Genomic DNA, 288358 nt, shown 5'->3' with positions numbered 1-288358 from the left:
GAGAAATCTGTTTTCACTTAGCACTTAGGCCAGAAATGTTATTGCCACTTCTGTTGTAATTGTCTGCTAACTTTATTAGTTTGTATTGATCTGAGAATCCACATTTTTGGATGTTTTCTAAATCCTTCTGTTTGAATTCAGTCTAATGTGAAGCAAATGAAATAGATTTTACCCCATTTATTTTTCCTCCAGTACACTTCTGAACCATATAAAAATAGCTTCAGCTCATTTACAGTCCAGATTTCTCACTTTGACAGACTTAATATCAGTGCACTGCCACACACCTCCAGAGCCAAGCCCCTGCAGCACAGCTCAAAAGAATAATAAATACTGGGGGAATGAAAAATAATCATAGTACAGTTACAACTGCTCATTACAAATTTATCTCTGGTGCTGTTTATCTACTGGTTCCAGCTTTCTATCCCATCCCAGCCAAACCTTCTGCATGCATAGCAACAGAAATCACTCCAAACCCTTGGCTGCTGGGATGAGCTCTGAACCACACACTCCTACATCACGCCTCAGAAGTCAGTGGCTGCCTTGCTTTACAGACTGCTTGCTTTCCTCCCCAGTAGGAGGGGTCCCCTTGAAGACCAAGGGGATAAACAGGCAACTGGCAAACTACAGGGCAGATTGAGGCTGTGCTCAGTTATCAAACTCCCTTAGGCTTTTGATTACTGCTGCTCTGCTATCCCTTTCAGAGGTGTCAGTGGCATACATCTGCTGGCACAGCACAAGGCTGGAAATCAGGAAACATCAGCTTTTCTGGCAGTCTGCTGCACAACCTTGGGGAGCCACTTCAGCTTTTTTGACTTTTATTTCTACTTCTGCCCTTTGTTGGTTCTGGTTTTGATAAAAATATAAATCTGGGACAGACACAGTCTCCTACTATACTGATAAATGGCATCAAGTACAACATGACCAGCTCTTTCTTGTGTTTCTAGGTTAATGTAATATAAAAAAGAAGCAACTAAATTTGCTGATTGGTTCTCTCAAGAAGCATTACTAGACAAGAAGAAAATGACTTATGGCCTACTAGAGAGAGGTATAGTTGAGCTTTCTGGAGCCATGTGATAGCACAGTATCTCAGAGCCATTTGGGCTTTGACAGTGATGGATCAAACATGACTGTGCTGCCTTGCACAGCATTTCCTTTCTCAGTTCCTTGCAGGGACCATGGATTGCCAAGCCCATCACTGAGGCAAGCTGGCTTCTTTGGCTGACCCAGAAAACAAAGGCGGAGCATAAATGCTTGTCTACATAGGTTTTTATGGAAAACATCTCATAATTTGTCTGTCTTAACCCTCTAAGCCTCAGATGCTGAGGCCATCCACTCTGTAGGACTCAGTGGGTAACCCTGGGCAAATTGAGGGCTGTTAAATCATTTCCAGCTGAAAGACTTTTCCAGCCAGACAGGAAAGAAGCAGTACCTGCTAATTTCTACCAGCAGGCTCCTGGTATAGTTAATTCAGCCGCCTGTGTGTTTGCCCAGGGCTCACACATGCTGTGCTGAATATATGATTTCATATGAGCTTGGTTTTGTGCACATATGAGGTTGACAATTATTTTACGTCTTGTTTTTTGGGTTTTTTTTTTCCTGAAAACCTACTTGTTTTATTTCGTATTTGCTTCTGTTCTATCTATATCACCTTTGCTAATTGCAAGTGCACAATATGCATTATATTTGGGCTCATTTAGTTATAGGCTTAACTTCGATTCTTCCATTCAACAGCTTGTCCCTGATTCTATCTATTTATGAAGGAGGCCAAAGACCACTGGCACACCACTGTCAATGCCCAAATTGCCTAAAAAATACATTTTTCTTTTAGAAGGAAAAATCTTTCTAAGTGCTAACATTTAAGGATGTCTATTATTAAGTGTAAAAGCTCATTCTTTCTATAGAAAGGCCACTCAGTCCACAAGCACATCAATGACAAAAATGCTTTATGAAGCTGTTCCCCAGAAAAGCTGGCTCATAAAGCCTTCATGCCAGTCTCCTGCCATCAGCAGGTTCCCCAGCCTGTGTAGGGCTGATTTGCTCATTTATGTGAGTTCTCCCCCTGGCCTCTCACATCCTGTTTCAATGCTGGTACATGAAGGCAAAGCAGAAGGTAGCACTCCATGCCTGTTTCTCCCAGCCTAATAGCAGTGAGCTGCCGGACACAGCTGTGGGAGTGGAGCTGGGAGTTCACTCTGTACCTGGGAGCTGGCAGATGCTCCAGCCAAGCTTTAATCCAAAAGCAGCTGGGTACATATTTCACTGAAAGAAAGATATTCTAAGAAAAGCATCAGAGGTAATACTGAAGTGAGGTTCCTCACTCAGATTTAAATTTTGCATTTGCCTGGGGGCCTTTTGTGTCAGAGAAGCACAATTCTTCCAAAAAGCAACAACATATACAGAAGGTGTTTTCAGCTATTATGGCTTTACCATTGCAAAGATGTCTTAGCAACATGCAACAAGTTCTGAGCAAAAATGTTGCGCTGATCTCTCTCTGCCTTCTTTTTCTGCTGTATTTGCAGCTTAGTGGCTGAACTGCAATGTCCAGGCTCAGAAACAAGGCTGCTTTAGTTTTTCTGCCTGTTGAATGAGGGTAAAGACCTGAGCTTTTTCTGTGCACATTTTCTTCACATAGTGTTATGTAAAAATATTGGCATCATTTGTGTCATGTATGTAGTACACTAGAAAGGTTGATAGGACACAGTGAGAGAGCACATAGTCACTTGGTGTATTTTAACTTGACAGTGTCAGGAACTGACTCCAGGGGCCATTAGCCCTCATTGATCTAACACAAAAAAATTACTAATGCACACTTCCACCCATGAACTATGCTGGGCTCAGTAGCAGAAACATGAGCACTTCATGTTCAAGTCAACCAAAGCTGAGACAGAGGTTTTGCCAAATGAACTTACAGGGCACAGTAGAAAATGCACACTGGCTGTGAGCTAGGAGCAGACACAGTCACCAAAAATGAGAGGAGAAAATTAAGAATGGATTCCTGACAACAGAGCTGGATGTAGTGCTCTGAGAGCTTTACAAGCGTAATTGCCTGTGTGCCACCTGGACCACCCCAGCCCTGTTTAAAGAGGTCTTGTGTACACTGTGCACACACTATCCTAGATATGTGCTGGGTCATCTCCCAGGCCAATGGCAAAAAGAGCCATCTGCCAAATGTCTTTCTGCTTAACAAAGGAGAGGTTTGTTTCTGCTACAGGTGGTAATGCATTACCCACAGTATTATTACACAGTAATTAGGAATCCAGAAACAGCAGCTGAGATGGAGCCCTATTGTGATAGCTGTTTTTCAAAGCACAAACCAAGAGAAAGTCACCCTTTTGATGACTTTACATTAGTAAGGGCATCCTTGTGTTTGCAAAAAAACCACCACAAAACAAACAAAACAAACAAAAAACCCCAAGAAACAACTACAAAACAAAACAAAAAAAACCCCAAGCAAACAATAAAAAATCAAAATAAAAAACAACCCGCACCAAACCTCAAAGTAAGAGAGGTTCAAGCTGCATTTGAAAAAAATCCACCTCAGATAGAAAAGCATCTAATCAACTTGCTCAGAGGTACCCAGGCAAAGCAGTTAGAAACTGGAGACAATCGTATTGCAATTCTTAACCCAAGGTTGTATTTCTACACTTTTTTGAAAAACATTTGGTTTCATTTGTACAAAGGAAATCTTTTTCTGCCTCAGCGCTATGGACAAGGCCATTTTCAATCACATGCTATCTGCTGCTGTGCCTTCTGTTTGCTGTCAGGAGAAGAGCTGGCACCTTGCTCTGAATTTTTACCCTCTGTGGGTATCACAGCAATTAAATGCTGCCTGTAGAACAAGTACACTGACTGCAAACTCTGTTTCAAGCTACTTTCCTTTAATTTAACTTGAATCATATATCTGGAACTACAGAACAGGTTTCCAGTAAGGCAGCTAGCAAAATCCACTCTCCAGGAGTCAGCTGTTTCTTCTATATTTTTTAGCTTACACAAATGCTGAACTGTGTACAGTTTACTTCTAAACCCATATTTTCATGAGTCATTTGTTAGGAGTAACAGTCTCACATAATCATTTCTACTTATATTCTTAATGTAGATGTCAAAATTATTGATCATTTTATGATTATTTGATTAAAAGTTTTTGCCTTTCAAAACGTCTGAATTTTTATACAGTAAGAGTGATCTACATTTAAAAGCTGAAGTAGAATAACATAGGGTGCAAGTGTAAAATACAACAGCTATTCCTAAAGTAATCTTTGGAAACTTTACTGCAGGATATCTTATTCTGGTATAATTAGGAAGCAAGTTGGACTAAGTCAAACTGGCATGAAGAGCAAAAATTATGAAGTAGAAGTGTGTGAGTTATTCAGGAACTTCTGAAGAGCAATTCCAAACTACTTCCAATGCCCCTAGCTCATGTCTAAATGAGGGGCCAAAGACTGACTGGGGCCAAAGAACACAGCTAATTAACCCATCGGAGCAGCAGAGCACTGCATCAACACAGCAGTGTTGCTTTTAGACCCAAAGCAAGCTCGGGTATTTCTGTTTCCAGACATTACTCCATGAAGGGAAACACTTCACAGACTATGAACAAAGATAAACCCGAGCATCAAAGCAGTGAAAAGCCTAGGAGTGCCCCAGCTGGGAGGTCACTGTTTCCCTGAGTCAGGCAAGGGAAGTGGCTTCACCTGCACCTCTCATCTGTACAGGGCTAAGGCAGACAGGTGAGTATAGCTACCATCACTACAAAGAAAAGTTGTTTTGCTGCTGTTTGTGTGGTCCACCCTACATAAAGCTCCAGATGTCGAGGATCCTGCAACCTGACACCAGACTTTCCTGATATGGCTTTTGCAAATCATCTTCTGTCACAACCAGTGGTCAGTGGTGTGAATCCATTCTATTTTGCATTGCAACAGATTAAGGTTGTACACACAGAGTGAGCTAAATTCCACAGAGGGATCAACAGCAGGATAATGAATTGCTAATTTACCACAAAGAACTCCCTAGTGCTTAATAACTGTGGCATACCTATGCTGGGGTTCCAAATACTTGGCAGAGGTTTTATATCAGAAATGAGCAACTTAAGTGGCTTCTAAAGAAAGGCATTTCTATGTAATATTTCAAGGGGAATTTTAAACACCTGCCAGTTTCTGGTGTTAATTGTCCTGCTCAAATCTTCCTAATTAGCAGTTAGTTGCAAAATATCAGACTGGGTGATAGAATTATTTACTGCTTAGATTCTGAGCACTGACTAAGCAGTACTAGAATAAAATCTACTGATTTTTTTTTAATTATAAATCCATAAAAAAGACTTGCTTGTTATACAAACGAACAAGAGGAGGAGTTTGGGAATGGGCAGGGGGTGTGGTGTATTAACCAGAACCCAGAAGAACTGAACATTTTGTGAATGGTTACTGGACAACATCCGTCTCAGATTTGACTCTGTGAACTTGGCCCGGTGAAGCCCAGAAGTTGTGACCCACAAACAACCATGGAAGAAAGATAGGAAACTAAATATATCCCATCTAAATTTCAGTAACAGCCCACTGGATAAAAGGATGAGCTGTCAGAGTCACAACACATCATCTTCAATCAGTGCTAACTGCTGGTTTCTGCAACATCAGCTGTTAACAGACCAATCTAATTTTGCCCCAGAGCTGACCAAAATTTGGAACATCAACTAGTGTTTTGAAGTATGAAAAACACTTTAGTACTCAATAGTTAGTGCTAGAAGTAATTTGTTCCTGTACAAAAGCTTAAAATTATTTGAGCCCAGTTTCTCTCCAGTTACTGGAAGATTCAAGCACAGCTTAAATTCCTGCTTAAAAAAATTATTAACAGCTGCTCTCTAATTATATTCATTTCCTTTTGGAACTAACAAACTGTGGGCATTGATGAATTTGTATTAGTTAATTACACCTCCTGAAAATCCCATGCAACACAGAATTTCCTCCTGATGTTTGGTTGGTAATAAATTAGACGAAGATTGCCATCAATAAATTAATTTTGTGTCATCGTCCAAATTTCAAAACAACAAATAAGTACTCCATGAGTTACAATTCAGTAACTTTAGAGAAAAACTTGTAAGTAGAAGTGCTAATTTAGAAATTAGCTTTTTATAAATTAACCTTCTTTATTAGCACAGAAATGTGTTTTTCTGGTGGAAAAAGTGCCTAGGCTATAACGATATATATGAAAAGTAAAGGACCTTACAGACACAAATAATTTTTTTTCAGATTCACAATTAATTCAATAGATTCTTGGTGAACAGACTGCTGGTTACTCATACATTCAAAAGGCTTTAATGGGACCCAGAAATAAAGATTAAGTTTATTAAACAAAGCAAACCAAAATTTTGGGTTAAGATGCTTGCCTTTCTAGTAGTATAAAGTAGCTCATACAACTTTGAAAACTCTTTTCCTGATATCATGAAAAAAACCAGAAAATATCCAATGGTATTAGACAGACAAACTAGCAATTTAGCAGCCCAAAACACACAAACACTGGGTTGGGCTCACAAAGCCCACTGATGACCTGTTGTCACATACAACATACCCTGCTCTGCCTCCTCTGCTGTCACAGCACTTTGCAAAGGCTCAGGAAAAACAGCCCAGGCAAGGCAGAAAAATGCTGCTCACTGTAGTGAAAAACTGTAGTTGCAGACTATCCATTTGTTCAAAGGATGAACAACAGGTAGGTGTATTTCCATACTTCCATGTGCTGGCTAAAGAATGAAAGGTTTTCATTCTCACAAAACAAAACCGTTCAGATGATTAGAAAGTAATGTTACAATGGGAGCTTTTAGTGTATGCACATCTTTCCTCAGTAACTTTCCTAAGCCCTCGCATCATGGTGTTTTCCTCTTTGAGTCCCATTTGGTGTTGCAGAAGAGGAGGCCAATTCTATAAACCTTGTAATTGAGATGACAAAAAAAAGCACTTGGGTATTTTCTCCCTGTAGATGACTGATGCGCACTACCAAGAGCTGCTTGTCCTCTGTCTCCTGAAGCTATAAATCAGCTGAAGAGATAACCCAGAAAACCTACCTGAAAGGTTTAAGTAGGACAATAAATTTTCTCAGCTGCATTATTGCAGAACATTCACCAAACCCAAGTGTCTGCTTCAGGACAGTGTTCTGCCTTTAAGAGCAGAATTACACTAGACACACACATAATTGCATTGACAATTGATGATTACAGTGTAATTACTCTTTTGGCTTTTCAAATTACATTCAATTCTCATCAAGTAAGAAAATATTAACAACCTAGTCCAATCTGATCTGGTTTCTACTGACATAAAATTCACCTCAGCATTGTGTCTGTTGTGGTTTAACCCCAGCCATCAACTAAGCACCACACAGCCACTTTCTCACTCCTTATTGCCAGTGGCTGGGCGGAAGAAGCAGATAAAAGGTGAAACCCACTGGTTGGGATAAGAACAATTTAATAATTGAAATAAAGTAATAAATAAGTAATATTAGTAAGGGGATCAAAAGAGAAACAAAACCCAAGAAACACTGGTGATGCCCAATACAATTGCTCACCACACACGGACCAATGGCCAGCTTGTTCCTGGGCCACAATCAGCACCTCCTGGCCAAGTCCCTCCAGCTTATACATCAACCAGGATGTTCCATGGCATGGAATATCCCTCTGGCCAGTTCAGGCCAGCTGTCCTGATCATACTTCCCTCCCAGCTTCTTGGGCAGCTGCTCACTGCCAGAGCACTGGAATCTCCTAAGTCCTTGACTTCCAGTAAGCACTACTGAGTAACAGCCAAAACACCAGTGTGGTATCTACATTACTCTCATACTAAACTCAAAACACAGCTCTGTGCCAGCTATAGGAAGGAAATTAATTCTATCCCAGGTGAAACCAGGAGAGTGACTGACCAAAAGAAAGGCCCATCTCATCACAAAATACAGCATCATTCAGACCTGATTTTCCATTTAGTAAAGTCTCTTCCACCTATTGACATAGAATATAAAACACACAAACAAACAGTGCTCTGACATATTGAAAATAACTGGGTACATAACATAATGCAAAAGAAATCAATTTGTTAAGTGTTTCACAAAAAAAAACCCAAATCTGGTCTTGCACAGGATATCTTCAGTAGAGTTTATACACCTGTAACTTCCTAGGCATTTCTACCTCCATGATTGCATGTGCTTCAGAATTTGGCAAATTTAGGACTGGCAGATCTTATAGGCTCTAAACTATGTTAGCAAGGAAAACAGTTTTCCATGTGATGAATTTAGGACATAGGCAATTTCATTTATACCTGAAGATGCCCCGCTGTTGCCTCTCCTGCTCGCCTGTCTCACCCAGCTCATGCTCCTTTACCCTGTACATTTGAAATTGGTTCTTTGGGGTCTCTGACACATTTGTTGTTCCTCAAGGCAGATAAGCCCTTTCCTCACTGCTCCTTGAGCTCATAGTTTCAGGTGGACAGTCAGCTTTTGGCCCTACTGGGGTTGCATGAACTGTCAGGCAGCCACTGGCAGCAAGCAGAAGTACTTTGGATATTGTGGCCTGTGACAGCATAGGAAAAACAAAAAATGCAAGGCCAAGCAAAAATACCTTTGAAGATACCATGCACGTAAATAGTCAAAGGGAAGCTGACAAAAGGCAGCCAACTCTTTGCTACTGCAGTCAATCACACCAGGAAACCCAGTTCTGCCTCTGTTCTAAACCTACTGCAAATTGTTGCTGTATTCACCTTGGGCATCAAATCAAATGCTTTAATGAGAGAAGACAGCTTCTGACTGAGTGTAGCCAATTTACGCACATTTGTTGTGGTGACAGTATTATCTTTAATGCAGAGTGTTGCTCTTGCACTCCAGCAGTCACACAGGTCTCCTTTCAGCCACAGGGACAGACTTATACATCATTTCCAACAGATGGCACTTTTTAGCCTCTTCATGTGCGCAGGTGAGTGTGTGTGTATAAACATGTTTCCATAGTAACTGGAAACTACTTTTAGAGAGCACTGCCTACCATAAAGCAGAGAAATTATAGTTGGGCTGAAATTACATCATCTTGTATTTTAAAGACACTTTTTTTTTTAAAGCCAGAGTGAAAATAACATGATCGTTTCCTTTTCTTTATTACCTTGTGGTAAGAAACCCATCCTCGTGCAGAAAGAAAAACACTTATGGGTAAATATAAAATCCACCAGGTATAAGGAGTTTGGGGGAGAAAAAAAATCAATACAACCCTTCTGATAGAATTCTATAGGAAGCCTATATCATAGATGAATATAGCCTTCCTACAAGAACAAATTGAAGTTATCAAAAGTTAATTCCTGGTTTCTTGGAAGGTACTGTAAAGGGCATATAGCCACAATTCTCAGGGGACAGGCAGGGCAGTGCAGCAAGGCTGTGCAGTCCTTCCTCATAGCCTCCAAGATGAAAAGACTGAGACCTTTGCTTCTCTAATAAAGCTTCTGGAATGGAAAGGCTGTAAATTCAAGGCACTGGGTAATCAAGGTCTAAAATTCTCCTCCTGCACCTGGGTTCCAAAACATTTACTTCAGTTTCTTTTTCTGTCATGAAATTGCTGTCTCATCTTTGTGGATAATTTTGAGGTGTTTTTTTCCAGTCCTCTTGCATCCACATTAAGCTTGTTTTTCTTCTAAGGAAACAATCTGCCACATAATTAGGGGATTTGGGTTGCTGTTTGTTATTCAGTAGTCCCCTTTGGTTCATTGGGCCACTATGGAGTTCTCCAGGTCTTCTCCATGCTCTGGGCATCAATTTTATGGCAGTTCCAATTATGTAGGCATAAAAAGGGACAGAACATAATTTCTCTGTTATTTTTGTCCACATTTTCTGCTGATAATACTCCTCAGCTGCCCTTACCTCAACTTTGTCATTATCCTTGGTTTCTGCCTCTCACTTAACTCCAAGCCAATGTATCTTGTCTTCTAGTCTTTCCTGCTCTTGCTTTATTCCCTCTCTCACCCTGCCATTGCCAAGATCTTAGGGGAAATCAGAGAGTGCTAAGAACATATAGAAAATATGAATTTGTATTAATTTCTAACGTCATGGCAACAGCAATGGCTATTCCTCAGGTAGTCTTTTCTCCCTGATTTCAAGGAGGAAATACTGAAAGTGGAGAGGTTGCCCTTTACTTCTGTGAGCAATATGCAATGTGTGCTGTGCTTTGGGAATTAATACTCAGTCATCAGAACCCCAGTACTTTATATTTCCAAAGTCAGCAATTTTAGAGTTGCTTCACTTGAAGCGATGCATTGTACTTGGGGTTGATAGAATGAAATGCACCTGCTGCCTACTATAAAACATCTCTACTCCTAATGAAGAAAACAAACATTGGAGAGAGGCAGTCACTGTTCACTCAGCAGAGCTCAGTCTGACCCGGTGCAGGGGGACCAGCCTGGCCCTGTGCAAGAATGGGGAAACTACTTAGGTGCAGGGAAGGGGAGGAGCGCACAGTGTTCTGCTACAGACTGCCCACAGCTCAATCCTGAAAAGCTGGAATGCAGCAACATGAAAATATGATCTATGAAAATCAACATGTCATCGCTGCTTCTTTTTTCTCTGCTGAAAATTTTGGTTGGTAGGTTTTGTCAGAGGACAACCTCCACGCCTCTTATCTCTGTTACTTCAGCACACATGCCAAGATAACGCAGACCTTGGTGTCTTCTGGCAAAAATACATCACTAAATAATGCTTGCCAATGTGCTTTAAATTGTATGCTGTACAATGAGCAAAGAAAGGAGCAGTCACATTTGTTAAATTACTGTTAATCAAGTACTTATTTAGGGTCTTCATGACTCAACTCTCCACCATATGGGCAACTTCTAGAATATTTTACAATCAGTGTTTTCCTAAATGTGAGATTAAAGGATCAAAAAGGAAATGGTCAAGTAATCAAACTGAAGAACAGGGTGCAAGCTTCAAGTTCTGAACCAGAAATGAAACAGTCTTGAAGATGAGAAATAAGATAGACTCACAAAATGGTTTGTGTTGGAAGGGACCTTAAAGGTCATCTGCTTTCAACCCTCCACCATGGTCAGGGACACCTTCCACTAGACCAGGTTGCTCAAAGCCCTATCCAACCTGACCTTGGACACTTCCAGAGATGGGGCAGCCAGAGCTTCTCTGGGCAACCTGTTCCAGTGCCTCACCACCCTCATAGCAAAGAATTTCTTCCTAATATCTGATCTAAACCTGCCCTCTTTCCGTTTGAGGCCATTTTTCCTGGTCCTGTCACTACATGCCCTAGTGAAGAAATCCCTCTCCAGCTTTCTTGCTGGCCCCCTTTAGGTACTGGAAGGCTGCCAGTATGACCCTAATAGGACTCTATTTAAGTGGGAAGGACAGCTGTTAACAGGAGGAGGTCAAAAGAGGGGATGCCACACTAAGTGCTGTACTTCCTATTGTCAAAAGAGTTAGCCTCATCTTTTCAGTGGTTCTTGCAGTTGTTAAGGAGGTATGTAAGTGTTTTTCCTTCTTAAATGTCCTGAATTTCACATCCTTAGGACTCCTCTAATAATTTGGAAGCATTTGTCCAACCATTGTACTAGGTCTCATCCTTACACTTTCCAACTCTTTTCAAACAAACCCTGAGATATTCCACCTCTTCAAATTTATTATTTTCTTCTTCAAACAAATCTCACAAATACAGCAGTTTGGCTCAGGGTGGTAGTAGCAAGAGTCTTATAGAAGTTATTGCCAAGGAATCAGGGTGCACCACCACACCTCTCCAAAATAACTTTTCATGGAAAATTAATTCATAAATACAGACATTTATGTAAATATATATAAAAATTCCATATAAACATCACATGCTGTTCAGAACTTATTTTCATACATTTATAACTTCTGTTTAGACTGATACATTAAAAAATCCCCAGTGGTCAGGCAGTATTTTCCTACTGTGCTGTAGAACAGGTCAGGATGAAAATTTATGGATGAATATAAACACAATCATCCTGTGATGTTATGAACAATGGTCCTAAGTGAGGCCCTTTGAGTTCTCCTGGACTGCAGAAGGCTGTGCAAGCACCTCCCTCTGAGCAGGATGTCTCTCACCATTTGTGCTCTATATCCGAAACTTCACAAATTCTCACGTTTACAAAGTTAAAAGGACCATTGCCAAAATCTGACAATGGAGCTTGGCCTGTGATCTTTAGTCATTACACTCTAGATGTTTCAAATTTTTAAAAGAGTGAGTTTTGGGAGAATTACCCTTCAGTCACTCATCTCAAATTACATGTGCTGCTTTGACCTTTGATATAGGGTCTCATAAGGAATTAAGAGTTACAGCATCCTCTGAGAGCCCTGGTAATACAACTGGCAAGGAGCACTGACTACCGGTGAATGTCTTCTGTTGATATTACAGAAATATTAATGTTTGTCTAGTTCTTCCTACATGGACACTTCATCTTTTTTGGAAGCCTTCCTTTGGCTCAAGTCATCCCAGTGAGTATATTCCCTGTGGAAATGCTGCAAATTTTTGCTCAAATACAGACTGCTCATCACTACTTCTCTTTCAATGCTTTATCTCTGAGTTGGACTAGAGAAGTAATTTTACGTCAAGAAAGATCTGCAGGAAAAGCAGATAGTGGAAGGAAAATACCATTTAGCCCTTTTAAGAAGGAATCCAAGTACATACAGTACAATGGAAAATTATCATTTTTTACATCACTCTGCTTGAGAAGCAACTGGAGAGATCATTAAAATCACCTCTGTAGTTCTTTGAACACCGGTGTTATTTGCATTTCAAAGGAGCAAGTTTGACAGAGTTTATGGAAATTCTCTACTCCAACCTTGTAGCAGGCTGGTTCCCTGTTATCACACTGCCTCCTTCCTGATCCTTCCCAAAGCCACGCATTTCTCCTTTTGGACAATAAAAATTAACCTCCAAAAGTGAACCACATCTATGATCCAGGATTGCTTAAGAGCAAGTTGGCATGAGTTGGCTCAGTAAAAAGACACCTCAGTATCGGGCCTCTGTTGTTGCCCATGCTCTGTTTCAGTACTGCCATTGTGCTCTCCTAGATCGAGCTGACCACCACTGAATACAGAGTTCAAGACAAGATCACAATGTGTAACTTGATATTCCATGTACATCCTCCCCTCTCCCATACACACCAGAATTTATTCCTAGCGCAGGAAGCAAGAGTTTAAATTGATCTGCTCACACTTGTACCTCTCTGGGCCTCCTGTTCTATTATTAAAAAAAAAAAAATCCCAACAATCCAGTTGTTGGGATTTTCTTCAAGTTCAAACAATTCTTGAACTTATTCCGCTGAATTTCATCAACAGGTGGGGGCAGCTAGTTAACAGCATTATGTTTCCTTCTCATTCCTCTTGTTTCTCCTCTAGTGTCTTAACGAAGCACTGCTGCAAGCGCATTGTGAAAGAGTCTTAGCACAGAAATGGGACAGAAGGAAGGTGCTCACACAAAGATTCATGTCTGCTGTGGTTCTCAGTCTCTGCTTCAGGATGCAAAAATTCCTAGTAAAGGAAAGGGTCAAGAGGGCTGACCTAGGCTGGAGAGACAGACTGACAAACACTGTTAGCTGGACTCTTACAAGGAGATAAGCTAATGGGACCAAAGAGAACAGTATTTTTGACCTTTGAATAACAGCTCCACCATCAGCAATACTCAAAGGAGGTGGTGACTTATGGGGAACAAGAGTGGGAGGGGAAGGAGTTTTGAACTATGAGTTAAACTGGGACCCAGAGCAGACAGATCTGGAATATCTGAGAGCTGCTACCAACATGGTCCTTTCCCAAAACTAGGCAGAACTTGGTTCTGCTGGTAGAGACCATGAAGGCTGCACCTTTAGTCAGTCTGCTACAGGAGTAGCTGACATGCCCTGCTTTGTTTTCTTTCCTTACTATGGACACTGACTCCTGCCAAGGACACCCTCCCCACTCTATCCAGAGGTACATGGCATGTCCTAGAGGTACCAAGACATTTAACTCCAGAAAAACCCATGCTTTGCTCTAAGGTAGATGAACTCCAGACAGCAACAACCACCGGGTTATAATCCTGGCTAAGCTTTATCTCCCAAAAATGTTTAATCTGATTGATTGCTTTCTGAAGAGAACAGCAAGGAGTGTAAGTGACAGCATTAGGGAGGACTTTCATACCAATACAACAGATAGCAACTAATGTTGTTAAGAACAATTTTTTGAATTTACCAGGACTTTATTAATCAGATAATACATTGACAGATATATGAGAGAACTCAGAGAGTCACAGGTGTTACATGAAATGTTCATCTCCAATAGCTTTCCTAGTTACAAGAGCAGCTGAATCATTCATCTTATTACATATAAGACCCTTGGTTTTTTAGGGCTGCTCTAGCTAAGTGGAAGAGGAAGAAAAAAAAAGCTGTAGTGCAAGGTGGTTAAGATTAAATCCAAGTAAAGTGGTGGCTTTAAAATTAATGTGCACTGTGTAGCTAAATTCCTTTATTAATAAAAATGCATATTTTCTTTAAATCTGCCACTCAATGCCCTTAACTTTCAGCACTGTGTTTCTGTGGGGGCTCCTCCTGTATAGCTTGACATTTAAAAGGACCTCAGTAGTAAGTGGGTTTTGTTGCTAATTTCTAACTGGGTATTTACATCAAACTGTCAGTGCTCTAAGTAAACCTTACCCCAGGGGGTCCTGTAGATTCATTCCTAGTGATTCTGCAGAGCACTGAGGTGCCCAGATCAAGTTCTCCAATCCAACCATAGCCGAATTTTCAAGACACACAGCTACTTCAGCCTACTTCACAGCAGCATTTTAAGACATGTAATACATTTTACTAGAAGGATGTGAACAAAGTGTCCGAAGGTTGAGAAATTTGCCCAGGGTCAGAGGACAACCTGGGCACAGAGCTGATGTGCAGACTGCCCACACAAGTTAATCCCTGGCAAGGCTGTATTCGTATGGAAAGGAGTGCTGCCCCAAGTGGCACTGCTCACATATATGAGGCCTCTCCTGCACCTCCACTGGAGAGGCAGGAATGCTGGTGGCAGGATGTTAAATTGTTTGGGTCCTGGCCTGCCACAATGCTAAGCTGTGATTACCCCCAGCAGCATAAGCAGAGCCAGGTCTCTTTCCTGAGCAAAACCCACAGAGAAAAAAAGGAGCAGCCACCCTAGTGCCAGCCTGGCCAAGAAGACAAATGGCCCTGCGCCTGGGGGAAGGAGCTTGCCAGGCTGTTGCAAAGGACTCCTCTTCAGAAAAAACCCTGGCAGCCTGAGAAGATGTTTCCTCTTCCTCTCATAGAACAGACAGACCAGCTTTTTAAACAATGCCAACTCCCCCTCTATAATAAATTCCCATCCAGAAGCCAAGTTCCTTTTCCTGAGTGCCTCATTCATAGTGAGCAACAGAACAGCAGCAGACAGAGGCCATTAGAGAGCTATTATATTTTACTGCTAGGCAATCACTGATTGCACACAGGAAAAACTAATATCAAAAACGTTCCTACCAGCAGCTGTTGGAAGGAAACATCACGGTCATGGTGTCTAGACATTGTCAGGATGCCCTAAATCAGATTGCAAATGCTGGTCAGCACTTCACTAACAAAAGTCTTACCAAAATGGCTAGAATGTTGGCTTGCTATTAAAGGGGCTTCAGCAACAGCCAGTCTGCCAACACTCTAAGCACAGCTCAGGTCACATGGCTTTGGGGATTGCCACCAAAAAGGCAGATTGAAAACTCAAGAGCAGAACAGGAGCTCCACAGCTTCAGTGGTAGGTGCCTTACTCTGGCCTTGGCATGGGCACAAAGAGGGTCATCTGAAAGGCTGAGAGTTTGCCTCCTTCTTGTCCCTGTGAAACAAGGGCCTCCTCTGCAGGGGATCCTTGTGGAGGGGAACTACTGCCATCATTGCACCTCCAAGCAGGTTTCCACCCTTCCTCCCCATGGGCCCCAAAGCCAACCCAGGTACACTGTTAAAAGGAGGGGACAGCCCTGGCCACAGGTGCTACTGAGAGTGGGTAAGAGCCACCAAGCTGCCTCCATGCCTGCTTGCTGCAGGAGTCATCCTGACTCACTGCTCCCCTTCACTAAATCTGACAAAAGGGATTGGAAAGAGGCAAGGTGGCACTAGGACAACACAAGTGAGAACAAGCTGCTGTAACAGGCATGGGTAAAGACAGAGGTTTCAAAGGTTTCCTAAGCTGATTAACAGTGCACACAGCTCTCTTTCTCTCTTGCTGTGCCACCTGTGGGGCTGCCAGCTACACAGCGGTTCCCCAGGGGCTGGGAGCAAAGCTCAGTGTGGTGTGAGGGTGGCTGCTGGCACCACATGGCTCAGCAGAGACCAGCCATCTGCACACAGCGAGGCAGCAACTGGAAGTCTGTAATAGCTACTTGCAGGGAGGGATTTTCCCCCAGGGAATTTGTCTTGCAGTCTGCTTTACAAGCCTTACCTGCAGTAGGGAGCAAACATACTGAAAGATTTCAGACAGCTGTAGGGAATTAATAGGTGTCAGAGTTTGCCAAGTCTTTGCTTATTACAGGGTCAGCAGTGAGCTCCTCCCTCTGCCAGCTGAAAGCACAGTGATGCTGAGTGCTACTGATGCTCAGAAACAACACCTACACATCAGCTCAGAGCCACACAAAGCCCTTTCACAGGCTTTGGAGGTTCAACAGGACCTACAGACTCACTTGCTGCTTAATTCATTTTTCAACCACCACAACCATGTAAAACTGCACCTCAGTGCACAGCAAAAGTCATCCTGTGCACATTATGTCTCTTTCTAAAATACAGCACTTGAGCACCATCCTGTTGTGCTCGGTGGGCTACACAAACACAGACTAGAAGAAGCCAAAAGAGGACAGTAGCCTTTGACAGAGAAGCTTTATGAATTATAAGCTCCTTTTCACACATTACATGAATTTTATAAAGAAAAGGATAGGACTTCTAATATTAGTGATCTTTAATCTAAGCCAAGAACCTACTTGCAGGCCTCTAATACCTGGTCTCATAGTGCTATGTACAAGAACTGCAGATGAATGAAATCACTGTATGATGCTTCATATTAACAAATCTAAAGGAACTTCTGGTGTGCAACTATATAATTGTTCCTATTCCATAACCCCAATCTTAACACATTTTCAGTTTTCCTTCTATTATTTAAATAAATAAATAACCCTCCTAAATTGCACTGGGTCAATTCAAAACAAGTTAAGTTAGTTAAGTTAGTTATCCAAACTTAACTAACAAGTTACATTGGTAACCTGAAGTTCAACTGCAACAGCAATACATAAAAAATTCTTCCTGCCAGCTAAAACTTCTACAGTAGCTATGAAAACCATCAGCTGCTGCAGCTGCATTTCCAGAGCAATCAAGTTCACAACTTCCTCATAAATGAAATGTCACAAAATAATGAATATCATTATAATCAACTCTGCTGGACCTGTTGCTTATTCACTGTGCATTAGTTTATTTAGTACACAATACATAATAAGCTGGTTTTCTCTGCTGTGCATCCACATAATTTCTGCCTATGAGTCAAAGTTCCAGAATCAGCATGGACTCCTGTTTTCTACACCTACGGAATCAGCCACTAAGAATTTAATTTATTTAGGCTCCTGACACATCAACATGTCTTCCTTCAGTAATTTCTCCATGGAAGTACCACCCACAGCAATTGTTAAAACCTACTGAACACAGAACTTTTGGAAAAACCTGGGTTGCAGGAAGAAGATACCAAGGACTGTTGTGTTTTATTACCATTCAGAGAGGGGAAGGAAGAAAATTTTTAACAGAAATAAAGAGAACTGCAAGAGGATGTTACAGGCCATGACAATTGAAAAACAGTTTGCCTCCCATGCCCATCAAGTCACCTGAATATCTGGCTTCTTTTTGCAATAAAACTTCTGTTAGTGGAATGTTGCTGTTCTGGTAAGTCAACCTCACACTCAGCTATGCCAGAAAGGCTGACAATTTGTCACAGAGTTGATGATCACTTGAACAGAAAGTAGCGTTTGGGGTTTTTTCCTGTTTCTGAAAGGTAGCAAAAGAGTACAGTTCAAGGACCTTTCTGAAGTTTTTTTATCTTCTGCTGGTGAGGAAATTATCTAATATCCTGGAATAACATTTTAATAAGAAGAAATGCAGTCAAGTGTCAGAGGGAGTAGTGAACTGTGCTCTCTCTAAAGACATGCTGGCATCTGAAACTATCTCTAAATACCTTGAAAATAGAGGTACTTTAGTTTTACCTTTAGATTGCCAGAAGAGTTGAGGAAATTTAAACCCTTATTAATAAAATATAATAAAAAAGGGGTTTAATGCTGTTTGATTAAATAAAATTCAATTTTCTAGAGACTATCTGGTTACTTTTGAATAATCAGTCATATGTAATTGTAATTAATGACTACACACAAGTGGGGTTGATTAAGGTCAAGGATCATTATGATTTCATAACTTCTGAGAATGTGATTTTGTACACTTAGTCATCTTTTATTTTGGGACATTTATATATATATATATATGCACACATATATATCATTATTTCCTCACAGCTTTCTTGTAGTTTACCTATGTGAACAAGAATAACAAAAAACCCCTTAGAAAGCCAGAGTCAGTAGTAGGTAAATAATAGTTTCCCTTATTTTCTAAGCATTTTGTTCTATCCTCTATGCTCTCCCATACTCTTTCCATATACTTATGGTTATTTTTTCTGTTCACATTTTTATCCTCTTCTCCCCTCTTGCTTTCTAATAATAGTTTCTTATTTCTCTTTCTATATATCCTATTTTCCTTTCCTCGTTCAGTCAAGATTTCACACCCCCATTCTGAAACATGGAGACTTCTTCACCTTTTCCACCAGGCCAGATACCCACATTTATGCAACAATTTAGGATTGTTCAAAACATGGTTTCTGTCTGATGGTATCATTGGACATCAGATTGTATTGTGTACCTATTGTATGCACAGTAAACTCTATAAATTCAGACTCCATTTAATTTGTGGCATATATTGCTAAGGTCACTTGTACAGCCATGACATTGGCAGTATCAAGTTATTAGGACTGAGATGTTTACACAAAGATTCCCAGTAAAGAAAAAAAAATAGAACTGTTTCTACAGTAATTCATGATTATAACTGATACAAAACACCTACCCCATTAATTAGAGCATTAGTTACGCTGCACAATGAAAGACCAATTATTTCTTTGCTAGCTATACCTCCTCCCAACACAACTCCAAAATCCTCTACAAAGGTCATTTCAGCAGAACTGGGAATTACACTTGAACATGAAGGCTCCAAAGCAACAACCTTTGATCACTCACGTACATAGACTGTTAAATTAACCACGGAATTTTGAAAAATTTCTACGCCATGAATATAATTATTCATTACATTAATGCCAAAGGAGCTAGGCTGTGCAAGAGGTGATTACACGGTGGAAGACACGATGTTCAACAATACTGAAAATATTATTACAAAATTATTACAATACCAATAGGTTGAATCAACGGTACAGAAAGAAATACATGACATCTTGACACAGTTTAACCGTAAAGTCACTTTGTATGCCAGAGGAAAATGACAAGCAATGATGATTACAAAAGCAGTTAGAGACAGGCATTATGCCACTTGAAATTTAAAAAAACCAAACCAAATAAACAAAAAAAACCCCACCCCAAACAACCACGTTCACTCCCAAAACCTAGTCCATTATAAGATTCAGAAAGAGTTTATGAAATAGAGAGGCAACATGATACTTGCATTTAGTAAAATCATAAATCATTTGACACATGTTTGAGTTCAGACTTTAAAAATAGCTAGTGAGCAAAAAGACTCGGGGGAGATCAACAGCAAAGGACTAGTCTCAATTTGCCTCTTTTTTTTCCCCCACTATTTGCAGGGACTTGAAATGAGAATAAAATTGGGGAGTTAAGCAAGCATTCTCACTTAGGAAAGTTGCTTCTGGAAATAGATAGTGCTTTTTATTTACTTATTTTTAAAAGAATTGCTCAGTGTCTTGGTATTCATAGCTGCATTTTCACTGGATCATCCCTGTATAACAACACAGCTGAGCACAGCCCTGGGAACAAAGTCCTGATCAATAATCTCAGTTCTCTGCTGATTTCCCCTGTAGGAAGACATTTCTTCTCCAATGATTTTCTCATCCACAACAAGCACACACATAGATCCATGGGTAGGCAAATCCTTTTCCAGTGGTTCTTTAATTAGTATTTGTGAAGTGCTCCAAAGGCAAGTTCTCAGAGAAAAATCCATTAGCAGCAGCATCTTTCATGTGGCATGCTCATTTAGCTTGCTAGAAACTACACAACAGCACTGCTGCAGCTGACCCCAAAGGCAGGGCTGAAGGTGGATGCTCCTCAGCTCACCTATGTTTCTCTCAGTTTAATTAATTGCCATCTGGTCTGATCTCAGTCAAGAGCCAGCAAGGAGGTACTTGCACTAATCACAGTTAATGTAATCATAGCTGCATGATTAGAAAGTTAAAACCAATACAAAGAAAAACAAGATTTATGTCGTAAAGAGGCTTTATCGTGCATTTTAAGTGTCAAGCAGCCTGATCAGAAACAATGCAATGCCCACAGTGAGTCAACAGTGTACATACCAGCCAGGCACAGGACTGGCCAGTGATCATTGCTTAGTAGCTCTTTGTCGTCTGTATTTATGTTTGTTTACAGTACAGAGAGGAAGCAGCAGTTAACAGCTTGGCAGGAGCAATGCGTCACACTTTTCACGTTTGTATTTTGGGCTGCTGAGAAGGCACTAAGAGCTGAATACCACAAGGAACCGTGATACCCCAACACCCTGTGGAACACTGTGAATAAAACCTGGAAGTGCAGCATGAGGTAATGACTGGTATCTTGTGCCAAGAATCCCAGAAACTTGCATCAGTTGGTACTAATGAGCAACACAAATTCAGATATGTACGACTCTCCTCCCCCATCTCTCTTTGCTTTTGCATTGGAACAGAGACCTTATGCAGTTTGTACCTTCCCAACTTTTCTTGTTCCATGCTCAGACAACAGATACTTTGTAAAAACACTCCCTGCAGTTTGTTCTCAGTAAGTTACCAGCAGAAGCACTGACCAAAATGTACCACTACAAGGTAACACCTCTAAGAACACTCCACGGGTTATGAAAGAAGAAAAACAAGTATGCAGTGAAGTTTAAAAAACACTTTAACACTTTTTTCCCCACACTTTTTGTGGCATCCTTTGCATGATCAAATATACTTTGAGCCTGAAGAAGGCTATCACACAGCTCTGAGACCTCCCATATATGATTTCCTGTGAGCAGAATTTCATCTAGGTATACAAAGGCAACTTGTCATTGATAAATTATGTGTAAGAATTTCTGTTAATTACTACACAACCCCTGGATAAATAAAAAGAACAAAACCAAAAACAAAACAAATGAAGCTTGTGAACTTAATCATCACATAAGCCTATAGCTACAGTAATAATTAGTACAACTGAAGAGTAAACCAATTGATAGCTATTGTTACCATCTTTAGAATTGGAGTTAGCCAGAAAAAGGAAAAAAGAAAAGTCTTAAACCCTGCTATTTTCTAGTCATACAGTGACTGCTTCAGAGCCAAATCACCCTCAGTACTGGAAAACAATTTCTGTTGGCTGGCGAGAAGCTATGGCAGGTGGATAGATGGTGTTTGCATGGGACACAAAACTCCATAGCAACAGTAGGAAAACTTAAAAGTTTTAACATGTAGAAGACAGCATAGTTGGGCACCAAACCTCTGCAATCAAGATTCCACAGCATCATTTGTAAGTCATCAGTCCACTGGGACACCACTGCAGCACTGGCATTATTCAGCGGAGCAGCAGAATTCAGCTGCAGGTGGTTTAACTTGTGCATTTCTAGATGTGACCACAACCACATTCTGAGCTACAAAGACCTTTCAGCAAAGAACTTTCTTAAACTCTCTAATTACCACCAACAGTTGATTAGTATCAAACCAAAGTGGTTTAGCCAGGAAAAGGCAAGCTTTAAAAAAAAAGCTGCTTTAGTAGAGCATAATACTGGAACAGGTAAATTTCCTGGACTTAAACAGTTTTCCCCGTTTTTTTCTCTTTCGATTACATACTTGTAATGTAAATAGAAAAGCCTAGAAGTGCTCTCCTTTTCATGCTCTTTCTCTCTCAGCCTTCTCTCTTCTCCAGCACGTTCCTATCCAGATGTGTCTAAATTTTCTGCGCTTCTGTTTCACATGATATAAGAGGGCCTTGGTTAAAGAGAAACTTCCAGCAAAAGAGCAGCTTGTATTTTGAATTGTGCCCCTCTGCCCTTCTCCACACTGCCACTGAATCAAAGTCACCAAGTTTTGGGTCACTTTCAAAAGCAAGGCAGATCTTTCTCCTTTACTGATATCCTTTTCAAGTACTGTTTGCTTGCTCCCCAGGTTTAACTGTGACTTCCATATCATATCCTCCATCCTCTCACACCCCCAGTGTGCCATTATTATAGAGGGTCACCATGGAAATAGCTCGCAGGGAGTTCCTGTGCTAATTGATGAAGATATCCTGACTTTTATTAATCTCATACAACCATTTGGCACTTCAAAATTTATCAACGCATTACCCTACAGCAAGAACTCCAGTGCTCTGTCCCACTTCAGTTTGTACTCCCACAGCTCCAGCATCCTCAGGAAATATTCTGATTTGGTTTTGAAGGACTAGGGACACTTTGGCAGTTGAAGAGTCACCATTACTGGGAGAAATGCTGAGATAAATGAGCTGACAAGAGCTCTGTATGGCTGCCTGTCTCTCGGACAGCAAATTAACTCTGGGTTGGGACAAACCAGGTCTCAGCACTGAGGAAGAGGCGCTTTGTGTTTGAGCTACTTCCTCAGCAGAGCAGCCTAACCTTCCTCTAGATACAGCAATTTGATATGCTCAATTTTTAGTCATGTATTTCCCTTAGCAAAGAAAAAGAAAGACATTTACATGATGTTAGATATAGAGAACAAAATGAGAGCAAAATTCCCTATTTCTCTACCTCTAATGCCAGTTTACCCTTCCACATTCACACATTTCATCCCGGTAGCTGACAGATACACAACAATGACACAGTGTCTGCTTTATATTTATTGCAGATTTCCACAGTGATGGACAGCCACACCAGGTACACACAGGGGAGAAAAATAACAGCCTAGGGGTGCTCTAGTACTGCACTGAAAACAGTGTGTAAAAGTTACCTCCCACCTACTATTACTCTGCATTTGCTTCCAAATATTCCCATGAATTTTTAATGGTTTCCAAGGATTTTAAATTTCACATAAAATATTAATTTATTAGTTAACATCATCATTTTTCAATGACAGCTCTGTGCTTCCAGATGCTCTGGCCACATGACAAGAAAAGCTCTAGATGTCAGAAGGCCGTGTTCAGACTGCAGACCAACATAAAACACCTGAGTGTATTCCAATCATTCAAATCTTTGGCAACTTTTTTTTCCTCACACATAATGGAAATCCTAACTGATCACTTATCATTGCAAAATTATTCTATATATTATGCAAAATACATATTCTATGTATTATTGCAAAACTATTCTATGTATTATGTATGATTCAGGTTTGAATAAATGTGAATTAAATGCCATAAGATCAATTATCACTCCTCATATAGAAACCAGTAAAAATTCATTTTGCTCTTTTCTGAAATTAAAAATAACTTCCCTTCAACTAATCACCATTCTGCAGTTTTCAAAGTCTGTTACTCTTCTTATTGTTTTTGACTTGTTATTATGTACTGATGGTGGCACTAAGAGATGTTGCAGGCAGAAAGTCCATTGTCATTTATCTTGTGCACTGCTTGGAGACAGCTACATTTCTTACTGAACTAGTGAATATAAACGGCACTATAAATAGACAGCAAAACCTTTAAATATTTTACTGCTTTGGGACAGTCTAATAGAAAGCCAAATGCTTTTGTTCTTTTTTGTCACTTTAGTGTTGACTTAGGGAGCTTTTCCATCAGATCATGCAGTAACTGTCACACAGGGGAAATATTGCCTTCAAAGATTTTAATCTCAACTATATTAAAAGAATGGTGATAATGACCTGCAATGCCTGCATAAATCTTTATCCAAAGAAATGGAAATATTACATATTTATTTTCTGTAAAGAGGAAGTCAAATCTACGCATACTTTGTCCCATTTTTCTCACAAATATCAGTACAGCAATAGGTCTAACTACGTGGTGAAGCAGTTTGCACCTGATTTATGGTCACAGGAAGGTAAAGAAGGATTTATTCAACTTCTGTAACTGCTTGTTCTCAGGAATAGCTTTCCATCTGGGAGGACAGACCTGCTCAGCATCTATAGCCTTCTTCTAGATCCACTCTCAGTGGCAGGAGAAGGGGCAGTTAGTTTGAACATGTTTTGGCTGTGGAGGAAATGAGTGTCTAGGCTCATGCATTAATCTGTCCCAGCATCCACCCTAGGAAGCAGGAAATTCTGTTCCTGCCATCAGATCTGTTCCACAGCAGCTGCTCCCACCTCTGTGCACAGTCCATATGAAACAGGGCTCGGGGTGAGCTGTAGCCTGCAGGATCAGTCCCCTTTGCCTCCTGCAGCATCTCACTCCACTCTGCTCCTGTCCCTCTGGCCACCTCCTCCTCCTTCCACTGCCCAGAAGCTGGGGAGCACCTCGTAACTTCACTGGACAGGAGGGAGAAACTTTTCCTGAGAAAGACAGGCAGAGGTTGTCTCCAGGAAATAAAAAGGTGCAACACCTCATTAGTCAATGGAATTGCAAATAGAAGGGATGGCAGAGAAGGCCATTCAGGTGACAGGCCTTGCCTAGCTGATAAGTACTTAATTTATTTGCATATACACTGACTTTATTATTATTGTACTATTACTGATATCTTCTTAATTAACAAATACTAGAATTTTACTAGAATTGGGAATTCAGCAATTGAGAAATTTCAAGAGTTTGTTTTGGGAGCTCTTCTATTAATATTGTAATAACCCTAACAATGTTACAAATTCCATAGGTTCTATCAATACTGATTATTATGATCATTTGATAAAATATATGAACTGAAATAATAAAATCAAAGCATGAGGTTTAGCTTCTTTTTGAAGTAAAGGCTCAGGGTGACTGCAAATGAAGCAAGAAACAGAAGTGTTCCACTATAGGTTACAGCAAAACAAGGAAAAAACTCCAGACCCTTGGATAAGCTGCCTCCCCTCTTGTGCTCTTTATTTAGACCGGTAAATTTTCAATCAAGTTCTTTGGTTTTTAATTTACCAAGTCTAGTGGGAGTAGAATCCATTTCAGCTTCCCTGAACAGGTGACCCTTTTTTACAGTGTCTTGTGCTTGGAACCTGCAGCTACTATTGGAAAACACACTGAAAAAATGGGTGAATACATTGTTATCCATAATGGGGGGCCAAGACATAAAAGAAACTTAAGCAACTACCAAAGAACACAATACATTTTTAACTGGGACATCAGTCAGCAACAAGGACAGCTTTTCAAAACTCCTGTGAGTCAGTGGTCCATTTTCCTTCATAGTTACATAAACCATAGTGATTTAATCCCATGCAATCAAGTAAAAACCTTTTTATATTTTAATTTTTCTCCCTATGGAAGAGGTTAAAATTAAGGTGTTTTGGTGCATGTCAAAGAGTAACTAAAAAGTACACAATCTTATTTTTTCATCATCAAAATGTGACAATGGCTATTATTACTAATTGGCAATATTTGAGATAGAAAACTGTTTTATCACCACTATATTCCCATTTACATTCAGCAACTTTATAGAAAAACATTACCATTCCCCAGCACTTTAAGCTCTCATTCTTGTACTTGGGGGAGCAACTGGTTCACTGGTGTTGTCAGTATTTCTGAGGTCAAAGATGTTAAGCAACATTCTATTTTTACACTTCTATGTCTTTATGCAATTTTACTTTATGTAAAAAACCAAGTTGCCTCTCAAGGAGGAGCTGTAAAGCTACTTCTATACCTTGCAAGTATGGTAAAAGTCTTTTTTTCTTTAGGAATGGTACATCTTGCTTTCACTAACATACTTGTTGAATAAGTAATTTTCAGCTCAAGGAGAAAAAGTGAAAGCAATTTAAACTAACGCAGCCACACTGTGGTAAAATGCACTTATGTGGCTAGACTGTGACAAGGACTGAAAAGATTACAGCTGATTCTGACTAGTTAGGAAACTTGGATATCAGTTTGGACTTGTCTGTCTGAGACAGGGTATATTTGGGATTTTTTTAATTGAACGGGGGGTAGTGCAGAGAAAAGCTGCAGAGGAGCCTCTTCTCTTGCTACTTGCAAATTAAATTCCTCCAGAAAATACTGCAGGACAGGATTGGACCTCAGAGAACTTGTACCAAAAAATAAACAGGAAAATCCTGAGCTGAATGTAACCTTACTTTTTTTCAGAACAGGTCAAACAGTTGTGTAGTTGGGGGTCTGCTTTCATACACACACACAGAAAAACCCACAAGAATTTCTGTTTGCCCCCCTCTTGTGTTTGCAATGGACAATTTAATATAAGCCCTAAATAAAAGCATGTGAGAGTGGGAAAAACTACCTTACAACACCTTAATCATTATATATCAGAAATCTAATAGAGCATATATTTTAAAAGGACACTTTAACCATTAAAGGAAGAAAATATAGTGGGGAATGTATAACATATTGATTGAAAAAGCTGACTGGTAATGTTAACTCAATTTCAATTAAATAGGCATTTAAAATACAGCACTCCACATATAAATAAAAATACTGGAGTCATTAGGTATTATCTTACCCACTGTTTTGTAAGCACTACTTCTCAAAGTGATTTACCACATGTGGTGAGAAATGAAGCAAGATTTGACAACTGTATTTATGTTCTGAGACACCATTATTGATAATAGATAAGATTGGCACATTACATATCTTCACAAGAAAAGGACAAGGAAAAATATCCAAAAGTTTAAGCAAGGGAAATCCAGGCTCTGGACTAGAGCCCAGAGAAACTGCATTCAAAACTCAACCAAAGCCTTGGGCACTTCCCTTGTAATTTAAAGTTTGCCCTGGATTGCACAGGGGGTTAGACTAGATGCTTAAAAAGTTCTAATCTACCAAAGTATGTCCTAGTGCTAAATATTAATTTTTACATTCTGAAAAATAACTGAGTGTTTCTTACATGTACACCCACACACACAATTTCTCAGTCCTATCCCAGAGACTGACAAGTTAAATTAAATTATAAATGCAAAGAAAAACTTTTATATTTGGAAACAAATCCATACCATTTTAAAAGCAGAGCAAAGATAAGTGTGGCAAAAACTACACAGGATTAATTAGTTTCGTCTTTACATAACTATTTGGATTAAATCCAGTGTTTTTCTTTGCAGATTAACAAAAATACAGACCTGAGGAAACATGAAACAGCACATTTCAGTATTTTTCTCTCTGTCTTTTCTAATTCACAATTATTATTATTACAAAAGTCACAAAGAAGATGTAAGAACTACAGGCAAGAAAAATAATTTCTACCAGTTCTGAATATTTTAAAGTAAAACAAAACAAACCAGTAGAGAACACAAATAAGGCATTTGCAAATAAGTCAGTTACAGTGTTTTTTGGATCTTTCCATAGAACATTTTTAGAATGGGCTCTCTCTGAGATAATGTCAGCTGAAAAGCCCTCCTTTCTAGGCAGCCCTACACTGAAATTTATTATTTCCTATAACCATTTAACAGTGAAACTGAACTTCTCCCTTCATTGGACATTGATAAATCCTGCTGCCTAGGTGTAAGCAAGCTTTCATGGGAGTAACAGATACTCTTGACTAAGGACGTGGCCATGCTTTAGTCCCTCATGTAAACCACAGTAAAGATTTATTACTTTTGTAGCTACAGGTGTTAAAAAAAAATCAGCATAAGCAACAAAATCTAGTTTAGAAATTGTATGACATGTAAAAAAACCCATTCCTCTCAGGGTAAAGAAGAGTAGATGGATTACATTATATGAGGCAGAATGGATCAATGCAGGGGAAGGAGGAAAGAAAGAAGTAGCCACAAATTAAAGCTATGTCACACATAAAATTAATCTTCCTTTTACTTATAAGCAGCTTTCATATTTACAGCTACAGATGCAAAATGAAAGAAGATAATACTAAAGCAAACCCTTTCTAGCAAATTAAATAGCCAACATGAAAACAGCCCACACATATTTATGAATGTTTACATAAATAATACATGAAAATGGCAAAGCAAGAAATAAGAATGACTAAGAGCACAATCAACTTTTTTTAAAAATCACCTGGAGTTTTGGTCCTCTCAGTTACTTTCATCATTAAAACAATTTAAATTATATTGCTTTCAAGAAATAATGCAAGAATATAGTCTGAATGAGAATATAGTCTAAATTATCTCTGAATGAGGTATGGTTTTTATTATTTTCAAAATTAAATCATGTACATGGTATACAAATCACTTGAGTTATTAGTAAAAAAAATGGGAAGGTATTATACTTTTCCAATAAAGAATTGTTCTCACATTTTAGACTTTCCCATATTGCCCAGAATGCATAATCTTGCTAATAGGTCTTGCTACCATACATCTCTCAATTCATTTAAAGTTCCACAGTAAAAAACCCCACCCCTTAGTATTATCTAAATAAGTATTGTACACATGGCTGAGTTATTGCAAGACTAGGACTATACCACAAACTTGAGCAATGAAGTAGAAGATTCCCTTCTGTCAGAGGAATACCAACAGCACCATGTATTTGAGTTCAGTTCATTAAGTCCCCACCTGACTGTAGCTATTTCCAAAGATGCTCATTGAAACTCTCTCGAATCAGACTGGAGCAACAGGATCCTCTTGAGGATGATTCAGCTTCACTGAAGAACCACAGCCTGAAAGCGCTAACTCTGATTTGGCTGCACAGCAAGCTTAGACAACCACCTTGGATATAGAAATCCACCTTTCAGGAATTCAAAATCAAATGAGATTGTGTTTGCTGACTGCAGGTACATAAATGAGCAGGGTATCTGTTTACACCTGTCCTAGATTGCAAGGCAATATGTATTCTATTTGCCATCTGTTAGAGGTGGGCAGTTATCTTCTGCTAATCGGGCAGTTTTCTTTATCTCTTGCACAACTAATCCTCCCTCTGGGAAGACATCTGCTGTTAACAGGCTATTGAATGTCACTGCATGACTGATAAAAATTACAGCACCCCATTGTGGGATGCTCCGCCCAGAGGGAGGAGCCAAGCATTCCTAACTGCATATAATCTGAGTTTTTGGGACACCAGAACAGCCTTTCCACTAGATTCCCAGAGGAACAGCTGCCTTTTCCACTGGATCTTCAGAAGACTACAGCCTTCTACAGGATCACTGCTCCAACAGAACCACATCTGTCATTCCAGGAGGACTGCAGCCACAATTGCAATTGGACTGCTACCAACACCCTGACCAACAGTGTCAGGTTGTATTCTGACTTTGTCAGTGGTTCTTTTCTTTTGTATTATTGCATGTATTTTGGTTTTTTTCCCCTTTTCCTAATAAATTGTATTTCTGACTTGTATTTCTCCTGTGCTACAAGATCTGCATTAAGCAAGCATTCCTGAGAGACATTTCTGCCACCAGCTAGCTCTGTGATGGTTTTATTTTTGATTGAAAATTGGCTATTGGTATTGACACCTGGCACCACATGACTTATGCCTAATAAATCACAGAGAAAACATAAGGAAAGCACTAAAGTTTAGCACCTGAATCACTGACAGCACTCAAGATATCACTCTGTTGAAGTGTTAAGAACCAGCTAAGTGCAGCTTAAGGCCCTGATCATATAAATTCTTTTACTCCCACCACGCAGAAACTTATCAGTCATTCTGTACTGTGCCTCCATTTTCCAGCCAGACATAAAGGAAAAGCATGAAGAAACCACCAGGAAAAAAAAACCAAGCCAGTATCACATGTCTCCAATTTTGCTTTCCTGCTAAACTCCCTTAATGCCCCTCCCTAGGTTATCTATTTGCTGTTGCGTGGGTGAATTGCACTGCAGAGCTGATGAGAACAAAAAGTCTTAATATGGCATTCTGTACAGTTTGTCCCTACAGTTTTCAAGGAGTTAGAAAGGATTGACCAGAGTGTTTATGCAAGACTGGTAAAGTACTTTCATCTCAGTGTGTGTAACAATGTTTGCATAAACATTTTACCTCTCAAAAGTAGAAGAAGGTGAGCCCCTCTCCAGCCCAAGCACAGTTGTGTTTCCATGCTTATTTTCAATTGTGTATTTTACAAGATCATTAGCAGGCAATGCACAGAAATAATTAATGACCTTATTATGAAATTCAGTTTTAGTAACTAAGTTCATGACAAAAATTTTACTTTTGTTTAGGAGCTAGACATATATTATTTCTGTTTGAATTGGATAAAGGCAAGGTTGGAACTGGACAATCTTTGACGTCCCTTCCAACCCAAACCATTCTGTGACTATGAAGTGTTTCAGCAGCAGAAATACTTCACAGTATTTTCATTTTTTCCTTTTAGGAAATTAAAATGTTATAAACATTTGAAATTAATTCCCCTCACTGGATGCAGAATACAGGACATCATCCTGTAAGTTTTAAAATAAAAGTCACTTTTGAGTATATTGTAGCACAACTGTGCTCATTTCATGCTGTATTGAACAATGGCTCATATAATAGTATAGCAAGTAAAAGATTACTTCTTTTTAGTATCCAGTTGATCTAGAGATATTGCAAATGGATTAAGCTGGTTTAGATTTATACCAAAATAATAAAGTACCTTACATGAATTCAGTGTTATAGAAGCTCCAGCCAAATCTTCTGGTGTTAATTAGACACAATCAGTTAAATACATCTTTGTAATTACATCTAAAATTAGCTCAGACCCTGCAGGGAGTCTTGTAAACTTGTCACTGTGTCAAGTCGAAAACATTTATAGCATTCAGAATTTCACTCAAATCTTCTCTGATTATTTTAGGAATGTGAGATTTGAACACAAGAGCAGAATGGACTCAATCTGAACACCTGCCAAATTCCAGTTCTCAAGATCTTCATCAATATAAAAATTATTTTAGAAAAACAGTTCAGAATATCAAGCAGACAGGATGTTTGCTCCTTCCAATAACTCTGCAGTGGACCCAATTTTAAGCTGAGATACCTACTGGAGACCAGTATACTGAAATAATATTACAATTCCATTTATCTGTAATGTTTGGAAGGTACACAGGCATTGTTAGAAATCACTGCAAACTACTCTTCTAAGCTGGCAAGAAAAGAGAGCACAATTTTGATTAGACCATGTGAAACTTTTTCCAATTCACACTTAAACTTTGTTTTCTGACATGCAGATGCTAGAGACTGCCAGCACAGTAGGGAAAAGCAATTAAAAGGAGTTCTCTTACTTTTAGCAATAACTGCACAGTTATTCATACATGAATTTACATGAGCAGGTAAATAGAGTATATTTGCAACAGCAGCTTCAACCTTCAGAAACAAATAAAAGGTGTGTGCAGAAAAGAGAACGGCTAAGTGATTTTATTACTACTTATTCATATTACAGTATGTTCTTCTTCATGCCTAATACCAAGGTTAATTGTATTATTGAAATGTGTGCAGCATTTTAGTAACTGTTTACATCTGTAGGTCCAAGATAGCCAGAATATTCTCCTGGGACAAAATATAAATGTGACTTTAGTTAGACAACTTTCTCTCCCTGAGCACTTTCATTTTCTAATTGAGATGAATAGCGGTGGATCACTGAAATCTGCTTAACAACACTGTAGTATATTAAAGGAGGAAAAAAAAGGAAATAATTTAATCTTGATTTTAACATTGATTTCTTGAGGAAATTACAAAATTTGTATCTACAATATAAATGAAAAAAGAGGGGTTTTTCACTGTACCATCTACTTTTGTTGCAAGCCAGCCCTGCAGATGGGTTTCATACTGCAGGCATGATTGCACATAACTGTCAGAAATGGATTGTGAAGTACATTTTACAGCAGGTAACAGAAAAGAAGAGGGGTAAGATAAGCTATTTAGAGATCATAGGCATGACAAAATTTGTGTGACAAGTGTTCATCTGAGTTATCTAATTCACTCCACCATGTTGGTTCAAGAAATGCATCTTTACTCAATATAAACATATGCAAGGGAGTTTGAAATTAAACAATTTCATGTACCTTTGCATAGAAATGAAAACAGGAGGAAAAACTTCCTAATTCAAAGCTAGCAAGTGCTCTCAGCATTGCAACATAGCCAAGTTTAGAAGAAATGTAACACCGACAGTATCAACAGAACTGCTAAGGCACAGGTGGTGAGCAATTTTTCTAATAGGAAGAAAAGTAGCAATCAGTACAGCAGAAATCAAAATCAGATTTCTGCAATAATTAGCTGGAAAGCTGGTAGGTGTCTGTATGTGGTTTATAACTTTGTCACCTGGGACACTGTATGTCTAATAAATATACTGAATTAAAAGTTCATCAAAATATTTGTCTATCTTAAAACAGAAGATGCCAGCCTTGGAGGCTTTAGACAGAAATTTTACTGGCAGCTTTCTAGAATCTTGACACAAGTGAATGAAGTCAAACCAGAGGAAAAAAGCAACAGCTGAACTTTCTGTTTAAGCAGCAGCAAGCTTACTGACCTTGCAAAATGTCAGTAAGTGCAGAGATTACTTCATGCACTAGTAGTCCCATAATTTTGTCTTCACTCCCTTCTTGCCAAAGTTCACACTCCTCTTAATGCCCTCCCAAGATCACACGTGCATGACCTAAGGGGCTGCAGTCACAGACATGCCAGGACAGACCTACAGCTGTCATGGAAGCTACAGTGAATACTCTCATTGCATTTGTTACTGTTAAGAGATCTGAGTTCACCATAAGAAATCTGTATCAGAGAAGGGCTTAGCTTGCACAGTGACAGCCTCACCCAACATCCAACCGTTCTGACAGCAGGCAACAGCAAATGCCTGAGAAAGATTGTAGGAAAACAAAGGTATTTATCCTTCCCCATATAGTCATTTGGTCACACAAATCACTTGCAAGAAATTCATACAGTCACAGAAAGACTTGGGTTGGAAAGGACCTGAAAGGTCATCTAGCGATCTTCATTCATAAATTCTGGGGTTTGAGGTAATATCTTTATCATTTATCAGCTCTTTTACAACAGGTCAACAGCTCTTTTTCATCTACAAAGCTTTCTAGTTGCTTTTCTGCATCCAGGTAAACACTGGTCTTTACAACACATTGCAGCAGAGCTCCCCAGTTTCAATACATAAGGCACAAAGAAATTTCTCTGCTTTTTTTAATCTATCTCTTTGTAGCTCTGTTTTATAACCCTGATTTCTTGGAAGAAAAACTAATACTTGAATGACAAATCCTAAAGGAATTTTTCCTCTTCATCTTTTCCATGCATTCTTATCACCCTTCCCTTCTGTCCTCCCTTTTCCAGACAGAAAATTCCTGGCCTTTTGCTCTTCCTTTCATTCCCATGGTACTTAAATGGTCTTTTGTGTCCCTGACACATGGAGTAAGGAGGTCCTATCTGTATTGTAGCACAGGATTCTTAGTTAAGATGGTAAGCTCAGAGGAAATTAGGCACAATTTCACTAGCACCCCATATCCTTTTGTTGGAAGTATCCCTAGGGTGTAACCATTGAGGGTTTGCTCAAATAAAAGTTTTCTAATTAAGCAAACGCTGGGCCTGCAGTACCTTCAGGGCTGGACAGTGTCTTTACCTGCTATGCAGGGTAAATTTTAACTTTTCAGCACAGACAGAACAAACATGAGTGGCAGGTGACCATCCAGTAACAGTGTTGCTTGTTAACTTTCCATGATTTTTCATTTCATGGAGTTATCATCCTGAGACCAGTGGTGAAGAAAATGCTTGGGATGATGTTTATTCCTAAGCACACAGGAACTAGGCAGTCTTCATTTTCCCTCTTACATATTCAGCTCTTCCCTGTGCTCCATCCTTTGGCAAATCAGAGCACAGTCCACTCCACACGGAGGAATGCACTCCTCTGTGCTCAGCAGGACCTACCTCCAGGGTCACTCACAGCAGGCATTCATAAGCAGTTACCTTGGCAAGGGACAGAGGAAACATTCTGACAAAAAATGGAAAGAATCATTTCCTCTAACAGCTCAGCTTCGGACAGCCTAAGTGTGTTTTCTTATCACTGGCAATTTTCTACTAAATATAAATCTCACGGTGCATATTCTGTACTGACTAGATTGAAAAGCTACAGACAGAATGCACCCACCCACCACATTCAGGTGGATCTCTTGGTTGTCACACTGGAGTGGACTGTCCTTGAAAATCAGTTGGGTCTTTAGGGATTTTATTCCAATCTCCCCATGGATCTTTAATGGACACTTGAGATACCTTTAGGGATTCAGACTCCATTAGAGAAACATTTCTCCCCCCTTTTCCCTACACCCAATCTTTGTTTGAAACACCTGAGTGTAAAGACTTATTTTTGCAGTGTTTCAAAGCATTGGATTGTCACAAACCCTGCTCCAGTACCCAGCAATAAGGAGGTGGGAGTGTGGAATGCCAGATCAGAATATTGATCTCTCTAAACCTCTGCCCTTTCTCTGATTAACATCAGATTTTTGTTTGTCTGTGTGAAAACTTCCCTACCTGGATTTCTATGGGTTTTTTTATCCACTAACTGGTAAGTGAGGTATACGCTAATCAATTGCTGCCTACAGCAAACAAAAAATATTTTCACCCTCAACTCTTTCAACCCTCTCACTACTGGACTGATTTTTAAATATATATTCTTTTATATTTGATGCTAGTATTCATTAATTTTCCGTACACATACTTCATTCTAGATTTCACTTAAATTTAATTGCAGAATATCATATAAAAGGAAAATACTTTTTTTCCCTGATGATTCTGGAAGTAATCCTACCACTAAGCTAGTAAAAATTAGTGAATCTCCTATTCAGATAAAAGTTAACCTCATAATAGAAAATGGTAAAAAATTTCTATCTTAAACCAAAAGTATACGGAGGCAATCACTGTTTCAGCAACATATTTCTTTTCAGGAAATTCAATCTGATTATCAATGGAAATATAACAGATCACAGCCCTTTTTATCCACCCCAATAAAGCCTTTTCATTCTTTCCATTTTAGAAAGAAACAGAAGCTCTGGAAATACACAACAGTTTAGGCTAAGAAATTTGAGAAAAAAAACACACACAAAAGGACATGAAATTTTAACATAGAATTTACAGTCTATCATTTGCACCACTGAGTGTGCCATTTCTATCAGATGAGTCACCACAAAGTGACTCAGAAATGGACTGTGTTCAGTTCAGCTCACTTTAGTACAGTTAATTTTTGTAAACGAAGATCACATTATATTAAGAAACCAGGAAGGCAGGTCACTGGTAAAGATCATATACAATAATATTTGGCATCATTTCAGGAAGGACTACCAGAGTCAACCTGAAGTTTACAAGCTTTATTTTTTGTTTTGAAAATCCTGGGGACATAATGCCACAATGTAGCAATACAGATGGAATTAGCAAAAACTAAGCTTATGAACTGCAACAAAGTACAGTCTATGCAATATTTCTGCCAGAGATCAAAGGATATTTGTGGTGTACCACAGGACTAAAAAGAAATTAGTGTTCCTGGGATATTGTCTACATCAGATGCTTAAATTTGTCCAGAAAAGCAGAACGTTCTTTGCATGACAAGAATTCATAGGCATTCATCACAGCTATGCTGTTTTATTCCAAATAAAGCATAATATTCCTCAAGGAATATTAAGGGCCTATAAACCTAGAGCATTTTCTCTAAGTTTAATAATTCATAGAATCACAGAATCACACAGAATCACAGAATCTCTAGGTTGGAAGATAGCTTCAAGATCATGGAGTCCAACCCATGCCCCAACACCTCAACTAAACCATGGCACTGAATGCCACATCCAGTCTCTTGTTAAACACATCCAGGGATGGTGACTCCACCACTTCCTCGGGCAGACCACTCCAGTACTTTATCACTCTTTCTGTAAAAACTTTTTCCTAATATCCAACCTATATTTCCATTGGCACAGCTTAAGGCTGTGTCCTTGTTCTGTCAGTGCTGCCGGGAGAAAGAGACCAACCCCACCTGACTACAGCCACCTTTCAGGGAGTTGCAGAGAGTGATAAGGTCACCCCTGAGTCTCCTTTTCTCCAGGCTAAACACCCCCAGCTCCCTCAGTCATTCCTCACAGGGTTTGTGCTCCAAGCCCCTCTCCAGCCTCGTTGCCTCCTCTGGACACACTCCAGCATCTCAATGTCCTTCCCAAACTGAGGGCCCAGAACTGGACACAGCACTCAAGGTGTGGCCTCACCAGTGCCCAGTACAGGGGAAGAGTGACCTCCCTGCTCCTGCTGGCCACACCATCCCTGACACAGCCCAGGATGCCCTTGGCCTCCTTGGCCACCAGGGCACTCTGCTGGCTCATGTCCAGCTGGCTGCCAACCAGCACACCCAGGTCCCTTTCTGCCTGGGCACTGTCCAGCCACACCACCCCCAGCCTATAATGCTGCAGGGGGTTGTTGTGGCCAAAATGCAGGACTCAGCACTTGGACTTCATCCCATTGGATTCCACCCATCCATCCAACCATTCCAGGTCTCTCTGCAGAGCCTTCCTACCGTCCAACAGATTGACACACACTCCCAGCTTAGTGTCAGCCCCAAATTTACTAATGAAAGACTCAATCCCCTCATCCATATCATCAGTAAAGATCTTGAACAGAGCTGGCCCCAGCACAGACCCCTGAGGGACACCACTGGTGATTGGTCCCAGCTGGATGCAGCGTTGTTCACCACCACTCTCTGGCCCAACCATCCAGCCAGTTCTGAACCCAGCAAAGAGTGCTCCTGTCCAAGCCAGGGGCTGCAGCTTTTCCAGGAGTGTGCTCTGGGAGACAGTGCCAAAGGCCCTGCTGAAGTCCAGGTACACAACATCCACAGCCTTTCCTGCATCCACCAGGAGGGTCACCTGGTCATACGAGGAGATCAGGCTGGTCAAACACAACCTACACCTCCTAAATCCCTGCTGGCTGGGTCTGACACCCTGGGCAGCCTGTAAGTGCTGTGTGATGACACTGAACATAAACTGCTCCATAACCTTGCCAGGTACTGAGGTCAGGCTAACTGGCCTATGATTACCAGGATCCTCCTTCCCACCCTTTTTGTGAATGGGCATCACATTGTCCAGCTTCCAGTCCTCTGGAACCTCCCCTGTGAGCCAGGACTGCAGGTAAATGATGGGGAGCAGCTTCCTCATCTGCCAGCTCCCTCATCACCCCGGGATGGTTCCCATCTGATCCCATGGATTTATGAACATCCAAGTGACTCCGCAGTTCTGACTGCCTCCTCCTGGATAACAGGGGCACCATTCTGCTCCCTGACACCATCTGCCAGCCCAGGAGGACAGCTGTCCTGAGGACAAGCCATCTTCCCACTAAAGACTGAGGCAAAGAAGGTGTTAAGCACTTGCACCTTCACCTCATCTGCAGTTCCCAGAGCTAGGTCCAGTACATCACTTATGTCAATGTTTAAGAGATCAGGAACATAGGAAAACAGAAACTTGCAAGAAAGGGATCTGTGACACATTAGAATAATAAATTTTTTCCCAATTGTTGCAAAAAAATGCATATTAAATTAAGGCTATTTTTGATTATTTATAATCTCATTCTTTCCAGAAAATGTCCTCCTTTTAAATGAGACCATTTAGGGAAAAACTGGTGTCTCATTGTTTTATGGACCACATGGATTCAGTAACCACTTCTGTGAGCCCTAAGAGGTAAAAAGGAAGATTTGCAATGGTGAGGATCACTTGCTGAGTTTAGATAAAGTACAGCTTTAGATTTAAGAAGATTTAGTAAGAAAATGGAACCAACCACAAAATGTCAGATGAACGGTCTGTCTGGGTCAGTATACTGTATTCAGTAACACCAGTAGAGGATTCCTAAGAAAAAGTAGAAAGAAAATGAGAAATATATTTCCCGAATTGACACCTAGCTTTTAGGTTTTTTATTCTAAAATTTCCTGACCACAGTTGAAATCTTTCTTTTAATATCCGAGATAATTTTTTCTTCTATTAATGTAGCCAATCAGTTCTGAACACCAGAAATCTTTTAATATCTGCAATAGCCTGTGGCAAGGAATTACATAGCTTAGCTCTGTGTATGTTTTTGGTTTTTTTCTCTGTTTATTTTCAACCTGCCATAAGCAATTTCAACACATGTACATCAGTTTTAGAGTAGCTATGGGGAACAGTCATGACAGCTTATTTTTTTTTCTTTTTTTTTTGCCAAAATTTACTTCTATTTTATGCATTCTTGAATTTACCAGCACAGAATGCAGCAGCACAGGATGGTTTCCAGAGTCTTTGAAATGCCCATGTTTTGTTATTTCTCTGATAATATATTGTTCTGAGTTGTCACATCAGTACCATACAAAGAGTCCCCTACCTTAGATGCTGTTGAATGGCAAGTCAGCTTTGAATGGATTGTCTTTGCAGCATCACCTTAAGCCATCACATTTTCTACCACACTTCTGTCACCCAAGATCTCCTTTGTTGAACTGCTTTTCACGTAGTCTCTTCTGACTCATGTATGTGAGTTTTTGTAAGGCATTGATGAGATCCACCTCAGCTATATAAATTACCTTCTCTTTTGTTTTTTGCCAACATTCACCTCTTTTATTTTCTTATATTATAAATGTGCATTTTCCTAAAATTAACATTTTATTATCTGCTTCAGCTACTGTGAGCACCTCTTTCATCATTTCAGTACTACCTTCAGATTTCATTAAACTATTATCAATACCCTCTCTGAGTGCTTACATAGAGAGACATTTAATAAAACTGTTTCTAATACTAATTTCCAGACAGACTGATGTTACTTGTTGCCTGTTACATTAACTGTTCTGGCTAGGTTATTACTGTAGCCCTATTCAAGCTAGTTCATACTCAGATTCAGCTAGAATTTTATAGGAATTTCAATAAAATACGAAGCAGTGATTTTTTTTATCCCTACCTTCTCTCCATCTTTTATATTTTTTATCAGTAAGTAATAGAATTTCTATTGGCAAGGTACAATTATATTTATGAAAATATGCAAAACAATGGTTATTTCTAGTTTACAGAAGAACTATTAGACATATCTTCTGATATTTTTTCACATGCTGAAATACACTGAAAATCAGTACCACAGAAAATTTATTGGAAGGTAAGGTATCATTCCTGTCTAGATCTTGGAATATCTTGCCTGAGCCTAAATGTTAGATCAACTAAACATAAATCAGGCTTAAAGCTAACTTAGTTGAAGGAATATATACTATTGACAAACAGCCTTAGGCATCAATTGCAAATTAATTGCAATTTCACATTTATCTCCCAACAAATAAACTGATACAGAACAGAATTGAACCATAGTAGGTGACCTGTGTGGCTTTGAACCCATTTCATGGCAGTAGTTTAAAATTGTGTTGTAATTGTAAAAATGTTACCAGTTACTCTTTCTCCTTTCTCATCTCTGGTACATAGATACCTGGTCCTTCCCTTCCTCTCCTAGGATCAACCATCTGATTCGTGCACTCTTGGATCAGACACACACCAGCTGCCTGATGTCCTTTTATCTGAATTCTCTTCTTTCCCAGCAGACTGGTTCAGTCAACCTGTTTAGTGGAAGGGAACCCACTACCACTCATAAATCATCTAATTTTCTTTTCAGTTTTGATCCCATATACCAGATTCCACTGTCTTCCAATACCTGGTTTCCTCATTTGTACATAGTCATATAATACCTCTTTCTACCTTCAGAGTGGATGTTCACACAAACCAGAATTATCTACAGGGAATTTTGCGTAAAAAGTTTCCACTCACTGTTGATAGCTCAGAAGTTCTCAGGACCCTTCAGAGCATCAAACTGATGACTAAGTATATGAAAAAAAATCATGGGGATTTGAGTCATCAGGGCAGTAGAATGAGATGGTGATTGCAGACCAGTTAGGTATCAACCCTCATCTCTAACCCTACACTCCACACTAGTCCCTCAATCCAATTCTTTCACTAATCCCTGAAGCAAGGCTCCTACATCTTGGAACTCCTAAACCATATTCCCATGCACTAACCTCCTAGTTCTGACCCAATTCTGACCCAGTAACACTAACTCCAGCCTGTTTGGCCATTGGGAGGCAGAAGATGTGCAGGGATTTTCAGGTCATGGGGAAATCCCTGCTGCCTAATTAATCTTTACACAAAATGGCCTTATTCTCTTCGGATGTGTGATGTAGGGTTCAGGCCACTTTTCCTACATTGCAGAAAAAGTGGGATCCCAGCGCGTAATTTCTCAAACTGAAGTGAATGTTTCCAGATCCCTTAGCTTTCAGTCTGTCACATGGGACTATACTATCTTTGCTTATTCACTGTTGATGGAAAAGAAGGCTGAGCTCAGTGTTACAGAAAAAGCAATATGTTTGGGAAATAGCTGCTAATCCCTCTATAATACACTCAGCTTGCAGTCAGTGATTAACACAGACATGGATGAAGTGATCTCTAATGTTATATATTAAATTCATATAGCTTTTTAAATTTTTTACACCTATATATGGTCTGACTTGTGATGTGAAATTATTAGAAAGAAATAGTTGTTTTTTCCACACCTCTGCATCTACTTCAATGTCAAAAAATATTCTTTTCCCCTTCTAAGGGATTTGAACTTCAAAGCATAATTTCAAAATATAACTAAGTTAATTGACAATGGTCTTAACACAGTAAGCTACCTAAGTCAAGAAATAGCCCAGTCATGGGAGATCTGTCAAGAGAGTAGGTCAAGAGTCCTCATAGAAATTTGACATTCTTGTTATTAAAAGTAATAAGCAAATTTTTTCTTCTTTTTTTTTTTATTTTTTTTTAATCCACTGGATCATTAATCCAAGCAGAATTTATAATACTGGTCCTGCAACTCTAAGTGTATGTTCTTTCAGTGGCTACAGCTTTAAAAGACAAGAAAAATCTGAAGGGGCTGTAGGAGATATGGTACTTAGGGACATGGTTTAGTGGTGAAACTGGAAGGTCTGGTTAAAGGGTTACATTCAATGATCTTACAGGTATTTTCCAACTTAAACAATTCTATGTTCTCACTAGCAAAGTTAGATTATTTTCATAGTAGCTTTCATATTGATTTTAAGAGTTGCAGGGCTCACAGGGGAAATTTTCAGATATTCTGCAGAAGATGGATTTGGAAAATATGGCATTTTGTCTAAGCTGTTTACTAAAAATCTCTAGCATGTCATGACACAGAACAATGCTGTGAAATTCAGCAGCATTTGTGGCTTGCTATAGCTCCTCAGGGTCACAGGTCCCACATGCTCCTTAAACACTTGACTGAATTTGACAACAGATATATCCAAATATTGTCCCAGAACTTCTCAGGTGTTACTCCTGGCTGCATCAAATACTTGAGATTAATGATACAATAAATGAGAGGAAAGCTCTCATCTCTCATACAGGAAACAACATAATGCAAATGCAAATGAGCCATACAATTAGAAGAGGCAAGCGGACAGATGGAAATCAGGCTACAAGTCAGAGAAGAATCAAAGACTTCAGTCTGAAAGGACTAAAGTCACTAAAATATTTGAAAAATTGTGCATAGGCTTTGAGAATGGTAATAAAAGAGGGAACAGTTTGATCAGGCAGGGAACATACCAAGGACAAAATGAGGGACATTAAGAGGGATGTTGTGTATTTAATGTCACAGATGACTGTTGGTAGAGGATACTACGAATTGCAATCCTGACTGGAAGATAGGAACAGACTTTTTTGAGAAGGTATACCTAGGTAATGAGACCACCAATAGGAGTAGTCAAGGATACAAATATTTGTAGTAGGTTACCTGAGAATGCAGATGGACTTGGAGTTATTGGAGTGAAACTGAATATTTTTCAAAAACATGTGGTCCTGTCTTGGAGGGAGCTCATCTCCTTTCTTGAGTGAATTCATGGGTAGAACCCAGTCATTTGAGATATTCTGAAAAAGAACAGATCAGTTAATCACAACTCTTCCATCTGGCCTACTGGTTATTAGGAAGAAAAAAACTGAATGAACAGTGCCAGCAAGAATTTAGGCTTTTTTTTCCAAAGCATTACAAGAATAGCAAAAGGCTGAAGCATACTTAGAAAGAAAAAAAGTCTTCTAAATGGCTCATTGGGAACATCAGTTAACACCACCCACTAAACATGCTTTTGGCTTTATTCATAAAAGCACCACCAATTAGATTTTAACAGCAATATGGAGTATTACCGAAATATTACCATCTAATAAATACTGATCACAGCAGGAATTTTCTATTGCCATAATTACTCAAGTAAAGACTATTAGCACTACTTCCTCCCAGCTAAAACATCAAACATCTTTTACTTAATTTCATTTGCTTCAGACAGCAGTAAGTGTCAGCATCTTAATTAATTTATCCTTTTCTTTGTCCAATTTCAAATTGTTCTTTCTTCCCACAAATTAACACCATATCATCCTAACTACACTTGTCGTTAAATCTCAGAACAGCAATGCACGCAGCCATGGAGTGCTAAAGACAGAAAGTGTGGGAGAAGACTCAAAAAACTACCACAACACCAAAACACCAAAATTTCATTCTTTCACAGTCTCTCTAGGCCACCTGTCAACCACTGTCAATTTTCTCCCTTATATCAGGTCAGTTTTAGATCCAAAGATTGTTTTGGTTCTTGAAGTCTTAAAGGCACAAATATGTAGTTAGCATTAGTGTCATGGACTGATGATAGAATTGAAATTGTAGTTTATTTGAACTCTAGATGAGGCCAAAAATTATTTTGTTAAAAACCTTTTTTTCACTTTGTTGAAGGTGACGTTTACTCCAAGAACCACCATGTAAATATGTTTTGAGTTTTTCAGCAAGTGACATCTTTAGAGGAACTATTCTGTGTATGAAATGTTTCAGTCTTGACACTTGCAAGGGTTCAGTTGTATGCTTACTTAAAAGAAAGAAAAATCCCTAGTGCTGCTACAGACTAGGCCTGAAGCAGGGGAAAAAAACGGATTACTGAGTAACAGCACTCATTTTTTCCTTCCTATTCTAACATAAACTCATTTCTTTAAAAAAAAAATGTTTGTTTGTTTAAAATCTGTTATCAAACCTAAATACCTGTAAATGCATGAAACGTTACAAATTGCTGTTAGTCTTTGAGGGATTGTCAAGGGTGGTAAAGACTTACTCCTCTCAATGGATAGGTACAAAATTACTGTCTGCAGTTGGGATTACACAGAATAAAACAAGACAGCTAACTAAGCTAACTTTCTTGATTTGAAAGAAAGTCAGTTCTAACAATAAACAAGTTCTCACATGTAGGCAGCATGGCAAATACAAGGTGAGCAGTGTCACTTATGAATGGGAATATACAAATTCTTCAAAACCCTTTTTGTCTTCAAGATAGTGATCATGCACAGTAATTTGTTGAGAACACAGATTAGGCACAAGAACAAGAAGGTGTCAGAAGAAACAAGGTGCATCTTTCATGAACTTTGCATAGCTTTCTGTGCATCCACATCACTTTCTAGAACACCAGTCCTCAGTTTTGCATAGAATTATGTATGTAACTAGGTGTTTTACCAAATCTTATCACATGTTTTCCTTCCTTCTCAGTCACGTTCTAGTCTAGGGAGCAAACACCTCAAAAGATGTATTCTCCAACTACCAAAATATCTACTCAATACATCCAGGGCTGACCATTCTCTTCCATGACCTCAACATATACTAAGCCCCTAACCTGTTCCATTGCAACCTCTTCCATCCCAAGCAACACTTGCTTCTGTGATACATATTAAATTGAGCATTTAATGAAATACAGAGATGAACACTGAGGTGTCTGACACAGATCATTCAAACAAGTGCTCTTATCTCTGGGCCACAAGCCCATCCTGTTCCAGCTTTGCTTTTTCTTCAGTCCTTTAGTGGACACTGGCCCAGTTTCAACAGAAGAGTGGAAGTCCAGAGCAGCATCATGATCCAGGCCCTTAGGAAACTGGAGATAGGCTCAACTCACTACAGCTCCCAGCATGATACCGTATTGCACACTGTGTAGATTAGGACTCATAGCCAGCTGGCTAGTACATGATCAGGATTAACGGCAATGAGACCGACTGAAAGGCATAAATTCTGTTACAGAATTAGAAATCAGAAACATTGTTTATCATGCACTAGCTCTTAGGATAATATTCTGGGTTGTAGATCAAGTAGAAAAGGTTATTCTTCTGATGTTATAAAGCAGAAATTCCTATAGAGACATAATTCCACACACTCCCTACTGACAGCTCTTAGAATTAATTTTATGCCTTCCCTGCTCTTATCAACAACTTTCTAGACCTATTTGTATTTTTAACCACAAATCACATTTGCATTTGATGCGAATGATATGTGCATCATGTAGCTGCTTTTGTTGACCCTTATAATAATGTCATGGAAATGCACAAGAAATCTTTAAAATCACACCGGCAGTAATTTTGGATTAGTGACAGCAGGAGTCTCCTAGTCTTCTCACCTGGAGAAGCAGAAGAAATAACCACCTTATCTATACTAGTGTAAAGAGCATTACAAATGCAGTACCTTTTGTTACTGAAACTACTTCTAAATCTAGTCAATCCAATATTGAAGCATTGTAGAAATTACCAGATACACTCACTTTAAAAAGCTCATCGTCTATTGCCTCTGACCCTTCAAAAATGAGTAAATAAAACTGAGACACAGATGCAGATATAAATTAAGAGACCAATTAAATTTTTACAGCACCTAAAAGGTGAGAAGAGATAAATTGAATTCAGATACCCTTTGAATGGAAAATAAAAATGTTCCCATTCAGGGAATATCTACATTCAATATTTTTTTAAGAATAAAACCCATAACTAATCATCATAAATAGAATAACAAGATGTTATAAAGTAAACTGAACAGAAAGGTCTCAGCACCAGAAAGGAGACACTTCTGGTGCAATTTTTGCAGAAAAATCTGTAGAATAAGAAAGGATTCAGTTAATAAATTATATTTAAATTTCACTTAGTTTTTCCCTTTAAGAGACAAAAATGCGAGCACTGTGTACCCATCAGACAAAACCAGCTAGTGCATGTGAGCATTCAGTTCATGCAGAGAATGACTTTTGTCTGCAGCAGGCTTGGCAATACAGTGCACATCACACTCTATTCTAGGAACTGCTACAATAGATACTCCATGCTCTCCCTTGGAAGGAAACCAAGACGCATAAAGAGATGGTGCTGATGTAGCTGTTTTAACAGAACACATCAGGAATCGTGTTTTTTTGGTTTAGGTTTTTTTTTTTTAGTAGCTTGGCTTTGATACTGAGCATAGACAAAGAAAAGAGAAGTAAGTGGTGAAGTTTTCATTACTACACTGGGCTCCCAGCTCTGCCTAGTCAACAAATTTGGGGCCACTCTATTCTTACATACTTGCTTAATGTGGATTGTTTATACTCTTGCCCCTCTTCTTGAACACCAGTTGCTCAGCTGATACTCATTTACCTCCCTGACAGCTCTTACATTGCTCACCCTTTTCCACTGGAGATATTACCATTTCTTACCTCCAGAGCAGAGCTAAGGACGTATCAAGGCTTCCGCTGCCAAAGCAGTAAAACTCATCCTGATGTTTGCCAGAATAAGAGCTGGATGCAAATTACAGACAGTTATTCTGCTGTAGTTTATTCCAAAGGAACTACATGAAAAATGGTATTGAACAGAAAAGAAAACTAGGAAAAGAAACTAGGTCTTATAATAATGGTGTACTCTCAAGAGCTTAGGGCACTCAGGAATCAGAAGACCACTGATTGCAGCTATTTTTCTTTTCACTTATTCCTCACAACTATCTTCTATCCATCCTTATAGCTGTTCAGAAAGCTGTGGTGTAGAGTGTGGATTGGTGCCAAGGGTTAAGCAGAACACATAAGGTAGTACCTCTGAATTATCTCCAGCTGTGATTCTTTAACTCCTTAGCAGCACTGACAGCTGTCTTGTGCTGTGGTTCAAGTTCCCATCTCTTTTTCAAGTTCGTATTTACTGGGAACTTCTCAGCCAATCAACTCAAGGAATGAAAGCTGTGAAAAGCCTCTCACTTTAGCCCACTGTGTTGTTTCCATTGGCCAACAATGACAGGGATGGAAATCAATTTAAATTCTGTTTATTTCTTAAATTATAAAGAGGTATCTTATTGTCAGTTCCACTTTCATTCCAAGTTTCCAAATCCTGCCTCGATATTTGTTGTTAGCTGTGTTTCGAGTCTTACAAGAATTTCTGCAAGTAGTTGAGTAAGCTGTTTGCAGAGATCCCCACCCAACAAACTAAACAGAAGTGATCATCTTTGGTGCTGAATTAAGGGTCAATTCTAACAATGTATTTGATAACTTATAACCATAGCATGGCAGAAACAAGGTGAACAGCTACCATCAGTTCATCCCCTTGAAGAAAAAGAGCTTCATAAATTATTCTTTAACTCCTATCGTCAAACCAGTAAACTTTATTAATAATTTATACAGCTATGTATGGTTGCCATAGTTGGTAGTTCAGCATGACTTCATTTGCACTGGTTACCAAATATTAAATATTTTTTTTTCTGTCCAGTAGTTTAAATCATTGCTTTTCTGCACTGCCCTCTATTCCTCCCTAATTATGTATCTGTGGAGACAGAAATGCAGCTCCCATTTGATCCTGTGATATCCTGTGTTTGGTCTGTAATGTGTGACTTCAAATGCAAGACACAAGCTCTTTTCTTTTTTAATCTTCTGAAATTTTTTATCTTGAACATGAAAGGGAGCAAACCACTGCCCAAGCAATCAATGACTGCTAAAAGACTAAGGTCCTGTTATCTTGAAGGGGCACATACATGGAGAAGTGCTATTCCTGAAAAGATACTTCTTCCCAAAAATGTTGAAAGATTCTGTATTCTAAAAAATTGTAAAAATTCTTTAAATGCAATTTTTTTTTAGTCTATAAGAAATTATTATAACTTTAAAAAATTCACATTTAAAAGAGGTTTTACTTTAATTTCCTGACATTTTCATTTAAGAAAATGCAAAGCCCTACATATTCAGTGTCAGGCTTTTTATGGTCCAGAAGTTAAGGGGGTTTAGTGTTCTTCTATGATCTTTGTTCAGAGCAAACTGAAGTAAAAACTAGGCCTCACAAACAATAGAAATAGAAGTGGATTCAGATACCGTATGGATCTCATAATTGGAATTTTATGCCTTTCATGTCATGCACAGAGATGGGGAGAGAGGCCTAAGGAGAGAGAAGTGAATTGTACAACAAAAATTAAAATAAAATTTCTATCACCATTGCCACCAGCCTGGGTCTCAGTTTTCCAAGCAGATGTTTCTGTATAGTGTCCCCATTGTTTTCTAACATGGGGCTGTTCTAGGCAACAATGGTACAAGAACTGTGAGGAAGGGACAGACTTCAACACTCTACATGACAAACATGTCAGGTAAGTAACTTCAGACAAGCAAGGCAAATGTTCCCACGTGCACACAAAGATTCTTTGCTCAGCTCACAACTCTCTGTGCCATACACCTGAATCTCCTGCTCAGTCCCACAAGTTTCACAAAAAGGCTCTGGGTGCTCACTGATATTGTTGTACTTGAGTAAAACAGGCAGCTGAGTATTCTTCATACTTTTGTAAGGTAACACCATGAGGGCAAAAGACACTTCATGCTATTGAAGCACATGTCTAGCGCACAACCCTTTGGCGTGGTTTTGACAAAGGGCTGAATTAACGCTTTTTTAAAAATAAACTTTTCTGTATATGAATGATAAAAATGTTGGGACTAAGAGACAGCTGACTGATAGCATATCTACACAGAAAAAATAATGTCTGCTAAGAAAATTACAGAGGAAGAAGGAATTTACACAGCACAGTGATATCTAGCCTCCATAAAAAGTTACTACACATAACAGACTGGTAAAGTCAGAGAGGCACTCTGCTAGCTTTGGTAGAACAAACACAAGGGATGTCAGTGCAGCCAGAATGCAACATCTTGAAAAGCTTGTTTAAAGCAGTGGTTTTTTAAGTAAACATTAAATGTGGGGTGATAAAAATTCTGAAATAAAGTGACTAAAATGAAATGGATTGAGATGAAATGAGGAGCAGCGAAATGGACTGAACCTTGCCAAATTGATCCTCATTGAAATTGTAAGATGCATCCTATCAAACCCAGTGTGAGAGGGATTGGCTCCATGCCTGAGACAAGTCATTACTTTTGTTAATGCAATGATTCATGTGTAATAATAACAACAGTGAGCACTTGCACACTGTTTACATTCATATTTTCCAAAAAGCTTTATAAACATTAGTAATTTACATCACAAAACAAGCATTCAAAGGAAGTGATTATTAGATAAATGCCTGAAGAACACAACCTAGAGGTATTTTCTTAAACCTTTTTTCATGCTTTGACTTTCACATATTTCTAACATAAATCTCTGCTGGAAAACCATTCAGATAATTACTGTGAATCACTGTTTACAAGTTTATTTTTCTACTTCAGCTGGCAAAGTAAACCATTTAAAAGACAGACTGTCTTACCCCTTTTCAAAAAATCTTCCTATGAACCAGAGGTGTTGCATTTAAGCAGCATCAAAGGACAAGCAATGGGTGACTTTGTGAAAGGTGGCTTCATTCAGAATGCTGTTGCTGTCCTAAATGGCCTATACATGTCCAAGCACAGCCATTTAGACACCACGGTAAACTTCATTAACAACAAAACAGGATGTTTCTGCTCTATGTTTCCCAGTGCTCTCAGGCAGCTATTTTCAAAATACTCATATTTAGAGAAAAAAAATACTGCCAGTTTTACAAAAGAGAATAAGTAGCTTGACTAACATTTAATAAAAGTTTGACCATTATTAATAAGAGCTTGGTGGTGGAAGGTCCTTCTTTGAAGTTAATTCTGCTACTTTTCCAGAGGCTTGCTTTAGTGGACAGCAGCTACACAGTGAGCTCTGTCCTTTGTGCTTCTATACATCCATCAGCTGCTTCTTCCTCAAGCCTAGCATCATTGCATTTCCTCAGCTCTCCTTCTCTCTCATTAGCACCAATCTTAGAGGTGTCTGGAAGGAGCTGGAAGTGCTGCCTTCAGCAAGGAAGTGCCACACATAAGTCACTGTAAGAGCAATGGGGAACCCTCCCAGGCTGCACAATTTATCCACAGATGTCCACATCAGAGATTTTGAAAGGAATTATTAGGGTGTGTTTTCCCAAGGTGTAAAAACAGACTAACAAAACGAGAACATTTCATGAACTGCCAAAAATGCAGTACTCTCTTCCAAGAAGATCCTGTACCTCAAATTTAGATGCTTTTGAGATTATCTGAATAACTGCTAATGACTTTGTTAATTCCAGGATCATACACAAACAAGAACTCCTGAGCAGCTTCTTACGGAGTTTTGATAGCTTCCACTGGACTAGCTGGGCTGATAAAGGGCTCACTTCAGCTGCTCTAAATCAAAATTCAGATCCAAAGGCCTGAAATGAATGCCATTACTGAACTGCAAATACTGTCACTCTCCTGAAAATATCACTAACTCTTATTAATGTTTGAAAATACATAATTTCCCCTCTTCAGTGTTTTCCATTGACTCCCCCAACATCTCTTGCAAAATGTCAGCATTCTTCTTCAATGACAGCTTATATTTTTTACAGTGTTTGATGTCTTATTGCTGTATTACTTAATTGATTGTTTTCTGAAAAAGAAACTGTATTGACCTTTAAGAATTAGGTATGACAGACATAAATGTAAACAGCCTCCTGCCCTTCTGAAGCAAATGCTATTTTTTCCCCTTGTCATTTAGTCTCTCTTCAGTTTTCTCTTGTCAGTGTAATTCTTAGATTCTTATCCCAAGAGAATAACAGTTACACAGTCAATGTGTTTCTGGCACAGACTTTGTTTTTCAGATTAAAAGGCAGATTAAAAGATGAAATTAATCAATCAGCCTGATTATCATAGAATCATAAAGTTGGAAAATACCTCTAATATTAAGTCCAACTGTTTACCAAGTACCACTAAGCCACCACTAAGCCATGTCACCAAATGCCATATCTACCCGTCTTGCAAATACCTCCAGAGTTAGCAGTTGGCGATTCCACCACTTCCCTGGGCAACCTGTTCTAATGCTTGAAAAAATTTTTCTTAATATCAAACCTAAACCTCCCATTGTTCAAGTTGAGGCCTGTCCTCTTGTCAAACTGTTTGTTACTTGGGGGAAGATAATGACCCCCACCTATCTACAAACTCTTTCAGGCAGTTGCAGAGTGGTAAGAATGTTCCCTCTGCCTAAGCCTCCTTTTCTGCAGGCTAAACACACCTCCAGCTCCCTCAGCTGCTCCTCATAGAACTTGTGCTCCAGACCCTCCCCAGCTCTGTTGCCCTGCAGCATGCCTGCTGGACACACTCCAGCATCTCAATGTCCTTCTCGTAGTGAGGTGCTCAGAACTGAACACAGAATTTGAAATGTGGCCTCCTCATCCTTCTGGCCACAGACACAGGCCAGGATGCCCTTGGCCTTCCGGCCTCCTGGGCACACCCTGGCTCATGTTCAGCCGCTGTCACGAGCAGCCCCGGGTCCTTTTCCACTGGGCAGCTTCCCAGCCACTCTGTCCCTGCCTGTGGCACTGCCTGGGGGTGCTGTGACCCAAGGGCAGGACTCAGCACTTGGCTTTGTTGAACCTCATACAACTGGCCTTGGCCCACTGATCCAGCCTGTCCAGATTCCTTCACAGACCTTGCTACCCTCCAGCAGATCAACATTCCTACCCAACCTAGAACTGTCTACAAACTCGGTTGGGGTATGCTCAACCCCCTCATCCAGTTTTGCAACAAAGATATTAAACAAGACTGGCCCAAATACTGAGCCCTGATGGGAAACACCGCTTCTGACTTCCTGTGTCATAATTAATGAGGGACTAACTGTGCATTCTGCCTCTTTTTTTTCCTGTGTTAATTTTGCCAAATAAACGGTACATTCATCCATTTTAATCCATAGTTCTACCAGTTTGGAGACTTATCACTTAAAGTTGTTGCTTGCTTTTCATCTACCATAATGCATATTCCTTATAGAGGAATTATGCATTTTACTCACGATGATCATCCTCCAGAAACCTTAAACTACCAATAAAAGGCTGAGAGTTGGGGCTGTTCAGCCTGGAGAAGGCTCCAGGGATACCTTATAGCAGCCTTCAAGTACTTAAAAGGGGTTTACAGGAAAGCTTGAGAGAGACTTCTAACAAGAGCATGTAGTGATAGCATAAGAGGGAATGCCTTCAAACTAAGAGGGTAGGTTTAGATTGGATATTAGGAAGAAATCTTTTAATGTGAGGGTGATGAACTGGAACAAAAAAAAAAGGTTGCCCAAAAAAGCTACATATACCCCACCCATGCCTGTATTCAAGGCCAGGCTGGATGGGGCTTTGAGCAACCTGGTCAAGCAAAAGATGTCCCTGCCTATGGTGAGAGGTTAGTACTAGATGACCTTTAAGATCCCTTCCAACCCAAGCCATTCTATGATTATTCAGCAGTTTTCTTCTATATTTTGTGCTTTCTATAATTCTGAAAGGTTCTGCTAAAATCACCAGCTAAAGCCTACTGAGAATCTAATTTAAAAATTCATCCCAACTAGAAAAGTCTTACAGGATATAGAAGAAATCATCTTATTTTTATAAAAAATTATTGTAAAAACACAGTGGCCTGTACTAGGGAGTGATATATTTACAGGTTTTGACAATCTATTGATCTTCCTTTTTTTTCAGTCTTACACGAATGCCTATATTTTCTCTTCATAATCCAAGAAAATACAAACAGGTGAAGTCATGTTACTGCCTCAGTTATAAATGACCAACTCCTCATACAAAAAACCTGCCCTTTCCTATCTCATTAGCCGATACATAGATAATTCTAAAAGAAACTAATTGACAGGCACCCCAGCCTTCTTCTACCAGGGCAATTCCTGTGTCTCATTTATCCTAATCTATGAATTCTCCCAAGGGATGGCTGCCTCAAAGATTTCTACAGCCAGACTCCTATGCTCTCTCTGTTTCTCTGGCCACCCATCCTTTGCAATTCCCTAACACAAGAGCAATCATACCAAGAATCCAGAAGTTAGGATTCTGATCTTGGAAGGCAAAGGTGATCCAGTGAAAATCCTTCTGATTTGGCTTCTGGCTTCTCAAGGTATATTTGCAGTTCTTCAAATTCCCTTTTGCAAGACTTTTTAAAATATTATTTTAATGGAAGAAATTTTAAATCCTGTAAATAACAACACAGCATGTACAGAGCGAACCTTCACTACCAAAAGAGTCAATAAACACTTTCACGGAATAAAGAGTTTTTCCCTGTGGCTATGGGCCCACCATGTAGGCTTTAAATGGCTGCTTGACTCTTAGAAAGTATTGGCTTGTAGCAACCAAAATTCACATATTAACTATTAATTTTAATTCACATATTATCTCTTCATATTAACTACCAGAAAGGGTATAAAGAACAAAAACAAAGCACTATTACACTGCTCTATTAATATATAGATGCAGCTATATACAACTATAAACATTCAAAAAAAAGATACAGGTAAGGACAAGATTTGCAGAGAAAGGCAACAATATTTAACAGGAATGAGATTTATGGTGTAGTTTACAACTGGGAAGGTTTAAAAACATTATAAATCCTCTGCAAGAGAAACACATCTAATACATCTTAACAGGGTTTGGAGAATATACAGAATGCTTATTTCTTGAGTTTTATAAACGACAGCATTAGAGAGATTCCAAAGAAATTATCAGGCCACAAATTTAAGAGACAAGATGCAATACCTTTTTGGGGCTGGATATTATTTACTTTTGGATCTACCAAAAGTACAAATAAAACCACTTTTGCTAGGTCTCATCATGACTATTAAGAATGGTACCCCAAATCTGATCTCCTCAGTAAGTTCCCAGGACACCACAGAACAAAATTAGAATGGCAAACTGGGGAAAGGCCGTAATACACTTCTTCAGTTCTTAATATCTCTGACACAGAAAGCTACAGCTGACCACTGTCATGTAGAGGGTTCAGCTTTATCCATCTTTGTACTGGAAAAGACCTGGTGGCCAGCTCTTCACCCAAAAGCCCACCTTTCAAGAGTCTTATCTCTACTTATATGGAACTATTGAGGCCTCTTTTATTGGATAAAAAGAAAACAGCAGCATCATCACTCTATGTGAAACCCTCTATGGCTACTATTGAATAACATTTTCATTGCAGCAGAAATCCAGGAGAGTAATTTACTTCACTGAGCTTCCTTTCTTTTAAAAATTGAAGGTTTTTATCTCTAAATCTAGTATCATACATTCTGTGCCAACCAGGAAATACTATGTATAGATTTTAGAATTACCTAAACACGTGCTTTTCAAGACTTTACATCATAGGATTGAAGGAGAGATTTCCACTGGACCAATTGCTTAGTGAAGCCAATGGTAAAGATAGAAAAGCATATATATATATGTTTATATATATATATTTATATATTGGGATTTGGAGCTGGGGCTGGTAACAATTTATAATGATAAAATACGTTATGGATATATCTAAGATTCCACCATAGACAAAAGATGCAGAGTATATACAGCAGAAAAGATTATGTCAGTTTTCCATGCCATGAGACGATTTCCTGGATTAGATGATTAATTGCATTAGCAAAGCATCTTGCAAGAAAACAAAGCCTGTGGGACAAAGAGCCATTGTGACAGGAAAGAGCTTGGCACAAAGGTGACAACATACATTGATTAGCATATCAATGTGAATTTGTCAGTCATATAAACCTGCAATGCCAGGTTGCACTTTGCTTTACAAAAAGAACAGTTTGTTCTTTTCAAACAAGAGGTGACAGCAGTGAAAAACACAGTTGATTGCTGCAGATTAATGGCAGTTGTGATGAGGGAGTTGCAACTGGATAAAGAAAATCCTTTTTTAATGCCCATATTATCAAAATACAATGTCCTGACATTATGAGTTTGGGCTGCTGGTAAAGAGATGCCACAAGCTGGATACTATGCAAAAAAAACCAGCCTCCAATGCACAAGCATGAGAAATTCCAATATGTATTTTGGCCTGAATAAAAATAAAAATATCAATACAGAACTGGAGATTTTTTTTCCCAAGTGGAAAGTCTCAAAAGTTTAGGTTTAAATAAAAAATAAAAACCAAACAATAAAAAAACCCACCCCCATGCAGAATGTTTTGCAGTATTTCACAAAAGAAACAATTTCTACTGTCTGCAAGTCAAATGCTTTCATTTGAAGTCCGGAGACATGAGAAGCATCTGGACTCTGTGGTAATGGAGGATGGATAAAATTCTGCTGCTGAAAGACAGGGGCCTGCTGAACAAGGCTGCTCTGTGTTGACAGACAAAACTGCATCCATCATTATGGAAGCCTGTTGAAATTCATCATTATACAAGCTTTAATATAACAAACAAAAGCAGTGTTTCAGTCTTTCCTCCTCTCCCTCATCCCCCAAACAATTTGGTTCAGTTTCCAATTATCTTCAATGCTTTCTTTCCAATCACCTATTCCAATCTGCTATTCAGTGATTTTTCTTTTACCATTTAGTCGTTTCTTTGGATTCTCTCTCTCCAGTTTTCTCTTTTTGTAGTGAATGTAAATTGGTTTTAGTAGCTGTCATTGTCTGCTTCCACAGGTTCAGACTTCAATTGCCCCTTGCTTTTCCTTCTTGGGTACCCCACACACTCACTCAGTAAGGAAGAAGAACACTAAGGAAAAACACTGCTTTGCAGCAGGGAACATTAGTTCATCTTTCTAAGACAGCAGTATTTCATTAGGGCAATGCTGGAATTTGTATGCCAGCCTGAGATTTCCCTATCTTTATCATCCATAAAAGAAAATGTGTGCTCTACAGCAGGATAGATGGAGGGGCCTTTCTCCACCAGATAAATCTGGAAATAAATCCATTAGATAAAACCCTGAATACATGAAGTCAGACACAAGAAATTAGTTTCTCCAGCCTACAAATGCTACCTCTACACATAATTCCTACCACTACAAATTCTACTCAATAAAATTAGATTATATGAACGATTTAGGGAGACAACAAACATTTTATCAACACCCACCATCTGGTTTTAAAAGAGCAAAAGATTTATAAAATAGCTTCAATCCCCAGTGCTTGCTACATGAGAACAAATTATTTTTCAGACAATAGCCTGAAGGGAATGTAAGGGATTTAATCAAAAGAATTTTTTTTTCTGTCTGCCTCAGGAAAGGTAAGGAACACTTACATTTTAATTTTTACACTTCCAGTTCCCTGACCTCCTTTTATAGTCTTTTAATCACCTACTCTCTTGTAAGAGCCATTGCATCAAGCAAGGGTAGTTGCCTGTGTTTTTCTACAGTGAGGCTTAGTTTGTAAGTTTATAATTCCACGGAACTCATTTTCATTTGTCACTTGTTGGAGTCAAACATCTTATTCAACCATAAGACACAGAAATTATCTTCAAAACATCCTTGTCTGTATTTGTTTATGTGAACAGGGGTGTGCAAATGTGTGAAAAATTCAGGCTGTGAATTCAGGCTCCTCCTCTGCTGTTCACTTAGACAGGAAAAGATGTTCATCTTTATTTTAAAAGAAATCCAGTAAAGCTAGAAAGCATTTTTAGCAAGATACTGCTACCTGTTGCCAACCCTCAAGGAATGGTATTCTTTAAGGAGAACATTGTTGTTGCCAGATTAATATGGTTAATTAAAATGCCAGAGGATCAAATACTATCACTGTTAACACAATGACACACTGTCAACCCACCTGCCTTGAATCTGGCATCAGGAAAGCAGCAGCAAGGCTATCTACTGGCTTTTTTATCATTTCCACATGAAAGTTGTGGGTTTGTTCTAAAACCAGCAATGAGGATCAGAAGGGGCCTGTTACTTGAAGATTAATAAAAATAATCTTAAAAGAACATGATGACAAATATTTAAGTATCTTCTATGATGTTCAAAAGTTATTAGTCACCAAATCTGAATGCTAATTCTTAGAGCCAAATTAATAAGATGCATTCTTTACCAATTATATTTAGTTACTACATTTTGCTTTCATGTCTGTCCCTCCCTCTTTGCTACTGCCTCTTCAAAACTCATCTAGTGATATACGTCATCCACAAAAAATAAATTAGCCTAAGTCATTTCACCTCAGAAAATTAATTGCCTTCCTTTCTGTTGCCTTACAATACATCTGGAACTTGCTGAATTATTGAGAAAGGTTAGGTCACTTGAACTCTTGTTCTCACTTAAATAATCTCTTTCAACATGAATATAGAAAATCAAATTAATAGGAACTCCTTTGTAAAAATATGTCATAGCAGAAATAGGATAGCACAGTGGTTTGCAGAAAAGGTGCAAGAGACTGACTTCTTGAAGCCACAAATTGAATTTCACTGATATGGAAGTAGTTGCTTTTCCTTTCATTCCAATTCCAAAGGAAGAAGAAAGGTCACATAACAGAGAAACAACCTTAATGTCAGGGAGAAGAAAAAAAATACATTTGGCAACAAATAAACTTCCAGTAAAAAATACTAGTTCTTAAGACACAACAATTTCAGTAATAGGCTCCATAAAAGTTTACATAGGTGATTCATATGGGATCTTGAACAAATAAATGAATTATATCACTGAACATCAACTAACTAGCAGAACTTTTGGCTTAAGAAACTCTAAGTTTAGATAGAAGGTGTGTGATAAAATGTCATAAGAATAACATAATCCTCGTGCATCAGTTTTGACAGTAATTTCTTTTCCACTGACAGTCAGTCACACAGGCAAATGCACAAGATATGACAAGACATTGTCACCATTTAGGCCACAACAATGGTTTAAAATGTTGAAAAGCCAAGTTCAGATCTCCTTTCCACTTTTATTTCAGATGAAAAACCTGGATTCTAAAAAAGGCAGGGCACAAATCCAATTACAAAACGTAGAACAGAACATAAGTGGTACTGCACATTTGAGAGAATAGCTGAGAATATTTTCATTTTATCCCTTACAAAAGTTTCTTATGTTGCCAAAGATTCTCTCCTGCATTTATTACACATTGGCAGACACAGCTTTTCTAAATTATCATGCGCCCACTACACAAGCAATTATGAAATTCCCTTTACTCTGATCCTGCTCTTGCACTTAGAATGTAAAATAATTTTTGGTCAAAAGTCATAAAAACATAGTAACATCATGTGTAAATTTGTACTGTTTTTCCTTTTTTTTTCTTCTATGACAAAGAGCAACCAAATATTTCTATGCTGACAGAACACAGTTTCATACAAACATTCCAATTCATTTTCTAAAGTAGATGAGTAGATATTTTGTTTTTTAGAAATACTGTTCACATAGAATTTTAAATTTGTGGATTTCCTGTAATGCTTTATATAAAGATCAATCCATAAAAAATTTATTTTAGTTAAGGAAAAAAAATACAGAATATTCTCTTGATACCACAATGGTAAGATGATATCTCCTGTTATTAAAAAAACAAGTCAAAAAGCCTATCTGCTTCACTTTTCAGGTAACAGTGAAACACAGATGTGTCACTGATGCTTTATAAATAACATGGGTAAAGCTATCAGAAAATCTTATTTTCTATTTTACTCAGCACTGCATTACTGCAGTTCCATTTATGCCTTTTCAATTTGCTCCAGACCTTAAAATATGCATTTTATTGTGTAAGAGTTTGTGTGTAAATTATACATAATATGTGTGTTTATTACATGCAATATATTTATGTAACTGAGTAAGTAGCTTCAAGAGTCAGAAAAGTCACAAATAAAGTCCCCCTTAATTTGGATGTTTGTAAGGAAACAAATTGCTGGAAAGAGCCCTGTAGGAGACAGAGGAAATGGGTTTTTTTGCCAGTAGGTGTCTTTTCAATTCACGTCAGTGGCCTTGCAATTTCAGGTGGCTACAGCAGCTACCCATTAATTTCAAGGCTGTAGGTTCTGAACCTACAAGATACAATATATAATTCTGTCATTAAATGTAACTTTTAAAAAAGTTATTAAAGCAATTTAAAAGAAGACAAGAATATGGGCAAATATGTATTCAGTGCCCACACAGAAGTCAGTTCATCTCACCTATGACATTAGATAGGCACTTGAGAGGTTGGAGAAAGAAGAAGAGGTGCATGGATTTACAATTGCAAATAAATTGTCTCCCACTAGAGAAAATAGAGAATGTACAGCAGCTAGGGGGAAAAAAAAGGGTGAAGGTTGCCCATTAATTTGTGTCAAGAACTGTCACAAAGAATGTAAAGAGGAAAATAATAGCAGGAAGGAAGACTAATCACAATAACCTAAGAAAATGTTAATTACACCATGGTCCATTTCACTTTGCCTTTACCTCCTCTCCAGATATACTGCTGTCAGGTAGAAGAACCACTTGAATCAATCCACTTTGTTTCTTCCAAAAAATTGCTTAGTATTACACTTCGTACAATGTATTTTCATCTCAAAGTCCTACCTGACCAGGAAAGCAAATGAATAAGAATTACTTTTCCCAGAAACACTGTGCCCTATAAATTACATTTTGGCATGGGCACCTCACCATGCCAGCAATTTAGCACCTTCAGTCATGTCCTATGTGTAGCAGCTAAAGAACAGAAAGATAAGCTTTGCTGAAGACAATGGAAAACACATATATTTAGCCTTTCAGGAGGATCAGAAGATCAAACTCTCAATGGCTGAAGAAATCTTTCAATGAGGAAGAAAAAACTTCTCTCATACAAAATAATTTGTGAGTATTATCTGAAATTCATAATAGTCTTCATTTCCATTTACTTTTTGTTTCTCATAACTCATCTCTAGACATATTGAGTTTTACTTTATTCTAAAAATAGTTCAGCAAAGTTGCATCTCAGCATCATATTCCAGAATAAAACTTGTCTCTAATCATTTCTTTGGCTCTGATTTTCCTCACCCTTTGCCCCCCTCTAGCCATGATGAAGAGCCACACACTATATTTCTGGTTTTGGTCTTTCCCCTTTGCTGCAACATCCTTACTTGCATGCTTGTGAAGCTGCTAAATATCCTGGTGAGTCACTTGCAGTTGGTGACAGGAGTAAGACTTTTGCACTCATAAACAATTATCAGAAGTTTTCAAGTTTTATCAAAGAATTATTAAGTTTTCCACTTGTGTTTTAAGCTACAGAAATAAAAGCAAATTGTTCAAGATCTAGGTGGTTTGGCACTGTCATGAGAGCGGCACAATGCAAACACACAGCCATGATAAATAGGGCAGTGCTGAGCATCCTTAAATTGCATAAATTCTGCTGCCCCAGCTAAACCTTTTCATGACTGACTGATGAACAGGAGCTATCAAATCTGAACAATAAAAACTGCTCCTGCTGAAGGATCATTTCTTCCAGCCAGGCACTGGAGGAAGGAGGCAGGGAAAGAGGTTATTAGGCTAAGCCTAATCAAGCAAGAAAATCCAAAACCAAAAGCAAACTTCACAATGCCTTCTCTACTATATTCAAAAGAAAGGACACAGGACAGGCCTTGTAAAACATCTTAATGATGCCATTATCACTTCTGCTAAACAGAGATACAGTGCAGGCTGCTGTTTTACCACAAATCCCTACTTGCGCAATGATGATGATATTCTCTGTCTCTCATTCTCATAGCACACAGAAAAACTTAGCGGAAGAAAAATTTCAAACAAAACTTCAAGCACATCAGAAGACCTGTAGAAAATTAAATCATAATCTAATAAACAACTAAGAATAACTTCTAAATCTACCTTCCAGTCAAGATGTAAGTCAAGAGCTAAGCTTCTGCTCTGGCTAAGTAGGAGCCAGCTAAGCTGGAACAGCTAAGCTGAAAAAACAGCTTCAAACTATATAACACAAAGGAAGAGGTAGAGACAATCACAGCTACTTTTCTGTTCACACACTGGATATTTCTTACAGATTTCCCAGTGTTTCTGTGAAGCTGGGAATGGGGAGCTGCTAATAGTGACAAGTTTAACCACAGTTTAAAAGTACAACATGCTTTGACACAGGCACAAAGTAGCAATCAGTGGAAAAGCAAAGGAGCAAATGACCATCAGGAAATAGCAGATAGCAGATGGCCAGAAGAAAGTCACTCTAAAATTGAGCTGCCTTACAGAGTGGAAAATTAAACATTCCAACTGCAAATAGGCATAAACTGGAATAGCCAAAAGTTAACATAAGATATCAAATACCTGTAACTGTTCTGGAAGAAAACACCAGCACAGTTACCCTCTATTGTCTATGAGAGACTGAGAAAAAACACAGATCCTTGTCTTTTGTACTACTCCTTTGCATAAGGTGCATCCCAGTCAGGTAGATTACGCTACTCAGAAGTTATTAACACAAATGTTTTCGCCAAAGTTGCTGTGGAACTTTTTTGAGAAACTCAATGCTGATGGCCTCCAGCTGACTAAACTTCAATCAGTACATGTGTAACCAATACAAATTTTGATGGAGAAGCACAGCTGACATCACTATATATGTGAATTTCCTCTATAGATAAGATCCAATTAATGACTGGCTGCCCAACATCTTTTCTTATTTAGTTTAGTAAAATGTTAGCAAGGCAGATCACCCTATTTTTTGCTGTAGCCTTTTGGATGTAGGAAAATCTGGTTTTGCTCCAATTACTTCTCTGTGGTTTCAGTAAGAATGAAAACCAGAACACAGGAATTTATTCTAGCAAATATTTAGTCATCTCCAAAAGGAGTCATAAATACTCCCCATGGGAGACTGATCCAGCTGCCCAACATTTGTCCTGTGCTGTTCAGTTTTCCACTTCTCAAAACAAAACAAATCCAGATATTCAGCCACCTCTTCTGCCAGTTTCAGATACATGCTGCAGGCTGATCACATCCATCTTACTGAGCAAATGACTAATTAAAAAATCTAGGTTGTCCTTTTATGCTAATGGTACCCCATAGTTTTTCTTCTCATTTATGGGGGACAGGGGATGGGGAGGAGCATAATGTATAAAAATTTCCCTACAGGGAAGACTATTTTCTCAGCATACCTCTGAAGAGGAAGACAGAATCAATGAGACTTTGATTTCTACACTGCAAGGCTGACACTCCTGTGTTGGGGGCCTGACTGACATTCACAAACACAGACTACAAAAAGCTTCCTGATTTGTGTTTAAAGTAAGTCTCAAAGACTTGGTTTACCTATAGTTCTGCTAGAATAAGGAGATGTTACCTTGTACTGTCTTCTCACATTGTGACTGGGAATGCATTGACAACAAATTCCCTTGGGGGCACCATAGATGATTAGGGAAAGCACACGGGAATGGTCTCTCCTGAACACTTGGGAGTGCAATGACCAGCATTTTTTTTTCACAGCAAAGCTAGAACAAGCTTCATTCCAGGACAAGAAATTAGACTTCTGCTTTCAAAGTCAAAATCCAGTCCCTAGTTTGCAGCTCTACTGGATATTGCACATTTTTCATGGAAACCTGAGACAGAATTTACAAACATGACCAGAATGGGATTCCATGAACTACAGCAAGTGGTGCTAACACAGATCCTTTATCTCCCATACAGAGGAACGTACCACAGTGCCCCACAGGATTTTGCTCCTGTAAGTTTACACTCTACTGCACACTTGTCAGTACTGTGTGCTAGAAATAAGATGCCTGTCTCTGCTAAAATGAAGGGAAAGGAGTAATAGAGCTGAGGTTGGGAGAGATGGATGGAATCAACAGAAGAATGTGGGGCACTTGTGCAACTGGTGTACAAATGTGAAAAACACATCAGCTTAGTAAAAGGATAAAGTATGGAGTTCCTAGTTTGGGCATAAAGGTGGAATGGTACTGGGCACAGGGCTGGGTTTGTACTCTCTGGCTTACAGCCATGTGAAAATCTTGAGTGAAACTGCTGGAATTAAGAGCTGAGTGTCCAACTCTGCTGTAACTAGTCAATCCATTGTTCCTCACTCTTTGGAACCAGCAATTGAATATTTTCATCTCTCAAACTCACAGAGGAACTCACTCTTCAGGCTCGCCTCCAGGGAGATGAAGAAAGAAGAGGCAGCTGGAAGATTTAGAATTCAAAATAGAACTGTGGGATTAACTGAAGTGACTTTCCTGTTACAAGCATCTGCAGTGCATGGGTGGGTTCTAGACAAGCTGTAGCACCAGGTGATTTACAGCAGAGCTTCTGTGGTTTTCTGCAAAGCTTCTAAGCCTGATGTGGGCAGCTGCTCGGGCTGGGATAAGTTGGTAAAAACTCATACAGAAACAGCCACAATTACATTCATTCAAATTAAAACTGCAGTGAAAACCTGACAATTAAAATGCAGGCACTGCTTCCACTGGGTAAATACATCTGGGAGGAAGTGGTACACAGGAGTATTTGATTTTTGTTTGAAGCTTTTGTTTAAAAAAGTACTGAATGTGTCATTGCTGATAGGGACATTGAATAGCTCCCACTGCTGTGATACAATTGAAACCTCTGCTGATGACAAGTAGTAGCTCTAAATTGTTGAAACATGAAAGATTGGCACTAAAACACATTTTCTCCCTTAAGGCTGCAGCCTATTGAATAACAAAGGTTTGTTAGTTGAAGTCCCTTGCAATCAATCCTTGCATAAAAGATGCATTCCTAATGCCAGCTGTTGTTAACATATTAACAAGAAAACTGATTTTGGATTTGAAAACATTGGATGTTAAATTTCCTCATTTACCCTTTTATACTGTTACAGAAACCACTGCATATCAAAATATTGGTTGCTTAAAATAATAATAGTACTAAGCATGAAATACATGCAAATCAGGGAAAAGAACTTTTTTTTCCAAAGACACAAAGAAAACAAATCACTAATATTTTGCCCATAACTAGGGAGATCTATATTTAGGGTTGCATACTGTTTCAATAAAAATCAGTAAATGCTGAACATGCAGATAGCTTATAAATATTTCTTTACATCAATTACATATTACAGAATGAAAAGTGAAATTAGAGAGCAGCAGAATGTATTTGTTTGTCTGAAAGAGTCACTATTCTAAATGTGTAAGTTACAGAAGGGTTTCAAGGAAAGTGTGTACTAAATAAAAAGACAGCAGAAAAAAAGGAGGTCTGAATTGATCTGGAATAAATTCATCTGGAAAGAGCTTTAATAAAACAGGCAGCCTCAGTCCTGGAAATTTCAACTAAGCCAGCTGATTAGCCCTGCAAACACAGGGCAAATAGACTATTTTAAAAGGCATGCACAATAATGAAATTTAAAGAAAGACAATATAAAACAAATCTCTCAACATAAACGAGATGAGAATTCATTTTCCCTATGATGCTTTCCACAGCTCCTGAAAGTGCCTGCTGCTGGCAATGAATGACATACAAGGGGAGGGAGAGCAGAGGGAAGAAGCTGTTAGCTTACCAGCCGATGGAGCTTATCGCTCCACTCCCTTCATGACGCTGGGAACTCACAAGCCTATAAAATGTGCCTTGGCTCCCAGTCCCCTTCTCCTTAAGCAAAATCAAAAGCAAGAGGCTGTACAGAGGAGAAACAGGATGCTGTTCTACTCCGAGGCAGCTCTCCTGACCTGTCTGTTAGAGCATTTCTAACAGTTTGAACAGCATGGCCAAAGATTTTTTCTGACAGAGCTCTCCTTTCCAGTACCTGCTGTGCTGCCTTACTTCTCCTTCTCTTCCTTCCCTCTTCTTATCTGTTGGTGGGGATTTTGGGGGGTTGGGAGAGGGAGGCAGGAGAGCAACATCATTCCTGGAAGAGAGGAGAGAAACACCCAAGATGACTTCAGTCCCCACAGCCAAGTGGAACACGAGCACGAGCAGCAGGTGGAATGTGAGCCTTGCTGAAGCAGGTGATCCCTGGGGACAGGCTCTGGAAGCACCAGCTGCAAATGCTTCTGCCCCTGTAGCCTCCTCAGCAGGCAACTTCTCCAATCAGTTCGTGCAACCTTCCTGGCGCATTGCCCTGTGGTCTCTGGCTTACGGTGGCGTGGTAGCAGTGGCCGTTTTTGGGAATCTTATTGTCATCTGGATTATCCTGGCTCACAAGCGCATGAGGACGGTGACAAATTACTTCCTGGTGAATCTGGCTTTCTCTGATGCCTCCATGGCTGCTTTCAATACTCTCATCAACTTCATCTACGCGCTGCACAGCGAGTGGTACTTTGGAGAGGCTTACTGCCGCTTCCACAACTTCTTCCCAATCACAGCTGTCTTCGCCAGCATCTACTCCATGACAGCCATCGCTGTGGACAGGTGAGACAAGAGAAAAGTTTAGGGGTGAGAGACTGAGATCAGATTCTCTGCCAAAATAAAAATGCAGAGATAACAATCACGGTGATGGGAGGCAAAGACTTCAATAGTTCATTCATTGTGCTCCTCTCTGCTTCTTTAGGATCTCTCCCTAACACACTTTTTCTCCTGGTGTTTTTCCTTCAGTCTTCCATTGTTTTTATTTTTCTGCTTTCTTTTATACCAAAATTTCCTCTCTCTGTTTGACTTCAGCTGTGCTCCATCTTTCAATACTTATTCTGTAACAGCAACTCAGGGTTTTGCTTCCCACTGTGAAAACAGTCTGTCTCTCAGCCAGGCATCTAATATATACTGATAAGGAGTTGCAGAGTGTCTGTGTGTAAAGGGAGAGGATTTCAAATTTCCCTCTTTTCTGTATTTCTGCAGATGGCAGAGGCATTTGCCTCCTCTTCAGAAATCACTTCAGATCCCGTTTTTAATAGCTTTTCTCACAGTCAGCTCTGAGATGCTTTGTTCCTGCTGATTTTAACTAATGAGACTATTTACATTGCCATCTGTGCGTATCTAGAGGTCTGGTAAGAACAGAGTTTCAAAGTGCTCTGGTTTTTTCTGATTTCTTGAAGCAGAAGAAAGCTTTGTGACTCTCAAAGAAAAAATGTCAGGGAAAAACTTTACCTTTGTAGTCCTGACAATAATGGAATAAGACAGTTGTAATGTCCATACAGCAAAAGGAAAATGTAGTTGCCAGTTTCCTACACAGATGCATTGATGGACTCTGTTTCTCAGAGAGTGCTCTGAGTTTCCCCTGGGAAATGTTTCTTTCTTTATTATTGTTTTCACATTTCCTGTGGTGGAGAGATAACTTACTGGGTTTTTTGTTTTTTGGGTTTCTTTTGGAAAAACAGATTGATTTGTATTTCACGTCTTTTACTCCTCTTAGCAATCCACTGAGATTATCCACTAAACTCCTACATATTCCAATCACATTATATATATTTTCTGAATTAACTTATCAGAACCGCAGTATTTCCAAGTGATGGTAGTTAAGGTTTTATAAGGTTCAACCCACTTTCTGAAATGTTATTTCTCATTTCCAGGCACAAAGATTGGGAAACATTGTTGTGCCTTTTGTGCTTGTGGACAAGTTCATAATAATACTTTTTTGTTTGCCATACTAATAGAAAATTTTCAGGGGCATTCTCAGCTAAATGCATTTCGGTTCTGTAAAGCTAGAAAGGAAAGAGCAAATTAGATTCTTGACAACTCTTGTACTTTTCTGCTCTGAGGATGGGAGAAGACATGAGGAAATCAGTACACTTTCCTCCTGCTAGTGATGTATCTTCTCAAATGTTAATACCTATTAAAAATTGAGAAGATTGTGTAACACCAGTGCTACTGCCTTTGACCAGGCAAAGATTTCTTTCATCGCCTTTTTGAGTTTTGCTTAAGATTCTCATCTAGTGTGAGGTTTTCAGAATCATAAAAGGGCTTTAGTTGAAGTATTTACCAGTTAGAGCTGCATATTGAATAGTTACTGCTGCAGCTCATCAAGTCATTAGTTGAGCAGTTACAGGAATGCTCTGAGTAATGTTTTATTTAATTATTCCTAACAAAATTATCCACAGAGATGTAGTACTTACTACTTTGGCAGTTCCTAAATTTATGCTAGGAAATTTGGAACAAAAATTAATACAGTTCCTTAGGAATCCAAATGCATTTCCAGAGTGAGAGAAAATAGCTCTGCTCCACGCTGACTGAAGTGCAATGGACAGATAGATCTATTGGAAATGTTTTCCTTGGGATAGCAGTGCAAAATGTTGGTGCTCAGAGGTGAGTAAATAGCTACTGTTATTCACTCTGATCTAGTTCTTATCAAAAAATCCCCTGAAGAAATCACTATTTGCATCCCATCACATCCTCCAAGTTCACCTGCCTCCAAAGGCAAATGAAAATCTTGCCAATGAACAATGGCATGGCTGTGTTTAGGTGAACCCTCTGTAGTACCAAGCAGCATCATATAAAACAAACAGAAGAGCAGTCTATCCCTCCTTCTCTATTCTCACTGCTATTCCTTTTCCTTTTATACCAAATCACACCTGATGCATTCAGTGCCTTTAAACATTCCCTGGCTACCTCTGCAAAGCAATTCTGCCAAGCTGAGGAAACCTAAGGGTCAAAACAGATTCCAAGGAAAGTCCTTGGATGTACAGACTGCCCTATTCCAGGGCAAAGATCTGCTGGGTGGATGCCTTTTAAAACTTTGGTTCCCATTTGCCTTTCATAAAAGTTCAGCCATTTTAACCCAGTAAACTCAACCTTACACATTCTTTTAATTTAAAAAAATTAAAACAACAAAAGTGGCAAATCAGGATAAAGCTGCTAAGGGAACTGAAATTATGGGATCAGATGATTTTCCTTTAGAAATTGTTACCATCCCAAAATACTAAAGGTCATGGGTTGTAACTCACTAAAATGTATGGTGTGATGTGCTCCACTGGTTGCTTTAGAGCATCCAAATGTTCACAGAGTGTAAATGTGTGACTGTGAACCTGGACATCACTGAGCAGAGATCATGGGCAGTACATGTTTCCTTTCACATCTGCTTCTGTAGGACATTCTAAGATCTGTGAATTGTGAGATTACTGGGCTGACACAGAGTTTTGTGAACTATGCACTTCCTGCAGTGGGGGTGAGCTGCATTTGGAGCTGAGGATTCAAGTATCCAAGACTCAAGACTGAATATCCTGGTCCTTGAACACAAACTCAAATTCATGTGGCTTTATTCATGCTTCTGACCATCCCTTCCTAGAGGGTTTTTTCCCCTGCTTTCTCCTTCTTTTCCAGCAGGCTGTTTGCAGTCTACTGCAGAGATGGCACAGGTAGCTCAAACCAAGTTGTTTCAGGCACCAGAAGCAGCAGGGATTTTACGCTGTGCTGCTTCATGGGCATTCATTCCTGCATTCTTCTGTAGCTCACACTGCACAGTTCCATTGCTTCCAGTGCAACAGTTCCTTTAGCTATGTTATGGGGATAAACCGGTAAATAGTCCAAGATAAACTGAATAGGAGATAATTCTGGAGGCAATATGCCCTTGTCACTCACCAGTGCAGGATCCTAAAGGGTCCGTCCATGATCCTAAACTCCATCTGTGATCATGGCAATACAGTGTGTGACTGCAGTACAGTTTTTGGACATACTAATGACAGTAAATTATGCAGAATTTAGGCCACCTAGTTCTGAAGATCTGCTGTCCTTTCCTACGAGATCTTAGCATGCAAAGAAGGTGGCTCAGGTATGCCAGCAATTACTTTTGAGTCCCGAGATTGCTTTGTTATACAACCTGCTTTGTGTGTAGGCCTAAAAATTCTCTGCAGATGCTTGATGATTACAGTGGAAGTTTGGGGATGCAGCAATATAGCACAAAATAACATGTCTTCAGCAGAGCACTTAGTACTATGCATTTCCCCCTGGTTTTAGCACGTTTACTGTATTACTTTCTCAGTTACTTTTCTCTCTGCAATTCCATAATGATTTTCAGATGTCAATTAATTTAACTCTTTGTAAAAGCAACTCCTCATGACTTAAAAGTATTCTAATAGCAATGGTGAGTAGTTGCTGATCCTATTCATATCTTACCATTTATTTTCTTTCTAGTATGCCTGAAGTTTTTGGTCTTTGAAGGCAAAAAACATTTGTTTCATTTTATTTAACTTTATATTTAATATTCAATTTTATTTCTCCTCGTGCACAGTCTTCTCTCTTTTTTATGAACCTTAGTATTACCCAGTTTCTAGCAAGCATATGTATGTCCTTATTCAATACCTGTCATTCTACTTTCCCATTTTATTTTCTCACTTTTAATATATCTACAGAAGCACACATATACTGTGTCAGTTTTCTTTTTTTTCCTGTGACATTTTTCAGTTACTGATGGCTGTTAATAATCCCTCTATATACTCAGACTTCAGCAAAAGTAATGATACAAGCTTGTAACAGAAGATGGACATGAGACAAACACAGGATTCACCTCATAAAATAAAACCCAAACTCATCATATATACACACTCACATCCTCAAAATATCACTTAGGCTTTTCAATCTCTCCAGATATATTCTGTAAGAGCAGTTATTATTGTCACAAAATAGTACCACATGCCCCATAATAATGTTACTGAAATTCTGAAGTAGGCAGTTGGCACAAAAATGTCTTATCTTTCCAGTAGAATACATTTTGGTATCACACTCTGCCTGATTTCCCATTCCTGGGACAAATTGCTCAAGGCCTTCATGCACCATAAGCATTTTAAACTGATATTCCTTCCAAACCATCTGTTATCTGACTGTTATTAAATATGTTACCTGCCTTGTGTGCTCAGAAATAATAAAGTACGGGAAATGTGTATGTATAAAAATGATCTCAAACATTTCTGGCAGTTTAAGACACAGAGTGCACAGGGCATGACCCTGTGTTGTGATTATATGGCAGCAGTGTCAGCAGGAGATGCACATCAAGAAGATCTGTTGGTATTTGCATCCTTCAACATGAGCTTGGCACCAAATGTTTTGTGCTTGGCTCACTGATGAATGGAGGAGGCTGAAGCAGTGACAGAAGGAAACCTGGCACAGAGCTCTGCTCAAACAGAACTGCAACCTTTGGCCCCTCTCTCATTCCTGATCCCTCAGATTTAGATGTCTCAAAATAAATGGTTGTAATTTAAAAAGAAGTGAGAATTTGCACTGAAGACTTGTGAGAGAGAGAGATGAGCATCAGAACAACAAAAAATGAGATGGAGGTTTTTTCAGGTGTCTTGTGCTTCACAGGCTAGAGACCTCCCACTCATACCTGAGAATATTTTCACCATAAGAAATTGATAGTGCTTCTATCGTTTTCCATAAGATGCCACTTTACGGTTAGCTGGCTTTTCCTAAAGCCTCTGGTGCCACATAACTACAGAAAAAACTATCTGCCATATCCCTACTATCATACTAAAGTGCAACACAATGTTTTTTCAAACTGATGGATGACTTCAAAATCACAACTTCAGGAATTAGCCTTGGTCACCGCACATTACAAAGGGCAAAAAATACAAGATATGCTTTAGAAATTATCACTATTATTTTTATTCTTACTTTGCCAGTCAAACTATAGAAGTCAAAGAGGAAATCCCTTCCCCATTTCTCTGTCTTCCTCAAAGAGTATTTGAAAATGAAGCACATCTTATTTGTGGGTTCCAGTATCTAGGCTGCCCTCTGAAAACTACAAATTCTCAGAACTGGAGAGAAAGTTCAATAGGAGGGCATTAAGGGTTCAAATATCAAGAGATTAAACACAAAGGACTCTCTATCACCCGGGGGTCTAAAAATATTTTTTTGGACTTGACAATTCTCTTTATCTCTTAGTAAAGAGGTGAGATAGTTTCTGCAGAACACTTTGAAGCAATGGCAACAGGATTCAGCATGCAGAGGTCTAGGAAAAACAAACCTTTTCTTGCAATGGTACAATTTCATAGTGATTGGGCAAAAAGACAGGACTTTTTTGCAGTTTTGGTCAAAATTCATGTCAGAGTTACATTATTAAAAACATACTGGGGCAGTCTGGAAAAAAATACAGGCATAACACTTTTTGTTTTGTACTGAGTAAATATGCTATTTAACAAGCTGCTTTCAAAAGGTGCTGTAAAAAAAGAGGTTGATACACCAATATCTTGAGAAATAAAAGCAACATTTACAACAGGAACAAGCCCTCAGAATTCTTGTTCCAGAGAGGAAATATCCAGTTAAGTTTTAACCTTATGCTCAAACGAGAAGTTCATTTTAGACAGAGTCTTAGCCTTAAATACATACTCTTATTTATAATTTAATGAAAACTATTAAAATATGCTCTGTGGTTTACCATGCAATGTAGTCTGTGGTACTTTTAAAAGTTAGTCAAGGGTTGGGGTGATGAATTTTTGGGGGAGAGTAGTTTGTTTTATTTGTTGATTTTCTTAAATATTATTGCCTAAATGCATGTTTTTCTGACTAATTTACCAACCAGGAAATAAAGCTGTATCATTCACACGCCTGTGTTTCCCTAAAATAAAATTATTTCAAGATAACTGCAGAAACAAGAAGGAAGCCATCTAGATGACAGTGGCAGAAATGTAGACACTAACAGTGGTTATGCAGTTGGAGCTGTTTCTACAGACCTTGCACTGATACTGGTCCTCAATAGCCTACATAGATGATATTAAAAGAAAAAGAGAAACAGAAACATTTCTGTCAGGGGAAGTTAGTCTATCATTTTATGAGACAGGCTTTTCTACCAATATTCATAGGTATAGAATACATTGCATAAAATCAATTACATACTCATAAAAATCTAGCCCATTGTCAGTTACCAGATCCTCCTCAAGTAGAATGTACTGTTTATGAGAGCTCAACCATCCTGAAAACTTTCACAATAATACTGGTTTTAGGTTTTAGTTAAGAGGTGCTTGTAAGCAAGGCATTGGAAGCTACTCCTGATTTCAGAAAAACTTCAGTGCTTCCTCCTGCTCAAAGCACAAATAGTCATTCACCCAGAGCAACACCCATTCCTCTGGGTAAATCAAGGCCAAATTATACTCCTGGGATATTGCCCACTGATATCTCAAATGTACCATGTGTTTATCTGTCATGTTGTCAACCCACCTCCTTTATGGCATTAGCTTTAAAGTGAACACTGCACAACAGACCCTTCAGGGCACCAAAACCAGTCTTTCTCAACAGTCAGTTATAGTCCTACAGAAATGCCCACAGCCACTCTTCCTGCAGAGAAAGTCAGACTAAATAAATGAATACAAACCAGTCACACACAAAAAAGAAGGAGCCTTGCTCTAGTAGGTAGCATATAGAGATTAAAAAATACAAAAGTAAAAGATTTGGTTTTCATCATACAAAAATGCCTATAAAATCTCAGTTCATTCCATCACCTTTAGTCTACTCTATATAGCTTATATTTTGGAAGATTTTCCACAGCAATGATCTAAACAAGGGCAGGGAATCACAGCAATTTCCTTAAATTTTTTTAAATACCAATTGATTCTAAATAGAAAGTCCCAAGATCAGCTTCTGTCTTGAGGGAGTAACAGGCTCTGTGTATTCATGAAAGAAGCATGCTTGCTGTCTCCTGTTGACAAGTCACTTACATGCAAGCATTATGATTTTTCTCTCAGTCTCTTCCTTTGTCAAGTTCCTATTTCCTGTTACAATCTGGGATGATTACACTTTGCTCTATGTGAATTTATAAACACATTGTAAACAGGTGAAACAAATCAGTTAAGATGATTAAAGACTTCCAGCTGGGTCTCCAAATGGGCATTTGTAGGATCCAATTTTGAACATCATTTTGTTTTAATAACATCTTGTGTATTTTTGCCACAATTGTCTAAATGATGTGTTAAAGACGAAAGGTCTTCCTGGCTGTATTGGCCAGTCTGTGCTATTTTACAAAAAGACAAATTAGGTTTATTTTTTTATCCTTTCTATTGTTGGGACCATAATACACAAACTTCTCAAGCTTTTATAGTATTTAGCAGCTATTTGGCACATGTTACTTGAAAACTGTAAGAGAGATACATGATTATGCTGCCATTAAAACTACTGGCTTAAAGAGTTTATCAACATTATTCAAAAGAAGTCTGTCTCTATTTTTGTTTCAGAGAAAACAGATTTTCTTGATTTGGTGAACCCAAGACACAAGAAAAGAAGAGTCTAAATTGTAGACTGTAGACAAACAGGGCAGTTCAGAAGGGAACTGGATCTGTTCTGACCCCAGCAGCTACGAAAAGAGTGCAGCAGCAAGTACACCATGATGCACCAGCCATTTTATCATACAGCCTGAATAATTTCTCATTAAGCTCAGTGGAAAGACTCTTGCTGACTTCAGTAGTAATCAATTAGGGACAAAGATTAAGACAAGATAAAGCTGTAAGAAAAGTGATAGTGGGATGTCATATCGCCACAAAAAAAAAATCATGTGCTAATGATGTTGATATGAAACTAAAGTGCTACCTAAAATGCTTTGGAATCATACGCAGAAGAACATGGTGCAGTTGCTGAGCAATCCACATTCTTGGAAGTGCTGGCTTGAACTCTACCTGCACATATTTCCATCCCTGCATTTCTAAATTTGCATATTCCATCTTATAATTATTTTCCAAGCATGAATGTTTTGTTGGGTGGGGTAACAATAATTTTTGCTTGTTGTGATAAATGAGTACAATGAGTTCATTCCTTTCAGCGATGTATATTTTACATCCCTGCTTTGTTGGGTAGAATAAGCTATCTGTGGCACTATCAGCAGCTCCCACTGGAGTGAGAAATCATTACAAGGCCCATCTTTAAAACAAACCACCTCAGTGGGAGTTCAGAGTCCTTTATTCAGCAGGGAATCACTTTTCAAGCCTGGTGACAGACTGAATAGTAACTGTCCAAAGACTGCAAAGCAAATTGTCACAGCACCCCACTGAAAAAATGTCTGTGTGGCTCCAGAATGCTTTTCAGTGGTGTAACAAGGCTTCAGCTGCTTGTAGCCATTAGAAATCCTTCTTCAGCTCAAATGCCTACCATCTTTTACTGTCCCTGGAGAGGAGGTGTAGAGAGGTACAAGGTCTGTGTATGAATGTCACAGAACATGGTGAACCTATGAGGGCAAGCCCATTTGTCACTGGCTTCAGAACAACTGCATAATTTTGGGCACTATAACATAAAGGCATTAATCTATCTAGAGAGCATCTAGAGGAGGACCACAAGGCTGGTGAAGAGTCTGGAGGGGAAGCCTTATGAGGAGTGGCTGAGGTCACTTGGATTGCTCAGCCTAGAGAGGAGGAAACTGAGGAAAGACCTCACTGCAGTCTTTAGCATCCTCACAAGGGAAAGCAGAAGGACAGGCAGTGATTTCTTCACACTCCTGACCAGTGACAGGACCTGGAGGAACAACATGAAGCTGAGTCAGGGGAGGTTTAGGTCAGGTATCAGGAAAAGGTTCTTCACTGTGAGGGCGCTTGGGCACTGGAACAGGCTCCCCAGGGAAGTGGGCACAGCACAGGCCGTCTCAGCTGGATAATGCTCTCAGGCACAGGTCCTGTGCAGGGTCAGGAGTTGGACTCAATGACTCTCATGAGTCGCTTCCAACTCAGCTTATTCTGTAACTCAATGAAGAAGCTCAGACCACTGGAAGGAACTGTGGAGTAGCAGAACATCTGTAAGACAGATGACATTGGAGCACCCAAGAAGTTCTGCTGTTCCCCTCACATGTTGTTTATGGTTGGCTGATTACAGAGAGAAAAACTCTCTGGGAGCTCTCTCCCATACACCTGCAGAGGCAGAAGGGCTTGCCACCAAGCCACACTGCCAAAATGTTCTGGGTTTATACCACATGTACTTACCTTGGAATCTCTGCTATGCTACGGCTGATTTCTGTCATGTCTTTTGCTCTTACATGACCCCCAGTTTCCTTTCTTATTCTCTCCTCTCTCAACACAATTTCTATATGCTGTTATTCTACAATTCTCCTTTCTTGGCTTCTCCTACTAGTTTCTCATTTTTCTCTTTTCATTTCTATTTTTTTCATGCCACAAACTGCTCCGTAGTCTCAGTTCTTTTGCTAGATCCTATATATCTCATCATTCTCCCTTTCACTTTTGGCCTATTCAAACATTTATTTCTACACCATGTTCAGCACCATTCACTGCACAATTCAGACAGTATGTCTACTCTTCCCCCTTGTAACTGGCATTTTTCCATCCTTAATATATGTAAGGATATCATACAGAGCAAAAAAATTAGCCATAATGACAGAGCTACACCATGAAATATGACAGTAGTCAGCCATGGGGAATTGTAATGTTCAGGGGCAATATGCTCATCATACATACCCGTTATCTTAGCCTACTTACCTCACTGATTTTCTGAGCAACACCTAAGCATGGAACCTCTAGCCTGTGCTAGCAGGAGCTTTCATTCCTGCGGGAAACACCCTTGATGAATGGAGAGAGATCAAAAGCGAGAGCAAACCGAAAATTTAGTGACCGCTACTTCAGATTGAGTCTTAAGGGACAGACAAACTACCCTTAGATACCTGTAATGGCAAGATATGATTTTGTTTGCTGTAAATGTTAAGCAGGAGCATGTGTGCCTCCTTTGCAAATTACAGCTAACAGTGCAGGAAGAACTCTGTTCTTTTCAAGGCTTCTTTTGGCTACAGAGATAACATCCAGATTCTGTTCAAATGTGGAGGTAGTTCTTGACTTTCAATGAAGGTTCATTTCACATTTTCTACTTTAATTACTTGTGGCAATGATGGTTTCCCTAAGAAAATGCTACCAAACACATATGACAAATCTGAGTGAATGTAATAATTGCAGTTATAAAGCAATATCTCACTATGTTAATGAAGCAATTTTGTTTCTAAGAAAAGCCATTTAGAGAACTTACACTTAGAGAACACACTGTAATTGTTAGTGTACCGGCAAAGTAGAATAACTTAGATTTGTTATCAAAGGCTCTGTAACATAGTTGTCAATACTCTCCACTAAATTTATCCACCACAAAGCTACTATTGAGGGAATAGTCAAAGTTCCCCTATTTCCTTTCCGTTTTGCTTGTTAGAATGACTACCTGCTACATATTTGTAATCAATCTTGTGCAATAGCTAGGCTGTTGTCTTATCATTCAAATTTGAACTCTAAAGATAAACAGCATGCTTTTCATTTGATCCTTGGCCTTTGACTTCTTTTACTCAGACAGCCAGTTGTTAAAAGTTCTATCAGTACAGCTGTATGAGTCACTTCACCCAAACAATCCATGTCTTTAAAGGGCAGACAGGGAGATAAAACAACCCAATTTTATCTTAGGCAACAAGAACTGCTGTTGGTATCTATTGGGAGTAAGATTAATATAACTGGGAATAAGAATAATGGGAATGTAATAGAAATAGCACATTAAATAATAGCAATGTGCAATCTGAAGAAAAGTAGCAATTTGAAGGAATGATTCCAGGCTAGAAGGAGATGCCTTAAGAGTCTCAGAAGCATGTGAAAATTATTATTTGCTTACAGCTTATCACTTACTACAAGTAAAGACCTGGAAATATTTGGACAGTGCTTGGCAGTCCACACAAAAGCCAGCTCAATTTGAAAGACAGGGCTCATGACTACAAACCTGACTTTACCAAGTGGTACTTACTCTTCACAGGAGAAAGGAACTAGGTAGAAGAGGGCAACAATACAACTGCTGTTCTCAAGAAACTGAAGACACCCAGGACTCAAAACTATTTCATACTATGTAATACCAAATGCACCAGTTTAGCTGAAATAGAAAGCCAAAAGGCATGTGAAAGAGAGGGGAACTAACTGTTACCCTACAGAGAAAAAATATCAAAGTGCAGTAAAAACAAAAAATTAACAAGCTTGAAATTCCAGATATGGAAATAGATGATTCAGAACTGAAGCTGTTTTAGATCACTCCCTGTTTCTGACAGCACTTAGATGTTTTAAGATACTAGGGCAGTTATGTCTACTAGAAAAGGCATAGCACTATTATGACCAATGTTGGATTTATCACATATTTTATAATTAACTATAAACAGAGTTAGCTTTGCTAAAACAAATATCTGTTCTGTAATTACTCATCTGTCAAAGATAAAATTTCCAAAAAAATAAGACTATCTTGAGTGAAATTTGTGTACCACAGCGCATAAATATGGATGCAAAAGATTCTTGCACAAATTCTTATCAGGAACATTATCTTATAAATATTATTGTTATTGTCTCATGGCTAATGTCTATACGTAAAAACCTTGGACAAGTCTGCCAAGAACCTAGATCTGTACAGTAACAATTAAAATATGACTCCATTTACTTGAAATGAGTATGTCTTTCAATTGCAGCAAACACAAGATATTCATCAAAAAATGATTGATACAAATTTTATGTCTCACTTATTCCTTGCATCTGTAACAGAGAACTAAAAACAGAAAACAAGACTTGTTTTTCTATTACTGTCGGTCTAGATGCTTTTTCTCATTACTTTTTTTTCTAAACTTTGACATTGTAATTAATTAAACATTTTGATTCTTTTTTTGCAAGTTCTTCTAAGGTTACCAGCATACCTGAATTGCCAATACAATTATGGGCCAGGACAAAGAATGCTATCCTTCCTGGGAGCATGGGAACTCTGAAGGCAAATGAGATGTTTTCTTGCTTTATCCATCTATTTCCCTTAGTGCTTTTACCAGTTTCTAAACTGGCTCTTCTCTCAGTTCTCGGTATGAATCAGTTGCTCTGGTGATCTTTGGCAGACAATCTGACAGTCTCTCTACTGAAATAAATGCATGTGGCCTTATCAGGTTCCTGTAGCTTTGGGACAGATGACTAACAATCCTGACAGCTTGGCTGTAAAATTTTGTATAAGAAATAAATGTTATATGACCTAGCAGAGTAACAGAGGATCCAGCTGCATTCTGCTTTTCCATCAGGCTGTACAGTAACAGAATGGTCTAACTTTTTTCAAAATAGTTTCTCTACTGATAATACATATGATTAACTGGGTGTCCCATGGCTGCAAAATAATATGCAACAAACCTGCTTCTCCTTTCAGCACTGCCTTCATTGGAGCGGAACCACACAAAGAGCACAGTGACATCAAAACTGCAGGAAGACAAATATCTCCATTTTTTTACCCTAAGCTTTGGCTGATTCTAGATACATGTGAATCTCTGAAGAGTTCTTACACAGAGGTTTTTGCTTTCTTTTACAGATATATGGCCATTATTGATCCCTTGAAACCTAGGCTCTCTGCAACTGCTACCAAGGTGGTCATTGGGAGCATATGGATTTTGGCATTCCTGTTGGCCTTTCCCCAGTGCCTATACTCCATAACCAAGGTGATGCCTGGGAGAACTCTCTGCTATGTAGCATGGCCAGGTGGTCCAAAACAGCATTTTACGTAAGCTTTTGTTCTTTTAAACTTGTGCATGGTGATGTTGAGACTTGCAATGGACTTGGCAAAATCTCTGGCATTGTGCAGATACTCTACATGCAGAATAACTAACAGCTTTGATCACTGAGACATGCAGAGCCAGTTTCCTAAGGATGATAAAGCATTATGTGTGATAAACAGAACAAATTTATTCTCTTCCACATCTGAGTGTGCTTCCTCCTGGGCTGCGCTTTTACTGTCATTGCTGCACATAAGATTGCTACTTCTATACAGACAGAGATGGTCAGAACTGGGAACATAACGTGCAATTCAAAGCAAGCTTCCTCTTTATCCTAACCAGGAAAAAAAGGCTTTCTAGTCTTTCCTTAGAATCATTTAGGTTGGAAAAGACTTCTAAGGTCATCAAGTCCAACCACTGACCCTATACTACCAAGTCCACTAGACCATGTTCCTGAGTGCCACATTTACAGGTTTTCAATAAACCCAGGGATGGTGAATCAATTGATTCTCTGGGCAGCCTGTACCAATGCTTGAGAACCCTTCTCATGAATAAAATTTTCCTAATATTCAGTCTAAACCTTCCCTGGTACAGCCTGAAGCTATTTCTTCTCCTGTAACTAGGGAGAAGAGACAAACATCCACTTCACTACAATCTCCTTTCAGGTAATTGTAGAGAATGAGAAGGTCCTAACCAGTTTTTTTTCTCTAGATTTCTTCATGGGAGGGCTGGATTTTGCCACTTCATTCTGTTACTTATGTCATATATTAGTCCAGAAGAGAAAACTGGATAACCTGTAACTGGTTCCACTTTCTGAAAGTGATAATATCAGTCAATTAAATTAAATATATCCTATTTGTCCCTCTGGTAGAATTAGGAATAAGTGGCTACTTAGGCATCTGTTCTTTCATGTCAACACTGACATTTAAGAAAAACATTGTGTTCAAGGCTGAAAGTCTGTGTAACTATCTGGAATCAATTTTGACCTTTTGCTCTTTTTGAGGCAGGTGAAAGACGTCCTAGTCACATATAATTTTTACCACTTTAGAAGCCATTCACAGACATTTCTCTTTAGGGCAGGAAGGTCACTCTCAGTGACAGTTGGGGATCCTTCATTTACCATTCACTAGGATTTCATCTGAAGTTGACATTTAACCAGGAACTAGCAGGAGGCAAAAGAAATGATCCTTGTTTTCCCAGTGCTGACATCAGCAGTGGTGACTACATTGCACACAGGCTGCAGATTTGTGTTGTCTGTGTGCAACAGATCTGCCATATGAAGAACGGTGTGTGATCTTATCAGGGACTCTTATCAGGGTTTTTGCATCAATATATCACTAAAATACTTATTTTCCTCTTTAATTTATGGTCCAGACTAGAGCTCCAAATGCCTAGCTTTCCCTCATGATACTTGGCTGTGCAATTAAATCAACTCAGCCAGTTATGGACAAACCCACCTTATTCTGCAGTCACTAATCACAATAACTATAGAGTCACTTATAATATACTAGTGCAGGCTCAGCATTAGACACCCCACAAAGCACATGCATTAAAATGTACATAAATTTGCAGTGCAATTCAACTTTCAAAAAGACAGTGAAAACACCAAGGACTAGCCAGTTAATATAAAACATGCTTTGTGCTAAAATAGAAGTCTTGACTTGTAGCAGCCCATTCCATTGGTATAGCTCCTCTGAAGGCACTTACTACCTTAATATCTTTTCATTGCAGGTATCATGTTATTGTGATTGTGCTGGTCTACTGCTTCCCACTGCTTGTCATGGGCATCACTTATTCCATGGTGGGAATTACCCTCTGGGGAGGAGAAATACCAGGCGACACATCCAACAAATATCATGAGCAGCTCAAAGCTAAGAGAAAGGTACTGTTCCAGTAAACCCCACTAAGCGAATACTTCTAAAATCATCTGCAATTGTGTTGCAACATATCACAGTAAATTCTTTCAGAAACACCAAATCACTTGAAATAGCAGTAATAAGAGATCAGCTTCAATACAAAACTTGATTAAGTTTGACAAGTTGTCTTCTCTGTTCACTGGCTGTTCTTTTCATAACATTAATGTTTGTCATTAAATAAAGGAAACATTTGGGTTTAAACTTCTTACTCCACATGTAGCAGCACACACTGTGTCTACTATGTGGAAGCTAAGGCAAAAAAGTTTAGCCTTCAGAGAGTTAAGATACTGACTTTTGAACACTGGGCTAGCAAACCATTAGCTCTTGTTAGGCAAGATTCTCATCCTACTGAAACAAAAGTGAATCTTGCTGTAGCTCTCAGGGGATTAAGGTCTATGCATATTTGAGATAAGCACCGATCAGCTTGCAATAAATAAATTAGATTTTTAAACAAATTTTTTGTGAGAAATGCAGACAAGTTTTCCCAGATATTTTCTTTCAATCCCTTTCACTGTAGGTATTGCTTAAACTAACTAGACTTGAGATTGCTTATGAACTGAGTATTTTACTATCTCCAGTTCAGTTTTCCTAATGTTGCTGTACAATGAAGGTTTCTTTCCTACAACATTCTTTTTCTTAACCTAACTTTTCTTATGTAGTAAGGCAGCCTTCTACATTTTTATTTCTGACACAATTTTTTATGCTAAAATGTATTTAACCTTTCAGACTTGAAAAAATGGTACCCTAATACAAACTTCTAATTCACAATGATGAACACATTTTCAGTTGCTCAGTTTGCTTCCTGATGCTGTGAGTATGTTTGAACAGTGGCATACGCTACTGAGCTGCAGCAACAGCAGAGTGGGACATATTGAGTCCTCAGAGAACACGAGATCTCCTGCAAATTCTGGAGAACACTTTCATTTCTTTCAGGACACTGCAGAAATCACTTTCTGTAACAGACACATCTTGCAAAAGCAAATGTGGAAGGGAAGTTATTAAATTATTGCAGAACCAGGACATGCCAGAACTTCAGGACCTGTTATCATAATGACTAAGTAAAATAATCATCTTGTGACATAGAAACTAGAGGTCTCTGAAGACCAAATCTGGCTTTTACTATATGAAACAGAGAGCCCAATTAAATCCCTTGAATACTTTAAAAACAGCACCTGTTTAGAATTCTAAATATATACAAGAGACAAGGAAAAGCATCCCTAATTAAAGGATTTTAAATGTGAGAGTACAGAGATGCATACCTTCAGGACATGCAACAAGGGAATTAAATTATGTGCAGATATATTATAACTGCATCAGTGACTTTATGGCTAGAGCTCCATGACAGCACTTTAGCTACACTGCTGTGCTCTCCAACAGGATTTATGAAATAACTGGTATTTGGAAAGATGAATCATAATTGGTTATTCATGGAGAGGAACTAACAGACTGGAATCCAAATAAAGCCATAACTCAGCCTGCCTCTCATAAATGGCCTGCCTCTCATAACAGAGCTAGTGCTTTGCCTTTTCCAGGCAAAGAAATAATCTGTTTCTCTTGCTATTTAGTATATAGATATCAAGACATATGGAAAATCTATGCACTTATAATGAAGGAGAAATATAAAATAGCTGACTATGTTTCATATCAGGCAATGTTACAGCACAAAGGTGTCTGATTAGGGTTGTTTGAAATGGTATTTAATATTAAGAAGGTAGTGAACAGTTCATGCAAGACCTTTAAAAGAAACAATGTTTGCCAGCAAAACATTTGAAGCTTGACAAAGTTGTTAGTAGTTCAACAGATAGTCTCATCCCTCCATATATATGATTGGGCAATACACTCCTGAATCCTCCTGAAAGCATCATTAAGGGATGAAGGATTCAAAGAATTTCACACTGCACACTGTAGGCTGGACAACACAAAGTCGTGCTTACTATTGGTAATATCAAAGACCAAATATTTAGAAATTCCAGACTGGATGAAACTACAAAACCCTTTTTTTTTCTTGACACACAGCTCAAATATCTCAGGGACTGTCCCACTTAAATCTGCCTGGTATCAGTCTTTTGAACTTCTGAACATTTGCTCCAGGCGGGGACTTTGCAGCCATTATCCCTTCTTCTTAAAGCTCCTGGCATGAGACTGACTAATGTCCAGCTGAACATCATCTATTCTCCTGAAATTCCGATTTTCATAATATGGAATTATAGTCTCAATGGTGTCACACATAACAAGTTTGTACAAGTGTCTCATAATATTACTATAAGATTTGCCAGGCCAAAATGTTCTTTATATGCACTGCAAATCCTTGCTCTCAGATGTTGTCTCCACATCCTGCTTTTGCTATCTAAAAAGTTCCAATCATTCTTTCAGCTTTACTTAAACCATAAGAGGGAATAATTATGTACTGCAAGTAAAATCAGTTAGTATTGTTTTTATCAAGAGGTACAATTCTGATACAACAGTTTGCTGAACAAAGAACGTTTATCTCATCAGAAGATGCTATTGCCTGGCCACAATGGGAAGAATACAGAGCAGCAGAAAATGCTCTCCTTAACTTTTGTATTTCCTTTACTGTTCCTTTTACTTATGACTGTTACTTTGTGATAGTATGTCACCAGGCATATTTTTCAGTAATTTTCATTCCCACACTTATACTTCTGTATTTTCTGCTTCTCCTAACACAGCTTGAGGTGTCATCTCAATTTATTTTAGCAATGAACATTGATTAAAAGACTCATTGTTTCAATATATTTCTTTTTCTCAACTTTGAATATAAAATGAGAAAAAAAGTCCCATATGTTTGCTTCTCACAGCCTCTGTGAGGACTCCTGTATGAACACTTCACACATATTTCTCTGATTTGTTCTTTTTTTCTTTCCCCTCCTTTTCATAGATTTACAGAAAGTCCAAGGAAGGGCAGCTAAAAATGATCAAAGGACTTATGAAGTGATTAAAATGGCCTGCACTTTTTAGTTTGGAGATGAGGAGGCCAAGGGACAAGATGTCAGCATTTAGAGAAACATAAAGGTAGTGGATAAAGTGACTGAAGAACTGTTGGTCACCAAATCCTGAAATGCAAGAACTAATAGGAGAGGAGCACAAGGCTGGTAGAAGAGAGAGCACTTTAAGAAAGAGTAACTTAAAAGTCAGTAAAGGGCATCTGAGAGGTTCTCCTGCCAGATGCTTATGATCTCACAGATTTCATAAAGGTTTTAGAAAAATTAACCAGCAATAAATTCATAAATCATAGAGTTGGAAAAGGTTGGAAAAGACATCCAAGATCAATGAGTCCAACCTCTGACCGGTCTCCACTGTCAACCAGACCACAACACTAAGTGCCATGTCCATTCATTTCTTGAACACTTTCAGATGTAGTGACTCCACCATATCCCTGGGCAGCCTTTTCCAATGACTGACAACCCTTTCAATGAAGAAATCCTTTCTGATGTCCAAAATTTCAGCCTAATGTCCAAATAGATACTGAAAGGATGAATCAGAGATGCACTCCTCTTTAATACAATCCTGGGTGCTGGGACAGTATCAGGAAAATAGAAGATGGAAAATTGCCAGGTTCATGGGGTAAACAGCACCTTCTACTGCCTCTGAGACAGAACCATAGGATAGATGGGCAGCTGTCTGATTCAGAAGGAACTGTGCTATGTCTTTATGCTCCTGTTTTTACATAGCAGTGTAGCCATAAAAATACTCGTGACTTCTCACTCGCTTTCAGTGCCCCTAAAAATGCAGGTTTTCCTTTTCTTTTTCCTTCATCACGTATGAATAAATTACATGAAAACACATTAATATGTATTTTATACCACACTTTACAAAGAAAAGCACTAGTTAGAAATAATGATACTTTTGCTGGCATTAAAAGGTAGCCAAACAGGTCAGACCAGAAAAAAAGAAGATTAATTGTTTCTCTATGGAGTAATTTATTGTGGAGAAAAGGCAGGAAAAAAGAGAAAAGGAAGAAAAACCAAGAAGTCAAAGCCTAAAACATCGCAGTACGGCATCAAAACTCTTGAAATACTGAATTAATTATGGACTGACAGATTTGAAAAAACAAGACTCTACTCATAATATAAAGCTTATTCAAAATAAATAGGTGATGAAATATTACACTATGAACTCACAGATCAGATGATAGCCATTAATTAACTCTAAAATCAGAGATCCTTTTAGTTAACAAGCAACCACTAAGCCTAGACAGACAGACTAGGGTTAGATATTGTTCCATTCTTAAAACCTTTCATGAAAGTTTGCATCTAGCCCTGTGAAACAAAATGTTTTCATACTCTGGGTCTAAGGGTTTGTCTTGCATGTGACTTCCTACACCATCTTGAAACCTCACTTTTATCCTACATATTTGTTCAGACTTCTTCAAGGTTGGAAAGTAATTGCTTCCTCATGGGACTGCATAAAGACATGTTTAAAATCTTCAGTCAGTCATTTAAAACTAGTTATTTAAGCAACCCATCTTCTGGCTTATCCCAGCACTGCAATCTCCACTACCTTATACTTATACGCCATTTTCAAAATGACATAGGGAATAGAAGTTTAATGCAGCAGAAAGTAAATATAACTTGATTATCCTAAATTCAATTAAATCTCCCTCTGCAGTCAACTACTCTACACAAATTTGTACTACAGATTTCAAGGGAAAGCCCAGTCTTGACAGCTGATACCCTTATATACACTGAAACATCACCTGTGACTAGTTTTTAAAAATCAGATAGTAAGAAACACAATTTTATGGTCTTTTTTCAGGTAATGGTTTACCAAGGCTGCACATATGTCAAAATATTCACTAGACATGTTTAGGTGTGCAAAGAGAAGCAAATCCTAGAACACCCTGCATGTACAGTGAAGGCATCTTCACCCTACATACAGTCTAGGACTACAGATCACCCAAACTTGCCATGCAACAGCAGTCTGCTGAAGAGAACTTGGTGCCTTCCTCATCATTTATTTATTCATGGGACATGAGTGTTTCCACCTAGAAGATTCGTTTGTGCTTGTGCACCCAGGCAGGAATGACTGCCATGGTGGTGTCAGACACACGTCTTCCCTTTAGCTGATCTTACATTACTGGAAGTGATACATCAAACAACCTACCCATCCTGTTGTGGGGTAATGAGGTGCAGATGCTCAGTTTGCTAGGAATACTGTGCATCTCCTGCCAAAAATAGGGGTCTGTATAATTTTTTGGTACATCGATACACATCTTCTGTAAATGCATCTTCTCTTTGACTTTGCAGAGAGTGGCAATGAAAACAAAGTACAAAACAGACTAAATAAATACTAGAAGAGAGCTAACATAGAAGATTAAGCTGGAGAAATAAACACTATTTTAAGAAGAGGTGATCTCACTGATCTAACAGTCATAGCACTATGGCTTATATTGTAACGTGTGGGTGGCTGTATGGCTTGACTAGCTGAAATTTCATACAGCTACAGTTAAATTATCATTTATCCAAAAAGCTGATGCACTGTGAGCACCTTGCTGGCCAAAGCTCTATCATGACTGAAAGTCACAGGTGTACTTGAGTGCAGCCACATTGACAAATTTAGCAATCATTGTTCAGCACATGCAAAAAGAAAAAAGGCTTAGTAATATGAGGTTGAAGAAAGACTTGCCCCAGCTAGCACCACTTCTGGGCACTCCACTGCTCTGTTATCAGCCAACAATCAATAGAAACAGAGATGCTTTTTAAAGACTGCAGTCCTTACATAGAAATGTCCCTGATTAATTCCTCAGGCAACTGAAGGTGTAACAAAAATACCAAAGCGGCAGCTTATGCTCATACACTGTGTTTCCCCTAAGCAAAATACAAAGTGACCAAAAAGTTTCTGAAGTGATTAGTCTGAGTTTATGATTTCCTACTTTTAAGTTAGTTTCCTCTGAGGTTATAATCACGCAGTCATATATCTCAGATTTTGTGAAGCTACTCTCAAAATTAAATATTTTTGAAGATTTTCATATCAATGAGTCATAGAAAGTTTTGTGTTTGACAATGGCACATTTCTTACTTAACATAAGGAAAAAGAAAACAGGAAGAAGGAATCCTCAGATGGTTTTAAAGGCTCTTCAGAAAACAAACTCATCCCTTGTTTGCCAGACACTGGAAGATGTCGAACTGTGCTGTCCAGTGCTTTCTCCACTTATTCACTGAGTGTCAGTTTGTGTCTTTCAACAGTAAAAAATTTAATGAAAACAGAACAGGAACCAGCCCTCAGACCTGTCACCACAAACAACTCTTTGAGAATTCCTTTGATATCATCTTAAACCTCCATCTTGTAAAAATCTCATGAACCATAGAGTTAAGTTTTCCAGGCTAAATTTCTTTATAGACAGGTCTATGCCATTATTTTCAGTTAGCTTAATTAATTACTTAACATCCCTCACTGGTGTCATGTTTACAGATGTTTTTATGTCAATTTCTTCTCTCAGTCTTTGTTTACATTCGTTACATAAATGAAACTAGTGCTTCTTTTATATAACATCTTTATGCAACAAGTGACCACAACCAGACAAGGAATGCCAGCAATGTAGTGTCACCATGGTCGTGCACAGGGGTAACTCCCTGTTCTCTATTGAGAATGCCTCATCTGGAACATCCCAATATTTCATTTTTTTCCTTTCATGAAATGGATGACCTGGTCTTGCTATAATGAGTCAATAACATCTGTCTCCTCCTCTTTTGTTCACAACAGGCAAACAAATTCACAGCAGATAATTTTATTAGTCCTTAATTGAGCAAATCCCAGAATTTTGCTGAGTATGATCATACCTGTGGAAGTACAATGTAAAACAACCCATCAAAACTAGCACAGTACCAGTCCAGCAGTTCCTAGCTGCTCTGTGATATCTGTCACTGCCACCACCCCACCTAGGGACACAATCACTATTGGTACAATACAAAGTATATGACCAGCACCGTGACTTCTGCTCCCACAGCTCTTCCACATCCCAGTTCCTTCTCACTTCTGCAGCAGCACAGTTGCTCAGAAGTGTCTTGTCATCAAACTTACCTGGCATGCCTTTATTTTGCTGCACAAAACTCCTAATATATTAAATTAGGTAGATCTCAAGATTGATACTTAGAGAATATATCCTGGATTAGAGAGAGAGTAGTATGAAATACTTTCAATAATTATTTTTTTTCTCTCAACTACCTTTACAGCGGAAAATATTTCCCAAATCATGCTCAGTAGTGAAATGTAACAGGTAGAATTACTTACAAACATTAATAACTAAAGATAGGTTTCCTCTCATTCTGCTTCAGGGCACCTCTCACTATGATATATCCTTAACTCTTGACTATTCACAGGAAGTATGAAATAGCCTTCTTAATATGGTAATTAAGATAATGAAGCTAAGTCTGACTTCACAAAGTGCTACATATGCCTAAAATTGGGTTTGTAACCATGTAGATGGACTAAGTTATGCAAGGAGATATGACATGCTTCCTACAGACCACAGATGCTTACCCTGCCTGCTGCCCTTCTCCATGGTTCTGCAGGTGTGAGCCAGGACTGGCCATTAAGAAGGTTATTGGACCCGACTGCAGATGTTAGTGTTCCATTAACATTTTGAGCAGTTGTTCCATAATCGTAAAGATAAATACCCTGGCGGACTCACCAGATTGCTATTAACACTAAAGTCAAAGTCTCTATTTGCAAGTAATTGCTATTGCAGTCAAAAGTTTGCAGAATAGGACTTTTTTTTTAAGCTTATTTTCTCTAAGTTTAAGAAAAACTTGAAAAGGGTAATGAAAGTCAGAATATCACATGAGTATCCTTCTGGTGAAAATACTAGCAGAATAAGATAGCTGTTACTATTTTGATCAGTAATATATTCCCATAGCTATCAAAAATCTCCACAAGAATACAGAATACTAACATGAAAGTCTGATTTAGGCTTTTCATTTACAATTAAGTTCTTGCACAGTCATCACATTAATTACAATGTATGACCCCCTCCCTAAACATATACACACAAAGAGGCACCTTTTTTTTTCCATTAGGATGAGGCAGAACAACCAATAATCTTTGGTTTTAAGTTTTAAAAAGTTCTGTAAACTCTTTCTATTACCAAGTATGTGGACTGAAAACCCACTGAAAATGTAGGGAATGAGCAAAGTAATTATTAATGTTGTGAATCACAATTTCTATTTCACAGTCTCACTCTTCAAATGCTTAGAAATTGCCTAGGGAAAAATTGGGGCATGAGGTACAGGGGAATTACTGTCATTGCATGTTAAACACAAAATATTTTTTACAGTGCTATTTGATGGTCTTAGAACTTCAGAAGAAAGGATTCACCTGTTCTCCTTTTCAAGATTTTTTTTCCTAGCAATTTGTTCTCTTTTTAATGATCTGCCCATAACTTTGAACAAGATTTCCTACTGAGGTAGAAATAAAGTCAGACGCCCTCCTGATTATTCTCTGAACGTGACTGACACAGTGAAATATAACAAATTATTGGAATTATTGCTCTTCTCTGCTCTCTATCTCCAAATAGCTACAGAACACTCAGCAGCAGTACCAGCTTCCATTCATTGACTCAAGGTCCTAAAACTCAGCTATCACCTGTGAACAAACACATCTTTCCACACCCATCGTCCATGCTTCAAGCAGCAATCACAGAGAAGTAAAAGCAGCGTAAATACTAAAAATGGCTTTATACTGTGCATAAGCCTTGCCAGTTTACATATTTACTGACAAAGTTTTCTGGTCAATACTTTTTTATAGAACAGCTGGCAACATCTCCAGGTCAGGGGCAGATTTAAGAGACTAGTTCTGCATGGTCAATGATTAGGCTCAGAACTGTGCACTTACAGTTGCTGTGATGTTTCTCCTTATTTTTTTTTATATTTTCCATCACTATTGGCAGAAAATTTACGTAAACTGTAAAGTCTAGGCACAGTCCTAGGGCAAAAATTTCTGCTTACTAGTGCCTCATATATTTAAGAATGGAAGTAACACTAGGTTAACAGACAAAAAAATTTCAACAATGCTTCACTCCAATGTCAGTGAGCTCAGTGTGTTTCAAATGCATTGCTGAATTCAACTATACATGTTTGTTAATAATAAAACCAAGATACCTATGAGAAAGAGAAATGAAAGCCAAGTATCTCTTTTTCAACATTCAGATTTTCAACATGGAGATTATGATCTTCATGTTTGAAATAATGGAATTGGGTTTTTTAAGATAGACTTAACTTCTTCTGTGCAGTTCTCCCCAAGTTCAAGTTTGGGACCTGATCCTCCAGACCAATAACCTTAAAATCCCACATTCAGGACAAAGTGTGTTCTTCAAGTTATATGTAAATTTTTCACCAGCATATAAACAAACCTTGGAAACTTCAAAAGGTCTTTTGTTGTATCAGCTAATCTGCAAAGTTATCCATTACATATGCTAAATTATGATCACATGAATATTCCTGTGTGTCCATGGGTGCATAAAAACACATTTGTCTATATATATATATATACACACACACACACACACAGAGAGTGCATAAGAAGCCACTTCCTCATCAAATCCCTATAGGGAAGTCATGAACAAATTAATTTTAGCATGAGTTTTCAGTCAGCTGAGCTTTCCAGAACACTGCCAAGCATCTGTGTGGTGGAAAGCCCAGGAAATCTGATGCAGATCATTCATTTTGGAGGACTACAGAGGCAAGACCTGTATATTCAGCAGAACAGAACTGCAGTTCCAGTATTACACCCACACACTTTGGCATTCATTACGGGATGCTCTTCATGTCAAAACAAAACGTAACTTCAGCACAGGTTTTTCTGAGTTAAAGCAGAAATCTACACACCTCCACACAGAGGGGTGTCTATGTTACGTCTATTAATGCCTTCTCCTAACAAATCTAATCCTTCAACTGAAGAATATCATTCTTTAGAATTAATAATTCTGTAGTGCAACCTATTCAAAGCACCTTTATTTCATTACTCATTTTCTGGGGTGGATAGAAGTAATTTATTTCCCCAGGTTTTAAAGCAGGTTTCCTAGGAAACAGTTTCAGCCACCCTGGCATGGGTCAGCTTATACTTTATTCCACAAATTGGGATACCACAGGATTATCAAACCAGTGCAATTATGACCAATGTGTTGACCACTATGGCCAAGCCATCTGGATACTTTAATACTTGAAGGAATGCTTGCCTGTACAAAAATAAATGCTTGTCAAGATAATGACACTCCTGATACTTTTCATCAATAATTGACCAGAGCACGAACCACTTTTTATTGACCAAGTATTTCCAAAATATTCTGTATGGGAGTTACAAGTCTACTTCTCCTAATAAATTCACAACCTTGTACAGTCATTTGAAGAATGACAAAAATAAACTAGGTGCATGAAATTCAAAACATAAACCTCAACATCACTGACAATACCAGTTTCATTTGAAGTCAATTTAAATGAAAATGGACTGGGGAACAACATTAAATTTTTTTGCCCTTTTTTTTTTTCTCAGGTGGTAATAAAAGTTTTTTCTTCAGACTTTGAAAGAGAAGATACTATTACCACTGCCAATGCATAATTAGGATGGCAACTAAAAAATAGCTTTAACTGTGTTTTTCTCTAACAGAATTTTGCCATGCAATTTAAATAAGTACAGTCCAGGAATAATTCACAGTTATTTTCTTATCAACAGAAAAGAGGTTTTTCAAACTATGTAGGAAACAATCTGCATTATTTCTCATTATTTTCTTGTGCCAAAATTCTAGAGAAATATGGTAAACATTCAAATGGCTTCTAATTATATAAATTACTTATTTAATTCCCCTAGGTGAATAAGGTGGAAATAAAACAATTCAAACAGTAGTCTTTCCATATTAAATAAGAGTCTGTGCTCCTATTCTGAAGATAACAAAAGATAACATTTCATTTTAGGTTCAGGAGGACAGGTTTCATTACAAGGAGGTCACATAAAGTAAAACACAAGTAGGATGGTATGCAACTTTTGCATAATTCATTGGCATAATTCATCATAGCATTAGTTGGTTATTGCAGTGTCCAATACATAAGAATAATTTTCAAAAGAGAACATTCACTAGTGCCATTCCTTCAGAAGTCTTTCATGGAAAATTAATTTAAACATTGAGCCTACAATGAGGATTAAGGGTTCCAGAACACTTTCAGAATTGTGTCAAAGTGGACTTCAGAATTAACTACCCCTATTAGCAAAAAAAAAAAAAAAAAAAAGATTGTTTTATTTCCCCCCACACCAAATCGCATATTTGGTTGGAGGCATGGAAATTAATTCTGCCCCATCATTCACTCCCAGTAAAGAAGGAAAGTATTGTAAAATAAGTGGTGGTATGAATCTTAAGCACAAAAGCACTCGATCAGCTTTTCCACGAACTAGATCTCAGGTGGATAATCATGCCAAATAATGCCAATCCCACAACAACCACTCAGAGTCATTTTCTAAAGAACATAAACTTCTTAGGCCACTCAATGCTCAAGACCAAGACGATACAAGGCCACCTACCTTTACTTGCTGTCTAGCTTACAGAAAACTCTCTTAGGTTGAGTAGTAGACATTAGCATATTGCCTAACACCCAACAATCTCTTGTGAGATATCTTTATTCTTAGATAAAGTAACAAAACTTGTGGAAACTTTTCCTCCTTGCCCCCAGTCAGATGCATGTAAAATCACACATTCTCAAGGAAAATAAAACTCTGAGCAAAATATTTACCTCTTCTTTGCAATGAAACAAATATTTCTTGACGTGCTGAGAGAAACCCAAAATAACTGTCAAACCTGTGTTCTATGAAGCTTTGGGGGAAAATAATTTAAACCAGCAGTAGCTAAGACCATTCATAAAAAATGTCAGAATTGCTTTGGTTTGAGGGGAGTCCCACATTGGGGAATTTGGAAGAAAGCAAACTAATTAAAAACTACTTCACTCTAGACAAGAATATATTTTCAAACTTTTGAGCTTAACTAAGAAGTAAAGGGTTATGAATTCTGTTTGCAACAAGGGATTGTGCAAATTGAAATTAAAAACAGTTTCTTTATTTCAAGTAACTGAGAAAAACAGATGGAAAACATAAGTCAGAAGACTAAAAGTATCTGGAGCACTGGAATTGGCAAATACGTTATCTGGCTGAAAGACTTCCAAGCGTTCTCATACTTTCTCGTCCTTCAACTATTGATAATCCATCCTTTCCCATGGGCTGAAAGAATACAGAAAATCCCTGAGTCAAAGCACTTGGTACCTCAGAAGTCAGCTCCATCTCTGCACTATTGCCAGCAGAATTACCCTTGAATCCTAACTTGCTTGCAGAAGACAGATAGTTTACTCCAAATAAGCATCACGGAGAAACAAAGGCATATTGGTGTTCCTTTCTCTCTGGTGCCTCATGCATAAGTGCCATGTATGTCCCCAGGACTGGGAAGTGGATTTACTGGCTGCATCCTAACATGCTGGGAGAAACACTTTGTGAAATGTTAGTGTGGTATTTGGTATTTTACTTCTCCCAAGAGTACAGGGCCAAAGTTATGATTCCAGGGATTATCTGTGAACTGCGTTTAAGCTGTGTTCATGAATAAATAACATCCAGGAGAGGGTAAACAAAGACATTCTTACACTCCATGGGTTCTTAAATCATTTGCTTCTTGTTCATATCTGCATAACACCCAGGAGTAAAAGTTCTGAAAGTAATTGTTCTGTGTGACATAAGCGGAAATGAAATCAAAAGCCAAATTCCTGTACTTGTACAAGCAGCAGTATCAAAGATGATTTAGAAAGGCAATAACGAGCTGCAGAGAAGATTGAAAAGGAAATGATTGCAGGGTCCAAGTCTTAGGTTTTGCTGTCAATTCATTGCCTTGCAATGTGAATTGCTATATTCCTCCAGCAGCAACTGAATCTCTCAGAACAGTATATGTTATTCCCAATCTTTCAAGAGCTGCTCTCAATGCTACATCTTAAACCAGACTACTCTTCTAGCTATTCTTCATGCAAAATAAAAACAGTATGAAAAAATAAATGTACTTGCTGGTTTTTCTAAGTGCAGCAGAATCTATTAGTTCCTTTTCACTTTTACTGTTCCAAATTTTTCACAGCAAAGGCACACTTGCAAACTCCAGTTCCAATGAACTTACATCGGTTTTGCTCTTTTATATACATTTTTTCTCATTACATTCATTAATGAAAGAATGCTTCTTACTCAGAAAGGATTTAAGGAATGGATAAAGACCAGAAAGCACATAAATTAACTTCTTCTAGACAGAGTTTTTCTTAGACATAGGCAGCAGTGCACCAGCATCAGCAAAACTGGTTAATGAAAACCAATGTATAAAAATAAATACTTTGATTTTACATTTACAAATCAAGCCTCAAGACTTGCATGAAGGTTGCACAACTGGGAGACCTCAGCACAACTCATTTAACAAAAGTATTGCCTAGAACAGAAAAAATCCTCTTTCCTCCAGTCATGCTGTCCACAATATACACAGAGGGAGACTGAACAGAACACCAGGAGAAAATGGTGCCACTGGGATAAAAGATTTTGCAATTCACATTTTGGAAAGCTCCACGGTGAAATAGTGGCAGGAACAGAGCTAGATTTTAAGCTAAGTGACTGAATTCAGCCATTTTCTTGCTTTAGAAAGGTTTCCTAATGCACAAGAGAAAATCTTTCCAATGAATTCTATGCAACTCAGAACAGAAGGAAAAGCAACTGAAAAATCTTAATACCTCAAAAAGTGAAACAGAACAGACCTATTAAAAAGAGCTTTTTTTTCAGTCACAGGTTTAAGTAGTCAAAAAACAACTGAAGGTCTTTTATATTCTGCAGTTGGACCTGTAAAGTGTCACTGGGGTTTCTTAATGAAACATCACAGTGTACTGGGAAAAGACGATCAAGTTTTTGTGGTAAATTCATACTGCGCCTGTTTAATTTACTTTCTCTGTTGGTTTACAGGCACTTGTTCATCAGAATTTATTCAAGTAAACTCAAGGTGCTCTAGGGTTTAAAGATCTTGAAGTCACTTTCTGTTCATAGTTATTGATATAACCAAAAAATAAAACTTTATACTGGAAAGACCAACATTACAGACAAGCACGGCAGCTATAAAGTGCAAGGTACGGCCTTGCAGTGCGTGCCTCTCTCTGAAAGGGAAAAGGACATCGGGAATAATTTCCCTCCTTCTCCTGATTCTTTTTTTTCCCCTCAATTTTTGCCAACACACAGTCATTCTTAGATGATGAAATGAGAACAGACTAGGTCTTTTTGATTACTCTCAATTTTTGCATTTGACTTCAAATTTAACCTTAACTGCCTTCTGTTTCCAACAACTTCACACCACACAGACTTACAACATCTCACTTATCTTCTCCTAGGAAATATGTCAATAAGTACACTGTACTATATAAATACTTAAAATGACATGCAAACCTGAATGATTAAGAATGTAATGTGCTTCACTGTCTGTCATTCAAGCAACTCATTACTTCACAAATTAAATCAAACACTAATGTCCATCTAAAATCATCTGTAGCTTGTTATCCAGCTTGATTACATGCTTCAGAAATTTCTGCTTTCAGGAGGATGATGACTTAATATTTAGTCATGGATTTCCAGAGAGAAACAGCAACAAGAAAGCCCTATATGAATCTCACTCTCTTAAACTATGAGTATTTTGTTTTAAACAAAAGAGTAACCTTACAGGGAAAGATGCAATTCTCTGAGGGTGATTTGGCATTTTTCATTTCAAAACTCAAAGTTAAAACTTTCAAAATTAGAACTGAATTGCCTGAAATTGTGACAAGAAAAATTTTGGATTTTCTTTCCAGGGTAAAAGTTAGTTTGGAATATCTGGTCCCTTGAAGAAAACCTGAAATGTTGTATTTAATAGTAATTTAAACTGGAACGTCATTCCTTCAAGGTTAATTTGTGCAGCAGCTGAAATCTAAAAGCTGGTTTTTGTACAGCTTGTGAAGGTTTATAAGCTTTAGGAGACCTTTAAGTAGACTTTAGAAGCACTGCTTGCCTTGCCCTTCAATATCTCACAGAAAACTAGACAATGAGCACTTGGATGTCAGAAAAAAGACAAACAAGTTTCTTTGGGAAAAAAATTGACACAACTGAGTATGCCAAATAGGCAACATGGACTCTTTCTGTGATTTCTAGCATCTCTGGGGCATGAGTGACACAGTGCTTAACCAGATTAAGCTACATTTGTTGCTGGGAAGCTCTACTGTTTTGGTTCTCAAGCACTGAACAGATGAACTGTAAACCATAAATACAGATTGACCTGTTTACACTCTGAAAATTTGGGCACAAAATCCTTTCATTCAGTACCTATGATATTCCAGTGATGACTAATTCTAGGAACAATTTCATATGCACAGCTGGAACTGCAAGGGCTGCTAATTAAATATCAAGGTAAATATTTAAGACTCTCAGTGTTCTGAAATTACAGAAGTCCTGAAAGGTGCTGAAGTAACACTTATCATTCCTGACTGATCTATAAAAACACAACAACAAGCAAAGGGCACCGGTAAATCAATGACAGGGAGTTTAAGTACCATGGTAAAACTACAGAATTAAGACTTCTATCTATACAATGTGTGCAAGGCAGAGGTGTAAGTCCCCAGCAGAACAGTAGAAGTTATGTCAAAAGCAATGAAATAGCAATGCCATTTAACGATAGACTCATTTGACAACATATTTTTATGCATCATTTCACATACATGGTTTAGTCCAGAAATTTCTGTCCACATAAAATCATAACCTTTTCTCCCCACGCCAAAAATCACATATATAGTCCCATAAACTTCTATATATGCCTAGATGTAGATACACAGACATACCTGTGAAAGGTAAAAGTGATAGCATGTTTTGGTGTGTTGCCTTCCTTTATAACAATGATCTTCCTGATCACAGGATGATTTATAGTTAACTGATGAAAAGTGCTTCAGAAGAACGAACTATTGTAAATGTTTTATATTTGGCCAGATGCCTCTTTTTTGCCTTTAAATGATGATCAGTGCATATATATAACAATAAGCATTCTTATAAGCAAAATCTTGCACATTACAGTCCCATCCAGCAAGAAAGACTGTTAATTGGTGCCAGCTATTAAATGAAAAATGAAAAATTGCTTTATGCTTCCCATAGGAAGATGCAATGCGAGTTAAGGAGGATACCATAACATTTATATGTAAAATTATTTAATTATGTTAGTTGGCATTTTATAAAAACATTAACCAAAGACATGTAAGTATAGCAAATCTCAGTTCTTTGGATTTTTCCCTTGGTAAAACTAGAAAAAGTATGAAATGGCACTTTGTACAGAGAAAATACAGGAACTGTTCGTAGACATCCCTGTTATTCCTCAGTATTCAAAAGTACAAATAAACAAGAGACTTCCCAGCATGGATCTATCATGTCTAGTTCCATTTCAGCTACAAAAAGAAAACCTGTGGTGTAAACATGTGACATATTGTGCTGAAAATGGTAGCTGAACTAGTATTTTACATAGCTGAAAAGAGAAAGATGGGAGTGAAAATTTTACAAGTTGCAAGCTTTCCTCACGTGTTTGGAGCACAAAGCAGAGCCCCTCTTCATTTGTGCTTACTAAAAACTATGGTAGCTAACAGATGTTGTGATGCCTGCAGAAAACAACAAACAAGGATCACCAGCCAAGGGAATTGTTAGGCTCTGAAATTACACAGGATGCTGCAAGTTGCTCGTTTCCTACAAAAAATTGGGGACCAGAAATAGACTTGCAGACCACAATAAAAATAGACAGCAAGGTCAATAAAGGCCAAAATGAGGTGTCTAAATAAAACACTCTGTAACCTTATGCCATGGTTAGATGTACAGAAAAGAAGTGATATTTTAGATAGCCAAATACATTACTTGCAAAAAATCAATACAAATAAAGTCAGGAAAGGTTTTCTTGCTATTTTTCTTAGGAAAAAGAGGTTTTCTTGCTATTTTTCTTAGGAAAAAGAGGATCTCCAGTCAAAAAAAAAAAATTTAGTCAGATTAAAAGGAAAAACTATATAAAAGCATATTCAGCTTTCCTTTGACTTTAAAAACTAATTACAAGAAAATTATTAATGGATGTTGAAATGCTAGTCCAAACTAAAAAGGCTTAATACCATTATTACTTCTTTCAGGTGGTAAAAATGATGATTGTGGTTGTGCTGACATTTGCTGTCTGCTGGCTGCCCTACCACATTTACTTCATAGTCACTGGGATCTATCAACAATTAAACCGGTGGAAATACATTCAGCAAATCTATTTAGCCAGCTTTTGGCTTGCCATGAGCTCTACAATGTACAATCCCATTATCTACTGCTGTCTTAATAAGAGGTAAGAGCTGGTTATGAAATGAGGTGCATAACTTCAGCAAGAACATAAACTGCTTAAACAGAAAAAAAGAGACACAGAATTTTCACTTAAATAGATTCCAGTTAGTGGGGAAATAACAAAATGAAAAAAATAAAACCCAACATTTCTTAAGATTTGTACTTGACAAGAAGCCTCAAAAACCCAGAGGCAGACTTCCAGTAAATATTCTGGTCTACTTAAAATTTGAGAGCAAAATGCAGTTTTCAGAAACCAATCCTTTCCATGTGCACCTCCAAAATTTTTTTTAAAAACCTATAGCATTTTAATGGTTTTGGTTTGCAAAATATAAAAATAAAGAAGATGGTAATTAGTGATATAGAGTGCAAGCAGTATGTTCACCAATTGTATCCCAGATTTTGTTTTGCTGGAAGAATGCAATACAAAATGTGATTTACTGTGTTCTGTAGATCTCAGCATTAGATTCCTACTGCGCTCCAAGATCTGCAATAGGCTGATAAATATTATACAAATGTTTATATTCTCATTACTTAATACTAAATTACAGTATTGTTTGATACTGTATTATGCTCTGAATTTCAAAGGCACTGTACCTATTGAGTTGCATGACATTTTACAGATACTTGCTAGCCTGAGACTACAGCATTCCAAAACAGACTCAAATATTTCATTTCAATTTATAGGACCAGGATCTACACAAACATCATCCTGGCCATCCTATTCACCGGTATTTCTTCTAGCATTATTGGATAAAGAACACCAGGAACAATTAATTATTTCACAAACTCAGTCAGTACGAATCAGTATTGATTAAGTAATCTTAAATATTATTTTAAATCTCTTTTGACTTAGCAGCCAGTGCAAAGTTTAGTTACTGTCAAATTTTATAGCAATATTGCAAGGTATTTCTAAACCCCAACTGAAGATCATGTAGTACTTGTCAAAAGGAATCTAATCAAAAATGAAGTGAACAAATCCTAACAAGTTTTTATTGGCGCAAAAACACTGGCGTCATCCTTCTTGATGAGGATAACTTGTGACAATTCCATTCATGATCTTTTAAAAAGACAAGGTAATGACTAAATTCATAGTGCCTTCTGCCTTCTGATGAGCTTTTCATCACTTACAACTGTTTAAAGACAAGGTAAAGTTTTAGCATGCCAGAACAAAACTAACTCAAATGGCAAATTTTCCATTTGTTTCAACAGAAACCAGATTTCACTAAGTGTCCAGTGTCTGCAAAATCAAAGGCAAAGAAAAATGAGGCCTCATTTTTTTCAGTTACTACCATAAAACTTCTAAACCAATCCCATTTTCTTCAAAAACTTTTTATGGCACAATTACAGAAGTATTTATTAAAAAATAGTATCTCTGATGTGGCTTATGTTGACACTTGCAAACTGCAAAATTAAATGTCTGGATTAAAGAATACAGTCAAAGAAAAATTAATATTTTGAAACATACTAAAGGTCACCTTATTCAGAATTTGATGCAAGAATGAAGTCCTGGTGACAGTCCTGTTATAATTAAGTTCCGTATTGAAATGAAGATACCAGAATATCTGCTTCCTTTTCATTAAATAGGAAAATAGAGCTTGTTGCTGGGATTCAGATCAATTCATGCGTCTGCTGCATCTAGTACCAGACAGAGTCAGAACATCTATCCCTAGCATCATCTTCCAAGCTAATTAGGATATTACGTATCTAGATAAAGAGAGCATTATTTCAAGATGAAGAAAAAACATGCCCTGAATCAGAAAGAGGATGGAAGGTGCCAAGAAAAGTAATACAGTTAAAAGATGTTTTGGTTTTACAATTCCTGTCACAAAATCCATTTCCATCAGAGGCTCTTTCAGTATTTTTCCAAAATATGGACCGCATGTAAACTGAGAATGCTGAATAGCAACCTACGTGTGTGGTTGTCATCACGTGAGAACTCCATGGCAAACTTAAAAATTTGAGGAAGGAAAAGTCGCTTCTGTGAGATCTGTTAACTTTAACTGAACACTAGATCTGAATTTTTACCTGCAGTCATCACTGTGGTAGTTTAACCACTGCTCCAAAAAACTTACAGGCAGGATAAACAATGGAGCTGATTGTTTAAACAAAACAAGAGAATCAAGACAAGTGAGAAAGTCAGATAAGCTTTAGGTCTAGGTGAAAAGGTGTTCTTTTTCCAGTTATACACAGATACATAGAGAATTGCTTTTCTAATATATTAAGCTTTTATTCTGGAAGCGCATACACACAAAATGCAACAATGGTCTTTACAGTAAATCCCTGCCTCTGTATGAGTATTGCAAACACTGATGCTCTAAAACCTCAAAATGCCTGTTTGTAGATTGCTCACGTTCAGATTTCAACTTTCTAGGATCCTCTTAATTATTAAAAATTATTTTCCAAATATTTCACATGAACAATTATTAGTCATTAACTCATTCCCATATAAGCATCCCTGTTAGAGAGAAACACAGAAGGGATATTGAAATTTGGAAACTGGGATGGCACTTTAGAGAAAAGTTACAAAGTTTCTTGCTGAAAGAAGATGAAAATACAGATGCAGATCTCATTAGAGGTCAAACCAAAACAATTTCTGTGAAGACAGTTCTGTGAAAGTCGGTATTTGTTTACTTTGCAGAGGCAAAAGACAGGAAATTCATTATAAGGAAAATACCACTGTTAAAACGCAGGGACAGCATATAGAAAATCAAACCAAAATGAGTTGTTACCATTATCTTTTTTGTCCTACTCTGACCTCAGTCAAGGAAACCCCCACTGACTTGAGCCCAACCAGGCCTAGGGGCAGGATAACTGGCCAAGTCAGTATCCTGGCAGCACTGTGTGTTTTCAGATGAAGGCCTGGGGCCTTGCGAGCCCAGGCATTCACCAGGCTTCTTTCCTCCTAGGTTCCGAGCTGGCTTCAAGCGAGCTCTGCGCTGGTGCCCCTTCATTGAGGTGTCCAGCTATGAGGAGCTGGAGCTGAAGGCAGCCAGGTTCCACCCCACGCGGCAGAGCAGCCTCTACACTGTGTCCAGGATGGACTCCAGCATGACCGTGGTGTTGGACACTAATGATGGAGACAGCATGCACGCCAGCCATAAGAAAAGAGCAGCTCCAAAGGACCTGAACTTCAATGGTTGCTCACAGAGGAATTCCAAGACTGTCTCCACAGCCTCAAGCCTCATCAGTTCACTGCACACATCAGCAGATGTTTATTCCTAAACATTTCACTTTGCTAGAAGGGCAACACGGGACAGTGTTCTCCTACTTTGGAACTCAGTATCCGTACCACAGGAAAGCAAACCAGATTCCACTAATAAACCCTAGCTATAAATATTGTGAGACTTTTGGGAAATCTCTTCCTTTTTTTTGCTTTGGAGAGGAAGAGGAATTTGAAGACATATGTACGTCTCAGTCCAAAAGCACAGTTACACCTTAGCTGCAACAATGTTTGTAGGGATTATCCAGAATAAACCAATGGCATTAAAAACTTTGTTTCAGTTGTCTCTAACCTGTGGCATTAATGTTTGACTTACCAAAATGTAACAGGCTCCTTTACTTATCGAAGCAGAAATGTACTGTGTTTTCCATTACGAGTGTATTAATTCTACAGTAACAAAATTACATGATATTTGATTATAAAGATGTATTTATAATGAACACCTAATGAGCCCCAAGTCTATTAAGCTGTTTCACAATTTAGCTCCATTCCCAGACAAACAGATAAAATTAAGTTCACGTGAATGCAGTTCAGCTCTGTCTGCAACAGTAATTTTGCAAATATATGTAAGAACCGGAGAACATGACTAAGAGACTAAGTTAATTCTACCAAAGTTTGCATATTAGTAAACATTAGACTCTAATGGGATTTTACTTCCAGGGGAATATATTGCTTTGATGAATCTCATAGCTTTGTATCTTAGTTCTAGGGGTAAGGTCTGTCTCAGCGACCTTAACAGAACCTTTCTGACTGACTTTGGAAAGGCCAAAAGATTTTAAACTGGAGATTCATATATGAAAAAATAACACTGTGGCAACAGACTCTTTTCTGCAGAAGATAAAGTAACAAGACTCATGATGAAAAACTTCCACTGGAAAAAAAAAACCTATTTGGGCTCTTTTTGCAAATTTTCCATAGCTTGATGCATGTCAAAATACTCTGTGCCTGCCTCTGAAAATATTCTAGGCATTCTTACACAGACATGTTCCCACCGAATTCAGACAAAATCCACTTACCATCACTGTTGCAGATGAAGCTGAATGTAACAAAGGGACCAGAGAGCAGCCTTAGTTTTAGTTAAATGACTGTGTCAGTTGCATAGATAGACTGGTTACATAAATGTTTGTTGTCAAACAGTTAATAAAAATACCAAAAAGAGTGTGAACGTCTTCCCGAGTTAGCCAAACCAGCACAGGACAGTGTATATCTGGTTGAACCCAACACAGTACCAAAGCTGAGCAATTAATAAAGAGACATTTGAGGAGAGAAAGGCTTGAGCCAGCTTTAGTCCACATTCCTTCCCAGCAGCTGGGGATGATCAGCATTGTGACAGTGAGCATATCAAACAAGATCAGTAAAACAAGAATCATATTTGTATTGTGATTCATGTATATAGTCAATTGTTACGTTCTGCTAAGTGTTAACTTGTACTTGTATAGTGATTGCAGTGCACTGTGGTATCACTTACTAAATCAAAATCCTAAGGTAAAATATCCTCAAATACATAAACCTGATACATTAAATTCTCCATGTACAGAATAACCGAAGAACCTGATCATAGAATATTGTACTCTTACAAAAATGAATCACAAGCCCAGACTCACACTTTTTCTATCTATGGCCTGATATTAAATCCACTGAAACAATCCATTCATTAATGACTTCCCTTTTAAATGTTGGTCCATGCTTTTCAACAGTCTATTTCTCTAAAAAACCAGGTATTTTCCAACATTGTAATTGTCATGCTCTCACTTCTGCTTGTCTTTTTTTAGTGTGTAGTAATCCAGCAAGTGTCATGCAATGCCTATAAAATACTTGTGAATTTTTTCCCTTTAAATACTCTGTTTTAAGAACTTTAAATCTTCCCAGGTTTTTAACAACTCTGTTAAGAAGATCCAGGATAGTCACACACAAACAAAAAATTATGCTAAGTATATTAACCTGATGGTGATGTACTACAAACACATGCTGTGAAGTCCTCTGTCTGCTCACGTACAGCTTCTGAGAAACATACATAGAGAAAATGTATACTTGTTAAATAAACAGTCTTCTCTAACAATGGCTATTACAAAATCAGTGTAGATAAATTTATTGTTTTTAAATGTATACATTTTAAAAAGCTGTATATAAAAGTACAGCTGCATAAATGTATAAAATATCATCTTCATGTAACATTTAGTATTTTTCATTGACAAATATCAAGAAAGCAATGGTGGCCTCCTCACACTTGTACCTCTAGTGAAACAATTTCACTTTAAGTGTTTATGATATGACCTCCTGGACAACTAATCCATTGATAATATCGCTATATTTTGGTGGGCTGGAGGTATCAAAACACCCTCACCATTCCTGTAGTTCTTCTGAAGTTACAGGATATTCCTGTATAATAAATTAAGAAATCTCTGCCTGTAATCACAGCATTGTTTTAACAAAACATGACAGCAATAATGTGGTGCAAATCAATCTGTGTCTCAGCCCCCAAGAACATGCAGGGTTACACAGTTAAACAAGTAGCACAGCAAAAGCTGTGACTGACAGCAGCTTTCATACGAATTACTATTTCTGAACAAGCATTTTCAGCAAGTGGCCTGGTCACTATAAAATTCCTTACAGGCCTCCTGACACCCCTCACTAAGTGTAGAGGAAATCGGATCATCCTCAGTTTGTGTCAGTAAGACTGCACAAAGTAGTAGAGGGCATACAGAGCACATGCTCTTGCATGATTTCTGGTGCAGCACTGTGGCTGTCTCATGTCTGCAACCTTCAATCCACACTCTTCAGTTTTGCTAGGAGTGAGTTAAGGAAAACAGACCAATACAGAGCTAGCTTCTTACCAAGAAGGGCACAATAATTCTCCAAAACAGCTGCAATTAAACAGCATCAGAAAAGGTTTTCTGATCCTGAAATCTTCTGAAACATGTTCGTCCTTCTCACTATAACAGTTCATAGTACTTCAGCCCAGGCTCCTGCTGGAGTCTGCCTCAAATGTATGTGTGATGAAGAGATCACTGCTCCCTGAACAGCCATTTTGCAAGAACATTCCCTTGGTAGAGAACAGGTTTAACTTTCACATCACCAAAGACAAAAAAAATCAGCATCAGTTTACTCTGTCATTCGCTTGACATTGGCTAAACAAAAAAAACACCAAAACAAAAAAAACCCAAAAACCAATGCAATCAAACCAACTTAAAAAGCAAAACATGACTATTTAAATAATAATTTTAAAAAACCCTCATTTCTTGTCTCAAGTCTTAATGGTGGTGCATTCTCCTCCCCACACTTTTCCTTGAACCACTCTACAACCTCAGGAATCCCCACTGGGCATTGGCCTTTGTGTGATGAGTTGGGTGGTCAAGCTTCCCTTGATCATATGGCAACTCTAGAGTGGTTGAGCTGGGAACATCCCTGAGATGAAGGACAAGAGCACAGTCAGTCCCCCACTTACAGCCTTGGGACTTTCCCTGAACCATAACCCAAGGGGAGTAACACCACTGTGGCTGGAGTTTTGAAAACAATTTGAAATTGTATTGGAAGCAATTTGGAATTGTTTTGGAAACTCCAATCATTACTGATCTGAGGATGGAAATCTTACAGATTACATCTCGCTACCCTATAAATAGAGGTCCTAAGTGAGGCCCCTTGAGCTTCCCTGGACTTCAGTGGAATGCACCAGAATCTCCCTTTGAGTGGGACATGGCTCTCAGAGCTTGCAAACTCTCATGTTTGTGAGAAAGCTGAAGACAAGGCATAGGCAGATAAAGTCTCACTCCTTGAGCCTCAACCGCTGAGAAAAGCCAAAGCACTCGACAGCGTATTTGACTGAAATCAGGGGGAATTTTTCACAGGTACTTCTGTACACACTTCATTGTGTCTGTGTGCATGCATGTGTGGGAATTGATTTAAATACCCTGTAGCAAGTATAGCATAAACACTGACATCTCAGAAGGATAATTAACTACTGCAATTTTAGTCAATTTTATTGAATTACTTTATAAATGCTGAATTAGTTAATTGATTAAGTACTACTTAAATCCTTTAAACACGAAACATTGATCAGGTCTAAGGCTAAGTTTTTTCAGTGGGGTCCACTCTGAACCTTGTGACTCTATGGGAAGGTCTTCCTTACACTTTCACCCTTATCACTTGCATCCCTGGTCTCCATGCAAATCATTCTAGTGATTTTAAGCCAATATTCCTTTGTATGCTTCATTTACATAGTAAATAATAGAGTGAACATTGCCATTGAACTTGGTTGCACTTTCACACATTTATATGAAAACTTGCTTTTCTCAATACCTGTGACAGTGATTCTTTAAGCTACCTAAACCACTCAATTGTGACAAATTGGCATAGTCAGCAGAAATCAGGATTTGCAACAGTCTTCCACATAAAAGCATGATCTTGAGAGGAAAAATGAACTCCAAGCACACTCAGGGTACTTGGACAGAATGCTTTCAGCAGATTGCAGTCTGGATCTCTTTGGCAGGAATCCATTGACAGCCCTCCTTCCAGTTCACTTACAGCACATTGTCAAGGTTGGGCATTGGCAGACCTGCACAGAGTGAGCTATTTGCAGCATGTTTACATCTGGTAACTAAAGGTGTCACTGAGGAAGGTCTCTGATTAATACCAACATGTATTTTCAAAAATAACATACAGAAGGAACTGATGAAAAAAAGGAGAACAAAACAGGCTTTAGAAGTTGGTGCTTTCTTATCTAAATAAAACCATACAGGTATTTTGGAAGTGGATGCTCCTCCTTTAATACTGGGGAATTTTTTTTCACACCAGTGAAGAAGACTATTTCAGCGATATAAATTCCAAAACCTTTCAGGCTGTGCCTACCAGGATACAGGATTCAGAAAAACTCTTGTTCCTTTTGCATTTATTTCAAGGCTTTTGAAATGCCTATTCCAAGTGGAAATTTACTGCTGAACTTCTTCCTCTAATTCAACATGAGTTTAAATTTAGTGTCCTAAATACTATGGGCTGTTTGTTAAAGAATACCTCCAAAGATTGCTACAAAAGTTGCAAGAGATATTACTAAGGGCATACCACTCTTTACAGATATCTTGTGAATTCCCTGTATTAAATAATGCGTTCAGTTTGTGTCTTCCTGTTCATGAGCAGATTCAAGTGGTTCTATGTTCATAAATCAAAATGATCTGTTGAGATCAGTCAAAAATAATTCTTTTTCAGTCCCTGAGCAGTTGCTGCGGGTATTTAAATACAAATTGTATTTAGATGAGTTCATATATCACATGGATATAGTTACTGGCTAATTGAATTGTTTCTCTCTCATCCATAAAACTGAAACATGCATATTGCATTACAACTGGCATCAGATTTCCCAAAGCAAAGGGTTAAGCTTTCAAACACCAAAGCTGTTTGTTATGAGTACTCTGCAACAGCCTCTGGAATCACTATTCCGAAGTTTCACAAGGAGTTTTTCACTGCAATATTTGTGATGCAAACAGAAAAAGGGACACCAGGAACACTCACATGAATTGTACTTCCCAAGCACATTTGGTATGGAAATTCATGTTGCCCAGCTTGCTTGGATTTTCACACTTTAGATTTTAAAAAATCCAAAACCAACTAACTAATAATTTAATCAGTAGGCACTGACCAATTAAATCCTATAAATGTGCCAACACCTGAAATGTTCAGCAGCTCTTCTACAACACTGCCCACAAATTCACATGAAAGTGAAGATAACAGATCAAGTCTGTAGATACCACACACATCAAAACTTCAGGCAAGCTCCTTCTTGAATGCAAGGGAAAACTTCCTGGACAGCATCTCCAGATTTGCAGAGGTTCTGCCAGAGGAGGTCTGGCCAAGGACATATCTGACTGGATATGTTCCAGCATCAAAGGACTTCAGAGCAGTCCTTTGAGCAGTCCAGCCAGCAGCTCTTTCCTGTTTGCAATACTGAAATCTGTATCTTGTATGAGAACTGAAACACTTAAGGCAGCCAGCAACACCTTCAATATCAAAGGTACAGTTTTGCCTCGACCCAAAGCTCTACTCAGTAGGACATTACACTAGGCAAAGTAAGCTTTTATTCAGAAGTGTGTTCTAATATATCCACAGCCTTCATTCATTTGGTTGAGTTTGGAACCTTGAAAACATTTAGACAAATGCATCACCAAGAAGACATGGGCCAGGTGAGGTGGCCCACCTGGAGCAGCTCTCCTGAGGATTCGCAACTTCAACAAGGCAGACAAGAAGTGCTCGTAGAAGCATCATTATCTTCACTTCTCATCCTATGTATGCCCTACACCACAGCACCCTCATGGCTGCTGAGTCATGTGATTGCTGTCACCTAGCCAGGCTAATGTGTATGGGGTAGCAGGACCACTGCTAATAGAGGAAGGAGAAAGCAGCCAAACAGCTTGTCCCTGGTCCCCAAACTCCTTTTCATAGCTTGCTAGACATGGAATCACCCTACAACTAATAGGATGTAGATATACTTCAGAGCTAGCAGCAGATAAGCTTAGGTACAAAAAATAGCACAGATATATGAACATAGAGCTCTGTGGGGGCTAAAATTTACCTTGAAATTACCAAACTACCACAGGTAAACTTGCCCATGCTGGCATTTGGCTGGACCATTTCTACTATCCCTAATGATACATGTCCCACTCATAGTACATGTAGCTACCTCCACATTCCAAAGCAATTATTATCCTAACGTGTACCAAGGGGAAAAAAAAAATCAGCCTAACCATCTGCCAAGCTCTCAAAAAATGAAATGGTAGAACTCCTCACACACTCTACACGCTTTCCATCTTATTGCCATAACAACATCTTTGGCAGCCCCTCCTTGTTTCAACCCAAGAGAAGCCTGACCCTAAGGCCATGAAGGAGCTGTGGTGTAACCTGACAGATTTCCCAGCATGGCTGCAAGATCTGACACAGAGAGCTCCATACCTTATCTCAACATAGACCTAAATACCTGAAAGAGCCAGGAGTGATAATCCTAATTGTTTTTACCAAATCATTCCATTTGCCTTGCTTGCCACTGTGAAATACCAGGGTGGGTGTTTCACAGAAATTCTTGGAACAAATAATGCACACATACACACAAGCTCCAGGGAAGGAAAACAACCCTGAATGAAATCCACAAGTTTCATCTACAGAAAAGAATTAAGCAAGTCCCCAGTGCATCTTGAACTCTTAGCACTGGTTCTGGGAATTTCCAGGAATTCAGAAATGAGACATTGGGACAACCAAATAGTTAAATGCTAATAATCTTCCACCTTCTTCTATTGGCAGGTGAGTATTTCAACAGAAATCCATGTGGATGTGTCAGAGGTTGATATGATAAAGTGTGCTAATCATATCATTTTGATATACAGCTTTGAGGGGATCTGGATGACCATTTGCCTAATCAATTTAATATGATATTCAGACTGAAATACATGTTTCTGTTCTACTGAAAATTTTTGCCTGAGAACTAATAATTGCATAAGGGCTTTAACTCTTTTGAGCCTTCTGAGGAGGTGACAAAGGAACTTGGAGTTCAGGCACCAAAATACTTAAGAGCTGTTGCCTTTAGAGGTAATTGAAAACAGAAAAAACTCCTCTGACACAGGGCACCATATGTTTCTGGATATACTAAAACAGGTCTCCATGTTTTAATTGAAAAAGCCCTGCTAATATTATTCTGTATTTCAAATCACTGCAAAAGCTCTTAATAATGAAGGTCAAACACTAAATTAACTTTGCTTAAGAGGTAGAGTACTTACCAGGGCTGTTAACTCTGCAAGATCCACAGTTCCTGCCTGAACCTAAGGATAGAGAAAAAGGGAACAAGATAAATTAGAATAAGAAGCTATCATTTGTCTGACAATGTCAATTTGGAATTTTGAAAAGCGTTCTCTCTGGAGAGATGTTCACTGGTGTTGGGGAACACCACAGGCAGCAATTCTAACATACAGCTTTGGCCAGAGAAGGAGGAGCCTGCACACATGTTCGGCAGAGCACCAAATGATGAGGCAAAGAGCCAGGGACCTCACCTGGAGCTACTTGTGTCTACCTGGCAGGGACAGCATTACTCTAAATGCACTTGTGCCACCAGTTCTCAAACCCTTCTCCCACTTTGTACAATGCCTTTTCTCACTTCTCTTTTCTGGATTTTTTTTTTATGTGATATAGTTTCTCCTCAAACTAAGAAGAAACTTCACCTGCTCTCTCTTCATGGGCATATTTAATCAGACTGAAGATGGAGGCACAGAATTCTGTTGTCTATGCTGAGATTATATGCCAGTCAACCTCCAAAGAAGCAGCATAAATATCCTGAGAGTTAACAACTGAGCATCAGCTGGATGCTTTTAAAAACCCACAACTGCGAACACATATTAAATTAGCATGTGTAAGTAACTTGTTATCACAAGTTATTGATGCACAGGGTCAGACTTGACTATGATATGATTATTCAAAATGGATTTTGCTCTCTCCTACCACAGGCTTCGCTGAATGCTTTACGAAATCACACTACTGCAGTGTAAGACACTGATGAAATTCAATCCCTTGAAAATATTTAGAGTTTGCCATATTTCTCCAGTAGATTAAATAGTGTTAGATCTGTCAGTTTCATCATCAGCTTCTGCCCATATTTGTAAATTCCACTTCTTTTCTCTTGCTCCTCTAGCAAGGCTATTATGAGTATTATGTATAGCCAGTGCTTGTAAGGCAGCCTGGAAATGGTCCCATTGAATTACTGTGACCTCCATAAGAAAAGTGTGTTAGAGCTAGGCCACTAAAGCTGAGAAACACTAGCCTCCAGCTCTTCCTCCTGTTTTGTTAGGAGGCTTGTTCCAAATTCTGTAGATGGAAAGGGGATAACTAGGTTTGTTCATAACCCAAAAGATGAGAATTGCAGAAAATGCTTTGGCACTCAAGAGAAAAAAAATCATTACTCTGTAACACAGATTCAAAGCAGCAAATGTCAGCTCAAAATTATAGTTATGTATTGTTCCCTTAAATAATTAATATGAATGTTTTTAAATAACACCCTTAGAAATAGCTAATAGTTCATTTTATTTCAAAGAATTTCAGGGGGGAAAAAAAGAGGAAGAGATAATGGGAAAAGAGATAGAAAAGAAGAAGGAAAAAGTAGATTAATCTTGTCTACTCTGAGGGAAAGCAGTCAGTCTCTAAGCCATAGAAATCATTAAATGTATATTTGTAAAGCTCAGCCTTTTCCTCAATGAACACACCAGAAAAGCTTTTACTGGAAATGAGAAGGAGGGGAAGGCAAAGGTAATTCCTTTCAACTTGCTTTCCCACAAATGTTAAGAGAGCTTTTTTTAAACTTCTTTATTTCCCACCATCAGATAATCTATGGCCTTTAACTATCAAAGTACCAACATGTCTGTACCATTCTAACATGAAAAAGCAATAGTTCTCTGTGTGTGTATATATATATATATATATATCAAACTGTGTACCTGAGGAAGACACTGGGTAAACATGGCACTGCAAACCATGTCAGGGCATGGATATGTCTCATGATATCAGTACAATAAAATTAATCCTTATTTTATAATCCTAATATATAAGCACTGTACTTCTCTTACATTAGTAATATAATACTGACTAAGTTCTTATGGAGTAAAACCCACTGTGCTGTGTATCTCAGCAGAAAACAAAACCACTGCTTCAATGTGCTTAGAATTAAAATGTAACACAAAGAACGTGTAACACAATGACTGGCAGATGAAAAAAGGTTTGCTAATAATAATAGTCAACTTGATTAGGAAAGGCTCTCAGAACATCTCCTGGTTCTCTCAATAGAAAAGTACAATGTCTCGCTTTCCTGGCAAGGTTAACATTGAATTCACAAGATGGTCTGAGAGAGAGTATTTGGGACCAAATACAGTCTTCTTTTCAACTGCATGCAACAAAGCTAATTAAATCACACAAGGTTCACTCTGATATAACTGAGAAAAATTGACTCAGATATTTTCATTATAATGTTTCATTTGTATTCATTCAGGTAGAAAGAAAAAAACCAAACCGTTATTTTTCTTAGCTTTGCCCCTAACACATCCATTTACACAGAAATTGAGAACTTGTGTAAAATTATAGAGCTATAAATGACAAGATTTGTTGAAATCATAGAATACACTGAGTTGCAAGAGACCTGCTAGGTTTACCAAAGCACAGCTCCTAGTCCTGCACAGGACAGCCCCAAGAATCACACCAGGTGCCTGAGAGCACTATCCAAACACTTCTTGAACTCTGTCAAGCTTGATGCTGGAACCACTTCCCTGGGGAGCCCGGTGCGCAACCACTATCTGGTGAAAAACCTTTTCCTAATATCTAATAGTTTGGCTTTCTGGGCTGCAAGTTCACATTGCTGATCCATCCCACCAGCACCCCAAGTCCTTCTCAGCAGGGCTTCTCTGAGCTGTTCATCCCCAGCCTGAGCTGGTACCAGGGTTGTACAAACCCAGCTGCAGCACCTCACACTTGGTGTTGCTAAATCACATGAGATTCCCATTGACCCACTTCTTAGGCTTGCCCAGGTCCCTCTGGATAGCATCCCATCCTTCAGGTGTGGTAACAGCACCACTCAGCCTGGTGTCATCTGCAAATCTGCTAAAGCTGCACTCAACCCCTTCATCTATTTCAGTAATGAAGATGTGAAATAACTCTGGTCACAATACAGACCCCTGAGGGACATCACTTGCCACTGATGTCCATTGGAACTCAGAGCCATTGACCACTACCCTCTGGATGTGACCATCCAACCACTTTCAGATTCATCTGACAGTCAACTCATAAAATCCACCTCTCCAATTTTGGGGGGGAAGATGTTGTGGGGAACCATGTCATGTTTATGAAAGTCTAGATAAATGAAATCTGTAGTCTCTCCTTGTCCACTGACATAGTCGCTCAGTCATAGAGGGCCACTGTGCTCATCAGGCAGGACTCACCCTCATGGAAGTGAAAAGAAAAAAGCACTGATAGTATCCAAACATTAAAGAGACCTTAGGTATTTCCACTAATCTATTCAAGTTATTCAATTTCCTGAATGTAAGATGAAAAGCCTTTCCTGCTGTACAACAGTGGGTGCTTGTAAAGAAGTCTTAGAATTATAAGAAATGTAACAGCCAGGGTCTGTTCCCAGAACCTCATGATTTTTGAAAGCAAGGTGCACCATGTTGGCGAAATAAAATCCTTAAAATCCTTACCTGTGGACATGGATCACATCCAACAGAGGCAGCAGGTTGCACAGCAGTCTTTGGCTTCTGCTAGAAGAATTTTGTCTTTTTTTTCATCCTAAGTCTCTTGAAACTACTAGCTGTTAATGATCTTGTTTACCTTATTGACACAGGGTTTATGATCTGTCTCAAGTGACTTTTCCACCAAACTACCTAATATTTATCTTTCTGTTCTTAACTAATCCACCATGCATGGAAATCTTGACTGCACAACAACACAACCATAGTCCTAATCTTCCAAAAGCACAAATCCTTCTTCCTAACTGCACAAAAGCAAGAACTTGTAACAGGCAAAATCACTTAAAAAGACAAAATAATTTTAAAAATGGAATGTATTAAAAAGCAAGAGCTGCTTTTCTACGTATTCTAAAAGCTATTAATAGGGGTTATTCTACAATTTGTCTACAGTATTCTGTATTATTAAGAAAATACAGAGCTTCTTAAAGTACCTGTGGTACCACACCTGACAAGGGAGGGCACTTCAGCGAGTTGAGTGATGTGGACTTAATACAGCTAAACAGAATTTCCCACCACTGGATGGAACTCGTTAGCTCCTCCTCAACTGAGAAACCAAAGGCTGAAACAAAGGGTCTAAACCATCACAGTTTCTCTTCTGCATTTGAGTCAATTAGTTCACACCAAGCAAGATCTTTTCAGACTACAGAAAAGCATCTTTTCCTGAAGTACTGAGAAATTCTGATTCCTGAGAAGATCAAGGGAGATGCTTTCAAAGTAGTTCCACATCTTGCCAAAGACACACTGCACATACTAAATCTTAGAATGCTGTAAGTTGTGACATTATGGAGATGAAAAAGAGCACATTTCAGACCAATGTCTTTTTTGCAAATATGAGGCAAATACACAGAAAAGAAGCTTTTACCTCAATGACACCTAGAGACTCAAAAGTCACAATTTAGTTGCTTTAGCCTCTGTGAAACAGGTTTCAGGTGCATGTGTCAGAAAATGGAATTCGGGGTACTGGTTGTCCTTTACTCTCATCCACACAATTGTTACTCTGCAGAAGTATCTAAATAGAAATGGGCCTGACTGAGAGGTTTTTATAAATATGTATTGAAGCCTAAGGAATAGCTTGCCTGAATGATTGTCATAAGTGGAACATCTTGTTCCAGGGGAAGAAAAAAGCTTCCACAACGAATCTCCACAACATGTGATAAAAGCCCCAACAACACAGTAAGAAGCAAAGTGAAACAACTAATTTAACGCCACAAACTGACGTATATATATGTGTGTATTAAACTATGTGGAACATAAGCTTGATGCAAACCATAGGGAATAAAAGGTGGAGATTGTATTGGGCCTGAATATAATGGAGCTACTTTTGCCCACAGCTGCCCTCACAGTGCTATGATTTGAATTCATGGATAGGAAGGTGTTGATAACATACCAGTGTGTAGGTACAAATTATGGAAACCACTAAATCACTCAAGACAAGGCAGAAAGTTCTCTTAAGATAAACATGAAACTTGTAAGCTGAACAGTGTGATGCACATTCAGGGATTGAAATGGATAAATCACAGGTACAAAGGAAAAAAGCTAACAAATATCACTGAAAATTATTCTTGGGCAGGTATAATGCATACAAGCTGTCATTACAAGAACAAGAAGTACAGGAATCGCTCACTTCCCTTGTGTACCAAGCGTTATTAGTTGACACCTTATATGTCTGGGACATACTACTCTTTCTAACAAGCATCACAGAAAGCACATATTCAGCCTTAGCTATTCCCTTTCTATGCCTAGTGTTCACTATTGAGGCTGGGGCATCATTTCACAACTAAACAAAAGCCAAAGAAGTTATCGTTAGAGAATATTATGTAGCAGAAAACCTTAGAATTCCAATGCAACTGAAAGAATGGGAAAAAAAACACAGGGATCAAATCACAAACCAGCTCAGAGAAGAAGAAAATATCTCCAAGGAATCAGAGACTTAGATTTTGTCATGTTTTTAAGAGAGCTTCAATTTAACTACTAGTTAAATGTTTGTGGTTGTGTAGGTATTTGGGCACATAGCTGGGTTCCCTGAGAAAATCATGTAGCTCACTAGAGTATCATTGTCCTTCTTCCCCTTGCAACCAAGATGTTTTCATCTTGGTAAATTTGGGACAGAATTTAATAACAAATTCTTAAAGCCAATCCCTTTCCCCTTAGGAACTGGAAAAACTTAATGAACCTTTAATTAAAATGACCCACCTCAGGCATATGCAGAAGTTGCATAGGCTTCCAACCAGAAACTTCAGTAGTACCCATTAAAAGTTTTAGCAAAACTTCATTTTAGCAAGTAAAGTAGTTTCTCATAGTATTTGATTAAAGTAGCACAGGGAACATCAGGCCTCGTAGGTCTGCATTACTTTTACAGACATCTGTAAGTTTAAGCATGCAAGATCACAGACCAAGGAATCTGACACCACAACTGTTGTAGGTGAGATGGAGTGCTACAAACCACTCTTGTTACCATCTTGTTCACCCTCTGCTCTTCATCAGTCCCTGCAAAATTATTACTCTGTGGGAAAGAATACATTGTCAGGCTCCATAGGAACATGAAGTACTGCAGTGTCATCTTCAATGCATTAAAGATGACCACTGCTGGGTTTTCTTTAGACACTTTTTTAAAGTGTCTAAATTTTTCATCTGATAGCTTTTCTAGAAAACAAAAAGTTACCTCTTACAAACTGTTTTACAATATTTTTCCTACCATCCTTTAAAGAATTAGGATTAACAAAAAAGACTTTTTTCTGTCATGACATTTCTCAGAAAAGCACAGATTTCCTTGGCTTTTGCAGTTGGTCTATTTCATTACACCTCATATTTACATAGACGTTCACAGGGGTTTTCAGCATTAGCCCTTTCTTAAAAGAATGAAATTCAGTTTTCAGTAATGTATTATTTTCTCCTTCATTCATGAACAACTTTTAGTTTTCTTGGTTTTTAATTCCACTTTTTTCCTCATATGTTTGTAAAGATCCTCGCACTCTCTAGTTTCTTTGTCCAATACTAAATTACTGTGTTTATGTTTGCTTGTCTGTACCAAGTAAAAAAAAGGTAGAAAATAATGGAGCGGGAAGTATTTTGTGCACTGATCTAGGGCTTGACTTTCTGCTAGGGCACAAATCATAGCAGAGTCTCTAAAATGCACAGGAATGGGTGACAAACACCATTGCAGTACCATAGAGCAGCGCTCCCTAAACAATGAGACCTGATGCCCTCCTCATCCTCAAGCACTTACACTTTGTGGTGCATCCAGTTTTGCAGGGCTTTCAGTACAAACTCTCACAGACAAACCTGTTGTTGTACAGAATCTTTTGGGGGAAATGAAGCTAACTCTTACCCTTAAATGTTTAAGAACTTTTGCAGAATATAACACAAGTCAGAATGTCCTGCAAACATATTATACCGATTATTTATTTCTAGAAAAACCCTACGTTTCATTTAAATTTCTATATAAAACTTACACACATGTAACTGGTGGTTTTCTAAAAGTAAAGAATGATGCTTCTGCAAATTCAGAAATAAACTATGTACACTGATGAGGGAGTTTTATAGTCAAACATGTCACAGATTATTAGTTTGTCATTAAGCTATTCTCATTATTTTGCAACAGGTGAAACAGTAGTTAGGTTTACTCACTGAGATGTCTTTTATTTTTTATGTGATAGATTTCAAACTCTCATTAATTGTTGCTAAAGTATCATTCAGAAGTCAGCATTGAACTTAGAAGTGTGTTCTGCCTGCTGCTCAGTTACTGCCACTGGAAAACTTCCCATCTTTAGGTATTGACCTTAACATCAGCTCAACACAACTTGTAGCAACAGAAAGCTTGTCTTGAATCCCTAATCTCATTAATTCACTGGCTAATGCTACAGCTAACACCACCATTGTAAAAATCAGTAACAAAACCAGCAGTGTCCAGGACAGTCATCCTATTGTGATAAAGAAACTTAGACTAAGCAAACTGTTGGACCACACTGAGCAATGCAGCAGCACAAGTGTATCAAGCAGAGCATGAAGCAAAAGTGTGCACATCATGAAGATTCTAAAAGAAAATGGGAACACCCTTGAGACTAAGGACAGTTCAGCTAAAGTTCTTTCTCATCAGTGTATTCTCATTTTTACTAGCAGTATTTGTTTTTCACCTAGCCAGTAGAGTGCCTGTCTTCAGAGACTCAGTAGATTAAAAAGAGACTGAACTTACCCTCCCTATATGCTAGACAGTAAAATAAGACATTTGGTGCCCAAAGGCTGATTCAGACGATCTCAACAGGTCTCTCATATGGTTCTCAACATATGGCTCTCCTCAATGGTGTGAATCTACTTTAGAAAACCCTCCACCATCTACACTACTAAAGTCTACCCCATACTCACACCTGAGTATCATAAAAAGACACTGACAGAAAGCTTACACAGTACCTGAGCTATGTATAAAGCAGTATCTGTACAGCAACTCCCCTTAAATCCATATAGGAAGAATGCCACTTCTTCCTGTGGGAACCAAAATAGTCCAAATGGGGAAAACACAATTAAGGTTTCTTGCTTTTTCCATACCCCAGAGAGAAAGAGCAGATGCTTTAAGTTTGCTAATCTTGCAATTTTTGAGAGGGTTTGTATGTCACTCATCAAGCTGACCTAGACCCATGAGGAAAAAAAAGATGGTCAGGAAAAAGAATAGTTACAGATGCTAAAGAAAACTGTGTGAGAGACAGGAAGGATTGGCATGTACAGAAGGCAATTTTTTCTAAGGGGCATCACTCTGTTGTTTTCCATTCATGATATAAGTTGTACCTATTTTAACTTATTTAGGTAACTGCACTATGACTGTCAAAGAATGACACTAATACAATGTGGGGTTTCTTTAATGTTTTTGTCACTATGCACTTTTGTTTCATGTGAGCCAAACAGACAAGAAAAGTGCTTTGAGTATAACAAGAAAATTCTTCCTTTCACGTGAATTCAAGGTGTGTATATTCAAGGTATGTATATGAATTCAAGGTATGTATATTCAAGGAGAACAGGAATTGAGTCTGAGTAGAAAGACCAATTAATTAAAGACACAATAACACTGTAAAGAAGACAGAAGGACTTGTCCCCAGTAGATGCAGGAGCCAATTCTAGCTACTAATTCTGCTGCTGAGCCAAATCTTCGCTGCAAAACAAGTAGCTGACTTCATAAGCAGTAATAAAGACTTCAAGACAGCTTTGGTCAGACACGCTATATAGGGAAAGAAATTACACAGGTAAGGAATGTTACCCCTAACAAGGATCTGTCTGTATTTGCTCCTTTAGAAGTCAGGAAAACTATTCTTATTGAAACACACATCTGTTGAGTCAGGTGTTAAAGCACACCTTAATGTTACCCAATAAGGACACAAAAAATGAAGTGCTACAAATCACAAACTGAAACTGTCCTTTATGTCCAGTCTTGCAGGCTTTCCTATGCTAATATACAGCTTTGTGCTTAGTTATATATGCAAGAAATGCACTTGGGATATCCTTCCACATGAAAATCATTGAACAACTGCATTGAAAAAAGGCAAATACACACAAACATAAGAGAAATCCTAGAAAAATCAGCTACCTGCGGATTCCCAGAAGACATTCCAATACTGAGAAAATATCAGAAGCAGTTTTGGAGCAGGAATGAAAGAAGAAAGTCAGAATTTCTGATCTGGTGTCCATGATTTCTATGAATTAATTGGCTGCCTCTCTGTAATAGAAATGCAATTTGTTTACAATAAAAATTGTAAAAGAAAGCTATTCATGTCTCATGGTTACTGAGAGGGAAGTGAGAATATAAATGATCTTTTTAGCAACCGCAACAAATTCAACGTAGTCTACAGAGGATTGTTTAATTTGTTTTTTAAGGTTATTATAAAGATTTTATGACCTTCCTCTTGCCTGGATGAACACACAGTCCAGTTTGCAAAAGGAGATTTTTTTTTCCCCAAACAGATTGTTAACAATCTATTTACTCTTCCATATGCTTTTCTTATCTAGCTATTCGAACAAATGTAGAGTATTTGTGAAATCATTCATTTAAAAATGGCAACTTCTTATACTACTAAAATCAGAGAAAAAGAACCATTAGCAAGTTCATAAAAATCTGAACACCAGAAAGCCCTAAACACAGGCAAAATACGAAAATGTTTTGTATTTTTCCTCCCCCTGCATTCACTTTTTTTTTGCTTAAATTTAAAGTGGATCTTGAGCCAGCAAAAATGAAGATGATTCTTTCTCCAGTGACTTTCTGTCAAAGCCACTAACCAACCAAAACATATTTGGAAGTTTAATTTTGTAAAGTTTATTTTGCTATTCCAATTATATCAAGACTTAGATGGCATTACCTAAAAAAAAAAAAAAAAAACAGGGCAGCTGACTGGCATAATTTATAGGATACTTTCAATAGCAATAATGATTCTTTTACAAAACAAGTTTATCATATTTCAAGTACTATCTCTCATGTTTTTAGAATTTTACTGCATTTTCCCCCCATATGCCAGAGATTCTACATCATTATTCTAAAAGATCAGATTTTCTCTCAGTTTCAACTTCTTGCTGATCCAAACATTCTGTTAGTGGTAGACTGATAGAATAATGATAAGTTCAAAGTATCGCTGTGATAGTAGGAAAAGGTGTAAGGCTGATGTGAGAGCAATATCTTGGCAGTTTTGATTCTGAAAGTAGAGCAGATGCATGAAACAGGACCCAGAATAAATAATAACTGCAGTCACAACAGAGCAGAAATTGTTGAAGAGGGAGAAAAAGTATGTTGAAGAGGGAGAAAATACCCTGACTTACAAAAAAGCACAAGCTGAGACCTACTGAATGGATGGCATCCAAGATAAGAGAGGCTATGAAGACACAAAGGAATTTCTATTCAATTCTCAGCTTGAGGAACAATTTCAGCAAACAATTCACCATGTTTTTGTGAAAAAGTATTTCCCTGTCACTCCAGAGAATGTGTGGGCATGTGTCTAATCAAGTCTCCACATCTTCACACAGTGGACAGTAATGATTCCTGGTTCCCATTTCCAGAGTTGTGACACAGAATACTCCTGTATGCTGATTAAAGGTGATCCAAATGAATAAGACTCAGTACAACATATCCTGGAAGATATAGATAACATTTTTTCCAAAGAAATAGGAAGAGAAGTTCTCAAATACTGCCACAGGAGTGACTGACAAACTTTTCTATAAAGTAATTTTGCTACCAAATAAAACTACTTGAGAAGAGTTACAAGCAACCTCCACAACAGTAGTAGCTACAGGACAAGAAATAAAATTGGTAACTCCCAACCAAGACATAACTTGTGTCATTCACACCATATGCTTAGCTTGCACTTAAGCATCCACATTGCCCAAAAAAAAAAAGGGGGCGGGGTTCTGTCTCTAGATATTATTGTTGCTGGCAGGAAGATTTGTGAAGGTATCTTCCAAAACAGCAGTACTAGAAAACTGATTGGAATGGAAAAGAATGAAAAAAAAAAAAAACCAAAACAAAAAAAACCATCATAATCAATTGAGCAGGGTTTATTCTCCAAAGAGAAGACTGAATCATTGCTGAAAGATTAGTTCCATTAATGAGGAGGTGAGGGAACACAGATAAGAATAAAAGCCATGGAGCAGCAAACACAGGCTTAAGACAGTTCAAACAGCTCTCTTGTCCAAGGTCAAAGTAATAGTTCCCAAGTCACTGTTCCTGTCAAACTGGGATAGCCACTGTCTGAATATTCTCATTGTTATATTCAAAGTCCAATTAAATCCCAAGGATTTTCTTTCTCCAGATTTTTCTCCAGGTAAAAAGCACATCTTTCAGACAGGAGAGACAGAACAAGTAATCTTTCATACCTAAATCTGGTGTTTGCCATAGTCATTCAATTGAGTGCACTTTTTTCCTGCATGGTTATTAAAAATCTCCTCTCTGTATATTTTTTGTATCATCTTTAAACATAGATTTCTACTTCAGAGGTTACTTCCCTCTTGTTCCCTTTGGTATGCTTTTATGCACTAACCACGGAAAAAGAAGACTACAAAGTAGAAAAGAATTCCGGCAAGTCAGTTCACTGCATAAGTAGTAACCAGAGCTGTGTCACTCTCAGACTCACTGGCTACATATTTATTCTTCACAACAACCTGCTTGCTTTTGAAAACCAAACGCAGGACTATTTTTAAAAAACAATTAAATGTCTGCTAGAAAACCCTGCTGTGCCAGCCCTATACATAAACTTGTCTAGTTTGTTCCCAGATCTCTCTGTTCAGCACGTAGCCTCCCATAGGCCTTATACCCCTCAAGAACATAGTATGAAGAAAAGATACCAGGTTTGGAGCACAGGCAAGTCTACAGTGAGATCAAGAACTACCAAACCGGAGCTGGCAGGACAGAAAGGGGTAAAAGACAAGAGGAAATGGGACTGGAATGGAAATCGCTGGCGAATGGCACCATACGAGCGCACAGGTACATCACAAACAACATAAGGGAACTACAGGAGGAGTTGACCAGCTGGAGTAGTTGAGCACTGCCAGGACATGCAGGGTAGAAGTTCCTCAAGCTCTTGCTCATCAGCGCAAGACGCCATTTGTGTTGCCAAGCACCGGAGCTTTGCAGTGCCTTGAGTTACTGTGTCAATCTGCTTGTGTCACCAGGAACCACACATGGAACTCAGGTGGGGTGGCTCCCTTCGGGCACTGCAGCCTCTGTCAGCACTGTGCTGATATTGCAGCAGCAGACAGAACATCCTAACATCCCTTCACAACGCACACATCCTCACACGCCACTTGACTTCACAAATACCACCCTATTTACATTTCCTTGCAAAACAGTTTGTAAGCTGGTGACACACCTTTGAAGAAACCTATTTTGATGTGTTTGAACACTGAATTTGGCCTGTTCCCTTGTCTCAGGCTACATTTTTCTTTACAAAATTTCAGTAGCTACTTCACTAGGTCTGGTCCATGTCATAGCACAATCTGTCTACTCTTTTCTTGTCTGCTTCACAGCTTAGCTTCTTAGAGAGCTAAACAAAAGTTGTCTTCCCTACTATGACCTGATAGAACTATTTACATTGCAGAATTATGCATGCTCAAACAATCAATTGGTATATTCCTGTTCTGAATTAATACAGACACTTCTAGCAGATGCAGATATTCAGCAATTTGTCCGCAAAAAGATTGTAAGAAAGAAAAACAGCAAAGAAATTACTTTATACGTCTCCTGAATAATGCACAGGGGGAAAAAAGGTATAAAGCATCTCCATGAAAATAATTTCCATAATTTTAAAGTCACTTTTCAGGAAAAACACATTTTCATTGACAAAAAGAGTATCAAGTTCTGTCTTGCCCTTGTTCTAGAATTCCCTTGCACCAAAAAATTGAACAAATGCATTTCCTTGACAGAAATATATCCAGGATACACCATCTTCCAGCAGTAAAAAGGCAGAATTTAGTTGCAATGCTTTTACAATTTAAATGGTGAAGAAATCAGAACCTCCACTAGGCTGGTATAAGAGATAAAGCTCGAAATATTTAAGTCAACATGAAGTCAAAAACAAAGCCCGCCTTTAGGCTCAGCACAGCACAAGGGCTAAAGGGTTGTCAAAAAATCTGCTTAGACAGAAACTGTACTCACAAAGTTATTTTGTGCTTTTACCAGTTGCTACATCAAGTCTTTCAGACAACGGAGCAGAGGGTAATTGCAAAAGTGAAAACAGCATAAACCTCCTCCTCTCAATGCACTACAGAAAAGATCCAAATATGATAAAATTTCACATGGAATAATTGAATATAGCAAAAATAATGAGCTGAAAATAAAAACGCACCTTATGTGAAGTGCCCCATGGTAGCATACTCCAAAGAATGAGATTAGTTCTTGTCTGCATTCTGCAATATTAAAAAGTCCTTCTGCAAGTGATGCTCATCAAAATAGATGCCATCTTCAATTAACACAAATATTCCTCCTTATTATAAAAATAGCATTGCTTTACCCTCAGAAATAACAAAGAAGCAGCTCTGTAGACACAGCTGCTTCAGGATTCTGTGAATCCTGGCCACCAAGAAATGCATATATCTAAAGTTTACAAGATGCTTGGTACAATAAAATAAACATACTGCAAATTCTTATTTTTACACTGGAGAATAATGCACTATTCTCCAGCAAATTTCCACTTATAACCAAATCATTACAATGAAAATTCTCTTCTCACACACAGCAATGGATGTACTTCATCTTACAGAACTTCTCCAACTTAAACTTTTCTATGTGTCTATATAAATTTTTATAGTTCTGATAACTCCTGATAGTTCTATTCCATTGATTCTAAAGAGATGAAAAGGGTTCTATTTTACTATTCCCAAAACAATTATGTAATATAGTCTAAAATCAATAAATGCTTTGAAAAGAGACACTACCATCTCACTCTCTTACCCCTGGAAGCCTCTTCTGTTTAGACACAGTTTTATGTTTGCATTAAAGTGGGCAAGGAAAACTTGACTTAAATACACCATTGCTAAATAAAGAATAAAACTACCCTGTCTCCTGTAATATGAGCACCTTTCTTTCTCAAGGCAGTTTTTAAGATTTCCACTAAATTAGATCAATTGGTAACTGAGATACTTGAATTAAGATATTACCATTCTGTCTTCTTCCTGATTAATTCTAGTAAGATTTGAATTACTTTGTTTGAACAGCCATAATTTTCTTTTCATACACTGCCTTTGACAATCATTCAGCACAGTTGCCTATGAACAATTTAAACCTAACCTCCAGTCTATTATTTTAAAGTTTACCATTTTAAAAAATCTTACCTTTAATCCTTATGAATCATTTACTGTCAAGTTGAGTTATATTACTCAAAAATATAATTTCTAGCTTTGATAAATTAGTGTCAAAAGGCTGAATTGGTGCATTTATATTCAAAAACAGTTCAGAAAAAAATTTCTAATGCAACAACAATAAACCTGTTGCTACTACACTACCCAAAATGTATAGCCTGCCTCTTTCTGAAGTCTTTCTCTACTCCCACTTTCTTACTTGCTCAATCTTTCTTAGTTCTTCCAGATGCAAATAGAACAAAAAGCTGAAAATGAGACATGAACTCACTACAATTTCTTATGAAGGACTCCTTGCTGATGTTCATAAGTGGCTGCTGGGAAGTTACAGCATTACCAGCGTAGGTTTCAACCAGTACACCACGTTCTATGCTGGTGAAGTAAGCTGAAGACTAAAATTAAAATGGGAGGTGGGGATTAGAGCCACACAAGTGCAAGAAAAATCAAAGAAAGAAGAAAAGGCTTTCTGTATTAATGTCATAGCATATGTCACTGCTGAGATAGCCACAATACACAGAGTATCCTCATACCATTTCAAAAGGTAAAACCCATACAGAGTAACACCAGACCACTGTAGAAGGCTTCAAGCATCTGCCCTTCTTGTTCTTTAGCCCAACCTTTTATACCCCTCATGTCCATGCACTGCACCTGTGTGCCCTCTGTTCCCTTTGGTGATGGGTCAGTGCCCCTGGGCCCTCCATGGCTCATTGCTGTCAATGCTGCTCACCTGCTTCTCACAGCTGCAGCCCATTGGGGATGAGGCTCAGCCACAGCCCCACCCCAATTACCACAAACTGTGTTTACCTACATATTAAGCTAGTTATTTATAAATATTGATAATTATTAATACATAGTAATACAATTTTACTCAATGGATTTGAAATGTGAGCAGGCTCTGTATTTATTTTAAAAGTCTATAGATCACATGCCTTCTGTTTGGATCCACATACAGGCACTAATTCAAACCTCTATTTATAAAGACACTTTATCTCCCAGCCTTTCTTTGTATTTACACTCAGTTAAAAGAATTCTTTTCACAGATTAAATCTCTTGCTATTGCATTGGGAATCAATGCTGCCTGTACTACTAGCAACTCTCCTGTTGCCCAGTCAGGCAGCAACAAGAAATCACATAACACAACTCTACTCATAATTACTAAGCTTTAGCAGGGAAAGTTCATAGAAAAGGTAAAATCTGGTGCTTCTGTGAGTTTCAGCTAAGCTGCTGTACTTTCTATCAGTCCAAGATTTGTCCTTACTCAGTGAAAAAGCTAGAAGAACAAACAATAGCTCAGGGTAAAATTTGACATAAACCAGCAAGTAGTCCTTAAGACACAAAGTTTATTTTAAACAGGCCTTCAAATTTCAGTACTAATGACCAGATTCTTGGCTTCTACGGATTTGACTAACAGGGCTGCAAACAATGGAACAATTATCAGCTTTTGTGTTCCAGCACCTGCTCCTTTGTAGACCAGATGACAAAGGGTCTACTCCTTCACAAGTAGGTTGGACAAGGGTCAGTTAGAAGATGATGACCCTGGATATCATCACCTGCACTGCCAAACTAAAACTTAATTACAATTGTACATCTGTTTTGAAGAAACGTAGACTGTTCATAGATCTCTCATTTAAACTTCAACTCGAGCCCCTTTTCATCATAAAGGGTGAAAATAAGAAATGGGATTCCCTTTGGCTTCATCTGGAGTACTGCAAGCAAACCCTCCTTAGGCATTTTGTAAATCTGCAGTATGACCAGTCCTGTACTGTCCTGTAAATTAGCAGTAATTAAGCAGTTACACTGATACTAGAGGTTGACATGTCACTGAGGCTGTAACTCAGTGCCTGCTATCACTAAGCCATTATTCAATAGTTACAGATTCAGGCAGAGAATATTACACCAGTGACTCACATCCTGCAGATTTACGCCTAATGACAAGGATCATACAGTTCTTTAAATAAAGACTACACTCATCATAAAATATCCACTTATTTGCTATAAGATGTAGAAATTCATTTAGCAATAATAATTTTGTCCTTTCTTCCTCCCCCCAGAAAAATTTGCATTCAAACACTCCATCACATCTTGAATTGGAATGGATAGTTGTTCTTCATGCACAATAGAAGAACTATGGTATTTTAAATGTATGGCTGAGCTGTCAGACCTCTCTCCAGCCTTCCTGACAGAAAAGCACCTTGACAGACAAGCACAAAACTTTTCCTGAACACAATGTCGCTCAACCTAGCTAAAAGGAAAACATGTATGCACAGAATATCAATAACCATAAGAAGGAAAGGTAATTTAGCCTTTCTTGAGACAGCAGAAACAAAGAAAAAAAGTTTCTCAAGCATCGGCCCTCATCGTACTCCCCAAACCCAAGTTCAGGGACTTCTAACCCTAATGACAAAAAACCGCACAGTTCCCTTGCTTTCTTCAAAATAGTTCAAGTGCATTCTTTCAAGTTTTCATGCTGGGAGAACATACAGGCTTTTTCTTCAGGAGTAAAGACGAAATAATGGACAAACAGATTCAGGAAGAGGCCAACAGAGAACCAGCTAGCTATAATCTATGTCCCTGCACATGATGACAAGGATTTAGATCAAGGCATTATGAGGAATTGTAGCATTTATTTCATTTTAATTTTATGTTCTTCTAAATCACCTATCTTTTATAAATGTTCTGCCTCTAATTGTCAGCATCATATTACAGCACTAATAAAGTGACTTATTGCTGACCTGTTATCTTTGAAGTTCCAGAAAGTCAAGAAGGGCTGAAAAATGGATTTTATGACATCCATTTCCCTTATGTGAGAACAGATCAGACTTCTCTGATTATTGATTCTTTTTTCCAGCAAATTAATCATCATCTAACTTATCCATTCATATATCAGCTCATGACTGTTTCACATTACTACCCACATATGAGAAAAAAGTCTATTAAGAAATAATAAGAAAAATAATGTAAAATGTGTATTGCACAAACCACAAAACTGTTTAGCTGAAGAAAAGTGGAAACTGAGTAAGAACAGAATAAATTAAAGGGAAAAAAAATAAACCAGGAATTAATTTATATATGCAAAACCCAGAAAAACAGATTTCAACTCTAAATCAAAATGACAAATCTCAATTATTTCTACGTTGATATAAACTTTAACTACCGAATCTTAGATATTTAAATGGCAACTCAATACAACATAACTTCAACCATAGCTTGTTGCTATTGAGATTGAGCAGTTCATTTTACACAGCAGCATAAGGAACGCCACTCAGCTTGAGTTTACAAGGGTTTTTCCAAGTGAGTAGTGACAATTTGTCAATCTTTTTGATAAGTAACTTTTCATAGGTTACATGTAGAGCATTTGAGAAAAGTTTACATGACTATAGTTCATATGGATGAAAAATCTAGAGTTATAGGAGCAACAGGTCTAGACTAAAACAATTTTTTTTCAATTTTCATTCATGCATTCATTTGATAAATTTTCCCAATGTTCATTACTTAGCTCAAAGAAACTCCTCCTTACTCTCATAAACTCTCTGTTTCACAGCTTCACTTGTGACAACCATTACTTTGCTAGCTTTGCATATAACAGCAAAGTTCCCTGCATGATCATATTTTCCAGGATTTTAGTTGCCTCGTTACCCAGATGGACCTTTTCAACAGCAGAATGTTACAGTTTGCCCAAAGTTTTAATTACTCTGGTACTGTCAATTGAATCATTGAATCCCCAGGCATTCCACAAAGCCAGGCTCCATTTTCACCACCCTATTCTATCAATCCTTTTAATAATCTCTTCTATCTGGATTACTTTTTTCCATTTTGCCATTTCCTCTGTCATCTTACTTTACCCTCACATCACTGTAATTTTTCACCCTATCATCAGTACTGGTAATACCACTGTCATTTATAAACATTACAGGATTAAAAATTACTCCTCACTCCCCCACTGAGACTGCTGCTTATTTTCCATTGTTAATTACCTTATGATATTAAAAAAAAAAAATCTAATGAGGATGACAGTCACAATTAGGCCTTACCATATAAAGGAGTTGTCTAGAACTTTATCACAACTTAATTTTACACTTTATACCAAACTGAAATGGATAATTATCTCATCATGCAGGGAAACGGTCAGCAGTGTTCAAGGGAAGTAAACAGCAGGAAAGCAAGCCTCAGCTGTCATCACAAACCATGAAACCTGACATTATACATTATGCTTTTCAGTCTTCTAGTGCAGATTCCTTTTGTAGACTATTACCCTTTTCCTACACTAATGAATTTCTGCATTAATTGTCAGATAGCAATATCATGCTGTTTGTGTCTCAAAACTAAAGTTCACATAGAGACACACACATCTCAAAGGAATTTCAAGTTTGCTGATGACACTAAATTGGTAGGGACTGTTGACTGTCTCCAGGGAGGAGAGGCCTTGCAGAGAGACCTTTACAAATTAGAGAGATGGACAATCAGCAAGTGTGTGAAGCTTAAAAAGGGCAAATGTCAGATTCTGCACATGGGACAGGGCAACCCTGGTGGTGTGTACAGGCTGAGGAATGAGAGGCTGGGGAGCAGTGCCACAGAAAGGGACCTGTCATGAGCCATTGTGCCCTGCCAACCACGAGTGCCAAGTATGTCTGGGATGGATCAGGCACAGCACCAACAGCAGGGCAAGAGAGTGGGGGATGGTCTCTCTCTGCTCTGCACTGGAGCAGCCTCACCTTAAGCACTGTGTGCAGTTTTGGGCTCCACAATATAAAAAAAAATATACTAAACTATTAGAGAGCCTACAAAGAAGGGCCACGAGGAGGGTGAAGGGCCTGGAGGAGAAGCCATATGAGGAGCAGCTGAGGTCACTTGGCTTGTTCAGCCTGGAGGAGACTGAGGGGCAGACACTGATCTCTTCAGTCTTGTGACCAGTGACAGGACCTGAGGGAATGGCCTGAAGCTGTGTCTAAGGAGTTTTAGGTCACATATCAGGTAAAGGTCCTTCGCCCAGAGAGTGGTTGGGCACGGGAACAGGCTCCCCAGGGAAGTAGGCACAGCACAGCCTGTCCAAGTTCAAGATGCATTTGGACAATGTTCTCAAGCACATGGTGTGACTCTTGAGGTGTCCTGTGCAGAGCCAAGGGTTGGACTCAATGATCCTCATGGGTCCCTTCCAACACTGCATATTCTATGCTTCTGTGGTGAGTTGCACTGGAGTTATTGTCCACTTTCTTTTCCAAAGCAATGTTCATGCTAATTTTATATGCAAAACTATGCTTTGACTATTCTGTAAGAAAAAAAAATCTATTGAAGAGAATAGCCTCTCCAGTAAGTAATATGCAATTAGCCCAAACACAGCCAATGTCTCTGCTAAAAGGTTGTAGTAATATACCTAAGATATTGCTTCATTGCATTTCATTAGAACATTGCATTTCATTAAACATTACTTCCACTGCAGTATTTACTTATCTCAATATGTAGAAATAAACATAGGCCAAGCTGCTAGAACATATCATTGACAGAATGATTGCTTCAATCATTAGTTTAGTTCACAGACCCCATAGCTTCAGGCTAGAAGTTCCTTCTCATTACACCTCTGTGCTCATAACAATTCAGAAAACATTTACCCCTACACTTCCACAGGAAATATTAGTTTACACTACATGAACAAAATTTCTAGCAAGTAAGTTTATTACCATAGATTCAGACAGGAATTAGAAAATTGTCTTGCAACATTTCCCACAAAATAATATTCTGCAATGCAGAAGAGAAGGGCTCTTCACCCTTAGTTACTAGTCCACAGGGTTAAGTTGCTATCTGCTTTTTCTATTGGCCTGTCCACACAGCATAATCTACAGACAGAAAAGAAAATATTCCTCTTCCCTCAAACAGAGTCACATAAAGCACCTGTCAGCATTCAGCTATCCAGTTAGTGTGCAGCAGCAGCCAACCAGGCTTCAGAAGCTTTTCTGGTAACCGTTTGGACAGTCTTTGAGGTACTGTGATGGACACGTTGGCAATCCAGAAATTGATGCATTTGTGCTTTCTCTTTACATACAGCTTTACATGTATTGACATCAACTACCCATTCCAGGAAATGCAGGCTAAGACCACTGCAATGAATCTACTATCTGTCAGGTATTTTTTCACTCTGGCAAGCAACTGACAACACTTCATATAAATTTAAGTTTATTGGATTAAGTGCACTGGCCACTAAAGAAAAACCTGAACTGCAATTTAAATTTTTCCTATACTTTGGAGTAGGACTCTTGACTACTCATCTTCAGTTGCTGCTTCATATCATGGTTGGTTTTCAACACTTTTTCACCTAGTATTTTGTGAGGAACAGAGGGAGTTTGCAACACTAAGTGCTGAAGAAGCAGCAAGCCTGATGCCAGACCATGTGCTTTGTCTGTAGGATGATATGAAAGATCTTCAGCAACAGGATTTGAAAAGTGACCATCAGCCTACTACACAAAGGCAGGGATGAACGGGGCTTCATTCCAAGAAATAGGGCTTGTGGAAAATAATCTATTCTTTTATCTTGCCAACAAATAATCAGAGATTAAAGGGAAGTGGCAAAAAAAGGATTAATTCTTCTTTTGCTTACTTAATCTCCTTCAGTCTACTGACCAGCTTCTGTATATTCTTTATGAAGAACTTTGATCTGCTCCAGGTTAAAAGAAACTAAACGCATATGAAGTGAATACAAATCAGATAACTTCATTCAGAACTAACCAAAGGAAGAGACAAAAAGCCTTAAAAGTTCTGAGCATTACAAAAAAACAGCTTCAGTTTTCAATGATTTAGTGGATTGATATTTGTTGCCTCGGGCCATTTGTCCAATGGGGGAAAAACTTGAGCTCTCAATATGAGAACAGCAAGCTTCGTTTATTCATCAGAGCATCAGACTTTTATACAGTAAAATAATAAGCTAATGCACATTCTGTAACTTAGCAATCTATTGGTTATTCTGTACATGGCAGCTCCACCTTGTTTTTGCATTCTTGAAAAATTACATTCTCTTTTTCTCATGCTTTTCTTAACCACCTTATCTGTGTCCAAGGACACAGTGGCCTTGCTACATCCAAAGCTCATTAGCTGAGTTCGTTATTTTCCCAGCTCTTCAGCACCTGGAGTATGTCTGTGACTCTGGTCACGTAACTATTCCTCAACAGATATCAAGGCAGGCTGTGATGGACCCGGAAGCTAACGGGACTTTGAGAAAGAAAAGTGAATCCATTGTCTAGGTGGGACACAAGTTCAAGTTTTAAACTTCTTATGACTTTTTTGCCTTTGAACAAGTAATTTCAGATTTCACCGAGGATTCACTGCAATATTTAAAAGCAAGAATTCAAACAGAAACTTGAAATGCTTTAGAGGACTAAAGAAAGCTGACACTTCCCAGCCAGTGTCCAAAATGACAGGGATCTATCTGCTATCTGTGAAGAGAAGAGGACTGAATTTGTCTACTGTGTAATTCAAATGTCAACCTAAAGGCTTTTTCAGTACCACATGGCTTGGTGCAATCTGTTTAGAGTATTGTTACTCTGATCTTTTGGTTAGGTATGAGAAACTAATGAGTGAGAAGTAAAAGACTCTGAATCTTATTCCATGTTGCCCACCTGCACTAAGAAAAACCCTCATCCATAATTATTATAGGGAATATATATGTCTATATCCCTGTATATTTTTATAAAAGAAATGATTTCTTAAGGAAAAAAAGGCAAAGGAAGCATTTCAGGGAAGAAGAGAAGTGACAGGTGCTACACATAAAATCATGAAGTTTTCCCATCGAAGATCTAAATTCTACATTCATATATATGCAATTTGGGAAATGACAGCATTCAACAGAACGCATCAATTTAGGCAATGACCTCTTTAATTAATGTTACAGATGTAAGATTGTTGCAGCTATTTGGAAGAATAGCCATCCAAAGACTAAAGTGTGCCTTTAGGACTCAGGAGATCTTGTTATAATTCCCTCTTCAGTCGGAGGCTCTCTAAACAGATTCGTAAAATTATTTAGTAAATCCAAATTAATGGAATAAAGACATTTAAAAGCATCTCAGCTTCAGTGCCTCATTTTTCAGTGCTCTGTCATCTAAGCATTCTCCTATTTCACCAGTGCTGGGAGGGAATAAATATATCAGAGAGTGAAAAGTGTTCATATCATTGTGAACACATTATTTTTATGTACAATAATAGGAACAGGCATTACATGTAATTTGGAATCTTATACATGTTCCAATGTAGAGGAAATAGCAATTAGAGCCTTACTAAGAAACACAGTAAACAGACAAGTCACAATATGGTTCTCTATTAAAGAACTCCCAGTGCCAGATGCTGCTCCTGCCATTATATATGCACAGCCATAACTCTAAGAATATAAGTAGTCCATTGACTGATTTATGACTCCAACAAGTGTTTCCACAATCAAACCCAAACTATTTGATGACAGGCAACAAGTGGATTACCACCCAGACAGGGAAAAATAATTTCTGAATCATTTCTCAGCTGAAGCACATTAATAAAATCCCTTTTAAAACATTTTCATTTTGATTTCCCGAGAGACTACAAAGTATCTATGCACCCAGGTTTTGATTTAACAGGATTCTACTAACTAGCAGTCTCTCAAATGCAATCATGGAATTCTCTAGCATAGAAGCTAATTATCCAAAATACTGCTAATTGTGACTTTTATGCTATGCTAGTCAAAAAGAGTTCTAATTAATTCGTATTGCCCTGGAACTTGTCTGCACAATGAAGGAAGCAATGAAGGAAGAAAGATGCCATGTGGCACACCAATGAGTATGAAAGGAGAACTACAGCACCCCCAGCTGCTCATCCCCATACAAGCTCTGCTCCTCAGGACACAATGCTGCATGGGGACTTGTCCTCTACACTGTGTTGACACCAATAACACCTTCATCCTCTATAACTGATGTACAGACGTCAAACGAATCTCATAATGAGAAAAGAGGCTAGGAGTTCCATTAATAAGAGTCTTTACTGCTCTATTTATACTCATCCAGAATGATGCAATCCCTAATTTTCAGAGCAAGCTTTTTCAGTAAGACATAAAACTTCCACCTTCTTTTATCCATGGACAAATACAAACAAACACACCAAATAGACACTATTTTAGCTGCCTACTGGTACACCACAGTCAATAATATATCACAACGCACAACATTCAACACATACTCTGGAGCAACCAATGGCAAACTCCATCCAAGTATTTGGCATAGCCTGACTGCTGCTGATCAAGCTGAATTGAGACTTAAAAATGTGAGAGAAAAGCTTGTTTGTGTTTAAACACTTCATTTTCTTTGCATATTTATTAAAGTCAAGATTTGTTAGGTAGTCATTCACATATGGAAATGAAATATGCAAGAAAACCTGAGCATCAGAGTAGGTGCACTCTGCTTTGACATGTCCCTGTCTTAGGAGGCATCTTGCTGAGGAATACAGGTTGCTTTTATTTAGTTCAAAACTTGATAAATCTGGCAAATAGGTGATGCAATTCCCATTTCTTACACCAAGTAAATTGAAAAAATCAGAGGTCAAATTTATGTATTAGTTTTATGTTCATGCTTCAAAGCATAACACAACCTGAAGCTGACAGTGCTTATCTGACATACTTTTAATGTGTCCAGGGGAGCACAGAAAAATACATTATTATATTGATTTTCAAAATGTGTTAAATACCTGCCCACTCTGAACAACTTAACTTCATGTGGCATTTTAGTTGCTGGAAAACAGTGTTCTGTTCTCCTCTCCCTCCATACTGCAATGGACTTCACAAAGACAACATGAAGGGAAAGACTAACTTTCCATGAGTCTGGATCAAAGCTCACTTCACAATCTTTTGCTACAAACTCCACAGCAATATCTTTAGAAAGCCAAGAAACACCAATAAAGCCATTTTCCCAAGTCACTGATAGTCAAACACAACAGCACTGGAGAAACAAAGAAAACAGTAAATCAGACTCTGTGGTTGAGAAGAAATACCTGAGTTTAACACCACTTTAGCACAACTACTGACACCGCTTATTCTTTGCTTTCAGCAGCATGCAACATTTTAAAGAACCAGAACCTGAACCAAGGATAATGACAAAATGCTGTCACACCAATTACATTTTGGCAGAAGATCTTCACAACTTTTCTTATCAACTGAGCCCAAATTCTTGGCACCCTTTCTCACAGGCTCTTTTTATACTACAGTTCTCAGTTTGTCCACTATTATTAAAAAGAATCATCTCAGCTACAAAGTCGAGTTGAAGGTCTCATTGAGATCTATTTGCTTTACACCACTATTGGACACGAATTCATTAATAGCAGGGATGAGAAAGCAACATCTATGTGATCACCAGTACTGTGTCTTGCAACACTTCTACACTCCAAGGCAAGATGACACCACTAATATGACTTAGTAACACTTTTACTTTGTGTGGAGTCCAAAATCACCCAGCTATGAGAAAGCAGCAAAGCAACACTTTTTTTCCTAAGCTACACGTATAGAGAACAAAGCACTAATAAATTAAAAAGGCTTTAGTCTACAGACAAAAAAAAGAGAAAAAAAACCACCAACAAAACTGTTGTGTCTGTATGTGTTCTTTTGATAAAATGCATCTCTAAATTTGAAGATTTGATCAAATATCCTGCCAGCTTTACACAAGATTTGGCAAGTACAGCACCTGAAAGCTGACAGGAGATAAAAAAATATCAGCATTATTTTGTATTTTACTCCTCTTCTGAGAAAACTCAGTTTGTATCTTCCTTGCTTTCAAACTACCGAAACCCATGAAGTCTCTTCGGGAGACTCTTCCTGGGAATCAAAACATTCTTTCTCAGAGTAGTAGAGTACTTTGGTGGTGGGGCAGAGAAGAAACTGGATGATAGGTGTGGTAAAGTTTTTTATTCCTACCTAAGATCTAGTCAAAACTAGGTTCCAATTTGCTAGCAATTAGGACATTTAGGATATGTTTTCCTTCCCTTTCCTCCTCCCCAAGACACTACGTGGTTAGTTTTCTTCAAGCTTCCAAGTCCTCAGCTGAATAGCTATGCCATGCCAAATAAACTGCACATAGTAATTTTATGCAACTCAAAAGCAGTGTGATGACCTATCCTCCCTATTCCGCAGGAAAAAAATGAAATACAATGTATAGTGTTCAGTGGCTAACAAGTAAAATTTCCCTACAGCATTTCTATCTCAACACAAGAAACAACAAAAACAACAATCAAGGATTGACCATGACTCCTGGTAACATAGGAAATATGTTATCATAGACTTTATTTGGATAGATAGCAACCAGGTATTGATTACATTTTTACCTCATCTGTCCTTTTGAAGAATATACAGTTTCAGCTGTAAAAGGCTGGTTTATTTCCAAAACAGAAGGAATGAGTAAAAGCTACACAAACAAAATGAGGCAGTCACTGGAGAATGACCTTATTGGGTCTAGTGTTCTTTATGACCACACTAGAGAAACACCCAAAACCTATATTAATGGTGTCACAATATCTGTTCATTGCAGCACACTGCTTCAGTGGAATTATTTCCATGCTTCAATTTGAGTGAGGGGATGCCTGACTGATCTCTCCCAAGCTGACACTCTACTCTGTCTGTGCTCTCTGGACAGTTTTGCTCACATTAAGCCAATTGTGCTATGTGTAGCTGTGTGGGTGCAGCTTTCAACCATAGCCTGTGTACCCCTGAATGAGGGTTGTTAGCTCAGGCTCAGAGCCACCCTCATGGAAGGATATTGTTTTGGACAGCTTGAAGGGCACATGGGGTGAGACTATCTCCAGGCAAATAACACCATGGACAGAATATTATGTTAGATTAAGACCACAGATTTGGCAGATATAAAGTAGATTTCATACATCTTGTCCCACAGACAAAACTGTACATACATCTAGAGTTTATAGATGTAAAGTCTTCCTAAACAATCTTAGAAAATTACCTGTCACTCCTAGGACAAAACTCATGATGGTCCTAACTTTCTTGCTGGAAATACTAATCAATCCTATCACTATAAATTATATATTTTTAAATTGCTACCTATCAGTTACTGCTCAGTGCTACTCTGTGCTACCAGAATTGCAGCCCTACCCTATGAAGAAGATTGTCAGAACCCAGTAGATTCCTCTGGCTGCCCTGGAGGACTCAAGCTCCTGACCAGGCAGCTCAGAAACCTTGGCAGAGAGCCCAAGACCCCTGTGCCTTTGATTTAGCCCTTGGAAAAAATAATTACCAACCTCATATGGAGAATTACAAGCCACAAAAGTTTAAGTAGAATGATAGTGAATTTATCACGGGTGAAAAATAGATTTTTTGGGGGTTTTTAGAATGGGGGTTCAGGAGGCAAGATGGAGGAATCTGGGTGTGTCCAGCCTTTCTCCTTCTGGGCCTCCATCTTCTGCTGTGATGTTGGCACTTACAGATTGGTTTAGGGTAGAAGCTCGCTGTCTAACATAGGTGATAGGTATTGGAAAGTAATTGTAAACATTGTATACGTAGTTTTCAGTATGAAGACATAACACTGCCCCGGGGGCAGGCAGAGTGCCTTAGGCTGTCTTGCTGAGAGGACCTCAGTTGGACAGAAGAAAATATTTCATAGATAAGGAACAATAATCAACCTTGAGACCGAGAACTGAAGAGCTCCGACTCCTTCTTTGAGCACCGGGCTGGTGCTCAAAACTATATTCTAACTTTTCTCGGGGTCTCTCCGACCAGCAAGAAGCCCTGAGAGAGATACAAACCATTTGTATCTCAAATTCAAGGAGAGCAGCCAGATAAGCTTACGAGTCCCTGTTTTTTTTAAACAATCACCATGATCCACCACCACCAAAAAACTGCTAATTTAGTTTAGGGCAAGTTTGAACTTGGAAGGATCTATTACATCAATTTCTCTAAATTAAGGAGACAACATAATGCACACAAGCAAAAATTTTGGCATTGGAAAAAAAAATCAAGAGGTTTAATTCAGCAAAAATTTTTAAATCATACAACAATCAATCAAGATAATTAAGGACCTAAAAGACTGCATTAGTGAAGCTCATGAAAATTTAAGAATTGTTTTCTTTCAGCTGGTATTCTAAGAAACTCAGTGTGGTCATAAAGAAAGTCAGGATCCATACTATTATCTAAAAAAAAAAAAAAAGGCTCAGAACTAGAGTGTGCACAGAAAGAATTTAAACTATAGGTGTAAAAAAAATCACAGTAGTCACCTGATGCTGCTAGTGTCATTTCTCAGTGTGACATTCAGATTAATGTCCCATACATACAGAGAACTGAGCAAGGCAGTTCAAAATTTTTGTACAAAGCCCAGGCAGTAACTCTGCTTTTTCCTGCCGCTGAAGTCCTCCATGAAGTCTCACAGGGAAAAGTATGAAAGAAAAAAGAAGATACATAAAATAGATTTTTTTAATTATAGGGAGAGAATGCTTTCTTCTATATTGATCTTCTGCCAGTGTTCTTTTATTCTACACCAATTTCGATTCAGAATCAGTTCTTAGCCCTGCCAGAGCTGACTACAAGGGAGACACATTAAATTCATTGCTGAGATTCGTAGGCACAGATGGGGCCTGACATTTTAAAAGCAAAACAGAAGTTTCGTGCATTCAAGTGCAAAGGCTTCAGGACAAGATTAGACTTCAACTTCTACCCCAAGCATCCATGAAAGATACAGCAAAAGCCTCCTCTCCTCTCCTCTCCTCTCCCACCCAGCAGAATTAGGGCTCTAAATTATGCTGGGAGGCTATAACCAACACAGCTAAGAAAAAAAATAATCACATCATTCAAACTCAAACCAATTGAAAATATTAGAAGGCAGATATTCTCTAACCAGAGGACAGCTGTGGATCGAAAAAAGGAAGACTAGGACAGAATCATCAAATGAATTCTCACATCATGATGGTACAAATAAATAATATCTGGCCACCCACATCTGATTTTTGTGGAAGAAAAACGTTTTCGTTCCAAATACTTTCCCCAAAAAGAATAGTGTTCATATCTCTTTTAATGCTTCTTTTATGTTCTCTGACAGCATTCAGTATTTGTACAGACAAACCAAGGATCCTCAATATTGGATCAAGGGATTACGTGCAGCGGGTTTTGCAACCATTTTCATTTTCGCACTCCTATCGTACCAGAATTTGCCAAGCTGATGTGGGCTGGAGGCAAGTTCAATTTCCATCTCTGCTCAGGGGAGTGATTAAATTTAGCTGATGCTGAGAAAAGGAAATTCAGTGTGACGAACATAGCAAGACTTGACTTGCAAGCCTGTGAGACAGGATTAGTACCACAAGCAAAGCAGAGCTACTAAAACACCAGCAGAAAATAAGGGTACTTACACTTAAAAATGGCAGGGGAAAGTAGGAAGGAAATAGAAATTTAATCTTAAAAAAAAAAAAAAAAGCAAACCCCAAACACTATCAGCCCAGGAGTTAAGCACATTAAACTCAATTCTGTATTTCAATACCAAAGAGCATTCTAGTAAAATTTTAGTTTTGCAAGAATCCCCTTTAATTTTAGAACAGTTTAGGATAAAATTTGGGGTTTGGATTGTGTGGCTAATATACATCTTTTAACAGAACTGATATGGGAACCTAAGTGAGTTCCACTACTGTTTGGAGCTGATTCAAATTTTACAGGATTTATTTAAATAGCTGCCTCTGTTAGGAAGATCTATTCAAACATTTGCTTGTAGCAAACTGGAATAACCTTTCCTATAAACTGAAACTTTCCCACCAAATGAAACAGCAGGCATCTCTTCCCTCAGGGAGATGAATGAACACTTCAAAATTAACCATGGTACAAAAAGGACAATTTCTACTCATAGAGCCAATTGTACACCTTATTTTGGAGTTATATATTAGTCCAATTCCTTTTTTTTGTAACTTAGATTCAACTGAGAGCACCACCTTGTCGAGACTGACAAAAAAAATGCATTGACCCAGCACAACTATATTCAAAAACTTTCACTATTTTTACTATTTAGAAAGAGCATGGTGTCATCTTAAGAACATAATGTTATCCCTCTTGTCAGAATGAAGGATTAGAATGTATTTTCCAAGAGTGAAGCAAACATATGGAAAGAAAGGAATTTTTTTTAAACCCTGCTTTTCCTCAAGAAGGAAAACACAAAGGTGTTTTGGGATTCTCTTAGCTTTTTTCTTTTTCATGAAAACAAGCAGATCCTCTGGAGCCGATGCCTGTTAACTTGAGTAAAAGCTAAGGAATAAAACAGATCCGAAATTATTTAATTCAATTTCCATTAACTGTTGATTTTAAATCGGTTCAAAACTTTTCCATTTTGAATTTGGAAAAAAATATAATAATATAAAAATAAAATATAATATATAACTATATTTTAATTAAGCTGAACTACTTATAACAACTATGTCAGATACCAGCATATTAATATCAACAAAATAATCCTGTTCATCACAAACTGCACAGAACCATTTCTATTTAAAAGCAGACCAATTTGATGAATTACCATCCACAATATGTGTGTGGATTTGTGTGTGCTTTAAAGAAGGATCATATCCACAACTAGTTTACTGGTTTAATAATTTTAACAGTAAAACTATATTACTGCATGGCCCACCTGCCCTAAGCAGTGTTACATTTTGTCTTTTCATTTACTCATTTTAGCAAATTCACTTGGTACGGGAAAAAACAATTAGCAGAGAAAAGAGTTCAGTTCAGCTGAATCTTCCAGATGGTTAATGTTAATATCAGCATATTGATGCTATCTGCTCTTCACTTACGACTCAAGAATTGGACTTGAAGATGCTCGAAACATTGACCATCAATCAACCATAAATCGATTCTTGCTACCATTTTGAGAATCTTGCACTCAAGATTAAAGCCATTTCACCTGAAACTAACAGACAAGTAACAGAAATTATATACATCAAATATAAAATATCTTCTACAAGAGGAGCTGAGTATATTAGAGTATCTGTACTCTAAGTCATATAAAGAGTGCTCCTGCCATAATTACACAATCTCAATGCAAGAAAATGCCACACGCTAACACAGGTGCCAGTTGGCCCAGCACCTGTTGTAAAAATTAATTCCTACCTTCTACAGGTAAGATGTGGGCTGGTGTTCCCATCTGTATGCACATTACCACAAAAAATAAAGCAAATGCACCTGTAATCACAAGACAAAACTACTTAATGACAAAAGGATAAGAGCTCCTTGATTTTGCATGCAGAGCCATCTCAGAAATAATGTTTGTTCTCGCAGCTTCCCAAAAGCTACAGAGTTTTCCTAATTGCCCTCTATATGAAGTTCAGAAGTACATCTCTAAAGAAATGTCTCTAATTTCTGCAATTCATCTTGTTGGAAAAGAATAAAATATTTCAATAATGAATTCTTTAGTCACAAACAGCACCATCAGTCAGATCTTTCGCTTCTTATTTTGTCTCACGGTGTCTCATCAGACAGCATCTAGATTATATGCCATAAATATATAAATCCCAAGTAACATAAGGAAATCTTCCACTTTTCCCAGGAGGTTGAGTGAACTGTCCACTGGTGAGGTTTTTACAGCATAAACATTTGTGACATCAAACCAGACAGTGAGCAAATGCTGCCCTGGTGCGCGATATTTACAAAAAGGTGAAGGACAGAAAACATTTATTTAGTTTCAGATTTGCTTTCAATTTCCAAAACTCATTCAGTCACGGCAGAATCAGCCCACACTTTTAAATCTAGAACTAGAGCTAATCCTCTACAAGGCTTCACTCTCTTTGGAGATTCAAATCTCCCATACAAATAGAATAGGCATACAATTTGCTAGCCCAGCTACTCCTTCACATTAAGCAAATGGGCAGTGTCCAATTTTAGAGAAACACAAAACAGTGATTACAATGAAGTCAAGGGAGGGAACTGTAAGGGCAAACATTCTAATTGACTAAAAAGCTAGACTAAACAAAAAACTAAAATAAAGGCTGACAAAATCCATAACAAGTAAACATTTTCACACATAGCTATTCCCTGTTATATTTACTCCTGTATCTGTTAAATGAAGATTGAATACTTCCAAGCAGCTGATTTCTGGGGTTTGAGGTTTGGGAATCAAATAATTTATTTACTATTCATTTGTTAAAACATTTTCCACTCTTTCCCTAAAGGTATTAGCAAAACAATCTTTCAAGATTTTCCTTTCAAAGGCCCTTCTTCATAGATGAGATGTAAATGCTCCATTAGGACAAGCATTTGATACACAGAAACTAATGAGCTATTATTTAACTTCATCCTAAGTGTCAGAAGCCTAAAGCAAAAAGGCTTAATTAAGATGATGTGAGCCCCAAGTCTTCTCCCAGGAAGCAGGTGAATCACAGCAGTTTCCCTTCACTGCCAGATACATGCACAGAATTATCTGAACACATCTGTTATCAATATATGAATGGCATGACATCTCCTGCTGTTAATTCAGACTGATTACTTGTTAAACACATTTAATTGAGGCAGAAGGGAGCTTAACTGATGTTCACATAAATATATTTAAAATAATGGAGAAAAAAGTACTTGCAGCATTTAAAGAGAGACTGAAGGACTGTTTGAACATCAGATCTTACACGTTCAGATGCAACACATGAAATAACCATAACCAGGAAATAACCAAATAACCAGGAAACTAATGTTTCCTTTTTATCTTTTACTGTTGTGTACCTACTGATTTAACAGATTTCAAGGTTTGAATAATATAAACTAGACATGGTAGACCCTTTATTGTTTCTGACAAGAAATAAATTATATTCCTTCATCAAGCAATGACTGCTTCTAAACCCTATTACTTCACACTACAGGCTGTTTACAGAAACAGATGCACTACTAGACAAAACTTATGCTCCTGAAAATACATTACACCTAGCTAGAGAAATGTTTTCTATAACTTTTGCATCCTGTGTTCATCGTCCTTTCATTGAATCTCAGAACCAGAAGGGATCTAGCCAGCTGAAACTGAAAGACTGCAAACATTCAGTGAGAGTCAAACCAGGTCTTTTTCAATTTTTGTAAACTCACCATGATTTTGCCTTGATCCCTCTGGGAAACCTACCAGAAAAGTCTCAGCATCCTCTCTGGTAACTGTTGTTAATGCAGAAAGCTCTGATTCAGGAAATCCATTTTAGGAACACAGCTATTGGCACTGCAATCCCAACCTCTTTCAGCAAGGTCCCCTCTACGAGTAAAATAACTATTGCCTTTACTGCTGACTTTTAGGCATAGTGTTTCAATGTCTTCTGGAATATTATTAGTCAAATCTGTTTGCCTTTCCTGAGACTTAATCAACTTGTTGATTAGTAAAAACATCCATCACTTTGCCACTTTAATCTTATCTGCTCATCTCAAAAGACTCTTGATCCTTCACTTTAGAATTAAAATAGGTCAAGAAAGTTGGAAAGGAAAAAGATAGCAAGACAAGAATACCACAGATTTTCATCTACCAAAGGGATGCAGTTTTATGGATTGCAATAGAGCTGTTCTGATTCAAACTTGTTGAAGATAGCCTTCTAAGTACAATTGTATCCATTCAGAAATTATTATGACTATTTCTCTTCCTCTCCCTTTGTCCAAAATAAAATGTATAAATTAATTTCAGTTATAAACGGGGCTTATTTAAATACAGTATCTTCAAACAGTGACACATTTAGTGGTTTTTTGCTAAAAAATGCCCTTTTCCCCATAATTCAGGTACTAACTTCTGTATAATTAAACTAGAATGAAAATAGGCAAGCTTTCTGAATGACTTTTCGGTTAACACTGGACCAAAAATCTCAAATCAGGGCAAAAGGTAATTTGTGACCTTATGTGCAGGAAGAGATGAGAGAGGACAAACTCCATAATAGAGTAACTGAGCTCCCCCTAGCAGGAAATTAATAATTAAATTTCCATTCCTCACCCCAGGTGAATAGAGCTCATAGACCCTAAGTTACGAGCTCTCAGACTCACTCAAGGGCAAGTTCCACAGTCAGGAAGAGGAGATGGAATGGAAGATAGTTGTTGGTAAATGAATTTATAGCACATGCTTAGAGGAAATGAACAGCCTATCGGCTGCAGGTGGAAGATACACCTGGGTCAAGAGAGGCAGCTTTCAAGAAATGCCTAGGACCACAATTGAAAAGGGGAGCAGGTAATGCTTGGGGAAGAAATACAACTTCTAGAAAAGATCCAGAATTTCAGAAACTACACTGTTTCCCAAAAATAAGATACATGGCAACTTTGCCATTACTGTGTCCTGATTCTTATTATATTTGGATTTCTGTGTTCTCATGACTCAGACAGAAACCTGTAAAAATGTTAGTATTAAGAGATGTAAAATTCAAAGTACTAACACTTGTATTCAAAACTCTTTTTTCCCTCATTTTTGTTGTACTTCAGTATTAAGCAAATGAAGAGAAAGGCAACATGAACTACACAATTTAAAACTGGACCTTATTTTTTTAAGTACAATGTCAAAATAATCCAGTTTTATTACTGCTTGGTTAAAAAATGTTAACTTTCTGATCACAAAATTATTTCATACACAGATTGAAAGGTCAATTAAGAATACATGGCAAGAATTGCTCAATATACAGAGATCAATACAAAATCTATACCTCATTCAAATAAATTTCAAGCCCTGGATTGCATATTAAAAGAAGCTTTGAGTCTCCAAGATCTCAGGCTGAAGAAGTGCCTTTTAAAAACAGCTCGAGCATTCACAAACCTGGTAATGAAACCACCTAGACACTATTTTCATCCCCACAGAAAGAAGAATACTAATACAATGTGTCTTCTAGTGCTGGATAAGCTAATTCAGTGTCATATGGGGCATAATTAAACCTGTTAACTCAGAATTCCACAGCCATTATATTCTTTTGAATACAAATAACAAAGTGTCTAAACCTATTCACAAAGGTTTTGATGCTTGTCTCAAAGCAGCAGGTAAAGCAGCACCTCACAACACACAGTTGCATTTATTAATAATTATCTCAACCCAAAGCACCAATTACCACACGCTGTCAACAAGAGTGGAAATGCAAGGTAGCAGGCACGTTAAGACTGCTGGAAGTTTTCCTGTTATGATTTATTTTCATCTGTAAATACACCACATTGTAAGTAATATGCTTGTTTTTCTTTTTTTAAACTCAAAGCATCATTCTTACTGCTTCACACATTTATATCTGTACGAAAAGTTACGTGGTTTTTTTTTTTTAATGCATGAGCTTAGTATGTCCTTCTGTGAAATATCGTAAATGAAAAAAATGTAATGTGGATTCCTTTCAGACAAGATTTTTGAGCCATAACTGTCTCTCTGAGATAACTAAGGAACTCTACAAGGCAGTTTGGCCCTCTGAATGAAATCATAGTCACTTCAGGAAGCAAACCACTGCAGGACTAACAGACAGTGCTTGGACCTAAAGTCCTTACAGAGAAGTATAAGCTCTATTGTGAATTATTTTATTGCCTGGACTTTTTGGTCTCCAAGTTTTCTACTTTCAGTTATTACTGTATCCTGGAAAACCACTGCTGGCTGTCAAGTATTACCACTCATTGTTTTCATCTTTTCATTGATGGTACTGGAATCTCCTAAGAAATCACTCAGATGTGTAGTCCAAGATCATGGCTTCACTTCATCAAAGATGAAAAGAACAACTTGGAATATTAAGCTAGGAAAAGGATAGCAGACTTTTGGAACGTACCCAAGTCCCCTCCAACAGATCCAGTTCCCCTATGTAGATGAGAGGAATATGGTTTGAGTCTCAGCCTGAAGGGAGCTGAATTCAGGTTTCTAACCTAGTGAGCTCTACCCAGCAAACATAAAGGATTTGTGCTCCAGCACCTGCTCTTTGGAAAACAAGCCCTACTCATTTATTTGGACAGTAAAGGAAAAGGCAGAAAGTTGCCTTCTTCAGTAGAACATCAATAAATTTGGAGTCTGAAACAGTTAATCATGACCCCTTTCTGTTATAAGAAAGGTGACTAAAGCCTGAAGAGATGCCTAATTTATAGTATATGATGACGGAATTTCCCAGGCATTCACTTCAGCAATCCTTGCTCAATGCATGGATTGTAATGTCTTTTTAAATCCCAAACATTTTACCCCATGCATGTTAACTCCAAGGATCAAAGAGTTCTCAGTCTCACTCCAGACAGCTCTAAGTGAAACGTCAGAGCCCCAAAGTTTTACATACTTAAGGGCACATTTTCCGATGCTCTTACATTTTATTACCTGGAAACAATGGTTTTTTTCATATTTTGACAAAGGAATGAAAAAAAAAAATTATGTTTTAATATGAATGCTTTGAACACTTATTAACACTGGCAGCTAAAGAAGCTGTTTTCATCAACAAAGCATAGATGGAAACAAGTTTCAAATGCAGGTGAGCAAGATACTGTTTAGAATGGTTCTATAAATATTTTGCAAGAAAAACAGACTAATAGAATCTGCAGTACTATCTAAATTCACACTGTATTTTCTATGGAAAATGTATTTATATGTAAAACAGGATGGAAAGACAAGACATTGCAAAGTTGTTAATATAAAGTAAGGAGAAACATCTCTGAGACACTTCATAGGTACTCCTGTTTACTTCCCCTAAATATAGTACTTCAAATGCTGATGCAAATTTTTGCTTTGTTTATCTTGTGCTTTTCATAGAGGAGAAAAAGGACATGGTGACTAAACAACTAACTGAAAATAAAAGCTGTATCCAACATAATAAAAAGGAAAACAAAGAAGAAAACAAAAGCAGTTTTGAAGAGAGCATGCTTGTTACTAGGAGAAGATTGTTTACAGGAAGTTCTACAAGTCTGGAAAAAAGAAAATGGGACAAAATTGTCTGCAACAATGGATACTGATCACAGACATCAAATTTACAAAGAGTGTCTGAATTTGTAGAAATTATTTCCAGATAAAATGGCTGATCTAATGGCATTTTGTGAAAGCTCAAGGATAAAGATGGATTTCTCTTTAATGGAAATCAAAGTCAACTTTATAGGCTTACTTCCCCATTACACTTTGATTATTATTTCCAATTAAGAATGCAATTGCATAATTAACTCAGTGAATACAATTTAAACACACAATTTTGAGTACAGTGCTATCCTCAAACATGTCCATTATTACACATCACACAGTCAGAACACCATAATATAGGACAACTTGATTGGGTGTTGTTGAAAAGCAACATGGCCTTAAAAGTTGAATTTTTTTAAAGTCATATTCAGTAGCATGAATTTCATGACAGGACTGCAATATGAAAATGGATTTTTGAGTAGAATGTCATATTCATGGAGTCTAACATGGCAAGCTCCTCCTGTAAAGAATTAGGTTGAACCTACATATATGACTAATGGTAGTAATACTTAAACCTCTTCTATACATCCCTAACGTCCACAAAACCCTGTAGCCATTTATTTACAGTTTCCAATGGAAACAATTCCATCTACACTTCTGAAGGATTTTGGTTTTAGAATATTTATTTTATAATTATTTGATAAATAGCAAAGGATATGCTTCTCTCCTCCTCCAAACTGTTTGAAAGGTTAAAGTGTCAGGACTGGTTCTCTATTTCCACATGATTTAGATAGTTTTGGTAAAATACTGCTGAATCATTATACCCTGTTCTACACCACTGCTGCAGACTAGAGGGCTTACCATAGTGGGGGGGGGGGAATGAAAGAATCCATTCTCTACAATGAAAGTGCTGTGACACACACAGCTATGGAAAACCAAAATAAGGAATGAAGTTTTTAATCATCTTGAAGTACTTGCACTTGCTCACCTTCATGTAACAATAAAACCTTTATACATAATCAGTGTGAAATTGAACACAGTATCTAATAAATATAAAAGATTACTCTCAGAAATACAGCAGAAGTTCCAGATCTGCAAAGCAAAAAGTGAAACTCCCTTCCAGTAATGACAATAAGTCATTTCTCCATTTTAACTGTTATTTAATTGACTCTTCACTGAAACAAAATCTCCAAGAATTTCCACAATGAACAAAACCTCCCCTAACCCATGCCCCCAATAAGGAGAAATTCACATGCACAGCAAGGAGAAAACAAGCCTGGTAAGGTTTCACAAGCCTTCAAGCAGAGGAGGTTATTTGAAGCAAATTCCACCACACTACTGCTGCCTGGTACTACTGCTGCAGCAAAGCTCCTAAACTCCCATAGTCCAGTTTTGCACTGTTGCAGCACAGTGATCTTTAGGATCTATACTGCTCTGAGGAACAAACTGGGTGTCCTCAAAGTGAACCACAGGTTCAGTTGAGGAGAATAGTAGTGCAACATACAATTACGCACAGTCAGAATTTTCTGAGGGAAGACCTCATCCTACCAAGACATTCAGATTTCTCTGCACACCAGTTGACAAAAACATGCGGCAGAAGCTGAGCTGGCCCTATGTGGATCCAAAACAGGCCCATTTGAACCCTCTATCACATCTGTAACATGCTAGCAAGAATCACTCCACCTTTCTTCCCACCCCAGAAAGTGTCACACAACTCCAAAATGTGCAATTGTGATCTAAGAGACTTGTAGGAAATGGACAGCTCTGAGCACCAGCACAAAGCACCTGGGCTGGCAGCGGTTAAACTCAGCATTTACTTAAAAGTTTGATGCACAACTGCCACACCCTCTTTGCCAGAAAATTCAGCTTTCTTCTCTTAAGTATCAAAACCCACCATGCTCTGATGGTACCAGCAGGTAAGAAATGATACATCAATGAAAATTATTATAAATTAGACATACAGCATTCCATGAGGCACTAATCATGCTGTCCCATGCAATTTTTAGCCAGTTATACAGTGACCAAAGCCAGAGAAATGCCATCACCTTCAGCAATAGAAATCACATACCCAAAGACTTGACATTCCAGAGTCTAAAAAAACTATCAGCTTCAATTTCCTGCTCTTCTCCTACAAAAAAATCCTCACCATATTGCTGTAATAACATAGTTTGAACAAAAGCTTACCTTACAACAAAGCTTTAGAACTCAGATTACCAGGTGACAAAAAAAACATTTCCCCCTTGAAACTTTCTTGGTCCATGCCAATGCTGCTGCCACTGCACCACCACCTGTAACTTGTGATTTTCTGAACTCAGGGAATGTAAAATATAGAATTCACACATCAGAATGCAAAGTCACACTCCACATTAACCACAGGTACTCTCCACCCTAAGTCAGAATTAAACCCAGTTTGTTTCCCAGCATATATCCTCACCTATGTTGAAACATGAAAATGAAATTACAAAGGACCTAATCTCACTTTCACAGAAGTCAACAGCAAAGCTCCTGCTGACTTCAATAAGAGCAAAAGCCAGCACTAGATCTCCAAAAATCATTATTATTTCCTTCAGAGCACCAAATACATTTCCTACGAGTCCCATGCAGAAGGATGATGGTCTCTAAGCTTTCCAATAATACTGAAAAGCTCTCATATAGAAAAGCATCTCAGACTGCCAGTGTCTATGACCACCTGAGGAATACAGTTTGACTTCAGCACACAGCCCAAAGAAAATGAAAGAATCACTCTCCCTATGAGAGAAGAAAGATGCATACCTGCAGTAATGACTCTGTGAAAACTTTGGAACCAACAGAAAAAGGTCTGCCATATTTTAAGGAGAACTTGTAGGAGTATCTCTTCCTCTCTGCACCACAAACAGTTAAGATTCAGGGAATAATATTTACTTTTATATATACAAGAACTTCCTTGGATATTTAGCAGGAAATTACTATCAAAAGTGACATACAAAGAAGAACTTTGACTTGATAGAAAACTATGAAAAAGAGATTAAAAAGTAGTTATATAGTTAATAGACTTTTAACAAGAACTAACAAAGGCAGCAAGAAAAACTCTGTACTTTTCAAGTACCTTTCCTCTTGCAGTAATTTGGAAGCAGTCAGAAAAAGCATAAGAATTTAATCCATAAACATAGTGAAAAGGAAAAGCTGAAGATAATCTTCAGACCCTCAGAAACTGGAGTCTTGACCACAGCATGCAATTTGAAACCTATACCATAGGACATCCAACAAGAACCTACTAATTATGCCATCCTTTTAAAAGAGCTGCCAGCACACCTGCAACTACTTGATGGAACAAGCTCTGAGCAGAAAGCAGCAGCAGCTGCTTCCTATTATATAGGCTGGAATTAAGTTAAATTTGCCTTGCCAGCTACACAAGAGAGACCAGCTTCACCTCATTAGTTACAGGTGCTACTTACTGGTCTGGAGATGAAGGCATTCTTCTAAGAAGACATACGTGGGACCTGAATCTGGGCTTTCCAATTCAATACTTGTTTGCAAAGAAATCAATAGAGCAGAGAAGGATTATCAGCTGAAAAGGGAAGCTTTCTTCACCATGCCTGTTATTCCCTTCCCAGTGCAAAATTCACATGTTCAAAATTCACAAATGAACGGGTATGGAAATGCAACAGCTGTCCAGTTCTATGTGCAACATTTTTTGGATCTCCATTTCAAAGCCAGAAACAGGTAGGAGTTCAGTTTAAACAGGTAGGAGTTCGGTTTCAAAAAAAAAAAAAATGGTACTGAAAAGCAGAATTTATTCCACTGGACAAGAAACAATGGCTACCTGGCCACAGCAGACACAATACAAATCTCCTTTGGAAAGGGAAAACATTAATACTTTAGTTACTGTTCTGCTAATTAACCCATGCTACTGACAATGATCAGAGTATGATTATGCTGCAGTATTGCACATATCCATTTCCTACTTTTCTCTATCAACAAAAGACCATCATAGCACCTTGGTGAAACATCCTTCTGCACTGACGAGTTACTTTTCCTGAGCCCTTGCACATTTCACATGTGTCCTAACTTAAACAACTGCAATATAGGTGCCCCCAGTTTTCTTTCTTTGCTGAATAAAATTGAAAAGACAAAGCACTTGCCCTTTCTTGAGCAGTTACTTCACTCAACACACAAGCAGAAAGGTAACTTAGTTCATACAGTTTTAATAGAATTTAAATACTAAAGAAATTTTCCCTCCAAATATAAGATACAGAAATCAAATAAAAAGGAATCCACAAGTAATTTGCAAGTACTGTATCGCCCTCTGCAGTCAATGGACAAGTTCTGCAAAGTGAGCCTGGGCACATTCCTTGCAAAGATCAATTAAAAAACCTCTACAAGTAGAAACCCAGCAGACCTAACTTTTTTTTATCATGTCTTACCTGTTGGAATCATAGGAACAAAATGCAGAAACTTTTTAGTTCTTGATATAAATGCTCCACCCGTTAGGGATGTGGAAAAGTATGTCCTGCTGCTCCTTCACAATGGGTCAGATTCCTGAATGATACTTCTAGCTTTTACTCTCTTAGAATGTGACAGAAGTTATTAGCTATTTCATTTTTTTTCTGGTTGCTCCTAATAAATAATATTAGAAATAATATTATTTAAATCCAAAATAAACCATACTTTTTAAAAGTTACATTAGCTGATCCATCAATGACAGAGAAGTGCACTACTTTATTTGACACAACTTATAACATTCAAAGGGCATTCAACCGAGATTTTTACAGCACTGTATTGGTTTCACCCTGGCTGGATACCAGGTGCCCCCCAGGCTGATTTTCTATCACTCCCTCTTTTGAACTGGAGAGGGGAGAAGAAACACAACAGGTCAAGATAAGAGCACAAAGATCATTCACCTATTACCGTCACTGGAAAAACAGACTTGGCTTGGAGAAACAGATTGAATCCTTTACCAATGAAATCAAAGTAGGATAATGGGAAATAACACCAATTCTTTAAACAATTTAGTGTTTGAATACTGTTACAAATGAAAGTTAACTCACATTATGGTCACCAGTTGCCTTAATTCTTCATTTTCTTGACCTGCGACAGGACTTGAGGAAACAGCATGCAGCTGAGTCAGGGGAGGTTTAGGTCAGATACTAAGAAAAGGTTTTCCACCCAGAGGGTGGTTGGACATTTGAACAAGCTCCCTGGGGAAGTGGTAACAGCACTGAATCTGAGATCACAAAGCATTTGGACAATGCACTGGGGCACGTGGTGTGACTCTCAGGGTGTCCTGTGCAGGGCCAGGAGTTGGACTAAGTGATGGGGCACTTCCAACTCAGCAGATTCTATAATTCTCTTACCAACACTGATTATGCTTTCTATCCAAGCACCTTCATTCCAACTTAACTTATAACTGTTTGGGGTTTTTTCCCCTTAGATCCAGGAATAGAATTTTCTTTTCTCTTAAAAGAAAAACCTTTGTACTTTATGAACAGCATATCACCACTAAAACACACATGAAAGCAATGAAGGCAAATTAACAACCTTTCAAAACAAGATTAAACTTTTGAAGAACCACTCTTTTGCTCTCAGCAGACAGCTGAAAGACTCATACCACAAACGTTCAAGGGAAAGTATTGACAGCATTTCATGCTTTCACAGAACAGGACTGGTTTGGGTTGGAAGGTACATTAGCCATCACCTACTTCTAACCTGATGCCATAAGCAGGGACGCCATTGACTACACCAGATTGCTCAGAACCCCGTACAGACCAGGCTCAAGCACCTTCCTTTCCCCATCACCCCCTGGGTCCCTGAGGAAGTAGCGAAGAACTGCTCAAAAGCCCTCTGGAAGGGGGCGCGGCAGCTGGGGCGGGCCACTGGGCTGCCCTCCCTGCCCGCGGCCGCGTTCCCCCGGTGACGCCCCGCCCGCCGCCGCCGTTGCCGCTGTGGGGCCGCGCGGAGTCCCCGGGCCGGGCCGCACCCCGGGCCCCCAGCGAGCCCCCGGCCAGGCCGGCCCGCGGGAAGGGCCGCAGCGAGCCCGCCTGTGCTCCGGACACAGCTCCCACACTGCTCACCCGGCCCAGCGCGGCCTCGGGCTGCCGCCCTCCTGAGCCCCAGACGTGGGAACCGGGACCGGCTCCCTGGGAATAGCGGGAGATAAGGCTAGGGCTGAGGAGAAGCGTCTCCCAGCCGCACCAGGACCCGCACCGAGCACAGGAGCGCAGGGGACGCGCCGGCCGCCCCGGGCAGCAGGACAAGCTCGGTGTCGGCCCCAGAGCCCCGTTGTGCGCCTCGGCCCCCCAGGGCCAGCAGCGCAAGGCGCTGAGCAGCTGCAGGTGCCAGCACCAGCCATCAGCCAGAGACGCGCCGGGACAAGGCTCCCAGGGTACCGGGGGCACGGCACAGCATGGATCCGTCGCCAGAGTCAGACCCTTCACACGAACCACATAGTGCCTACCCTGAAGATGCCTATGAAGGTGGGCATGGCCCTTACCAGCCACACGAACCGGGTTATGGTCTTGACCAGCCCGGATACAGCCCGTATGAGGATGAGATTCCCGATGCACAAGCCCGGATGCTGGCAATCAAGAATGCAAAAGCCTATTTACTGAAGACCAGCACAAAATCTGGCCTGAACTTGTAAGTCTGAAAAAGGATTACAATCAAATAGGGTAGGAACTATTGAGTGGAAAGAAACATAAAAGGACAAAGGAAGGTACATACAGAATGGGATAATGTTATACATGCAATATTTCATGACTAGTGATACTTGCATGCTAGTGTCCAACATCTTTCAGAAACAAAATCCCTATTGGAATTTTATAGAGAGTTCAAAAACAAGTTTATATGATTGAGAATAAGTTTAAATTCAGATTCAGCTCATAGACAGGAAGGGTATATACTAGAAATGGAGGATGGAAATGCTCTTAAGTATAATCAGACTAGTTTTAACCTTAATTTGCCTCAAGGCTCCATGATCCCCTTTCTTCTAACTGTTCCAATGATTTTCCAAAGATCCAGATGATTAGCCTTTACTTTTTTTACTAAAAGTATAATATTCTAAGACTTTTGCATAGTAAGCCAACAATATTTACATTTATATGACAGATATGATCATTTTGCTGCTATACTAACAAAGATCCTGGATGAACAGCCCGCAAATACAGTAGACATAATTGAGACTATCAGCCAGGATGTGAAGTGGGCGCAGTTTCGGAAAAAAATGGACACCCTTCGAGACGAACATCTGATCCCTCCAACATTTGAAGCTGCAGAAAAGTGTAAAGCTTTGTTCATCAAGGAAGCTGGAGAAGAAGAACATGAAGAACTAGATGAAGAGATGGTGAGTTATTATCGGAGTGAAACAGGTACCAAATATACCAGGGAAGGGGTGGGCGGGTGGTGTGAAGGGGAAAGAGAAAGGGAGGAAGCTGTGGCCTCTTCTGTAGTGCTGCCTCTCCTGACCGTACAGATAATTGCAGTCATAGCACCATGTAACCTCTTCACAGCTGAGCTCGTCCCATGTCTAGATCTGAAGAAAAACCCATCTGGTTGCTTAGTTGAGATTTTTTTCCTGATGTAAATCTAATATCCTGAACTGTTATTATCAGGGATGTTCTAGAGGTGATAAACAGAAAGTAAGGTTTGTAACATCTCCCATATGCCAGTTCAGTACAGAATATTGCATCCAAGTTAATTTCTTTTTATAAAAGGAAGGTTTCTTTACCTAAAGTGACCATAATTCTTGATATATTCTTTGACGTACATTCTTCTTTGAGGTATATCCTTATTGACATATTCTTTGACAATATTGTGCACTGCTGCTGCTGTAAAATAGCAGAATGCAGAATTTTGTGATTCTTCCAGCTCCTGGTGCGGTTCCAGTCTGTCCTTCTCCAACTAAAACAAAATAGGTTTTTAATGGACAACTAATACAATTGAAAAGCCACTTCTTAAAATAGGATTTTTGATTATTCAGTTGCTTATATGCAGAAGCATTTGTCCCAAGGAAAAATGAGAAATCTTATAATAAGAAATGAAAGAATATAAATAAGAATTATAATAGCCAAGGGAAATCATTCAACAAAATACTGATTTTCATATGAAATTAACCAGTATATATTCAAATGAATTACCATTGCAGAGTACAAATATCAACCACACAAGAGATAGTCCTTCATCTTTTCCATAGCCTGGTATGTATCTTACATTAACAGTATAAGATGCTGAAATGGGAAAAAGGTAGGGTATTTCAGAAAGGAATTCTGAATTTTTCATAATCCTATCATTCTTGCTTTGTTATAAGAAACCTGTCAGATCCAAAGAAATTCCATATGAAACTAGCACTAATTCTTCAAAATTCCCTACCCTGTCATGTCCAACTTCTAATAACTCTGTGTTATATGATCACCTGCCCCCATAAAATGAGAGATGGGTGGTAGAGCAACTGGAAATACTTAATTATTGGCCTAGTTCTGCTTCCATTGAAGCCAGATGGAGTCTTACAATAGACACTGATAAGAGAGGGGGCAATGGTTTAAAAACTGCAGGGAGCTGTATGCCAAGCAACATTCACCCCAGAGAAATGTTGTTACTCTGGTGCCTAAATATATAAAATCTTGTGTTGTATTATCTACAACACAAGGCAACACAGTGTCACTGTTTGCAGGCATCAAAGGCCCCTTAGCTGACATGCCCTAGCACTGAATCCCTTGTAAATCTTGTGTAAGAATGCTGACTTTCCTTGTTTTGCAGTAATTAGGAGTTTAAATTTTGAAATCCTATGTTCTAAGAGCTGCTGTTCATCTTCTCATCTTTACCACTAAAAGACTTTTAATTTTTCTAAATGATAGTAAAAAAAGTAGTGAATGAATGTCTGCAAAGCACTTTGAGATAAGGAGTGGCACTACAGGAAACTGAAATGTAATTATCTAACTCTGAATCTTCTTTCCTAGGGAGAGCCTGCTCTACCAAATGTGATGGAAACAGCCTTTTATTTTGAACAGGCTGGAATTGGCCTGAGCAAAGATGAATGCTATTATATATTCCTTGCCTTTAAAAACCTAATTAGTGTTCAGCCAATCCAGACCTGTCGCTTCTGGGGCAAAATTTTGGGCCTGGAAATGAACTATATTATAGCTGAAGTACAGTTACGGGAAGGGGAAGAGGAGGAGGAAAGAGAAGAGGAAGAAGAGGAAACTGTTGCAGAGGAAGAGAAAGAGATGGGTGAGGGTGAGGAAGAAGAGGAACAGAAAGAAAAAGAACCTGAACCACCAAAGTCCACCTATAAACCCCCACCTGAGATCCCAAAAGAAGCAAATGGGACTGGGGCGAATAAATATGTCTATTTTGTCTGTAATGAGCCGGGCAAACCCTGGGTGAAGTTGCCTCCAGTGACACCAGCCCAGATTGTCTGTGCCAGGCAAATCAAGAAGTTCTTCACTGGTCGCTTGGATGCTCCTATTGTGAGCTTCCCTCCTTTTCCTGGAAATGAGGCCAATTACCTGCGCGCACAGATAGCGCGGATCTCAGCAGGAACCCACGTCTCTCCCACTGGATTTTACCAGTTTCCAGAGGATGAAGAAGAAGAAGAAGGAGGAGATACATATGAAGAAAACCCTGAGTTTGAGCCTCCTCCTGTGGCTGAAATGGTGGAGTCCCTGGCCATGTGGGCACACCATGTCAAGGGCATTCTAAAGCAGGTGTGTGCCAGCATAGCTCACATGGGCCTTGGATGCCACTCACACTGCAGTGCTTGTGGGGTAACAGATTGTGAGTGACACTCCTCACCTGCACATGCAAACTATTCACCAGAAGTGGTGTTGGATTGAAAGATTTTTATATATAAAATGCATTTTATATCATATATAATACCAAAATATCTTACACATAAAACATGTACTTTTATATGTTATATAACATATAACACATATATATATAAAACATATATACATGTTATATAATACGTAAATATCTTGTATGTATTTACATATACCATCTCTTTTTATGTGTGTATATGTGTATATATATATATATTTAGGAACCTTCTAGGTTTAGTACTTTTTCCAGTGATGTGTTCTTGAGATTGAAACCTGTCTTTAAATAACAGTATGGAGCTAGGCCCTGATAGATAACAATCATTTCTTGCAATCTTCTGTATTAGGTTTTCTGCTTTGAGATCCTTATTTGATTAAAATGTTTAAAATTCTCTTTTCTTGGATGCTAAAACCCAGACAGCTTATGGTTTTATGCTAAATGAAACTTACATGGTGTTTTCCTCTGGTTAATTTTTTGTTTTATACTTTCTGCTGTGAAACATTTTAATGAAAAAAACTTTAAAACATGTTCTATCAGACTTGTGCTAGAAAGAGGTATTACTAATTTGGTTTTTATTGCTGGATGATTTAATGGCCAGTCTGCCAATTCAAGAATGCTAGTGTAAAATAACAGCAAATTATAGGAAATAAGATTTAAACTTACTACCAGCAAAACACTAGTTACAAAAAATAAAATTAGTATACAGTAGAATCTTAAGAACATTTTGTTACATTCCTCTGACTGGTAGCCAAATAACAAGGCATATTTTAAAAAGAAGGAATAAGTCCATAGTTTGCAGTAACTAGTAATCTAGCAAGGATATAAACCAAACTGGCCAGGAACTGAAGAATACAAAATGACAAAAAGCTGATGACAGAGGTATAAGGTTATTCTCAAACAGTAAGCAGGAATGAATGAGGGGAACATTCTGCCAAGAGGATACAATATTTTGTTAACAATATTCCAGTTATGGAATACATATTTTTCTTCTCCCTATCCCTTAACTGTGTGTGAGTCTGAGCCAATTGTTTTAACTAGTTTTAACTTGTATTCTCTCAATGAATGTTACATGTATTTATTACTTCTCCACATCCATTATAGGGTCGCTGTGTTTGGATTAATCCTGCTCAAAAATCAGAGGAAGATGAAGAAGAAGGTGAAGAGGAGGAAGAGGAGGAGGAAGGAGAGCACCAGGAAGAAACAGGACAACCCCTTCTTACTCTGATCTCTGAAGATGAAGGTATTCTTCATGGAATATGAAGTTTATGATAGAGAGTCACTAGGAATGTTGTCATTTAGCAGTAAATATTTGAAGTTAAACTCTGACACTTCTTGGAGGAATATACTTTGCCTCTGTAGGGTAAACTTGTTCTTTTACAAAATCAATCAAAAGCAAAATGGTTAATAGTATTGACATTAAAGCTGAAATAATCAGGTTTACTAGGTAACCATCTTGTTGGAATTAAAAGGAAAAAATAATTTAGACTTGTCATGTTATTGCAAGTTCAAAACAGCTTACTACATGAAATACACTCAGCTATTTTTATCTCATCTTTTTAGGAAAAAAGAAAAATGTATGTTTATGTGTAAGTAAATAGAATAATTAATATGTACACACATACAGTGATATACATTACTTGTATAAGAATTTAGATCTTTTAGCATATCACTACAGCAAATCACGGGAATAAGGGAGTCTCAATATTAGATTACATCAATATTTAATTATTTTTCTACTCTCCATTCTTTAATCAAGGTGAAATATAGCTATACAATTTATCTGTAAGTGATAAAAAGTCCTTGACAAAAGACCCAGGGGTGAGTGCTACTGAATTTTTTCTGTATGTGGGGGGGTCTATCAGCATTCCTGTGCTACCTACCCACTCATGCAAACCACCTGTTGGAAAATAGTGCCTACACTTTGTGTTTCTGACTTCTGCCTCTTTCTGTCGTGCAACTTAACATAAACTTTGCTTGAATTCTGTGCAAGTCTTGTAGCTCAGTCTTAAGTATTTTGTAGAGGCTCATCAAGTTCATTTATTCATAGACAGTGTGTGTTTGGCTGTCTCCAGGCATGAAAAACATCCCTGCTTGGACAGCTCAGGCTTCTACAAACCTGATCCCAGAATATTCAATTGCAATCCTGCAGTCTAACCGATGGCCTGGAGCTTATGCCTTTGCATCTGGCAGGTGAGAGTCCACCTGACATAGTTACAACACTGACTGTATGTGCTACACACAGGTGCCTCTCTAATGCAGGCAGAGTTACTTTATTATTAATTCATTGACTGAGTTCCAGCTATTCCAGAGACTGATGGAGAAGGCCACTTAAATATGCACAGCAACAGTAAATAGGTATTTAAGACTGAAAACAAATAATCATTGGGAAGGCTGGCATAAAGTTAATGGATGTAAATGCTGAATTAGTATTTGAGCACCGTCCTTGATTTAAAACACATACTCTTGTGTTTGTGGGACTTTTTACGAAACCAGCTACATTCTGTGGTTCTAATGTTTGTTTGCACTACACGTGGTTATGTAGATTTCCACTACACAGTCATTCCACTACACTGTACTGCAGTGCTGTGCAGTGACACTTCATAATTTTAAACAGAAGATGTGTTAATAACCATTAGGGCAGTTAAAAAGAGGTGCTTTGTTTAAAATTCTTCTGCTGTAAGATATCTGCACCACAGCGACTTCTTGCACAGCACAGTAAGGATGCCTGACAGTCTCTCTGCTAATATTTTGCCAGGGGGTGAATATGTGATCTTTCACTTCTCTTTCTCAGGAAATTTGAGAACATCTACTTTGGGTGGGGTCACAAATACAGTCCAGAAAGCCACAGTCCTGCACTGCCCCCACCAGCAGAAGCAGAATTCCCCAGTGAGCCAGGAATCACTGAGGCAGCAGACCCCACTGTGGAAGAGGAGCTAGCTTTCAAGGCTGCGCAGGAAGAAGCCTTAGCTGAAGCTGAGGAAGAGGAAGAAGAGGAAGGGGAAGATGATTGAAATATGGAAGAAAACAGATTGTTTTAAAAGTTTGAACATAAAAAGCGTTTTCGTAATGTAGTAATTTTTTTGCTGACCTCAAATTATTTTTTTATTGTGCCTTCTTTTTTGATTTTTGTAGGCTTTTCTTTGCAGCTATCTTTCTCTCCTTTCCCACCCCTCAAACCTGTCCACACCGTCATGAAGGCTTTTTCTGTTTGTTTGACTAAGCAAACATAGTCTGCTTCCTAAAATGATGTTGCTTTGAACTATGAACTACCACCCACAAGATGCTCACACTGTTTTTCTAGCCCTTACTTCAATACATTTTACTTAAATAAATCTTTTTTAAAATCCCATGACAGTGTCGCTCTTATGTGTAAAAGCGTACTGTTCAGAGTCAGTGGGCAGCTTATTGAGGCACTGGGGGCTCAGTGCACGGCAGTGAAACCGCTCATCACTGGCACTGGGGGCTGCACCTCCAATCCTGTGCTCAGTTCTCGGCCCCTCGCTGCAAGAGACATGGGGATGCTCGATCGCATCCAGAGAAGGGCAGTGGAGCCGGGCAAGGGTCTGGAGCACGACTCCTGTGAGGAGCGGCTGGGGGAGCTGGGGGTGTTGAGCCTGGAGGAAAAGAGGCTCGGGGGAGAACGCATCCCTGTATACAAGTGCCTGACGGCAGGGTGTAGCCGGGTGGGGGTTGGCCTCTTCCCCCCAGTCACAAGCGACAAGAGGAAGCAGCCTCAGGTTGCACCAAGGGAGGTTCACATGGCATATTAGGAAAAAATCATTAATGGAAAGGGCTCTCAGCATTGGAACGGCTGCCCAGGGAGGCGGCGCAGTCACCGTGCCTGGGGCTGTTTAAAGACCGGCAGCTGTGGCCGTCAGTATCGCGTTCGTTTCCCCGGCCGCTGCCATCCGGGCTCCCCACGCCTCCCCGCCAGCTCGTGCGAGTGGTGCGCTCCATGCACGGCGTGCGTCCCTCGCGGCCAATAGGGAGCGGCTGCGGGCGCAGTTCAAATTTCGGCGGCGGTTGGGGCGGGCACTCCCGGCTCCATCCCTTGTCCCGGCTCCGCTGCTCCCGTCCCGGCCCCGCTGCTCCCGTCCCGGGCGGGCATGGCGGACGAGGGCGCCGTCACGGTGTGCGTGCGAGTGCGGCCGCTCATCGCCAGGTGAGCCGGCAGGGGAGGCTCCCTCCGCAGCCCTGGGTGCCGCCGTGCCCCGCGGCTGGGCAGGGCGGCGGACGGAGGGATCCGGGGAGAGGGAGTCGCGGTAAGGGGCCCGCGTTTTGGGGGCAGAGTCCTCGCCCAATAAAGGTAACACAGTGTCTCTTCTTTTAGAGAAAATGCCTCAGATAAAGTGTCCCTGCACTGGAGAAGTGAGAATAATACTGTTTCCGACGTGAGTGGTACCAAAACATTTACTTACGGTAAGAATGTGAAAGCAATTGCTTTACTTAGATGCTTACGCGGAAGTTTGCTACTGTTCTCTTGAACGTGTCGACTGTGGTGAATGCCCTGAGCTTCTTGAAATGCCCCTCAACCTTCCCAGCTTCGTAGGGTCATTGGGGCACACAGGATTTCTGGTGCAGGCAGCACTGGGATGTGCTTTTGAGGTCAGCTTCCTGATGGACCTTACTTTCTCTGTTCTGGTTCGTGCCATATTGGCTTTGGAGCACATTTTATTGATCTGAAATCCAGTTACAAATGGACTAAACAAGGGCTAGTCCAGAGCATTTAGGGAGAAGGGTATGGGAGAACACAGTTCCAAAAGTGACTAGTGTGAATGTGGGATCCTCATAACTAGCTGTCTCCCTTTGAGTCTTTTCCTACTGATCAACTCTACTTGTTAATATGAACATAGCTACTACAAATATTTTTCCCAAAACACAGATTCAGTAAAAGCATGCACCAGGCTAGGAGTTTAACAATTAACCTGTCTTGTCAGGCTTACCATCCTTGTAGATAAATTAGCCAAAACCTTTTAGGATTAAATGGGATGACTGTTTAACTGTGTTCATCATTCTTTGGGTTTTTTTACTTGTCTATCATCTGTGCATTGTGTCTTTCTTGATTTTGTGTTTAATATTTATTTTAAAACTAAATTTTAAAAGCTTGCATTAGTGCTACTACAATGATATTTATACTGGAGCTAACTTGCAGATGATTATGCAAATGTACTGGATTTGAAGTCAGCAATACTGAATGACAGCTTGTTTTGACTTGCAATAGAGTGGATTCACATCCTTTTTTTTGTTTTTGTTTTAAGATCGTGTCTTTCACTCAAGTGACAACACTCAGCAGTTGTATGATGGTGTAGCTGTTCCAATTATACAGTCAGCTGTGCGAGGCTATAATGGTAAGTTTTAAAACTGTGTTTAAAAAACTTTTGGAATGTATTTCAGAGATACTTAGTAAAACTTAACTATCTTTCTAGGCACAATTTTTGCTTATGGACAGACTGCTTCAGGGAAGACTTACACAATGATGGGGAATGAAGATTCTGTGGGCATTATCCCTAAGGCAATTCAACATGTGTTCAAAATTATTTGTGAGGTGAGCAATTCTATTAAATTGAAGTGACTGAAAGGACTAGTAATATTTGTGATGGTTACATAAAAATTAATTTTAGTATCAAGAGGCTTATGAAGGAAATTAACTTATATTGGACTAAATGTTGCAGTTACTTTGCCAGCCAGGCAAAGATGAGCCAGGCTCATCTTTTGTTTTCAAACAAAAAGCTAATGGGACTCTATTAGTTAAAATCAAATCAGAACAAACTGAGGAGGGTCCTGAGACATAAGGAGTCAAAAAATTAACTTTGAGTAGAACTTTGATCTTCCAAATATGTTAAACTGATTACAAATACGAACAGGGACTTGTCAGGATCCAGGACCCAGGACATCCCTCTGGCTGTCCTGAGCAGCCAAGACCTCTGCCAGGGGTCTCGGAGACCCTGGCACAGAGCCCAAAATGCCTGTGGTTTTGATTATGACCCGTGGAGCAAATTACCAACCTTATATGAAGACCAGCAAGCCACAACAATTTAGGTAGAATAATAGTGAAATTATCACAGGGTGGAAAAGTAGATTTTAGGGTTTTTGGTATGGGGGTTCAGGAGGCAAGATGGAGGAATCTGGGTGTGTCCAGCCTTTCTCCTTCTTCTTCTGGGCCTCCATCTTCTGCTGTGATGTTGGCACTTACAGATTGGTTTAGAGTAGAAGCTCACTGTCTAACATAGGTGATAGGTATTGGAAAGTAATTGTAAACATTGTATACGTAGTTTTTAGTATGAAGACATAACACTGCCCCTGGGGCAGGCAGAATGCCTCAGACTGTCTTGCTGAGCTGACCTTGGCAAGCCAGGAGAAAATTTTTTATAGATAAAATAAACAACCTCGAGACTGAGAAATTAAGGGCTCTGACTCCTTCTTCAAGTGCCGGGCTGGGAAAGAGACTTTGGAACTTTTCTCGGGGTCACTCTGACAAGCTAATGATCCCGACAGGGACTCGCTTATCAATGTGGTAGATAATGTAAAGCTTTGTGTTTATTCTGCTGTTTTAAAAGTCTGAAAAACTAACAATTAAAGACTTTTTTTTTAGTGGGAAGAATATGACACTATATTTACTTATTTCAGGCTTACGAAAGAATTGCTAATTGCTCAATATTAATAAAAGGAAGGAGAAAGTGTACATTAAAATAGTGATTTCCAAAACATGATTTGCAGGGTGTTTGCTTCTGCCTAGAGGGTTTCAGGTAGTTGTTACCAGTGAAGTGAAATGGTCACTGCTCCTTTAAGGAAGTGCAGAATATCCTTAGAGGGTTTACAGAAGTAACTAACGGCAAGAAGATTTTTCTGGAGTCCATTGTGCAGCCTTTCCTCATTCCAACATTCTCTACCAAGGAGGCAGGGGAAGAAGCAGCAGCAACAAAGTAAATCCACGCAAGCAAAGAGAGAAGACAAGGTATACAGACAGGAAAGAGCCTAAGCAGGAGGAAACTGGTTATGGAAATGGCATTTAAGTAGGAGAACTATTGTCATGCTTCTGTTGGGCAGTTATCTTAATGTAATAACCTTAGAAGTGGTATACAGCAGCTGGTATTAATGCAGCTGGAAAGAGGTGAGATAGAAGAAAAATTATTCTGTCTTGTTTTATGCTAATGTACAGCAAGGATGAAGGGAAAGAAATCTGTGGAACAATCCAAACTTTTATCTCTAATTTAAGAATATTTGTATTAAAAGATGTCCATCAGTTAGTCTGTTGTTTGATTTTTTTTTCCTCCCCCTTTCAACATTAGATTCCAGACAGAGAATTCCTGCTAAGGGTTTCATACATGGAAATCTACAATGAAACAATTACTGATTTGCTTTGTGATAATAGGAAAAAGAAGCCTCTGGGAATTCGTGAGGATGTTAATGTAAGTGGATGTTATATGTATAAGTACTGTATCTGCTCGGAGTAAAAGAAGTTGGGAAAAAAAGCCTTCAGAAGCACCCAGTGGAAAATTTTTCTGGGACAAACTGTGTAATTGTATCTTCAGCATTGGCGGAAGGACACTTGATGTGCTAGAATAACAACAGTGACTTTGGGTTTGCTATTGCTAATTCATCTTTGTAAATCTTTATAAAAGTAGACTTAATCCTCAAGGTTTCTAGGATGATATATTTTACTTAACTTTGACAGTAAAACCTCAAGAATTGTTTAGTTAAGCTCTATGAGTTTCAAGTTTCTGACAGATATACAGAGTTACTTTAATATCATCTTTGTGTCATCTAGCAAGTGGTATACTGCTGTGATCATAGAATTACCATGTGACTAGAACTATTCAGTAAGATGATCACTTTTGAAAAAGAAACCTGTAGTAACACCATCTTCAGTTTCTTTATAATGTAAGATTTTGTAGGAAATAAAAATTGTTGGTTTGGGTTTTGGGGTGTTTTTTTCCTTTGGCTCCCTTAAATGGTCATGGTTTTGGAATATAAGAAGAAGGGAAATTTATCAGTTGTATAACTATGTCCTTATAAGAGTTACTGAGAAATATACTCCTAAATTCCCTCAAAAATGACAAGAAGGACATTTCACACAGCCCTTCTGTTTTTAGGAAACTTTCTAAATCTGTTGTTTGATTCTTGTGCCCTTAGGCAACAATTGCCTTTGACAATTTTGGTCAAAGTCTAAACTTTATCCATCCCTTGTGTTTAGAGTAAAAAGATATTCAGCTGTCGAATGAATACCATAATAATTGCTGGTAATGTTTACTTTATGTATTGAAGTGTGTTTTGGAGTTCAGTGAAATTTATTACTGTGTTTATTCTGTAGAGGAACACATATGTAGAAGATCTGATTGAAGAAGTGGTGGTTGCCCCAGAACAAGTTATGGAATGGATTAGAAAAGGAGAAAGTAAGTATTTAGACAATGTCAGCTGATAGCATTAAAAAGTTTTGGTTAATCAGGTATATTTAGAACCATGGGGTATCCCTTTGGCTTTATATTCATAAACCAAAGTTTTTCAGAGAGTTTTAAAATTGTGCTTTTTGTCTATCAGATTATAAGCAGAAGTATTCTAATGTTGCTTTTTGGCAGGAAATCGCCATTATGGAGAAACAAAAATGAATGAACACAGCAGCCGTTCTCACACTATCTTCAGAATGGTAAAAACTGCTTCACTACTGGGAGTGGTTTTATTGTTTTCAAAGTAACAAAAACTTCATTGCATTTCTAGATCATTGAAAGCAGAGAACGAAGCGACCCTGCAAATGCAAACTGTGATGGAGCAGTCATGGTTTCCCACTTGGTAAATGTCTATTTAATACCTTCTTGGAGTACAGGTTAACTAGAGAATTTGCTGTTACTGCTTGTTTGAGAGACTAATGATACTTCATAATGACTTACAAGAGTTCTTTGTCATTAACTCTGACAGATGTTTCTTAAGTATAGAGGGAGACTCCTGTGGCGTTATCTAGAGCAGATGTTCCCACCAGAGGGAGTTCTACATGAGAATTACTCATGCTGGATTGGGTAGTGTTATGTGTTATGACCTTCTTGGAGCATAAGGGACTATGTCAGAGTGCTCTTGCATTTTGTTAAATAAATCTTCACTACAATTGTTTCTGACCACTGACAAGTCCAGTGAAATAACCTGTAAAATGGGTAACCTTAAGACTTCCCTTATCCTCAAATTTAGTTTCTTGTTAAAAGAACATGGCCTACATCTGCAACGGCCAAAAGATTCATTTTTTTCAGAAGTAACCCCTCTTAGCATCTCTTTGGTATATGAAATACCACAAACTGGGGGAATACCACTGGACATCTCTAGAGAAATGTTAAGCCTTTTATACAGCCTTTTCTTGATTCTCATAAAATTATCTGAAACAACAGGAATGGAACCAATATGAAACTATTTGAGCCTGCTAAAATCTGATGAGCACTCTTACTCAGAATTGGAAATAGCATTAAGTTAATCACATGCATTGTGGAGAGAGCTTTCTGTTCTGGCTTCATGTGAAAAAGATCTGGGGTCTGAGTGTAAACACTGCTCATGCAGTACCTCAACAAATTAATACCTACTTTTTGTGCTTACCATAACTTAGGGTATCCACTCTTCCTGCTCTGCCCCCTCTGCCCCATCTCAGTTCCAGCTGACTTTACAGTAACCATGAGTAACAGGGGTGATGGGAGAGGGATTTTGGCCCTCTTGGTCTGCTGCTGCTTAGTGGAGTTAGTACAGGATTTTACTTCTCTGAAGCAAAAATTAATTAAAGTGAGGGCTAATTGCTCATTATGGGGTGCCATAATGTTCTAGTTGGCTTTTAACCAGGTTCAGAGTGAGGCTTTTCCTCTGGTAGTTCATTTGTTTGCCTTATCTCCACAATGATAGGCAAGGAGAGACATACAGCCAGCTCAGGACAGGACACTAGATCATCTCACCTAGGCTCTTTCCCATGAAAGATTCCTACAGCTGGATTAGTATTAACACTTCTGTATTGAGAAACTGTTTATCTTTTTGTGACCAAGGATAGAGGTTGTTGCACTGTGAGTCTGAAGCACTATTTGGGGTGGAATAATAGAGTTCATACAAACTTACTCCACACCATAATGTACCTTTGAAAGTATTGGTTGTCTGTAGTAGCTATGCATTAATTCCAGTAATGACAGACACTTTACTTTTTTTTTTTAAGCTTAACTTTAGTTTATGAAATTCTTAGCTGAGATTTAGAATTATAAGGACTTAAAGTGAATTGCCTCAGAACTAACCAGTGAAATATTTAATGCATTTGCAGAACTTGGTAGATCTGGCAGGCAGTGAAAGAGCTAGTCAAACAGGATCTGAAGGTGAGTGTTAAATGAGGCTCCACTGACAACAAAGTCTGTTAATTAACCCCTATGAGAAACTATGATAGGAAATTATTTGATCCATGTGCTATTGTGTTATTTACTGTTTATAAATAAGGCCTTTTCCCCTTGGTAGGACAGGATCTACTCAGGAAATTACTGTAAATGCTGTAAAGTGCAAACAGTTAAATAGTAATATGCTTTTTCTAGAATCGCAGGCCCAGCAGCAGTCCTGCACTGAGCTAATACAATGGGGATGACTCAGTGAAGATGCAGCTGTAATAACAAAATCACAATAAGCTTTTTTGGGACCTGTGTGTCAAGGTGAAGAGGGAATAAATGGCTCACTCTTTAGTTCAGAGGAAGCTCATCTGTTAACAGTGACAGCATGAAGCTGCACAAAAGTGCCTTTATCAGAAAAAAGTGATCTGAGAGGGACACAAGTAGTAGTCTCTCTTACAGAGCGACTAACCTAAAACTTGTATCTAAGTCAGGTTTGTTGTATGTGTAAATGTGGGCATTTGCAAAATTTAAACAGGAAGCAAAATTGTAGTTCTTATCACCTCAGATGCTTACTATGTAAAGGTTCTGAATGTTTTTGATTACTGTTTTATTTCAATGCATTTTGGCTATCATAAAGGATTGGGTACTGCCTGCTGTGGGTCAATAGTGCATTGTGGCACTTAAAGTTTAACTCTTGGACAATCAATCCCTCTGAGCATAACAGCACAAAAGCTTGACAGGTTGAAAATGTATCTTTATATTTTTATAAATTTAAAACAGTAGTAATAAAATGTGTGGTACCTAGGTGTTCGACTAAAAGAAGGCTGCAATATAAACCGGAGCTTGTTCATTCTGGGTCAAGTTATCAAAAAACTTTGTGATGACCCCTCTGGGTAAGTAACTGTTTGTATACCTGTTATAAGATAAGGTGCTGCTAAACTAAGAAATTAAAATCCTTTCTTTACAATCTTATGTAAGTAACTGTTTCACATAACCTACTACCTCTAGAAAATGTATTTATCATGTTTATGCAGAAATCTGACTTTTGTTGTTGTTGCCTCTTTTTTATTAGCTTCATAAATTACAGAGACAGCAAGCTGACTCGAATTCTGCAGAACTCCCTTGGAGGAAACGCTAAAACAGTTATTATTTGTACAATTACTCCTGTTTCTTTTGATGAGACACTCAGCACTCTTCAGGTAAAGCTTCTCACGTCATCTCCAGCACTAGTTATTGTAGACAGGTTTAAGGAGTGGAAATATAATCTGCTGGATCTTTAATGACTTGGATCTTCTGAAGGGCTTTTGTAAACTCAGAATTTGAAATACTTTTTTGTACACAGCATCTTTTCCCAATCATCTTGTGCTAGGTTGTCTACCTAGAGCTTTTTGCAACTTGGAACAAAGCTCCTTCTCTCACTTTGCAGGCAAGAGATAACCACTCTTATCTCATTTGCCTTTTCTAAACCTAGTTATAGAAGCCTTTGCTAGCACAAGATGTTAGGCACTACAGGAATTGAACTGTTAATAAACAGTATATATTCTTTAGGTAGGATTGTTCCCCTTTTTGATGATCTTTTGAGCTTTTTATTAAATAAAAAATAACTTGGGATACTCTTACTTAAATGTTATGCCTCACGTTGTAGGTATTAATATCAAGAAAGGAAAACTTCACCTTTTCAAAGCTTAGAAGACATTAAAAATAAGCTAATTGAAATATTTGTGTCCTCTTATATGTTGCTCTTTATCTAATAAACTCTCCCTTTAATTCTGTTGGGAAATATGGGACAAAATAAGTCTTTAGATATTTGTTCTTCAGCTATTATCCATGAAAGACTGTTCTTCCAGTTTGCCAATACAGCCAAAGGAATGAAGAATACACCAAAAGTCAATGAAGTTCTTGATGATGATGCTCTCCTGAAGAGATACCGCAAAGAAATTCTGGATTTGAAAAAGCAGCTGGAGGAAGTATGTAATAAATAAATCAGTCCTTAGTACTGATAGCTATTTGGAGACCAGCTGTTTTAAACCAAAACCAGTTAAATTTGGAGGAGTATGTGAACTCTTTGAAGTGGTATTTGCCATTTTTATTGAGAGAATAAAAATTGAATAGGTGATGAATAGTCTAGAACGACTAATGATAGTCAACATCTGTGTGCAGGCTAAGGCTGAATGAGATCAACTGACAGAATTGTTAATTGGTTACACCTAATTAGTAGGTTAACATAATTAAAAAATAGAAATTTGTGATGCTTTATAGCACACTTTAACTGATCAAAAGAAATAACAATCATAAAATTAATGATCAAAACAAATAATATAACTAATTAATCTAAGAAGTGATTGAATGTCTCTCTAAAATCCCAACTTCATATTATTTCCTTCCTTACTGATGTCTAACTTCAGTTTGAGTTGCAGGAAGTTGCAACTGCATGAATATCACTGGCAAAATTTAGGTCATGTATAGGTGGAAGTTGCATTTAGAAAATGAACAATAGTAACTTCTCACCAAACAATGTAGTCTTTGATGTTTCTCCTTCTCTAAAAATCTATGGAGCTGCGAAAGAATCTTGCAAGTCTTGTTAGACCACAGATAATAAAACATAAAGCACAGGAAAACGACAGTGCTGACTGTACTGCTCTAGTGCATTAAATCAAAGAATGCATGTTTTTTCTTGCAACTTATAAATATCATTAGAAAAAAAATTTAGAACAATTATTTCTTATTCTTAATGATAATGAATTTGCAACATGAACTTGGGTGTATGTTTTGTATCTTCTGTGATAGCAGGTAGTGAGTTATATTTGGGAGAATGCTCTTTTTATACCTAGAAAAATCTAAGGCTGTGTTGTTTCTGGGAGTTTTGACCACTTTTAAATACTAAGTCTGCAGTCAAAATGTAGACTAAACTGTCATTTTCATTCTTAAGGATTAAAGACTTCTCTTCTAGACTTAAAGGAGTATATGTATGTAGTTGTTTCTAAGTATCAGTAATTGTGTATCTTCTCTAGGAGTGGTTTCTGCTCTTAGGATGTCAGTGTGATTACTATTCTCTTTTTGGAAGGTGTCTTCAAAAACTCAGATTCATGCAATGGAAAAGGACCAACTGGCCCAGCTGTTGGAAGAAAAAAATTCTCTTCAAAAAGTACAGGAGGATAGAATACGAAACTTAACTGAGATGCTGGTGACTTCTGCTTCGTTTGCCTCAAAAGAGAATGTTAAAGTAAGCACCTGTTCAGATCTTAATCTGATAACTCTGAAATACTTTGCAAAAGGTTACATTACATACTTAGGTTTATACTGATGATGAAGAGTAAGTATGATGGGTAATTTTCACTCTTTTTTCATATTTTTAAAGAGCTAATTTTTAAATTCTGTCAATTCAGTGTTGCCTTGTGAATAGACTGCAGGCACTTTTTTGCTTTCCAACTAATTTTGAGGATATGGCAAAATGCTGTCTAGTTAACTGGTGATACAGGTACTGATACAGAGCTAGCCTGAGGCAACATTTACTCTGCCTAGTGGTTTGGTTTTATCCTTTTTTTCTGTAAATATTTTTTAAAGGCCAAGAGAAGAAGAAGAGTTACTTGGGCTCCTGGTAAAATAAACCAGGCAAACACGAACTTTTTTGAAGACTTTGAAAATGCAATGCCAACTGAAACAAAAAAAATGAAGTTGTCTCTGCCAGCAGTACCAGATGTGGAAGATTGTAAGTAACTACATGGTCGTTGAGGTCCTTTCCAACCCAGATCATTCTATTTCGTTTTCTGTGAAATTCCCAATAAATAACTTTGCAAGCATTGCATTACATTTCCCAAAGGGAATAAGTTGATCCTTTGATAGCACAAATTAAAAAACAAATTAACCAGACTCCAAGGGTTAATGTACACTTTTCAATGAAAAGGGCTTCTACTACCCCAACTTCACTTGATATTGAGCTTTTAATTCTTTAAACCAAAGGGGAGAGCTGTGAGGTGAATGCCAGGGTCTATGAACACTTCCCATGCAGCCTTCCCACACCCCCCAGTATTTTGGGAAAGTGTTCTTTAACACAGACTATACATTTCAACCCATGTTCTCTTCCCAAAAATGGAGAGATCTGTGCAAAATCCCCAAATCCTAAACAAGAACAGGAAGTCATGACTCAAAAATCAGGTTGAGACAGAGAAATTCAAGGATTCATAAGGAGTGAACTGAAAACTGGAAAAGAAATTTTCTAAGAAAATTGTCTAAGAAGACAAGAGGACAATTTAGCAGTATTGTTGCTGAATTACATCTTACATCCTTATTACCTCTCCTGTCAAACATGTATTTGCTTGTAAGTGGATTGTTCTGGGCTTTTTTTTTTCTGTATGAGGGTGGGGTGCTTTTTTTTCTTATATCTTGCAGGGTATTGTTGAGTGATTCTTTCCTTGACTTCTCCTAGTCTGTACTTAAGCATATATTCTGGATTTGATTTAGACTTTATGATAAGATGGTCAACATAAGTATAGGTATTGGACTTCAGTGGTCTTCCCTTTCATAACAGAAAATCATCAGAGTCAGAAGTCTTATCTTACTCAGTGTGCTGTGGTTTTGCCATTGAATGATTGTTTCCAATGTGGTAAAATTATTTTATGAGAAAATTTTTGATGCTCAGTTTAAAATCTACTGGTACTTTTGTTAATACATCTTTCTTTTCAGCTACCTTAGAGAATTCTGGGTATGACAGCCATTGCCTGATGGTTCCTGATCAAATTTCAGAAGCAGAATGGATTGCTGGTCCTAACATGAATTGGGTAACATCATAATCTGTTTTGACTTTTTGATACTGCACATATGCCTAACGTGCTTCTCAGTAAGATCAGCCTTACTCTTCTGTACAACAGCAGTGTTCTGTGTCTGCAGAATTATTGAAACTGGCTAGAAAGTCTCTTGGAATCTCTGTGAAGCTGTGGTATGGTTCTGTGCTTCTGTGGGTTTGTGGCAAATGATCCAGTCAACTTTGGCCTTTAAACAGGATTAGCTGTGTGAAAAGATAAGCAACAAGGCATATAATACTCCACTCGCTTGATCGTGTAGATCTGCTAACTGAGGGTGTTTCTTTTTCTAGACCCAGAAAGACTTTGAAGAATCTGTGCAACTCTGTGAAGCATTAGCACTAGAAAAGGTAGGTCTGTTCTGAATTTTCTAGAAATAAGGCTGATATTGCAGCAACAGCCTCTCAAGTTTCTTGTGCCACTTCTTCAGGATATTGCTGTAAATGAGGTCAACGTCCTGCAAGCTAACTTTGATAATCTAGTGCTGGAAAATGAGCAGTTGAAGTCAGAAATAAAGGAACTGAAAGAGAGACTGAAGGAAAAAACAGAAATAGATGAATTTGAAGCACTGGAAAAGCAAACACAAAAAGATCATGAGGTAAGGTGCATTGAAATAGAGAGAGATGAATCCTCTATGCCCAAATGCTTTCTGGAGTTTATTCAATGTACATAGCCTTGAATGCTGATTCACAAATAGATGGTGTTATAAGCTACATTCAGCAACAGTATGAATGAGCCCAGGATTTAAACTGGATTTACTTGGAGTGTAAAATTCAGACAAGTTTTTGGGGAGTTGCATACTGAAGCCTGGTTAAACACATATTTATGTGTATATATATGTATCTATATGTTATTTTTATAAATGTGTGATCTGAATTTCACTCTAGACTTCTGTGTGGCAGTTGTTTTGCTGCTTAAATACATTTTAGAACTGTTTTGAAGTTCAAGTATAGTTGCTAAACCATATTTCCTATGTTTCTTCTGTGAAACATCTTATCTGAAATTCCAAGATAGCTCATTTTGGTAATCCATGAACTACAGGAGCATTAACTTTTAATATATTATTTAGCTTAGTCATTAAATTATTTTAAAATTATAGTAAGGTTAGTAATAGTAGAATCAAAACATTGTATTTTGTGCCAGGAAGTCACAAAAAATGTGAAGTTATCTACTGGATAACTTAGAATACAGGAAATGCTGACTTTCAGTTTTCTTCACTCTTTGTGTGGTTACTGGAGATGTTCCTTGTTCGTCCAAATGTTTATGCTCTGATTCTGTAGTCTAAAATACTTACTACTTGTATTAGGTTCTACCTGCCTAATGGCTGGACTGTGAAATAAGTTATGGCAAAAAAAAACCCCAAACAAAACCACTAACTTGAGGTCTTGAGACATGGATGTATTGTTCCATTTCTTTCCTGATACCTTTGCTGGACATTACTTGTGCATATTAGTCTGTGTAATATCTCCTGATCATGACACTAATGTTGATGTTTGTTACATCCTTTTGCATTTTCATTTCAGGTTACAATTTAACAATGTCACTGCTTATTTGCCTTGTGTTCCGTACAGTGATTTATAGATCTTAAAGAAATTGGCTCTATAAAATATTACCATTTAGCTTGTATTTAAGACTCTATTTAGAAGACCTTTTGTATGCTGGACTGAATGTGCTATCTTCCTTAGCTAATGTTTAACAAATCCTAAGTTAGTTTTCCCTGAAAAGTTTTTGGGTATCTAATAGATACCAAAAACCAAAGTTCTTGGGTGTCTAAAGTAGCTTCCATTGCAAGAATTGCTTTTTAAATTTTTTTGCAGATATCTGAAGATAGTCTTACAGTGAATGTAAGCATTTATTGATACCCATGTAGTAGATTACTTATAGCAATACTAAAAGGTCACATACATCACCAAATACATTAGATTAAATATATCAGTTTATACAGGTGAACTACATAGTAATACTCACAGGAGGGTGCTTCTTTTAAAGCTTTTCACTAATATTAAATCTGCAGATTGCGTTTTCTTACCTTTGCTTGTGACTATACATAAGTACTTATAGATGAGTGCTTATTGTAAAACTTTCTAACAAAGACCAAAAGAAAGAAATGGAAAAGGCTCCTAACTGGTCTTCTACTTGTGGCTTCTTTCAGAGAATGCCACTGAATGTGTTCATGGCTTTAGTTCCATTTTGGCACCTTCTCATTCCTGTCAGTGAATAGATTAAATCATAAATATCTGCACTGTGTCATAAAAAGCTGCTTAACATGACTGGAATTTGAAATGTCATAGCTGTACAATTTCTGCATTAACTGCTTTGATCACATTGCTCTTGCTTGTCAAACTATTGTAGATTAAATTGTACTTGAATCCTTTCTAATTACTGGGGAGCTAAAATACAGAGCTTTGCATCGCACATACCCATTTTGAAAGAATATGTAGCATCTTGCTTTGTAGCTGTTTAAGTAGATGTGTGAGTATACACTAATAAAAAAGAAAACACAAGATAGACTGGCTTGTTTTCATGGTGTTGGCAGCTAAAGCTACTGGTGTGGGTGCTTTCTAACATCCTCTGCAATTTTGCTTTAATTTGCTTCACAGATTCAACTAATGCATGAAATTACCAACTTAAAGAATCTCATTTCAAATGCTGAAGTGTACAATGAGGAACTTGAGGTGAGCCTCTCCATGAATTTACAGATAGTAAGACTTGTGTGAAATGTGCTTGGTTTGTTTAACTTGAAATACTGTATCTGCTGAGGCCAAGCTAGACATCATTGTGCTTGGCTTAATCTTACCAGCTATGAGGGGGATATGGCTGAGAACCATGAATGCTTTCTGTGTAGGTTTTGATAAATTCAGATCTGAAAATCCAAACTAAACACTCCAATCTTCTCTCCTCCTTTCTTCCCCTCCAACTTTTAGGCAGAAATAAATTCCAAACTGGAACAGCTGAAAGAGAAAGAGAACAAAATAAAAATATTACAGAATCGTGTGGAAGAACTACAAAAAGCAGAAGTGGAAAAAAAGGAGACATCTTTTGCACTGGTAAACTTGAGTTTTTTACTGGGTTGAGAGACTACTTTGTTCTTCTGAGTTGGATTAAATTTAGGTATAGCCATGGTATGATGAACATTTGCTTCACTACAGGTCTTGGGAAATTTTGTTTTACAAAGTTTAAAATGTTAATTACTACATATCATACACCAGTAGTCTGGAGAAGTCAAGCTATGAGAAATGCTGCTGTTTATCCCATCTCTCAAACAACCTGCTACTCTTCCTCTTAAAGTAAACTTACTGAGTTTTCTAAGCCTGCACTTACATTTTAACCACATTAAAATGAGCACATTAAGTTTATTATGGCTCTATAGTTTTTTGCTTCTTTGAGTGTTGTCTTTTTCAGGGAGATTGTGATAAACTAACTGAAGAAATTCAGCAGCTGAATAAATCCCTCTTAGACAGTGAAGCCATAGCCTTGGATGCCAAAAAGGAATCTGCTTTTCTCAGAAGTGAAAATTTGGAGTTGAAGGAGAAGATGGCAAGTACTTGTTGAACTGCATTAATAGCTGCACTAAATGCTGTTAAGGGCCTGTCTGCTTCCAGGCTTGTGAAGGAGGCCATCAGTGTTGTGGAACACTCCTCATTAACTTTCTCCAAATACTCTAATACTTTTATTATGCAATTTGTGCAAAATGGGTCTTCAGGAAAGAGATAAAAAGAAAGTAAAGGCTTTTTCCATAGGAGTGGGTGGTTAGTTTTAAGTTTACTGGGAGGGGGAGAGAGAGATCAAAGAAGCAGTCTTTAGTGCATTATTAGGACATAAGACTTCAGACCTAATTTTACCAGAGAAGAAGGGAAAATAAGAGATATGGACTCAGTAGTGGGATGGAGCTTACTTTGAGCTTTCCAAGAGTAAAGACAAAATAGTAGCAGAAGTTATGGCCCTGAACTCTAGGGCATGTTTTGTTAGAGGACTCTGACAGGAATGCAGTTAAGTTGTGCCTTAGTCTGCCATATTTATCAAGGTCAAAGCTGGTCAGAGTGACAATAGAAAATGTACCAGATGCATTATTTAAATGTCAAGTACATAGACTTTCACTTTGTGTGACTTATATGTTGTATTGTTTTCCTGAAGAATGAACTCTTAAATAACCACAACCAAATGCAAAAGGATGTCCAGTTATATCAAAGCCAAATAGAAGCAGGAAAAGCCAGTTACCGAAAAATGCAAGCTGACTTGCAGAGAGAGCTGCAATCTTTATTTCAAGAAAACACAAGACTAACTTCACTTATGGAGGGTAAAGTTCCAAAAGGTACTGTTCCAGGTGTGCTGCCTTTTCCCTGCTCCCTCTCTCCTCCCCTTGCCCTGTAATGGTGGGAGAATAGGCAAGGCTTTAGCTCTTGTCTTCCTCAATATAGGGAGACTCTGGTCAGTATAAAGCAACCAAAGTATCTGGTATTGCTGGCATGGAGTAACTACTTAAGCACTTCCTTGAACATTCTGGAAAATTGCAGCTTGCAAAATATTTTGCACAGTCAAGTTAATGAAGATTGTTAGAGAGAATCTAAAATAAACTGGATATCAGCCTAAGAAGTGCTGACAGATTTATGACCGGGAGCTTTGTCTTTTAATTGTTAGCAACAGTAAAATGTACTTTTTGGGAATTACAACAATATGACATCCAGAATGCATTATAAATCTTCTGCTTAACTTAAAATACGCTTTTTTCTCTTGCACTTGCTTATTAGTTTAAACTTCATTTTCTAGATTTGCTTTCTCATGTGGAGCTGGAAAAAAAGGCAGCTGACTTAAAAGGAGAACTAGAAAATGCTTTGAAAGAGAATGCACTTCTACAGAAACAAGTAAATGAGCTATCAGAATTTCAGTCTCTACCAAGTACGGTTGAGATGCAAAAGAAAGAGGTAAAAAAAAAAATCTAACCTTTTTTCTTGGTTTTGTATTGTTCTTCACTGGTAATGTACTAATGGAGGTCTATTGGATATGAAGCTTTAAAGCCAAAAGTTGTCATGAGTCAACCTGAGATTTTACAGTTAAGTTTCTTAAATTGTTGCTTCTCAGATATTTAATATTTGTACCGAGGAATAAGTTTGTTTAATTTAATATGTTTAGTCATTGACTACTATAATTATGTGTTATTTTCTAGTCCAACCTTTGCATGTCTATTTGCTGTGGTCACCACTGACAGCTGAATGTATAAATATAATGGTGTTTGATCCTGGGCACTATTTTAGAAATGATTTTTTTTTTTTTTGGTGTAACTAAGCAAAGAGAAAATGTGAAGATCTCTTAGCAGAAATTCTGCTTGAGAAGTTAGAGGTTTACGTTGCAAATTCTGGAAAACTTGTTAGGAAACTTTTTTATTTCCTAGCAGGTAAGGGATTAGTAGACTAAGTATGCTGTAAATATTTTAAAGGGTTTGTGGGCAAACAGTTTCTAGCTTTCTTTGTTCTAAGAACCACTCGCACAGTGAAAATTATTCAGGGCAAGTAATCTACAAACTCATTAATGCTTTGTCTACTTCCACTAATCAACAAAATGTAATTAAATGTTAACAACTTTCTCTCTATTGATGCCTTAAGGTTTTACTGTTTATATTGTTCAGATTCTGTACTGCATTAGTGTATAATTCTGAACTCTATATGAAACGCTAGTTAGCTTTCTTCACATTTTAGTCGGACTGAACAATCCTTCTGGGCCTGGGAACCAAGGTCACATCATTTACCTCAGGCCCTAGAAAGTATAAATAAAAGTGAATCAGAGAGGGGGAAAAGGAAACGGGGGAAATGTGACTTTTACCCGAAGCTATAGTTGGACAATTAACCTCTGATATGCAAACAGACCCAAATTCTACCATCTGAGAAAACTTGTGACTGTTGTCCATCTTGGGTGTAGCCTCTGCCAGGCTACCTACTTTGTTCTCTAACTCTCTCTTGCTTCTGTTCTAGGGAGCCAATCCAAGGGATCAGTATTGTGAAGAAAGTATTGATAAATGTAAAAATTCCATTTAGGAGTCCAGTCTTAGCTCAAACATAGGAAATAGGAAGCACTGAAGAACATCTTAAGAGTTAGAAGAGAGATTTCAGGACTTGGGAATCCTTCTGTTTTAAAGATTCTTTGCTAGACAGTTCCCTCCCAACAGCAAAACCCAATGTATTGTGTATGTTTGCCTGTACTTTATTTCCTGCATCTTCACATGTACCTGGTTTTTATTATGTAGTTCTGACAAATACTGATTTAGAAACCACTGTATATTAATATTGTTTCTGTTGGCAGATTGTCGAAAAATGTGAGGAGTTACGCTTATTAAAACTGGAAAACGAAAAGCTGCTTTCTGAAGTAGCTGATAATGCAATGAGACTTAAACATATGTCTGAAGAAATTGAAAAATCAAAAGACAATCTCACAGATGTAGAACTGAAATATACAAAGTCTGATGAGGAATATGTAGCACTTAAACAGCTCCATGAAGAAATAGAACAAAAATACATAGCTGCATCAGAAACTAATGAACAAATGAAGCTCCAAATAGAATGCCTATCTAAAGAAGCACAAGAGTCTAAAACAATTTTGGATGAAGTGAAATTAGAGGTCAGTGTCAGCTTGCTCCTTTTTACATATGAGACTTGAGGAATTAATTCATAGTGCTAAAAAAACCGTATAAAACATTTTTGGAGGAATACTCTGAAAGGTATAGATGACATGATCACTGGCTTCCTCTGGCATGAGTGGGTATTACTTACTCTGTGCCAGAACTATATTGAAGGTTTAGTCAGCTCAGTGGACTCTTCTTGTAGGAAAAGAAATATAATTGCTCTAGATTCTTCTGTAATTGACCTTTTAATTCTTTTTCCATTCTTAAGTAATACCTTTATTATGTAAATTTTTTTCTATCAATGCTGCTCTCACCTACTCTATATAAAGGTATTGAAACAAAGTTTCCTCATTGGGAACTGGAGACCTTTTAAAATATGAGTTCTTTCAAACCAGAGAGAATAGCAACAGAAATTGACCATTTGGCCAGAATGGAAAAAGAAATATAAAAAAAATTTAAAGAAAGGGAAGTGAAGCATACATATTTCTGACAAAGCTTTGGGCACTGCTCTGGCTGTCATATTCCAACTACGGTTTTGATAATTCCTAAGCTATGCTACAGTTTGATGTGTATGTTCTAGTAAGACTTCTGCTACTAAGGAGCCATCACAGGAAGGTTCCATAAAAAAATGCTTATTTATTGTGGGCAAGAGTATAAGCAGTGACTTACAGAGAAATTATGACCTTGCTAGCTAGCATCTTTCTTCCTTTCTAAGCTCAAAAATAATCTGTGAGAACATGTACATATAACGGAGTTCTGCATTACAATGCAAGTGTCTGTCCTTTTCCTTTGCAAACTAAAGCTCTCTAGCAAAATAAAAGAACTGGAAGAGAGAGAAGCAGAGCAAAGCCAACTTCTTGAACTAAGAGAAAATCTTGTTCGGACTCAGCAGAAGTTAAACGAATTGGAACAATTAAAAGAGGAAGAAAGGATTAGTGAAGTAAGACTGGAGGCCAAAGATTTGGAGATCCAGGCAGTCTTGCAGCAGCTTACAGAATGTCAGGAAGAAATAAGAACTCTAACACAGGAAAGAGATGACCTGAAGCAAAAAGAGGAATTTCTCCAAGCTGAAACAGAGCAACTCAGAGAGGATATAAAGGACACTGTTTCAATGGTAGGAGGAGGACTTTTAAACTATATTAATATTTAGGAGAATATAGGAGTGGGAGTTTGTGTGGTTGTTATTAATCAAGGAATGCTTACAAATATTACAAAATACATTATTTTCTTTGTGGATTTTCTCTCTTGTATTCTAAAGAACATCCTGGCACATGAAGATCTGAGAAATACACAAAATTCTCTGAAGGAATCCCAAAAAACTGTCAAGAAGTTGGAAAAGGATATTTCTGAAAAAGAATCTCAGATTCTGAGTGTGGAAGAGGCACTAGGGAAAACCATTAAAGAACTCCAAATACAGGTAAAACTTTATGCAGTAATTTAAACAAGCCCAGTTAATCTGCTTCTAGTCTCTTCTGCATGCCCTTAAAAACTTTCTGGGCTCTTGATAGCAAGTGGGCAGGAAAAGACTACTGCCTAATCCAAGTCTTGACCAGCTGCTGCTGTTTCTGTAGAGCTTCAAGGGGTAATGTACAGTCAAATTAACTTTTGCTTAACTTGTGTGTCCCATGGTTGTGGATTTGAGTGGTGGCATTGGATGGGAAAAGGAAGAGGAGATGGGGGTTACTTAAGTGTAGAAATGAGGCTGATTTATATTTAAAATAGAAATTTCATTATTTATAACAGTCCCAATGAGAACTGTAAGACATGATAGTCAATGGGAACTCAGATCCCAATGTATCACAGAAGCCTGTTCTAAATACTGTTAGAGAAGGAATCAAACAAAGCTTTGGCATTTAATTTTATATTGAATTGATGAGAATGCTGTCTTTGCATATTTTTTAACAGATCTCAGAAATGACAGAAGAAATGAAAATCGTCACATCAGAGAGAGATCAGCTTGCTGAGGAAAAATCAGAAAGTAATAGCTGTAGAGAAAGTGCTCAGCTTCAGGTGCAAAAGGAACAAATCATTTTTCTTACCCAAGAGAACCGTTCATTGCAGGAGAAGCTGGACAGTTTACTTTTGAAAACAGAGGAGTTTGGGGAAGGAACTTTGGTAATTATGCTAAAGCTGTAATGGGAAGCTTGCTTATTTAAACTTTTGCTTGAGTGAAATAATTGCAAAACACACTGCAGAAAAGGGTCACGGTACTTGAGTGCACCTCATTAAACTCCAAGTTTATTATGGTTTACTTGAGATATAGGCCACCCATATTGTTTACATAAATAAATGTGTATATATACATATATGGACATTCAGTAGGACAATGACAATAAATAGAACATTAGCTCATTACAGGATAGTAATGATATGTACTGCTCTGCACAGGAATGTTCTATAATTAAGTAGATGAACCTAAAACCTCATCTAAAAAGGGGGGATTGGCTCTTTTAAAGCAAAGGTAGAACTTCTTTTACTGGCACTGAAAGGGACATTGCACAGATCACTTGTTGTAAATGTAATTGGATGTGCTGATTACACCTATCTGTGTGTGCTTTTATAGCAGTGCCTCTGATTGTTGTACATAATCAACCTGTCAAAGGTGTCAGATACGTTTTTCCTAAAAGTACTTCCTGGATGCGTTTACTTGAATCTCTTACAAAATAGATACCACAGATTCAAGGACAATCTATGGAGCAAGAGTTATGGCTTCTGAGAGAAGAGCTGAGCCAGGCACAACAGAAATTGCGTGAAATGGAGGAAGCAAAGGCCAGTGAATATCAAGGGGAATCTGAAAACACAGAGAGAACAGAGGTTATTCCAAAACCACGTGACTCCCAGGAAATCAGCATCCAGACAGAAAGAGATGATGATGAATTTAAAATGCAACTGGAAAATCTCCAGAATGAGAGAGACCAGCTAAGAGAAACACTACAGGAGACAATTAGCAAGGTAATAAAAGTACCTCTCTTCCCATAGGAGAGCAACTCTAGTAGATTTCTTGAATTTTTGGAAGTGTAGTTCAGGTGTCAGTGTGTTAATGTACTTTAATTGTGTCCAAAGAACTCAGAGATGCAGGAGGAGTTGAGATGTACTCGTGAATCTCTTGGACAGCATCAGGAGAAGATTGTGGAGCTGAAAGGAAGCATTTCAGAGAAAGAAAATCAGCTCTTGAAGGCGCAAGAGGCATTGAAGGGAAAAACTGATGAGCTGCAGCAGAAGGTCAGAAGCAGTTTTGTCAAGAAAATTACAAGTTCTGCTGAGTTTGGTGGTCCGTGTCTACTACAAACTCCAGTTTGTAGGGCTGCAGTAGATGTACTAAAGAAACCCATTATTTATAACTAAAGCTGTCTTGGTACAGAATGAGTGAATATTATTTAGAATCAACAATGCACGTTAACTTCTCTCTCTTTTCCCAGCCTTAAATTTTATGCAATCCAATAATGTCATTCAGCTATCTCATTCTGAAGATCCTTGAGCAACTTTAGGAGAGCTTAGGTCATGCTTTAATTTATTCCACTATTATAAATTGGTTCTGTAGTTTTTATTTTCATGTCTGAAGCCAGTGTGGATGGTAGGCTTCATATTAATATATAGGAATGTCTCCTATCTACTATGGATAGAGCAACTGAGGCATTTTAATGGATTCAGAATGTCTTGCATGTATTCCCACATTTTACTCTTGCCTTCCACTGAGACAGTAGCACTGACATTTGATTGGCTCTTAAGCAAAATTGGTTTTTTTGGTTTTTTGGCTTACTACAGCAGGAAACCACTGGGGATGTCTTCCTTAAAACAATCCATTTACAACAGCCCATATGTACAGACAGTGCTTCTGAATGATGATCCAACAACACTCTTCCATCTAAATGTCATTGCTGGGACAAGAAACCTTAGGAACCTATAATGTTACTGGTTGTATTTTCTCAAAAGCATCAATTTATTTTTGCCCATGCAAAAGATGATTACAAATACCAATCCTGCTTTGGATTTGTTCTTTCCAGCTCACTGAAGTCACTGAAAACCTGACTCGTGTCTCAGCTGAATATGGTGACCTCCTGGCAGAAAAGCAGCAAACTGAAAGGGCAATGAGTGAGCAGCTTGAGAGAATCACTTCACTTAACAAGGAGAAGGATGAGCTTCAGCACATGGTAGAGACTTGTAGAGAAAGGGAAGAACACTTGTTAAAGGTTCAGAGGCAGGCAGAGATTTTGAAGGACAGCCTAACAAACAAGGTGAGGAGTTTTGGTGTTTAGTCACTATTATGTATTCTGATGTTTTGTAACTGATGTGCCAAACACTTGCTTCACCTAAATCCTATTTAATTCTTAATTCTGAGAGCATAATTTTTGTATTGGCAAGCAAACATGAACACGGGCAAAGGATTTTGTCTAAGTTTGTTTGCTACTGATATTTAGCAATAACATGCTCAGCTTGTCTCAGCCTTGTAACCCATTGCATTGGTCCTTCTTTGGAATGAATGTGAATTTGCCTTAGTGCCTATTCAATACAATAATCAGTCATTGAACATATATTCCCAACTTTCTAAAAGGCACTGTGTAGACAGCATGAACCTAACTGGGTTTTGAATCCTTCATGCTTTGCATGCTCTTTGAATAATAGGTTTGGTTTGGAAGATGTTCTACTTTGGTTGTACTGGTTTAACATTAAGAACACTGTAGGAGAGGGAATCAAACAAAGCTTTGGCATTTAATTTTATATTGAATTGATGAGAATGCTGTCTTTGCATATTTTTTAACAGATCTCAGAAATGACAGAAGAAATGAAAATCATCACATCAGAGAGAGATCAGCTTGCTGAGGAAAAATCAGAAAGTAATAGCTGTAGAGAAAGTGCTCAGCTTCAGGTGCAAAAGGAACAAATCATTTTTCTTACCCAAGAGAACCGTTCATTGCAGGAGAAGCTGGACAGTTTACTTTTGAAAACAGAGGAGTTTGGGGAAGGAACTTTGGTAATTATGCTAAAGCTGTAATGGGAAGCTTGCTTATTTAAACTTTTGCTTGAGTGAAATAATTTGCAAAAGCTGCAGAGCATTAAAGAGCAAATTTATTGTTTACTTGAGGTATAACTCCCCATATATTTATGAATGGACATCTGGTACCAGAATGTGACAAATGTTTTTCTGTTAGTAAAATATTGACTTGATTTAGGATGGAGGTGTTCTGTATTGGTCTGCACATGGATATAGTTCTTATAATCAAGTATGGTGGAGCTAAAATTTGCTCATCTGTAGAGTAATTCTGATTTTTTAAAGCATGGCTAGAACTGACTTTGTCCTTTTTCAATGGAAGGGACATAGCAACCAACACTTTCTATAACTGCATGTGCTGATTGTACCATTGTGTGTGTGTGTATATATATATGTGTATATATATATACACACACATATACAAACACAGACACATATATATATTATGTAAACTTCAAAAGAAAAGTATTGTATGTGCATTTATTTTAATATTGAAGAGGCCATGGACAAATTTCAAGTAAATAATTTTCTGGGCCTACCTAGCATTTTATACTTTTGAGACTACAAATAGAGATAAGGTCTCTAGTTCTGAGATGGGAGAGGTTTGTTGTTGGGCTTTTTTGTTGCTGATATTCCCTCTATACTTAAAGTATGACATGAAACTCTACTTCTGATAACTTCTTTTAGAAACTGTTGCTTCAAGTTTTTTTTTCACATGTCTCTTATTTCAAGAAACTTAAATTGAATATGGACTTTGGCAAAGAAGTACAAATCTGTCTAAAGCAGTGTTGCTGTCTGTTGTACATAATCAACCTGTCAAAGGTGTCAGATACGTTTTTCCTAAAGCTGCATTCTGAATATGTTTATTTGAATCTCATACAAAATAGATACCACAGATTCAAGGACAATCTATGGAGCAAGAGTTATGGCTTCTGAGAGAAGAGCTGAGCCAGGCACAACAGAAATTGCGTGAAATGGAGGAAGCAAAGGCCAGTGAATATCAAGGGGAATCTGAAAACACAGAGAGAACAGAGGTTATTCCAAAACCACGTGACTCCCAGGAAATCAGCATCCAGACAGAAAGAGATGATGATGAATTTAAAATGCAACTGGAAAATCTCCAGAATGAGAGAGACCAGCTAAGAGAAACACTACAGGAGACAATTAGCAAGGTAATAAAAGTACCTCTCTTCCCATAGGAGAGCAACTCTAGTAGATTTCTTGAATTTTTGGAAGTGTAGTTCAGGTGTCAGTGTGTTAATGTACTTTAATTGTGTCCAAAGAACTCAGAGATGCAGGAGGAGTTGAGATGTACTCGTGAATCTCTTGGACAGCATCAGGAGAAGATTGTGGAGCTGAAAGGAAGCATTTCAGAGAAAGAAAATCAGCTCTTGAAGGCGCAAGAGGCATTGAAGGGAAAAACTGATGAGCTGCAGCAGAAGGTCAGAAGCAGTTTTGTCAAGAAAATTACAAGTTCTGCTGAGTTTGGTGGTCCGTGTCTACTACAAACTCCAGTTTGTAGGGCTGCAGTAGATGTACTAAAGAAACCCATTATTTATAACTAAAGCTGTCTTGGTACAGAATGAGTGAATATTATTTAGAATCAACAATGCACTTTAACTTCTCTCTCTTTTCCCAGCCTTAAATTTTATGCAATCCAATAATGTCATTCAGCTATCTCATTCTGAAGATCCTTGAGTAACTTTAGGAGAGCTTACTCATTCTGTAATCTATTACTCTATTATAAATTTGTTCTCTACTTTTTGTTTTCATGCCCGAAGCCACTGTGGATTGTAGGCTTCATTTTTAACTCTCAGTAATGTCTCATCTACTATGGATAGAGCAACTGAGGCGTTTTAATGGATTCAGAATGTCTTGCATGTATTCCCACATTTTACTTTTGTCTTCCACTGAGACAGTAGCACTGACATTTGACTGGCTCTTAAGTAAAATTTTGGCCTTCTATAGCAGGAAATCACTGGGACTATTATTTATCCTAAAACAATCCATTTACAACAGCCTATATGTACAGGCAGTGCTTCTGAATGATGATCCAACAACACTCTTCAATCTACACTTCATTGCTGGGACAGGAAATCTTAGGAACCTATAATGTTACTATAATGGTTGTATTTTCTCAAAAGCATCAATTTATTTTTGCCCATGCAAAAGGTGATTACAAATACCAATCCTGCTTTGGATTTGTTCTTTCCAGCTCACTGAAGTCACTGAAAACCTGACTCGTGTCTCAGCTGAGTACAGTGACCTCCTGGCAGAAAAGCAGCAAACTGAAAGGGCAATGAGTGAGCAGCTTGAGAGAATCACTTCACTTAACAAGGAGAAGGATGAGCTTCAGCACATGGTAGAGACTTGTAGAGAAAGGGAAGAACACTTGTTAAAGGTTCAGAGGCAGGCAGAGATTTTGAAGGACGGCCTAACAAACAAGGTGAGGAGTTTTGGTGTTTAGTCACTATTATGTATTCTGATGTTTTGTAACTGATGTGCCAAATTCTTGCTTTACCTAAATCCTATTTAATTCTTAATTCTGAGAGCATCATTTTTGTGTTGGCAAGCAAACGTGAACATGGGCAAAGGGTTCTGTCTAAGTTTGTTTGCCACTGCTATTTAGCAATAACATCCTTATCTTGTCTCAGCTTTGTAACCTTGGTTGGATTGGTCCTTCTTCGGAATGAATGTGATTTTATCTGATGAGTGCCTATTCAATACAATAATCAGTCATTGAACATATATTCCCAACTTTTTAAAAGGCACTGTGTAGACAGCATGAACTTAACTGGGTTTTGAATCCTTGGTGCTTTGCACGCTCTCGAAGGTGCAAGAGGCATTGAAGGGAAAAACTGATGAGCCTGCAGCAGAAGGTCAGAAGCAGTTTTGTCAAGAAAATTACAAGTTCTTCTGAATTTGGTTGTCCATGTCTACTGCACGCTTCAGTTTGTAGAGCTCTAGTAGATGTACTAAAGAAACCCATTATTTATAACAAAAGATGTCTTGATGCTAAATGAATGAATATTATTTGGAATCAACAATGCACTTCTCTCTCTTTTCCCAGTCTTAAATTTTATACATTCCAATAATGTCATTTAGCTATCTCATTCTGAAGATCCTTGAGCAACTTTAGGACAGCTCAGGTCAGGCTTGAATTTATTACACTATTATCATTTGGTTCTCTACTTTTTCTGTTCATGTCTGAAGCCAGTGTGGATTTTAGGGTATTGTGATGTCTCCTATGCATACAGCAACTGAGGCATTTTTATGGATTTAGAATGTCTTGCGTGTTTTCCCACTTTTTACTTTTGCCTTCCACTGAGTCAGTAGCACTGACATTTGATTGGCTCTTAAGCAAAATTTTGTCTTTTTTGGCTTACTACAGCAGGAAACCACTGGGGGTATTATTTTCCTTAAAACAATCCATTTACGACAACCCATATGTACAGGCAGTGCTTCTGAATGATGATCCAACAACATTCTTCCATCTAAATTTCATTGCTGGGACAGGAAACCTTAGGAACCTATAATGTTACTGGTTGTATTTTCTCAAAAGCATCAATTTATTTTTGCCCATGCAAAAGGTGATTACAAATACCAATCCTGCTTTGGATTTGTTCTTTCCAGCTCACTGAAGTCACTGAAAACCTGACTCGTGTCTCAGCTGAGTATAGCGACCTCCTGGCAGAAAAGCAGCAAACTGAAAGGGCAATGAGTGAGCAGCTTGAGAGAATCACTTCACTTAACAAGGAGAAGGATGAGCTTCAGCACATGGTAGAGACTTGTAGAGAAAGGGAAGAACACTTGTTAAAGGTTCAGAGGCAGGCAGAGATTTTGAAGGACAGCCTAACAAACAAGGTGAGGAGTTTTGGTGTTTAGTCACTATTTTGTATTCTGATGTTTTATTACTCATATGCTAAACATTTGCACAAATTCTGATTTTTATTCTCAGCACATCAGCTTTATGGTTGGTAAACATACACGAACCATGGGCAAAGGATTTTGTTTCTTTATGGATTTTTAGGAATAACATTGTCTACTGATCTCAGCCTTGTAACATGTTGGATTGGTCCAGTTTTAGAATGAATGTGAATTCATCATATGTGTGCATTTTTAATATAATTATCAGTAACTGAACATGTCTTCCACCTTTTTTAAAAGGCACTGTGTAGACAGTGTGGACTTAACTGGGTTTTGAGTAGTTGGTGCTTTGCACACTTTCTGAATGCCAGACAATGTTTGAAAGTCTTGCACTTAGTTCTAGCCTAGTCATGCTTTTCATAGTGTTTACTTTGCAGCTTTTCACCTGTCAAATTTTTCCATTGTAGATCAAAGAGTATAATTGAGGATTGCTTCAGTTTAGCAAATATTGCTCTCCAGTTGAGGAAATATAAAGATCTTGTCCATCTTTTATGCTCATCTTCTATTTATTTTAATTTTCTTATGATATAGACATAGGTTGATTGCCTTTTCCTTTGATTCCGCTTGCTTTACAGAAAACCAAAGTTGACTGATGTAAACTTTTTGGGTGTCATGCTGTTCCTCTTCCTTGTAAATTTTTTTTTCTGTGTGATTAGAACACCTGAATTATTTTTCAACTTTTTTTCTCTGCTAGTGTGAATTTTAGTAATTAAGAATTGTGACTTTTGTATTTGACACAACTGATTTTACTACTTCATAGGGTGTATAAAGACCACAACCACCAAACTGTGATTTGCATTTTTCTCCACTGTTCATTGTAGATTCAACAGTTAACTGAGACATTAAATATTGTCTCATGTGAGAAGGACCAGTTACTAGCTGAAAGAAATAATCACTCTTTACAACTTAAAGAACAAATCTCATCACTTAATCAAGAAAAAGATGAGCTACAAAAATTTCTTCAGGATGCCAGGTCTGAGCGGGACCAGCTCAAGACAGAATTGCAAAGAAATTCTGAGATGGTGAGTGTTGCAATTTGCATACCTGAGTTATTCATAACTTCTGATCTCAACTGGTACTTAAATATATGTTTTTATTTTAGTGTGTTGAAACAAAGGCCAAACTGGAAGATGCTTTAGAGCAACTGAAGCAGAGAAACCTGAACAATATGTCCATTCAGGTAAACCCAGTGGATATTGCAGAGCAGGCGGCCAATGACAGCTTGACAGAGATAACATTGAAAATTAAGGTAAGCTTATTTTTCTGTTTGTTTTAAGGATGCACATAGAAACTTAATGACACTTGTCATGGAGCATAAGCCTTTTGTGCATTATGTATAAAGTGGTTTCAATATCTTGCTGAGATGCTGCCTATCATGGGATCAGTTGATTTGCTGTTGTTGTTCAGTGGTTGCACATCAACTTCATGCTCACAGAATATCTCACTTGCTTTCATTACTGTCCAGCCATCCCAATGAAAATAACTAGTCATACAGGCTCATAGAATCATTTAGGTTGGAAGAGACCTCTTAGATTATAGATTTCAGCCCTTAAACCAGCACTGCCATGATCACTGCTAAACCTTGTCCTTAAGTGCCAGGTGTACACATCTTTGAAGCAGCTTCAGGGATGGTGATTCCACCACTTCCCTGGGCAGCCTGTTCCAGTACTTGGCAGCCTTTTCAATTCAGATATTTTTCCTAATAACCAGTCTAAACCTCCCTTAGTGCAACTTATCACATATTACTGGAGAGAAGAGGCTGACCCCCCAAGAGGGTGTAGCCCTCCTTTCAGGCAGTTGTAGAGTGATATGGTCTTCCTGCAGTCTCCTTTTCTCCAGGCTGAAACACCCCCAGCTCCCTCACCCACTCCACAGGACTTGTGCTCCAGACCCTTCCCCAGCTCCATTGCCCTTCTCTGGACACTCCCCAGCACCACCATGTTCTTTTTGTAGTGAGGGCCCCAGAGCTGAACAGAAGATTTGAGGTGTGGCCTTGCTAGTGCTGATCCCTTTCATAGTCCTGCTGGCCACACTATTCCTGACACAAGTCAGGATGCCCTTAGCCTTCTTGGCCACTGGGGAACACCCTGGCTCATGTTCTGCCAGTTGTTGACCAGCACTCCCAGTTCCTTTCCTGCTAGGAAGCTTTCCAGACACTATTCCCCCAGCCTGTAGCACTGCATGGGGTGTGTTGTGACCTGGCAGTTCAGCTGTTGAGCCTCAAACAGAAGCACTTTGCCTGGGTAATTATCTGGGTGTGTGCCTGGATTGGTGGTTTTGTCCTATCCCCATGGCAAGTCAAAACTGAAGTCTTAATCATAATAACATTTCCTGTTGTAAAACCAGTACATACTGTAGGGGTTAGTCCTGGAGTCAGGTAATTTATTTTATGTTTGTTTATAGCTAATCACACCTTTCCTCATTGTGAACAAATTAATTTGTTTCTCTTGCATTTAGGAGCTTCTTGAGAAATTCCCAAGTATGGGGAAGAGATATGAATGTCTCTCTACAGTGTCTCTTAAGCTAAAGAGTGAACTGAACAGTCAGAAAGCACTGATAGCTGTGATACTGCCTCAGCTTACACTGGAGCAGAGTAAACAAGTCAAAACGCTTCAAACTAAAAATGAGGAAATTAACACTCGTCTCCAGAAATTATTGACTAAATTGAAGGTACCAACTTATAATGCTGAATATGTGGATGCTTCATATTGTTTGGATTTGGGTTTGGGATTTTTTTAAATAAACTCTCAATGGTAACAGCTAGGATTTTATATACTCTAGCTTTGGGTTTTGAGAATCCGTACACTGGAGAAATCAAGCTGAGAGTAATTGCTTTATAATCTTAGAAAATGTAAATCAAACTTAGTTTTAACTGTAGTTCAGCTGCTTTGCACAGAATTATTTCATTAATATTATTCCATTTTAGTTGGAAAATGGAATTTCCTTTCTGTACTCTATAAATCAAATAATAGATGACTATTTCTGTGTGGGGGAAAGAGACATGCAAGATGGCTTGGAGATGCATCCTTACTCTGCAAAACTGCCCAGGTAGTTTGATTTTACAGCCTTCCCCAGTTTGGAATCAGTTTCTCCATTGGGCTAAAATTATTAGCAAAAAGGCTAAGGGTAGTTAACATATGCAGAGGTACAGTGAATGACAGTTTTTTCTGTTTCTTTTATTTACAATGAAATATTAAGAGCTGGGTTTTTTTTGGTTGGAGCATGGAAACATGCACAGGCCTAGAGAGAGGGGCTGAGGTTCTTGAGAGTCAGTGATGTCTACAAATAACCATTAACTTGGAAGCTGAACTAATATTCCAAAGGGTCTCATTTTCTAACTTAACACAGCCATTTTAGGTTTAATTTTTTCCATAGTTGGCTTTTAACTTTCATGGTTAAAGATGTTTGAGATTCAAGTAGTGAGCTCTGCTAGAATACAGTTTTAAATCGGCACAATGATATTATTCTTATAGATCATCTGCACCTTTCACAACTCCAAGAGAAAATAAATATAACAAAGAACACTTTGTTTTTCAAAGTTTAGATTTGTGTAAGACTGTCTAGGGCCTTTTAGACTTCTTGGCTTTTTTGGAGTCTACAGCAAATAGCATACTGGAAAAGTGCTGTCTCAGCTAAAAGGCTTACATGCCATTACTATAATGCACATGTGAACCTGATTTTCTTAGTCATGTGTTAGTTATCCTGGACATCTAGAGGCTCAGAGTAAGTAGACTGAATTATAAAATACTGTATTTTAGCTGGATGCAGGGTACCATTTTAAAACAGGCTCACTGATAAGATTCTGTGCTTCTGCAACAGCTTTTGTTCAGCTCTGTTTGCACAAAGAGAAGAGAATATCACACTACTGTTCACAAGTATGAAATGGAATTGCTGGAGGAAAAGAGAAAACAAGATCACCTACAGTCCCAGATTCAGTGTCTCAGGAAGATTAATTTGAAGCAGAATGAAGTATCATCTCAAGAGTTAAACAGCTGTGAAGGACTGCAGAGTTTCTACTTGGATGCAGAGGTAATATCTGGGGAAAATAATAGACAATAAAAACCCATTCCAAGGCATGGGGTCATGTGGTGGTGGGAATCTAATGGCATTGGCTTTATCTGTTAAAACTTCTTTTAAGGGGGGAGTGAAAAAATAGAGATATTTTTTATGCTGCTAGTTCTATAATAAGAAGGTTTTGCTTCATAAAGCAGCTGAAAATAAAATTATAAGGTTAGAAAATAGTTGGGACTGTTATTTACTTATTTGCCCTCTACAATACATACTATTCAATACCAAGATGACTTGTTCTAAAACAATGGAATAACCTTTTGCTAATAAGCACTTTTTTTCCCCCCCTTTCCACCTGCCCTAGGAACATGGATTGTCTTCTTGCTTTCCCAATAGGGTGTAATTTTAAGTCCAGCAAAACTCCTTTTATATGATAATTAGATGCTAAAACAGACTTCCTGCTATACTGATAAGTCAGAGGAGAGAAGGTATATTTAGACATGTGATAATCGAGTACTTAAATTTTAATTCCCTTTTTTTTAAGAGCATTCTCAAAGATGTGTCAGAAATGGAAAATGAACTTCTCTGCATAGAAGCAGAGTTAGAGCAGGAAGCAAGTGCTAGAAAAGAAACAATACAGTTCTGGGAAGCTTGTTCAGGAACTCACTGGGATACAGAGGAACTGAAAGAAGAACTAAAGAAAGATAATGAAAGACTCCTGCAAGTCTTTAAATTCTGGACTCCTAAAGTGAAGGTAAAATTAAATGTTATAGAATCAGAGATGTATTTTGTGTAAGCACTCTGCAAATGCCTATGATTGAAAACAAAACACAAAAAAGGCTCTTAAATCATCATTCATTTATTATCAGCATTTAGTCATACTTCAACTGTAAAATGTAGGAATGTTTAAAAGATTTTCAAAGATTTTTTTTAAACTTGAAAAGTTGCTTTCTAAAAGACTTTCTAGGTAATAAATGGGAATAGGGTTGTTTATTTGGGGTTTTATTACTCTGAATTCTGGAAAATGTTGCTTTTCTTGCCAAACTTTATCAACACTACTATAGCCATTTTTGACTCAGTCAAATTTATATTTGCACTCCTTTCTTTCTCATGCTTACTGCTTGCCTCTTTTGGAAATCTGGAGAGCATTTTTCAGGATTTAGTGCACTATGAACAGGATTTCACAAGATTTCATCCTTCTGATTAAATCTTAAGTTTAGCGTATTTTTAAAAGTTTCTTCTGTAGAGTCAATAGGCTGTCTTGACATTTTTGGGATTTTGCAGTGTTGGCAAGGTTTTCACAAGAATTCCCTACCCTAATATTATGTAGATCAAAGCTTTTAACAAACAAAAATCTAGTAAACATTGTCATTTCCTGACAATTGTGAAGTTTTCTTTATCTGACATGTTAAACGTGTGGGTTTCTAGAATAGTCCAATGTGTAGGTTTAATTTCCTTTAGTCAGTGAATACATTCTAGTAAGAAAAATCTGTGAATAATTATGGTTTTCTCAGGCTGACTTTCAAGAAGTCTTCCCATTACAGTTCATTTTGTTTCTTTAATATTAGAGTTTGAGTTAATGCAGAAATACTGGTAAACCTGCAATACACTATCATCTTGTCTTGTGCCCCTTCCTGCCTCCCTTTCTTCTGTAAATGAAACTGTTCTTTGAGAGATAATGATACTTTTTCTGACAGCAAGCATTGTCAAATGGGGCACTGAAACAAGAATGTGATGATAGTGCAGGCTAAGGTACTTCCTGTTTCTTCACTTGCCATATTTCTAGCAGATTAAAAAATTATTCTGTGTGATGCTTCTGATTTTCAGATACTCCTTGAACTTTCTTCAGAGCTGGATGCCAGAACTGCTGATTATAGTAAAAATGCTGATGTTGAATTAAAACAGAGAAAAGAGAAAAATGAAGAGTTACTTCAGGATCTAAACATTCTAAAAGAAAAACTGGCCCCTGGTGGCTCTGCGAGTCTGGCATTAGAAGAAGAAAATTATAGGCTTCATAATAAATTAAAGGCTGCAGAACAAGATAAAAAGGTACCAATACTTGCTTCTAAGGAAAGCTTCTTTAATGCTTGCTTTCTAAGGGAGAGTACTCCAAACTGAAAATAAGGATTGATGGCAACTGTAAATCTATGCCACCACAATAGAAATAGAGTACACTTTATTTCAGCAGCTCTTTTATTTCCAAAGTGAAATTTTGAGTTCTTGCCTGTAACATTATTATTTTAATGGCCTGATTTCTGTACACAAATACATGTTGAGTTTAGAAATTCATATGAAAGCTTTTATTTGCTTTTGAAGTATTGACTTTAATAGGGTGATACTCTTGATGCTTCCTGTCAGTATATGGTATTCACTATACATGAAGCTGGAGAAGAATTCTCTATTTAATCACAAGAATTGAGAATTAATTTTCTCTCTTTTTTATGCCACAGTTACCCTTCTCCAAAACACTTTTTCTTTTCTTAGACTTGAGTGTTCTAGACTATTAAAAGGTGACATAAAACAGTGACTTGGACATGAAGAGTTGCTATAGAGCCTGTAGTGTTGGATTTTTTTTGTGTGGTTTGGGTTTTTGCTAGTTCTTGCTAAGAATATGACCATGTGCTGTTACTGTTACTGCTCATAACTGATTGATTGATTGATGTATCTCAATAGGCTATGGAAGTAAAAATTCAGAAGTTAGAAAATGTAATAAATGAAGTGGGAGAAAGTGTCAAAGAGAGAGATGACAGGATAAGCAAGTTACAAGCACAGATAACAATAAGAACAGAGACAAGTGAGCTCACCCAACTGCAAGCCAAACTGAATGAGGTGGATAATTGCCTCAGGACTGCCTTAACAGAGAAACAGAGCCTTCAGGTATGAGCAAAATACTTCACTCTTCTCTTTCTCCTCTGATTAAAGACACAAAACATGCTTGACAACAGTTGTAGGTGAAACATAGCTCTCCATATCTCCAGTCAATGTATTTGTTCTGTATGACATTCCTAGAGTAAATTCCACTTGCTTGTTTAGCAGCCAGTTTCACATTCTACCAGTGCAACCATCAGTGGCAACATTTAGAATCCATATTACAATACTAGAAACTAAATGTGTCACTTGTATGTGATGCATTTCTGAAACACTTCAAATATCTTAAAACTTTTAAACTGAAGCATGAGCTTTTTACTCAACATTTGCGTGCTAATTTAGAATTCCCGGATTTATATCTGCACAGAAGTCAGCAAAACTTCCTAAAATATGGTAGCATATAATACACCAGTGTAGGATGCCAACTGCTACTATAGTGCTAGTTGGTAATGTGAGCCACCTTAGTGGAAAATAACTTCCTGGTCTTGTCCTGCAAAATCTAGCAGATCATAGTGAAGATACAAGGTAAACATCGCTTAATTTCATTGCTAAGTAAAAAGCCCTTATTTGTACTAAATATTTTATTTCCAGGCAAAATTAGATAAAGGTGCTGAGCTGTACAAAGAAGAAATTGACCATCTCAAAACACAACTGGTAAAATGTGATCTGGAAAGAATGAAACAATCCAACTCCTTTGAAGTGAAGTAAGTTCAAATTTTATCTTACCATTCTCAACTACTTCATTCTTAGCTTCTACTTTGCTCTTTTCCTATAAGTCGTAAGCATTCAGCTTGAGGTGTTTAAGTTTTTATAGCGGTTAGAGAAAGTAAAATCTCTACACACCTTGGATTGCTTACAAAACTTCTTCCCTATACACCAAAATTTCTCAATTAACTGTGTACAGCCATAAATGAAATAACTGTTCTCACAAAAGAAGGCAAGGGGAAAGCAGTAACTGAAAGCACTCTCTACTTCACTAGAGAGAAGGATACACCAAAAATAATTAGTCCAACTTTTGGGTGCACTTTATCCAAAATCTAACTGACAACCAGGTTTATGTAGTTTTTCTTGTAAAACATGGGTGTGTCTTGTATTTGATAGCTCATTGCAATTCAGCTGAAACTGTAATAATTATTAAACTGAGGTTTTCTGTGGATTTTTTTCCCTCCCTTTCTGCTTCATATAGACTTGCTAATTATAAAGCCCTTGCAGAACACCGAGAGCAACAGTTAACAAAGCTAAAAGAAGAACTGAGGAGAGCACACCAAGAGCAAGATGTTACTGGTAAATTCAAGATAAATGGAAGGGACTCTTTCATGTTAAACTCTGAGTTTTGAGACTAAATCTTTGAAGATCAGATTGAGATGCAGGCCTTGTACTCAAAGGGTATGAGGAGAACTGGGTGCATTGGAAGATGAGATGGAAAGTAGATTCCATCAGCTGCACATGAACTGCATTACAATCACAGCAGCTCTTGTGCTTTTCTCCAGCCACATTTGCCCTTATGGAGGGATAAGCTGCAGTGGTGGTAGCTCATGTTGCCACTTTCTCCTTAACATACGAATACTTAGTTCTAATCAAAGCTATGACATACCTGGAACAATAACTAGTTTACCTCTAAATGGCCCAGTGAAGAATCTGTCATGTTGCTTATTATCTCCCTGGCAGTGTGAATAGTGGGAGGTGTATTTTTTGTAGAAAAAAGAGTAACTGTTGGAATGGCACTTGTAACCCCGTGAAGTTTCACATATAAGACCACAAGAAGGAATAGGCTAAAAAATGTATTGGTTTGCTTTTAAGCACTCTCCAAATTATGCACACACATATGTATAAATCTGTTTTCTAGTGCTGAAAGAAGCAGATCCTCAGCAATCCCAAATACCCCTTACTTGTGGTGGTGGCAGTGGTATTGTGCAGAGCACACAAATACTTGTTCTAAAATCTGAACAAGCCAAGCTACAGAAAGAGAACTTGCAGCTGAAGAAACAAAATGACCTTCTATTGAGGTAAGTGGACAGCTGACTAGCAGCATGTCAAATCATTTATGTACATTTATGTATTTATGTCCATCATTAGTGTTTGTTTCTGGGAGACCTATGGAAGTGAGTAGCCATTAATTTTAGATTTCACATCATAAACTTTTATTTAAAGCTAATGTTTTATGGCTTATAAAGGCCTTTTGAACTTTAAATTGCTTACTTTCTTAAGAATCTTTTAAATGATGGAAACTGCACTTGAATTGTACATTGGAAGGAGTTTCAGTTTAAAAAAAATCCTCTGAAACCAAGATACACAACTAGTGTACTGCCATGTCTGTTGCACATCATCTGAAAATACAGGAACACTCTGTTCTTCAGGAATTTTTTCTTAAAGAAATTGCTTTAAACTTTTCTTAATTGAATGCTGGGGTTCTTTTCTTTGCAGTGATGAACTTCAACTGAAAGAGGAACTCAGGAAATGGAAAGAAAGAGCACTAAAATGGAGAGAACGATCCTCAAGAGAAACTACTCGAGAGACAATACCAAAGTCTCCTAAGAAGGCAGTGTCATATTTCTTTAAAGAGCAAATGCCTTCACCCTGCAAGGAAACTGTTTCTCAGGAAACAGTGACTCAGGACCTACCAAAACCTCTGCCTCTGACTTGTCCAACAAATTTCTTTGATAATTCCAACTTGGGTGTGCTAACAGGTACGTAACACAGTGGTAGTGTCCTATAAGATTTGATGCAAAATGTAAGGGATGGCCTGACATCTGAAACTTGCATGATAACAGTTTTCCTGAATGGTTTATCAAATGACTGTTGAAAAGCTGACCATCTAAGCTGTGAAGCTTCTGTATGCTCTACAGAATCAAAATACCAAAATGAATCCTTCACCTGCTGAAGAATATACAAACCTTTTTTTCCTTTTCTACAGTGGAAGTATTGATGCATGACTTTTAGAAGTGAATCAGCAAAATATTATTATTAGATAACTGTGCTGCTCTAAAATGTTTTGCTTTGTAAAAGTTAAACTTTACATTGTTTAAGCACAGATTTCTGGTAAAACTACATAAAGTTAACTGGTTAGCTTTTTTCTGAAGTTTTTCAAGATGGTAGACTTTAGCCTTTGATGTTGCATTTGCTACTCTGCCTGGTCCCAGCTGCAGTAATAGCTATTTTGATGAGAACTTCTGTTCCTCAGCATCACTTCAGATTTCTTATATCTGGCCTAATGACTTTTAGTGACCTTCTGCCCTCATGCTTCTCGCAGCTTTTAGAAGGCTCCAGCAGACATGTTGAAGAGTAGCCATTTTTGAGGTATTAGTAGCAGTCTTCCAGAAAGAACATGACTCATTATTTGGTTTTGTGATGGCCAACTTGGTAACAGCACAGCTTTCCTCATAACACAAAGTTCCCCAGAGGGAAGCTTTCATAGCTGACAGACAAAACACTAATCAAGATTAAATCACTGTATTCCTGCTGCTTGTCTAACTAAGAAAGGCTTTAATGTTCTTGTCTTCTGTACAGATACACGACCTGAGGGCACAGAGTCCACAGAAGAACATCTTAGGCACTTGTTTGGGACTTCGGACAGAGATAAAGCCCCTGACTGCAGCACCCAGTAAAGATGCTCTGTTGTAAGCTGCCCTTACAGTGCCTACAGCCAGGATCTGCATATACAAAAGAAAATTGCTTCAGGTTAAAAACCAACAGCTGCTTCCATCTTTGCTGTCTTGGAGTTTCTACTTCCCACAACTTGGAAAGCTGGAATATGAGGACAAAGATGAAAAAACAGATGTTGCCCCACAACCTGCTAAGCTGCTGATATTCAACTTTGGTGTTTTGGTGTGGATTTTTTTCATGGGAAAGAGAAGCTAAAGTATTGGGGAAAAAAAGGGAAAAAGGAATGGATCACAAACTAATCTACTGTGAAACTTCTCAGTCTCAAACTTTTCGTTCTGTCATTCCTAAAACAGCCCTTTTCTGAGGTGTTGATATTTCTATCTTCAGAGTGCTGTTGACTTGGCAAGAAATACTATTTTTGTTTCTTAGCATGTGGTTTTTATACCATACTTTCTTTAGGCCAACAAAAACTGCATTTTCACCACAATCTTGACTTCTTTGGTCACTGCAACCGAAGTTACTGATCTTGTGTTTGTAGAGCACACAATCAAGGGCTCCTCTTAAACTCCTTTAAAGTTTCTGCAACTCAGCCAATTATGGTACAGTGAGTAACTTTGAATTTTCCATCATTTTTCAATATACCTGTCTGAAGTTGTCTATTGGACTTTTTTTAAATAGTAAGCAGTGGATTTCACACTCTTCTGCTTCTCTAGTGAAGGGAAAACAAACCAGATCATTGGGGCAAGATGGACTCTTATTAACCTACTTATCTATATTGTGAGACCTACATTTTGTATGTTTTATATAAGAAATTTTAACTTGACAATAAAGTTTATTGTGTTAAATATGTAAAAATGGTTTTGCTGTTCACTTGTGCTATGATCCAGGGATGCTGACTGCAACATTGTGTCTAAATGTTACCAAATTAGTCTTTTATACTGATTTCATCACTTCCATCATTATTATTCTTCTTGTCTCCATCCTCTATAACCTTCTGCAGTAATTACTTGTGCAGAAATTTACTATTGTCAGAGTTTTATTTAATTCTTTGGGTCTATCAGAAAATGGTGGAAGGCTAAAATATAGATCCTCCTCTCTTTCCTGCCCGCCATTACCAACTAAACAGGAGTTGGGCACTCAGAACATGTGATCAACTCCATTAAGGATGAAATCATCACCATGACATGAGAAAGTCATAGCTAAGGAAGATACCTGCATCAAAAGCATCATCCTTATTTTATAGGAATAAATCTCTGTGATGCTAGGTCCTGTTTGGGTCACCCAAACTGACAAGCAGATGGCTCCACTGACATATTCCTGAGCATTCAGTAGTTACTGGAACTGGGGGAGTCACACAAGGATTATATACCTGATGGAGGTACTACTTTAGTAAAGAATGCAACTTTCTATTTACTTTGAATACCTGAAAACTGCCAACTACTGTACCTGTAATTTGCAAGGATTTATCTCAATCTCTGGTCTGGAATGTGTTTTGGAAAGCTTTTAAAGGCATGATGATATACAGGTTCCAAATACCATTACAGAGTTGGGCATTGCAATGTCTTCTTTCTGACTACAGCCACAGGTATTTATTTTCTGACAGGGATAAGGATAAATACAAAGTGCTGGTAGGTCTGTGGTGGTTTCTTTTTTTTTTTTTTTTTTTTTGAGGTGGGTTGGAAGTTTTCTGGGTTTGTTTTGGGTTGGTTTTTTTTTTGTTTGGTTTGGTTTGTTACTTTTTTTTTTCCCCACTATGATGAACGAGATTTTCTTTGGCCACCTGCATTTTGTTGTTCTAATAAATGAATTAGACTGATTTTTTTTTTCTTCCAGAATTGGGAAAGAAGGTGTATATATAGATCTACCTCTTCTATATACAATTTCCATTGGTTTTTTTGTTAATTATTACTTGCTTGGAACAACTAGGTTTGGTGATTTTTCTGGTGATTGAACTAAAAAAAGCAGAAACTTATTGCAACAGGTAGCAAAAGCTTAGGGGCAGAAGGATAAATGCTTTCAGCAAACTAAGTTATTACAGGTTTTGTTTACTGGGGAGCTGATTTATAAAGCTTTAAAAAGAAAGAAAACCCTAGCAGAAAGACAGGATAAACTGAACTTTTGTGTATGTGTGTGCCATTTTATCCACAGAATTGGCTTTTGTGAGAACTAACTGATGTTTAGGCAGGACACCAAATTCCTTAATAATACTATCAGGTAGTTTTAAGTCTGGTGTAAGCTTATAGCTAAATTAGTTTGTTCTAGAATTTTTCAGTCTAATGACATTAATTCTGCTTTAACATATGCAAGTTAAACCACCAGAAACAAAAGCTAAGTTGGCAAATCTCCAGTTTAACAACAATAAAAAAATATTCACATAAGTTTTGTCCTGGTTTGGAATTTGATAATTTACATTGTAGAAAGACATTGCTTGGAAAAACAGGTTTGTGGCCTTTTGGTGGGAGTCCTACTGATCTCTTGAATTCCCATTGTAAGAGTCAGCTAATGCTGGTGGTACTTTTGTGTCCTTTCATGTGCAGGAGAAAAATCACTTTTTTTAAAAAATCCTCAGTTTCACTAGATGGCAGCATCTCAATATTTCAACAGGAAATTACGTTCGTCTAGAGAAACTTAGCAGTTGGACTACAAATCCCAACAAGCACAGGGAAAACAAAAACCACAGAACTTCCTTTTGTACAAGGGTCGGTGAATATAGCAAAGCTGTTCTAGATCTCTTGGTGAGTGACTGTATTAATATTTATTTGTGAAGGCTTCATAGAATCAGTATGGCAAATGTTCATAAAACCTGACTGTTAGATTGAAAAATGTATTTATAATGCATTTTGCTTCCCATGTGTTAAGGCATTTTGGGGAATTACTTGAACTGGTCTGGGTGGCTTTTGGAAAGAAAAAAAATTCTTCCATTATGTTGCTTCAGAAGTCTCATTTGTTAAATGTGTAACCTTCAGGAAACAGTTTTGGTGCAATTTTGTTAGGAAAAACATCTAACAAAACAGAATTTCTGATCAAAATAAAAGAATAATTTATTCAAAAAGTAGGATACTAAATTTGACTCAGTAATCTGAGTCACAGCATGGATTTGAACATCCCTAGAGGACAGCACTGGCTACTAACATAGGGAAGATTATCGTACCTTTAATTTCCCAGTGAAGTACTAGGTGTGTTGGATTTATGTGTATATTTAAGGACTTTGTTCTTATGACACCTTTCAACACCCATATCTACATAGATGAAGTTGCTTGGAGGAGTATGAGATGCAGCAGTTTTGCTTATAAGGAACCCAATTAACAAACTCCAGATACTTCACTGATGCTAGAACATAGGGACCTCACTTTTTAGGAAGTTCTTTGAGATTTGGTATTTGTTTTCACTTGTTTGCCTGCATTTTTGTATGCGGTATTTCGTTAAACCTAACACAGCACTTGAACAAGGCTGTATTTTGCCTTTTGGCTGCTCCACCTAGGCTAAGGTAGCAGCTCCAAGAGGTTCCCTACTGCTCCAGGCACACTCAGTGTTCTCTGAGAACAGGGAACAAGAGGCAAGACTGGGGGCTTCATTCTCCCCACACTTTCCTGCTTCACTGGGATTGGGAGCCGGCTGTGCTGGAGGATTCCTAAGACAACTGAGGGCACATACCAAGGCCAGGGCATTGTGTGGAATGTATTGCAGTCTAGGACATGGAAAAGTTTGTAGAGAAACAGAAGACAGACCTGCTTTCTGAGAATACCACGGATAGTGGAAACACTAGATCACGAATAATTGTACTGCTGTTTCATCCAGGCTTTTTTTTTTTTTTTTTTTTTTTTTGCCTGTTTAAGAAAAAATAAAATCCAATTTCTGTTATAATGAAGCTTAACTTCTGAGCTCAAATGCCTTTTGACTTTTTGAGACCCTTTATGTACAACTAAAAAAAAGAAAAAGATGGGGCAGCCCTGCCTCTCAGAACTCTGGAAAACTGAGGGTCACAGGACAATTGTGATGGCAGAGGTACACCCTGGATTGTGTCTAGTTTTGAGAATGTGTTTGCATCTGATTCCTGGAGGGCGGGGATGGTGTTGGCTTGTTTGTTAAATTTCTGTGCCATCCCGTGCAGGTCAGCACCATGGGGCGGCTGGATGGGAAGGTCATCCTGTTGTCTGCAGCAGCACAGGGCATTGGCCGAGCAGCTGCTATTGTAAGTTGGAAAATGTTTGTTCTGCTGGGCCTGTGCAAGGTCTCTCATTCTAGCTTGTCCAGTGACACCTGCTCCAAACCAGTTCTTGAATTAATAAACCACAGATGATGCTAGAAGCACACAGTGAAAAAATCAGGGAATAATGTAGCCAGTATGGTGTATCATGCAGGCTTCGCGCTGTTTCAATTTATGAAAATCTTCAACTCTGAGTGGAGATGTTAGACAAGGATAAGAACCAGATTTGAGGACAGCTGCGTCTGCTTTTTTTAACAATATATGGTTGGTACTGCCTGTACCTTTTATTCAGCATCTCTGTTGCTTTGTTCTGGGAGAAAATAGAGATGATAGAGGGAGTATTTCCTGGTCTAAGGCTGGATACTGTGAGGATCCCTTACAGCAAAGCCAAGGCATTTTACCTATTTTCATGACTGACAAAACCAAGTTCACATGATACTAGCACATTGTTCACAATGAGCAACTGTAAGAAACTCTTTACAAATTTTGTGTGATTACTGTTAAACAGAATTTAAGGTATGTATTAACTTTCCAGTTAGCTTATAACTCCTTTTGACCAGTTCTTCTCCTGCTACTTCCCCTTTCCATGGCAAATAAAAAACCCAGTAGAATTATCTTGTTATCTCTGTAATGTAATTAACAGCTCAGGAAAAGCTCCTGTAGCATTTTTGCCAGGCTGGTTACTTTCTCATTACCCTGGCTGAGAACACAGAAGACTGCTGATCTTGGCTCTTACATGAATTACTCAGTCCAAGGAGCAGGTAATCCTCCTGCTGGTTTCACTTCATAAATACCCAACCAACCATGGAAGGGTGCTATGGTTAATGTCACTATCCTCTTAAGCTGCACTTGGGACACCTATTTTGAAGATAAGGGGCTAGAGTCCAAGATGTCAGAATACTTTTGACAGACTTTACTTCCTTAGCTGTTGATTTATCAGGAATTACAATAAAAAGAGGCTTCTGAGGAGTCTGTCAAGAATGAAGCAGTGTCTCTGGTTAAATATCAAAAGTCGTGCTGCTTTTAATATTGTTCTATTCCAATTACTTGGATACAAAGGAATTTGTTTTAAAAATCCTGGTTTACGACTTCTGCCTTTACCTGTCAAATTTTGTAACTTTTAATTTAAATCTAACAATAGATTTAAATTAGATTTAAATCTAACAATACAGATAGGTCTAGCCCTATTGCTTGTTACTGCAGCTAATAAGGGCAATAATAATTTCCATTATCTTAGTCTGGTTACTGTTCTTATCTTTTATTTATGGATTCCTTCCTTTAGGGAAAACACCTTAAATCTGTCTTATCACACAAAGTTAAATAGTTGTCTGCAACTCCCTGATATGCCCAGAATGAAGACTTAGAGATCAGCTGCCTTCAGCTTGGCTTGGCTCCTATTTCAAGCCAAAAAGGACCTGAAAAGAAAACAGATTTTATTTGTGGTATGACCTGGAATATCTAAATATAAATTGTTTCTGTGTTCTCCAGGCTTTTGCTAAAGAAGGAGCCAAAGTCATTGCTACAGACATCAATGAGTCTAAACTGCAAGAACTGGGGAAATATCCAGGTAAATGGCCCTACATCAGGCATTAGTTCAGCTCTTACAAGTTTTGTGTAGGCTGTCTGAGATACATTTTGAGGATAGGAAAACTTGAAAAAGACGCAAAAAAAGAAAATATCCAGACTAGTTCTTCTGATGTTTGCATTGCTTTATGCTGTGGTGTGAAAGAACAGAGATTTGCCACGTAAAAATATTGCAACATCAGCGTATCAGAGTGTTATTCCAGATATGTGGAATGACTGATTTTCTTGTGTCACAGAAGAAGTTGATGTTTTTTAGATCAGCACCCATTTTGCCTTCACTAGGCTAATTATCAGGTGCATCACTCTGGAAGGCATGGGATGTTTTTTTCTCTGACCAAGAGAACATCCCAGTATACAAAAAGGTAGACCTAGTGTCTTGCATTTCTATGGTCCATACTTGTCTTGTCCTTTTAATGCATTCCTTACTGTGCTGCAGAATCCATACGTCTTCAGAAAAGTAATTCTAGCAACACTAGATATGCCTATCCTGTTGGTATAAATGTTCAGGCCTGAAGGTTGTTTTTGTACTGCCACCACAGGAACATGCTTCAAGGAGCAGGTTTTGCACAGGTGTGTTTCTAATCACAAGTCGGATATTAGGTTAAAAAGTATTTTTTCAATATTGAAATAAAAATAAGACTTGGATATAGTTCACAGTTGACAATGCTTCTAACTTGATTTGAGAGAAGAAAGTGGATTTAAAGAATTCCTACTGAAGGCTGACAGTAAAATACACAAAACCACAGCTGGCACAACTTTTAGCATGACTATCAGGCTCTGCCAACTGGAGCTCACAACAAGAAATCCCTTTGTAATTGTTTGGGAACTTGAGGGCTTTTCAGGTTCCTTCTGAGGGTATTTGGGAAAATGTTACATTTTTTTCCTCTGCTAGTATGCTCACAAGGAAAGAAATAATTTTCCATATACTCAGAGCCATTTCCATCCTTTAGACATAAGATTAGTCAATCTATAATTCATCAAGACTTGGCACTTTGAGGTCTTTGAATTTTATCCAGGAGAGGTAATTCCAATGTGATGTTAATCACCAGCCTGTAGTCTGATCGAATGCACAAATCTCTTCAAAAGTGTCTCTACATTTAACTAAGGCACAGAAAGCCTTTTCATGGAAACCAAAGCTTGTTGCTTTGGTTTCAAAAAAACCCAGGTTTTTATCCATTTCAAATCAAGTTCTCCTTTGACAATACTCAGATGCTTTACAGACAGCTTTACACTGTTTCATGGAATCATATCTGTTGGGTTAGACTTTGGGAGGCCATGTAGTTCTATCTAGTGCTCGAAGTGGCACTGGTTAGAGCAGGTTGCTCAGGGCTATGTTTAATTAAGTTCTGAACATCTCTAAGGATGGAATTTCATCTGCAGGACCCTGTTCCAGTGTGACTGCCCTCATGATTTTAATAGTTTATGCAAAATAATTTTTCTTTGTTAATTAAATTATATAAAGCTCATTCATAATATTATCAACTACACATGAGAATGTGGCATGTAGTGGGACTGTAAGACACATGTAACTAGTTCCAGGTGTTATTCTATGATAACGAATGTGAAAGTTTATTATGATTATATAAGTTCTCTAATTCTTCTGTGTGAGACTATAGTGGAATTCAAACTTATTTGAAATGTTTTTATAGTAAATTAAGCTAGCTCATCTGCTTGTCATGCTGTATAACAATTAAAACAGTTGATCATTTTAATTGTCTCCTGAAATTTTAAATAGCATCATATGCTGTCCCAGATTAACTGCTGCACTAACTTAATCATTCAGTGAATTGAATTGTAAGTGCTATCCTCAGCACATCAGAAAAATACTCAGCCAATCCTCAATTAAATACATTGAAACAAATGCTGTGTTTTTTCTAGGCATTCAAATACGGGTTCTGGATGTCACCAAAAAGGAGCAGATAGAAAATCTGGCCAAGGAGATTGAAAAGACTGATGTCCTCTGTAACATTGCAGGGTAACCAGAATCTCTTTGCTACTACTGTTTTTCCAGTTTTCCCTGTCCTCCAGAACTACTTTCTATTACTTTAATGCATTTTATTTGTTATGTTTTAATGGATTTTATACTCTTAATAGAAACCTCCATGTGTTTCCATCAAAACGAAACTTTTTTTGCACAACCACATAACCCAGGCCAAGATAAAACAGCTCTGGAACTTGTGTTTTCCTCACTCTATGGGTACCCTGTACTGATGGCTTTGCCCCTTCTAGCACAACAGTGAACAAAGCCTAACAGTCTGCTCCTGCTTTTTTTTTGGTTCTTCTGTTGCCAATCATTTTGTTGCACGTATTGAGTCTGCTTTGTATCCTTGATATTTACCAGAAGAAATACACTGCTGCTTGCATTCTTCAAAGGAGCTCTTATCTCCCTCTTTTAAAGGTTGGAAAAGTGAATTGCTACAAAACAGCGGTGGAAAAAGAGTCACAGAAATGTAAGCCACAGACAGTAATCCACTTCATGCACTCATTCTAGGTTTGTTCATCATGGAACCATTCTGGAGTGTGAGGAGCAAGACTGGGACTTCACGATGAACCTCAATGTTCGCAGCATGTACCTGATGATCAAGACATTCCTCCCCAAGGCAAGGCTTGGCTGCCCATGACTTTTAGTCTCTGCTGCCTTGTTTAAAGTGTGACAGATCAGAGTTGCTGCCACTGTGGCAGCGTACAAAATACAAGCGTGCCACTTTGGATAGGGGGGCCCTTAGAGTACAGTAATCCTACTATTAAACATTCTCTTCATTGCATAATATTTCAAGTAGACAATTTATCCAAAGGATATGGTAGAGAAGATTTATCTGGGGAGTTGCATATGTAAACTAGTTAAAATACTTCAGACTTTATGCAGAGTAGTGATGGAGTCATTGCAATACAGTGCTAATGTATTCTACTACAGCACACAGCTGCACAATACCACTGCTACAAAGTATTAATAAATCATCTATATTAATATGAATTTTGTACAGCTCTGGAGACTATCTGGTGAAAAAATTCAGGGATGCTGATTAGAGCACAACAGCTCAGTGAATGTAGCAGCTCCAAGATGCTTCTTGGTTTTTCCATAATCACTAGTTTTGGGTCTACAAAACCTTGTGGACCGAATAAGGTGTTTGCATTCCCATAAATGCAAAGGCTAGATTTGAAAGCTGTGACTATGACTGGATGATAACTACTATTTTCAGTATTGTTCCAGTTCTTTTTGCTTGGTTGGTTGGGTTTTTTGTTTGTTTGGGGGTGGTTTTTTTCTTAGCTGAACTTAATTTTCAAAATTTGAGGGTTTTTAAGAACTTCAGGCATATCAGATTTTAGGATGCCTAAAAAGGTTGTAACTTGAAGAAAATTACAATTCATAGATGCTAAAGTGTTGTGCTTTAGTCTTCTCCAAAACAAGAAGAGTTTGAGTGGGATCAGTGAGTTGCTGCATTGGTAGATGGTATGGGCAGATGTCTGTGTGGTATAACTTACTGTCATGACAGAGGGCAATGACTAATAGGTGGCAACCTAAGAAAAAAATCCTTTCCAGCATCTTCAATCCTGACATGGCTCAGGGAACGAGTGAGAATTTCCTACTCTGCTTTACTGCTTCAGTCAATGGCACCTACCCACGTCAAGTGACCTTTGTTGCCCTGGGTATCAAGTGCATGTAGGGCTGTTCTCTGAGTTGCTGTGGGCTTTTTGCTGAACCTGCAGATGACAAAACAGTTTGCATTTGAGTGACATAAGTACTCTCTTTGCAGATGCTTAAACAGAAATCTGGAAATATTATAAATATGTCTTCTGTGGCATCCAGCATCAAAGGTCAGTAGCTTGCTAGAGTTCCTCATATAAATCTTTAAGGTGATGGATATACAATATAAATATTGTGCAACTTTGAACTTGGAGGACGTTCTAAATTTAAAGCTATTTCTAAATCCTGTGGAGGGACCAGTTAGGGGAAAAAAGTGAACGAATCCTTTTCACCAGTATTTATTTACTAAAATGATATGACTTCCAGTGATACTTGGTACATGTGTTCTTCAGAGATATAATGAAGAAATGACAACTACAAAAGTGCTGTAACTATGCTTTCAAAAGAAGCCTGATCATGACTAACAGATGGATTTCTGCTGTTCCTAAATCTTTGCTGCTTGTTACGTTTTCTAGACAAGTCCCCAGGCTTACACTATTGAAAGATTGTGTGCTTTCCTCTGAGGTATACCTGAGTAGAATTCTGGCAGTTGGCATTCCAGCTAGCCTGCCATTATGGAGAGGCTACAGCTGCTACAGGAAATGCTGGAGTCCAGAAGCAGGTGTATATTGAACAATCTTGGCCCTTTTTTCCTTTATAACTCTGTTTCTGTGCTGCCTTGACATGGACCTTCTGTTAGGAGTTGTGAACAGGTGTGCCTACAGTTCCTCAAAGGCAGCAGTTATTGGGCTAACAAAGGCTGTGGCTGCTGATTTCATTGAACAAGGCATCAGATGCAACTGCGTATGCCCTGGTAAGTGTTTTTACATTATCCTGTGATCTAGGAGCAGATGCTACAAGGCCAGATTGAGTCTGGCTTTTTTAACAAAGAATAGACTTGCAAACGGTAACTGAAGTTACCAGCAGTCTACAAGAACAGAGCATGCTTGAAAGGCTTAATATAGAAAAGTTGTTATTCTGTGGTTAAACTGGATGTTTAGTCTGATTAACCTAGTATCTGCACTTTACACATACATTACACAGTAACTGAATGGTTCTTTTCAAAGATGCAGTCTCAGAAGTTAGAAGTAGGCAAGAGCTAACTAACAGTCTGACCATTGTTTAACCATATAAAAAGTATTGAATCTAATTCTCAAAACTCTTGCCTTCTACGGAAATTTAAAATTCTCTGCTTTCTTGGTGGCTTTACAGTCTTTCTCCTGAATTATATTGCAAAGTTACACGTAGGTGTTAAGACATACGAATACAACAAATAGACTTTTGTTGTGATTGCTGATGCAGTTGATTTTTAACACTGAATTTAAAATTTTGCATAGGAACTGTTGACACACCATCTTTACGGGAAAGAATCCAAGCCCGGCCTAACCCAGAACAGGTGAGAAAGCAATTTATTAGCTTGGTCACATGTATATATGTTTAACTCTCTTCTAAAAAATAGTATATAGCTGCACTTCTGCCCATTTTCAAGAATGTCCTCAATTTCAGACTACTGAGGATAACTTAATATTGCTGTCTCCTTTGAAAGTGTGGTCAGCTTGAACTCGAGACAGAAGTCTTACAGCCAGACCAGAACTGAAGCCTCAGAAGGATAATATTGGTTAGCGAATGCACAGGGGCTCTCATCCATGGAAGCAACTCCAAGTGTTGGTTACAGTATCCAGTGCAAAAGCAGAGGACGTTTTCTATTGAGGCATGTGTCAGCCACAAGGAAATGCAAAAACAGCACAGACAGAGCACTCTGGCCTATGCATTTCCACATTATTTGGGATGCTTAATCATCCAACAATAGATAATGGCAAGTTCATATTTGAAGGGCATGGAAATATCTACCACCAAAGGAAGAAGGATTTTATGTTGGCTTTATTCTAGAATAAGAGATTTAGCTGCTTTCTAAAACTCTCCTTATTTTTTTCAACCTGAAATTTACATCCCTGTTGACTTTATGTTTTTCCAGCTTTAATTCCTTACTTAATGCCCTAAAGGAAGTTATGACTAGAAGCCTGTTTCCAATACTGCTTTGTAGATGTCAGTAGGTAAAAATAATTGGGTTTTTATTTTTGATATACCAAATGCTCTTGCATATCCAGGCACTGAAGGACTTTCTGGCCAGACAGAAGACTGGCAGGATGGCTACTGCAGAAGAAGTGGCCCATCTCTTTGTGTACCTGGCCTCTGATGAAGTAAGTATAGACAATGAAATGTCCTGTCATAGAATCCCACACTACTTTGTTACTTGCCAGTAAAGAGGGTATTTGTTTCAGGACAATTTCCATTCTCTTTGAGCTGGATTATAACAAAAATAAAAACCAAACTATGTTCTTTTACTGAGTTCATCCTGCAATACAAAAGGTGTTCAGAATGTTGACAGTGATTGCAAGGCATTATGTATTTGGTGCCACAGCCTGGTGGGTGCATGTCACCTGAGCAAACTGGCTGACCCCAGCTTGTCAGCTTTACCAAGCTTGCACCGTGGCTAGATCATGTTTTAAGGAGGTAGAATTAGTAGAGCTGCTGGAGATTTTAGCTAATGGTCAGGGTGAATCTGCCATCCCAGCACAAGGAAAACAACAGACCCACTGTTGATATTACACACCAGACTCCAGATGACCACTGCAAACAGCACCAACACTAATGAGCACACACCAATGTTATTTGAGCTGCTATGAATTTACTGAGACTAGAAACTGGACTGGATTTGTCCGGACATGTCCAGCAGTCCTAACGTCCATGTCAAAATACTTCAGTGGATTTAGTTCAGTATTAACGTTGCTATCTATCAGTAGTCTGTTTCTCAATTTCATCTTGGGTTTAGTATTTCCACAATGCTAATAATTTTTCCAGTCTGCTCACAGGGTTTTCAGTGGTGTGTAAACAGAATTCCACTTTTTCAATGTATTCAGCATGTTTCAGCAGTGACATAAGAATGTCAACAGCTCAGTTGCTTACCCCACTATCCATATAATATAAGTTTTTAGTTAGGTCCCATTATAATTATTGGCTGACCTGGTCAGATTCTGCTCAGCTGAACAGACCTAATAACATCACAGTGTGAGGTATTTACTCCTGCAGGTAAAATATCTAAAGTCTAGCTTTTTTAAATTTGTACTCTCACGATGCATTCTCATCCTAATGCCTCTAGTAATACTTTTGCCACACTTCCTTGAATTAAGTAGAAGGCTTCAATTTCTATGTTTGTTTCTATTTAGATATTATATTACTTACTCAGGTATTTTTGTAAAACCAAAAAAAGTGTATAAAAATAAAGCATATTTTTTAATTTAAAAAAAGTGTTTCCCTGTAATTAATAGCCATGAAAAATTACTTGAAATCATTGTTTATTTTATGTAATTTCAGTCTGCGTATGTGACTGGTAATGAACTAATCATCGATGGAGGATGGAGCTTGTGACTGACTCTACCTGCAAATGGAAATTCATACTATGATGGGCAAAAAATGAGGATGGTGTTTTTTGCAAAGATTGAGATCATGCATGTGATGTCTTTCCAAACAAATCTGCTATTTCTAGATTGATCGTACTGATTAACTTTTCCTTAAATGGAGAAACACTGGAGTAAAACATACTTCATGTGGCTTCAATTTATGGCAACTCCAAAAACATGAAAAAACAGCAGTTTAATGTTTAAGATTTCAGGAGGCCAAAAATATGATTCAAGTTACAAAATCTCAGTTGTGTTTTAAGCAAAATCTGAGTGAAAGGAATTAACTATTATATTTATTCTCATCTTATGAGGTATTTGGAAATTAAATACAATTAAATACTCACAAGAACAACTATGGAAGGGCAATACTCTAGCAGGTATGGTTGGGGGTATATGTAAGAGGAGTATTCTCAAATATATGGGTGGATTTTCATGAATATGCTTGACTTGAAACACAAAAGCAAAAGGAGTGGATTTTACCACCCTAGATAGAGCCAATATATTTGTCTCCAAAATGATGTACTAATATTGGACAAATTCTGTAAAATCTGTTGCTAGGTGCCACACTTTGGTGCTCTATGCCTTATTCTCAAGTACCAATACAGCTCACACTAAAGCACAAGGCAAAATTTCTCTGAAAAGGACTGTTTCTACAAGAGTATGTGCTGATGTTTTTATTGTGATAGCACATGGTAGCTTTGATTCATGAAATATAAACCTATTATTGTCAAGTTTCATACTCTGGGGAAAAAACATAGGTCCTGACCCAGAGATCTAAGGCAATGAATAACCCGAATTCACAAAGCATTTGTTTTGCTAACATACTGCTTAAAACCAACATGAATTCCATGGTCTGACTGTCATGGTTACCTTTAACATTTATCTTGTTCATAAATGAAACTCTATGTAATTTAATACATATCTTCATATATATAATATACATATATATGTGAGGGAGCAATTAAGGACTAAATGCTACTTAATATGATTCAACAGTAATCAAAGCACAGGAAAAATGTACAATGTTGTCTGTGTTTCTGTAACAACAACTGCCATGTTTATACAATTATTGCTTAAGCTTTTCAATATCAGCTGAAACATTAATATAAATTACTTGATTTCAAAGATAATGAACACATCTAGTTAAAATCTGGCTTCTTATTTTAAAATTATTGTATGTAAATCTAGATTTTACTAATGAGAAAAATATTGTGAATGTTGGCTTCATTGGGCTCATTATGGGCTTAACGTTTACCTTTAATCATGGTTGGAGCATTCTGACCTTGTGTAGCTTGTTTATGGGGTTTCAGAGAATCTAGTATTTCAATCAAGTGACCTTGGCAGCCAAGCAGGATCAAGTTGGGGCACAAATCCAAAATGGCTCCAAAAACATTCACTGACATAAATGCAAAATATGAAAAATTGAGGCTGGCAGGACACAATTTCAATGATTTCAGAGTTTAATATGAAGGCCTAAGTCCTTTTGTAGTAGGTGCATAAGGCTTACCTTGAAAAGAGAATTTCCCCATTGCAGTAACACAGGGAACATGTACTGCGTATTCTGAAAATATAATTAAGAATATGAGAGAAAATTCATTATACTTATTGCACATTGACCATCCTTACTTAACGTTTCTAAACTCGCTTAGAATTGTAGGGTTGCCGCTCAAACATGGCTGCTGCTGCCGTTGTTGTCAAAGTACTTGTGGAAGAAAATAAGTACCACTTGCCTTTAAATTGCACTAAAAGGCACAAAAGGGTTTTTTTAGTGGTAGGTCAAAAATCTGGTAGACCAGAAAAGTAAAAATCAGCAGAGCTTGCTGCCTCTTGCTCTATTAGCAGTGCTTTTCATGGAAGTGTTAACAGTTGCAACTCTGAAATGTTCCAATGTCATGAGGTTTTTCAGCGAACTTGCAGGAATTATTAAAGAAAATGCTTCTTAATGCTCTTGTGACCTAATTCCCTGGTCTGTTTTTAATGGAACTGGGTAATTCTCTTTGTTTTCCTTCCACCCCAGTGATAATATAAAAAGGCTTTTTGACTTTTCTGATTCTAGGTCAAACTTTTCTCTTGTGGGGGAAGGAGGAATAGACTTCCCCAATTCCAAGCCCTTCTGGAAAATTTAATCTGATCAAAAAATGCTTTCATTTTCTCTTGGATTTGTAGTCAGCTTAGTTCTGTGTGATGATACCAGGAGCAAAGCAGCAACATGTGGCATTTGACTCTGCTTTCACATGGACTGAGTGCAGCTTGCAAATTTACGGTTGAGAAAAAGAGAAGGTCTGAGAAAACATCTCGTTACCTAATGTGCACTTACAAATGGTGTGGATGAAGTTGCTTTAGGAAGTCAGAATGCCAGGATGGGAACAACATAAATATACAAGTTGTGTTTGTTTGGGGTGGTTTTGGGGATTGGTTGGTTGGGTGTTTGTTTGTTTTTTTTTAAATCTCCTGCCTGCCTCAGTGCATTTTGTCTGTGTGCACCCAGAACAGAATCAGCAACAGCTCCTTACCCTTTCCTTGCACCTCATCTCCAACCTCTCCAGTGCTGTAGCCTGGATTAAAGGATGGCGTGTAACTTCCCTATGCATCCTCCCACAGCCATGGCAGCACAGAAAGCCTTTTTCGTGTGTAGCAGATGCAGTGAATCTCATGGGGGACAGGCTACAAAAGAGACAAAAATCTTCCTCCTGGGTGCCCTGACGGCTATCCAGAGCCTTGGATGGGCTCAGGGCCGGTCCATCGCTCTCACCAAGCTGACAGCTCGGACCGCGGCGCGTCTCCTGCCGCCTTTCCCGCGGTGACCCATTCAGCAAGGCCTGCGGGAGGCCCTTGGGGGCATCCCCAGCTGCAGCTGCTGCCCCGGCGGAGCTGTGACAGTGGAGGAGGGCCTGTTGCGCCAGCAGCAGCATTAGCAGCGGGGGAGGAGGAGCCGGAGCGGAGCAGCGGGCTGGCCCCGCTCGGGGCCGCGCCGGCAGAGGCTGAGGGGAGCGGGTCCCTGGCTGAGGCCCCGCCGTGCCGCAGGTGAGTGCTGTGCCCCCCAGGTCTCGCTGCAGCTCTCTCCCGAGCGGAGAGCGGGCTTGGCCGGCCGCAGGCTGCTCCCGGGTCTACTTGGCGCCTTTTTGTGGATAATGATGGTTTGGGTGTTTTAATCGTTGTTTACTTTGAGTGCTCAGGTTGCTGCGGTGGGGTTTGTGGTATTTCGTGTGCGTGGCTTTCTGTACCTGCTGTGTGCAAAGCAGAGCGCTGACAGTCACCGAGAGCTCATGCTGTAGGCGTGCACGTGCTGTCCCTGTCAGTCAGCTCTCCCTCACTACCCATTCAAAAACAACTGGAATGAGCGGATCTAGTGCAAACCTTTCTCCTTTCCGTACGAGAAAAGTGTATTTTACAGAGAGGTACTAAAATAGGTCTGTTACTGGCTGGTTTCCATGGGATAGGCCTTAACCCTGAGATATAAATTCCTCTCAATGATTTCTCAATTCACTGATTTTTGTTGGCATAGAAGGTGGAATTGAAAAACCAAAACAACTCCCCTACCCCACAAAACACCTAAAATCTGTGAGCTTCCCAAAGACCCATGCTGGCATAAGTACAGTAACTACTCACTTTGGTCCTGTTGATCCAAAGGACAGTTCTTGGAAGTAGGTTCTTGATCCTGCCAACAGGGTGAAGACCTGCCACAAACCAGATAAGGACAGCACTGTCAGGTTTGTCATTCACACCCTGAAACCATTCCTGTTAAACAGAACCTTCAATATCTCTGCTTAGTCCATCTTGCCTGTCCCACACGCTGCTGTGAACAGCACTTAAAGGAGCTGAAGCTGTGGCAAGGTGGACTTGCCCTTCTCAGAAGTATTAATTAATCAGTTAACTCTTAGAAGCATTAATTAATTTTGTGGCAACAGCTACGTGGCTGATCTGAGATGCTGCCTGTGCAGAGCTGGATGGAGAATGATATCCTTCTGTCCTTTGCTTGCACACAAGCCAAGTGCAAAATTAAGTACATAAAACCACCCTGGGAAACTGGTCAGTGAAGGGAAGGAGGGAGGCGCTGGTAGGTTGCTGGTACTTTCCGTTCCAGTTAGGAGGATTGGCATTTGTGGATTCCCAGTCCCAGTGAAAGGATGAAAAAAAACCAAATCAAAAGTATCACAGATGTCACTTCACTAAAAAACCCTAAAACCACAACTATTTGATTCTGCAAGTATTAATTAAAAATATAGAAAAGTACTGAAAATTGAGTAAATAAGCCTTTACCTTTAAATAGGAAAGGGGGGAAAACCAAAACTATTAACTTATAACACACTGAAAGTGTTTGCCTATAGCTCTGTATTCTTCCGCTGTGCCTTGGTCATGCCTCAGGCCAGTTTCACATCAGAACAGCTCAAACAAAATCTCATAGGTGTTAGAATGGCCCTTTTCTTTATGGTAGCAGCCCTTCCCAAATGTCAAATATTTCATTTTAAACTTGAGGCTTGATAATTGTGAGAATCAACTCTGACTTACTTCCAACTATCCAGCAAGGAAGGAATTTCTTGGCTCAGAAGTTCTGGCTTAACTTCACTAATGTTTTATATGGCCAGAGCAGTGTAAAAGACTTGAAAGAGATTTAGCTAATGGAGAATATATGCCAGCTTTTGCTGTAAGACAGAACACTCTCAAGTCTTGTCTCCAGATATATGCCTACCCCCCTTGATGGCTCACACTGGTGAAACTACAGTAAATATGTGCACCAAAAAATATCTGACATACAAAACAGTGCACTGCCATATCTCTTGTTAGAATCTATGGGACAAGTGGTGGACCAGTTAGAGTTGAGCAAATACAATGCTAACTATCCACAAATTACTTGGATCTTACTTCCCACTCTGAGAACTACCTCCATGGGATATAATCAGTAAAAAAAGAGCCATGTTTTAATCAGGCTTCAAGCTGTGAAAAGTCCTGATCTTTATTCAAACAGGCATCTTCACTTTCTTAGGTACTCAGTCAATGTGTTTGTAACTAGTAGCATCTAGAGAAAACATGTTGTTAAAATTGCTCTGAAAATCAACCTGGATCAGTCAAGCTTAAGTTAGGGGGGAAGTGTCCCCTCCTGAAGCTTTAGAAACCTCTTAAGAGTTTTAGAAACTATAGTTGTTCTAATTTCATTAAATGGTCACTTGCACTGATATGTACACAGGACCTGTGGCACTTTCAGGACTAATGGTCCTGCTAAGTGGTACTGACAGCAAATAACCTTTAATATGTGCTGAAAGGAGGCACAAATAGAGAAATATTACAGCTGATGTTTTAAGAAGGAATTAAGAGGTTAGCACAGATAATTGTGATTCTAAAACTCAGATTTTTTTTTTGGTGCTTGAATTTCTAAGCTTAATACAGTTCTTCAGTTAGTTTCTGTCTCTTGTTCTTAGGTACAGCATACAGAGGGACACAAAAATCATTAAACTTGAAATTTTATGGGCTGAGAGGATTTTTCTACATGGTTTGTGGGAAAAGACATCACTGAGAAGTCATCCATTTGGAAAACAATGTTTATTTGCTTCTCTGTAACTTTTCCCCCTTTATTTCTTTCTCTAGGTTTGCAACAATGGTAAGGGAAGATGTACATGACAGTGAAGATTCTGAACCATCAGTATGTGAGAGAAATGGCATGATTCCCATGCATGAGCAAAGTGAGGTAATTAACTAAGATCCCAAAGTATAATTCTAGTCAGAGAGAACTCTCCTTTCCTTTTTTCCCTTTTTGAGAATAAAATTCTTAATCTAAAAGGAACTTAAAAGTAAGCATATAGTATTGAGTGTATCTCATATAGATGTCTGTATGGCACATCTTTATGCACATGGTGATCACAGAATCATGGGGTAAACAAGTCACTCCATTCTGAAAGCTCAGGAGATTTGTGTTCCAGTCATGACACTGAGTAAGGGAAAAAAAAAAGGCATATATATATATATATATATACAGAGAGAGAGGGAGAGAGAGAGAGGGAAGAGACAGAAAAATAATCAGAAATGTGGAACTACTACTGGAGAAGGGCCAAACCACATTTATAAGCAGAATTCCATGTCTACAGTATGACAATATGCTGACATGAATAATCATACAGGAAGGCAGATGATTAACTTGTCAAAAATAATGCTAAAATTGAGACATATCCAAAAATGGTCAAAAAGTGCTTTGGTTATGAATATGGATAAGTAGAATTACCAGTATAAGAGAACAGCTTCAAGGGAATGACTCGCAGTTACAGTATTTCTCCATCTCTGACTTACCAGCCTGAGACTCCCAGCAATGGCTCATGTGAGTAAAGCTTGTGCTGGCCAGCTGTGCTATTTCTTTCATCTTTGTTTTGTTATTTTGGTTCACGACTTTGCAACAGTAATTATTAAGGAGTTATATTAAAAGTACCATCTCATGGGAATGATGCTAATCATTAGTTCTATTGTGAAATCCAGTCTGGAAGCAGAACATTAACAAATTGTAGAAAATATTAATAAATGTTTAGTTGTGTACACAAGACAAGCTGAGCCTGGCCTGCTATTATTGTTTCTTCATCAAATATGCAAATACTGTTACTGCACAGGTGCTATATCTGTTGGGACAGGAGCCCTGTCAGGTGCAGATAAAAAGGCAAATGTCCTGCAATTTCTCACATACGGTTCTTGGTGCAATGCAGAAAAACAAACACAGGGCCAAAAATGCCAGAATGACATCAAAGCTGAGCATTCCTATAGTGGTTGTTCAGTTAATGTGGTTGCCTGTAGCCAGTGCATCTCAGCAGACTTCAGATGGTGCACACTACTTCAAATACACACAGTGCTACTTCTGAGGGAGTCTCCTTGTTTGCCTTCAGCAGGAACCAACAGCAGGTGCCAAAGGTACTGATGGGAATGCACAAACAGAAGAAACTGCTCTCTTAAACCACTGCACTCAGCAGCCTCCAGAGCCAACAGCAGGATCTTCAATACCTGCAAGAACATGGAGGCAAATATTTGCTTGCCCTCCTCAGGGTTTACTAGCCCAAACAGTGACAAATGGTAGGTAAGAGACACAGAGTTTAATTCAAATGAGAAGTGGCGAAAGAAGTACTTGTTTCTCTGAATGGGATGATACCTGTCCACTGTCCTTGAAAATAATGAATGGAAATAGCTGTGTTTTACTTATCACACCATTGTTTGAATGTTTGAGCCAGAGGGGAAAAAAAAGATGAAACAAATGTTTGAATGTAGGTTTTGTTTCTACAGTCTCATATGTTTACTATGGTAGGTATGTTTTTGCACTGCAAACTATTTTTATCAGAAGAAAGACCTCATAATTTTTGTCCTGATAGTTTGTCCTTAGTATTACAGGCTTGCACAGGCAAACTGATCTATTTTATTTAGAATTTGTACTGAACTGAAAACTCCCAAAATAGATGCCTGGCTAGCTAATTATTTGAGATTTTTCCTAACAAAAGACATTTCATGTGTCTTTGATTGCTTCCACAGCCACTTGGAATTCTTAAGCTTTTATGTTTGGAAATCTACTGGTCTTCCTTTGCCCCCTGTCACTCTCAAGTAAGATTAAGAAAACTCCAATTTGAAAATTCAGGACATTTATTCAACACATTTTTTTCTTCTCCTTCAGTCTCCTGTTTTATATGTATGCATGCCTGTTCTCGTTGGGCAACTGTTGGAACAGATTTGTGAACCCTGAAAGAGCAAATGTTTTCACATATTATATAATATTTTCACACACTGTTCTCATAATATTTTTCAGGATTTTTCCCCCTGCTTTGATTGCTGTATCAAGGAAAGTATTTTGCTCCAGAGGTCCAGAGACATGACCCTCTTCACAGTTTTTTTCCCAGGGATAACAATGTATTGCACAAACACATTGAGCCAAAAATTATGCTTCACTTATTTTAAAAATTAGACTGGAGCTGCATTCATCAACTTGAAGATACAGCCAGGCTGTTCAACAGTAGATTTTACTGTGGTTCTGAAGTAGCTGAAGGAAGATAAGCAAATGCCAGATAAGTTAGTGAAAGTCTTTGCTTTAAGTTTGGAACCTGTGAAGTGCTTTTCACAGCAGACAAAGGCTCACTAAATTTATTTATTGATGTTCGTGTTACCAATTTTGAAATATTTTAGCATCTGTAAAATCAGAACATCAGTTTGGGGACCATCAAAGATTAACTGCATTGTTATGCTTAAAGTAATTTTTAAGGTAAGTGATTTCATTTCTAAAAGTCATGGCTAACGTTTTTCTTCAATAGCAAAACAAATGTGACCTAACAGCAAATTTGTTGCTAAGAGATTATTAACTGTTAATTATTTTTTGTTTTGTTCCAGTTGCATTTGTGGTTCTGGTTTGGGCTGTGGTTTGGTCCATAACTGGGGCTGAGTGTCTCCCAGGTGGAAATCTCTTTGGAATTCTGTTTCTTTATTTCTTTGCTGTCATCGGAGGTAAAATTTTTGGATTCATTAAGATAGGAACACTACCCCCTCTTCCTGCTCTTCTGGGTAAGAGATCCTTCCTTCTTCCTGCATATTTTGTGTTGTCAAGTAGTATCTGTATGGGCAGTTGTGTTTGGATTGGGAACAAATAAACTGTGTCCCATTGAAAATCTGTAGCTTTTCCAAATGACTTTTTCTGGTCCTCCCTGAAAAGGTGCAAAATTCCCCAGACTGGCTCAGGTGAAATTACCCAAGGCTCTCTTCTTAATTCTTTGTGGGTCAGAGAACTGTTTACCTACAGACTCAGTTTATTGTCCTTCAGACCATTCTGTCACAGTTACTTAAAATTTGGGATTAATAATACCAAACAAGAATCTTAATCCAGACATCATTTTACAGTAATCTCTTTGGAAAATTATTGCTGAGCTGTTTCTTTAGTATCTCATACAATGAAAATATTTTCCAAAGAAAACATTACAGCAATTTCCTGCTACTGGTGGTACAAAGGATTTCTTTATTCTCCTTCCTTTATCTCAAGATAATTGAAACCTGAGAAAATAAATTCACAACAAGGAATAATTCTTCTGCAGAGAGTTATTCTGATTCAGTCATAACTTTTTTTCCACATCAACATCCTATTTTATCTTACATAGAAATGCAAAATAGAAGTGGGAGATTAAAATAATGTTAATCCTGACATCTTTAGAATCTTTTCCGGTTTCTTTCCTAGAGGAGGTTTTATCCTCCCTTAGATGAGTACAATATTTTGAAGTGCTGTGATGTCTGTGGAGCTGGAGATGAAGCTCCAGGTTCTTCTCCCCGGCTGTAAGCTGCCCCCTTGCTGTGTTTAGTGCATAAATGAGTGAAGCTGCTGACAGACAGTAAAACTGGTTGGCAGGGTGGGCCAGGTGTGGCTCTTTAGCCTGCAGAGGTGGTGCTGTGCTTCACACAGGAGCTCCTCACACGGCTCTGTCCAGGCAGCCTGTGCACTCTTGTGCTGTTTAGTTTCACCAGAGGAAAGAAATTCAAATGAGAGGGAGGGAGGTTTTGCATATGGCATGCATGCCTGAAGTATGAACACGGAATGTCACATGCAGGGAGTCTGCCCTTTCTAAGTAAACACCCCTCTTAAACAAATAAAAGTATTTCTGACCATTTGGGTTCTGCTTGTTTGGGAGTTTTTTAATTACATCTGTATCTGAAAGTTATGAGTTGGGCATGAAACTGCTTGTCAGACAGGTAATACTGGACAGCAGAAACTTCAGCATGACAGCACATGTCTCTTGGGTTGTTTAAGACAGAGTTCATTGTTCTTATCCCCAGTCTTTGAGGAAAACTGGAAAAATCTATGACTCAGAAGACGAGAAAGACAATGTCTATGAATATTCTGATTTTACATTAAAAATTCAAACCATGTGCTCTTACATGCATATAACCCACTTTTGCTAGGTCCAGTAGAGTGTAAGGTGGCTGGCTGAGCACTCAAGCACCTTATTGTGAGCCTCTCTCAGGAAAAAAGGAATGAAATTAGTACTGAAACAACCACAGAATATGTTTTAGGTGCACGTTGCAGAGAGGTTTCTGCAGCAGGAAGCATGGAGCAAATCAATTAAGATATCCTTTGAGGTGGAGATTTTTGCTTTGTTAAGTAGATTCCCAGATCAGGGTAGCTCCACTGACTTGGACCTCATGCAAATGTTGCAAACAGCATGTGATCACAGTGCCCGGCTCATATAATTGTCATGAGGTACCACAAATTAATTATGACACTTTTTTTTTTTCCCGAGAGATGATGGAAAGAACAATATCTGAAAGTTTAGTGTCCCAGGACAAATCACAGTCAAGGCTCACACTGAGCTGGAACCAACCTGAGCACAGTGATTTGTTTACTTTTGGGGTTTTTTTAGTTTCCTGTTTCTAAACATGACTAATATAAAGTTATGCCACAAAAATATATCTTTGAATCATCAGGACTCACAATGAATCCTCTGTAGATCCATATTTGAAGTCAACTTTTCCAGTACTTTTCCATATCCTTCCAGAGCTGTGGCTTCAATATCTTTGCAGGAAGTCTCTGCTTGGATAGTTTTACTAATATTTGTAAAATGTTGTGTCTTGCAAGTAGCTCAGATAGAGGATAAAACAAAGTTTATGATTTCCTTTCCCTTTTTTGTCCCCTCTTTGTGTAGGAGTCTCATTGCCAGAGCACTTGAAAATGTTTAAATTAGTCCATGATGAGATGGTTTAGATTATATATCCTAGTGAATGCAGCATTATGGTTCCTGTGTTACCTGCATTTCTTACACCTAAGAGGAGTTTTAACAATTCCCAACTTCTGAGATAAATACACAATATTAGATGATCTTCCTATTTTTGTATTAAAATAAGCTAACAAGAAAAAAATCCAAGAATGCAGAGGTGTCTTTGCTTATGCTAAGAATGACCTGCACCTGGTAAACAAAGCTGAGTTCTTTTGACTCAGACTAAAGCTGTGTATCAGCATCCTGCTGATTTATTAATTGATGACTTGCTGGGTTCTGAGGCCACTTTCACTGCTTTAAATGTGTTTCTCTTCTCATGCCTCAGTCCCATTGTTAAAACACGGCTAATAATTTGGAATACAAATGATTTCTTTTTCTCTCATAAAAACATGCTATGGTGTCTCTTTGAAGAGTGCTATGCAAGCTTTTTTTGTGCAATAAAAAATAATTTGACAGGAGCTTATTTGTTCTGACTTAAGGAATGCTACTTGCTGGTTTCCTAATCCGAAATACCCCGTTCATCAGTGACTTTGTCCAGATTAACCTACGCTGGTCTGCAGCACTGAGGAACATCGCTCTTTCCATTATCTTGACCCGAGCAGGACTTGGCCTGGATCCAAAGGTATGGCACCAGCCATTTGTGTGTGGCAGACTATACAACAGCAATCAAAAAAAACCTGAATAATTGATTCCATTAAAAATATTGAACTGCTCGGTCTTGGAGCATCTGCAAATTAGATAATTACAGAAAGCATAATTTCTGTTGTATAATTATATTATATGGTAATATTGGTAGTTGGATTTGTACAGTAGGCAAGCAATGAAAAAAAAAACCTGAAGAAAAAATTTTATTATTATTTTAATTTCCTGAATTTTGTGAGTGGAACATATGGAGGATGTGTGCACTGCCAAGGTCTGTCAGGAAGAGTTTACATTCCCTGATCAACTCTCTGTTAGTTTATACTGAAAATTTGAAGCAATGCAAGGGATCCCCAGTCCTTGAAAGACAATGTTTTTGAAATCCCAACCAACCAAAAAAGTCCCTGTGGGACTTTTTTATACTTTTTTTTTTAATCACTGTCATTTTAATGCAAATACGTTAATTACAAAGATGAATCCTGCTGCACTACTGAAACAGTTATTCTTATCACAATGAAGCCCGTAGCAGTCCTCTGAACAAGAAATAGTCTGTGCACCCTGAGAAACATGGTACTTCATAAATTGATGAAGGCAAGGCTTTGCTTATTTAACATGAGCTGGCTGCAGTAAAGCTGTACCATACTGTTGATGCAGCCTCCCGGTTGAAGGAACCACTCAGAGTTTATATAAAACTTAGATAAAGTGTAGGTAGTTTAGAACATCTAAGCTCATTTCTCTTAACCAAGAAAAACTACAGAGTTGCCAATGCTATGGTTATTTAGGAAAATAAGGTTTTGTCAATATTGAAAAATATCTGTTTTCCTGTATTATCATCATTCTCTTTTCCAAGACATTGAGGCTTGTAGGAGCATGAACTCTGTGTTGTTAGACACAGCTTGGATGCCCAGTTCTGTGAGACTGCATTTCTTTCTATTCATAACAACTTTTTTTGCTGAGGGAACTTCATTTTTGACTCCTTTTTCTTCCATGTGGTAAGAAAACTGTCACTTGGACTCTCTGTGTGGCAATGCTTTGATGCAGTTACAGTTGTTCCCCATGTAATTGAAACTCTGAAGACAAAGAAGTCAGTTTCTCTTAGCCCTGATTATGCTGGGATAAACTGGTCTGGTAAAAAGTAGAACTCACTGATTTTTTTATTTCTTTTTTTTTTCTTAATGTCAAATTAGGCACCTGTCCTAACACAGTAACTGTTAAAGCCAGCTGTTAGAAGCAAATATGCCAGTTTAGAAAAAAATTTTTTAAAGTTGCTGAACCAAAAAGAGCTTAATCTCTGAATATCAGGTGAGAGACACCTGAAAAAGATGCTTGGCTGCTTGTGCCAAGTTGTTGTAGTTCTACAACTTTTCATGATTTGTTCATAGATTTGTTCACAGGGCAATTTTGGGGGCTGCTCATGCAATTTCTGGGATTATAGTAAAATCTTTTGTGGATGGAGCAAATGACAAGAAGCCAAACAGAATTTTCTGTTACTCCTTCCCGTGACATTCAGGAACCTTATCAAACCTAGATTCACTGCCACACTTGAAATTTTATATCCAAATCCGGTTGGGCTTGGGCTTATCTCCAGTTTAGGCCATGTCATGTCCTATAGTGCAGCTCAGACAGGATTCTTTAACAAGCCATATCAGACTGTAAATGTTTTTTCTCTCTGTAAAGCCAAGGGTTCTGACACTGTTGTGCCTGTATGATTGCAGGCTCTTAAGAAGCTCAAAGCTGTCTGTTTACGGCTCGCTTTCGGACCGTGCCTCTCAGAAACAGGCACAGCTGCTGTCCTTGCCTACTTGTTCCTGCATTTGCCATGGCAATGGGGATTTATATTAGGGTAATGTACTGCCTTTTCTCCTCTATGACAAAAGTGCTGGTTTCCAGGCTGCAGCTCAGTGATCCAGCTATGGTTAGTTCTCTGTGCCAAGCAGAGACCTCAGTTTGGGAAGGCTGTGCTCAGCCCCTCTGGTCTTCTGCTTACCCTTTGTGTCTGGCTCTGTGGCTTATTAAAAGGTCTTATTTTCAGGCTGCAGAGGAGTACTTGCATCATTACTCTTCTGTGTTCGTGACCTGAGCACTTGAAGAAAGAAGGATGGTGCAATCCCTGAGTCTTGAACCACAACAAAGGGGGCTTTTAAGGACAGCAAATTATACCACAGTTTGAACAATCTTATACTGGAATTCAGAACTTCCATACAGAGAGATACACATAAGACAGCCTTCCTGTCACAAGTCAAGGACAAGGATATGGCATAGTACATTCTAGAGTAACATCCTTGAAGAGAAGACCTTTTCCATCTAGTCCTATCTAAATTGGTGGACTTGGGCCAGACCCATACACTAGAACAAGACGGGTGAACTCCTCCTCTGACGCATGCTGAATTTTATGAGAATGAACTGGGCTGCTGAGTCATAAGCATGTCTAGACCAGGTTTCCAGATGGGACAATCCAGGTGTCTTGTCAGGGAGCATAACTGGCCTGCAGTGGAAACTCCAGTTTTAGCCTGTGAAGCCTTTTACTTTTAATGTTACTGAGTTGGGCAGAAAGTAAGAGCTGATTGCAGATCTGCATAGAAATATCCCTGCGTGTAATTAGAGGGGAAATGTTAGGAAAATGCTTTACATAAAGGTCTACTTATTTATACTTCAAAAGAATTAAGGTCAGAACATTTTGAAGTTTTTTTTAGTTCAGTGCTTTCTTTTTGAGATGCTGAACCTGTGTATTTTCAGTTTTGTTCTAGGTGCAGTCTCCCCTGCTGTGGTGGTTCCCTCCATGCTGATTTTACAATCTGGGGGATATGGGGTGGAGAAAGGTGTCCCAACTTTGCTAATGGCAGCTGGCAGCATCGATGACATTCTGGCTATCACAGGCTTCAACACTTGCCTTGGGATGGCTTTCTCTTCTGGTATGCTGGTTAATCTGTACATGATGAAATGCAGAACAGTGATATTTTGGAGAATATCAAATATTTGTGTGCTCTGTTATGGCTGACTGGTTTAATGGCATCTCATTATAAAAGTCATGTATAGACTTAAATACTGAGATGGAAATTACCCATGTTCAAAAGTTGGTGGAACATGGTCAGCTTTGAGTTGTGTGTCACAACAACTTTCAGAGAATATTTTTCCCTGACTACTCCCTTAGCTGCCAAGTCTGGGCCCTGCATGCCCAACAAGATGCTTTGAAATTTCACTGGGTTTGGCAATGTCCTTACAGTGGCTCTTTCTCTGACTTCTCTTGCACACTTTCTTGGCTTGAGCTTTCAGAGAAAGGAAGTTGCACCATCCAGTTCCTTCAGGCCCATAGGTTCCCTCCTGAACTCCTTTGCCCCAAGTAATTTAAAGCAGACACTGTCCTGGAATCACCCTCATAGGTCTGGAGCATGGTTTGAGTGAAGCTCTGTGAATGGCTTACTGAATGTGTTTTCCTTTTGCAAAATAGGTTCTACTCTGTACAATGTGCTCCGTGGAGTGCTGGAGGTGGCTGTTGGAATAGCAGCTGGGGGAATTCTGGGAATGTTTATTCGATATTTCCCAAGCCATGATCAGGTAAAAACCTAGTTTAAAAAAAATTACAATCAAGTGATTCTTTGCTAAGAGATTCTTTTCTTTAGTTATTAATTTCCAACTTCCTGTGAAGCTGGTCTTGGGGAAAGTTTTTTACAATGTTGGCAGCTTCCAGATTGCAAACCTATCAAGTGAGGATGTGTTTTAAAGCTGATTACTTATTTACTGCACCAGTAATAATGTATGATCTCATAGACCTTCCTGATGGAAATTTGGAACCCAGCTCACCATCCTGCTCTCATTGAAGGTAGTGAAAATGGAGGAAGGGTCTGATACCCATTTCAGACAGTAAAATAATAATTTATTAGATTGATGCAAGATACGTGTACTTCTTTAAGATGTATCCTGTAGACCTAAGATTAAAAATTAACAAAGCAGATGTATTAGAGGTTTTAAGTGATTGATCATATCATTAGTATTAATTAGAATGTGTTACTTTCCATAAAAATTACATCTACAGAAAGTGTTAGATGAATTTTCTATTGAGAGGTAATTAAATGAACAGAAAATTGTGGAAGAATGTAGATACGCTCTGGACTACCAAAGTTGATATTCAGAGCATCTATTGCCCTCAGTGGCATCAAATTTTGTTATTAAATAATGTGAGAAGTGTGATACAAGAGCTAAAGAGTTAGATAGAAATGAGGAACAATGGCAGATAACTGTCTGCTGTGAGACTGAATTAAATAAAACTAGATTATTCCTGGCAAATGTTTGACTTGTCCTTAAAAACATCTGGTGGCAAAGATTTCATGTTTCCTTGGATAAACTGTTGCAATACTTGACTACACAGGTAGAAAATCCTGCTATCACAGAGTTGAGGCAGAGTTGCTGGAACACAGCATCATGTTCCTTGTGATAAAAATAGCCTAGTGGCAATAAGAACTTGGGTGGGCAGAGGGAAAAAAAGTACGTTTTCAAAATTTGTATTCTTAGGAATTAATGTCTGAAAAAAATCCTCAATCGAACCGAGCAGTTCAATTCTCACTTGGAAGCTTTGATTCCTTCAGAATTATTAATTTTTAATTTTCTTTTCAAGTTCTTACTTTCAAAATTAACAGAAGTAACTTTTTTCCCCCATTTCTGAAAGAAATTCACTTTTTTGTTCGTCTCGTTCCTTGGCTGCAGGCATCTTTGGCATGGAAGAGATCCTGTTTTATACTTGGACTGTCCATGTTTGCTGTTTTTGGCAGCATCTACTTTGGCTTCCCTGGATCAGGAGGACTTTGCACATTAGTCTTAGCTTTTGTTGCAGGTGTGGGATGGTCTGATGAGAAGGTGAATGTTTACATAAGAAGCATACCATATCCAAAGTCTGGTGAATGTACAGCCTGACAGGAGCTTGAATTTGTGTCTGGAGTGGTAATGGTATATTTGTGAAGCGTTAGAGGGTGCACAGATTTAAAAACCAAACAAATAAACAAGCAAAAAAACCCCAAAACCTCACCAAACCAAGCAGCACATTGTACATTTGTTTTGGAAGTGTTTAGCATTTCCTGTGACAGAAAGTGACCATGTATGTCAGTAGAGCAATATGTATGCCAATACAGAGCCTGGTGTACCGATTGAGAAATGCTCAGCTTTTCTTAGACATCTCAAGCCATACAAAAGAGACTTAGGCACTTGACAGTAGCAATCCAGAGCTTCAATTCCCAGCTCTGTGAGTGTCTGTACACAGTCACTTTATGGTTAAGTTTACAAATGGGTATCCAAAATGCAGCTGTGGACATGGCCTGAATACCCTGAGGGTTTGTTCCTGTGGTTTGGAGGGGGTGAAATGAAAAGCAGGGATTAACTATCCCAAATCCCAGCCAGTGTAATTTGGATAACTTAGAGAGCAAGGTGCACACAATAAATGATGATGTTAAGGCCACGCAGAAGCCATACAAAAGACTGCTTTTTAGTCACTTTCTCTTAGGCCTAGCCTACTTCATCTTACTGTTTCCCCACTGCCTTTCTGTACCTTGCTATGTCTGACTGCCTCTTTTGCTTGATCCCATCTACATTTAATGCTTTGAGGGCATCTTTCTCTGCACAGCAATAGCTTTGTGGCATTCAGTAGAAGGAGGGGAAGAAAAAGGAAAGGGAGTTAGATATAGTAGAGTCCATGTTATTATTTGTTATTATCCCCATCTTGACCCTGACTTTACAAAGATACCAAGGTTTGTTATATCAATGAAAAGGAACTAAGATTGTCCAATTTTAAAGGATGAAAAACTCTCCTTGGGACTTAACTAGTTAAGGACATTACAACTGATAAAGCTCTCTACTGAAAAGCTTTTAAAACATTTGAGGAGGGAGGACCTTAAAAGAGTACATGCAGTCTCTAAAGGCTTAGTTTAAATTCTTTTAATCTGTGAATGAAGCTTCATGGCCTTAAGTATATTTATGTCAAATGCCTTAGCTCTTTTTTTCTCAGATAGAGATAGAGGTGTGTGTGTACTCAATATATTACCAGGGTTTTCCTGCTGAATTTCTCAAAGGCCACTGCCTCCCACTGTCCATGGTGGAAGGCACCTGACAGACACTGTGTACAGAGAACAATGAACATTGGACCTATTCCTGGAACAGTCAAATGGGCAGTAAATAGGCTGAAATCCCTAAAGAGGGGATTTCTGGGGGCTCTTTTTAATTTTTTTAAATTTAATTTTATTTTGGCAGAACTGAAAAGGGTGAAATAACAAGGAGAAATGAGGCAAAAAATGTTTACATGTACATACATATGTGTATACATACATATACACACACACACACACACACACACACACACACACATATATATACATATTTCCACCTAATTTTCTTTATGGTTACAGAAGGTTTTGTTACTGTAATGTGCCATTCCTTGACAGAAGAGCAAGAGGTGTTGCAGGATCAGTCCCAAAGAGAATACCAAGGATGGGGTATGTCTAGGCCCTGGATTGATTATTAAGTGACAGAGCACTGCAGTTATACTTTCCACACACTCCTGCCTGAAGGTTCCTTTCCTATTGTAGAACCCACTTAATTGAAAGACAAGTGCTATTTGAAATGCTGTGTGTACCTTGTCATGTAAGTGGCAGACTCCTGTTTACCCTGGCAGCAGTTGTTTTAGGAAAATTGTGTAAAGTTAAAACGTGAGGAGAAAAGATGGTTTTGCCTTTATACACTATATTGTAGTGGAAAGTTCAGCACTTGTTCCTGCTATGTGATTTCAGACTTGCGCAGGCTGACTGTGCTCCTGCTCACATGGAGAGAGGCCTCTGACTGAGTGCAGCACGAACAGCGTTAGGTCATGACTGAAACTTGGGAGAGTCAGACTCTGCTCAGCTACAAATGAAAGAACATGTTTAGGCATGCAGTTCCCACAGGCTCAGAAACTTCATGGCAAAGCTGTTGAAATTACATCTTTCTAAATACTGAAAATCAACAGTGCTTTATTTTCTTCCTCTTGTCTGCAAACTGCTTTGTTATTATTCAAACACCAGTGCTTTTTATTTCTCCTCTCAAGACATCAAACATTTATTTACTAGGATGGCCAGACTCAGTCTGACCTTCAAAATGTGTGCAACTGATTCTGAATGTTTTAGTATTAGGTCAAAGAAAGAGGAGCAATTCTGGGCAATCTTTGTGAAACATTTTCACTTTGTCCTATGACTACTTAACTGTTGTGTCTGCTTGGCCATCTTTTTGTGAATTTACAGATCCATTTTGTTTTTATTGCAGAGGGAAATAGAAAAAATTGTGGCAATTGCATGGAATATCTTTCAGCCTTTTCTTTTTGGTTTAATTGGAGCAGAAGTATCCATTACATCTCTTAGGCCTGAAACTGTTGGTAAGATCATTCTGAAATAATCCAGCTTTCATTACTGGCTTTGAAAGAATCTCTATAAAGAAATCTAAAACAAAGCAGATTATGGATGACCCCCCCAAAAAAATCAAAAAACGAGAAGCACCTATGCACAAAAGCACTGAGAAGTGTTTGTCTCTTGCAGGGCTCTGTGTTGCTATATTAGGCATCGCCCTAGTTGTGCGAATCATAGCAACATTCCTGATGGTGTCCTTTGCTGGGTTTAATTTCAAGGAGAAGGTATTTGTCTCACTGGCATGGATTCCCAAAGCCACTGTCCAGGTAAACAATCCAACTTCACTTTCATTCCAGGCTAAACCTATTTTCTTTAGCAAAGCTCCCTAACTAGTACAGCAGTAAGCAGGGAAAGGTTCAGGCTCAATGACAACTGAAGGTAGAATATTGACTGTTCATACTCTAAAACACTCTAACTGCTTGAAGAGTGTGTGGAGGACCTTCTATGTGCAAGTGTTTTGCTTGCGTCCTGGGTTTACTCTTTATAATGACAGTGAATTGCATATATACCACAGGAAATATAACCACTTCTCAGCCATTGCTGATTATTGTGCCTTCACATACAGATTCTGAGACCTCTCAAAGGTAAAAGCATTTCCCTCTTACACATGAAGTGTCAGCAAGGACAGTCACAACCAAACTCAGAATGGCTTTCAGTTTGTGATGATTTTGGCAAGGAGTAGTCTGAGAGCCATATTAATAGAGATGCCTCTGGCTGACTACATTCCTACTCCTTTATTTCAGGGATTGTCATGTCATTTGGACTTTGCCTCAGTAGCATGATTACTTGCAAACAAAAGTTAATAATCAAAACAGGCAAGGCTTATTACATGATCAGTGATACAAATTTTCAGAAGCTGCCACTAGTTGACTATTGTCAGGATACATTCTCCAAGTGAGGCATTTTCACAACTGCAATACACAATATACTGGCCTATTTCATTAATCACACATTCCCCAGAAATGTGGATAAAATGGCAGCTAGGCAATGTTCTTCACAGGAGGAAGCCACAGATAAACTCATTAGCTTAGGAAATTCCAAGCATAGTCAAGTGAAAATTGTCCTCACAGGTGTAATACAATGTTTACTTCGCTATGTACAGCCTAAAACCAGGTTGAATGTACTAAAAATGTCAAATTTATCTGAAATGTTGACTAATGATAGGTTCGTTTTTCCTCATTCAGTGCTAAAGATTACTTTCTCCATCTCAGCAATGTTTTCTTCCCTGCAGGCTGCAATAGGTTCTCTTGCCCTGGATACAGCAAGACAACATCAAGATGAGCAAAAGGAAAAGTATGGAATGGATGTACTGACAGTAGCTTTCTTGGCTATCTTGATCACTGCTCCAATTGGAGCCCTGGTTATCGGCTTGGCAGGGCCCAGACTTCTGCAGAAGGCTCAGACAAAGAGCAAGGAGGATGAGGAAGGTGCAGAGGTTGGAGAAGAGGCAGAGGCCTGTGAACCTTCGTAAGACAACTGCAGCAGTCTGGTCCTTCAACCCTGACACCTCTGTTGTGTAAAGATGGCGTATCTAATCTTGCTGGAGGAACCTAAAACTATCAGTCACCACTGCTATTTTTAAAGCAGCCCTGGTGGAGTTCTATAAAATATTTTTATGTGAAGATGGTGCCTTGAGATGAAATAGCTGAACATACAGTGAATAAGATGACCTGGCAGTGAGTCACTGAGAAGTTAGCAGTCAAGAGTTACTTGAAATGTGTGGGTGGTGAGGCCAAGGAGAGGGTCAGAATTGTTGAGGCGTGGAGTGGAGTCATGAGGTAGAATATAAGCCAAAAAAATGGAGACTACTGTGATTAACTCCTTGATGGTTGGAACTGGGCTGTGAGATGACAAGTTATACAACTCAAAGCAACTTCAAAGTAAGTGGTTGTTGACACGTAGTGAACAAGTCCTGCCATCAGTTAGTTAATGACTGGTGATTGATCAGTTGGTGATTCCCTCTCCTTCCTCAGTTGTGTTCCAAAACTTGCCTTTCCGTATTGCTGTTCTTCCTCACAGCTGATGCACTCCTTTGTGCCTTCAAGGACTGTCAGGTCTGGTTGTACAGCAAGTGGTACTTACATGCTCAAAGAGACAGTTGGGGCCATCATAGACTGGTAATAAAGATGTTGGTGCCAGCAGAAAAAAGGACAGAGCCTGAAAATGAGATGAGGGTTGTGGGATGGCTGTAAGGACTGGGGGAGGGTTGTATGGGATTGGGATGGCTGCTTCTTCACCTGTGTACCTGAGCCTTCACACAACATGATACCAAGAGAGAGATGCTGTTCTACAGCCAGGAGTAACTTCTGTTGATCAAAATCCTTCTCTTGCCTTTTAGGTTAGGTATCACTTGACAGATACCAGCAAATCTGTCTGGCTTCAAGTAAGTTGTTGGTATCTCCATTCTGAGGCACAGGGTCAGTATAGCATCCCTCAAAAACTGGAAGTTACTGTGTTATTTTTTGGAAAGGCTATTAGATTGTGCCTGTAACTGAGGTGGACAACACTCTCCTGCAGATTGCTACACTACAGTTTACTAAACTCATTTTACCATATCCTGTGTAGAATACATTTGATGGTGTCTAGGTTTTGGCATTAGTAAGAACAAATAATTTCTATTTTAGCTTTTAAATTTTTAATATGCAAAACAAAAAAAAAGTACAAAAATACTTTTAACTACTTAAATACTTCTGATGTTGACACTGTACTATTTGCGGAGATTCATATGCCATACAGATGAGCTGTATATGTAGCTGTACATGTATGCCTTTGTATAAGCCTTACTCTCTAAGCAAAAATAGTTCTACTTGAGTAAAACTTAAAGGAGTTCACTTTTTTGTAAAGCTTTATAAAAAGTAGAATCCTCACAGAGGGATCACTCTGCCAAATTTGGAACGTGTTCAATAACAGAAGTGTGATGTTGTAAGGGTTACAGCCCTTTAAATTTGGACACAACCTTAAGTACAAAAGCAAACCTCCGATGAAGAGCTCTTGTTTGTGATAGCCTCTAATACTTCCTCCCCAGCAAAACAGCATGTCATAAATGGGATTTGCCTGTTCCTTTAACCTCAATGTGCTCTCAGTTATACATTAGATCACTACCACAATTCTGAGTGCCTGAATAGGCTATAACCAATGAAAACTTGCCATCTTTTTTGTTAGTCTAAGTGAGATTGAATAGATTTTTCTTTCCCTGCCATTTTGTGTCTGTATTTCTCATGAGACCCCTTTCTCCCAGCTTTTATTAAATCTTCAAAAAGTATCAGGTTGGAGCTATTACAGGGACCTGCAGATCTAAAATTAAAAGCTTTAATGCTTTAAAATGTTCCCTCTCCTTATCTTCCAGAAAGAAAACACTTGCATCTTTTCATTAAATGATATGTCAGGACTAAGCACTTAAGAGACTGGGGTTTTTTAGTAAGTATCATGACAGTTTCAGCTGCTTTTGAATAGCAGCTAACTTTGAGATTAGATTTCAGTTTTTATCAGAGTACGGGTGAAGCCTGACATTAAAGAACACCCCCTTTTTAACAAAATGCCTTGAAAATCATTACTGAATAAGACCAATTCAAGCCAATTAAATAATCATGCCATGGTATTCTTTTATTTGCAGGAAATAAAATAAGAGCACAATGTGCAGTAACTGATAAGCAGAGTCCCGCTGTCATGCAGACATAATCACAGGCATAGTGTGGGAGAAGGCTGAGTGTGCTGTTCTAGAAGGTTCACAAGAACCTCTGCAGCAGAAAGGTCTGACAGCCGACAGTGTTCCCAGCAGCCAGCATCCAGCAGTTACAGCAGGCAGCATATGGGAAAAGACAGAAATTGTCTATCTGCAAGCAGGGAGTCCAACAGTCCATGAGATGTGATGATGATGTGATTATAATCACTGCTTACTCTCTCTTTTTCAGCCAAACTGAGCTTTTTATGGAATTTAAACTGAAGTCTAAAATTAACTGTGAAAGAGTCATGGAGTAATACAGCCACAAAATGGATGATAGTTTCTGCATCTTGCTTTTTAAATAAAGAGTGCAAAAGACCAAGTTTTTGGTCAATTGCACTTCAGTTACATTTACTTTGTCTAGTAGTTGCCCCAAGTCAGACACCTTTCTCCAAACCTATTTTACAAGTTTATTTGTATTCTGTTATAACCATGTTCAAATTAATTATTAAAAGAAAAACATTGCTGTTCTTGTAGAGTAAATAGGTGTCACAAAATGCTGATTTCAATTTCCCTAGATTTTCCATCAACACTGAAGACCTGGTCCTATGACCTCCGTTCCAGTCTTTATTGGTATTTAGGGCAAATTTATTCCTGTGTATGGAGCTTCCCAATTAGATTAGAAAAGTCAGGTAATTGGTTCAACTTCTCAGTTGCTGGTGAGATACAGAGCTGTACAGGCACTTCAGCTTTTAGCTATCTATCTCTGACTTTAGATAGAAAAGATTAGTAAATTCTTTGAGATTTTCTATAGCAAGTTCTGTGGACATGAGAGAGTATTACCTTGACAGATTTTGAAATCCAAGGAAATGATGATTTATCTTGCTTGTGATTCTCATTAAATTATCTTGTGGAAATTATAAAATGTGCTTTCTACAAAAGAACTGTGACTTGCTCTTGCAACACTACAAATTTGTTCCATGCCCTTACAGATACAAGGACAAGCAAAATAACTGTCCCTGTTTATCCTACAGCCATGTCTGTAGATTGCTGTTAAACTATTTCATCTAAGAGCAAGTAGGGAGAAAAAAAAATTCCATCTTTAACATAGCTTGATTAAGTAATGAAGAGGTTAAACCTTACATTGTTCTTCTCTTCAAGGAGTTTTTTGGGAGAGACAAAACCCTGTTGCTGTATTACTCACTTTAACAAGGTTTCTCTTAATTTAACAGGTTTGGTTGTGATTTCAGAGGAAACCAATCTGTTTGAATACAGAAGTATCCTGATAAAAGCTGGAAGCGCATACAGGCCTGTATCTAATAAGTCTGCTACAGTAGACTGTAATTTTTAAACCCTGGAAAAAAGTCAAAGACAGGGCTTTACATCTCACAGTTAATTTCTTCACCAAACTCAAGAATTGGGGATTGGTATTCTATATACATCTATAAGTGAAAACAGTGTAAGATACTTAACTTTATATATTTTTCTCTGTTATACATGTTTATGTCCTAATACATTTATGGTTTGCTCATCCATTAAGGCAGGACCATCATGAAGTATTTAAACAATAAACATTATACCATGGTTCTGTTACACACTTTGTAAAAGTGGGCATTTAACACACAGTCACATCCTGATCTGCCATCTTTTGCTGCAAGGCAAGAGGTTTTGGAACCTAGAACCACAAGTGTCACAAACGGAGGAGGAATGATCTACCTTAACTCTGCTGCTGCTGCAAGAGCCCTTACGTGTGAGAACAGCTTTCTGACTTGCTTTCTGTTTCAGCACTCTGGTGATCAGCTTTGGCAACAGCTCTGGGGCTTCCCACCTAACAAAGGGTCAAATGAAATGCTGTTAAGGAATAGGTGAGATCTGTCATGGTACCATTGTCTAAAACTGGAGCATGGAACAAATTTTTATTTTTAAACTAATGGATACACTATTTCATGGGAGAATTAAGCACTTTAGAATAATTAATTAGAAATCCAGCTGTTAGGTAAGTAGTAATTATCTGCATCTGAATATAAGCCTCAGCACAGAAACGTTCTGATTTGCCTAAATAATAATTCTGAATGGGTAACAAGCCAAGAGAACAGCTCAGCTCTGCATCCTCACTTCTGTCTCTTAACCCATTCATCCCTTGATGAATGTGCAAAAAGCAGTGACTGTAGTGCAAGGGAACTTGCAGGAGGCAAATTTGTGTCTCCTTACCACCAAAACAGGGCCCAAAATACAGGGTTAATGGTAGTGGGTGACCTACTCAATAGTTTGGTTTATATATGACCTGGAACTGCCAGCACTCCACCTGGGATGCTGTGTGTAACTTTCCAGCAGTGTGGGGTTTGTCTGAGCTGGGCTGCTTTGTGTAAGACCAACAAACCGCCCACTTAGACACCACGCAGGCCAGACCTTCAGCTTGCGTGACTTAACATTGATCTGCTGCCTGAAGATACATTCACAAAAGAGAAAGTTGGTATCTTTTTCTCCCCCACTTAAGTACACTTAAATTTGTTCCTGAAAAGCTGAGTAAAACATGATTTCTCAGCAGAACAAATTCAACAGAAAAGTGCACTTGAAATAGTGACAGTTTTATAATTGTATGTTCATACAAAAAAAGGCTTAGTTGTAGAAAGTCAATTTATTATTGAAATAAACGACTTATTTACAGAGATAGGTATTTTACAGTTTTACAAAGCAGGCAAAATTCTTCTCAGAATAAGGTACCAAAACAGTGACAAATTCATCACTGTCTAAATGCAATTTATTCCAAAAAGAAATCTATAGCAATCATGAAACTAAATCATACCAATCACATAACAAAACGCTGTCCCTTGCAACTACAACAGTATAAAAGACTTTTTATCAGTCATGACCTACATTAAGCATCTGCTATACTTCTTTCTTCTTGAGTATTAGTGGACCTACATTATCTCCTGTTAACTCATTGTGCTTGTTGTGGGAGCCATCACAGACAGGGAACTGGAAAAAAAAAAAAACCAAACACAAGGAATTAGCATAATTCTGTAGAGCAGCTGCGTGGTGATTTCTGTATTTCTTCCTAAGCCCTGAGTGCTCTGATAATGTTGCTAGTTCCTCCTGTGATGTCCTGCTTCAACATCAAACTCCCTGTCTCCTATCAGACACAGGATACTAAGGACAACAACAAACACAGTTAATAAGTAACTAAGTCTGGGAGATCCTAAAATAGCTGTTCTTAGACACAAAGTCAGGGACAAAGTGTTTTCCATGAAAGAACAGCAAACAAAACAGCTATCACAGCTACAAATGTATTTACTGTGCAACTATTAAGAGTGCTCTTAATAGATTTAGTCATTTGCAACCAGAAAGTACTTTTATAAGAGAAGCTGAAATACTTGGCTGAAGTGATTAGTCCAAAGTGAGAATAGCTGAGTTAAGCTTCTTCAGTTCAGGGCAGACATTTTGTTTTTATTAAAAAAGGAAAGCATTTGATCCAGGGAAAACAAAACCAGACTGTGGTCAGGACATTCAAAATTGAATCAGGAAATGAAAATTGAGGCAAAATGAAATACACTCATTTACATCTAGCTAATTTGGGGGATATGGAATATCCCAACCAGTCATCTCACTGCTATGGACCAGATAGGAATCACCAACACAGGCCCAGCCTTATTTTCATTCTAATATGAACAACTTTCTAAGCTTTGTTTTTTGCAAAATAAGAGTAGTTATCTCTTAATTAGCTGCAATGTATTTGCAAACAGTAAAACAGGTTTGCTTGGTTTTATTCTTACTCACATGTGGTCACTCTCTAAACAATTTTAGAGAAACCCTACTGTGTTTCTTTCAAGTTTCTACAGTTGCTTTCTTCAAGTAGACAGTTTTGTGCCATTCTGCAAAGTTCAGAAGCATGTTCCAATTCCAGACAATGGCAACAACTCAACACAGAGCAATCCACCACCAAAGCTAAACTGCTAAAAATAATCAAGTTTCAATCTCTAACCCTACAGTAGCACAATGTCTTACCGTCTTCGAACGCCAACACCTGCAGTAAGCTTTAGTGAGGCACAGATCTTCAATGTTGATCTCATTCACTACTTTGGGATTTTCCTTCTGGATCTTGAGGTTAATCAAGCTATCCTTCTGCTGTTTCTTCTTGGAGAGGAAGGGACGAACAGCAAGGTAACCGAGCAAGGCCAGCACGCCCAGGAAAGGCAGTAACCGCAGCCATTCTGAAACTAGAGATAAGGTGGGATTTAGGCTGGCTTTTGGCACCACTCCAGGATGGTGCAGCAGCAGCTACTTGCACATGGCTTAGGCTGAGGGTATGAAACAGGGCTGCTCAGGCAGCAGGGCCCTCAGGACAAACAAGATTCCATTGGTGAGTCTCAAGGAAAAAAAGAAGACATAGATTAAATCCTAGGATTTACTCCAGCCAAAGTAAAAATCTGATTCCTAGAATTTAAGGAATTGAAATTAATTGATGAAATTGAATTTTATCACTCTAGAAGATGATTCAATGGAAGAATATAAAACATATAGAAGATTTATTGAAATGGGCAACCCTAAGGTACTGGCAAAACCTTCACCAATTTCTTTGGTTTTATTTTTCAGACCTCTGTTTGCTCAGGGATCTGCAACCAGTTTCTACAACACAGAGGAAGAAAGACACCTAAGATCAGGAGGTGAAGTCACAGAAAAGGTAAGGAATTTCTTTCAAGTACAGGTAAAAAAATAAAAGCATCCACTGCAGATCAGGCAGCCTTGCTACATCATTATAAATCTTCTAGGCATGCTGGTGAGAGAAGACTTACTAGACTTTTTAAGAAATGCATCAGTAATTGGCATTTATATATATAAAGTGGATCTACTTTTCCAACAGAACATGCTGTGACAATACCCCAAGTGCAATTTAAATACCATGGTGCACTAAAGGTTGAGAGCATTTTTCTAAATTCCTGGAGACTATATTAAATCTAAACACTCATCCAGAAGGGAGTTTAAAAATACTTTAGAAGAGAAAGACAAAAGTATAACAAGCTGGAGCACAAATAGCTGCACAAGCACTTTTTAAGACAAGACACTAATTGACTTCTAAATTATTTATGATTATTTATAGCAAGATTATGTTCTACCGATTGTTTTTTGAAATTAAGATGTACAAGAAAGTAAACACAACCAAGGAGGCTATATCTGCCAGGTGGGTTGTAGCCCTGAACAAGTACATTATTCTTTATAGCTTGATTTCATTTGTACTAGTAAAACAAAAGTTTATGCTAATACTTCTCCAGTTAGAATCGAGTGGATTTTTCTTAAGGATTTGAATTTTCTGGAACCAGACCATATAATGAAAACAATTTGTGGGATTAATATTTTGTTCTTTGTTGCCTTTGATGTGACAGCCACATTTAGTGCATTTATCTGGAAATGCATCACAGCGGCATAAATGCTAAAGGCACTGCAAGAAGTCTCAGCAGCCATTCCCCAACTGCACCTGCAGCAGTCCCTACAAACCACAATTCACCACATTCACTAGGACTCACTGCAATGCATTAATCTCTGGTGCTCTTTCCTTAGTTCCTCCAACAAGCTGCAAGCCCTAAGTAACAATTAACACTGAGATAGTTAAATCTTTTCAGCTACACAGAATCCCGAGTTCCTGAACAGCGGTGCCTGTTTGCCTTTTTTAGCATTTCTTTTCCAGAACACTCCATCAATTCCATCAGGAACCCAAATACACTTTCTGACCTTACCTGAAGGACTGACTTGGAATGTATTTCAAAAGAGAGGAAAAATATTTGGTCACTGAAGAAAAATTCCAAACTTTGTATTTAACCTGACTGTTGACAAAAATGTGGATCTCTACAAAGCTACTCCTCTGAACTCCAAGACAGAACAGACATTCCAAGAAGCACAGCAGGACCAGGGCATCTGTCATGTGTGTGGTGAATATAACTGGGCTAAGACTGACATACAAAAAGGACAGGTCTCACACTCTGATACAGCATCAAAATGAGAACAGTGGTCATGTCTCTGAATGGCTCACAGCCATCTGGGTTCATACAAATGAAAGAGGAACGTGATAGCTGTAACCTCTGAGCAAGGAAATTAGAAATAAGCAGGAATAGGATGTACAAGGCTGTTGTTTAGGATGGTTATTATTTAATATTTGTACCAAGATAACTGCTGATAAATAGTTTTGTCCTCACTAGCCAGTAAATTCTGTGCTTACTTCTAATTTGGGAGTCTCTGGAAAGCCCCCCGTTACATTCATGTGTACACTAACCATAAACTGGCTTGTTATTGCCAAAAAACTGCCTGAAGCTCCTGTGTTTAAACTGAAAAATCAATGTGATCATGTTCTAAGGCATGAGATACAAGACACTGTCAGAGATCTTTAGGCTGGGTGAGCAGGGATGGTAAAAACCCTTCATCCACACTAATGCAATGCCTTCCTGCAAGTATAGACTGCTCTGGTTTTGAAGCCATGCATACCTTTCTGAAGCAGATGTAGGGCAATTCACAAGACTTTATTTTCACAGCTGACAACTCAGAATTCAGACATTACACTGATTCTGGAGATTCTTTATCAGTTCTGCTGCCTGGGGAGAGGCAGATTTTGGAGACAGAAATGAAGAGTAGTGTATGGAACAGGTCAATCTTCAGACTTGTGTTAGATAGAGACTAATCCCAAAGATAAGTCCTGGAAAATATCAGAAACCAGAGAATTCCAAGAAGCTGAGGCAATGGATATTTTCAAGGAGAGGTGGTCTTAATTTTTAGTCCAACAGTAACGTGTCCAAAACCAAAAGAAACACATACACTATGAACAAAGGTACAGACCAGCCACTGAGAAGAAAATCAAAGCAGGCATTCCCTGCTTATCTTCCATCAACTACTCCTTTGGTATCTTTGACTTATGTTTCAGCTACTTTTTGTGGAAATAACCCTATGCAGACCCAAAAGCAGCTTCTTAGAGTAACAGCTCAACTGCAAATCAAGATTTTAACAAGTATTAATTTCCAGTCAAAAGGAATATTGGAACTGTGCTTGTATGTCCTCTAAACTGATGACATTCTTCATGCAAATTCGAAGTACCTACTAATTACATTCTCTTCAGAACTAACAAGCAGATCTATCCTGGTTTTGGTTGTTTGCTATTTTGAGGTGAATCTCTATGCCATTTTAATGACACCTTCCAGGACAAAAAGCAATGCTGGCATGAGACAACACTGTTCATTTCACTGAACTTGAGAAGACTAACGAAGCAATGACAAGGCACTGGAAGAGGCTTCTGAGCAGCACAGCATGATAATTTAGATATCCACTTTCAAACCCAAGGTCAAACATTCTTTCCTTCCTCCCTCACTGCTTTTACCTTCAGGAGGTATGCACTGGATGTTAACAGTTTTTCTCTTCAAACAAGCAGTTTTTCATTCTGGTTTTGTAAGGTCACACCAGATAACAGATGTCTAGATCTTTAACCAGCACACTATACAACATCCTATAAAAAAATCTAAAATGCTCCATATACATATATTCTGTTGTTTCTACAACTGATGCACTACAGGAACTGAAATTGCATCTACCTACAAGCTAATGAGAGTTTAGAAGCAATAAAAGAGTTAAAAGACTGCACTGTTCAAAATCTGAATTCTGGCCTGCATTTGCAAACAAGGTCTATGTTGCCCAGTGTTTCATAGTGCTGGTCCCTGACTAAGTTCAATAGATGCCACCAAAGGGCAAATATTATTGCACTTTAAATGTTTTTAGACCAATGTTACTTGTCACTTTCCAAAAAGGAGCAAAGTATGCCGTTTGCCAAAGAATATACTTTGTAATTACAGTAGCAAACACAAAAGGTCACATTAATTTTCTTTATTGTCTAATAGTCTTTCCTAATGATAATTCACTGCAAAATACCCCAGGACTGGGAATCCCCTGCTCTTAGAGGCTTTAGGACAGGACAAAGACCACAACAACACAGAAGAGGCAGCACTTGCTCAAGCAATCATTTTCTCAAATGAAACTTAAGACTGACAGCAGCTCTGCGTACAAGCAAGCACACATCTCTTCACTGAGCAATGACTTTCAATAACCTTTATGCCCTAAGAGATGATAATTTTTTACTGTAGGTGCCTAGGATGCAGTGTCCTACAACATCCTTCTCAAAAGTCTCACTGTGTTGCATTTATCCTATGCCATAACTTGAAGCACCTGTTCAGTTTTGCTTTTTTTCCCCCATTTTCATTCATATTCATTCTGGGAGGAAGAGGTAAAAGCATGGTGGCAGATACTAGTCTAGCTTAGTATTGAAAAAAAGAATTTAAAATGTAAAAATGTTCTCTCTATAGCCGTGTATTTTTAAATATACCTTTGTCTCCCGTTTTTAGAGTCCAAAAAATCACTAAGAACTAGAGGCAGTGGATTTTTCAGGTATGCACATGAAATCCTGCCAGTTCTCAAAAGCAGTTTCTGACTCAGCTCCTTCTTTTACTTTTGTTTAGTATTTTTGGGACTGACATTTCACATGTTTGGTCTAGACTTAAGAAATCAGTTATTTGCTTCTTGTCCTCTCTCCAAATTTGAGGAAGTACCTTGAAGTCAATGGGGTAAACAATGTGACAACAAAACAGTTCTCCCATGCTGATCACACTAGGTGAAAACCCCAAAGCCCTGATTCTGGTCTACAGACCAAACCTTCCAGAGGTTTTTCAGAATAAATCATATTACTACTACGCATTATGAGTACAGAAGACTGCACAAATATAATCCTGTTACAAAAAGACATAGTTAGACAAGTGAAGCAGTAAGATACTAAAACATTACTAAGCTTAACAAATTTTAAGTCAAGTTGTGGTTACAAGCGCAATTGGCTTCATTAATAAACTGACAAATACTAGAAACAGGAGAAGTTGAATTGTTCTGTAGTTTGTTCTATCCTCCCTTACCTCCCACCTCTGTAGCAGCTGAATTTCTCTACTTGGTAAATATAATTAACAACTTTTTCATATGAGAGAGTACTTGTGGAAGAGAACAGTTAATTTAAAAGAGATTTGCTTGTTTCTGAGGAAGAGAATGAGACTTGCAGGTCACAAGCAACATAAACACGCTGGAAAAAAAGAAGTGCTCAAAGCTGGCTTTAAATAAACTGTGCCTGTTCTAAATTTAACAATTTTCCAGCACTATCACAGTCTTGGTGTTAGTGCTGCAAGATATAAGGTTGATTCTGCACTTTGATAACTTTTTCTACTTCTACTTTCTGTGGAGAGCGTTCGTTCCTTCTAGTCACCGACCTAATCCTGTCACTTGCCCTGCCTGAGGGCCCGCCTGTGTCACACGGCCGAGCCTGGGCTCCCAGAGCCCCGGGGGCAGAGCACTGAGCGCCCACAGAGGTCGCCACTACTCACTCTTCGTTCCTGTTCACTCTGTCACAGGGCTACAATCAATGAACTGCTCTTTCTACTCCCTCACGCAGAAAATACTTACAACAATTACTAAATTTAAAAACTACTTTAAATTTATGTATGTGGCAGGTTCCCAGAAAGAGATTTTTTTTTTGTTTAACTCGGTTCAGATGCTGTCTTTGACCTGTGAGGAAGACGAAGAGGCCGTGCTTTAGGCCTCCGGCTAAATCCCGATCCATCCCGGCGCACGGCCTCTGGCCCACCGGCGTTGATTCCCAGAGGAATTTCAGAGGCGAACGTTTTACGCTGTCCCTGCACTTCATCCCGACAACTCCCCTGCCCCCCGACACCTCCAGTCGGGTCATCCCCCTGCTACAACAGTTCAGGGTTCGGCGTTCCCCGTTCTGTGCCGCGGCCGGCAGACAGCGAGCGATGCCCGGAGGGGGGAAAGCCGAATCCCAGGCAGGACCGAGCGCGCCGCCGGGGCGGGAAGGGGGTCCCGCTGCCCCCGCCTACCTGTGAGGCGGATGAAGCCGCCGACGCTCTCGGGCAGCGGCAGGCGCTTGAGGTACGCGGGCAGCTGCACCTTGACGATGCGGGCCAGAGTGTCCAGCACCATCGCCGGCCTCTCCCGCCGTGCCCCCGCGCGCCGACCCGGGGTGCGCACGCGCCGCGGGGCGGGGCCGCGCACGCGCCCGGCCGCCCGGGCCCGTGACCCCGAGCGCCGCCCGGGCCGCGCTGTCCGCCGGAGCCGCTAGGGGGCGCTGCCGCCGGCACGGGGGGGTTCGGGAGCGCTCGGGCCGCCAGGGGGCGCGCGGGCGGGGAAGGGAAGGGAAGGGAAGGGAAGGGAAGGGAAGGGAAGGGAAGGGAAGGGAAGGGAAGGGAAGGGAAGGGAAGGGAAGGGAAGGGAAGGGAAGGGAAGGGAAGGGAAGGGAAGGGAAGGGAAGGGAAGGGAAGGGAACATGAGGGACTGTATTTAATAATATGTGGCTTATGCTCTACAGATTTTCTGTAATTACCTGTCATCACCCTGCTGCATTCAAGTTGTATTCCGTGTTGATGGTCCTATAAATATTGAAGTAAAAAGATTGAAAGTTTTTCTTCATGTGAATGAGGTAGGATAACGTGAGTGATGAGAGGTTTAAAGTTACAGGGAGAGGCCCATCCGCCTTGTGTTTGGCAATAATTTGCACAGAATAAGACCTATCACATGTGTTTGTTTCTTTGTTTGTTTTCACTTTATTTTATTGTTATGTCTAGGAGACTGGACATTTTTTGGCATACACAATCTTCCCTATATAGGCAGATGAAAAATTGGGAAGCACGTAGCCGTTCTGGGTCAGTTTAGACAATCCATCCAGACCTGGAGACTCTAATGTTAATCCCTTGGTCATGACAACACTGGTTCAAGGTGCTTTGCTATCTTAAGTGAATCTATTAAGTGCTAGTAGCATAAAGCACAGAGCATGAGCAGGAAAGCTGAAGCAGCACAATCCTACAAGACCTGTCTCCTTCCTTACATGATCCTGACTGAAGCACAGTTCTCTCTCTTCCCTCAGCGTACTGAAATCCCACCATATCTACCCAAATCAACTGTGTGCTTCTCCTGCTGGAAAATACTGGAAGCTAAGTTTAGGATAAATCCAATTTATTTGTGCTTCTGGCCTATTACTTTTCTACCTGTGGCCCTGCATCAACATTTCCTGATGAATCATCATCTTTAGCTAGTGGGAATATTCCTGTGATCTCAGAGTACCTAAGTTCCCTACCTCACCTAAATTTATTCATGTAATGACTGTGTCTGATGTCCTAAGATGATTTCTTTTTGTCTAGGCAGATGCCACCTATAAGACAAGATAATGAAAGAGTAAAACACTTGGTTATTCCTGTAAAAATTATACATTAGATGTCATGATGTGACCTCCTTTGTGAGCCTTTCTGAGGGAAGAATACATAAGGTAAATATTACAGCCCTAAATCAAGCAACTTCACACTGAGGTTTAGAACCTCTGTCCTACCGTCATCCTCCCCAGATTCTTCTGCTCTTCCAGCCTCTTCCTCCTCTGGATGCTGGGAGCACAGCTGACATTGTGGGGAAGCTCCTGTGCCCTGCTGTGCTGCCTTTGATCAGTGCTGCACTCAGCACACTGCAAGTCCATCTGCACATGCTGCAGAGAGGAATTGCTCTCCCTGTGTCCCTCCTGTTGTGTAGGGATCAGCTGACATGAGTCACACATGGGTTTGGTTTATCAAAGTCTGAAAGTCACAGATTATGGCAAACCTATAAAGAAAATGAAACCTGGATGAGATCTTTAACCAAAGCAGAAGTGAAAAGTGTCTTTAGAAACCCATTTTGAACTGGAGCACAGGAGATGCATGTTCACCCTGCCATTTGGCTGCAGACTTCCTGTTTGCTTTAAGGTGGGAAACGTAAGCTTCAGGCTTGCTCAGTCCTGCAGGAAAGAACAGGCTTTTACAAAGTAATCCATCTTTAGAGACAACATTATGGGTTCAGAACTTAGCATCAGGAGGTTTAGCAGGCAGGTGTGACAACTTCCCTCTGTTACACATGTTTAACACCCTATGTGGACATTCTTATTCCAGAGGCAGATTGCTTCTTCAGGATTTTATCAGCATATTTTTCAACTCAAATATCAATATTGTTTGCTATCTGGAAAATTTTCTCACTTTTTTGTGGAGAGAGTAACATGCAACAATTCATTCTTGTATATTTAGTCTCAGCCTGTGAGCTGTTAAAAAGTAGAGATTGCCTCTGCTTGTGTGTTTCATGCTAAATTTGGCCACTGAAACTCTGGTATTGGGAGGATATGTAGAAGTTGCTGTAATAAAAGAGCAGCATAAAAAGCTCAAACCTAGATACTTGAACAGAACCTACGTCACCTGTGTGGAAAGATGAATATTTCTTTCAGCACTAGGTATCCTCTATCGCTGGGATTTTTCATCTAGCAAGAACATTACAGATAAAATGGAGCACGGAGCCTACATGAAGAGATCTCCATCCTTAGGGCTAGCTCAGGTCTTTGACATGGAATTCCCCAAACATTGCCCAAATGAGAACCAGCCAATGTTTTGATAAGAATGGGAGAAAAGTTTGTGGTGCAGATGATCTTTGGCAGACTTTGTTCTTGTCACTACAACATAGCTGCACTGGTCCTGCTCAGCAGAAATAAGAGCTGCCTTCAGCATCCACAAGCTGGTTGGTCCTGGTCCAACAGACTGAGGATAGATGAAAAGAATCTGTTTGTGTTCCTCCTTATGTTACCCTTTGAAAATTGCTCTGTTTCCCTCTGCCCTTGATTCAGCTGTGAAATGAGATAATATTTACTGGTCTGTCTAGAACATGTGAGATTTGCAAAGGAGAAGAACATTTATAAATACATATATTTATTTTATTTTACCAAGTACACAAGAGTAAGGATAAAAGATAAAAGGTTCTGAGGCAGCAGACATACAGTTCTTACATCAGTAAAATAAGCCTAAATAGCACACTAATTTGCTCAGTACTCTTTCATGTTAGTGAGCTTTTCTATCAAGAGGATGTCTGGTGTTGTTTCAACCATTTTCTTGGAATTGGTATTGCCATTTTCCAAACTGACCACCTGGAATAATATCTGTAGCAGGCTAAAGTACTACTGCCAACTAAAAGGGCTGGCTTCTGTGATCAGCAAACACAAGTCTCGGGTCTAAGAGGAAGCTAGATCTGTCCCTTTGTATTTGAATCGTTTCACAATGGGGTGTGATTAGCTGCTGTTCCTGCTGTATGCAAAGATCTCTCTTTCTTCCACTTCCCCAAAAGCAAGCAAAATGATTACACCCCAAAAGAGCTGTAGGAACTGTGATTCACTTCATGCAATATCTCCATCAGCTAGTTATGCAGCACTGTCAACATCCAACTATTAAATAGCTGAATCTCAAAAACTAAGCAGACTGGCTTAAAATTGGATATAAGACCCTGTAAATACAGTTACATTCCTGTATTTTGTGCATAATAACATTGTAAGCAAGTTGCAATTGCACTGCACACAGGTTGGGTTTTTATTTTATATTTTTACATCCAGAGGTTTAGTTGCCCAGAGAAGAAAGCTGAGAGTGTTGTGCTTTCACTTGACTCTGAGACCTGGCACCTTACGTGGCTTCTGCTGGTGTTAACTGAAAACAGCTACCTGTCCATGGTGGGCAAAGTGTTCAAGAGAAAAATAAGTTAAGGAAACAAATCACACTTATAACAAAATCAGTGGGCTAATCATGTGATACCATAATGTTCATATTATAAAATTACTACTAAATGAGCATGGCATTACTTTCTAATCTAGCTAATGTCCAAGAATTTTACAATGTGACCATTATGTTTTAATGGGAGGTGCTATCATAATTGCCTACTGCAGTGTCCCACTAACAGCATGTATTATTGTTGAATTTTAAAAATCCCTGCAGCTTAGAATGGCATTTATTGTTGGAGATTGTAGGGAATTAATTTTGAAGAGAATGAAAACAAGCATGTAAAGAAAAATGGCAAGATTTCTAAGAATTGCATCAGGTTCCAATATGGCAACTTTGTACATGAGAGAACAGAGCAGTAGATGCTGTTTTTATTTATTCGAGAAAAATGCCATGCTTTGATCTCTCAGCCATGGGTTTAACACTTTAATTCCTTTCTCTGATTGCTACTGCTGGGGAGTGGGAAATGTTACCCACGAGCTGGGTATAAAACGAAGTTGAATAAATCCCCTGCTCAAGAAAAAAGAAGTGTATTCAGTGCTAACTTCCCAGATATCCCCAGCCAAAGTTCAGTTACTTCCTACTTACATTGTATGGGTTTTTTTGAGCTGGAGCTGTCTTTTTATGAAGTGGTTATCACTGGTAGTGGTTTCTACAGCTACTCTAACAGCTGCAGAAATAGCACAAGATGAAACTAAGAATATCCACTCTGTTACCCTGAGCTGAAAATGCATTTATTTAAAGCACAGAAAGCAACAAGTTGTATGACATGAAACTGTTGTAAAAAACATCAGTCAAGTAACACTAACAATGCGCAAGAAAGTGCACAGTAAATTTAATATTGCAATCAGTTTTAAATTTTGACCCATTACAAATCACCCAGTTTTTCCATCTGCGCTAGGTAGCTGATTCAGAATGTACTGCTCGTGAGGATCCAGAATGATCTGATTGCTGGTCACATACAGACTTGGATAGATTTGGAACTTCATTGGCTTCCAGGGAGCTGCTATTTCACAAGTCTTACTCAAATCAGAATAAGTATCTTTAGGATTCAGTAATATGTTCATAAGAGACCAGATATGTTATTGATTTGTAGCAAGTTCTGCCTGGTTTGTTGCAATAAACCAGACTGCAAAATCCCTGATTGTCCTCTGGGAGGAAGCTGCAGTGATGGAAAACAGATACATCCTCCCCTTCACTAAAGGACCTGCAGAGGACAAAGCTGACATAATCTGGGAAGTACACACTGTCAAATGAACAGATGAGAAGTAAAACCACTACCAAAGCACTGCAAGCTGTGCTCATGATGGGAATTGTGGGGACAAGAAGTTATATATATATATATATATGTCAGTATATTCTCAGCAACAGACCACTCACCTTTCCTTTTTAAACTACATTGATGAGTGAAGACTGTCTATTCTTGACCAGATATCTGAGGACATATTTTTTCCCTTAGTACTTTGCTCCCTTGGCATAAGAGCTATCACTGAAAGATATTTCCTTCATTTTGGAAGGCAAAGGTGAGAATGCCACAAGACTAATTCCTGTGATGCAATGTGCATTCTTTGGCACTGGCTAATTATAGCACAGAAAAACTACCAGATCCCTGCTGAGGACAGAGTAGTGATCTCTGCTGTGGGACTGCACTCTGCTCTTGGGTTCTTCCTGTGTCACAATGCCAGTGACACTGCAGTGAAAGGGCAGTTTGTCATCCCTTCTCAGACAGCTCTGCAACAGCAGCGCTGAGGAGATTTCTAAGCCTGGCTCCCCTTTTCAAGGTTAGCCAGGTCTGGCACTTACAGTAACCCATACTCATTCTCTGTCATCTCACAAGAGTAAAGAGGAGCAAAAGAAAAACCTCAGCCCCCAAACACCATGCCTCTTTAGTTTAGACAAGTGTATGTCCAACAGATGGAGATGAAAGCCAGAAAAAAGTGGCTATCTTGATTCCAAGGAAATGACATGGAATAGTATTACAGCTGGTAAGTAAGATTAATACAGCCTCACTTATACGCCTATCTTACTAATGCTTTTTCTTTTCTATTTTTTTTCCCAGACATTCCCCATCCTCTGGACCATAATTCAGTTATAGCACAGTGCACTTCTAGATCTACACAGTTGACTATTCCCTAGATCTTTAAGTTACTTCATTTACTTTTAAAGATATTGTCAGAAATTTATATAAATTCTGTACTCCAGCCCAGTGCACAGAGCTGTAAGGTCTGTAAATATTTTTTTAATAAGATGCTTTCTCTGCTGATTCAAAGGGGAAAAAATGTAGCTAAAACAAAATGTAGGATATAAACACATCACCCCCAAATTTACAGAACTTACTTTACAGGAAATGTAATCCTAATGGCTGTGAAAGGAACATGATAATTTTGAGGCATTCATGTTGAACAACATGCTAGGAGAGTGCTTTTGGAAACTAGGAAAAGATCCTAGTGTCCCTTTTTATTAGAACAGAAAGGTTTTCTTGAAAGCTAATGTTATGATAGTGTCTGTAGTTAATTTATTAAAACACTTGAGAATGTTTTAAACTGTTTTCCCAAGAGGAATTAAAATTTTTTTGTTAGTTTTTTTTTTTTTTTAACTTTTGTGTGAGTTACTTTGACAGTTTCAGAGACAGAAATGTTTTGATTATTCAGGAAACAAGTACAGTAGAAACCACTGATGCACATAGTCCCTCAAATTGCCTGTCCATCATGATTTCACACTGTCAAATATCCTGAATGATGAATGGGTAAGGGTATCATTTAGTCTCCAAGTACCTGAGTCCTCCATTTCCATTGTAGCAGTGCTTTTCTTATATGGGAGCTAAATGGAGATCAAAAAGTCATTTAAGATAAGCCAAGTAGTCAGGAAGGAAATTATCTTTTTTGCTGTTATTTTAAATTTAAATTGCTATGATTGAAAAAGTTAGTATCTTGGCTTCCACTACCAACTCCTTAAGTGGGTATTTTTCAGGGGGTATTTTTTTTTACAAGATGATATCCCATTTTTCAAAGCAAAACAAACCAGAATATTTGCAGTCCTTATTGTCTTTATAAAAACAGATTCATATTTATTGCTTGGAAAAGTGACAAATCCATGCAGTATTTCTTGAAGAACTGAAAAGCATGCTTGACCTTGAAGAATAAAAGTCAGCAGGAGTACAGAAGTCAGGTTACCTTTGCTTTATTATTTGCAAAATTTTCAGCAACTTGCCAACACCTGGCCATATTTCATTACTACCATGTCTGTCACAAACCCACCTCCCCACAAATACTGCCCTGGTCCATCCTCCTAACCATAATGATGAAATAACTGGCTAATTTCAGTATTGGTGACTTAGAGTCATCTACAGTATTTGCCAAATTACAATAGGACATCAAACAAGAATAATATGCCATCCTTCTAAGAGATATATTTGGCTGTAATTACCTGGATATTGGAGGTCTAAGTAAGCTCATGAATACCCTGTGGTTAACTGGAACATAGCAAAGAAAAGAGCAGGCAAATCTTTAAAGATGAGATTGCTCAAAAAGACAGAAAGAAAGTAAAATGACTCCTCATTCCAATGATAGTTGGCTAGTTAAATCCCTTGTCTAAATAAACAGCATATACTCCTGACAGTTCAAAGACAAACCAACCAAACAAAAAACCTGAAGTATTTCTGTGGACTTTCTTATTTTCTTAAATCATTAAATTAAGTCAATACACCATCAAACAATTAAAACACAGCACTCTACAAGACACTAATAATTTCCCCAGAGAAACATACCATTTTTCTGTATAAAACACAATGGGGGGAGAGAGAGAGAAAGAATGTTCAAGAAAAAAACCCTCTAAATGAAGAGTGACCCCAAGCCAACCTGCTGCCTCTGCTGCAGTGTAGTGTTTCTTTAGTTACAAATATGTGAACAATTCACTAGCAGGACTGCCTCAGAAGAAGGAGGCATGGCCAGAAGTAGTTTGCTGCAGGCCATTTGTGACATCAATGGTACCAGGGCTTCTAGTTCAGTGAGAGTCTCTGCCCCAGGTCTTCTGGAAACACTGGCAGGTATCTGCAGGGAAACCTACTGAGATAAAAGGTGGTTTCTACTTCAGTGTATGAAGTACACCATCAGTGTCCTGATCAGCTCAGGCTAACTCATTCCCTGTACCTCTAGTCAAACAGTGAAAACTGTATTTTGAATGTAGCTGGGCAGGTGAATGGAAGCTGTGCTTCAATCAACAGAGCCTGCTGTGACACCTGAACAGCCTGCCCATACCGGGGAGCCTGTGAAACACCTTAACTGGCCTTGAGTAATTACCTTTAAGCATTAGCATTTTATCTGAACTAGCAAATTTAAAGCCTATTAGGCACACTGCTCAAATCCTTTCTTAAACCCAAACGCTCCTCAAAGGTTGTGGTTTGCTTAGTACATTTGCATCCTGGAACAAGCACTGGAGTGGCGACCGAATGAGGATGGTCCAAATCTGGCTAGTAATCAATTACATCAAAGTAATAAAAATAGACATATCTTGAACACGCTCCAGAGAATCCTTTGATGTCTCCTTTAGTAAACACAATAGGTCAAATTACCTACTGCTGAAAACTGCTGTTAAGAGCTTGGTCATTTTCAGTAACAGTGTAACCGACACAGACTTAGCTTGCAGTCTGAAGGCAGCCTGAGGGGACAAAAAACAGGTATAACAAGGAAAAGCAACCACCTCCAAAGGGATAGGATAAAGTAGGTCACCATTAAACACCTTTTTGACAGGTCTGCAACTGATGTACCCTGGCCTCCTGATATTGATAAAATTCCTGAGTTGCTCCAGAGAGGGGTTTTGCCCACTGAATTCAGCCTGTGTTACCTTATTTTAGCAACAGTGGATAATTGCTTAGCCCTTCACACCCCTCCTATTTTGCCATGTATGTTTATATTATCTATGTTTATTCAGGCATGTAAAGAATTCATACAAAAGAAGGAAACAGAGGTAGTTAGTAACTGCACGACAATAAAAAATTTCAGTTTTCAAATTTGGCATCATAATTACACCACGCACATGCTCATCTGACTTTCATGCTTCAATGTCCATAGAGCTGAATCAGCACAGAAAATGAACATTCTTGTTGACAAAAACTGCTGGTGACTTGACAGGGATATATTTTTCATCTAGATCAAATGGTAGTTTTGCTGGGGAAAAAAAAAAAGAGGGATACTCTGTATGCATACTAATAAATAACCTGTTGTGATTTTCAGAGATTCCCTTGCTTAGGTCTGTAAAACAAGCATAAAGAATTTTATGTTTTCATGTGTTTATTCTTGTAAAATAGCTCTTATTTTCTGGAAGGATTTCAGAGAGAAGAGAAGAAAGAGAAGAGAAAAATCTGTAACTGAAAGAAAACTGTGTTGTTGCTATGAAGATAAAAAAGTGCCAAACAATGAAGTGCTATACAAAATCCTGAAGACCAGAAGATTTTGTGGGGGACTTCAGTCTATTTATCTTGGTGTAAGTTACTGAAGTGTTCTATGCTCTTGTGAATCATGAAAACATGACTGTGCAAACCAGGAAAACAAAGCACTCCAGGTTTTCACTGGGAGTCATATGTAGACTGAAACTCTAGGCTTTCCAATTCCCTACACAAAGCTGCCACAACTTAAAATGGATTGATGTAGGGACTCAGTGTTTTGCACTTCTAATTCAAAGGAAATATGGATTAGCTTGGGAATTGTTTCAGTGAAAATGTCAGAGAATCTGTTGAAGAATTGGCCAAATTGGAATATCAAGAAAGTTACCTTTTATCTGGTATTTCTTAAAAACTAACTGCTGCCTAACACACTGACCTTGGGCTTCACTCCAGATGTGAAAGGGCGTTGCCTTCCTCTTTTTCCTAACAGAAGAAGACAGATGCAACAGCAGCCAGGGAACTAAGCATGCACTGACAACTGTGACCTAGTCATCCTCATTGAAGTGGAGAAGCCCCAGCTACTCAGAAAGGTCTGCAGATCTATGGAATTTGAAACAGATCAAGTGGAAACCAATGGCATCCCCAAACCTGTTTTTTTCCACTGTCTTGTCATGGTGCTTAGCAAATTCACCCTTTTTGTTGTTGTTTTGTTAAAAAAAAAGCCAGTGGAACAATCTTATTTTAGCATCTTTCTCCTGTGATCTTATTCTTTGTGGTATCCACTGAATCAAAAGGGTCCTCAATAAGGTGAGTTTTGCTCAGATTAAAGAAGGATTTGGCTGCAAGCTTGATTTACAGTAATTAAAGGAAAAACAAGTTGGACAGGATGCTGAAGAGAAAATTGAGGCCTGGTAATACATGCAAACAGGGAGAAGCTGTTGTTGTTGTTGATCTTAGTTCTTTGTTTTCCAGCAGCATGAGCTGAAGTGTTCCAAACAGGAATTAAAAGTAATCTATTGGATGGTTTAGATGGAAATCTTGCTTTTGTTGAAGTAATTTTTTTTTTGTCTCCTAAAATGGAAAATCTTTTTGGAAAACATTTGCATCTGGTTTCCTTCCCCCTTTCCCCTCAGATATATATGAAGCATCCTGTATGGAATGCTGCTTGGTGTCCAGGATGCTTGGTTGCTCCACCTGTTTTGAAGGCAGGTAGAATAGCTTTCTCCAAATATAGAACTGGCTGGTCTCGGGCAAGCAGAAGTGAAAAACCAGCACTGATGTACAAGTAACCTATGTTAACCTTTAAACTAAAAGGCTGGGCTGCTTTTCCCTCCAGTCCCCAAGGTGCAGTGCTGTAACAGCCAAACAAGGCAACCTCCACTCATGGCTGGACCATCCATTCCTCTGTTGGACCAACAGGAAGCAGCTGAAATGGACTGCTGAATCCAGCCTTTGGAAGCTGATGATCACTTGGCCACACAGTGCTCTGGAACACCATCCTCAAAAAAACAAAATTTAAAGACAGGGTTCAAGAGAGCTGGTTTGCTCTCAGTATTTTTGTGCAAACTGTTTATTACCAGGCCACATCTACTGAGATATTTTGCATAATAAACCTCTAAAAGTCTAACCTGACTCCACTACTGTGGAGGATTAGACATGGTAATGCCTCTCTACAGCCACTTCTGAGGATTAGCTTCAAAAATCAAATTAAAATGAAACAAACACAAATAGTTCCACAATAAGTTGCAACACCCTTATTCAGTAACCATCATCTGCACCTCTTGCATTTTAAATTACCGTATGAGGATTCTATGCTAAAGAATATACATGCTGTGTGGTAAAGCTGAAAAACTGCATGAGCACATCGCCGTATTCAGGTTTTGAGGCCTTGCTTACCCAAATATTCCTAGTGAAGTAAAAAAACGAATTGGTTTTATTTATTTCCAAATATTGAGGAGAAAATACATGATTTTTACATCAAAATTTGAGGAAAAGGTGAGAGTGGAAAGTATAATGTTCTCCAGGCAGAACTGTGTGCTGTGACTTGCAGAACTGGTCACAGAACTGTGACTGCATGTCTTGTTTTTCATTCCTACACAAGCCATAATTTTTTATTATTTTTCTCAAAGGTCAGTATTTAAATGGGCAGATTTGTTTTTCAAAAATGACCAGCAAGTGCGATGAAGTGTTTGCCTAAACAAGTATACTAAACTAAAATTTGCAAATCTGTTTCTGAGCAATAGCTATAAACAAGAGCTATCCAATAAATTTTAAATTCTCTTTGGGGTCAAATGGTAATAGACATATTGAAATTAACACGTAACAAAACTTGATTTACCGGATTAACAATTCCAGTTGTCTTAAATTAGCAGGGGAAATTACACACTGTCAACAGTATGTTTGGGCTGTTCTTAATTTCTTTCATTATACAGAAAGTGTGAATCACAAGTCTGATCAAAAATGTTAATATAAAGTCATATTAGAGGTCATTAATCTCAAATAATAATTACAAAATGTAGAACTGGAATACTGCCAAGTATCTAAATCTCCTGAGATGACAAACCATAATGAAGCTCAGAAAGTTGTGAGGAATTTACAAGGCAGAGGATCATGTCTGTGGTACAAAGATAGACACGCTGGTGATTTGGAGCAGTTTAATAGCATCCGTAATCCACAGCTGGAACAGCAAGGTGTTCTTCAGCAATATTCTTGACTAAGATGATAAGAATGAAAATCAAATAGTTTGTAATTACACTTCCTGAACATGCTGTTCAGTACAATTAAAAGAAGAAGCAGAAAATGAAGACTACATAAGGAAGTTGCTAGGATTGGTTTAGGAGATCATAGCAAGATAACTGGACTTTACAAGTACAATGCATTGTTTACTCTTTTGCTTCTAAATATCAGTGTTAAAAAACTATGGCAGTCCTACTACTGTGCTATTTTTTAAAGTAATAAAAAAACCCCACTGCTCTCCTAATTCACTGCTGCCTATTGTCAAGCTTCATACTGAAAATGTTGTTACACAGTAAGCTTTTCTGAATATTCTGCCTTCTCCAGACCAATAATTAGTATCCTAGAGAGCAAGACAACTAACACTACAGCACTATAATGAACAGAAACTGAGTCCAGTGCAATTATGGGGACATCCCCCCTGGACAGCAAATGCCATGTTTGTCACTCTGATACATCCCATCATTACAGCAGAAGGGCAGCCAGGCAATCTTTCTCTTCTTGTTTCACAGAAATGGAGTAGGAGTCCTTCCCCATGTAGAGAACTATGCATAAACCTGCACAATTAATTACTGTGAGAAAAAAAAACCCTGTCTGAGACCGACCTGTTGGCCCATGCTGCACAAAATAAAAACCCTCCAAGGAGCTGGAAGTGCCACAGATGGTATCTCTGTAAATAAAATAATTATTCCTCATTCTCTGGAACTACCTAAAAGGTTGTTGTGAGGTGGGGGTCAGTCTCTTCTAGACTGCCTGCTGTGAGGGGACTAGAGGAAATGGTGTTAAGGTGAGACAGGGTAGCTTCAAATTAGATATCAGAATAATTCTTTTCAATATTTAGGTGATCAAGCATTGGAATAGGTTGCCCGGGAAGGCAGTAGAGCCACCATTCCTGGAGATGCCCAAGAGGTGTCTGTAACTGGCGCTGGATGATATGGTTTGGGGGCAATGCCCTGTGACAGTTGGACTTTATGATTTTAAAGGTCATTTCCAATTCTGATGATTATATGACTCTCTTTGATGCGTCTGGCCCTTGTACTGACATTCCATGTCACCATATTTTCCTTCTGGAGATGTTTTTTCCCCTATACCGAGACACTTGGTTCGCTACCCTCGTGTGTGTCGATACGCCACTACAAGGAATCGCCCGGGCCCGTTACCCTCAGACCGGGCCTGCGCTCTTCCTGGGCAAGAGGAGCGCTTTAGCTTCGTCATCCACACCGAATGCGGCGAACGCTGCGAACCCCATCGCTCTGGGGCTCCCGCCTTGCTCCGTGCCCAGGCGCTCCCGGCACGGCCGTGCCCGTGGGAGCGCCAGTCCTTCCCAGGCTCCAGGCGGGCTGAGCCCCGCTCCAGCCGCTGGGGCGCGGGGCGGCGGTGACCCCTCCGCGGCGGTGACCCCTCCGCGGCGGTGACAGCCAGCTGACGCGCGGAGGAACACTGCGCCGCCGCGTCAGCGGGCGGGACTAGATCCGGCCGCTGCCGCCATTTCGCGGGGAGGTGGGCGGGGCAGGACCCGCCGTCAGCGGTGCGCGCCCGCCGCCGAGCCCCGGGGACCGCCGAGCTCCGGAGCCGCCGCGGCCCCCAAGCGCCGCGGTCAGGAAGAGCCGCACAGCGGACCCGAGGCGGCGGCGCCCGCGGGCGGCCCCAGAACCTTCCTTCCCCAGCCCCACCCGTTCGCCCTCGGCCCCGCCCCGGAGCCGTTGGCGGCGGCGTGCCGGGCCCGGCCCCGCCTCCCTCCCTCCCGCGGCGTCCGGGCCTGGCCAGCGGCGGCAGCGCGGGGCTCTCTCGCCCTTCCTCTCTCGCTTTTCCCTGGGCGGGCGACGCCTCTCGGCTCTCCCAGCACTTCGCACCCTCTCCCGGCCGTGACGGGCGGCGGCGGGCGGAGCGCTCCCTCGGCAGCCTCACGGCCCCGCTGCCCGCAGGCAGGCAGGACTTCGGCCGGCCGGCCGGTCGGGCGCCCCCCCGGCTGTTTCCGGAGGAAGGAGAAGAGCAGCTGCCCCCTCCCCCCTCTCCGCCTTCCTCCCCGTTCTCCTCCTCCTCCTTCTCCTCCTCCTCCCTGCCGGCCCCCCGAGCGGAGCGCGGAGTCACCGCGGCGCGTAGACGGGCCCGGCACTCGCACACACACAATGGCGCTGAAACGCATCAACAAGGTGAGTGAGCACCGCGGCTCCTCCTCCTCCGCCGTCCCCTCCTCCCCCTTCACCGCTTCGCCCTTCTTTTTATTGTTATTTTTTAGGTGTTTTTTCTTCCCCTTCCCCCATCGCCTTCCTCCCCCCCTCGCCCCTGGAGGAGACGGGCGGGGGGGGAAGAGAGGCGGAGGCTGAAGAGGCCGGGAAGCGGCGGCTCCTTCCGGCGGGGCAGCGGCCCGGCTGGGGCTGCGAGGCTGCTCTCTCCGGGCCTGAGCTCGGAGCTCGGCCCCGGCCCCTTCTTGAGGGCGGGGGCCGGGGGGGTCGGAGAGAGGCAGCTCCCGGGGCCGCTCGGATGTCAGCGCGGCCCGGGGTCGCTGCCGCTGCCCTTCCGCCGAAGCCGGCCCGGATGGCGCCGGCCCATGTGTGCCGAGGGCTTTCGGCGAGGTGGAGGCGCTGCCTGGGGCAGCAGCCGGGCCCCCAGGCCGGGTTCTCCCCTCTGCTGTGCAACTTCTCTCCCGCATTGTAAGATGGCGGCGGGTCCGCCTGGCCCGGGCGCTTTCCGGGATCCCTCTCGTTCCGCAATAACGCGGCACGGACACACGGAACAGCCACCGCGGCGCTGCCCTCGCCCCGCAGTCGCCCCTCTCCGCCGCCCCGGGGCCCTCCGGACACCCGGGAATCCATCGCCCGTCCGGGAATAGCTTCCCCCCGCGCCCGGCGGGAGCGCGCTGCGCGCCGCCGCCTCCCCCGGTTGCACAATCGGAGCCGGGTGGAGCAACTTCGCGGCGGCTAACTCGGAAAAAATGCTGAGTGGTGATGAAAGTTTGTTGGTTTGGGTTTTTTTTTGTGGTGGTTTTTTTTTTTTTTTTGTTTTGTTTTTTTTGTTGTTGTTGTTGTTTTCTTTATTCTTTCTTTTCTTCTCTCTTTTTTTTTTTTTTTTTTTTTTTTGGGTGTGTGTGTGTGTGTGGCGGTGGTTGTTTTTTATTAAACCGCTCCCAGGGTAAGAAGGTTCCCGGCGTGAAGTTGCCCCTAAGTAGGGCTAGGTTTTCTCGGCAGGTTTGAGGATTGCTGGGATGTAATGGCAAAACGCGATGGGGAGCGCAGCGGCGTAACTGGGAAGTCGCTGTTGGTCTGTGCTCCTTCTTACGCGAGCTACGTGGAGCATTTACGTGTTTCAAGAGCTCAGAGGAGTTTCTTGGTCATCTCATAGCCTGCCAAGATGGCAGAACGTCAGTGTGTCCTGAAATCGGTGAATTTCAGTGCACAAAACACCTTTTGTAGACAGTGTGTAAACTTCATGCCGCCTGTTAGTCTCGCATTAATTTCACGCAGTGCCTGTGGTCATATTTTAGACAAAAAAAGCGTTTTTGATAATATTTTTAGTGAATGGATAGTACTGTTTTCCTCTAAAACAGTACTATCAAATTTCGAATCCATTCTGGGTAGCTAGCTGAATGGATTGTGTTTGAATTATGGCTGTGCTCTGGCAAGAATTTCAAAACAATTCCTTTTGAATCTGCCATCAAAACTTCTTCCCTGTATTAGTGGATGATATCACTTGAGTTGAAACACAACTAGGATACTCCCTGGTATGCTTTGTCATCAGCTCATGCTTATGAAACACGTTCAGGCGCTGCAGGTAAGAATTTATTGTCAAATGTAAACCAAGACAAACCCCCACTTATGTAGTAATCTGGTGGTCAGATCCTGGAAACGATTCAGCATGACTCTTGAACCAGTAAGTCATCTCTGACTTCAGCTTCTTGGCCTGCTGTGTACTGTCTTGTCCTGTATTGGTCCTTACGCTCTCTTGCACTGTGTGGTAGGAAGGTTCTTCCTTTACTCTTGCAAGAGTTTAGGATTGGGAAGATAGTTAGATTAGGGGTTTTTCTTTTTGCCTTTTTTTTTGTGTGTGTGTGTTTGGGTGTTTTTTTTTTTTATCAGCCTAACCACCCCACACTACAAGATACACTTCAAAATTCACATGGAGTTTGTAGTTTTGATTTTTCTATTTGCAATCCTGGAAGGTGAACTTTATTTGTGAAATGAAACCATTCTTTGCACGTTGGTTTCTTTACTGCTTTCCAGTAGAAATGTTTACAGGGGCTGATGGTGACATAAAAAAACAGTAGGGGCAGTTCTGTAACAAAATGGTTGTGAATGTAATTTTAATCCTGTCGACCAGTAGAGCGCAGAGAGAACGGCATTGTCACTGATAAGCTGGGATTCCCTGTCTTCCAACTGTAAGATCACAGATCAGACCTTGGAACTCTCTGCTTCCTTGCAGTAGGTCTTTGGCAGTAGATGAGAACAGGCCAAACAGAAACCAGGACCTCAGAACATTGTAATCATCATAGCTGATTAGTTTGTGTTATTACTTGTCAGGACTAGAATTCATTGTCTCCTGCAGCAGATGATATCCTGAATGTCCTGGTGAAGATATTTTCTGTCTGTTTGGTTGACTCCCTCTTTGTGGACTTGACATGTCAAGCAAAATAACATTCTTCATTATATTGAGTAAACTAGACTTTGAGCCTCTGTTAGTGTGTGTGTATATCCTTAATTTGAAGTCTGTTGCACATTCAGAGTGCAACCACTCTTAAGTCATAACTGGCAAATTCTACTTCTGATTTGAAAATGAAAGTAAATGAGTATTTATGTATTGGGTTGTCTGCTTCTGGAACACCCTGTATAAAGCACTCCCCAAACTGAAGTAGTTGTCAGGTACACAGCCAATCCCAGAAAGATTATTGTTATGCTGGAGTTTGTCGTGGCATCAGTGCCGTCTGCTCTGTGGGCAGCTTGTATTCAGTTGGCAAAACTCTGTCCTTGATATGGCTTGCTTTGCAGTTGTTTTATGATAACAAGCAAATTCTTTTCCCATAAAATTGAGTGCATTCTTTTCTGAGGATAAAATTTTTCCCCTTCCCCCTCCCCCGAATTATCAAGAAATTCACATTGATTTATGAGCATGTGTCTAAATGCTTGGTGCATGCTGTGGCACATTGTCTTGGTCTGAAGTGTCAGTGGTGCCTGCTAAAAACACATCCTGTAATTGCTGCAGCATGCTGGAGCTTCCGCTTCAAATGATGATGATGATCTGGTAGCAGGGAAGCATTTATGTAGGAGTAGGGAATCAGGAATGCATAGAATTTGGAAAACTTGGAAATGTTTCATCATTGGTACATGTCCATTTTATCGCTGCTATACGTGGCCATTAAAGTGAGGTAATGTAAGTGGCCTAAGTGATCTTGATAGGCTAAAAATAGAATTAATATAGGAGATGTATGCATGAAATGTCTCGTCTGTGTAATCCTTAAGAAAGCTTGTGCCTGCTGTGTTTTATGGCCTTTTGATTAAGCATAACACAAGCCAGCATCATTATACTGGAATAATTTATTAGAAAATCTTAAGTGGAGTTGGCATCCTGGAAGCTAAAGGCTGAAGGTGGCAAAACCATTTATTGCAATTTAAGTACAGATAGGCTTCCATTGACACTGGTGGAGTGGAGACTGAATTAACTCTTTTCCTCTGGCTATAGCCTCCAGCACTGTTCCTAGATGTATAATTAATTGCAACTTTAACTCCCCTTCTCCAGATGCTCATAGTAAGAAATGCTGCTAACCCTGGAAATACAGTATTTTTCAGAGATGAGGTGTAATGTGCATTAGTGAGGACTGCATGGAAATCTGCATTGGTTTAACCAAAGTCGAAGAGTTTGAAAGCCTGCTTTTTACTTTATTTTTAAACTGCTACTTTTTTCTTTTGAACTTGGTTTGAATTAAAAAAAACAATCAATAATAAAGCTGGTTGGAATTAAGTTTTCTTCTCTGGATGAAACCCGCAACACTTTTGTGGGCAATCTTGGGTTTTGTTTACTGGGCTTTCTCAAAGTTGAAGTTACGTGATTGATGTCATGCTTTGAATGAATGTGTAGAAATAAGTCTGGATTTGTGTGTTTAGGGGCTCAGAAAGTTAAGATTAGCTAGCTAATGAAATTCAGTTGATGGAAGCTTAGTTGAAATGCTTTAAACCTTTGTAAATGCTCTCTCTATGTATTGAATTACCCTTTTTACTGTAATTTCACTTAAGTATTGTGAATATCCAGGGCTAGACCAAGGCCCTGCCTTGAGTGGGTAATTCAGTGCAACTATCACACTCGGTGGTAAAAAGGTCACATTGAGCCAGAAGGCAGTGGTTGGGTTTTAAATCATGATACTGCAGTAATGGAGTTTGGGAGGCCCTAGTATTGAATAACTTAAATGTTTTTTTAAAGTCAGAATAAAATATTTAGCATTAGATGAAAGCTGTCATCACCTAAATTCTGTTTAAGATTTAGCTTATCCGAAAAGAAGTGACAGTTCTACTATGAAATTCATATCATTAAAATGGAAATAATGTTTCTTAATTGGGTAGGTTTGGTACTCTGTATTGAAGGCCATCATTTATTAATAAAGTATTGGGTGTGTTTTAAGAACTGGTCATTTTTTTATGGGAGAGGAAAACTGATGCTTCTTCCTTAGCTGGAAAGTTTGGACTGTAATAACTTAAAGATTTCTCTTGTTAATTGAACACAGTGCTTGTGAAACAAGTTCCCAGTCAGCATAGAACTTTAAATGTGTTCATTGGAGTGGGAAGAGAATGGGGATTGTTATCTCACTTAAGTGATCTACAGAACTTCAGAGATCAGTATTTCATTAGATGGGTACTTCTTGCATACTTTAAAAACAGTCCTCCAGCATATCAAGGATTTAGGCGGGATAAAGTATACAGAGTAAAAAGTGTGGCCAGCTCTTAATGATCTTTATGATCATTCCAGCTTTTAGAGATCTGGTTTAGAAAATAAGTGTGCTTTTGCTGTTATTCCTAATGTGGGTTTCTTCTACGGAAGGCCTGATGTGGAACTCTACAGGACGAGCTCCCTTCGACTTCCTGCCCAGTCTGTAACCAGTTCTGAGGCTTTTCTCTGAGCTCACAAATAATGGATAAGGGAGTGGAGAAGGATGGAAACAGCTGTAAGCAGCAGCTGTTGGGTACTGAGCAGCGAACTCCCTCTTGCCAAAGGCATCTCTGTGTTCCTTGTGGAGCCCAGTTCCAGCTTGGTGTTATGCCCTCCCTACCCGTGGATGTGTTCTCTGCATCCACTGGATTGAAATATTGGAGGAGAGAGAGGATGGAGGTTCTTAACCTTCTCTGAGATATCAAGTGACAGCTGGTAAGGTGGAGTGGGAAAGGGTTGAGCTTTTGTGTCATTCGGATTAGGGCATTGATACACCATCCCAGATAAGTCTTTCTGTTGCAAATATGAAGGTTTTGCCACTTTAGCTGTCTGCCCTGTTCTCTTGTGTAGGTCCCTCCCCTGTACATCAGAGCTGGCAGATGGGAACTTGTGGTTTGCAATTCAGCCTTAGGTCTGATCTCTCAGAATAAACTGACTTCTGTTGATGGTTTTAGGCTGAGATGCCATAGCTTATATTGGAAGGGCTAAGTTACAAGCATTCTTTCCTGTGATTGATATGATGTAGTAACCTGACAGTAGAATATGCAGAAAAAAAATTAAGAAATGAAAGCAGCGCTGTGAATGTGTGTGTGTATATCTATAACTGCAGTCAGTAGTGCATTTTTAAATGTGGTTGCTTTTTGCCAAGTTGGTCTTAAAGTCTTAAATTGTGTAGAGTTGCACATGCTTGACAAAGTTCTTTAAACTTTGGAATATAAATTTAATGTCTTAAACTCTAAATTAAAAATGCAAGAGATTAAAAAAAACCACAACAAAACCAGTTTCTCTTCACTGGTTTTCTATGGGTCACAGATCTGATTAAATTTGTGTTGGGGAAGCTTTGCAAAAAAATAAATAGTTCAAATTACATTCACAAGTTTATATTGGTGTTTATGCCTTTAGCAGCTCTTTGTAAAACACTTGAATGTAGACAAGCTTGAATACTGGAAAATAGAGCATTGCAGGATTCAGGACTGAAAGCTGAATAGATAGGGGGATTTTTACCAACAGTAAACTTCAGTATTAAATTTTTTGTGTAAAGGAAGCCTTTGTTCTGAACATCATCCCTTTGAGACGTGTGATACACTAGACATCTTCAAGATCTCCTGCAGTTTTTTCCACTGTAATTGTGATAGGTTTTTATTATGGTCTTAAGAAAACAAGATGAGAGGATTTTAGACTGCTTTGCAAAAGTTACAGCCCAGTAGATAAAGGTGACCAACGTTTAAACCTTTCCATAAGCATCTGGACACCAGAGTTGCCAGTTGAACTGAGTGCAGATGCTGAAGTGCTTTAGGTCTTTCTGATGGGGAAGGCAAGAAGATTGTATTAAATATTGTTACCTTTATAGTGAGCTTTCTCTGTAACCTGGAGTTAGGTTGGCCATGTGTTCATCACCTCTGTGAGCTCTTCTAAGTGCCTAATAAATAAGTGCACTGCTCAAAGGCAGTACTTCTCAACCTTTGTTGGCCTATTTGAGTAGTAATGCCAAAAAAATCTCTTAAATCAGATAAATGAAAAATATGTTTTTCCTTTTAGCCTTAGTTGTAATTTTTTTCTTGCCTTGAATAATATAGGAAGATCTCCTAAATCACTGTTTGCCGCATGAGCAAGATCCCCCTTCTGCTCCCTTACTTCAGGTTGCAGTCTGCTCATAAAGATGCTTTGAAACCTTTTTTTTATTTTAAATTTCCCCCATTTATTTTTTAAGATCTTTCTGTACATCGCTATTCTCTGGATAGCTGAGGTGGAACTCAACTGTGAGAGCAGTTGTACTCTAGATAGTTTTGTGTTTTGTTTTGGTAGTGGTTGGTTAGTTGTCTTGGTGTGAGTTGATTCTGTGTGTAACTGTACCTAATCCTATAGACAGGCCTTTAGAATGATTTTGAAGGGTAGTGTCAGAAATAGCATAATATGATATATGATGGGTAATTGTACAGTGTAGCTAAGGCAGTATAGTCAGTCCCACATAGTTGTGTCCATAGGCTACACCCCCGTATATTGTAATAACTTCCACATGTATCTTTGTATTCATATAAAATATGGACCGCTGAAAGTTAACACAGTTTTTTTAAAAGGAGAGCTGATTTTCAGAGTTTATTAGGTTAATTAATAAATTTCAGAATAATATATCAAGCTACTGCTAAACAGTGAATTCACTATGCTGATTACAGACATTGTATTACTTGTTAGAATACTAATTTGATAACTCTATTACAGCGTCCTCATTTTTTTTAGAATATGGGTAATTGTTGTAGCTTTTCAGAAAGTGCAAACTGGCTGATGTTGTGCCCCATTGAGGCCACTTGTGATTTCTACAAAAATTTGTCCTGCACACTGCCAGTCTCCAAACTTGTTGTTTGTGTAGTTTTGGCAAACTCTGGGACTCTTCTGTCCCGTGGAGCGCAGGATGTACAGGTGCCGCTTCTGGTTATGTGTCAAACGCTGCTCTAAGTTACTGTGCCCTCAACAAGCTGAAGGGCAGCCTGTTGGGAGGCTCTTGCATAATGCTGCCGAACTCCAGCATCTAAGAAATATTAAGCCAACATTGGTGTGAAAATATCTAGCACAATGCCCAAATTGCATTTCTGAGAGGTAGCCATCAGGACAGTGCGCCTTACTTCAAGTATAAACTTCTTTCCACCTGCATCAGTTTACATTTGTCTGTACTGAATTTCACTTGTCCCTTTGTTTCCCAGTCATTCTGTTTCATTTAGCAAGGCACTTCTTGGTGTTTCTTGTGTGATCTTTGTTTATACCAGTTACCCTCTTCTTTGAGGGCTGCAGTGTAGTCCTGGGTTACAGAACCAAAGATTACCGTGGTTCTTGCAGGAAAAAAACTCCCAAGGGAAAAGCCATGCTCAGTTTCAGTGTCTGATATTCAAAAGCTTGGAAATGGCAGAATTAAAATACCCAACTGTCACTGAATGACTCAGTAGTTAACAGTGCTTTGCTTCAGCCTTGTCCCTTCAATGTACTTTAGCCAATGTGTGCAGTCCTCATTCTCCTCTGAGTATAGGAGTGTTTTCATAAGCTCTGTTGTTTTCAGGGGATGGTAATTGTTATAATAACTCAAAATTTGTGTGTTAAGCAGTCAGATTTTCCTCATCTTGAGTAAGACAGCTTCTGTGGTTTTGGTTACTTTAGGGGAAACAAACTGTCCTTTTGGGTTCCAAGCGCAGCTACAGGTGTGTAGTTGCCACCTTTTTTTAAAGTTTGTTCTGAAAGCCTTTAGGGAATGACCAGGAAAGCAACATCTGTAACTGCATTCCTTTTCTATTTGGATCTTTCCAACTACTCTGCAAAACATTGGAATAAATAGAGAGCCATTTTAGTTTCAGTAATCTGAAATTTCCCAAAAACCATTACCTGCATTGTACACCTTCCAGATTCCAGAACAGATGAGAACAGCTGTAGACAATACTCTCATTCACAAAGGCCTTGTGTACTGAAAGGTAGGTTCTTTGAAGAGATAGTAGGTAGTCATCTGAGTAGTTTATATCACAGTCCAAGTACACCGAGTGCTTTAATTACAGTGGCACAGCACTCTGGCATTTCCTTCCTTGAGTGTGAGGCTTAAAACATAAATATTTCAATGTTTGTCTTTTCTTATACCGTGATGGTATTACTGCTAGACACTGTACAAACAGTATGTGAGGTGTAGGCTGAAAAATCCAGTACTAAGGACTGAAGGGAGAACCATGCAAAATAGAAGCAGAATAACCAAAATAGGGAGAACTAACAACTGTTACATTGCTAGTTGTGTTTTGGGTTTCTTCAAAACCTTTCTGTGCTCATTGTCTTTACTGTTTTTGTGACTGTTTTTCATGTGTTTTCTCTGCATGGTTGTCCTTTTTTAATCAAGAGGAACCTACGTCTTTCTGTATCTTGCACTGCCATTACACGTTGCTTTTATCGATTTATTTTTCACCAAAAGGCCAGCTTGCTTGAAACAGATAATTTTCTGCTGGTTTCATTTGTTTTGTGATGTCTATTATGCCATTGCTTTCTTACTCAGCTTAGAAATCCACATTCAGTGTCCTTACAAACTGTTATTTTCTGCTTCCAGGTGTAATTAATTTCCATGCTGAAACGAATGTTTCAGATGCAGGTGTGTGGGATGAGGCCGTAGTTCTTTGCTGCTTGACACTTCTTAATCTTCAAACAGGCTTAAATGTTCTTCCCCTCCCTTTATAGCTGCTTCCAATCCTTCCTTCTTTTTTAAAGCTGTTTTCAGCTGTGAGCTAATGAGTAAGACTAATGCAGTGATGAATTTTTGGTTGCTTAGAGTTTGAAATATCCTGTTTGACACATCATTAGACAAGCAGTCAAGTTAATGAATGTTGATTTTTTGATTGGCCTAAGTGTTCATTTTTCTCTTTGTACTTTTTTGGTTGGATTGGGTTTCTTTGGGCTGGGGGGTGGGGTTTTTTGGGTGTGTGAGCATTGTGGGTTGTTTGGGTTTTTTGTGTTGTGGTTTGTTGATTTATTTTTTCTTAACTTCTGATTTAACTGCATATCAACTTTCATGTCCTCCAAGTTATTTTCTGGAAATTTAAGGCAAGCCCCTCTAAATTAACCCCTCTATGCTTTCTTGAGTGCAAACCAGAAAGCTGCAGTATGTAATTTTAACAAATACCTGTGTTATGAACCAATATTAAATGTACCTGTGAATTAAGGCCTGTGGAGGACACTCTTCAGTCGTTCTGGTTGGAGTGATCTTCTGTTACTCTGTTTAATAGTGACAGACTATTAACTATCCTTTAATGATAGTTCTGTTACTATCATTAAAAGGAAGGCCTGGCTATTTCCAGCTTAAACTAAAAAAACGTAGTAGTGCCACAGGGAGTATGGAGTCTGACAAATGGGAAGAAACCGGTGCAGATGCTGCATTATTTGGTACCTTGTAAAAAGGCAGCTTGCTAGGCACCAGGCTGTCATCTCTTACAGAATTTTTTGGGACCTGAAAACTTATGTTTTCTTGTTCATGCATATTTAGTTGAGATATCCTTTGTTACTCTTCAAAATTTCTTCATTCTTTAAATGGCTTCTGTAATGTTTTAAATAGTTGTTAGATGGGAGTTGTTTGAGGGATTTTTTTTAGCAGCTTTTCTGTCAAGAAAAGAAAGGTACTTCTGGTTTTGTTATATAGGATCATAGTCCTGCATTGGCTCTCACATGTCAAAGTTTTGAATCCTTACTTGAAGCTTAAGCCATATTTTCTATGTTAGTTGTGATTATATTGCTGCAAAGCAGGTTAGTTAGCTTTTTTATAAGCATTTTTTCTTGAAAATACTGGTTTGTGGGGTTTTTTTGTTAGCTTTCTGATAAATGTATAGTGAAAGAGAAGGGAGGAGATAAAAAATGGGGCTGTTTCACAAGTGAAACTGAATCTTGCTAGCAACCTAATGTGAAACTGGCAGAGAACAACGTGCTGAATTTGTGTTAGAGCAGATCTGTCTGTTGCAGTGATGGGTGTTGCTGTTTTATTTCTATTTTCCAAAACTGTTGCAGAATTGTACACATATTGCTCCTTGACTGTGTTGCTTTGCTGTTGTCCTCTAACAGAAGCATTGGTGCTTACTCTTTTAACAGTGTTCTAGTCTGTAAAATGCTGAGTGACTAATCATCCTTGTGGAGAAGTAGGAACTATCACACTTTATATTTGGAAACTGGGACACAGAAACGGTGACATGCTGGAGCTGCACCGGAAGCCTCTGGCAGTGACAGAGACTGCTGGTCATGGTTGTAATTCAAGACTAATCCTTTCCGATAGGTGCATGGTGTGACACTCCTCACCAAATTTGGGTTATTGTTTTTATGTAGTCTTTCACATTTGCTGCTTGGGAGTTTTGATTTGGTTTTTCTTTAAAGTACCTCTACAGTGAAAAACTGTAACAACCAATTCCAGGAAAATGTGGGTTCTGTTTTGAGGATTTTTAAGAAAATTTGGGATGTAGCTTAATACTCCTTGAGAAAGGGAAAGCATTACTGAAACCATGTTAAAAAAAGAGGCAAAGTTGGAGAAGTAGGTAGTATAGAAGGAATAGGAGAAGCAGAAAGCTCTTATATGTAAAAATATTAGATTCAATATTTATTTGTTACAGAATTGTTACTCTTGATTGCTAAGCTGAGAAATAAAGTAAGTTTGTATTTATATTGCTGAGTGGGAAGCTTTTTTAAAAAAAGCCCCTTCCTTGAATAAAATGCTTCGCCTGCACTCAGATCTCACAGCCCACGTGCCTCTGCTTGTTCAGTTTCCAGTTATTCCAGTTTGCTTGTTGTGTTCTGTAGAGTTGTAGCTTTCAGAAGGAGGTACTTTTTAAAGTTACTCAGAACTTTCCACTCCCTTGTGTAAAAAGCCTCCCCTTTTTATGTAGATGTGAAGTGTCACTTGGCAGAGAGATGAAGTAGGTCTGGTGTTACTGTGAGTCAGGGTTTGCTTCATGTTTGCCCAAGTTCTTCCACAGCCCTTCGCACTCTGCTGAAGCAAACAGCTTTACTACAGACTGCTCTGACCATAGTACCCCAGAGAAGCAAATACAAGAGTGTGTGCCACCACAGCTTTTCCCCCCACAAATTTAGTGGGTGAATTACTTGCTTTGTGGGTGAAATGCCAACTGGTATATCATTTGTTCCCAGAATTATCTGTATATTGAACTGCTTTGATTAGCACAGTTAGGGTGGTTTTTTTTTTACTGAGCTGTTTTAGACCAGACAAAACTTCAGTCCTTTCGTTAATGAAGATCGCTGCTACCTTGTTATCTTGAGCAGTTCAAGTAGTTAAAAGGAGTATAGACATAAATTTTGGAATGATTGGAGCCTGGAATATTGAAACTCATTTGTTTCAGCTTTTAAATTTTTTTTGGTATTACCAAAGGGTTTTTTTCACAAATGTATCACTGGAACTTACTAAATTTAATTTGTGTCTTACATCTGCAAGTACTTTTCGTGGTTGAATTATTGATGTTGAATTACTAATTTTCCTGCTGTGGTAAAGTACCTATTTTTATCTTGAGTACTAAATTCTTGTTTCTCTGAAGATAGTAGTACCTTTTGAAGACCTCTCTAGTCTAATCTCTGACTGTCCACTTTATGCTAATCTTTTCTCATCCTTGTCTTCATGCTACTTAATTTTATAATTTTCATAAATGGCACGAAGAGTCTTCATAGTTCTTAGTCCCTGTGAGAGTTTAAAAAAAAACCTTGAGGATCTAAATATACGTCTACTATTAAATCCAGTAATAACTGTACAACTGCATTAAAATAATATTTGTGTCTTTCTGCTTATTCTTTGCTACAGCTTACTTCAAGGGACATGATATCTTTTTTCCTCTCAGATTTTGGAAATGATTGATCATTCTTAGAATTGGAAAATGCATTTTGATTAGAAATAAATCTGATTAACAAAACCTGCTGTATTTGTTAAACAGAAAAAAATGCCCTGAAAATGAAACAAACCTTTCTATCAGAAGCTTCTTTTACATTTATTGTTTACTTTTACATGAATAACATAAATCTAAGTTAGCAAATTTTTCTGGAGGATAATGAACAACATATGGAACTAAGAAATGATATTAAATGGCAGAAAGAAGTCTGTCATCAAGGCCTCACAGTAATATTTGGAGAGTGCAGCAAAATGCTTTCTAAATGCATGTACTGTGATGATCTGGAAAGAGCTGTTTCCCACACTTCTACAAACAGCAGCAGTGAAATGAGCTGTACTATTATTAACTTTATTGTGCCGTTGCTTATCAAAACTGATACAGTTTCATTTTGTAAAACGGTGTGATGCCAGTGCAAAATGGAAATATTATTAACTGGAAAATTCATCAGAATTAACATGTGTAGGGAGGGGAAACCTGGGACTAAATTTTCTTGGTGTTTGGAGGGAAGGGAATTGTTGTGGGCTTTGGGTGATGCAGTTTTGTTGTTTGGTGGGGGGTGGTTGGTTGGTTGTGATTGGGGTTTTTCTTTAGTGTATGGACTTGCACATGTTGAAGTGGTGCTATTTTCTCTGTGTTTGCAGGAGCTATCATCTTGCCAAAGAACAAGGTGTTTTATGTTACAAGAAACATAAGTTGGGGTTCTTTCCTCATTTTGTGTTGGCTTATACTTAGTAAATTTTTATGGATTGCAGAATTTGTGAAACTTTAAGGATGTCCATTAGGATCTTCCCAGGCAAGAGCTAGCTGTCTGGTCCAAATATGCATATGTTTCCAGCGTAGTACGTATGCCTGGCTTTCTTAAATGTCTGACAAAGTTCTTGGTTGAATGGCTTGTATAGACTTCCAGGTGGAAAAAACCAGCTTGTGTGAAACTGTTAATGTATGAAAGAGGGGCTGAATAGTTTGCCTTTTCTTAAGACTTTTAGATACATTGACAAGTGCAGATTTATCTATAGAAGCTCTTGAAGCTCTTTTTAGAGTCAAGGGAGAGCAGGGGAGAAAGAAGGTGATTGTTACATGCTTTAACTGAAAGTGTAAATTTAATTTTAAGACACTGTCCAAACAAATGAGTTGTGCGCCATTAAAACAATTTAATGGAGAGCTTCTTTGTTTCCTCACAACAATATTGTTACTGCACAAGGAGTCCTCCATCTAAACTGTCTGCTTCCATTCCTCTGTAGTGGGGGAGGGAGAGAACTATTCCTGCAGTTCAGTAATTTTTAATTTTAAAGGCATAATTGTCTTAAATGTATTTTTGAAATAAAAAATACAGATATTTTGCCTGATTACAGCACTTATGAGCCTCTTGAATTTTCCTGTCTGTTTTGATCTTTGTGAGGTACATCCCTAATGCGGGTAGTGGATAAAGTAAAACCAAGTTTCTGTGAGGTTTTTTCTTGCTGTTCTTAGTTCTAATGTCAGATGTTACATACAGAGTGCTTCCTGTTTCATAAAGACTCATCAACAGGTTTCTCTCCTTCCACTTCAGGCTTCTCTAGACTTGAGTCTTTGTAAATCTCAATCAAAAAGTGATTAGACTTTGCCAGCTTAAGGTTTGTGTCCTGCTTCTTTCTTCAGCAGGAGTGTTTCTACAGTAGTGACGTACATGTATTTGGAATGGCATAGTCACTGTAGTCATAGGTGGTTTTGATGCTTCTTTGTCTGTTATAAACATTTTTAATACTGATATAGTGGTTCTTAGAGTTGTTAATTGCCCATTCTTCTGTGTTTGTATTGGAAAAACTGTTCAAGGGTTTTGCTAGGCATGAAGTGAGAATTAAGTATTTTTGTTTGTTTTTGTTTTCTTAAAGGAACTTAGTGACTTAGCCCGTGATCCTCCAGCACAGTGTTCAGCAGGTCCCGTTGGAGATGACAGTAAGTGACTTCAAGTTTTATGTTTTGTTTGCTGACTCAAAGCATATCATGCCTAGATAATAATGCGGAGTTTTTCTTTTGTAGTGTTTCATTGGCAAGCCACAATTATGGGACCTGTAAGTATTCTGATTCTTGTGATGTAATATTAAATGAGTAGTTCCTACTGAGGGGAAAACACTGGGGTTTTTTGTTTACTTTTGTTAGCTCCTCTTATCCGACTTAAGTTCTAGAGGTCTTCATTACAGTAAAGGAAAATGAGGGAGGGGAAAAAACCCACCAGTTATTTTGTTGTTGTGGTGTTTTTACAAGGACATGTATTTCAGCTGAAGTAATCTCTAGAGCAATGTTAGGTATTATTACTAAATATCTAGAAATTTTGTTTGCATTTAACTTTTTCTAAAGTTTTAATATAACATGAACTTTGTACCAGGACCTGGTTCTACTGTCGGAATTAGTTGGGATGTTTTTGTGTGGATCTTAGAAGGGAGTCCATATTTGGTCTGGTGCAATGCTGAGATCTTGAATATTTGAAAGAATAGAAGAGGGAATAATCACTGAAATGTGAGGTTTTAGTTGTGACTGGAGAAAAAAAATCAGTGTTGAATGTTCAGTAAATATCTGAAACCTGAATGGGACTTTTTCCTCATTAAGGAAGCCAAATGTTTGCTTTTGTTGAAAACAACCTGGAAGCAGTTCACATCTGGAGTTTTCTGGTTACCTGTGTTTAAAAGACAAAACCTGTAACCTGTGAAGGCAAGCCTTTGGTGAGGCTACAAAGTAGGCATTAAATATCAGTGATGCTGAATTACCATGGCTTTATATATAGCCAGAAGTGTTTTATTAGGAGGTGGCTATTAGAGGTTCACTGGACTGAAAAATGTCTCTTCATCCCAAAGTACCTGCTCATCACTGATTGTAGCTAGGTACCTCAAAAAGATAGAATTGTTCAATAGCTATATTCATGCTTAAATGGCAAGGAGTTTTGTGCACTACACTGGATATGATGATTCTATGTGGCTGGTGTGTGCATGGTCATGAGGTATTAAGCACTGGTTGAATTTAAATTGGGATTATTATTTTTAGTTTTCCCTTGTGGTTTAATAATGTACAGTTCCTTTTTTCCCCCCATGTGGTTTTCGTGGTGTCAGAAGGTCTGCGTTCCTGTTTCCAGATTGGGCAGTACCCCCTGACAGAAGTGTGTCAGTGTGGTGTTAGTAGTTCTAGTGCTGCTGCCTTCAATAACAGACAGGGATTGTAGAACCAATCATCTGGTCTTCACCTCTGCAATAGGATATTGTGATCTTCCTTGGATAGGTATATGAGAGTGTACTTTGGTTTAACACATTTTAAAGAGGAGTTTCTGTAATTGATAAAATGTATCCCCAGAATATGCCCAGTGAAAGGGTTGGTATTTTTTGGCTCCTTAAGGCCTCATATGGTATTTATTGACCAAATACAAGAGGTTCTGTCTTGATCACTAGATTTCATCAGAGACAACATAGGGTATAATCTACATGTTGAGGGTTTGAGTCCCCTGTCTTGTGGTGCAGATTTTCATTCTCTGGTATTTAAGTAATACATAGTTAATTCCTTGCATTGGTGAAATGTTTTTGCAATTAAGATGAGAATTCAGTTTACAAATAATGCAGAAGTGTACTGTGTATGCCTCAAATTCATTTTCTCTAGCCCTGAGTCCAGAATTAACAGCAAAGTATTCTTCAAGTTAAGCAATGAAATTGTTAGCTCTATTTCAGAAATTTAGTTGTAATTTTGAGTTAAAAACCTTTTGCTTCTTTCTTCTTGTAACTGTTAACTTAATCCCTATTTAGTCACTCCAGTTTTTTCTTCTTCTTCTTATAATCTTTTTTACTTCCATATGTTGCTTTACTGCTTATAGTTGACACCTGAATGAATTATCCCAGTAATTCTTTCCTTGGAGCAGGGAAATGTGAAATACTCTCTCATAGTAGATTACAGTGAGTTTCTAATACAGAAAGAGAGGAAAAATTCCCTTGAATTATGATTATTCTTTTGTCTTTTTGGTTGTGCTGGTATGATGGGTGAGATTCTTTGTTGGGGTCTTTCTGGGTTTTTTTTCAAGGAACAGGGGCCTAGCTGTGTACTCACAGGTTTTCTGCAGGGCTGAAGCTAAGGACAGAATTTAGGAGAGAATGGGAGTCCGTGGCCTAGTCCGACTCTGAATTTGGGTGGTCACAACAAATAAGCTCCAAACAAAGAACTGGACGTTTTTGAATCCAATGGGACCCCCCACTCTGTTAACATTACTTCTTGGAGCTGTCTTAGAAGCATTTGAATGCTTCTGCCCTCTAGTCCTGAGTGGATTGTCAGGGCTGCTGGGTTTTATGATGCATTAGCTTGGAGAGGTCCACACGGAAAATGACGTGTCTGTGTTCTGTATCACTTAGATTAGGAAGTAGGAATTGAATTCTAATTATGTCTCACTTGTATTGGTGGGTTAAACATTTTGGTTTAAACAAATTGTCTCTCCATTTATTTAAAAATTACGTCTTCAGTGATATTTAGTCCTAAAGATGATAATAGGAGAATTATTTGTTTGCTTTGACAGAACGACAGTCCATATCAGGGTGGTGTATTCTTCTTGACAATTCACTTTCCCACAGACTACCCATTCAAACCACCTAAGGTAAGTATTGCCATGTCATTTGTGAAATTAGTGCTTTTTAAAGAACTGAGTACCGGACAGAAATTGCCAGCCTCTGTATTGTAGTATTGTCAAGTTCTCACTTCTTTTCAGGCATTCTTACCATCTATTAGATGTGTGGGTCCCATTCTGACTACCACAGGAATTGGGTGTGTTGGCATATTCTTCATGAGCAAATCCATGTGTATGAATTCTGAATGTCTTAAAATATTTGGGTTACTTTCTGGTTTTCTGAATTGATAGGAAAACTTCATTAGCTTTGTGTTGCTATAATAGAATTCTTGCCCAGGGGACTGTCAAATATTAGTGTAGCTGTTTGGATTGGTCTGTAGGAATGTGACACTGTGGGTAGGGATTTACCTGCTGAGGGCCTGAAATCAAGTGGAGGGATTATTTGTCAAGAGTTTGGCAGTAATTGCAAAATATGCTCTTTTTTGGTACCTTTATCAGCCACTAGCTTTGTCTTCCAATTTTCAGTCAATATGAAGACCTCCCTTGGAGTCACTTTAGTGTTGGAAGTTCCTTAGCTCTGTGACAGCAGTGTTTCTGTGGTTTAGGCACTGCTTTTGGATGTCTTCATCGAAGGCAGCTGGGATTAAAACTCATACTTGCCCTCTCTCTGTTGGAAATAGTGCCTTGTAGTGGGAGACTCAGAGCTTGTGGCTTGGGTGCGTTTCCCTGAATTTGATGCAGCTTAACTGCTTAATCCTTTTCTTTTAGAGTAAATGGAATGGACTGATAGCTTGACCGAGCAAAATGGGTGCAGTTACTGTCATAGACCCAAACGCACTCTTCGTTTCTTTGTTTTTTGTTGCAGGTTGCATTTACAACAAGAATCTATCATCCAAATATTAACAGTAATGGCAGCATTTGTCTCGATATTCTAAGATCACAGTGGTCTCCTGCTTTAACTATTTCTAAAGGTAACTTCTGTGAAGGAGAAATTTTTCCATCGTGTGCTGAATACTGTGCTTTTAGCTTTGATTGTGTTAAGTTCTTACTCATCTCTTTGATTTTCCCTTAACTTACCTTCCTCATTCAAGCCTGTGTTTTGCCAGTTTGATGACACTGCATTTTTAATGGCTTTTTTTTTTCTAACACTTTTTCATATGTGGCTCTTTAAGGCCTTGTCTGACCATTTACTTGCTTCAGTATTCCTAGCAGAGTTTACCAGCTTGGGCCCAGGTGAATTTGCTGGTATTTGGATTGAACTAAGCCTGTGTTGGGGTGTTCAATCAAAGGCTAAGAAACTGCTTGTTTGGAGTTGCCCATGTTGATACATATGCATATTAAATGAAAGATTAATTTCAAGTCAGTTTTTAATACTGAAATTTGCATAATTTTTTCATCCTGCCTAGAGTTACATGCATAGTTCTATTGGCATATCTGTGGTAGATGAGTAGGTCTGTTATTAATACATACTGCTTTCTACCACGGTGCACTGGCATTACATTGCATTACTTAATGAACTGAGTTTAATGATCCTACTTCATGATAAATTGATATTGTGTTGCAAGAGAAGATTTGTGGCTTTCCTCATTTTACTACAGTAAATAACAGATAATTCTCAAATATTTTCATGATGATCTAATTGTTTTGCCTCAAAGCCACTGGTCACTGTGGCTTCAAAAGATCCCTCAAAGTGCCCTTTTGTCTGTGGAACTTGTAATTCCTGTCTGTCCAAGCAGTCAGTTTGTTATTTGAATGTGGATTCCCTACATTTTAATGCTTCACTGTTTTCTTCTAAAGCTTCTGTGAGAGTAAAAGATGAAGTCCTCATAGTTGCCCACAACAGTGTTACTGAGATTATTACAACATGTGTGTAGTTTTATCAGTCCAGACCAGAATATTCTTGCTTTATGTACAACAAATAAGTTTTTAGTCTTTAAATCAGACTGAATTCTTTAAATTTGAGGATTTTCTACTTTTAATGATAAGAACCATGGATATACTGTTCATCAGAGTATATAATGTGCTTTTGTGTTGGCTGCTACGTTGCATCATAGTTCAGGGCACAACAGTGCTGTTCTCGTGTGTGTGCTGACAGCTGTAAGTATTGGGAAATAGGAAGCAAATACTTCTTACAAATCTTTAAGCTTTTCATTTAAGAGCGAGTTATGAATTCATATTGGCTGTTTATCAGGAAAATACTTCTAGGTTCTGTCCTGTGACGACATTGTGCTGATGTAAAGATCTGTGCTCCATGGTTTCTGAGATTGCCATTCCTCTTTCACTATTGAGATTGCCTTTTTTTTACAGTTCTCTTATCCATTTGTTCACTGTTATGTGATCCAAATCCAGATGACCCACTAGTGCCAGAGATTGCACGTATCTATAAAACAGACAGAGACAAGTAAGTACAGAATTGTGCAAGACTGATATTTTAACAGACTGTAAGAGTTCATTGTCAGACAGGGGTTGTGTTCTGTGAGCCTTTTGTGAAGATCTGAGATAGAGAAAACTTGTGTGTCAGAGAAGTGAGTGGTGCATAATTTAAAAACAAAGGAGCTTGGCATCTTTGAAGTTTATGGGTGAAAGAGATTTATCTTTTTCTCACATGCATGGAAGTATTTTACAGTATATATATTGCCTTTTTTTTTTTGCTTACCATGCATAAATCTAGTTAGATCTTCATAATGCTTTTTGAACAGCTTTTTGTTGTTTTGATGCCTTCGTTTGGCAGCAGCTTGGCCTTAAATTTTGGTTCTTCCCTCGAAAGTGGACAGCAGAATTTTTTCCCCGTCTGTGTTGCAACAACTTTATTTTCCTTAGGTATCTTCAACATTTTGCACAGATAGAATTATATGAAGCAGATTTTTGGGGGTTTTATATATATTAATGCTAAATATATTTGTCCAATTAGGTACAATAGGTTAGCAAGAGAGTGGACAGAGAAATACGCTATGCTGTAGGGTAAGAATATTTGCAAATTATGGTGCATTTAACAAAACGGAAATTTGTCAGCACTTGGGTGCTGCATGCTCTAAGGCACTGAATTAACTAACAGATAATGGATGCACCAGTTACTGAACGTGGAAATTTAACAGCCTGATCTGTGGTTAGTGTGTAATGTATTGGCTAGTCACTATTTGTCACAGATACTACTTTTGCATGGTCAAAAAAAAAAGTTAGTATGAAGTAATTACTGAGTTCTGAGCTACCTTGTCAATTTGTTCTGGTAAGTATTTTACCCAGATTTTGTCTCAGAATTTGGTTCAAAATGATGCCCTGTAGCAAGACCTCATATATAGACATGAGTGAATTCAGACAATCCAGATTTCAATTATCTTTAATCAGCAGTGTCTGTCTTCCACATATATACTTGGAAATGTACGGGAATTATATTCTGCTTGTATAGTTAATTATTAACTTCTTACTGACAAGCATGGAGTTAAGTGTTAACTAATTGTCAGCTCAGTTCCTGTGGAAGTAGTGTACTTTAAATAGTCTTAAAATTTTGAGTGGTATATTTGTGTGAAAAGAATATTCAGTGCAATGAAATGCTTAGTGTTGTTTTTCTTCAAAATTGGAAATTTGACATTTTGTATCCAGTGACATTATTAATCAAGTAATCTTTACTTATGGCATGGGATAGATACTGTAATCTTAACCTAAGAACAATATGCAAATGAAATATTTGCCTTGTTTATTCCATCCCTGATAGTCTCTGTTTCTTCTCTTTCAGTAATTTTGTTCCTAACAGACTTCCTGCAAATTTGCTTGTCTTGACTTTAAGGCTTTCTTAAAAACTAGAGAATATCTATTCTAATTGGTGTAGGGAGGGAATTTTTCAATTTTTTGAGTTCAAGTATGTCTCAGTACAGAAAGAGACTTCTCACAGTGTAAAGAGAATAGAGAGATGGGAATAAAATCATATTTAATCATAAACTGCTTAGGAAATTGTAATTTTCATGCTGTTGCTAATTCAGTTCCTGGTTTTGTCTGCAGGTACAACAGAATATCTCGGGAATGGACTCAGAAGTATGCCATGTGATGCTACCTTAAAGTCAGAATAACCTGCATTATAGCTGGAATAAACTTTAAATTACTGTTCCTTTTTTGATTTTCTTATCCGGCTGCTCCCCTATCAGACCTCATCTTTTTTATTTTTTTGTTTACCTCCTTCCATTCATGCACATGCTCATCTGAGAAGACTTTAGTTCTTCCAGCTTTGGACAATAACTGCTTTTAGAATCTGTAAAGTAGTTACACAAGAACAATTGCCCAAGATTCAGAATTTTTTTTAATGGAGCATGTGTATTATGTGGCCAATGTCTTCATTCTAACTTGGTTATGAGATTAAAAACAAACATTCCTCACTGCTCTAACAGATACTGAAGATACCACCTGAAGGGGGGAGGGGAGATGGATGTTCAGTTTTCTCCCATCAAAGAAGTAATATTGCTGTAGCAACATCCATCTTGTTCCAAACCTTCCAGTGTTAGAGAACTGAGGTTTTGTTATATGCTTTTGCTCATAACTGATGTGTCTGGAGAATTGGTACTGAATCTATAGCATCAGCAGAACAGAAAATGTGATGTATCTTATGCATGTCAATAAAGGAATGACCAGTTCTTGTTTTACAGAGAATGGAAATTGGAAGTCAAACATCCCTTGTATTCCAGAATAGGGTTTAAGAACATTTTTGTAATTCATTTAAATTTTGTTAGGAGGCTTGGAGCTATTAGTTAATCTGTCTTCCAAAACACTGTTTAATATAGCACTGAATAAATGATGCAAGTTGTCAATGGATGAGTGATCAACTAATAGCTCTACTAGTAATTGATTTATTTTCTTCAATAAAGTTGCATAAACCAATGAGTTAGCTGCCTGGATTAATCAATATGGGAAACAAAATCTTTTGTAAAAGCAAAGCTGGTTTTTGTATATACTGTTGGCATTTGCCTCGTTGTTTAACATCAAATAATGATGTAAAGTTCAATAGAGTGACTCTTCTGCCATTTTCAGTTCTAATGCTCAGTCTGTTGCAGGTTGGCACATTGCTCGGCCTGGTGGATGCAGAATTAATAAGCTAACATAGTCGTGTAGCCGTAGTAGGGGGCTGCACTTGGTGCTGGGAGCCCAGCGTTCATGGATGGACTTGGGACCCAGCAGATCTGAAGCGGTGTATTGTGGAGATACTTCCTGATGCACCTGTGTTTGCTGACTGAGAACCTTTTTCTTCACCTTGTACACTTGACAACTGAAAGATCTTAATGTGGGGGTAATGATGAGGCAAAAAAATTATAAAATAAAGTACTGTTTTGATGTGGGAATTGTCATGAGGCTGTGTTGAAGTGACTTTACTATGTGGGATGTTCGTTGCCATTGAAAAGGACTTGTTCAGCCATGCTGCCATTTACATTGATGACTATTTTAATGCAACAGACACTTTCTTCATGTCAGGTGACTAAACGTGAATAAAGACTCATTGCTATTGGATTTTTGTTCTACAAGAAACATTGTCTTGTGCCATTAGTTTTTCTTTCAGCAACAAGGGCATTATTAAACATCCAACTCTTTCCTCCTCTCTTCCTTCATATTTTTCCTTGTTTAATCTTTTTGGTCTCCATTCTTAACATCCATAGCTTCATTTTCTCTAGTCTTGTACAATCACTTTATTGTGCATCTGTGACTTCTCACTGGCACCACTTTTGCACTGCTTATAGTTATGTACATTCTGATTCCTTGTCCCCACATGGATGTGGAAAGCTAGATGTAAAATAAATGTTAAACCTTAATTTTTATAAAAATTTGAACATGTAGTTTGGATATGGTTTGTTCTGGTTCTAAACTATGAGAGTGAGCTTGAAATGTTCAAGTTCAGTTGGCTTGGAATTTAGGAGCCTGGGCTCTTTAGCAGTACATGCTTCAATGACTACTTTCTGAAATCTGTTGGTGAAGTTGCAGTTCGTTTCTGCTTTGCTAACCAGCTTACACCATTTTGCTGGAAAATTGGAATACAGCTGCCAGTAGCATTACAACTGAGGTAAAAGTTGATTTTTTAAGCTTAAAAATCTGCTGGTCTCAATTGTTTTTTATACTTGTGTTAATTTGATGCTTATTACTTTGTCCTGGGAGTCACAGCCACTGAAATCATTTATATGATCAACTGGGAAGATGTTTTGTGAGGTGTAAGGCAGCGGGTGTTAGAGAACACAAGGAAGTGTGCACGATGAAGGGTCAGGGAAGAAGAAAAAGTAGTAAAATATTACATGGAAGACTGAAGTCTTGTTTGGACCAGTACCTGTTTCTTTTTTGCATCAGTCATGTTCCCAAGGTAATAATTTTTTGTAATTAGCAAGTGTAAACTTTGATGAAAGAATGAGAATGGATTGTAGAGGTTCTAGAAGCATGCTGAAGGTCCAAAGTGGGAAATGGGAGGCGTTTTGTCCTTGAAGCAGACTCAGTCCTCTCTGGTATAGGCTTCTTGTACTAAAGTTACATTTGGGCTTCCTCTTCAAGCAGGAGGCAAGGGGAGGAGCTGGTAGACAGGAGCTAATATGGATATGGTGAAGAAGAATTCTAAGACCAAAAAAAAAAGCTTAATTGGTGATTACCTCAGTGAGTACCTGCCAAAACCACTGGTAGTCTAAAAACTACATGGTGGATCTTGGTTCCGTTGAAACATAGGGAGGGCACAAAATTTTCCATTTGAACTTAATGTAAAAAGTGAAGGGTTTGGAAATGTGAGTTTTCCTGTTCTGCTGTGGTAAAGTATTTTTTTGTCACAATAAATGCTGTACTAGCTTCAGTGGGGTCAGCTTCATGCTAGAAAATTAAACAAAATCTATTTTAAAAACTTATTTGAGAGCGAGTATAGAGAACAAAATGTCAAGCCAAAACATATAACAGGGAAAGAAACTACAGTGTTCTTTCTGCAGTATTTTTTTTAAGATTGCTTGCTGTGTTTAATTGGGGTTTGAATTTAACAACATGATTGCAATCCGTTTTTTACGTTTCACTTAGAAAAACCTTTAGTGGTTTTGAGCACAAAGAAGTCTTTTCAGGGTGCAGGAAAAACTTGATCTGTAGCATTGGCTAGGGATTTTTTTGGTTTTTCTGTCTTCTGATGCACACAGCATCTGTATTTGTTACAAAATGAATACACACACGTTTTTGCGTGCTTGAGTAAAAACATTCTACTCAGTTGCACTGTGCTATAGTTCTGTATGAAGATAGCAGATGCTAACATTTTCTGAAAAACCTGGCTTTAAGCAGACCACAGCAACAAGCTTTTGTTGCTGTGGAGGCATGGAACTATAGTCTGGCAAATGATTAAAGCACAGCCATGGATATGCAGATGTACAGTACCGGTCCTGTTAGATTGGATAGTTTTTTATGCAGAAGTTTGCATTAATCAGCAGATAACATGAGAGTTTAAATACAGCCAGAAATGTTCTAAATAACTCCATTGTATTATTTTTTATTTTTTTATGCCCCCCCCTTCAATTTTTCTCCGTAGTAATTTTATTTCAAACTCTTCATTGCTTTAAAAAATAGTGTTTTAACAGGCATTATCATCTGAAGCAGATACCTTGGGTCCATCAAATGTGGCTGGTGATTCAGAAGTCTTCAGTCTGCATATCCTTGGTAAAACTTAGAGCATAATTGGAATTTAGCTAAAGATTTCTTGCTGTGTTTATAGTTGTCCAAAAAATATTAAGGTAGTTGTTTTTCTCTGATTTGTTTGTAGTTTCATACATGAAAATGAGACTAAGACAAAACCCTCTTTAGTTAAATTAAACTAATTAGCACTAGAAGAATGGAATAAATGGAGAAAAATGGAGAGATAATGCATGATCAGTAGAAGATCTTAAGGTATGAAGGTTATTTTACTAGAACACAGACTAATTCACTTCAAATGTGAAAAAAATAAGGTACTGATTGGATTTATCTGCTTTCTGGTTTTTGGTGTCATTGAATGGATGGTATTTTTCCCCAGCACCTTCAATATAAATATTAAGTAGGTATAAATTGAAGAACAGTTGGATTCAGATCATGATCAGCAATTGCATATTTTAAAAGGCAGATTGAATTGTGGCTAAAATACTTCATGTGTAAGGCTAAGGGCTTGTATTTTGGCAACAGTGCAGGACTAATGCAGAGAAAGCATGGGAACACAGGGAAAAAAACTGCATAAATACATGATGTCAAGGGGAGGTACAGAAGTTAAAGGTAAAAGCTGCCTGCATTACTGTGAAGTGAAAATGGGCTGCTCTCAATGCATTCTAGTATAAAAGTAACTGCTTTCAAAATAATCTGGAATATGATAGTAGATAAATTATAATTTTAAGTGTCCATCTTAGTCTGACAGAGAATAGCAATTCAGAATAACCTTTAACTGGAAAACCAGTTCAGAGTGCAGACAGTTCTTGCAGGTGTGTGTAGTGTAGAACAGTTCTTAAATTGATGTTTGTGATGGTTTAGCTGATGCCTGTAAACTGACTTGGCATTCTTGGTTAATGCAGCAGTAAATTCTGCAGTAACTTTGGTCTGCAGTGCATTTAGCACTCAGTCTGCAGGGATAGTTCAAAGTTGTCAGTGTCTTTTTTTCTGTACTGCAGGGGTTGGTTTAATGTCAACCAGTTGTGGGGAAAGGGTTCAGTAGCTTCCCGATAAGCAGGAGTAAGGGCTGTAACTATTTCTAGAGCATCTCTGTGCCTTGGGTAGGTTAGAAGAGGTGATTAGGCATAATCTTCACAGTGATAGGTGCCAGAAGTGAAACAGTGAATTTGATAAGACAGCCCTGTGTAAAGTAATACTTGAAAATTTCTCTGGTAAACATCCCTGTTTGCCTAAAATATCTTTTGTTTGTTTGGGGTATTTTTGCCTATGCATTAGAAGTATTGGTGACTTCAGTATCTTTAAACAGCGAAGGATTTTAATTCATGATGGGACAAAGCTTTATCAGGACACACAGTTGAACAGAATATTTTGGTTTTCAGCAGCTTTTAATACTGATCTTTGATGTCTGGGGTTGTTCCTGTGCTCTGGAAGAGTAGGCTCCTCTCTTTAGATGGCTTCTGTTGAGATTGGTTCCCCTGCAGGAACTTCAAGCAGAAATACTCAAGCTCTAAGTACTTAGGAGTCCTAGGTTTGGCAGATCAGGTAATTCTGGCTTTTGCCTAAACTTCACTAATCTTCACACTGTGCATTGTCCCATCACAGACTTAAGCTGCAGAGTAAGAACAGTTGCTTAGAAGATGGTGATACAAGGTTATCCTCATGGGAGGAATGCTTGCTGTAGAGCTGGGCAGCTGGCTTTGCTCCAGCTGCTTTGGCAGACCAGGGTTGTGAAGACAGAATTTCAAAATGCCTTTAGTTTTATCAGGGATGGGAATTCTGACTCAGGTTTAGTCTCAGATATGATCTTATGTTTCATTAGAGGGAATGCAAAAATTAAGCTGTTACTTGTGTTTTGGAGAGCTGCCTAAGCGGTGATGTTCTCTTAGAAAGCATTTGTAGACACTGAGTATGGTGGTTTCATGTATGCTGGGGAGAAGCTGTGCTTGTTTGTAAGTCAAGCCTGTTTTGGTTTTTTCCCCTCTGGCCAGGTAAGCCTCAGCACTTCTTATCTTACAGTCTTTGATGTAAGTCAAAAATGAAACTGTTCAGTCATGAGTCATGCGGGGGGAGGGGGGGGGTTGGTTTAATTTGTTTTGGTTTTGTTTTGTGGGGTTTTCTAGAGAATGTTCTAGAACAGAACTTTGTACTACATGTGCAGCTCTAATCCTCTTGAGATTTAAAGGAGGAACTGCAATTTGCAACCTTATGTAGAGAACTTAATGTGAGTCTGTAATCCCTTCTTCCTGGCAAATTTATGAAGGTAAATAGTGAAGATCTGCCATAGCTCTGGTAAACATCACTGTTCAGTGTGAAGCTGTTAATTCTTTGGGGAAGGATACTCTTGCTAAAACAGGCTTTGCAGATTACTTGCCATAGTGTTAATCCTGCTCTGACAGTAAATGCTGAAAATTATTCACAGATACCTCAGTAATTGAAGGATCTATTCAATATAACCATTTTTTAAAATTCTTTTTCCTATTGAAAGGTTTGGAATGCTTTTGTTGGAGTAAGAGGTCCAGATCTCTTAATAAGGTTCTAGATTTTGTGTCTCTACTCAGAACAACATTGAGGAGAGGATCACTGTTAGTGACTGTAAGAGTTCTCAGGTAACAAACCTAGTGGAACATGGCAGTGATATTTTTCTAGAATGGATTAGTGCTGGCTGAAGAATTGAATATAGTATTTGGGACTGGTGGTGTCCAGTCTCTGTGTTTGCTAAAGTACTGCACCTCTCAAGCATGTCTGGTCTAAGCTCAGTAACAAGCTGCCAGAGCACAAGTGCAGATGATGAGTCTAAGCAGCATTAAGAAGTAGAACTTTCTTGTGTAAATGAATCATGATCCCCTGGTTTTATTGGTTGGTTGTACTAACTGCTCTGTTTTTACAGTTTGAATTGTATTTCATGAGGATATCTCTTAAGTTCTTGTTTACAGCATGATTTATGTTTCCTGAGAATCCATTCAAAATTCACTGAAAGCAGCACTTTAAGGTATCATCCCACAATCACAAGCAATTGAATTAGAGAGGAGGTAGGTAGATGGTTGCTGCTTAACGTAGCTCTTTTTGTCCTCTCCTATTTTGTATGTACTGCACTTCACACTCAGAATTACCATTTGGTGCAAAGGATGTGGATTTTCATAGCCTGAACTATTTTTATATAAACTGAGAAAGAAGTAAAAAAGCATTCTTGGCTTAACTATAAATTATACAAGAAAAGCTTTGAAAAAATGCAGGTAACCCTGGATCATATTTTCACACATAATATTCTTTCCAATACTGATAAGACTGATGTACAAAAACGTTTCAAATTTTCAGAGTGGAAACATGAAAAGACAGGTTTGTGGAGAAGCATTGAGCAGTTAACCTTGAAATTTTTGGATGCAAAATTTAACCTGAAACAGCCTTTTTCTTTCCCCTTTTTTTTGTTTACCGTGACTGGTGTGGCATCTTAATATCTTGAACATGCATTGTGCTGTGCTTTATGAGAGGTGGGAGGGGGGGAGAAAATGAAGGTGAGAAGTTGCCCTTTGCTGTTCAACTGAAGCTACATCTCTGGTTCCCAGGGCAGGAGACCAGATCCAGAAATAGGTTATAGTTGACCAATCAGCCCTCCTAGACTAAGAAACTTCCTTAGGTTTTTAAGTTATGTGAGTCCAGGTAAAACAAAGACCATGTATGTATTAAGATTAGGAATCTAGGGTGCAGATACACAGAGTGAAGGGTGAAAGCTCAATGTTGTAAGCCTCAGTGAGGTTTTAAAAAGAAGTTCCCATGAAGCATATGCTGACACATACATCAAGAATAATTAAGGGCGTGGACAGAGGAGAGGACAGCCAGCTGTACTTTGTGAGCCAGCTGCAGCAAACTGATAAGCTGTTCTCGGAGTTCTGCTAGGTGGAAGTAGAGTAATAGTTGGTGGTTACGAGATTATGGGTCATTGCCGGGAAGCTGGAAGGATAAACAGTGGATCAGCATGCTTGGTAATGAGAGAACACAACAAAAGAGGTTTTGAAAAACCTCCAAGTTCCAGCTACCACCAAGATGTTCATTAAACAATGAGTGACTTTCTTAGGTCAGCATTAAGCTGTCCACTGCTAACTGTGAGAGCAGGAGGTGACAGGAGAAGCTTAGCTGCACCCTTCTGTCCTCCAAGTAAATCTTCATGTGTCTGACCAGGTATGGAGGACTCCAAAGGGATTATTGTGGAAAAATTGTTACTTGCCAACTTGCTAGGCATATTGAGGTACTTCATTAGACAGAATTTCCTAAAATATATTTTTAAAATAGTTTTAAGTATCTTTGGTGTGATTGAAATTCCTCAGGGCATTTCCAGGCCTTTAAAACTCTATTTCTCAATATGACCACTGTTGATAAACTGTACTGAAAATATGCTGAGAGAATCAACATAATAGAACCTTTATTGACAGATAAGTACTCAAGATAATTTTGCATCTTGAACCTTCTAAGTGCTTAATAACATTCTGGAGTCATGATCGCTTCCTGTGATGAAGAAACCCTTTCCTCAGAAAGCCATACCTTTGGAAATGGTTGTTTGCTGAATGCTGTTTATTATGCTAATATGTAAAAAGTGCCAAAAGCTTAGGTGGCTGTTCACTCTTCAACACACTAATTAAAACTTTAAATACCTTCAGAATATTGTGGCACTTCTGTGAAATGTTCTGTTGACATCCAAATGTATGCTGAGTGTTTAATACAAGATTTAATTGAAGTTATATGGCATCTTTTGTCCTTTCATTAGATCTATACTAGTACAGACTAGCTGAAGGTCTTTGCTCTTGCTGAAACAATCTGGGAGGAGATTGATTCCAGGCAGTGATCTCCTGTGGTTTTTAGAACCTCTCTATGGGCTGTTACTGCCTTTGTGCTTATCTACAGTCTTCATGGTGAGAAGAGTTCTTCAATGGAACAGTGACATTTGTAGCAGCAATCAAAAGCATAGGGACTAATTTGAGCACCAGATTATTTGGATCCACTGGGCTGAGAATTTTGCTGTAAACAAAATGTGTGTGAGTAGTATTTTAGCATGGCCACTCCTTGAAAGGGTCCTTCTCTCACCAAGGACTTAGCTGAAGAGACAAGGTTTTTTTCACATCCCTAAGGCTCTTTTTTTAATGTTTCTAGCCCTAAAACTACTGCATGCCTTCCCTTCTTCCAGTGCAAATATCAGAATGTTAAAATTCTGACTAGTACCAAAACAAGAGATCTAGTCAGACAGTGTGAGAGAGGACACAAAGAAATGGAATGAAGGTGTGTCAGGGAAGTTCCGGTTGGACATTAGGGAAAGATTCTTTACTGAGAGGGTGGTTGGTCACTGGAACAGGCTCCCCTGGGAAATGGTCACAGCATCAAGCCTGACAGAGTTCAAAAAACATGTAGATGTTACTCTTAGTCATATGGTTTAGTTTTATTCAGTCCTCCAAGGAGAAAGGAGTTGGACTTTTGATGATCCTTATGAGTCCTTTCCAATTTGAGATATTCTCTGATCATTCCAGTACTCTTTATATACTGCAGTAGTCTTTTCCTTTTTGTTGCCATGAGAATCAAGCACATAATGTTTTTTTTTAACAGATGGGTGTATATATAAAGTAGTATTTTTAGTGCTGTTTGTGCATGAAGTCATTTCGAAAAAAAAAATAGAGCCCATATTAAAGTAGGCCTGTTTCATGAATGTGCAAGTCAGTTTCTGTAAATGTTACTCCTGAAACATTTGTACCAGTGCAGTGATAGGGCATGTAGCATTACGTACAAGGGTTTTCACTGGAATAATTCAGACAAGTGGATATTTTTGCCTGTTTAGCCATGCTCTTGGCTTATGCTGTTGTCTAAGTAGGGCTTGAATTGATCAGTGAGAAATTTGTTGATTAAGAATTCTGAAAATTCTTACAGGTTATGAAATAATCATTAACCTTTCAAGAGGAAAAAAAGTGTCTCTCAAGTACCCAGAGTATTCAGTAAAGTTATTTTGAATATTCTCTGGTGCTTGCACTGGAGTAATTTTGGTAGAAATAAAGGGACAGAATTTGTCCTAGGGCTGAAGCCAGGAGCCACACTGAAGGTCTGAGAAACAGAGGTCTTGACCTGCCCCAGTGGTTTGTTTGGAGGCACTTAAGTTAGAAAAAGAAATGAAGCTCCCAGCTGTTTCAGCAACTCCAAATCCATTTACATTTACTCATCCAGTTTATCAGCTAGAAACCTTTGTTGTCATTCTCTTAATACTCACCTGCACAGAAAACATTCATTAAAACAGTAGGCTGGATGTGTGCTTCATATGTAGTGCGATCTATCTGGTATGTCCTTCTCTCAGCTGGTCAAGGGCCATGCACATGGGCTCAGTGAAGCCTCTCAAACTTCCATCATGGGGGAAAGTTTGCTACCTACAGATCCCCACATGTTGAGGGGTTTCATTTTAGGCATTCAGGGACAAGTTGTACATTGTACTGTGGTCACAGATGACTGTCTAGTTTTAAGCCTCTAAGAAAGGCTAAGCAACCTGTTTCATAATGTCTGCATTTGTGGTACTTATTTTCTATAAGTGCCAGAGAATCTGTTTGTTTTAAGTAAGTTTTAATGAGAATTGAAGGGGAGCTTGGACAGCACTGTGCAAGACACTGATTTTGCTGCTTATGAAGTAAAGGGTAAATGGCAATGATCAGCGTTATATATTTTACAAATAGACTAGGATTGATTCAAAATTGTTTATAAAATGAAGAGAATAAAAGCTGTGGGAATTCCACCTTGTAAATAACATGACTTTAGAAATCTGGCCATGCTGGCTTTGAAGGTCCTTAGGCTTTTTTGTGCCTATTCTATGGAAGGTGGTGACTTGTCACCTAAATCTTTGGTTTAAGTGCATCTCAAAGCAAGATGTTATATAGAGATACAAATACAGGCTTTTGCCCCAGCATGCCTGATGAAGTTGAAGGTTATACTGAAGGCATCACCTGTCTTTTTGCTTCTGAAATTTTAAAGTTATTACATATTTTTCGCTTTTCCCCTTCCATTACAGCATTTGCCTGGAGCAGTAGCTTCCCTTCTACATACTTATTTTTAATTACTCGTGATTGTTACTGTTGGGTAATTTTGTTTGCTAAGGAAATCCCCTTGCAGTGGCCTACAGACTTTGCCGTAATTATGAAAGAAACTCCAGGCCTACCATTTAGATTGTCACTTTATATTTTGCTCATGATAACCTACTACAACATTCTCTTCTAGTGATGTATTCATAATATCATCATCTAAAAGCAATCTTATTTCCTCATTTTATTTTTAACATCCTTTTGGATGGAGTGCAACATAAGTACAGAATAATGTCCTTTAGAAATCCATGGCTGGAGAGCTCCCTGCATCACATTGTCTTAACTCCAGTGCAGAGGGTAACTGTTCTGCACAGTAGTTCTGTTCTGCACATGCGGTCAGAAAACAGAGGTCTGGTGTTATGTTGAGGAACTGTGGGGCTTTTTTATGAATATTCTGTACTGCCTGAAGTTATTTACACTCATACAAACATGCATACAGTGACATTGCTGCATCAGTAGGAAATTCCCTAAGGTAGATGATCCTTTAGTTGCTTTGCATCTTTGACAAATGGTCTGTGGTGGTGGTATCCTCAGCAGCACACAGTTACCAAAAGAGAGAGCATGCCCTGCTACAGACTGCTGTGAGCACAAGTCCTGTTTGGCTTCAGAGGTGTTCACCTTCACCAGAAGAATGGTACAGGGTGGACAGGTGGGGGCAGTAATATCTTGAAGCACTGCATACAAATCTTTGAGAACCTTTTTGTTTAAGACCTTTACATGCGCTCATTGAACATGAATTTGAAAGAGAAAATAGCAGCAGCCTGTTGTAATGATAGAGATTGCATAGCATTTGGAAACAAAGGACTTCTGGATTAACATGGCAGAATTTGGGCAGCTACAGTGGAATTGGCTCTGAATTTATGCTAATAGAGCCAAAGGCATGGTTTTGCCTTCAGCTTTTTGTCTTAGTTGATAAAGAATATCTGCTTGCAGTATCACAAAATAAGAATTGTAATAACCTCCTAAATTTGTGGTATTTCAGAAAGAGGGTTAATATAGTACACAGGAAAAGAAAGTATTTGGTTTATCTTGTTTTGTGTCTTAAGATTTAAAAAGATTAAACCACAGGCTTTAAAATTCATATCTTGAAACAGTAAAAATGTCATTTGGTTAAAAATACCCTCAAACAAACAAAAAACAAACCCTAAAACTGGGACATGAAAATGAGACATGATTTAACTTAATTATAAACCTTGAACAAGGAAACAGCATGTTCTCAGAATACTTAATTACAGCATTGTTTTTAGGTCGAGATTTTTTGGTGTGTGTGTTGCTCCAGTCAGTCTTAAGCAGAAAGAATAAAAGGCAAAGCACGGAAGTACAGTAAACATCTTGAAATGCAGTTTCCTTCTTACTGGGAACCTATCACGTGACTTGCTGGAAAAGATTTACTAAAAAAAAAAGGCAGTTTCTTTTTTGACAGCTGTAAACCTGCTTCTTGAGAAATAATATAAGCAGCACTATAAGGTTTAAATGGTTTTAGTGTTGTATCAGTGAATTTAAGGAAAGAACACTGAAATGTTTGATTGCCCTGAAAACATTACTCATTGACTGATGAGGACAGAAACAGAGTAAGGCTTTATACTATTAATGTATAATTATTTTATAGTCTGGATTCTTAAAAGTGAGAAGATGCTAATTTTGACTGAATTCTACAGCATGCAAAGCCAGTTGGGGTAGCTCAATCTACGATGATAGCCTTTTTTGGCAATCTCACTAAAAGACAGTGGGAGTTGAACTGAAATGGGACCAGCATTTCAGTTGGTCAGTAAATGGAATGTGGCTTACTCTGTCTTAAAATTACACACATGGTAACTCTTCTAACAGGTAAGTTTCTGCATGGCATTCTGCTGCCTAAAAGTGTGGGTCCCAGCTATCCCTTTTTGAAGTTGGCAGCAGAAATTTTTTAAGAGAAAAAAGGATCAGCTACTGTCTTTCTCTTTGAGTCAGTATTTCTCAGAATTGCACCCCCTCTTGTGCTTCCACAGGTGAAAAGAATTACCTGTGGCTGGATTGTGTACTTTTTTTTTGAAGATGAATGGAAGGACTGATATTTTTATATTGCATTGAAACAAGGGGTTGTCAGCTTGAAAGGATTTGCATCAAAAATATATAGGCATGTTGACCATGTTCAGTCATGCCTTAAAGAAAAATTTTAGGGTGGATTCCTACAGATGCTGAAATAGGTGTGTGAAAGCCAAGAGCTAAAACAAAACTCTGGTGTTCCTGTTCTTGTCAGTCTGGGGGGGCTTGCTGTGAAACATTCCCAGTCCATGGAGGTGAGCTAGAAGCTCCTGCACTCCCTGGTGCAGAGGGAACAGAGCATGAAGCACCATGGATGTTACACCTGGAGAGTAGCTAAGGCCTTCTACTGAGCTATTTAAAAACTTGTTAATTCCTGCTTTTGGGCTGTGAATGAAGGGAATTAACCTAGCAAGGGCACACAGGAAAGCTACAGTGTGATTTGAAAACCATACTCCTTGTATGTTCTTTCTTAGGAGCTGATGCTTCTGTCCTTTTGCAGAGGAATTTACTGTATTTTTATACACTAAATCCGCAGCCCTGCTTTATGAGGAAACCACAGTACTTTGAGATGTCCATGACGTTTGTTACAGTTTTATATGCCTCTGTAATTTTCCTCTGGAAAAAAGGATGTGGAAGTCTGAGGCCATATGAAAGCCTCACGACTCGACGGAGCCAATACTGAGAGAACCCACTGCGGTCTTGCCACAGCTCTTCCTCATCCCTTCCCTTCTCCCTGCCGTTTTCTAGAGCTCCGAGTGCATTTGCTGCACCTGAGCGATTCGTAACCGTATTAGAGCTCCTCTTATCGCTGTTCCGCCGTGCTTCTTGGAGGAAGAAAGAAAACC

At 38.6% G+C, this 288358-nt stretch overlaps 7 protein-coding genes across 11 annotated transcripts; 6 read left to right on the top strand and 1 right to left on the bottom strand.

The window, feature by feature from the left end:
• The first annotated feature begins 63577 nt into the window (after positions 1-63577).
• On the top strand, positions 63578-99799 carry TACR3 (tachykinin receptor 3). The gene is made up of 5 exons (XM_030947862.1): positions 63578-64339; positions 77117-77305; positions 79029-79179; positions 96385-96581; positions 99484-99799. The coding sequence occupies exons 1-5, from the start codon at positions 63864-63866 to the stop codon at positions 99797-99799; spliced, it is 1329 nt and encodes a 442-aa protein (XP_030803722.1). The 5' UTR covers positions 63578-63863.
• A 49894-nt stretch (positions 99800-149693) lies between these two features.
• Positions 149694-156769, top strand: LOC115903361 (radial spoke head protein 4 homolog A-like). The gene is made up of 6 exons (XM_030947799.1): positions 149694-150273; positions 150742-150976; positions 152589-153335; positions 154552-154690; positions 155523-155640; positions 156242-156769. Exons 1-6 carry the CDS (start codon positions 150041-150043, stop codon positions 156459-156461), a joined length of 1692 nt encoding a protein of 563 aa, XP_030803659.1. The 5' UTR covers positions 149694-150040; the 3' UTR covers positions 156462-156769.
• Positions 156770-157468: 699 nt separating this feature from the next.
• CENPE (centromere protein E) lies at positions 157469-195573 on the top strand. 5 transcript variants are annotated; one of them, XM_030947191.1, is made up of 46 exons: positions 157469-157612; positions 157781-157869; positions 158709-158798; positions 158877-158995; positions 160740-160859; positions 161762-161843; positions 162027-162094; positions 162166-162237; positions 163724-163775; positions 164584-164671; positions 164851-164977; positions 165626-165745; positions 166843-167001; positions 167343-167487; positions 168462-168556; positions 168871-168927; positions 169008-169175; positions 171178-171252; positions 171502-171624; positions 171980-172114; positions 172712-172889; positions 173345-173499; positions 174872-175186; positions 176083-176304; positions 176449-176607; positions 177096-177305; positions 177858-178142; positions 178254-178412; positions 179195-179425; positions 179953-180162; positions 181068-181352; positions 181464-181622; positions 182396-182626; positions 183814-184044; positions 184929-185129; positions 185210-185356; positions 186565-186777; positions 187927-188136; positions 188660-188869; positions 189943-190164; positions 190789-190992; positions 191575-191687; positions 192170-192267; positions 192830-192989; positions 193408-193670; positions 194491-195571. In XM_030947191.1, exons 1-46 carry the CDS (start codon positions 157557-157559, stop codon positions 194586-194588), a joined length of 7209 nt encoding a protein of 2402 aa, XP_030803051.1. In that variant the 5' UTR covers positions 157469-157556; the 3' UTR covers positions 194589-195571. The 5 variants fall into 5 exon arrangements, with proteins under 5 accessions (XP_030803051.1, XP_030803049.1, XP_030803050.1 ...); XM_030947189.1 differs by having other exon boundaries at positions 175993-176304; XM_030947190.1 differs by lacking the exon at positions 171178-171252 and having other exon boundaries at positions 175993-176304.
• Positions 195574-197262: 1689 nt separating this feature from the next.
• Positions 197263-209633, top strand: BDH2 (3-hydroxybutyrate dehydrogenase 2). The gene is made up of 10 exons (XM_030947205.1): positions 197263-197321; positions 198698-198778; positions 200282-200360; positions 202256-202352; positions 202869-202977; positions 204133-204193; positions 204763-204876; positions 205400-205458; positions 206171-206263; positions 207438-209633. The coding sequence occupies exons 2-10, from the start codon at positions 198707-198709 to the stop codon at positions 207489-207491; spliced, it is 738 nt and encodes a 245-aa protein (XP_030803065.1). The 5' UTR covers positions 197263-197321; positions 198698-198706; the 3' UTR covers positions 207492-209633.
• Positions 209634-210417: 784 nt separating this feature from the next.
• Positions 210418-228504, top strand: SLC9B2 (solute carrier family 9 member B2). The gene is made up of 12 exons (XM_030947208.1): positions 210418-210547; positions 213107-213206; positions 214384-214567; positions 215864-216034; positions 218709-218851; positions 220584-220711; positions 221605-221780; positions 222317-222423; positions 223570-223719; positions 226147-226255; positions 226416-226552; positions 227518-228504. Exons 2-12 carry the CDS (start codon positions 213117-213119, stop codon positions 227755-227757), a joined length of 1635 nt encoding a protein of 544 aa, XP_030803068.1. The 5' UTR covers positions 210418-210547; positions 213107-213116; the 3' UTR covers positions 227758-228504.
• Positions 228505-232514: 4010 nt separating this feature from the next.
• On the bottom strand, positions 232515-239991 carry CISD2 (CDGSH iron sulfur domain 2). The gene is made up of 3 exons (XM_030947207.1): positions 239850-239991; positions 233953-234164; positions 232515-232926 (listed from the first exon to the last, which is right to left on the bottom strand). The coding sequence occupies exons 1-3, from the start codon at positions 239950-239952 to the stop codon at positions 232837-232839; spliced, it is 405 nt and encodes a 134-aa protein (XP_030803067.1). The 5' UTR covers positions 239953-239991; the 3' UTR covers positions 232515-232836.
• Positions 239992-253197: 13206 nt separating this feature from the next.
• Positions 253198-276278, top strand: UBE2D3 (ubiquitin conjugating enzyme E2 D3). The gene is made up of 7 exons (XM_030946898.1): positions 253198-253838; positions 268076-268139; positions 268224-268255; positions 270727-270804; positions 271640-271745; positions 273082-273175; positions 274771-276278. The coding sequence occupies exons 1-7, from the start codon at positions 253815-253817 to the stop codon at positions 274814-274816; spliced, it is 444 nt and encodes a 147-aa protein (XP_030802758.1). The 5' UTR covers positions 253198-253814; the 3' UTR covers positions 274817-276278.
• The last annotated feature ends 12080 nt before the right edge of the window (positions 276279-288358 follow it).

Source organism: Camarhynchus parvulus, chromosome 4, assembly GCF_901933205.1.
Source record: "Camarhynchus parvulus chromosome 4, STF_HiC, whole genome shotgun sequence".
NCBI classification, from domain to species: Eukaryota; Metazoa; Chordata; class Aves; order Passeriformes; family Thraupidae; genus Camarhynchus; species Camarhynchus parvulus.
The sequence above is the reverse complement of the archived record's forward strand: the minus strand, read 5'-3'. Positions and strand labels throughout refer to the sequence as shown.

Bases quoted from the DNA above. Each gene is read 5' to 3' on its own strand.
- CISD2 (XM_030947207.1), bottom strand. From the start codon at position 239,952: ATGGTGCTGGACACTCTGGCCCGCATCGTCAAGGTGCAGCTGCCCGCG. The intron at 234,165-239,849 runs GTAGGCGGGGGC...CCTTATCTCTAG, and splicing joins CGGCTTCATCCGCCTCACAG to TTTCAGAATGGCTGCGGTTA. The intron at 232,927-233,952 runs GTAAGACATTGT...TTTTTTTTCCAG, and splicing joins GGTGTTGGCGTTCGAAGACG to TTCCCTGTCTGTGATGGCTC.
- UBE2D3 (XM_030946898.1), top strand. From the start codon at position 253,815: ATGGCGCTGAAACGCATCAACAAG. The intron at 268,140-268,223 runs GTAAGTGACTTC...TTTCTTTTGTAG, and splicing joins AGGTCCCGTTGGAGATGACA to TGTTTCATTGGCAAGCCACA. The intron at 271,746-273,081 runs GTAACTTCTGTG...TTTTTTTTACAG, and splicing joins TGCTTTAACTATTTCTAAAG to TTCTCTTATCCATTTGTTCA.
- BDH2 (XM_030947205.1), top strand. From the start codon at position 198,707: ATGGGGCGGCTGGATGGGAAGGTCATCCTGTTGTCTGCAGCAGCACAG. The intron at 200,361-202,255 runs GTAAATGGCCCT...TGTTTTTTCTAG, and splicing joins AGAACTGGGGAAATATCCAG to GCATTCAAATACGGGTTCTG. The intron at 202,353-202,868 runs GTAACCAGAATC...CACTCATTCTAG, and splicing joins GTCCTCTGTAACATTGCAGG to GTTTGTTCATCATGGAACCA.
- SLC9B2 (XM_030947208.1), top strand. From the start codon at position 213,117: ATGGTAAGGGAAGATGTACATGACAGTGAAGATTCTGAACCATCAGTA. The intron at 221,781-222,316 runs GTATGCTGGTTA...TTTGCAAAATAG, and splicing joins TGGGATGGCTTTCTCTTCTG to GTTCTACTCTGTACAATGTG. The intron at 226,553-227,517 runs GTAAACAATCCA...TCTTCCCTGCAG, and splicing joins TTCCCAAAGCCACTGTCCAG to GCTGCAATAGGTTCTCTTGC.
- TACR3 (XM_030947862.1), top strand. From the start codon at position 63,864: ATGACTTCAGTCCCCACAGCCAAGTGGAACACGAGCACGAGCAGCAGG. The intron at 77,306-79,028 runs GTAAGCTTTTGT...TTTTCATTGCAG, and splicing joins GGTCCAAAACAGCATTTTAC to GTATCATGTTATTGTGATTG. The intron at 79,180-96,384 runs GTACTGTTCCAG...TACTTCTTTCAG, and splicing joins AGCTCAAAGCTAAGAGAAAG to GTGGTAAAAATGATGATTGT.
- LOC115903361 (XM_030947799.1), top strand. From the start codon at position 150,041: ATGGATCCGTCGCCAGAGTCAGACCCTTCACACGAACCACATAGTGCC. The intron at 150,274-150,741 runs GTAAGTCTGAAA...TTTATATGACAG, and splicing joins ACAAAATCTGGCCTGAACTT to ATATGATCATTTTGCTGCTA. The intron at 153,336-154,551 runs GTGTGTGCCAGC...CATCCATTATAG, and splicing joins TCAAGGGCATTCTAAAGCAG to GGTCGCTGTGTTTGGATTAA.
- CENPE (XM_030947189.1), top strand. From the start codon at position 157,557: ATGGCGGACGAGGGCGCCGTCACGGTGTGCGTGCGAGTGCGGCCGCTC. The intron at 158,799-158,876 runs GTAAGTTTTAAA...CTATCTTTCTAG, and splicing joins AGCTGTGCGAGGCTATAATG to GCACAATTTTTGCTTATGGA. The intron at 160,860-161,761 runs GTAAGTGGATGT...TTTATTCTGTAG, and splicing joins GAATTCGTGAGGATGTTAAT to AGGAACACATATGTAGAAGA.